At 40.3% G+C, this 288,358-nt stretch overlaps 6 protein-coding genes across 8 annotated transcripts; 3 read left to right on the forward strand and 3 right to left on the reverse strand.

Annotated features, from left to right (window-relative positions):
• Positions 1-9,419: 9,419 nt before the first annotated feature.
• LOC134330277 (cell division control protein 42 homolog) lies at positions 9,420-40,772 on the reverse strand. Its single transcript, XM_063011334.1, has 6 exons — positions 40,687-40,772; positions 32,429-32,533; positions 23,551-23,623; positions 19,628-19,737; positions 19,243-19,440; positions 9,420-9,550 (listed from the first exon to the last, which is right to left on the reverse strand). Exons 2-6 carry the CDS (start codon positions 32,531-32,533, stop codon positions 9,461-9,463), a joined length of 576 nt encoding a protein of 191 aa, XP_062867404.1. The 5' UTR covers positions 40,687-40,772; the 3' UTR covers positions 9,420-9,460.
• A 5,263-nt stretch (positions 40,773-46,035) lies between these two features.
• On the forward strand, positions 46,036-85,630 carry eno2 (enolase 2). 2 transcript variants are annotated; one of them, XM_062990092.1, is made up of 12 exons: positions 46,036-46,091; positions 52,180-52,265; positions 54,604-54,699; positions 54,804-54,862; positions 56,636-56,705; positions 58,194-58,327; positions 59,598-59,820; positions 59,920-60,117; positions 62,704-62,905; positions 63,156-63,264; positions 65,815-65,873; positions 84,786-85,630. In XM_062990092.1, the coding sequence occupies exons 2-12, from the start codon at positions 52,181-52,183 to the stop codon at positions 84,853-84,855; spliced, it is 1,305 nt and encodes a 434-aa protein (XP_062846162.1). In that variant the 5' UTR covers positions 46,036-46,091; position 52,180; the 3' UTR covers positions 84,856-85,630. The 2 variants fall into 2 exon arrangements, with proteins under 2 accessions (XP_062846162.1, XP_062846170.1); XM_062990100.1 differs by lacking the exon at positions 46,036-46,091 and adding an exon at positions 48,562-48,590.
• A 12,106-nt stretch (positions 85,631-97,736) lies between these two features.
• gnb3b (guanine nucleotide binding protein (G protein), beta polypeptide 3b) lies at positions 97,737-128,117 on the reverse strand. The gene is made up of 9 exons (XM_062990106.1): positions 127,945-128,117; positions 112,843-112,972; positions 112,549-112,694; positions 109,976-110,039; positions 104,429-104,585; positions 103,378-103,444; positions 100,452-100,653; positions 98,071-98,287; positions 97,737-97,953 (listed from the first exon to the last, which is right to left on the reverse strand). Exons 2-9 carry the CDS (start codon positions 112,897-112,899, stop codon positions 97,847-97,849), a joined length of 1,017 nt encoding a protein of 338 aa, XP_062846176.1. The 5' UTR covers positions 112,900-112,972; positions 127,945-128,117; the 3' UTR covers positions 97,737-97,846.
• Positions 128,118-136,878: 8,761 nt separating this feature from the next.
• Positions 136,879-137,900, forward strand: LOC134305248 (uncharacterized). Of its 2 annotated transcripts, XM_062990122.1 has the most exons (4): positions 136,879-137,007; positions 137,086-137,293; positions 137,411-137,458; positions 137,550-137,900. In XM_062990122.1, the coding sequence occupies exons 1-4, from the start codon at positions 136,913-136,915 to the stop codon at positions 137,835-137,837; spliced, it is 639 nt and encodes a 212-aa protein (XP_062846192.1). In that variant the 5' UTR covers positions 136,879-136,912; the 3' UTR covers positions 137,838-137,900. The 2 variants fall into 2 exon arrangements, with proteins under 2 accessions (XP_062846192.1, XP_062846191.1); XM_062990121.1 differs by having other exon boundaries at positions 136,879-137,293.
• A 23,760-nt stretch (positions 137,901-161,660) lies between these two features.
• si:ch211-264f5.6 (carcinoembryonic antigen-related cell adhesion molecule 5) lies at positions 161,661-190,733 on the forward strand. Its single transcript, XM_062990118.1, has 9 exons — positions 161,661-161,709; positions 161,798-162,127; positions 164,897-165,175; positions 168,694-168,960; positions 175,676-175,954; positions 176,857-177,114; positions 177,289-177,409; positions 186,071-186,116; positions 188,752-190,733. Exons 1-8 carry the CDS (start codon positions 161,661-161,663, stop codon positions 186,087-186,089), a joined length of 1,602 nt encoding a protein of 533 aa, XP_062846188.1. The 3' UTR covers positions 186,090-186,116; positions 188,752-190,733.
• A 30,633-nt stretch (positions 190,734-221,366) lies between these two features.
• Positions 221,367-272,136, reverse strand: cica (capicua transcriptional repressor a). Its single transcript, XM_063011346.1, has 21 exons — positions 271,985-272,136; positions 263,028-266,708; positions 259,789-259,920; positions 258,497-258,650; positions 258,311-258,410; positions 258,031-258,213; positions 254,393-254,525; positions 253,620-253,786; positions 253,383-253,503; positions 252,587-252,669; positions 244,802-245,639; positions 244,575-244,714; positions 244,330-244,490; positions 240,233-240,420; positions 235,096-235,488; positions 233,539-233,765; positions 232,840-232,964; positions 231,336-231,487; positions 230,871-231,002; positions 226,539-226,661; positions 221,367-223,887 (listed from the first exon to the last, which is right to left on the reverse strand). The coding sequence occupies exons 2-21, from the start codon at positions 266,563-266,565 to the stop codon at positions 223,607-223,609; spliced, it is 7,371 nt and encodes a 2,456-aa protein (XP_062867416.1). The 5' UTR covers positions 266,566-266,708; positions 271,985-272,136; the 3' UTR covers positions 221,367-223,606.
• Between the last annotated feature and the right edge of the window lie 16,222 nt (positions 272,137-288,358).

The following is a 288,358-nucleotide window of genomic DNA, read 5'->3' on the forward strand; positions in this document are numbered from 1 at the left end:
TTTCCCCTATTTCATGGTAATACCTCCTGCTTCTAATGAGAAATGTTTATTAAAAGCATGTGTGTTTAATGTCAACATTACTTCACTGTCATTGGATTTTGAACAAGCTGGCCCTTGTTTATTGATCCACCAGAGAATTGAGTGAGAAGGGCATTACAATGATCTAAAGTTATAAACGCATGGATCTGTTTTAGCATAATTGACAGAAAGTATATTACTTATGTTAGAGATATTACACAGATAAAATAAGCAAATCAATTTTATATCAAGATCATCAAAGTCCACTGATCTGAACTCCATTAGGTCAACAAAAAAGGTTCTAGAAGTGTAGGAATTTGGCACTGGATGTTGCAAAAATACAAAACGCAATAGCTACTCTTGAAATAAATCCACTGTGATTAAAGATATTGATCATATTTGGGTAGCACTGTCACCTCACAGCAAGAAGGTCCTGGGTTCGATCCCCAGGTGGGGCGCTCCGGGTCCTTTCTGTGTGAAGTTAGCATGTTCTCCCCGTGTCTGTGTGGGTTTCCTCCGGGAGCTCCGGTTTCCTCCCACAGTCCAAAGACATGCAGTCAGGTGAACTGGAGATACAAAATTGTCCATGACTGTTTGCCATTTAACTTGTGAACTGAGGAATCTTGTGTAATGAGTAACTACCGTTTCTGTCATGAATGTAACCAACGTGTAAAACATGACATTAAAATCCTAATAAATAAATAAATATTGATCATATAACTAGTGTACAATTAAGCTAATTTGGCACAAATACATTTACCTAATATTTTTTACCTGATCTTTACTGTTAAAAAATGTCAATAATTTTAAAGCTGGCATTAAATTTATACAGTAATCTTTAAAAATTTACATTTATCAATTCAAGTAGACGTGGTTTGTGTAAAAGTGGAGAATATTACAAAGCGTTTTGAGTAAATGATTATAAAAGTTAGCGACCATGCTCGGTATTGGATTGCAACTACACGATTGCAGTACATTTTAAGTACAATGTGTGGCGCCATCTAGCGGTTAAACGGTGTAATTTAATAAACTACAGTAAGATTCTGCTTTGACTAGCCATGATCTGTTTGTTAAACGGACTGGTAGCTGCTTCTGGACCTGTTTAATCCAGCATGTGCATGTTTTGGATGTGAACGTTGGGATTACATGCCATTACAGACATCACATTAAATCAGCCATAACATTAAAACCACCTCCTTGTTTCTACACTCACTGTTCATTTTATCAGCTCCACTTACCATATAGAAACACTTTGTAGTTCTACAATTACTGACTGTAGTCCACCTGTTTCTCTACATATATTTTTAACCTGCTTTTACCCTGTTCTTTAATAATCAGGACCACCACAGAGTAGATATTACTTGGGTGGTGGATCATTCTCAGCACTGCAGTAACACTTACATGGTGGTGGTGTGTTAGTGTGTGTTGTGCTGGTATGAGTGGATCAGACACAGCAGTGCTGTTGGAGTTTTTAAATACCGTGTCCACTCACTGTCCACTCTATTAGACACTCCTACCTAGTTGGTTCACCTTGTAGATGTAAAGTCAGAGACGATCGCTCATCTATTGCTGCTGTTTGAGTTGGTCATCTTCTAGACCTTCATCAGTGGTCACAGGGCGCTGTTGGCTGGATGTTTTTGGTTGGTGGACTATTCTCAGTCCAGCAGTGACAATGAGGTTTTTAAAAAAACTCCAGCAGCGCTGCTGAGTCTGATCCACTCATACCAGCACAACACACACTAACACACCACACCATGTCATTGTCACTGCAGTGCTGAAAATGATCCACCACCTAAATAATATCTGCTCTGTAGTGGTCCTGTGGGGTTCCTGACCATTGAAGAACAGCATGAAAGGGGGCTAACAAAGCATGCAGAGAAACAGATGGACTACAGTCAGTAATTGTAAAATTACAAAAAGCTTCTTTTTGGTAAGTGAAGCTGATAAAATGGACAGTGAGTGTAGAAACAAGGAGGTGGTTTAAATGTTAAGGCTGATCGGTGTATACCGCTTAAATGCCTCTGCATTTTTGTAATTCGACGGACAGAACATTTCCAGATATTGTTCTGATGAACAGCGTACTCTGATTAAAAAGTTGATTGTAGAGGGAAAAACATACAGAGAAGTACAGCAAATTATAGGCTGCTCAGCTAAAATGATCTCAAATGCCTTGAAGTGGCATTTGTTAAGAAACAGACGTGTCCTGAATGGGTTCAAATTTGCCAAGGAACACATTGACTGGTCCAAAGAGAAATGGCTCAACATTTTGTGAACTGATGAAAGCAAAATTTTTCTTTTTTGGTCTAGTGGTCATAGACAGTATGTCAGACGACCCCCGAGCACTGAATTCAAGTCAAAGTTCACTGTGATGACAGTAAAGTATGGTGGTCCAAAATTGGGGATGTTTTTCATACCATGGTGTTATGCCTATTTATCACATACGAGGGATCATGGATCAGTTTGAATATATCAGAATACTTGAGGAGATCATGTTGCTCTATGTTGAAGAAGAAATGTCCTTAAAATGGGTGTTTCAACATGACAACGACCCAAAACATCTTGGTTACAGACAAACAAGATTGAGGTAATAGAGTGGCCAGTAATATGAAGTGCGTTTTTTTTTTTTTTTTTTTTTTTTTTTTTTGAGGCAAAACCCAAAATTGCAGAAAAACTGTGGAATGTAGTTTGTTTATCCTGGACTGGATACCTGTTCAGAGGTGCCATAAGTTGGTCGACTCCATGCAACACAGATCTCGGAAACAATCGTTATGCCACTAAATATTAGTTCAGTAATTTAAAGTAAAGTGAAACCTCAAACATTTTTCTCAGTTTATAGATATATTTGTTGGGTTTTTAAAGAAAAATGCTGCACTGCTATTTTTTTTAACAGCCTAATATTCATTTTTCTTAACTTTCTGTAAAGGATTAACACAAACTGGCTAAATGTTGTTAATGTTTTGATTTAGAATTAAAAGTGTAGTATTTTCAGTGCATTTGCATTTATGGAAAAAAAGTTATTATAATGATTTTGAGCTTTATTCACTTTTTTAAAATCACTGCTATTTTTTTTTAACACTACTGTACTATGGAGCAATGAATAGAACTAAAACCGTTTAGCCATATTCATCAGCTGTTTGTCTGCCGCTGTTCCCACGATCAAGTATGGAGTTTTTTTTGCTGCAGAAACAGGCAATCTTGACCATGTGACTGGCATTATGTTTTCACAGAAATACCAAAGCATTTTGAGGAGGAATGTTTTCTGAAAGTGGTCTTCTCACTCTACAGATTTAAATCCTATATAAAATTTGTGATATTTAAAGAAATCAGCCATCACACCTCAATAAGATGGAAGCTTCTACATGAGAAGATTGGGTGAAGATTCCACAAGAGAGGTGTCAGGAGCTTGTTAGCACTTAGCAAATTTGTTTAACAGCTTGTATGTATTAATAAATATTCTTTCTCTGTTTTCTGATACTTCTTGTCTCAGAAAGCCCTCCAATGGATTGGCAGCATATACAGGGTATTCCTGCTTTGCATCCAACATTTCCAGCTGGAACTGGACCTGTCCAGGATAAAGCAGTTCAAGAAAATAAAAATGTATACGAATTCACAATGATTTTAATGTTTGAACTTTAGTTCTTTTGGGGGAGCTTGGGTAAGCAGCTGTCTTAACACTTGGGTTCATGGGCGCTCAGGTGGCACAGTGGTGAAACACGCTAGCACATCAGTGCTGACATTTTAAACCAGTCGGCAGACCTACACTTACAACGATTGACTTGTTCAAGGGCAAGGTGCCGGAGGAGACCTCATAACTGATGCAATTACGACCTCTGCTGGCTGATTGATGCTGCCTGCACAGAGACGAGGCATAATGTGTGATCAGGGTGTGGCTCTCTGTACACAAAGCTGATACACATATGAACGTCGTCTTGTGCAGGTGAAAAGATGCAGTCAGCTACAGCAGACGAGTTCGGAGGGGGCGTGTATCAGTCTCAGACCAGTGCAGATCAGCATCAGTAGAGAGGAAGCGTAATGTAATCAGGTAATTGGATATGACTAAATTGGGAGGAAAAGTGAGGAAAAATGTGACTCAACAGACACAGCCGGCTGCGCCTTAAGGAGGGAAGTCCAATGGGGTATACAGCAACTACTACTGTCTGGCTGAGGTACTGGCACTAGAGGAGAAAGAACAGAGAGAATAGCTTGGTCTGACTTAGCATAAAAACATACCGGCAGCTGTAAGGATGTTGCTGGCAGCAGAATAATGATAGTCGGCAGCCCACCTTAGTCACCTTGTGCAAGCAGCAGACGTCTTCTCAATCTTCAGATTGAAGCAATATTCCAATTGGAAAAATTTTCTGTATTTAATAATACATTCAGGCAGCACAGTGGCTTGGTGGGTAGCACTATCACCTAACAGCAAAAAGGTACTGGGTTTGATTCCCAGGTGGTGCGGTCTGGGTCCCTTCTCGTGTGGAGTATGCATGTCTTCCCTGTGTCTGTGTGGGTTTCCTTCAGGAGCTCCGGTTTCCTCCCACAGTCCAAAGACTAGAGTTGCTTTCTTTCATTTGCGTAATATCTCTAAAATAAGAAATAAACTATCTGTAAATGACGCTGAAAAACTGATCCATGCATTTATAACTTCTCGGTTAGATTATTGTAATGCTCTTCTAACTGGATGCTCTGGTAGTTCCATAAACAAACTCCAGTTGGTTCAAAATGCAGCAGCTCGAGTGCTAACCAGAACTAGAATATTTGATCATATTAGTCCTGTTCCATCATCTCTACACTGGCTGCCAGTTAAATTTCGCATTGATTACAAAATACTTCTACTAACTTATAAAGCACTACATGGTCTGGCTCCACAGTATCTGGGTGAACTTATTGATCACTACAACCCAGCGCGTCCACAAGATGCAGGGTTACTTATAGTTCCTAGAATTAAAAAAAGACCACGGCTGGTGGAGGAGCGTTTTCTTACAAAGCTCCACAACTTCGGAATAATCTCCCTGCCTCTGTTCGGGACTCGGACACAGTCTCGATGTTCAAGTCTAGATTGAAAACACATTTATTTACTCAGGCTTTTGATTAGTCTTGTCAAACTAAACAAGCAAACTTAGTTATGCTGTAATAATTAGAGGTGCTGGAGTCTAAAGCTACTCTCTGTAAAACTGACATTTTACTCTTAATTATTTCACATTGTAACTACATCTTCTGTTGTTTTACCCCGAGGTGGTTCTGACGGAAACCTGTTTACCCTCTCGAGGTTAAAGACTGCAAGTCGAGACTGCAGTGCCAACAATGCTGCTCCTACTAGATGGGATGGACACCCGGCGTGTTTGCACCAAATTGTTTAGAACTTACAACAGACTTTATCACAGACTGGCCTGAATAATTAAGAACTCCAATTATTTTTTTGCTAGTTATAACTTTTGGTTTAATTTAATTTTGTGTTTGTATTGTTTGTGTAAATCCTATTTATTTAAAATATCCTCCACGCCACCCAAAGAGGATGGGTCCCTGCTGAGTCTGGTTCCTCTCAAGGTTTCTTCCTGTATTTAAGAATCCCTGTATGTAAGAAAATTTTTCCTTGCCATTGTCGCCCTCGGCTTGCTCAGCAGGGGGTTTTTGTCTGTTGGTCCTGGATTCTGTAAAGTTGCTTTGAGACAATATCCATTGTAAAAAGCACTATATAAATAAATTTGACTTGACTTGCTACCCACTGAGCCACCATGCCACCCTATAGATTAATATGTTTAAAAAAAAATCTGTTTTTTTTATTTATGTAAATACATGCTTTTTGTGTGGAGTTTGCATGTTCTCCCCGTGTCTGCATGGGTGTTCTTCAGAAGCTCCGGTTTCCTCCCACAGTCCAAACACATGCAAGTTAAATGAACTGGAAATACAAAATTGCCTGTTTGACATTGAACTCAAATTGAACACGACATTAAAATCCTAATAAGCAACCAAACTACTATTTAGTCATGTCACTTACTAACAACTGCTTAAAATGAAAAATACATTCATACATCTATGGCATTGGGATCCACTCCTGTCAGTTGAGGCTACAGTAGGCACAGGCTCACTGAAGCTGGACGGTTTAAAAAGAGATTGCCTAGTCTAATAAATCTTAACTTTTGTTTTGACATGCAGATTTTAGAGTTGGAACTCTAGGGTTGGTGTAATCTGCATGTCCTTGTAATGTAGTAGTGCAATATGATGTGGCCTATAAACTTTGTAGCCTATTCTCCTTAAGGTTTAATATATTGTGCATTATGTGGTGCTTTCTACTCACTTTAGTAGTAGAAAAGCAGCCATTCAGTGTAGCTTTTTGTCACCTTAATCATTCTGGCCTTTTCCTCTGACTTTTTCCATCAACACAACATTTTCACAGAACAGCCACCCACTAAATGTTTTTAGTTGTTACACACGTTTCTGTGTAAACTTTACAGGCTGTTATGTGTGAAACTTCAGATTAGCAGTTTTTGACCTACTTAAACCAGCCCACCTAGGACCAATAACCACGTCACAGATAAAGTCACAGTTTGGCAGAAACCCTGCAATGGACTGGCACCAGGGTATTATAAAAAAACAGGTCAATGGTAGCTCGGCGGTTAAGCTGCTGGACTAGTAATCATAAGGTTGCCAGTTCAAGCCAGACTGTCGCCAAGTTGCCACTGTTGGGCCCCTGAGCAAGGCCCTTAACCGTCATTTGCTTGAGTTGTATTCAGTGGATAACTGTAAGTCACTTTGGATAACAGTGGCTTACAACAATAAAATACATGACGTACAAACCCATGGCACAGCCCAACACTCTTGACTGTGATATTGTGATATACAATATTGCTTTTTATCACAATGTCATCATTTCCAATTCCTGCTTTTTAACACCTACTGCTTGTACCCCCCTTGCCCTGACTGAGGAGAGCCACAATCACTCGCCCTATTTGACAAGCATGTAATCGCCGGCTGCTTCTTTTCCCCTTAAAAGAGGAGTCCCACAGCAAGCTGTATCACATCTGGAAAGTCACGCTATGCTCTCGCCGACTTTCACACATCACTTGGCAAGCCCCTTGAACAGCTGCAGAGGTCGCCATTGCAGCAGCATTAAGCCCGGTCAACCTTAGACACAGCCAATTGTGCCTACTGAATGCCTGGCCAGGTCGATAGAACAGCTGAGATTGGAACCGGAGATCCTAACAGTGTCGAATTATATAATTAACATCCAAAAACAAAAGCCATCAACCATTTAAACAACACATTTAAGGCGCCCAGGTGGCGCAGAGGGATGTTCCGCTAGCACACCAGCGCTGAGATACTGAACTCGTTGGATTGAAACTCGGTATTGCCTCTGGTCAGCTGGGCACCATCTAGCAGGTATAATTGGCAGAGCCTGCAGCAGACACGTTTCTGCTAGGGCGGGATGATCGGACTATGTGGGTGGGGTCTTCAAACGCTGTGTAAGAACCCTGATTAGCAGCTAAGGGCTGCGCGCGGGTCGGAGGAGGTGTGAGCAGCAATATACCTGCACACCAGCAGCGGAAGACAAATTGACTAAGCTAACTTGGGAGAAAATGCATAAATAAAATAGAAAAAAAAAATTTAAAAAAATGACGCACTTCCAAATTCACATTATGTTAAAAAAAAACAAAAAACACCCAATCTGGGTTCAGTTTAAAACAAAAATGTGCAAACTGGTTTTAATTTAACTAGCGTTTCGTTTTATTAATAATAAACAGTAAGACACAATTCTATTTTAATTCTCATTTCCTGCATCACAGCTATTTAAATGATTATTGCTTTAATTATCATTACAACAACTGTATACAAGCTAGTTTAATAAATCATTGCATTAATTCTAAAACACCAATCAAATCATTAAAGTGGCCAAAGAAATCAGTATTAAAATAGCACTAAAAATCTTAAAGTTCTAAATGCTAAACACCAGCTTCCCAAAATAATAATAATAAAAAAATCATACAATACTCATCTCATTATTATGACGACGTATTAGGGCCACTGTGACATTTTATTATTATATTTTACTTTTATTTCAAAAATAAAGCTAAAATACTTTGGGAGTAAAGTCGAAGTTGTAGGGAGTGCCAGATAAGAGAAGCACAGATGAAATGCAGTTTCTTGCAAAGTCGTTTCAGAGTTCTTATACTAATAACTTACTGATGCTGAGGTGGGAAACCGTTATGAAAGTATAACATTATAGCCGCTCAGGTGGCGCAGCAGTAAAGCGCACTAGAACATCAGAGCTGGGATTTCGAATACATCGTATCGTATCGAATCTCAGCTCTGTTATCCGGCTGGGCGGCTAAATGAACAACGCGTGGCCCCTTTTCGTACAGGGTTAGGGAGCCGGATAGGGACCTCATAACTGACTCATAACTGGCATCTGCACAGAGTAGAAGAGTAAAGCTGATCAGGGTGTGGCTCTTTGTGCACAGGGCTGATTCGCATATGAACTCGGCTGGTGCAGGTGAAAAGATGCAGTCGGCTACTGCTCATGTGTCGGAGGGGACGTGTGTTTGCTCTCCTCAATCAGGGGCGGGGGTCAGCACTAGTAGAGAGGAAGCATAATGCTAAAAATTGGGAAAAAATGCATAAAAAAAGAAAGTATAACATTATAACAAATCCTTGACACCCCTTATTTTTTTCTTGTTGGACACCCTTCGGCCACAATACTTCGACTTTATTTCTTGAAGTATCTTGACTTTATTCTTAAAATATTATGACTTTATTCTCAAATTAAATATAAAAAATGAACAGTGGGTCTAATACGCTGGCGTACATTGTTATACGCCACAAAAAGCAAATAATAAAAATTCAGTTTATTTTAAGGCCTGCGGAGGGCAGGAGGAGGTAAGAAACACTTGGGAGTTCCAGTTCCATCAATGCACAGGAATGAAAAGGTCAGATTATCATTTTCTTTTTCTATGACTGGAATGGCTAAACCATTTTGGATGATGTAAAAAAATAAATCAAGCTATCTAAGTGATTTTAATATCACATGACAGATGCTTGTCAGTCATCTATATTCATTTTTTATAAAGGCAGAAATCTTTATTAGATGCGAAGCACCACATGGACCCGCTTTGTAATTTATTCACTCACTCATTTAAATACTTAATTACGGTAAACAGGCACAAAGTTTCTCCACAAGGGGGAGCTCCTGACCCTAGTGCTTCGCATCAGGGACACTGTGTGTCCTAGCAGTTCTGTAGTATACATGTATGACTGACTTATCTAGAAAGACTAAAAAGTCATTAGTCAGGAAGAGAGATGTCTAGCATGTTACCGCACAAGCCACTCGATTAATTTTGTAAAACAAAAGGCACTGTCTGAATAATCTCCAAATTCTTTCTCCATTAACTTGTTCCCAAATACCAGGCTTGTTTCATTTCATTTACTTTCATTCTTCTCTCTTTATTCTCTATAAGAGAATGCAGCGCTTCTTGGGCTTGGTCTCAGGAGGCTCCAGCGCCGCCAGGATTGCTTCATCAAACACGTTCTTTAAACCTCTCTGTAGGGAGAAACAGAAAGCAAACCAGACTCTTTATAAAAGTCAGATTTAAAACAAGACAACCCAATTAACTCAACGAGAAAAAGCACTGCGTCAGAATGCGGCACTTTCGTTTAGTGTAAATAAAAGCATCTCCACAGTTAAAGATTTGTGATTGGTCACAACACTAAACAACAGCTCAGACAACAATGAAAAATTATTTATTCTATGTATGTTTAGACTTTTGTTTTGTTTCAATCATTACACTGCATTTCTAGAAATTAGATAGATAAATTTATAAAATAGATATAGATAGATTAGATAGACAGACAGATAGATTAGATAGACATAAATAGACAGATAGATAGATAGATAGATATAGACAGACAGATAAATAGATATAGATAAATAGATTAGATAGACAGACAGACAGACAGACAGATAGATATAGATAGACAGATAAATAGATAAGATAGATAGATTAGATATATAGATAGATATAGATAGATAGATTAGATAGATAGACAGATATAGACAGACAGATAAATAGATATAGATAGATAAAATAGATAGACAGACAGACAGATAGATAAATAGATATAGATAGACAGATAAATAGATTAGATAGATTAGATATATAGATAGATATAGATAGATTAGATAGACATATAGATAGATGGATAGATATAGATAGATAGATAGATAGATAGATAGATAGATAGATAGATAGATAGATATAGATAGATAGACAGATAGACAGACATATAGATATAGACAGATAGACAGATAGAGATAAATAGACAGACAGATAGACAGACAGATAGATATAGATAGATTAGATAGACAGATAGATAGATAGATAGATATAGATAGACAAATAGATAGATATAGATAGACAGACAGATAGATATAGATAGATTAGATAGACAGATAGATAGATTAGATAGATATAGATAGACAGATAGATAGATAGACAGATAGATAGACAGACAGATAGACAGACAGACAGACAGACAAATACAGACAGACAGATAGATAGATAGACAGACAGATAGACAGACAGATGTAGATAGATTAGATAGATATAGATAGACAAATAGATAGATATAGATAGACAGACAGACAGATAGATACAGACAGATAGATAAGACAGACAGATAGATAGATAGATAGATAGATAGATAGATAGATAGATAGATGGAAAAATAGACAGATAAGACAGATATAGATAGATTAGATTGACAGATATATATATATATATATATATATATATATATATATATATATATATATATATATATATATATATATACAGTGTATCACAAAAGTGAGTACACCCCTCACATTTCTGCAGATATTTAAGTATATCTTTTCATGGGACAACACTGACAAAATGACACTTTGACACAATGAAAAGTAGTCTGTGTGCAGCTTATATAACAGTGTAAATTTATTCTTCCCTCAAAATAACTCAATATACAGCCATTAATGTCTAAACCACCGGCAACAAAAGTGAGTACACCCCTAAGAGACTACACCCCTAAATGTCCAAATTGAGCACTGCTTGTCATTTTCCCTCCAAAATGTCATGTGATTTGTTAGTGTTACTAGGTCTCAGGTGTGCATAGGGAGCAGGTGTGTTCAATTTAGTAGTACAGCTCTCACACTCTCTCATACTGGTCACTGAAAGTTCCAACATGGCACCTCATGGCAAAGAACTCTCTGAGGATCTTAAAAGACGAATTGTTGCGCTACATGAAGATGGCCAAGGCTACAAGAAGATTGCCAACACCCTGAAACTGAGATGCAGCACAGTGGCCAAGATCATCCAGCGTTTTAAAAGAGCAGGCTCCACTCAGAACAGACCTCGCGTTGGTCGTCCAAAGAAGCTGAGTGCACATGCTCAGCGTCACATCCAACTGCTGTCTTTGAAAGATAGGCGCAGGAGTGCTGTCAGCATTGCTGCAGAGATTGAAAAGGTGGGGGGTCAGCCTGTCAGTGCTCGGACCATACGCCGCACACTACATCAAATTGGTTTGCATGGCCGTCACCCCAGAAGGAAGCCTCTTCTGAAGTCTCTACACAAGAAAGCCCGCAAACAGTTTGCTGAAGACATGTCAACAAAGGACATGGATTACTGGAACCATGTCCTATGGTCTGATGAGACCAAGATTAATTTGTTTGGTTCAGATGGTCTCAAGCATGTGTGGCGGCAATCAGGTGAGGAGTACAAAGATAAGTGTGTCATGCCTACAGTCAAGCATGGTGGTGGGAATGCCATGGTCTGGGGCTGCATGAGTGCAGCAGGTGTTGGGGAGTTACATTTCATTGAGGGACACATGAACTCCAATATGTACTGTGAAATACTGAAGCAGAGCATGATCCCCTGCCTCCGGAAACTGGGTCGCAGGGCAGTGTTCCAGCATGATAATGACCCCAAACACACCTCTAAGACGACCACTGCTTTATTGAAGAGGCTGAGGGTAAAGGTGATGGACTGGCCAAGCATGTCTCCAGACCTAAACCCAATAGAACATCTTTAGGGCATCCTCAAGCGGGAGGTGGAGGAGCGCAAAGTCTCGAATATCCGCCAGCTCCGTGATGTCGTCATGGAGGAGTGGAAAAGCATTCCAGTGGCAACCTGTGAAGCTCTGGTAAACTCCATGCCCAGGAGAGTTAAGGCAGTTCTGGGAAATAATGGTGGCCACACAAAATATTGACACTTCAGGAACTTTCACTAAGGGGTGTACTCACTTTTGTTGCCGGTGGTTTAGACATTAATGGCTGTATATTGAGTTATTTTGAGGGAAGAATAAATTTCCACTGTTATATAAGCTGCACACAGACTACTTTTCATTGTGTCAAAGTGTCATTTTGTCAGTGTTGTCCCATGAAAAGATATACTTAAATATCTGCAGAAATGTGAGGGGTGTACTCACTTTTGTGATACACTGTATATATATATATATATATATATACTGTATATACAGGGGTTGGACAAAATAACTGAAACACCTGGTTTTAGACCACAATAATTTATTAGTATGGTGTAGGGCCTCCTTTTGCGGCCAATACAGCATCAATTCGTCTTGGAAATGACATATACAAGTCCTGCACAGTGGTCAGAGGGATTTTAAGCCATTCTTCTTGCAGGATAGTGGCCAGGTCACTACGTGATGCTGGTGGAGGAAAACGTTTCCTGACTCGCTTCTCCAAAACACCCCAAAGTGGCTCAATAATATTTAGATCTGGTGACTGTGCAGGCCATGGGAGATGTTCAACTTCACTTTCATGTTCATCAAACCAATCTTTCACCAGTCTTGCTGTGTGTATTGGTGCATTGTCATCCTGATACACGGCACCGCCATTGGATGCACATGGTCCTCCAGAATGGTTCGGTAGTCCTTGGCAGTGACGCGCCCATCTAGCACAAGTATTGGGCCAAGGGAATGCCATGATATGGCAGCCCAAACCATCACTGATCCACCCCCATGCTTCACTCTGGGCATGCAACAGTCTGGGTGGTACGCTTCTTTGGGGCTTCTCCACACCGTAACTCTCCCGGATGTGGGGAAAACAGTAAAGGTGGACTCATCAGAGAACAATACATGTTTCACATTGTCCACAGCCCAAGATTTGCGCTCCTTGCACCATTGAAACCGACGTTTGGCATTGGCACGAGTGACCAAAGGTTTGGCTATAGCAGCCCGGCCGTGTATATTGACCCTGTGGAGCTCCCGACGGACAGTTCTGGTGGAAACAGGAGAGTTGAGGTGCACATTTAATTCTGCCGTGATTTGGGCAGCCGTGGTTTTATGTTTTTTGGATACAATCCGGGTTAGCACCCGAACATCCCTTTCAGACAGCTTCCTCTTGCGTCCACAGTTAATCCTGTTGGATGTGGTTTGTCCTTCTTGGTGGTATGCTGACATTACCCTGGATACCGTGGCTCTTGATACATCACAAAGACTTGCTGTCTTGGTCACAGATGCGCTAGCAAGACGTGCACCAACAATTTGTCCTCTTTTGAACTCTGGTATGTCACCCATAATGTTGTGTGCATTGCAATATTTTGAGCAAAACTGGGCTCTTACCCTGCTAATTGAACCTTCACACTCTGCTCTTACTGGTGCAATGTGCAATTAATGAAGATTGGCCACCAGACTGGTCCAATTTAGCCATGAAACCTCCCACACTAAAATGACAGGTGTTTCAGTTATTTTGTCCAACCCCTGTATATATATACAGTGTATCACAAAAGTGAGTACACCCCTCACATTTCTGCAAATATTTCATTATATCTTTTCATGGGACAACACTATAGACATGAAACTTGGATATAACTTAGAGTAGTCAGTGTACAGCTTGTATAGCAGTGTAGATTTACTGTCTTCTGAAAATAACTCAACACACAGCCATTAATGTCTAAATAGCTGGCAACATACGTGAGTACACCCCACAGTGAACATGTCCAAATTGTGCCCAAATGTGTCATTGTCCCTCCCTGGTGTCATGTGTCAAGGTCCCAGGTGTGAATGGGGAGCAGGGCTGTTAAATTTGGTGTTTTGGGTACAATTCTCTCATACTGGCCACTGGATATTCAACATGGCACCTCATGGCAAAGAACTCTCTGAGGATGTGAGAAATAGAATTGTTGCTCTCCACAAAGATGGCCTGGGCTATAAGAAGATTGCTAACACCCTGAAACTGAGCTACAGCATGGTGGCCAAGGTCATACAGCGGTTTTCCAGGACAGGTTCCACTCGGAACAGGCTTCGCCAGGGTCGACCAAAGAAGTTGAGTCCACGTGTTCGGCGTCATATCCAGAGGTTGGCTTTAAAAAATAGACACATGAGTGCTGCCAGCATTGCTGCAGAGGTTGAAGACGTGGGAGGTCAGCCTGTCAGTGCTCAGACCATACGCCGCACACTGCATCAACTCGGTCTGCATGGTCGTCATCCCAGAAGGAAGCTGACGCACAAGAAAGCCCGCAAACAGTTTGCTGAAGACAAGCAGTCCAAGAACATGGATTACTGGAATGCCCTGTGGTCTGACGAGACCAAGATAAACTTGTTTGGCTCAGATGGTGTCCAGCATGTGTGGCGGCGCCCTGGTGAGAAGTACCAAGACAACTGTATCTTGCCTACAGTCAAGCATGGTGGTGGTAGCATCATGGTCTTGGGCTGCATGAGTGTTGCTGGCACTGGGGAGCTGCAGTTCATTGAGGGAAACATGAATTCCAACATGTACTGTGACATTCTTAAACAGAGCATGATCCCCTCCCTTCGAAAACTGGGCCTCATGGCAGTTTTCCAACAGGATAACGACCCCAAACACAACCTCCAAGATGACAACTGTCTTGCTGAGGAAGCTGAAGGTAAAGGTGATGGACTAAACCCAATTGAGTACCTGTGGCGCATCCTCAAGTGGAAGGTGGAGGAGTTCAAGGTGTCTAACATCCACCAGCTCAGTGATGTCATCATGGAGGAGTGGAAGAGGATTCCAGTAGCAACCTGTGCAGCTCTGGTGAATTCCATGCCCAGGAGGGTTAAGGCAGTGCTGGATAATAATGGTGGTCACACAAAATATTGACACTTTGGGCACAATTTGGACATGTTCACTGTGGGGTGTACTCACTTATGTTGCCAGCCATTTAGACATTAATGGCTGTGTGTTGAGTTATTTTCAGAAGACAGTAAATCTACACTGCTATACAAGTTGTACACTGACTACTCTAAGTTACATCCAAGTTTTATTTCTATAGTGTTGTCCCATGAAAAGATATAATAAAATATTTGCAGAAATGTGAGGGGTGTACTCACTTTTGTGATACACTGTATATATATATATATATATATATATATATATATATATATATATATATATATATATATATATATATATATATATATATATATATATATAGACAGACAGATAGATAAGATACAGGCAGACATATTAGATAGATAGACAGATATAGATAGATTAAATAGATAGACAGACAGACAGATAGATGAGATAGACAGACAGACAGATTAGATAGATAGATAGATAGACAAGACAGATAGATTAGATAGATAGACAAGACAGATAGATTAGATAGACAGACAGATTAGATAGATAGACAGACAGACAGATAGATAGATACTTTATTTATCCTGAAAGAAATTATTGAAATTATTAGATATATACAAAGTGACCTGTCCCTTTTTTGAAATAATGTCAGCACTGCACACATCTGAAAGCCTTTTCTGTAAACTGGTAAAACCGGTATCGAGTCGTATTATAAAGTGCCGCATTGTCCCACTAGTGAATGTTTAACATACACATGAGCATAATCATACATGTTTAGGCATTGTTGAATTGCTAACCAACAATGTAATTGCTTGGTTAATGTTGTTGGTTAAAAGTGGCATTTAAATAAATTTGAAACTGCTTAACTGTAACCTACCCTCACCTCCTCACCTTTAAAATCACAGTGATTGTAGCCTACTACAGTGGTACCTTGAAACTCAAGAAGTGGCGCAGAGTTTAAAAGGTGTGGAGTTTTAAAGTTTGTTTTTCCATTAAGATGTATGGGAAACCTGTTAATGCGTTCCATGGACCCACAGAACTGCATATATTTTAGGCTAATGTACAATAATGGGTTGTTTGTGACACGTATACACTAAAAATAACAAAAATATAATATAAAAAAACACTGAAATACGATTGAAAAATAGTTAAATACAATAAAACCTGCTCTTTACCTTTACTTCTTTATTGTGTTCTTATGCTCCTTAATCGTGGAGATGCTCAATCTTGTAATACCGTGTTCCGTTTAGCAAGGGCGCATTATCATAAAAAGCGGCAAAATAGCTTTTGCGCTGCTGTGCCGTTATTTCCTATGGAGTGTGCCGGTGCACAAAACTTTACGTGACTTATTGTACTAAACAACAAGCTTGGAATTTCATTAGTGGAGAGAACTTATGAGCAGTAATAATTAAGAGAGGTTCAGTGTTTCTGTTCTGTTTCGATTAAGCATCATGATAAGTGTTTTAGACTCTCTCGGAAAAGCTGATTCTCTCTATTTCTTAGAACCCTGAGCTATAACACAAGTTTAAAAGTGAAACGGGATGAAAATCCAGCAAAACACAGATACATGTGGAACATAGCAGCAGTTGCACACACGGCGAGTTTAAAAGGTACAAATTTCTCCACAAAGGGCGCCAAGTTTCAAAGATTTTGAGATTGAAGGACATCAAGTTACAAGGTACCACTGTACTTAATAACAAGTGCTGGGGAAAAATACACCGATCAGGCATAACATTATGACATAATGTTCTTATAAATAAATATAAATAAATAATATTCTTATATTGTGTTGGTCCTCCTTTTGCTGCCCCATACGCAACAATCTGTGATGCACTGTGTATTCTGACACCTTTCTACCAGAACCAGCATTAACGTCTTCAGCAATTTGAGCTACAGTAGCTCGTCTGTTGGATTTGACAGCACGGGCCAGCCTTCGCTCCCAACGTGCATCCATGAGCCTGTCGCCGGTTTACCACTGTTCCTTCCTTGGACCACTTTTTATAGATACTGACCACTGCAGACTGGGAACACCCCACAAGAGCTGCAATTTTGGAGATGCTCTGACCCAGTCGTCTAGCCATCACAATTTGGCCCTTGTCAAACTCGCTCAAATCCTTACGCTCGCCCATTTTTCCTGATTCTAACATCAACTTTGAGGATAAAATGTTCACTTGCTGCCTAATATATCCCACCCACTAACAGGTGCCGTGATGAAGAGATAATCAGTGTTATTCACTTCACCTGTCAGTGGTCATAATGTTATGCCTCGTCGGTGTACATCACGCCTCCGTTCACTTAGTTTGTTTGACACAAAACGAGTATGGTTGTATATATTACTACTGCTAATTAATTTGTACATGTAGAATATAGGTTTGTTTTGTTTGGCAGTCATGTGACTTTTGGATGGGCTGTGAGGAGCTTTACTGACTGTCATGTGTGAACTTTTCAAAACCAGCCCTAACGTAATGAACAGTAGCGTAATTAACCCTTAAACTCGTGAAGAGGATTAAGGCTGACTAAAATCCTAACTGAAGCAACTTCCACAAAGCTGTGCTCTTGAATTACTGTATTATCTTGTAAATACATTTCTATGCTCCTAATTTCCAAGAACATGTTTACTTTTAGCACTTATTTTTTGCTTAGTAACCAATAAATGTAGGATTAGTTTTTTCTACCAGTATGGCTATAAAACTCACAAGCGTATAAAACATATGCACTAGCATTTTTGAGTCATAAATAAATAACACAGAAACATTTTTTGCACCCAATCTGCCAGTCAAGTGCACACACCTAGTTCTCATTTCCTTTAACAGGTGTGAATTCAGTTTCACAATATAAAGAGGATCATGATATTTCCTCTCCATTCTTTCGCCGCTCTTGTCGGCAGCTACACTACTCAAGACAGTAGGAGTCACTGTTGGAGGGGCGGTGGAAGGAGGAGAATCTTTTAGCCAGCCTTCTAACACTCGGACAGGGCCAATTGTGCCACCCACCCAATCCTATATACATGTTACAGTTGTCCTCATTCCTGTGCAGCTGTCTAGTCTGTATGTTGGTTTAATTGCCGTTGTGTACATTTTTTAGAACTGTAACCGTGTAACCATGAGGAAGCTCATTGGGGCTGCAGACCCTACTTAGCTAAATAAATAATCTTCCTATACATTAATTTATGTGTGCAGCCCGTGAGACTAGCTAACAACCATTTTGGTTGACTATGCACTAAAATCATATACACTGATCAGCCATAATATTAAAACCACCTCCTTAGTTCTACTGTCCATTTTATCAGCTCCACTTACCATATAAAAGCACTTTGTAGTTCTACAATTACTGACTGTAGTCCATCTGTATCTCTGCATGCTTTGTTAGCCCCCTTTCATGCTGTTCTTCAATGGTCAGGACTCTCCCAGGACCAATACAGAGTAGGTATTATTTGGGTGGTGGGTCATTCTCAGCACTGCAGTGACACTAACATGGTGTTGTTGTGTTAGTGTGTGTTGTGCTGGTATGAGTGGATAAGACACAGTAGCGCTGATGGAGTTTTTAAACACCTCACTGTCACTGCTGGACTGAGAATAGTCCACCAACCAAAAATATATTTAGCCAACAGCGTCCCGTGACCACTGATGAAGGTCTAGAAGATGACCAACTCAAACAGCAGCAATAGATGAGCGATCGTCTCTGACTTTACGTCTACAAGGTGGACCAACTAGGTAGGAGTGTCTAATAGAGTGGACAGTGAGTGGACACGGTATGTAAAAACTCCAGCAGCGCCGTTGTGTCTGATCCACTCATACCAGCACAACACACACTAACACACCACCACCATGTCAGTGTCACTGCAGTGCTGAGAATCATCCACCACCTTAATAACACCTGCTCTATAGTGGTCCTGAGGGGGTCCTGACCATTGAAGATAGTAGTGATAGTAGGCTAAAAAAAATATGTAGAGAAACAGATGGACTACAGTTAGTAATTGTAGAACTACAAAGTGCTCCTATATGGTAAGTGGAGCTGATAAAATGGACAGTGAGTGTAGAAACAAGGAGGTGGTTTTAATGTTATGGCTGATCATGTCATGTCATGTAGAACTTGAAAGAGCACAAGCTGAAGCGTGTAGTTTTGCTGAATAACCGTACCTGCGTAAGGGCAGAGCATTCAACATATTTTACGGCTCGAAGATCTCTGGCCAGTTTGTCTCCGCTCTCGGGTGCCAGAGGGCGCTGCTTGTTCTTGGCAAGCTTCTCTATTACGTTGCTGTCATCTCTCAAATCCATTTGAGTGCCAACCAGCAGAAATGGTGTCCTGGGACAATGGTGAGAGATCTCTGGTACCCACTAAAACAATAAAAGAAATAATAAGCGTATTGAATAGATAATGACTTCATAATAAAGTTAAACATTTAGTAACAACTAGATTATTATAAATAATACAAATTATCATAGCCTTAAATACCTGCTTTAAACACATATTCCTAATGATGATACATAAGCAGTATATTTTTAATAAATTACACCAGCTAACCTTTTCTCTGACATTCTCAAAGGATGAAGGTGATACAACCGAGAAGCAGACAAGAAAAACGTCAGTCTGAGGGTAACTGAGGGGCCGCAGTCTGTCATAGTCCTCTTGACCTATGTTGTGAAATTATGAAAGAAAATTGGTAAGACACTTTTAAAGTGGTAAAGCACTTGGCACCCTACAATCTATCACACACTATATAAAAATTCGTGTGTGTATATATATATATATATATATACAGTGTATCACAAAAGTGAGTACACCCCTCACATTTCTGCAAATATTTTATTATATCTTTTCATGGGACAACACTATAGAAATGAAACTTGGATATAATTTAGAGTAGTCAGTGTACAACTTGTATAGCAGTGTAGATTTACTGTCTTCTGAAAATAACTCAACACACAGCCATTAATGTCTAAATAGCTGGCAACATAAGTGAGTACACCCCACAGTGAACATGTCCAAATTGTGCCCAAAGTGTCAATATTTTGTGTGACCACCATTATTATCCAGCACTGCCTTAACCCTCCTGGGCATGGAATTCACCAGAGCTGCACAGGTTGCTACTGGAATCCTCTTCCACTCCTCCATGATGACATCACGGAGCTGGTGGATGTTAGACACCTTGAACTCCTCCACCTTCCACTTGAGGATGCGCCACAGGTGCTCAATTGGGTTTAGTCCATCACCTTTACCTTCAGCTTCCTCAGCAAGGCAGTTGTCATCTTGGAGGTTGTGTTTGGGGTCGTTATCCTGTTGGAAAACTGCCATGAGGCCCAGTTTTCGAAGAGAGGGGATCATGCTCTGTTTCAGAATGTCACAGTACATGTTGGAATTCATGTTTCCCTCAATGAACTGCAGCTCCCCAGTGCCAGCAACACTCATGCAGCCCAAGACCATGATGCTACCACCACCATGCTTGACTGTAGGCAAGATACAGTTGTCTTGGTACTTCTCACCAGGGTGCCGCCACACATGCTGGACACTATCTGAGCCAAACAAGTTTATCTTGGTCTCGTCAGACCACAGGGCATTCCAGTAATCCATGTTCTTGGACTGCTTGTCTTCAGCAAACTGTTTGCTGGCTTTCTTGTGCGTCAGCTTCCTTCTGGGATGACGACCATGCAGACCGAGTTGATGCTGTGTGCGGCGTATGGTCTGAGCACTGACAGGCTGACCTCCCACGTCTTCAACCTCTGCAGCAATGCTGGCAGCACTCATGTGTCTATTTTTTAAAGCCAACCTCTGGATATGACGCCGAACACGTGGACTCAACTTCTTTGGTCGACCCTGGCGAAGCCTGTTCCGAGTGGAACCTGTCCTGGAAAACCGCTGTATGACCTTGGCCACCATGCTGTAGCTCAGTTTCAGGGTGTTAGCAATCTTCTTATAGCCCAGGCCATCTTTGTGGAGAGCAACAATTCTATTTCTCACATCCTCAGAGAGTTCTTTGCCATGAGGTGCCATGTTGAATATCCAGTGGCCAGTATGAGAGAATTGTACCCAAAACACCAAATTTAACAGCCCTGCTCCCCATTTACACCTGGGACCTTGACACATGACACCAGGGAGGGACAACGACACATTTGGGCACAATTTGGACATGTTCACTGTGGGGTGTACTCACTTATGTTGCCAGCTATTTAGACATTAATGGCTGTGTGTTGAGTTATTTTCAGAAGACAGTAAATCTACACTGCTATACAAGCTGTACACTGACTACTCTAAGTTATATCCAAGTTTCATGTCTATAGTGTTGTCCCATGAAAAGATATAATGAAATATTTGCAGAAATGTGAGGGGTGTACTCACTTTTGTGATACACTGTATATATATATATATATATATATACATACACACACACATATGCTTGTATATGCACACAACACACTGTATAGTTTTATGCCTATAAGATCGTCCTTATTAAACATGATCAACATTATAATATAAATACAGCATAAATAATAGTATAAACAAAGTAATAGACAAAATACTATATTAATTCTATTTTCTTTACCCTGCCTTTGTTGTTCCTGCTTCAAACTCACAAAAAAAAACACTTACATATTATTTTTGCACCCGAGAAACTAGTTTGCACTTGCTGTTCTCAGAAAAATAACATGAAGTAGAACAAATTAGTCATTCAGAGTCATTCAGGGAGCCAAAATTAGTGTTGATTCGAGTCTTGACACTGAAGGATGTCAGACCAGTGAATGCCAGACACAAAGCACAGTACACTATAACCGTGCATTATTAAGGTTTTTACAATACAAGGATATTGCATTGATTTGAACTTATTTGTGTACCACAGACCAACACTGAGCTGACATTGGATAAATAGTGGCAGTTTGATGCCGACCTAGGTTCTTTAATAATTGTTCTACTCCGTTCTGTAAGTGCAGCCGAAGACAGAGCAAGATTGTTCTGACAGCAAAATATGATGTGCGACAGTGACAACGTTCACCCACTTTGGGACAAAGTTGCTATCTGGGTAGCTATTAATAATAATAATAATAATTTATTTTATTTGAAAAGCGCCTTTCATGACACCCAAGGACACTACAATAAGAATATAGAAAATCTAGGCAAAATAAATAAAATACACATTTACTAAGCAAAAAAAATAAAATAAAATACACATTTAGCAATAAATAAATAAAATACACATTCACTAAGCAAGAAATAAATAAAATACACATTTACTAGGCAAGAAATAAATAAAATACACATTTACTAAGCAATAAATAAATAAAATACACATTTACTAAGCAAGAAATAAATAAAATACACATTTACAAACATAGGAAACACCAAACATGTGGCACAGTTCTGAGTCAGCTGGAAAAGATGTTTTGAGGGTTTTGAACACTGCTGCAGATGAGATTTCTGTACTTCTGGTGGGAGGAGCCTAGCATCACCTTGGCAACCTCACGGCGTTGCAGTGACCAGAGTGAGGGAATGTTGCTGTTAGCATGCTGTTGGTAAACAGAAGTCCGACCTGAGGCTCGGTGGGAATATTTAGGCCTTTGCAAAATACCAGGGTCGCGGTGGAGCAGTAAAGATGTTGGAGGTTTATACCGTGAATGTCCCAGAGCATAGAGTTCACTGTAAGAGCGCTCCATCGTCATGATGAGACGTTGTCCAGACCAGAAAAGTTGCAGAGACTCCAGCCATCCAATCCCAGCAGCCAAAGGAGCAATTCAAAACCATCCACACTGACAGTTAGACACAACAGCAGATGTTACACAGAGCAGCGGACACAGAAAACAGTTAATCCGCTAACTCTCACTGCTCCGGATACACCGCTCCACATCATAGAAGCATCAGCAGCACAAGCACAGTAAAAAAGATCCCAAATCCAATGCATAAAATCCAGTAAAATGTTTCGTGCAATGTTTCCGTTCAAACAGTTTCACCGGGGGAGAAGCGGCATTCAAACGCACCAGCATTATCTCTCACGACCCAAAAATGCACAAATGGCTAGTGACCACAGGAGTGTGCGAAAAAATGAAAATGAAAGAAAATTACGATAAAAATAAAATAAAAATAAAACAAAATACGGCAACGGTAGCGGCAGCCAAATGCGCCAGCGTTCACCATCACCATGACTACGAATCAAATGATGAATTATTGTTTAAAGTAGTGAATATTATCTAGCTAGCTAGTTACTTTGCTCCACATTACTGTTTAAACCACCTGGCCTCTTTATTAAAAACACATACCCCGTGTACAGTTAAATACTAAAGCCACTTTCTTGCACCCCGAATGTTGTTATTCTTCCTCTAGTCTTACCAGTGGATGCTTGTGGCTTTATATTATCCCTCCAGCATTAACACTGAGGTGTTTAAATATGCCACCCTGCTGAACCTGCTACACTGTAATACAAATCCAACACACTACACTGATCTTTCGATTGATTGTACCTGCTGTGTCAAAAAGTCCAAGTGTGTACGGCTCTCCTCCAATCATCACAGTAACTGCATAGTTATCAAATACCTGGAAAACAGAGAGAAAATATTAAGCCACTAGCTGTGTACTACCCCAAGTTGAATGTAATGTACGTAGATCAAATCAGAACTACATTTCACAAACATATGAGACATAAACATGCACCTCTGTCTTCTACACTTCCCCTCAATTTCTTTAGGTTAGAAATGTCTTTTGTATTTATTGTAGGTCTTTGTAGTTATTGTACTGTTTTTCCATAGGCACTGTGTATATTGTATTGTGTTACACCCTGGTTCTGAAGGAACATTGTTTCATTTTAATATGTACTTGTATATAGCTGATATGACAATAAAAACTCTCTTGAACATCTGTAAAACACAGAGATGTAGATAATCTATGGCACCGGTAAAAGCTTAAAAGATTATGATGTCTTAAAATACACTGTAAAACCGCATTTCCCACAATGCATGTCGATTTTGTGACCTGCAAAGTGACCGCATCCCACCACTAGATGGCAGTGTTTCCACATGAGCGTTTAACTGAGGCGGTTTTTCAACAAGTGATGTTGAGAAATATTTACAAATACAGTAGGTCCTTGACTTGCGTCGAATATCCATTCCTACGGACACGACGTAACGTGATTTTTGCCGTAAGTCGGAACACACCTACATAAGCACCTACGTCACTCACATGGAGCACATACAACGCCGTCTTCCTCGTATAGCCAACTAGTTCCTGCGCGAACTTTGCTTTTATGTTGCAAACGCCGTACATCGGAATGACGGAACAAGACTTTGTTAATAAATGTATGGGAGATGGCAACGTAACCACGAAATGCCGTATGTCCAGTCCGCCGTAACCCGAGGACTTACTGTAATCTCAAAATGTACAAGAAGAGAAAACTGAAGCAGAAGGTAATTTAATGAAAGATGGGAAGGTAAATAGAAGTTTGTGCTTCAAGAAGAAAAACCGGTACATCTCTTGTGTAATGAGGCCGTGTCTGTGGTAAAGGAGTACAATATAAATGTAGATAAACATTATAAATATACAGTATGAATTTGGCATTTTGACATCAAACTGAATTTTGCCTCCAGAAAAACATCAAATTGTCCGACACATAAAAGGCAGACTGCGGCCACTCAGGTGGCACAGCAGAAAAAACACATGCTGGAACCTGCCGGCTAGGCTGAGCGGCCACATGAACAACGATTGGCCTGCTGTTCAGATATGGGTGGGATTAAGCCGGATAGGGTCTCTCTCTCATAACTAATGCCATTACGACCCCTGCTGGCTGATTGATGGCACCTGCACAGAGATGAGAAAATAGTGCTCTCAGGGTGTGTCTCTCCGTACACAGTGCTGAGCTGCACTGCACTTGTCAAAGTGTAGGTGATAAGATGCATACGGCATGCTGCCCACGTGTTGAAGGGGTTGTGGGTTAGCTACGTTCTCCTCAATCAGAGCAGGGATTGGCATTGGCGGAGAGGAAGCGTGATGCAATCGGGCAATTAGACACGCTAAAAAAGGGAGAAAAGGGAGAAATATATATATTTAAAAATAAAAGGCAGACTGCAATCACAGCAGAATACGCTACAATCGGCCCTTTGAGGGCCACCATAATGCAGATGTGGCCCTCTGTGAAAATGAGTTTCACACCCCTGATTCTATCCCCTGATCAGAATTCAAGTCTGGCCTTTTCCTCACATGTACATATTTTCTGAATCTAAATCAGAATCTGGGAATATTAACACAACGGGTTTGACAACATAGGCTCGTCCATACTCATCAAATAAGCAAATGCCAGATATTAACATGTACAGCTGAAATTTCCTGTTTATGAACTAAAAATTCATCATTTTTGGCTTCATTTGACAGCTTTGATTCTTACAGAAGCTACACCCAGCTTCTTCGACCCAGTGCATATTGTGCAATGAGTGATCGGCAGCAATAGGCTTTAGTCAGTGAGAAACAAATGAGACCAAATTTAAATAGTTCGCAGCTAAAAAAGTCTATGTAATATGAAGTGAGACAATTATAAAAAAAAAAAGTATACATGATAAAAAAAAAAGCAGTACCAGACCAATTTAAGATCTAGAGACAAGCAATACAATCACTCATTTTCACACAGCACGGGCGTTTGCAAATGAAATCATGTTAAACAATAGCGGTGAGATATGCAGATTTGGTTTCACTGTTCATGATGGTACTGCGGGATTTTTTTGATGTTTTCTTTTCATCACTTACAGTCAGTATCTGTCATCACAGCAGAACTGGTTTCTCCTGATTCCACTCATGGTTTTATCAGTCTATACCCTTTAACCTTTCATTCATGATGACATTATGCATTTTATTTTATACACATATTATGTGCACGCATTTTCAGATGGATGTAAATGCTTTTTAAACAATAACCTTAAGTGTACTTTTATTATTTTTTCACACTTCAGTTCTTTTAGCCGTTTTATCATGATCAGAGTTGGGAGAGGCCCGGTTTCCATTAGAAAACACTGGAAACAAAACAGGAATACCCTAAACAGGGCGGCAATCCATCACAGGACTTCTACCATCCTAAGACTATGTAAACGCCTGGCCAACTGATGGTGGGGTAGCATAATAGATCATTCACAGCCGCGAAAATCGTGTCACGGGCCGTCAGATGAACCGCTTCCCGTGTCATATGCAATCTGCCGTGAAATTCAAAATGTAAGGTTTGTGTTTAGCGTAGCATATGAAATATGAGGTGCAATATGAGGCAGTCCTAGTGTCTATGGTGTAGTGTGCGGACAATGTTTGATGTATGTGTTTGTTTGTTTATTAGGATTTTAACGTCATGTTTTACACTTTGGTTACATTCATGACAGGAATCGTGTACAATAAAATGGAATGCAAGTTTGGTCTTTCCTATAGAACATCAATGCCTGACCTCACAAATGCCCTTTCGACTGAAATACCTATAGGAACATTTCAAAATGTTGTGGAAAGCCTTTCCAGTAGACTGAAGGTTTTTACATCTGAATAGACGGGCTTGTTGGGGGCAACTACATATTAATGCATATGGTTTTGAAGTGGGATGTCCAACAAGCTCATGGATCCACATACATAGCAGTGAGTACCAAGACTGCTGAAATTATTGCAAGTTTTGACCGGCAGATGCTGTAATTGACTAATGACATGTTCAATAGCAAATGCCTTTATATCTTTATTGCATATTTATGTGCAATTATTTAGTCCACTAAGTCATAAAACACATATAATCTTATTGTCCTGTATGCTCACATTTACACAACTTTAAAAACTACAGGTTCTTCTGTTCTGTTTTTTTTTTGTTTTCAATAAAATATGGTTTTCATTTTATTTATGCATTACGAGAATCCATTTCTGCTGGTGAAATTGCACTAAGATCTTGCAAATAAATTCTCCAAGCGATTGTTAAACACACTATTTGGCATTTTCATTTTCTCAGCTTCATTTATTGTCTTTAAAAGCCCATTAAAAAATGTTATTGCCATTTGCTGGTGAAGAAGATTTCCTTGAAGACCTTTAACATTCCTAGAGACACCATTAGGAGTACTGTCTGCAAGTTCCAAACATATGGCGCTGCAGCAAACATGCCTGGCCGTGGGAGAAAGCCTAAAATGTGATCCAGAGGCCATCGGGACAATAAAGATAAGCCCCTGGAAGAGGATCTAATCAAAGCTGGGACAAATGTGTCCCATTGTGGCAACCATAAGAAGATCACTTAACAACAAAGAACTTAATGGCCGGACTCCATAACGCACACCACTCTTGACCAAGAAGCACAGGAAGGGTCGCAGTTCTGGGACACAGTTCTATGGCGTGACGATTTAGAACAGTAACAGGTTTGTCTGGCGTGAGAAAGGCGAGGCTTATATCCAGAAGAATACTATCCCCAAGGTTAAGCATGGATGTGAGCTAGTGATGTGATGTTTTTCTGCTGCAAGAACAATCGTGTGACCGGCATCATGGATTCACAGAAATACAGTACCAGCCGCTCAGGTGCCGCAGCGGTAAAGTACGCTAGCGTACCAGAGTTGGGGTTTCAAATACATCGTATCGAATCTCAGCTCTGCCTTCCGACTGGGCGGTTGAACAATGATTGGCTGTTGTTCAGGGTTAGGGGTAAAAAGTCAGATCATAGGTCCTCATAACTGGTGCAACTGCGGCCCCTGCTGGCTGACTGATGGCGCCTGCACAGGGCTGAGGAATTATGCTGATGGGGGTGTGGCACACAGTGCTCACTGGTGTATGAACTCAACTCGTGCAGGTGAAAAATGCAGTCTGTACTGACTGTACGTGCCGGAGGGGGCGTATGTCAGTTGAGAGGCATCCTCAGTCAGCGGTGAAGGGTCGAATCAGCATAGAGGACGCAATCAGGGTAATTGGACACGACTAGATTAGGGGAGAAAATTGGGGGAAAAAGTGGGAAAAATTAAAAAAAAAGAAAAAAAAAAGAAAAAAAAAAAAGAAAAACAGTACCCTTAAACTCAATGTTTCCCTTAAACTTAGCGTATTTAACTTTTTAAAAAAATGTATTAATTTAATTTCAAATTAACAATGAACAGTGCTTGGCTTGAGCAGTGCAGTAAAGCGTCATAAAAGTGCGAATATGAGACGAATCTGCATTTGTGTGGAACAACAGTCAAATTCACTCTGAAAGCTCCACTTGTATCTGTGTTTAGCTGGATTTTAGCTCCTGTTTCACTTTTAAACTTGTGTTATAGCTCTGGGTGCTGATAAATTGTAATAATCAGCTTTTCAGAGAGTCTAAAACACTTATCGTTAAAAAAAAGCTTCACGGTGACAATGTATTAAAAGAGCAACATAGAAACACTAAACCTCTCTTATTTATTACTGCTCATTAGTTCTCCCCACTAATTAAATTCCTCGCTCATTTTAGTACAGTCCAATTAACCTTTGTGTGCCACCACACTCCATAGGAAATAACAGAACAGCCAGCGCAAAAGCTATTGTACTTCTCATGTGAATGCGGTACAATAGAATAGAATACGGCATTACAAGATCAAGCATCTCCATGATTAAGAAGCATAAGGAAACAATAAAGAAGAAAAGGTTTTATTGTATTTTTTAATACATTTATAACTGTTTTCAATTGTATTTTAGGGCTTTATATATTATATTTGTGTTATTTTTAGTGTATAAGTGTCAAAAACAACCCCTTATTTTACAAAAGCCTGAAATATATGCACTTCCACAGGATCATGGAACACATTAACTGGTTTCCCATACATCCTTATGGGAAGAAATACCTTCATGCCTTCCAGAACCAATTGACATTGAGTTTCAAGATACCACTGTACAAGGTGTCAGGAGGAATGTTATGCCTTCTGTGGTGAAAGGGCCTGAATTTTGATGGATATTTTATTAAGTTATATTAATAATATATTGGGGCAGCTCTCTCTAGCCATTCCTTGCCATCCACATTAATGCACCAATAAGCATTAGTACAGTTCACAATGTTATTTACACTTAACGGCGACTTACATCCACATCTTTGTGAGTCTGTAAGCTTGTCCCTGATGACATTTCCCACTGTTTTACTTCTCTATTTATCATACCACCCCCTACTTAAGCTACACTACTTTTAAAAATTACCAATGTTCAAAACATTATGGTCAGAGCATATTCCAAACTGTTATTCCTGCAAGATTATAAGTCTCAAACTTTAATCAGTGTATGGCTGCAGTCATCATTTGACATAACTGTCAGTTTAAAGCAAGATAAAGATGAACTTTTACAGTCACATTTTAGAGTGTCAGTCACGGTTCCTCAAAAGTACAATTGTGCTTCATGTTAGCAGAACAAGTTCTTTTGTTTACTACTGCATGACCAGAAAAGTCAGAATTACTATAATAACCCTGCATTCTGAGACAGCCTGCAGTTTGTAAATTGATCTCATGGTTGGCAAACAGTAATTTCTTTTTTTTATGAAGCAGAAATTTCATTTTATTTAATTGAAAAAAGATTCACAGGACAAATTAGATGTGTAAATTTTGCACAGCCTTAGTGCGCCAACAGCGATTGTGATTTGCAAGTTTAATAGAGAGGTTTGCCATGTCTCCAACTGAATGACGAGTATATTATAATGAATTCCCAAAACATTCTAATACACACCGATCAGCCATAACAGTACAACCACCTCCCTGTTTCTACACTCACTGTCCATTTTATCAGCTCCACTTACCATATAGAAGCATTTTGTAGTTCTACAATTACTGACTGTAGTCCATCTGTTTCTCTGCATGCTTTCATGCTGTTCTTCAAATGGTAAGGACTGTCCCAGGACCACTACAGAGCAGGTATTATTTGGATCATTCAGAGCACTGCAGTGACACTGACATGGTGGTGGTGTGTTAGTGTGTGTTGTGCTGGTATGAGTAAATAAGACACAGAAATGCTGATGGAGTTTTTAAACACCTCACTGTCACTGCTGGACTGAGAATAGTCCACCAACCAAAAACATATCCAGCCAACAGCGCCCCATGGGCAGCGTCCTGTGACCACTGATGAAGGTCTAGAGCGATCTTCTCTGACTTTACATCTACAAAGTGGACCAACTAGGTAGGAGTGTTTAATAGAGTGGACAGTGAGTGGACACGGTATTTAAAACCTCCAGCAGCGCTGCTGTGTCTGATCCACTCATACCAACACAACGCACACTAACACACCACCATGTCAGTGTCACTGCAGTGCTGAGAATGATCCACCACCTAAATAATACCTACTCTGTAGTGGTCCTGGGAGAGTCCTGACCATTGAACAGGGTTAAAGCAGGCTAGAAAAGCATGTAAAGAAACAGATGGACTACAGCCAGTAATTGTAAAACTACAAAGTGCTTCTATATGGTAAGTGGAGCTGATAAAATGGACAGTAAATGTAGAAACAAAGAGGTGGTTTTAATGTTATGGCTGATCGGTGTATTTATTTATTAGAATGTCATGTCATGTTTTACACACTTTGTAGGCGGTTGGAACTGATTGGTTGTGGAGGTAATCACTGAGGTGATAACACAAAAACTAGTGCGCGCTCTACGTAGACGCGTTTTACGTCATCCTATGCGCGCTCCCGAGAAGGAGGCTGTTTGAAACCTTAGATGCCTTAATAAGCTGTAGTTCGGTATCTTAACATTTCAAGAACGAGTGAGCATCGGAAGTGTCCTTGGCTTAAAACATGGCTGACGGTGCGGAGAAACGGAATTATTTTCAAACGTAAATAAATGATTATTGATGATTATTGAACTTGTATAAACTTGCACGTGTTTTTATTTGCAAAATCGAGCTTGTGAGTTGACATGCTTGCGCACTGTGCTATCCCATCCCATTGGTTTGAATGGCAAAATGCTGTTAGCTTAGTATAAGACAGCCCCGATATTACTATCAATGATGAACGATCATGAACATTTTGCTACCTAGCCTTAAATGTAGGCATAATTCAAACAACACTTCAATGAGAAAAAAAGATTTATTTTAAAAGGAAACTACAGGAAAGAGACAGACTGGTTGCATTGCTTTAAGTTTCATAAAAATCCTCTCTTGTGCAGAGATGTGTTTGTGCCTGTGTTTGGTTCTGCTTTAAAACATACACGCCATGAACCAATCAGATTTAACATCATTAAACGAGTTTTTTTCTCAATTATTTGTCATAATACTACTAGCGCTCTCTTTATATCTCTGTGTGTGTGTGTGTGTGTGTGAGAGTGTGTCGCTCCCCGTGATAACTGCGCAGTTCTAATCGGCTGTATTTCACCCACTCCGCTTCAGTAGACGGAATTAATCAGTCATTATAAAATAAAAATTTATGTAGAGAGCTCCCTAGCTTTTCGAACACACCCTATATAACAGCTCCCAGAGGCACAACTCATGTTCCTTTAGTTCATTTCAAAGAGAAGAGCCGTTCGATAGAATCGGATCGTTCGCGAACAACCCATCAGTAGCAGACAGACACGCCCCCTCCCCCTGTGCGGTATTCTTTTGAAGACGGTATGGAAATCGGCAATATTGCCCGACCCTAGTACCCAGTGTTTCTCAGTGGTATAAGGCAGTTGATGGAATTTAAATAAATGATTTACTGCTTATTCCAATCTAAAGTCATGTCCACAATGTGTAATCACTGAAAGCTTAGTTGAGCGGTTTGGTTTTCACTCACTCACTCTCTTAACCGCTTTTCAATGGGTGCAAGGCACACAGAAACACCGTGGACGGGGTGCCACTCCATCCCAGGGCAGACACACATACACACACCCATTCACCTATAGGGCAATTCAGTGTCTCCAATTAACCTGACTGCATGTTTTTGGACTGTGGGAGACACGGGGAGAACATGCAAACTCCGCACTGAAAGGACCCGGGTTGCCCCGCCTGGGGATCGAACCGAGGACCTTCTTGCTTCAGTACTACCCACCGAGCCACCCGTTGAGAGGTTCTGCAAGTGTAATTCCACAACAAATTTACACCTTCTAAAACAGTTTGGGAATTACAGGGAGAACCCTAAATATGTAGAATTATAGACCGGTGTTGCTCCTGTGTCTGGAATCATAATGATGTGTCAGGACATGACACAGGCAGGAGGTTCACTTACATCACGTAGGCATACATGTGGAAACTCATCACTTTGTCGTGTCAGCTGTAACTTTCTGTAAGCAAAATCACCTCAACAGGTTCACTCCTACTTCTGCAGCAAATTAGGGTTTCTTAGCTAAACTAACAACATTCATTTAACCTCTCCTATCAGGCATACTTCCTCTCTGTCTCTTTATATTTGTTTCTGTTCCTTTCTGCTTTTATTCCTGTTGGTTGATGCAGTCTAAACACTTACCGTAGGCACATACTCTGAAGGGAACTTGTTGGTTGTGTAGGAGATCAGTAAGCAGGTCTTTCCAACCGCACCATCTCCCACTACCACACATTTAATAGTCTGCATCTGGAAAAAAAGCAGAAAGTGTGTGTTAAGGAGAGAATGTAACTATTTGAGTAAAACCTACAACCAAAGGACCTTTTTCCTCTCTTACATTTACTAAATAGTATTAATATGTTAGTACAATAACTATTAATGTTAATAACTCAAGTCTGGACAATGAGGAGTATGACAGACTAAACAGACACAACACTGGCATAGTGGGTGCTCAGGTGGTGAAGGCTGTTGTAGCGTAGTGGTTAAGGTACTGGACTAGTAATCAGAAAGTCACTGGTTCAAGCTCCACCCATGCCAGTTTGCTGCTGTTGGGCCCTTGAGCGAGACCCTTAACCCTCAATTGCTCAGACTGTATACTGTCACTGTAATGTCGCTTTGGATAAAGGCGTCTGCTAAATGCAGAAAAAGTCAATGTAAATGAAGAGGTAAGACATGCTGACATGCTGGCACACCATAACTGACATCTTAAACTTGTGGGTTTGAATCTCAGCTCTGCTACCGACAGGCTGCTTGCCTTCACGGAAAATGATTGGCTCATCTGAGGGTAGGAGTGCTGGAGAGGGTTCCTCATGCTACAATTATGACCACCACTGGCTAATGGATGGCTCCTGAACTATAAGACAAGGGATACGGACACCATAAATGATAAAGATCCCCATATGAACCTAACCTTATGGTGGTGAAAAGAAGCAGTCGGTATTGCACACCAGTCAGAGGGGGCGTGTGACGGTAGCGACTCTACTAGATCAGGAGTGAACGTCTGCAGGAGTGGGGGTCAGCAGCAGTGGAGGCGAAAGCACAAATTGGGTAATTAAACACGATAAGATTGGGAGGCAAATGGGGGGGGGGGGGGGGGGGGGGGTGCATAAAATAGATAACTTAAAAAACACTGATATACAGTGTATCACAAAAGTGAGTACACCCCTCACATTTCTGCAAATATTTTATTATATCTTTTCATGGGACAACACTATAGAAATAAAACTTGGATATACTGTAAGTTAGAGTAGTCGGTGTACAACTTGTATAGCAGTGTAGATTTACTGTCTTCTGAAAATAACTCAACACACAGCCATTAATGTCTAAATGGCTGGCAACATAAGTGAGTACACCCCACAGTGAACATGTCCAAATTGTGCCCAAAGTGTCAATATTTTGTGTGACCACCATTATTATCCAGCACTGCCTTAACCCTCCTGGGCATGGAATTCACCAGAGCTGCACAGGTTGCTACTGGAATCCTCTACCACTCCTCCATGATGACATCACGGAGCTGGTGGATGTTAGACACCTTGAACTCCTCCACCTTCCACTTGAGGATGCGCCACAGGTGCTCAATTGGGTTTAGTCCATCACCTTTACCTTCAGCTTCCTCAGCAAGGCAGTTGTCATCTTGGAGGTTGTGTTTGGGGTCGTTATCGTGTTGGAAAACAGTTTTCGAAGGGAGGGGATCATGCTCTGTTTCAGAATGTCACAGTACATGTTGGAATTCATGTTTCCCTCAATGAACTGCAGCTCCCCAGTGCCAGCAACACTCATGCAGCCCAAGACCATGATGCTACCACCACCATGCTTGACTGTAGGCAAGATACAGTTGTCTTGGTACTTCTCACCAGGGCGCCGCCACACATGCTGGACACCATCTGAGCCAAACAAGTTTATCTTGGTCTCGTCAGACCACAGGGCATTCCAGTAATCCATGTTCTTGGACTGCTTGTTTTCAGCAAACTGTTTGCGGGCTTTCTTGTGCGTCAGCTTCCTTCTGGGATGACGACCATGCAGACCGAGTTGATGCAGTGTGCGGCGTATGGTCTGAGCACTGACAGGCTGACCTCCCACGTCTTCAACCTCTGCAGCAATGCTGGCAGCACTCATGTGTCTATTTTTTAAAGCCAACCTCTGGATATGACGCCGAACACGTGGACTCAACTTCTTTGGTCGACCCTGGCGAAGCCTGTTCCGAGTGGAACCTGTCCTGGAAAACCGCTGTATGACCTTGGCCACCATGCTGTAGCTCAGTTTCAGGGTGTTAGCAATCTTCTTATAGCCCAGGCCATCTTTGTGGAGAGCAACAATTCTATTTCTCACATCCTCAGAGAGTTCTTTGCCATGAGGTGCCATGTTGAATATCCAGTGGCCAGTATGAGAGAATTGTACCCAAAACACCAAATTTAACAGCCCTGCTCCCCATTTACACCTGGGACCTTGACACATGACACCAGGGAGGGACAACGACACATTTGGACATGTTCACTGTGGGGTGTACTCACTTATGTTGCCAGCTATTTAGACATTAATGGCTGTGTGTTGAGTTATTTTCAGAAGACAGTAAATCTACACTGCTATACAAGTTGTACACTGACTACTCTAAGTTATATCCAAGTTTCATGTCTATAGTGTTGTCCCATGAAAATATATAATGAAATATTTGCAGAAATGTGAGGGGTGTACTCACTTTTGTGATACACTGTATATTGTTTGCATTCACAGTAAGGCCATTTACACAACACATACCTAACCATGGTACAATAAGACCCAGTGTTAGCCAAACTCCTGTGAGTCACAACCCTGTTTTGTTTCCAAGAGAAACTTTTAAAATACATTTATATGATTCAAATATCTCTGCATATGCGGATCTCTGTGTAGTGTGATTTATTATTATTATTATTATTTTTTCTACAAACATTATGTGGATATTTTGCTTCATGTCCCAGTATACAGGTAAAACTCTGCTTATCATTTTGTAATAACTACACTAATGTCAGGAAAAGCTTTAATATAGCGACTATAGTTTTAATTCTTATAATTAGCATGTGTAAGTAGCACTTGTAGAGAACCGTTTGCTACTAACCTACATTCAGAATGTTGACATGGTTTATCTTACTGTTTTACTTTACTGCCATGTTCACTATGTTACAGTGTTTTTATTAAATGAAGTATAAAGACATGCCCATATTAAGCTTGGTAAGCTTGCATCTCTCGTTCATGGTTCAGCGTAAGCTTGGAGGGTCCCATCAAAATGTGAAACACATAATGCCAAGTTCACACTACATGACTTTCCAAGTCGTCAGGTCGCTGTACAGTTCACACTACACAACTGGATCTCTTGTAATCGGGAGTCTTTCAAGTTGGTGTGGCTTTCACACTACACGACTGATTGGCGATAGGAGGTTTCACACTACACCATCTATCACCAACTGGAATCGCAGGCGAGCTTCTTTGGTCTCCCAAACTACGTTTTGTCATGAAAACAAATGCGAGAAGTGACGAGAGGTTTAATGATACCACGTCCAAAAATGCACGTCAACAAGTAGTGAGCGATCAAAGTTTGTGCGCTGATGTGCAGCGTTAAAGCAAAGAGGAGAAATAAATTAATCTGAGTGGATTGGGCTACGTGAACAGTATGGATTGTTCTATAGTGAGTTGGAGGTTAATAAATATTTTTTGCAATGCAATGTTGGTGTTATGTTTTGTAGAGAACAATAAGGTCAGAAATACTGTAATGCTCATGTGTGTGCCGATGTATTCTGATATAAACTATATTATGCCCCTGTCCCACCTTTTTACAAACCCTCCCCTGCGTTTCCCCTCACCCCGTATCTTGCGTTCTCATTGGCTATTCGACATAGCACTCATTGCCAGTTGTGCGACTCAGATCCAGATATTTGACGAGCTAGATATCTCTCTTTGGTTGCTGAGTGCTCGGCGAGTGCCCGGCGAGCCGCTCGGATCGAGTTGTTGAGCAGCTCACACATAACGATTGAGAGCAGAGTTTCGATCACCGAGCAAACGCCGAACTGCTCCCGAGCCGGCAAATCTAGCGCCGACCAGTCTGCGAGCGAAAATCAGTGCAAAAATCGTGCAGTGTCAACTAGACATAACAGAGTTTGAACAAGACTTACTCTTACTGACATTATTAGTGTAGTTATTATTAGTGTAAGTTTAACCTTCATACTGGGGCCTGATGCAAAATATCCACATAATTTTTTGTACAATAGTAAAACTACACACAGATTCAGTGTTTGTGTGTTTGTTTGTTTTATTAGGATGTTAACGTCATGTTTTACGCTTTAGTTACATTCATGACAGAAACGGTAGTTACTCATTACACAAGGTTCATCAGGTTACAAGTTTTAATGTCAACACAGTCATGGACAATTTCGTATCTCCAATTCACCTCACTTGCATGTTTTTGGACTGTGGGAGGAAAACAGAGCTCCCGGAGGGAAACCACGCAGACACGGGGAGAACATGCAAACTCCACACAGAAAGACCCGGACCGCCACACCTGGGGATCGAATCCAGGACCTTCTTGCGATTCAGAGTGTAACATGCATTTGGCCTCCATATTGATATTAAACAGCCTAGTTTGTGATTGTAACTCATAATATTTTCGTTGTTTATGAGGTGATTACATAAATGCATAACATATTTTACTGTTCTGGTTAAAACTGCAATGCTCTTCCTACAGTTGGAAACAGAACTGGCAATTGTGCACCGAAGGTGGGTGGGGGTTAGTCACAAATCTGCACTCTTTACAACCAGTGCATGAGAGATCTGTATCTCAGTTATCAGTTTAAATCAACTACCAGCTGTTATCAAACATTAATCAATGACAAAGAAGTCATTGTTTATTGGTAATCTGGTTAATCATTAAGATTCCTATTATTAGAACCTATGCACATAAGCACATTAGTGCATGATTTTACATTTAGTTTATAGGCACGGATTTATAATAAATAGATTGGTAAAACAAAGACACTACTTTGCCTTGGTTGTAGACTGCCATCCCTAGTCATAAAGCTAAACAAGTATAGATCAACTGTAGTCTGGAACTGGCCACAAGAGTAAAAATCGCTGCTCGTGAATATGTAGGGTTAATTTTTTCTTTTGCCATCGGTATCCAAAATTGGGATTAAATAGGTATGTTCAGCATGTTTATGGTTAACACAGCGTATGGTAGAATGCTAAGTAAACAACTGCATTTTCCCTTGCATGTCAGTAAACATCTGCATCTATTATTTTCCTTAGTCAGTTATCATCTGCATCTTCATTATCCTAACTGTTTTAGGCAGCATATGTTGTTCCAGAATGTGTAAATATCTTTCAGTATCAATGATGCAATTACAAATGGTTATGTGGGCATTAATACACCTTACAATTACAAATACTACAATAACAATTACTACAATTCCTTCAATCATACTGTTTTGTATAATGCACTAACCCCTCCACTAAGATCTCGAGCTCTCGCTTTTTTATTGATGCCCAATGGGCACAATTGGCCTTGCCTGATGGAGGGGTGGGAAAGGGTTTAATTGCTGTTGTACAACTGTGGCGTCTGCTGTCTGATCAAGGCACCTGCACTAATGATGGCCGATTTGTGGAGTGCTTAGGGATCATTTCTGTACATGATCCTACTCTGTTTAAAACTCCACCACTGTGAAAAGCTGTGGTCGGCAACTGTGCATGTGTCATAGGGTACATGTGATAGTCTCAGCTCTCCTGGCCAGCACAGAGGATGGTCCAAGTGACCGACTTATTAAAATCTATTATAGTCTATTGCAGAGTAGTTGTTTGTTTGTTTATTAGGATTTTAACGTCATGTTTTACACTTTTGGTTGCATGACAGGAAACGGTAGTTACTCATTACACAAGGTTCTTCAGTTCACAAGGTTAAATCGAACAAAGTCATGGACAATTTTGTATCTCCAGTTCACCTCACTTGCATGTCTTTGGACTGTGGGAGGAAACCGGAGATCCCGGAGGAAACCCACGCAGATACGGGGAGAACATGCAAACTCCACACAGAAAGGACCTGGACCGCTTCACCTGGAAATCCAACCCAGGACCTTCTTGGTGCGAGATGACATTGCTACCCACTGAGCCACCGTGCCACCCCGATGGAGGGGTGGGAAAAGGTTTTATTGTTGTTCTACAACTGTGGTGTCTGCTGTCTAATTGTCTAACCTCTAAGTCTGTGTAGAGGTCATTTCTGTACATGATCTGACCCTGTTTAAGACTCCATCAATGTGAATAGCTGTGGTCGGCAACTGTGCATGTGTCAAAGGGTACATGCGATAGTCTCAGCTCTCCTGGCCAGTGCAGAGGATGGTCCAAGTGGCCGACTTTTTTTTTAATTTTCTTTTTATAATTTTTCCCACTTTTTACCCCCCAATTTTCTCTCCTAATCTAGTCGTGTCCAATTACCCTGAATGTGTCCTCTATACTGATTCGACCCTTCACCGCTGACTGAGGATGCCTCTCAACTGACATACGCCCCTTCCGGCATGTACAGTCAGTACAGACTGCATTTTTCACCTGCACGAGTTGAGTTCATACACCGACGGGCACTGTGTATGGAGAGCCACACCCCCATCAGCATTATTCCTCAGCCCTGTGCAGGCGCCATTAGTCAGCCAGCAGGGGCCGCAGTTGCACCAGTTATTAGGACCTACGATCTGACTTTTTACCCCTAACCCTATAAGCAACAGCCAATCGTTGTTCATGCAGCCGCCCAGCCCAGTCGGAAGACAGTGATGAGATTCGATAAGATGTATTCGAAACCCCAACTCTGGTGTGCTAGCGCACTTTACCGCTGGCCAACTTATTAAAACCTACTATAGTCTATTCGAGAGTAAGCAATGGTGGCATTTATGGACAAAGGTGACATCTGTGTATACAGAGACCGTAGTTAAGGTGCTGGACTAGTAATTAGAAGGTCACGAATTCAAGCCCCACCACTTCAAAGTTAACACTCTTAGGCCCAGAAATAAGGCCCTTAAACATAATTTGCCTGCAGTGTTTTGTAAGTCACAACTGTAAGGGTAACTGTAAAAGTCCATATGGCAATATCAATCACAGAGCACTAATGTCCCACTGATAAAAGTGAATTGAAAATAAATACAATTTCTTTAGATTCCCTAAATCTTCTGATGACACGTTACAGAGGGGGGAAAACATATTACAACATTCCAAACCTTACACTGCACCAGTCCTAACTTCTTTAAATGTGTTGCAGGCATCAGTTTTAGAATAAATATGAACTAATAAAAACAATAGTTCATAAAGTAAAATATAAAATCTGTAGAATGAATACAAGTAAAAGTACATTTAATTTAGCAGATCGATGCTTTTTGGCATTTTACACGGTGACAGCTTTTTTCAAATCGAGGTTCGGTAGCTTTGTAGCTCTTGTAACCATAACAGGACAATCCTGAAAGCTATTTAAATAAACACATTTTGTCAAACGCATGGCATATATTAAATTGCTTTTACGTCAAACGTTTGATCGATGTTTTTAAGCAAGAGAAGGAGCAGGATCGACTCAGATCGATATTTTATTATCGAAGTGCCCATCCCAAACTTACACCCCGTCCGTTCTGAACTTCCGCATTACTAACTAGGCTTCTTTATAGCCGTAATATTAACAGAACATGAATCGGAATTACACAGCTTGACTTTATACCAACGTTTGGACATTGTATTAATATTTATCAGTACATGACACTATTAATTTAACTAAATAATTAAAACAAATACATGATCGAGTGAGTTTTCATGCTGAGACAGGACTTCCAAACACATCTCTACAACCAGCCAAATACCTCATCACAAAACAATAGTGATTTGCCAGTGATTAAATGTTCAATTTAAAAATAAAAACGACAAGTTTACAGATGTATCAGACCTTCTTGGTGTTTCTTTAGCACGACGTGCTAGCTGTTAGTAAGCCAGGAAATGAAGTTCCGCACCTAATAACTAGCACGTCCCGGCTTATCAGAATGTATTTTACCTGTCCTAAACTAGTAGTTTTGCGTGTATTTGTTGTTCTATCAGCGAAGTCAGTGATACAGAAATGACAGTGTAATGACAGAATTCGGTGTTTAAAAGAAGCTAGCTCGCTAGCAGCTCGCTCTGACAGAACTGCTGTGCGCTGAATTGTAAGTCTCAGATTCGTTCGACAAGAGCTAACAGTTAGCAAGCTGGCTAGTTTGAAAATAAAATAAAACAAGACTACGAAGCAGTTGAAATGAAAATGTACAGTAAAAGTAGAAACAAGGTAGAAACATGTACACACTTTAAGTAGAGTTTTGTCATTATACAGTAGGCACCGTGTGTAAATAACAGTTAAATAAAGAAGTAAAATCTCAGCTGCTCACCTTTAATAACGTGCGGCTGCTGTGACTGTATGGAACATCCGGGTACTTCGGCTGCTGTTGTTGCCACTACAACAAATCGCTCTGCTTTGCTAAAGGGGCGTGTTAGCCAAAACCCAAACTAATGATGACATAAAATTAAATAAAATTAAATTAAATAAAACAAGATACGTGGACACTATAGCATGTCAGACATACTGCCATTCTAAATTCAATGACACTATATTAAAAAATAATAAAAATGCTTTTTTTTTTTTTTTTTAATTCAACATAAACAACTTACACTTTTATTTATTTATATTTGTATCCATTTTTTCTCCAACTATGGCATAACCATAATCATAGAAACAGAAATAAATCTTTGAGCTGTTATATTAGGCAAGAAAAGGAAAAGCAATGCAAGTTTATTTGTACAGCACCTTTCATACACACTGGCAATACAAAGTGCTTTATGCCTAGTTCACACTACAAGATTTTTGCCCTGATTTTCGCTCGCCGACTGGTCAGCGCTAGATTTTACGGCTCAGGAGCAACTCGGCGTCCGCTCGCCGATCGAAACTCGGCTCTCAATCGCTATGTGTGAACTGTTCAACGACTGGCAACGAGTGCTATGTCAAACAGCCAATGAGAACGCAGGATAGTTCATATCAGAATACATCGGCACACACATCGGCACACACAGTTTTACAGTACAGGGTGAGTCAAAAGTCGCAGGACACAATTTTATTTCAGAAACGAAAGGGAAAATGACATATCTGAATACCCCAGTAAGTAATGGGTGAGGGTCCTATCCTTTAGGCTATGTCCGGAACATGGCTGCCATCTTGAAAGCAGCCATATTGGATTGGGTTTTTCCAATGGGAAGGTGGTCATGTAGCATATCAAAGAAGACCAGAATTTTCTTAGAAATCGATTGCCGCAATCAGATTTGCAATATCTCTTGTGGTTCAAAAGTGCACAGTCCCAATTTCTCTGAATTTGGCTATGAGGGATGCAACAGTGCTGTGTGAAATTGGTGGTCTTTCTGGGTGTCAGTTGTTGAAGTCTGCGGCTATGATACGGCAGCTGTGTTGCCCGGACATCAGAATCACCTCAATCCTCTCTTCTTTTGTCAATTCCATCTTCAGTTACCTGTAACAAACAACAAAAGTTTTGAACTTTCTGTGCTGATAATTTTTGAACCACAAATCTGATTGCGCCAATTGATGTCTGAGAAAATTTTGGTCTTCTTTGATATGCTACATGACCACTTTCCCATTGGAAAAACTTGCCCTTGATCCAATATGGCGGCTTTCAAGATGGCGGCCATGTTCCGGACATAGCCTAAAAGATAGGCCCCCTCACCCATTACTTGCTGGGGTATTCAGATATGTCATTTTCCCTTTCGTTTCTGAAATAAAAGAATGTCCTGCAACTTTTGACTCTGTATTTCTAACTTTATCGTTCTCTACAAAACATAACACCAACGTTGCATTGTAAAAAATATTTATTAACCTCCAACCCACTATAGAACAATCCATGCTGTTCATGTAGCCCAATCCACTCAGATTCATTTATTTTTTCTCCTTGATTTTACGCTTCACATCAGCGCACAAACTTTGATTGCTTGCTACTTGTTGATGTGCATTTTTGGACATGATATCATTAAACCCCTCGTCACTTCTTGCGTTTGTTTTCGTGACAAAATGTAGTTTGGGAGACCAGAGAAGCTTGCCTGAATTCCAGTTGATAGATCGTGTAGTGTGAAACCCGCTATCGCTGATCAGTCATGTAGTGTGAAAGCCACACCGACTTGAAAGACTCCCGATTACAAGAGATCCAGTTGTGTAGTGTGAACTGTACAGCGACATGACGACTTGGAAAGTCGTGTAGTGTGAACTTGGCATTACATAAGGAAACATTTAAAGCATTAAAACATTCCTGAGATCTAGAACCTCAGAAAGGCTTTTTGCACATATACCAGACTTCTTAATTCTTGTATAGAGTGCAGCATGATATATAGAAAAACCTAACACTGGCAGATTTTTAACATTTACCCAGTAAATTATCATGTAAACAACATTGTTCTCTTGGGAGAGAGAGCCAAGCTGTCTTTTATGATAGAAAAATGAATAGGTCAGCCATCATTTTTTTTGCCACTTCTCTTTTTTTTGCTTTCTTTATCTGACCTGTATTTCTTTGTTTAACTCTGGATAGTAAAAGGTGTTATTGCATCTCTAGGTTTGATGGTGGTGGCTGCCGGAGTCTCTACTCAAAACTGATATTTTACTCATCTCGCATTTTACATTTTAACTACAGTCTGTGTTGTTTTACCCTGAGGTCCTTCTGATGGAAACCTGTTTACCTGCCCGAGGTTAAGGAATTAAGTCAAGACTGCCGTGCCAACAATGCTGCTCCTGCCGGAAGTGACGGGACCTGGCGTGTTTGCACCAAGAATGTCAAGAACTCACTACAGACTTTATTACAGACTGGATTGAATAATAACTCTTATTTATTTATTTATTGCTAAATCTTATTCATTTAAAAGTATCCTCCAAACCACCCAAGAAGGATGGGCCCTGCTGAGTCTGGTTCCTCTCAAGGTTTCTTCCTGTAATTTTAAGGGAGTTTTTCATTGCCACTGTCGCCCTCGGCTTGCTCAACAGGGGTTTTTGTATCTGTTGGTCCTGGATTTTGTAAAGTTGCTTTGAGACAATGTCTACTGTAAAAAAGCGCTATATAAATAAATTTGACTTGACTTGATCTCTACCAAAAAATTATTTAGTTGAGTATACACTAGAATTGCAGGATTAAAGATAGATATACAGCCTGTGTACTTCAATCCTTTGGTGTATAACTGGTCATCATTTTTTTTTTTTTAATAGTCAAGGTTGTGGAGGTAGTGCCACCCACGAACACTGGGTGCAGGAAGGAAGTACACCCTGGACAAGTAATTGCAGGTAATGTACACTTACTAATTTACACCTATAGGGCAAATTATAGTAGCACATCCACTTCTTCCTGTGAGGTGGAAAAAAACCTCACAATTCAGACAGGGGAAGGACATGTGAAACTTTTCACAGACGGTGACCAGAAGTGAGAATCGTACCCAGGATTTCAGGAACCATCTTGCTGTGCAAGTTACAACTTCCAGTTAGATTTAAATGTGGTAGCAAACTTTGGTGTTTTCCTGACATCAGCCATACCCAGATTTGTCCATCAGACAATCTAAGATAATGAAATAAATAAATTATATGGTAGCAGTGTTGTTCTGACAAATCACAATCAGCCAAAGCCAGAACAAAGTTCCACTGCTGTTGACGCTTGGTATTACACATTGTAATCCTTGGCCGGTTTAAAGCTGCTCAGTCATGAAAACCAGACCCATGAAACTCATGACAAACAGTTCTTGAGCTGAAATTTTTTTAAGTGACAGTCTGCAACCAAAACAAGTTATACACTATAGAACAATATCTACACTAGCATTAAAACATGCTATATATAAAAATCTTTTTTTCAAGAAGGCTAAACGAAGAGGGGTTGTGTATGTTATAATAACCCACAATAAACATGATCTTTCTCAAATGCTTTAGTTTTTGTACATTTTATGTCTGAGTTTCAACAGTTTTTTGGTATTTGCACTGCATGTCAACAGCATTTGCTTATTAGTCTTTAAATGCAAGATGCAAGGGGAATAAGTTTATGAAAACCTGTTAAGGAAAGTTAATGAAAATAGTATGTCATGAAAAAGTACTCAATGTACAAACATTTGTAAAATTATTTACCAAAGTAGAACATGGTTTCTCAATCACTATCCCCTTTGGCAATTCGTGATACATGAAGAGCCATACTTGTACTATAGGCATATTTTTGTGTATTTTACTATATGTACAGACATGACGTTTGGTATTCAGGCCAAAGAGTTCAATTTTGGTTTCATCAGACCAGAGAATCTTGTTTCTCATGGTTTGAGAGTCCTCTATGTGCCGTTTGGCAAACTCCAAGCAAGCTGTCATGTGCCTTTTACTAAGGAGTGGCTTCCGTCTGGCCACTCTACCATAAAGGCGTGATTTGTGGAGTGCTGCCTGGATGGTTGATCTCCCATCTCCACAAGGATACGCTGGAGCTCTGTCAGAGTGACCCTCAGGTTCCTGCTCACCTCCCTGGCCAAGGTCCGTCTTCCTCAATCGCTCAGTTTGGCCGGGCGGCCAGGTCTAGGAGGATTTTTGGTGTTCCAAACTTCTTTCATTTACGAATGATGGCCACTGTGCTCTTTGGGACCTGTAAAGCTGCAGCAATTTTTCTGTACCCTTCTCCAGATCTATGCCTTGACACAATCATCCTGTTTCTGAGGTCTGCAGATAATTCCTTTGACCCCATGGCTTGGAGTTTGCTCTGATATGCACTGTCAACTGTGGGACCTTATATAGGCAGGTGTTGGCAATCCCCAATCATGTCCAATCAATTGAATTTACCACAGGTGGACTCCAATTAAATTGTAGAAACATCTCAAGCACTATCAGTAAAAACAAAATGCACCTCAGCTCATATTTGGGTGTCATATCAAAGGGTGTGCACACTTGTGTACATATGATATTTTACATTTTGATTTTTAATAAATTAGCACAAATGTCTAAAAACCTGCTTTCACTTTGTCATTGTGGCTATTTTGTGTAGAATTTTGTGACACAAAATGAACTCAATCTATTATAGAATGAGTCTGTAATGTAATAAAATGTGGAGAAGCTGAAAAGGGTGTGCAGATTTTCCGGCTGTACATGGCCAAGTAGACTGTTTTTGGCCACTGTGGCAGCATTTTGAGTCTCATAAAAAAGGACTTTATTTAGGTATGTTGTTAGGGATGTCTACATACTTACTTCATACATAAAGACACTTTGACAACTCTCACAATTGGTGAATAGCAGTGTAAAATAAATGCATAATGCACACGACACAAATATAAGGTTGTGTAGGAAACATTTGTGTAATAGTGTAGCGTTTCTGTTGTTCACCGTGGTGTATCATGCATTATTAGACAAAAATGATGCCCTGGTGAATTCTAATCTTGTTGGGAGGAGAAATGAGGCAGCTGCTCTATCTATTTTTACTGCCAATCCATTGGTAACAATGCACCCTGCCTCTTCCTCATCTTCTTACACTTGATTCATTCGCCCATTTCATTAATTGGTATCTTGACCTCCTCATTTTCTCCTCTTTTCCCTCTGGTTTCTCACCATCTTCCACTGACTCATCCATTCATCCCCTCCCCTTTGTGTCAAACATTGTCTCTCCCTCCTGTTTTCTTTTCATCCCCCCTCTCTCCCCTACAGACTCTCTCTCTCATCTTGCTTTCTCTGCCTGTCTCCCTCTCTCTCCCATTAGTGCTTTCTAGCTTGCCTTTCGTGAGGCTGCAACCACACAGACGGCAGGTAAAGACATTCTTTCTTTCTGTCTTTTTTCTTTGTTTTTTGGGTCGTTATTGTATGTGGTGGGTGAGCAGTGTGAGGCCGGTGGTGTGGTGCTGCACTGTGCAGACTGTTTTAGTAGTAATAGCATAATGTTTGGACATATGTGTGCCTATGTGGACGTGTGTGTATATGTGTGAGCTGGGCTAGCTTTTTTTTTTTTTTTACAGAATTTGCATTTATTTCTTTGCAAGTACATTATATTTATACAAAAATGTATGCAGTACATTTGCATATGTATGGCACAGAAATACCAGAAATTAAGAAATAAGAGTAGGGAAAAAATTGGGTTGTACATTAAAGATTGTAATAACGGATCAGTGCTTCCCTAATGTATGAAGGATGCTAAAGCAGGAATGTCTTAAAATATGTTCATTTTGGGTTTCATTGTGTGGTTTTGGAAATGATCATCGGGGTGCTCTGTGTGACCATGTATTTATTGGTAGGAACGCATGTCCCCATGAAAGCTAAACTAGACTATTCTTGTCAAAAGCAAACATTTATGCAATTGGTCTTAGTTATGGATGATGTATGATGCCTTTAGTAGTAATACCCCATAATGACAGTAATGCAGAAGTGTGTGTGTGTGTGTGTGTGGGCATGTATTTATCTCTGGGTATCAAATGTCCCTGTGACAAAAGAAAAACAAGACATTCTGTCAAGAGCAAACATTTTTTTTTTTGCATGTAGTTTGCTATTTAATTGAATAGATAGAGTTGTATGTATCTGCATAGCAATAGTAATACAGGTCAGTACAAATACTACAAGAAAACAGCAATGCAGAAGTGGGTGTGCGTGGGAGGGGGGTGTCATAGATTTCAAGAGAAAACAAATGTCACAATAAAAAGAAAATAGTAAATTTCTCATAAAGGTCCAATATTTTTGCTTTTGTTTTGGTTACCGTAGGTGTAAGGATAGGTTTAGGCATAGCATTAGTAGTAATACATGTCCGTCAAGATACTTCAATGCAGGAATGTGTATGTGGCGAGTGGCATGTATTTATGTTTATGAACTAGATGTACCACATTTCTTAACTCGAGCCATAATATATGCTTTTGCATGTGGTTTATAGTATACAGTGGGCTTAGTGTATAGTATATAGTAGATGTAAATGTAGGAGGTAGTTATTTGTAAAAATTTGTAATTATGTCACAAAGTGGAACATATACAATAAACGTAGGTATGCAGAAGTGTGTATGTGTTCATATATTTAATTCTAGAAACCAAATTTGTCCATAATGATAGAAAAATGTGCTTTTGGATGAGATTTGGTTTTATCAGGTGTACGGGTATAGGTGTAGACATGACATGAACCATGCAATGCAGTAATCTTTGTGTGTGAAGAGGGGGCATGCATTTATCTTTATAGACAAAACATTTTCTATGAAATCTTTGATTAGCACTCAGTGAAAAATACACCACGAATACAGTCATGCAAAAAAAAAGTGTGTTGATGTATTTATTTCTAATGCCAAATTTCCAGCATTAGATTTGCTTATGCTAGATGTAGATGGGTGGAAGTATGCCACAAACAACATAGCAATGCAGGACTGTGATTAAATGTGATTGAATGTTATCTATATGTGTTTGTAGATGTATAGAAATAGCATTATTACAGCAGCTATAAAGTCATTGGCACCTTTTCCCAGGGTGTGTTCCCACCTTGCACTTAGTGATTCCATGTAGTGCCAGTCCTACCTTACCATAAACAGAAAGTGCTTAGTAAAAGTTAAGAAATGAATAATACACATAGCAATGCAGTTCAAGAAGGATTTGTTTATAAATGTTTATCTTGACACCATGTGCATGTTCGTCTTACTGTTGACATACCACGGACATAGCAATGCAGGTGTGTGTGTGTTTCAATATTCAATGAGAATATCCAACAAAATAGTAATGCAGGTGTGTGTGTGTGTTACTCAGCTCAGTCAAAATACCCCACAAACACAAGTGTAATGCACAAGTGTCTGTTACATCACTGGATGAATACACTGCAAACATAGTAATGCAAGTAGTGCAAATATCCAACAGACACAGCAATGCAGGACTGTTACACCATCAGTACTGGTGTGTTTACATGTACGTTGTGTAAAACAGATATCTAAACACTCCATTAATATAGCAATGCAGGTATGTGTGTGTCACACCACTCATCATTGCAGTGTGTGCGCGCGTGCGTGTCCCTCCAGTCAGCACGACGCTCGGGCACGTTTCCAATCTGTTTTCATTTTCGGTTAAAATCTCTACTCCCCTTTAAGGGCTGTTCAAGCTTTCTGTAATCTCCTGTTTCTTCCCTTCTTTCCCGAATTCACAGTTTTTTTAATTCAATCATGAGACAGAACCTAAATAATTGAGGCTCTCTCCGCATTCCCCGCCCCGTTAGCGCCATGCTGCAGTGTGCACTGTGGGCACAACGGAAACGTGCATTACGTAACTCCAGACTACTGATTGGAACAGAAACGGGTATACAGGAGCAGTTTTATTACAAATCTACCGCACTACATAGGGTACACTTACATGTCGTGTCGAAGCGCTTTTGTTATTCCATATTTAGGAGCCTATGTATCGAGAAGGGAGTAATTTGTTATTCGGCCACTGCATCTCTGAGGTAAAGATTCTGATGCTAGTCTGAGCATCTAAAGCAGTGACGTTAATCTAATTTGCTCTTTGATTTGAAGTACTAAATGTAAAAGCAATAAAAGCAATATTTAGCAAATGATTTAAATTAATTATATAGAGCATGGGTTTTTTAACGTTTCACAGCCAAAGACCCATCTGTGTGCAAAATATTTAAATAAATTCATTAATTTTCCACAGATATGGTGGATGATTTATGTTTTTTCACACACATAAAAAAATTACTAGCACAAAATTAATGACTGTGTACTTAATAATGTGTTACTTTTTTAAAATTTAATGGGTCTTAAATTCAATTGTCCAGTCAAATTCTATTTAAATATAATTAGGGCCATGATTCAAATTACAGGGGGGGATTGGGGTAGTGTGATCCTCCTTATTAAAAACTAGACCCCCCCAAAAAGAGGTAAAAACAATAGTTCAGGGATATATATATTATGTAATATTTATCTATCTATCTGGCATAGTACCCCTGTGTCATATCCTCCTTCGGGTTATATGCTTCTGACCTCAATCAGTTTGCAGGAAGTTTTTGACCGTGGCCAATCAATCAATCAATCAACAATCAATCCCCCAGCTTTTCAATGGGTGCAAGGCACACAGTAACACCCTGGACACTGGGGTGCCAGTCCATCGCAGGGCAGACACACACACACACACCTATAGGGAAATTCAGTGTCTCCAATTAACCTGACTGCATGTTTTTGGACTGTGGGAGCTCGCGGAGGAGACCCATGCAGACACGGGGAGAACATGCAAACTCCGCACAGAAAGGACCCGGACCGCCCCGCCTGGGAATTGAACCCAGGACCTTCTTGCTGTGAGGCAACAATGCTACCCACTGTGCCTCCCTGGCCAGTCACTATGGAACTTGAAACATACACTATGCATTGATTTCTATTAAACAAAATCTAAATATCTTATATCCTTACATTTACATTTTCAGCATTTAGCAGACGCTTTTATCCAAAGCGACTTACACAATGAGCTGAACACGATGAGCAATTGAGGGTTAAGGGCCTTACTCAGGGACTCAACAGTGGCAACTTGGTGGTGGCGGGGCTTGAACCGGCAACATTCTGTTTACTAGTCCAGTACCTTAACCACTGAGCTATCACTGGCCATATCCTTGATTGTATACTAATGCAGTTTCCTAATAATTAATAATTATTCAAATAAATGTGACTTCTAAGCTACAGTATATCAATCAACCCATCAGGACGAAGCCTCCTCAATATATGTACAAAATATGACTATCAGTTTGTGATAGTCCCTTAACAATATGTCCCTACTTTGGGAACCACTGTTATAGAGAATCCTGATTCTAAATCTGCTCAGTCTACTCAAAATATGTAAGGCATTTTTAAAAACTACCTATTCATATTATACCAAAAGTGATTACAAACATTACAAGAAGTATTATGTCTGGTGGTTTCTTGTCTTTTTAGTGTATAATGGCAAAAACATTTATTGGAATTATGTTTTATGTTTACTGAAGTTTCTTCAGTTTCACTTGTCATATCTTGTCACCACACCGTTATCGCTTTGTGATAGTGGTAGCCTAGTGGGTAGGGCTTTGGGTTATCAACTGAAAGGTTGAGAGTTCGAATCCTAGCTCTGCCAGGCAGCCACTGTTGGGCCCTTGAGCGAGGCCCTTAACCCTCTCTGCTCCAGGGACGCTGTACAATGGCTGACCCTGTGCTCTGACCCCAGCTTCCAAACAAGCTGGGATATGCGAAGAAAGAATTTCGTTGTACTGTACACCTGTATATGTATACTGTATATGATAAATAAAGGCATTCTGTAGCTGGCTGCACTGATGGCTCAACTTTCTCCACTGTACTCTGGAGACTAGCCCCTGATAATGCAATCCATGCCATGATGTTGCCAATCCAGCTTATTCTTGGTCTTTTTCCACAAGTCCTGTCATTACACTGCATTCAGTGTTGTCATGTGGGTCTCATCACATGCCCAAAGTAATGTAACTTGCGGGACTGAATGTGGTTTAGTAGTTCCTTTTCTTTCCAGGCCATCTTGTAAGCTCAGTGGTCATCATCAACCTCCATGAGACTTTCAGCAGTTTTCTGGTGCACTTGTTTCCAAAGCCTGAATTTGTCTTCTTTCATTAGATGATGTGCTTATTTACTTGTTTTTCTATATCCTTGTCAATTTGACCATCACCGCCATGCCTATTGCTATTCTTGACTTTACTTCACCAGCACATTCTGCAGTATTTGACATCCTACTTCCCAAATATAAGGAGTCCACTTATTCCAATGTTCTACCTTCCACCAGTACTACTTCAGTGTTCGTTATCGCTTTTGTTTTGCTGCATTTATCAGCTTTCTCGCTACGACACACCAGCACCATCTCCAATAATACAATAAATGTAATTAGCATAACTGTGATGTCTTTCCACCAATCCTCCTTCGGCAATTCTTGGTAGCACCTTTCTTAACACTTGTTCTCCAAAAATGTTAAACAGACGTGGTGAGATGTTACATCCTTGTCAGATTCCCTTTCCAACTGTGATCCATGCTGATGTGTGATTGGTTGTCCTGACAGCAACAAGTTTCTATATCAGTACCCCAGTACTTGGACCAGGTGCGAAACCCTTCTCAAGCATGTTTATCCATAATTGGACAAAAAATGGTTCTTTTCACTTGCTTTTTCCAATATTAGCTACACTATCAGCAGTCATACCTGCCTGTCAGTTTTAAAATGACAGTTATTTATGAGGCAAATTCTTTTTATTTTTATATTAAGTTAACAAAATAAAAATCAACGTATATTATTTTAAATTAATTTGGATAAGTACTATTTTAAAACGTCCTGTACTGTCCTCCAAATTTTACATTTATGTTATTATAATGGCACAGTAAAAGAAAAGCTTTAAACACCATATTGCAAAAATACTCTTACATGGATTGCTGTAAATGAGTGTTAATGCAGTAAGATGACAGAGAGGATGGTATTAACTTCTATCTAGCCTCTGCATCGTTAAGATAAAAATACCTGTGCTGCTGCCATCTGATGTGAAGGAGTGACATTTGATTTAAAGTATGCCATTCAATTTGACATATTCTGTGTGATTTGTAGAACCACCGGTGTGATAAATTGCAACATGTTAAAGCCTTCCCTTTTGGTTCCACTAGGATGACCTTGTCATAAATACAATTTATTAAGGTTTGGTCAGTACTGATTTGATTTGTTGATAGTGCATCCTTGAACAGTTGCAAAGCCCTGGTGGTTCGCAAAATCCATTATCCAACCAGACAGGCACCCAATCAGTCAGCCACCCACCTACACACTTACATACTTACATATACAGACGAATATAATGTTTCTTCTTTCAGCTGTGAAATTTCTAATGCATTTACCTGTATCTACCTGTCTATCTCCCTCATCTTTTTAGGATGTCGATTGTGAGCATTGTTGCGAGGGAAATCTTGGACTCTCGAGGAAACCCCACAGTTGAAGTGGACTTGAGAACTGAAAAAGGTAAGACAATTTATTTATATATTTCTTTTTTAACAATACATCTATTAGTTTAAAAATACAAATACAAAAAAAAAAAGCCTCTGGCCAAAAACTGGTAGTTCACAATTACATGAAAAAGCAGACGACAGTAAAGCTCACTTCTATTCCAATGACTTAAAGCTGGCATATCCGTCTGAGTATTCAAACAAATTTCATCCTAGCACGTGGTGAAAATGTGTTTTCTTCTAAACCCTAGCAAAGTGACAAGTGTTCCATGCATCTATCTACAGTGTATCACAAAAGTGAGTACACCCCTCACATTTCTGCAAATATTTCATTATATCTTTTCATGGGACAACACTATAGACATGAAACTTGGATATAACTTAGAGTAGTCAGTGTACAACTTGTATAGCAGTGTAGATTTACTGTCTTCTGAAAATAACTCAACACACAGCCATTAATGTCTAAATAGCTGGCAACATAAGTGAGTACACCCCACAGTGAACATGTCCAAATTGTGCCCAAATGTGTTGTTGTCCCTCCCTGGTGTCATGTGTCAAGGTCCCAGGTGTAAATGGGGAGCAGGGCTGTTACATTTGGTGTTTTGGGTACAATTCTCTCATACTGGCCACTGGATATTCAACATGGCACCTCATGGCAAAGAACTCTCTGAGGATGTGAGAAATAGAATTGTTGCTCTCCACAAAGATGGCCTGGGCTATAAGAAGATTGCTAACACCCTGAAACTGAGCTACAGCATGGTGGCCAAGGTCATACAGCGGTTTTCCAGGACAGGTTCCACTCGGAACAGGCTTCGCCAGGGTCGACCAAAGAAGTTGAGTCCACGTGTTCGGCGTCATATCCAGAGGTTGGCTTTAAAAAATAGACACATGAGTGCTGCCAGCATTGCTGCAGAGGTTGAAGATGTGGGAGGTCAGCCTGTCAGTGCTCAGACCATACGCCGCACACTGCATCAACTCGGTCTGCATGATCGTCATCCCAGTAGGAAGCTGACGCACAAGAAAGCTCGCAAACAGTTTGCTGAAGACAAGCAGTCCAAGAACATGGATTACTGGAATGCCCTGTGGTCTGACGAGACCAAGATAAACTTGTTTGGCTCAGATGGTGTCCAGCATGTGTGGCGGCGCCCTGGTGAGAAGTACCAAGACAACTGTATCTTGCCTACAGTTAAGCATGGTGGTGGTAGCATCATGGTCTTGGGCTGCATGAGTGTTGCTGGCACTGGGGAGCTGCAGTTCATTGAGGGAAACATGAATTCCAACATGTGCTGTGACATTCTGAAACAGAGCATGATCCCCTCCCTTCGAAAACTGGGCCTCATGGCAGTTTTCCAACAGGATAACGACCCCAAACACAACCTCCAAGATGACAACTGCCTTGCTGAGGAAGCTGAAGGTAAAGGTGATGGACTAAACCCAATTGAGCACCTGTGGCGCATCCTCAAGTGGAAGGTGGAGGAGTTCAAGGTGTCTAACATCCACCAGCTCCGTGATGTCATCATGGAGGAGTGGAAGAGGATTCCAGTAGCAACCTGTGCAGCTCTGGTGAATTCCATGCCCAGGAGGGTTAAGGCAGTGCTGAATAATAATGGTGGTCACACAAAATATTGACACTTTGGGCACAATTTGGACATGTTCACTGTGGGGTGTACTCACTTATGTTGCCAGCCATTTAGACATTAATGGCTGTGTGTTGAGTTATTTTCAGAAGACAGTAAATCTACACTGCTATACAAGCTGTACACTGACTACTCTAAGTTATATCCAAGTTTTATTTCTATAGTGTTGTCCCATGAAAATATATAATGAAATATTTGCAGAAATGTGAGGGGCGTACTCACTTTTGTGATACACTGTATCTATCTATCTATCTATCTATCTATCTATCTATCTATCTATCTATCTGTCTGTCTGTCTGTCTGTCTGTCTGTCTGTCTGTCTGTCTGTCTGTCTGTCTGTCTACCTACCTACCTGTCTGTCTGTCTGTCTGTCTGTGTCTGTCAGCCTACCTACCTGTCTATCCATCCATCCTTCCATCCATCCATCCATCCATCTATCCATCCATCCGCCTATCTACCTATCTACCTATGAACCTATCAATCTATCTACCTATCTATCAATTCATCCATCCATCCATCCGTCTATCTATCTACCTATCCGTCCGTCCATCTATCTATAGCCTAACAACAACTACTGTTACATAACACACACAGTAACAGAATTCTAAACTCAAAGCAGTGTGTTTTTTTCATTATGGTTACATTACAACTTAAGGCCACATACATTCACCTCTTTCATATTTCTGCACTTTGCTTTTCATCCTCTTCTCATTCAAGGACTGTTTAGGGCTGCTGTGCCTAGTGGAGCATCTACCGGTATTTATGAAGCTATCGAACTCAGAGATGGAGACAAAAATCGCTACAAGGGCAAGGGTAAGATCAAAAAGAGGACCATACATTTTTTTAAAGGTTTTTTTAAACAAGGTTAATTGTTTTTCATATTATTTTTCTCCACTTTGTGTTTTAAAATTTTATAGGTGTACTAAAAGCTGTCGGTCACATCAATGACACTCTCGGACCTGCCCTCATTGCATCTGTAAGTGCACGTCTGTTATAGTCTGGGGAAACAGATAACCTTGTAAAAGCATTACCAAGGACAGCAGATAGAGAACATGTCAGAAGCTTAAGCTTCAAAACTTCAAAGTGTAATACGTCTCTAGGCTAAAAAAATAAATTCACTTTGACAGTGATGTAAGAGGCAGTAATAAACCAAAGGTATTTGGACACCTGGCCATGAGCTTGTTGGACATCCACCATTGCCAAAACAAATGGTATTACAATAGAGTAACCTCTATGTGATCTTTTTAGCTATAACAACAGCCACTCTTCTGAGAAGGCTTCTCACAAGACTTTGACATACTGTATGTCTGTGGGAATATGTGCCAATTTAGTCAAAAGAGCATTTGTATGACTGGGCACTAATCAAGAAAGCCTCCAGTGATGTTCCAATTCATTTCAAAGGTGTTCAATAGGGGTGAGGCCACTAGAGTTTCTTTAAACCAAGCTTTACTTCATGTCTATATAGACCTTGCTTAGAGCACAGGGGCACAGTAATGCTGAAACAGGGAAAAGCCTTACCTAACTGTTGCTGCAAAGTTGGAAGCATATATTTCCCTTTTTAAAATTGATTTATAACATCTGTTAGCAATTGTTGTGGCTAAAACACAAGAATTCATTAACTAGAAGTGATGTCCCAATACCTTTGTCCATATAGTGTATATTGTTCTTATTGTGTAGCAGTCTATTTATTTTTAAGGATAATGTTCAGTCATTTATGCTAAAAACAACCATTCAACAATACTTGTTGGCTAATAACACCTATATACTGTTAATTGTTTCCTTTTTAGCAAAACTAATAAAGGGGTTCATACACTGATCAGCCATAACATTAAAACCACCTCCTTGTTTCTACACTCACTGTCCATTTTATTAGCTCCACTTACCATATAGAAGCACCTCGAAGCTCTACAATTACTGACTGTAGTCCATCTATTTCTCTACATATCTTTTTACCCTGCTTTCACCCTGTTCTTCAATGGTCAGGACCACCACAGGACCACCACAGACCAGGTATTATTTAGGTGGTGGATGATTCTCAGCACTGCAGTAACACTGACATGGTGGTGGTGTGTTAGTGTGTGTTGTGCTGGTATAAGTGGATCAGACACAGCAGCGATGCTGGAGTTTTTAAATACCGTGTCCACTCACTGTCCACTCTATTAGACACTCCTACCTATTTGGTCCACATTGTAGATGTAAAGTTACAGACGATCACTCATCTATTGCTGCTGTTTGAGTTGGTCAACTTCTAGACCTTCATCATTGATCACAGGATGCTGCCTACAGGGCGCTGTTGGCTGGATATATTTTTGGTTGGTGAACTAACTCAGTCCAGCAGTGTCAGTAAGGTGTTTATAAACTCTACATCACTCTGTCACTGCAGTGCTGAGAATGACCCACCACCCAAATAATACCTACTCTGTAGTGGTCCTGGGAGAGTCCTGACCATTGAAGAACAGCATGAAAGGGGGCTAACAAAGCATGCAGAGAAACAGATGGACTACAGTCAGTAATTGTAGAACTACAAAGTGCTTCTATATGGTAAGTGGAGCTGATAAAATGGACAATGTGTGTAGAAACAAGGAGGTGGTTTTAATGTTATGGCTGATCAGTGTGTAATGTATTATGAAAGTGTCTTACTGTCATAATTCCTGTCTAAAATTACTTAGATACTAATTTACTGTTTATTACTGACTTTATTCCGTCCATATTGATAACTTTATTCTGGGATGGATGGTGTCATTTGTAGGGGATTAGTGTAGAGGAGCAGGAAAAACTGGACAACATGATGATCGAGATGGATGGCACAGAAAACAAATGTAAGTCAATCATTAAAAAAGATGTAACACACAATCAACTTAATTAAAAAATATATAAAATGCACAGTTTATATAGTCATACCACTCAACCAGATATAATTGGTAATTCAGTTTAGTTAATTAACCACAGCTAAGATTTACTGTTTCTGTCAACATGTTTTAAACCTAACCATATAAAGAAAATCACATTCACAACAATTGGCCAGATCAAGAGCACTTTCCAGAAGGTCAACTATCAAGAGAAGTAAGTAAACCATTGGTGCACCTCAAAAACAGGAAAGCCAGATTGGAGTTTGCAAAAAAACTGAAAAAGGCAACAACATGCTTTGGACAGATGGACAGATGAGACGAAGATAAACCTGGGAAAAGAAATTGAGATGACTGACAAAAGAAGCAAGATGAATTCTAAAGTATATAGGAACATCAACTCAATTCCAGCCAAATATTTTAAAACACATAGGACATCGTTTCACACTGCAGTGGATAACCATTGAAAGCACACAACAAAGGCTACAAAAGAAGGTGTATTCTTCTTCAATATTCAAGTCAATATCCTGTCCTGAATCCCATTGAACTTGTATTTTACCTGAAGGCAAAACTGAAAGCAGAACAAAGCAAGCTCATGGCTGTAATGATCACAATAGCATGATGGTTTCTCACACAGTGTTGTCTGAGAACACAAAGGTCATTCACATTCAACAGTTCTTTCCAGCTTTGACCTAGACAGAGATTCTTTAAATTTTATATATATATACACACACACACAGATCAGCCATAACATTACAACCACCTCCTTGTTTCTACACTCACTGTCTGTTTCATCAGCTCCACTTGCCATATAGAAGCACTTTGTAGTTCTACAATTACTGGCTGTAGTCCATCTATTTCTCTACATACCTTTTTAGCCTGCTTTCACCCTGTTCTTCAATGGTCATGACCCCCACAAGACCACCACAGGGCAGGTATTATTTAGGTGGTGGATCATTCTCAGCACTGCAGTGACACTGACATGGTGGTGGTGTGTTAATGTGTGTTGTGCTGGTATGAGTGGATATTTTTGGTTGGTTGACTATTCTCAGTCCAGCAGTGACAGTGAGGTGTTTAAAAACTCCAGCAGCGCTGCTGTGTCTTATCCACTCATACCAGCACAACACACACTAACACACCACCACCATGTCAGTGTCACTGCAGTGCTGAGAATCATCCACCACCCAAATAATATCTACTCTGTGGGGGTCCTGACCATTGAAGAACAGCATGAAAGGGGGCTAACAAAGCATGCAGAGAAACAGATGGACTACAGTCAGTAATTGTAGAACTACAAAGTGATTCTATATGGTAAGTGGAGCTGATAAAATGGACAGTGAGTGTGGAAACAAGAAGGTGTATATATAGTGGTATATTTTTAGTTTCAACACTTTTGACATTGAGTAGTTAATTGTATGCATTGTAATGAATGGAGTGTCTAACTGCTGTGTATGCCTACAGCTCAGTTTGGTGCCAATGCCATTTTGGGGGTGTCCCTGGCCATTTGCAAGGCGGGTGCGGCAGAAAAAGAAACCCCCCTGTATCGTCACATTGCCGATCTGGCTGGAAACACAGAACTTGTGTTGCCCGTTCCTGTAAGAAATAAAAATTTACTAAATAATTTAATTAATAAAGCAGAACATTAATAAACACATACTAATAAACAAGTACTATGGATGAATATCGAGTGACAGTATACAGTCTGAGCAATTATGGGTTAAGGGCCTTGCTCAAGGGCCCAACAGCAGCAACCTCACAGTGGTGGGGCTTGATCAACGACCTTTTGATTACTAGTCCAGTACCTTAACTGCTAGGCTACAACAAAAAAGCAGAGAGGGGCAACAGTCCACCTTTCAACATGACAGTGACGCTAAAGTAGCTTTAGGCCAAGTCTCTGAATGTCCTTGAATGGTCCAGCCAAAGCCCAGACTTGATGGCAGTTCACACATGCTCGCCGTGCAGTCTGATGGAGCTTGAGAGGATCTGCCATTAAGAATGGAATAATCTGAAGAAATCCATGTTTACAAAGCTTCATTTGGCAGTAATCGTTAGCAAAGGGGCTTCTACAAATTATTAGTAATTTTTCAAAAAAACTCGGGATAATCCGCTAGCACACCAGCGCCAAGATTCTAAACTCCTCGGTTTGAAACTTGCCGGCTGGGCGCCATCTAGCGGGCATAATGGACAGTGCCTGCAGCAGACATGGTTCTGCTAGGGCGGGATGGCCGGACTATGTGGGTGGGGTCTCCAAATGCTGTTTAAGGACCCCGATTGGCAGATAAGGATGCGCCTGTGCAGAGTGCATAGGTGAAAAAGGGTTCCGCTAAAGGCTGCACGTGGGTCGGAGGGAAGTGAGCAGAAATATACCCACTTTGACTGCAATCAGGGATCCCCCAGCAGCGGAAGACAAATTGACTATGCTACATTCTGAGAAAATGGGAGAAAATGCATAAATAAAACATTATATACATATAGTAGGTTTTTACTTCATCATTAAGGGTAATAAAGTAAAAATTGTTGGGTAAAAATGGCAATTTTATTTATTTAAATATTAATCTAATCCACAATGCAATAAAGTGTCTGAATACTCAAAAAAATACTCAAAAATACTTTAAAAAATCAATCAGTTATGACTGAACACAATTTTGAGCAATATTAGGGTAAAGGGCCTTGCTCGGGGGCCCAACAGTGGTAACTTGGCAGTGGTGGGGCTTGAACCGGCAACCTTTAGATTACTAGTCCAGTACCTTAACCACTGAGCTATCAGTGTTAAATGACAGTGAACAAAATTAGGACATTTAAGTGCTTTGTATTAACTTGTCTACAATCTGATTACCTAAAGCTCTGTTATTTCTTTTCATCCAGGCCTTTAATGTAATAAATGGCGGATCCCATGCTGGTAATAAGCTGGCCATGCAGGAATTTATGGTGCTTCCTGTCGGGGCCGAGTCATTTCGTGATGCTCTTCGTGTTGGGGCTGAGCTCTATCAGACACTTAAGGAAGTCATCAAGGAAAAGTACGGTCAGGATGCCACTAACGTTGGTGACGAAGGGGGTTTTACCCCGAACATTCTGGAGAACAGTGAAGGTGTGTATGTGTCTCTGTGAGTGAGTTCGTATTTTGACATAATATTGAATGAACCATCATTTAAACCGAACAATTTTATTTTTTTATGTCAATCCCCAGCTCTTGAACTAATCAAAACTGCCATAGAAAAGGCAGGTTTCACAGATAAAGTTGTTATTGGGATGGATGTAGCTGCCTCAGAGTTCTACAGAGATGGAAAGTATGACCTGGATTTCAAATCGCCCCCAGACCCTGAAAGACTCATCAGTGGTGAAGAGCTTCTGGAGATCTATCGGGGTTTTGTTAATGACTATCCAGGTAATGTAACTGAAACAATGTGGTATATTGCCCACTTGAAACAATGTGGTATATTGCACTGCCAAATGTACATACACCGGTCAGCCATAACATTAAAACCACCTCCTTGTTTCTACACTCACTGTCCATTTTATCAGCTCCACTTACTATATAGAAGCACTTTGTAGTTCTACAATTACTGACTGTAGTCCATCTATTTCTTTACATACTTTTTAGCCTGCTTTCAACCTGTTCTTCAATGGTCAGGACCCCCACAGGACCACTACAGAGTAGGTGTTATTTAGGTGGTGGATCATTCTCAGCACTGCAGTGACACTGACATGGTGCTGGAATGAGTGGAGCAGACACAGCAGAGTTTTAAAATACCGTGTCCACTCACTGTTCACTCTATTAGACACTCCTACCTAGTTGGTCCACCTTGTAGATGTGAAGTCAGAGACGATCGCTCATCTATTGCTGCTGTTTGAGTTGGTCTTCTTTTAGACCTTCATCAGTGGTCACAGGATGATGCCCACGGGTCGCTGTTGGATGGATAGTTTTGGTTGGTGGACCATTCTCAGTCCAGCAGTGACAGTGAGATGTTTAAAAACTCCAGCAGCGCTGCTGTGTCTGATCCACTTATACCAGCACAACACAAACCAACACACCACCACCATGTCAGTGTCACTGCAGTGCTGAGAATGATCCACCACCCAAATAATACCTACTCTGTAGTCGTCCTGTGGGGATCATTCTCAGCACTGCAGTGACACTGACATGGTGGCGGTGTGTTGGTGTGTGTTGTGCTGGTATGAGTGGATCAGACACAGCAGCGCTGCTGACCATTGAAGAACAGCATGAAAGGGGGCTAATAAAGCATGCAGAGAAATAGATGGACTACAGTCAGTAATTGTAGAACTACAAAGTGCTTCTATATGGTAAATGAAGCTGATAATATGGACAGTGAGTGTAGAAACAAGGAGGTGGTTTTATTGTTATGGTTGATCAGTGTATAAACACACCTTGACTTGAACAGTCATATGATGCCATTTCAGCATGCCAAGTCAGTTTGTCAATTTTCTGTCCTGCTAAACCTGCCCCTGTCGACCATAAGTGCTATTACTGTGAGTTGTAAATGTCTAATAGCTACAACAGTTCAGCTGAAAAGTAGTACACCTATTAATCTCACATGAAGGGAATGATAAATCTTTAAAAGTGTAGCCGCAATATTTATCAATAAGTTCCAAACTGTTTCTGGAAGCATCATCAAAATAAGAAATGTATTTTTTATGGACTGGGTTTTCATGGCTAAAAAGCTGCACACTAGCTGCTCACAAGAACATTATGGCCTACATCAAGTATCAGTTGGACTTATGTAAGGTACACCCCCATCTGGAGCAGTAAAAAAATGTTCTTACGAGAAGTAAATCACTGCATTATATAGCAGTAGAGTGCTATCCACTCAAATGCGATGTGCCAGCAATGTTTTATAGAAGAGGAATATCAAGCTAGGGCTTGGGGAAATTGTAAGAATGTGTGTTTTTACAAGGTGTGGCAGCATTTTGAAGAAGACTTTTTTAGCATGACACTTCTTTCATTACATAAAGCCAAGACTGTTGAGAAAGACTGGCCTGCACTCCTTTAGAATGAATTGGAACACAATCTGTGAGCCTTATTTACTAATGCTTTTGTGTATAAATGAAAAAGAATCCATTCAGTCTTTTTATAATTTTTTAATGCATTTTCTCCCCTTTTAGCGCATCCAATTGCCCAATTGAGTCATGCTTCCTCTCCACCAATGCTGATCTCTGCTCTGATTGAGGAGAACGAAGCTAACCCACGCCCCCTCCGACACGTGGGCAGCATGTCGTATGCATCTTATCTACACTTTGATGAGTGCAGTGCAGCTTAGTACTGTGTATGGAGAGACACACCCTGACAGCACTCTTTTCCCGTCTCTGTGCAGGCACCATCAATCAGCCAGCAGAGGTCGTAATTGCATCAGTTATGAGAGAGAGACCCCATCCGGCTTAGCCCCACCCATATCTGAACAACAGGCCAATCGTTGTTCATGTGGCCGCTCAGCCTAGCCGGCAGGCAGAGCTGAGATTCGATACGATGTATTCGAGATTCCAGCTCTGGTTCCAGCGTGTGTTTTTACCGCTGCGCCACTTGAGCGGCTATCCATTCAGTCTTTTACGTAAATCTAGAAAACTCATTTTATTTGTATGGAAGCTGGAGTTTAATGTAACCCCCCTTGATTTGGTTGTTGTACTTAGCAGACACATGTGAATGCTATATTGGGTGTCCAAATACTTTTGAACATGTGGTTTGAACAACTGTTTATTACTTAACACAAATAAATTAACCCGATTGAGTGATTGTTGTACTGTTATGTCCTGTCTGCTAAGTTTTTAAAAGTAATACTGTGATAATATGCTAAAGAAGATTGAAATTTAGGAGCAATCAGTAAAAGAATAAGGTTATTATTTAAATTTGTTAGCTACGTTACCATTCTCTTGTACATAACTTATTAGTATTACTGTTCATTTTAGTTTCCCCCAAAATATATACCCTTAATGCTTAACGCTTTCTTTCTCTGCACAGTGGTGTCTATTGAGGATCCTTTCGATCAAGATGATTGGGCAGCCTGGACTCGGATGACCGGTACAGTGGGGATCCAGATTGTTGGTGATGATCTAACAGTGACAAACCCAAAAAGAATCGAGAAGGCAGCAGAGGAACGTGCCTGCAACTGTCTGCTCTTGAAGGTCAACCAAATTGGCACTGTTACAGAGGCCATCCAAGCGTGAGTGACAGCTGCCAGTCACATGGCTTCAAAACATAGGTCAAACACTCACTTAGCCTGAGCGTGAAGAGTTCACCATTAACACTTTGTAGAAGTCAAAAAGAGTCCCTCATAGGGTTTGGTGTGCTGGGTTACGATGCTTATAACCCTCTAGTTTAAGGAGCTGGAATGGTGCAGTGAAAATATATTTATTATGCATTGTATCACTGACTCTCTGGTCTCTTCGTTTTGTCTTTTGTTCTTCTCTCAGGTGTAAGCTGGCCCAGGCCAATGGCTGGGGTGTGATGGTCAGCCATCGCTCTGGAGAGACAGAAGACACATTCATCGCAGACCTAGTAGTGGGGCTCTGCACTGGACAGGTATTTTTGATGTTTATGAAATTCTGTAACTAGATATTGAAACAGCCGTAATCAACATGCCATGCTTTATCAATTTGTTAACCAACCACCCAGTCAACCAACCAATCACCCAATCAACCAACCAACCAACCAACACACCAACCAGTTAGTTGGTGAATCAATTAATAAAAACAAAAAAAGGTTTCCAATAACTTAGAGTGGTTTAATTTAGTTATTACAGTACAGTAATCTCTTCTTAAAAAGAGATACAATTTAGCTTAACCATGACATTACCCCTAAACTCCAGAACTTTAAGACACTCGCATCTAATACTCAGGTTGTGGGGGATTTTCGTTGGAAACAGTGAGGGGCAGGAGGAGTAGTAATTGTTCATGTCTGAGAGCCTGAGAGAGCTTAACGAAGCTTTAAGGGGAAGAAGATTTTCATGTGATGATGTGAAAGCAGCTGTGCATCAGTGGCTACACGCTCAACCAAAAACATTGTTTGCTGATGGTAGTGCTGGGCGATATGACGGTACATTCGGTATACTGACTTTGATTCCTTGTACGGTATGGATTTTTCATATATCACCATACCTTAGCACAGTTAATACAACAGCTGTAGGCTTCAATAGGACGCAAATCATATAATATTGTTCACCACTAAAAGTGCTATGGAGAGCTGTGCAGATTAGGTACAGCTCACTAGTTAGCCAGGTAGCATTAGCATAACAATGTTAACACAGATGAAAAAGGCTTCCTTGATATAGTGGGGGAAAAAAAAACACAAAAAAAAACAGATGGAGGATGAAGAGAGGGAGACCAAACACTGTATACTGTACGGTTTGTCGTGAAATATCCTTTCAGAGCAATGATTAAAACAGTGGTTGCAAGGGATGTCTTAACAGTCCAAAAATTCTTCAGGTCAGTTGCTATACCAACGTTATACCAACAACACCGAAGCAAGTCCACTACAGACCTGTGTTCAAGTCGTACAGTACAGTCATATATCAGTATAACGGATCACTTAATCAGTGGTAACTGGGAGATTGCAAACGCAGTTTTATTTGTTCAAAAACTTCACTGTATACATGTGAAATTTAAAATGTTTTATTTTCTATGTACTTATGACAGAATAAGCCACAGACGTATAAAAAGTACAAGTCATACAAAAAATAATACATACCATGACATACCGTCAAACTGTTGGACACTGGGAAAAATGCATCAGAAGGTGACTATGTAGAAAAGTGATGCGATTAGTTTTTGAAATTCTTAACAAATTGAGTTTTAAAAAAGTGTGGAAACTTTTTGAAGAACCCTCGTATAACAAAATACTGAGACTACAGAGTTAGCTAGTCTGCCCAATTGGCTAGTAATGAACAACACCCTCTATTGTGGCTTCATACTGGCTGAATATTGCATACTGTTCAATACATAGTGTATTATAATGGTAGATGTTTTTAAACACTCTTGGCTATCTGCATGAAGATGCCTTTTGAATACTTTCATTTCATATTCCTCAACCACTTTATCCTGGTCAGGGTTGTGGCTGTCCGGTTACACCTCGAAACACTGGGAACAAGGCAGGAATACCCTGGACAGGGTGCCAATCCATCATGTTCGAATCTCAACTGGCTATGTCTGAGTAGGGGAAGGCCAAAGTCTTATGGTGGATTGCCATCCTGTCTAGACTATGTCTGTCTTGCTTCCAGTGTTTCTGGTGGAACCGGTATCCTACGCCCCCACGCAAGTCTGAACTGACAAGCGGCTAATGAAAATGAAATGGTGGCTAACTAGCCTGCTATTCATTCATTCATGTATTCATTCATGTATTCATTCATTCATTCATTCACACAATGTAGCCAACTAGCCTGCTGTTCTGATCCTGGTATAATTATTATAATTTTTTTTGTATCCAATTACCCTAATTGTGTTACGCTTCACCTCTACCGATACTACCCTCCACTGCTGACTAAGGAGATTCGCAACTGACACACGCCCCCTCCGACACGTGTGCAGTACAAACTGCATCTTTTCACCTGCACGAGGAGAGTTCATATGCGGATCAGCCTTGTGCACAGAGAGCCACACCCTGATCAGCAGTATTCCCTAACTCTGAGCAGGCACCATCAATCAGCCAGCTGCATCAGTTATGAGGTACCCTGGTCTGGCTCATCCCACCCTATGAACAACAGCCAATCGTTGTTCATGTAGCCGCCCAGCCCAAACGGATGGCAGAGCTGAGATTCGATACGATGTATTCGAAATCCCAGTTCTGGTGTGCTAGCGTATTTTACCTGGTATTTTTAATTACGTTTAACTGGTTTCTGTGCCATTTAGATTATTTTGATTTAATATTTTATATATATATTTTACATTATTTTACAATAGAAATGATTTATTTTATGAAATTTCTAATGATTTAAAATAACCAATTCAAGGGTATAACTATCACAACTATAGTGTACAACTAAGACACAAAAAAATATATAAAACCAAGACCCTGTGAAACATTCACAATATTTTGGTAGAACAATATTTACATTCATTGTCTATTTTTTCTTCTCAGATAAAGACTGGAGCTCCTTGTAGATCCGAGCGTTTGGCCAAATATAACCAGCTAATGAGGTAAGAGATAGCTAATATTATTAGCAGTTAGTAACTTGTTTTTGAATAAGGTTATTCACTGTATTGAAAACATTAGAATTAGATCCAGAATGTACTGAATAAGTTATAAGTGATTTTGGACAAAGTTCACCCAAGTAACGCAGAATATTTTATTATTATTGTTTTTGTTTGTTTTTTTTTGCATTTTTTTGCATTTTTTCCGGTTTTCCTCCCCAAACTAGTTGGATCCAATTACCTGATTGCATTATGCTTCCTCTCTACTGATGCTGATCCCCACCTCTGATTGAGGTGAGCGAGACCCCCCCCCCCCCCCCCCCCCGACACATGTGCATCTTTTCACATGCACAAGGAGAGTTCATATGTGGATCAGCTCTGTGCATGGAGACCCACACCCTGTCCACATTATTTATTGTCTCTGTGCAGGTGCCATCATAGCCGCCAAGCCCAGCCGGATGGCAGAGCTGAGTTTCAAACCAACAATTTCAAAATGTCAGCTCTGGTGTGATAGCGTGTTTTACCGCGGCCAGAATATTTTTTTAATGATGATTCTATTTTTTGACAGAAAAATGCTGTTTAGGCCTACCTGGCCCTATGTTGAAAAAGTACTTGCCCCCTTAGCTACTAAATCAATGGGTTAACCAATTTTAATTGACAATTGGGTTAAATTTCACTAGCCACACCCAGGCTTCATTTCTAAACATCATTTAAATTGAATGTCTGGCAATGTAAAGCAGACTAAAAGGTTTCAAATAACAGCACATGATACCATGTTCTAAAGAGATTCATATGCCAGTGCGAAACAAAGTCATTGAAATCTACCAGTATTACAAAGCCAGCCATTGCAAAGACTTGGGGACTCCAGCAAATCACAGTAAGAGCCATTATACAGAAATGGAGAAAACTTGAAACAGAGTATTAAGATGCTGTGGTAAAAAAAAAATAGTAATGTAGGAAAATGACTAAAGTTAGCCTTTCAATTTATCCATTTGTTTAGTGGGGTTGAGAGCAGGTCTCACTTTGTATGGGGGCAAAGCCATGTTAAAAAAAAAAAAAAGAAAAAAAAAAGAAAAAGAAAAAGACATTCCTCAAACCATTGCCACAAAGTTAAAAACATGTGTCACTGGTACTAATGGTCCCACATATATGTATATTCTCTTCATCTAAATGTATGGGTTATTGATCGGCTGGGCATCTCCACAAACATATTTGGCTATGTCTGAGGAGGAGATAGCTGAAGACTTGTAATTGATTGGTGCCAGCCAGGTTATTTCTGGCTTGCACCGTGTTTCCAGTTAAACCAGACCCTGACCAGGATAATGTGGTTGACGAAAGTGAAAACTCTCAGAGTCCAGAAGTCCATAAAAATTATAAACTAGATAAAAGATAAAATAAGATAAATATGGAATATAGTATTTCACAATAAAACAGTAGGTATTGTACAAATTGTAGTAATTGCATTTACAGTCCAGGATGTAAAGTGTTAGCAGCAGCTTTGGGAATGGGGGTGGGTAAGACAGACTGGTTTGCTTGCTGTTTTCAGTCTTTAAAAGCTATGTGTGTACGTATGGGGTATGTAATGTAGACCAGGGGTTTTCAACCTTTTTGGACATGTGCCCCCTTCCCCCCATCCTCGAACTTGCAACATCCCAACCCAGAGCCCCCCCCCCCCCCCCCCCGCCCCATCAACCCTTGCACAGAAACCATTGAGAAAGCTCTTCACAAGCTAAAATAATATAATTAACGTTGTGCACATCATACATATGATGCAGTTTTGCTGATTGAAATATTTACTTCAAAAGATAATACAGCTCTATCTTATTTAATGCGACGGCTGAGCCAATTTCTGCAAGCACATCCTAGAAATTCGTGATTCAAGCTCAATTTCAGTTACAGCTAGTCGTAAATTGTTAGCAGTACTTGCTTTTGATGTAGATAAGAGCAGAAAACGTTACTTCACAGAGCCAAGTAGAGAAAAGCTCTGTTGTAATAACCAGTTTAATTAAGCCTCCCACCAGTAAGGAAAGCGAGTCACACAAAATGTCCTTAGTAGCTGGTGTTTAGTTGAAACCGGGGCATTTATTAATAACAGTAAAAACGGAGAGAGGACTGAGAAGAGAAACTTATGCTTCGCTTTATACGAATCGACTCCTGACTTACTGCGATATTGTGAACACACCCATGTCCAATAACAGCAGTCATTGTTTTTGTCACCAATTTATCTTCACTGTTAGCCCTATTTTTAAGTTTTGCTGGCCAACGGTCCTTTTTTCAGACTAAACTGGATAACATTAAACGTGCGTGTGTGTGTGTGTGGTCCGCGAGAATAATGAAATATGTCTCCTGTGGGTGAAAAATAAAGTAGACCCTTGACTTACGAATTTAATTGGTTCCAAAGGACTGTTCTTAATTCAAAAGTTCGTTAGTTAAGCTATTTTTCCCATAAGAAATAATGTAAATAGAATTAATTTGTGCCTGACCTCCCAAACCACCCCCTTACCTAACCTTTGTCTTAAATGGTCTTTTATAAAACGGATAGTTCCGGTCCTAAAATCTGATTGGCTGAGCCGCGTTCGAAGCCGTTGTAAAATCCCCGATAAACGCACACCTATGACCACCTCACATCATTCCATATTAATACGCCACTGAATAGAAAAAATTAATGTTATTTTCGCCCTCATGTTGCCTAGCAACACTGTTAATCGAACTATTTTGCGTCTCGGAAGAATGCTTTATTGTAAGTTTATACACAATAAATACATTTATGAATGAAACATTGTTGTATTTATTATATTTTATGTTGACTGCCGTTTTATAAAAGCAATAAGCCACTCGAGACCGTGCATTACTGTTATGATTTTAGCACGGGGAAAGAAGTTTTAGGCACTCCACTTCGCATCGTGCCAAAAACGTCATCCCCGTGCTAAAATCACAGTAATGCACGGCCTCTCGTGGCTTATTGCTTTATTTTGTTATAAATACAAGTATATTTTCCCTTAAATCTTAAATTATAGAATATACATTACTGTTATAAACAATAATAAACAACAATACACAGTAGTACTGTACTGTACATAAAAAAACACATCACATTTCAGTACAGTACGTGTGCTGTACCATACACCATAATACATTCCTTTTTTTTAAATAAAATGTATCTACCAGAAACTACAATAACTCTCATACTTCTTTGTTTCAGTAGTGTTGTATTTTGTAGGTGTAACTGCACGAAAGAAAGAACACTTTACTGAGCCGAATTCCTTCTTCTCTCTCACTCACTGTCCCTGCTGTCTGATACACAGTGACAGCTGCTGGCAGGAGTAATTATACAACAACAAATGTAATAGATTTTTTTCATTTTCTCAACACTGTGCTATTTCTGCACCTTCTCTGGGTACATTTTAATATTGAATTGTACAAAATATAAAGAAAACACTGAAAAAACACAGTCCGCTGTCCGAATGTTCACTCACTGTATATATATATATATACAGTGTATCACAAAAGTGAGTACACCCCTCACATTTCTGCAGATATTTAAGTATATCTTTTCATGGGACAACACTGACAAAATGACACTTTGACACAATGAAAAGTAGTCTGTGTGCAGCTTATATAACAGTGTAAATTTATTCTTCCCTCAAAATAACTCAATATACAGCTATTAATGTCTAAACCACCGGCAACAAAAGTGAGTACACCCCTAAGAGACTACACCACTAAATGTCTAAATTGAGCACTGCTTGTCATTTTCCCTCCAAAATGTCATGTGACCTAGTGTTACTAGGTCTCAGGTGTGCATAGGGAGCAGGTGTGTTCAATTTAGTAGTACAGCCCTCACACTCTCTCATACTGGTCACTGAAAGTTCCAACATGGCACCTCATGGCAAAGAACTCTCTGAGGATCTTAAAAGACGAATTGTTGCGCTACATGAAGATGGCCAAGGCTACAAGAAGATTGCCAACACCCTGAAACTGAGCTGCAGCACAGTGGCCAAGATTATCCAGCGTTTTAAAAGAGCAGGGTCCACTCAGAACAGACCTCGCGTTGGTCGTCCAAAGAAGCTGAGTGCACGTGCTCAGCGTCACATCCAACTGCTGTCTTTGAAAGATAGGCGCAGGAGTGCTGTCAGCATTGCTGCAGAGATTGAAAAGGTGGGGGGTCAGCCTGTCAGTGCTCAGACCATACGCCGCACACTACATCAAATTGGTCTGCATGGCTGTCACCCCAGAAGGAAGCCTCTTCTGAAGTCTCTACACAAGAAAGCCCGCAAACAGTTTGCTGAAGACATGTCAACAAAGGACATGGATTACTGGAACCATGTCCTATGGTCTGATGAGACCAAGATTAATTTGTTTGGTTCAGGTGGTCTCAAGCATGTGTGGCGGCAATCAGGTGAGGAGTACAAAGATGAGTGTGTCATGCCTACAGTCAAGCATGGTGGTGGGAATGCCATGGTCTGGGGCTGCATGAGTGCAGCAGGTGTTGGGGAGTTACATTTCATTGAGGGACACATGAACTCCAATATGTACTGTGAAATACTGAGCAGAGCATGATCCCCTCCCTCCGGAAACTGGGTCGCAGGGCAGTGTTCCAGCATGATAATGACCCCAAACACACCTCTAAGACGACCACTGCTTTATTGAAGAGGCTGAGAGTAAAGGTGATGGACTGGCCAAGCATGTCTCCAGACCTAAACCCAATAGAACATCTTTGGGGCATCCTCAAGCGGAAGGTGGAGGAGCGCAAAGTCTCGAATATCCGCCAGCTCCGTGATGTCGTCATGGAGGAGTGGAAAAGCATTCCAGTGGCAACCTGTGAAGCTCTGGTAAACTCCATGCCCAGGAGAGTTAAGGCAGTTCTGGGAAATAATGGTGGCCACACAAAATATTGACACTTCAGGAACTTTCACTAAGGGGTGTACTCACTTTTGTTGCCGGTGGTTTAGACATTAATGGCTGTATATTGAGTTATTTTGAGGGAAGAATAAATTTACACTGTTATATAAGCTGCACACAGACTACTTTTCATTGTGTCAAAGTGTCATTTTGTCAGTGTTGTCCCATGAAAAGATATACTTAAATATCTGCAGAAATGTGAGGGGTGTACTCACTTTTGTGATACACTGTATATATATACAGATATACTGTATATGTATATGTATATATATATATATATATATATTTATATATATACTGTATATGTATATGTATATATATATATATATGTATATATATATATATATATATATATATATATATATATATATATATATATATATATATATATATATATATGTTAGGGTGCCTGCGACGCCTGGTGAACGTAACACCAGTTCCCAGCGTTGCAGGCGTTACAGAACAAGGAACAGCATGGCCTCAAATAGGAGGCCAGCTGATTAGGGCGAACGACCTGCAGCTGCGAGCTCCCTATTTAAGGGGGCGTCGCCAGACTGCAGGCGTCGCACCTTTTGTTCTTTGTTCTTTGGGCTATGCTGCACTGCACCAGCCCGTACCCTTTTCAGGGCCAGTTCGGTTACCCCAGGCGCTAAAAGGGCGCAAGGGTGTGTAGATCGCAAGGTCGAGGTATTGAGGGTTTTATTTCTCTTTATAGGGAAAGACGGTGCGATTGGTGCAGCCCGCGAGCTGCGGTTTGTTTTCAGCGTTGCTAGGCGCCCGGCTAACGTGAGTAGCATCGGGCTAACGCTAGACGCTTCGCTCCAACTACCGCAGCCCTTTAAGGCACTAAGCGGATTCTGGGTTCGTCTGCGCCAGTTTGGCTCAGCGGTTTGAACGCCGCATTACCAACGGCACAACCCCGGTTCGAATCCGCGCCTCCCCCCTTTTCTTTCCTTCATGTAGATCGGCTCCTTCCCAGCGCCTTGCTGGTGACACAGCCGATTATTCACGCTTTAAAAGGCGTTTACCTTTTTCTGCGCGATTTCCTCGGACAGTGTCCGGGGTTTCGCTTTTCTTAAACGCTCCTTATAAGGCATAGGGGCAGCGTTTGTCTCAGCCACGGTGTAGTGTGGTGAGATACGCATTCGCTTTGCGAGCGAGCGACCCGGGTTCGTGCCTCGCATAGGCAGACTGTTTCATTTGTGTTTTGTTCTGTTCTTTTTCTCTTTTTCAGTTGCCAGCAAGCCAGCGGCTCCGTTCGGGCTTTCCCGAATCGTTTTCTGTTTTGCCAGTTTCCGTTTTTGTTTAATTATTATCATTTGTGTTGTAAAGAATTATTATTTATTGTAAATAAATATAATTTTTCTCTGCATCTTTGGGTCCTAAAGCCTCTCTTCATAACAGAAAGGTGCGACCATAGATGGACCCAGCAGAGACTCCTCCCATGGCTGACGTCCTTCGTCACCAGGGGGTCGCACTGGGGAGACACGAGCTGGCGCTGTCAGTGTTGACACAGCGGGTGACTGAAATTGCCCAGCTGTTGCAGACTCTGGCAGCCGGTTCGGGTAGCCCCAGTCATTCTTCCGCTCCCCCAGCGCCTCCTGTAGGAGTTGAAACCTCCATTCCGCCCCCCGAGCGTTTTTCAGGGGAGGCGAAGAAATGTCGAGGCTTCCTCCTACAATGCTCCCTCACTTTCGAGCTGCAACCCTCTCGCTTCCCTTCCGAGCGCTCCAAGGTAGCGTTTATTATATCTCTGCTATCTGGTAAAGCCTTGGAATGGGCTACCGCCCTCTGGGAGCAGAATGCCCCCGAGTGTTCTTCGGAGCGCTCTTTTAAAGAGGCTCTGAAGGACACTTTCTTCCATCCCACAGGGGGAAGGGAGGCGGGACCGCGCCTGCTCGAATTGTCCCAAGGAGGGCGCTCAGTCGCTGATTATGTAATCGAGTTTCGCACTCTGGCGGCTGAGTGCGGTTGGGACGAGGGGGCATTAGTTGCTATTTTCCATCGCGGGCTAGGAGAGAGAATTAAAGATGAGTTGGCCACTCGAGAACTTCCCACTTCTCTTAAGGCCTTCTATCTCCTAGCTACCTCAATCGATACCAGACTCCGACAACGATCCCGGGAGCGAGGGTCTCGCCCACCCTTTTGTCGGCCTCAAGGCCAGCCCCGGCCCGTGTCGCGAGATCAGGACCCCGAACCCATGCAACTAGGATCGACCCGGGGGGCCACCCCATTACCATCCGACTCCGCCTCGAGGGCCCGACCTCGGTTAAACGAGTAGGCCGCTCTCGTGGCAGGGAGTCGGGGGCGAGCCGTTCCATCATCCCTGAGCAGGGTCTTTTCCTCTGCGCGTCGTTGCGTTGGGATTCTGGGAATACTGATCTCAAAGTCTGTGTCGATTCAGGCGCGGTGGAGAATTTTATAGATCGCCACCTGGTACGCGGGTTGGGGATTGAGCTTCAACCCTTACGAGTTCCCATTGTGGTTCATGCTGTGGACGACCGGGCGGTGGCCGGGAGTCCAATCACGCACCAAACGCCTCCTCTCACGATGCGTTTGGGGGGGCATGAGGAGCGGATCACATTTTTAGTGACCCAGGTTCCTCAGCTCCAAGTGGTGCTGGGACACTCGTGGTTGAGAAAGCACAATCCCCAAATTGATTGGCAAACCGGGTCAATCTTTGCTTGGGGAACACGGTGCCAGGATGCATGTCTGCTGCCAGTGAGCATGTCATCGGCGCCATCATCGCCAGAGGCGATGACCCCTGATTTGGCCCGGGTACCCCCCGTGTACCATGACCTGCAGGAGGTGTTTAGCAAGTCCCGGGCGCGGGACTTGCCCCCACACAGACCTTTCGATTGTGCGATCAACTTGCTTCCTGGCACTTCTCCTCCTAGGGGGCGCCTCTTCTCCCTGTCGGGACCGGAGAGGATCGCCATGGAGGAGTATGTCAAGGAAGCACTCGATCAGGGGTTCATCCGACCATCGTCCTCCCCAGCTGGGGCAGGATTCTTCTTTGTGGGAAAGAAGGATGGAACCTTGCGCCCCTGTATCGATTATCGAGGTCTGAACGCAATAACGGTTAAGGATCGTTATCCGCTGCCGCTGATGGCCACGGCTTTCGAAGCCCTTCAGCGGGCTTCAATTTTTACGAAGCTTGACTTACGCAGTGCGTATAACTTGATCCGTATCCGGCGAGGGGATGAATGGAAGACTGCGTTCATTACGCCCACGGGACACTATGAGTATCTAGTGATGCCCTTTGGGTTAATGAATGCCCCCGCGGTCTTCCAACGCTTTATCAATGAGGCTTTACGGGAAGCCCTTGACAGATACGTCTATGTTTACCTAGACGATATCCTAATATTTAGCCGGTCCATCGAAGAACATGTGAGGCACGTTCGTCGGGTTCTCCAGCTTCTGCTCGACCACCGTTTGTTCGTCAAGCTGGAGAAGTCCGTGTTCCATACCCCATCTGTCTCATTTTTGGGGTTTATAGTTTCCCAAGGTGCCCTCCGAATGGATCCGGCTAAATGCAAATCCGTGGAGGACTGGCCAACTCCCTGTTCCGTACGCCAAGTGCAAAGATTTCTGGGCTTTGCAAACTTTTTCAGGCGATTCATCCGGAACTTCAGTACGGTCGCCGCTCCTTTAACGGCCCTTACGGGTAAGGGTCCGTTTAAATGGACGGTGCAGGCCCAACAAGCCTTTAATAGGCTGAAGGCTCTCTTAACAACTGCTCCAGTGTTGCAGTTGCCCGATCCAGAGGAATCTTTCATTGTGGAAGTGGATGCCTCTGATGTCGGGGTTGGGGCGATATTGTCCCAGAGAGTGGGCCCTGAAAAGAAGCTCCACCCATGCGCTTTCTTTTCGCACCGACTAACCCCTGCTGAGCGTAACTACCCGGTAGGAGATAAGGAGCTTTTGGCCATCAAGCTGGCACTTGATGAGTGGCGACATTGGCTCGAGGGGGCAAAACATCCCTTCCTTGTTTGGACAGACCACAAGAATCTGTCGTTTATCCAGCAAGCTAAGCGGATGAATTCCCGTCAGGCTCGGTGGTCACTTTTTTTTGGTCGGTTTCGTTTCACCCTGTCTTATAGACCAGGGTCGAAAAACGCTAAGCCTGATGCCTTATCCAGGCAGTGGGAACCAACCAGACCTGAAACCGAGCCTGACCCTATCATCCCCCAGAGACAAATTGCTGCCCCAGTAACGTGGGGCATATTTAAGACAGTTCGGGACGCTCAAGCGGTTGAGCCCGACCCAGGTGGAGGTCCACCTGACCGGCTGTTTGTACCATCAACAGTCCGACGTCAGGTGTTTGAATGGGCTCATGCGTCCTCATTTGCGGCTCACCCAGGAGTCTCTAAGACCCTGGTGCTGTTGCGCCGAAGGTTTTGGTGGCCGGGGATGGAGAGTCAGGTCAAGGACTTTGTCCGTACCTGCGCTGTCTGTGCGACTAACAAAAGCACAAGAGAGCGTCCTCGTGGACTTCTCCATCCATTGCCAGTACCCTCAAGACCGTGGTCCCACCTGGCACTGGATTTTGTCACGGGTTTGCCAAAATCCAGGGGATTCACGGTGGTACTGGTGATTGTTGACCGGTTCACTAAATCTTGCCTTTTCGTTCCGATGCCCAAGCTTCCGTCCGCCATGGCTACCGCACAGGCTGTTCTGCAACATGTGGTGAGAGCACATGGGGTCCCGTCCGACATTGTGTCGGATCGGGGTCCGCAGTTTATTAGCCAGTGCTGGCGAGCCTTTTGCCAACTTCTTGGCGCGACGGCCAGCTTATCCTCGGGATACCATCCCGAGTCCAACGGGCAATCTGAGCGAGTCATTCAAGATCTAGGCAAGATGCTTCGGTGCCTGACTGCAGGTAATCCAGCCACTTGGGCGGATAAGTTGTTGTGGGCTGAATTTGCCCACAATACCCTGCACCACGCCGCATTGGGTATGTCACCATTTGAGGCACAGTTCGGCTATCCCCCTCCGCTGTTTCCTGATCAGGAACAAGAGGTTGCGGTGCCGACTGTGCAGCAACATATCCGTCGCTGCCGCACTGCCTGGCGGAAGGCAAGACAGGCCCTTTTGGCCTCTCAGCGCTCCATGAAGCGCAATGCTGACCGTAGGCGGCAGCCAGCTCTAACGTTCCGGCCGGGCCAACGTGTCCTCTTATCGACGAGGGATCTCCCCGTCAAAGGTACCACTCACAAGCTGGCACCGAGGTACATTGGTCCGTTCAAGGTAGTTAGACGGATAAACCCGGTGACATATAGGTTGGAGCTGCCTCCCAGGATGAAGGCGCATCCAACCTTCCATGTCTCCCAACTTCGCCCGTTCGCGAGCGGGGGAGCTTTACCCCCCCCACAACCTCCCGCCCCTCGTATCATCCAGGGTGCCCCTGCATTTACGGTTCGCCGCCTCCTGGATAGCAGGAGAGTGCAGGGCAGTACCCAATACCTGGTGGATTGGGAGGGTTACGGCCCCGAGGAACGTTCATGGGTACCGGCTCGACGCATCCTGGACCCTGAACTGATCCGTGAGTACCGAAGGAACCGGTCTGCGGGTCTTGGGACCTCGGGAGCTGTCCCTAGAGGGGGGGGTCCTGTTAGGGTGCCTGCGACGCCTGGTGAACGTAACACCAGTTCCCAGCGTTGCAGGCGTTACAGAACAAGGAACAGCATGGCCTCAAATAGGAGGCCAGCTGATTAGGGCGAACGACCTGCAGCTGCGAGCTCCCTATTTAAGGGGGCGTCGCCAGACTGCAGGCGTCGCACCTTTTGTTCTTTGTTCTTTGGGCTATGCTGCACTGCACCAGCCCGTACCCTTTTCAGGGCCAGTTCGGTTACCCCAGGCGCTAAAAGGGCGCAAGGGTGTGTAGATCGCAAGGTCGAGGTATTGAGGGTTTTATTTCTCTTTATAGGGAAAGACGGTGCGATTGGTGCAGCCCGCGAGCTGCGGTTTGTTTTCAGCGTTGCTAGGCGCCCGGCTAACGTGAGTAGCATCGGGCTAACGCTAGACGCTTCGCTCCAACTACCGCAGCCCTTTAAGGCACTAAGCGGATTCTGGGTTCGTCTGCGCCAGTTTGGCTCAGCGGTTTGAACGCCGCATTACCAACGGCACAACCCCGGTTCGAATCCGCGCCTCCCCCCTTTTCTTTCCTTCATGTAGATCGGCTCCTTCCCAGCGCCTTGCTGGTGACACAGCCGATTATTCACGCTTTAAAAGGCGTTTACCTTTTTCTGCGCGATTTCCTCGGACAGTGTCCGGGGTTTCGCTTTTCTTAAACGCTCCTTATAAGGCATAGGGGCAGCGTTTGTCTCAGCCACGGTGTAGTGTGGTGAGATACGCATTCGCTTTGCGAGCGAGCGACCCGGGTTCGCGCCTCGCATAGGCAGACTGTTTCATTTGTGTTTTGTTCTGTTCTTTTTCTCTTTTTCAGTTGCCAGCAAGCCAGCGGCTCCGTTCGGGCTTTCCCGAATCGTTTTCTGTTTTGCCAGTTTCCGTTTTTGTTTAATTATTATCATTTGTGTTGTAAAGAATTATTATTTATTGTAAATAAATATAATTTTTCTCTGCATCTTTGGGTCCTAAAGCCTCTCTTCATAACAATATATATATCTCTCTCTCTCAGTGGCGGCTGCTGGTCTTTCAAAGAGGGGAAGCTCATTGTCGGCTTACATCATAAAATTTGTCAATTTATTTATATATAAATGTATAAATTCTCCCCTTTGTTAGTTTTCAAGAAAATGGCATGAAATGGGTTGCAGTTTGTCTTCCGACTTCACTCGCAAAATTCACAATGGTACTGAAGCTCCCAGCGACAGCTGTCAATCAAAACGGGATTCAGCCTTTCGACTGATCCTCCAATCATCTTGCAGAAGCTCAGCGTCCAGACCCGCCCACAGCCCCATTCACCCCCAGAGACGCTCAGCGTCCGGGGGCGGGACAAAATCGTGGCATTTATCCAATGAGCCCATGCAGGTGAGGTCAGTCCAGAATTACACGGGAGGAGCTTGTCAATGATCTCAAGGGAGCTGGGAGCACAGTCACCAAGAAAACCATTAGTAACACACTTCGCCGTAATGGATTAAGATCCTGCAGTGCCCGCAAAGTCCCTCTGCTCAAGAAGGCTCATGTACAGGCCCGTCTGAAGTTTACCAATGAACACCTGAATGATTCAGAGAAAGCTTGGGAGAATGTGATATGGTCAGATGAGACCAAAATTGAGCTCTTTGGCATCAACTCCACTCGCCGTGTTTGGAGGCAAAGAAATGCCCGGTGGGGATGGTGTTCTTGGGGTCATATCCAGCATTTCTCTGCTCCCAGCTCCCTTGAGATCATTGACAAGCTCCTCCCGTGTAATTCTGGACTGACCTCACCTTTCTCAGAATCATTCTTACCCCACCAGGTGAGATCTTGCATGGAGCTCCAGAGTGAGGGTGATTGACTGTGATCTTGTATTTCTTCCATTTTCGAATTATCGCACCAACAGTGGTCTCTTTCTCACCAAGCTTCTTGCTGATGGTCTTGTAGCCCATTCCAGCCTTGTGCAGGTCTACAATCTTGTCCCTGACGTCCTTTGATAGCTCTTTGGTCTTGCCCATGGTGGTCGAGAGATTTGAACGGAAGAAACTGATTCTGTGACAGGAGTCTTTTATACAGGGACAGGACTAATTTGTGTGCCTCATGGGCACATAACCGGTCTGTGGGGGTCAGAATTCTTGCTGGTTGGTAGGGGATCAAATACTTATTTCCCTTAATTAAATACAAATTAATTTATAACTTTTATTTAATGTTTTTTTTCTGGATTTTTTGTTGATATTCTGTCTCTCTCTGTTAAAATAAACCTTCCATAAAAATTATAGACTGTTCAAGTCTTTGTAAGGGGGTAAACTTACAAAATCAGCAGGGGATCAAATACTTATTTCCCCCACTGTATATATACAGTGTATCACAAAAGTGAGTACACCCCTCACATTTCTGCAAATATTTTATTATATCTTTTCATGGGACAACACTATAGACATGAAACTTATATATAACTTAGAGTAGTCAGTGTACAACTTGTATAGCAGTGTAGATTTACTGTCTTCTGAAAATAACTCAACACACAGCCATTAATGTCTAAATGGCTGGCAACATAAGTGAGTACACCCCACAGTGAACATGTCCAAATTGTGCCCAAATGTGTCGTTGTCCCTCCCTGGTGTCATGTGTCAAGGTTCCAGGTGTAAATGGGGAGCAGGGCTGTTAAATTTGGTGTTTTGGGTACAATTCTCTCATACTGGCCACTGGATATTCAACATAGCACCTCATGGCAAAGAACTCTCTGAGGATGTGAGAAATAGAATTGTTGCTCTCCACAAAGATGGCCTGGGCTATAAGAAGATTGCTAACACCCTGAAACTGAGCTACAGCATGGTGGCCAAGGTCATACAGCGGTTTTCCAGGACAGGTTCCACTCGGAACAGGCTTCGCCAGGGTCGACCAAAGAAGTTGAGTCCACGTGTTCGGCGTCATATCCAGAGGTTGGCTTTAAAAAATAGACACATGAGTGCTGCCAGCATTGCTGCAGAGGTTGAAGACGTGGGAGGTCAGCCTGTCAGTGCTCAGACCGTACGCCGCACACTGCATCAACTCGGTCTGCATGGTCGTCATCCCAGAAGGAAGCTGACGCACAAGAAAGCCAGCAAACAGTTTGCTGAAGACAAGCAGTCCAAGAACATGGATTACTGGAATGCCCTGTGGTCTGACGAGACCAAGATAAACTTGTTTGGCTCAGATGGTGTCCAGCATGTGTGGCGGCGCCCTGGTGAGAAGTACCAAGACAACTGTATCTTGCCTACAGTCAAGCATGGTGGTGGTAGCATCATGGTCTTGGGCTGCATGAGTGTTGCTGGCACTGGGAAGCTGCAGTTCATTGAGGGAAACATGAATTCCAACATGTACTGTGACATTCTGAAACAGAGCATGATCCCCTCCCTTTGAAAAGCTGAAGGTAAAGGTGATGGACTAAACCCAATTGAGCACCTGTGGCGCATCCTCAAGTGGAAGGTGGAGGAGTTCAAGGTGTCTAACATCCACCAGCTCCGTGATGTCATCATGGAGGAGTGGAAGAGGATTCCAGTAGCAACCTGTGCAGCTCTGGTGAATTCCATGCCCAGGAGGGTTAGGGCAGTGCTGGATAATAATGGTGGTCACACAAAATATTGACACATTTGGGCACAATTTGGACATGTTCACTGTGGGGTGTACTCACTTATGTTGCCAGCTATTTAGACATTAACTCACTTTTGTGATACACTGTATATATACAGTATACAGTGTATCACAAAAGTGAGTACACCCCTCACATTTCTGCAGATATTTAAGTATATCTTTTCATGGGACAACACTGACAAAATGACACTTTGACACAATGAAAAGTAGTCTGTGTGCAGCTTATATAACGGTGTAAATTTATTCTTCCCTCAAAATAACTCAATATACAGCCATTAATGTCTAAACCACCGGCAACAAAAGTGAGTACACCCCTTAGTGAAAGTTCCTGAAGTGTCAATATTTTGTGTGGCCACCATTATTTCCCAGAACTGCCTTAACTCTCCTGGGCATGGAGTTTACCAGAGCTTCACAGGTTGCCACTGGAATGCTTTTCCACTCCTCCATGACGACATCACGGAGCTGGCGGATATTCGAGACTTTGCGCTCCTCCACCTTCCGCTTGAGGATGCCCCAAAGATGTTCTATTAGGTTTAGGTCTGGAGACATGCTTGGCCAGTCCATCACCTTTACCCTCAGCCTCTTCAATAAAGCAGTGGTCGTCTTAGAGGTGTGTTTGGGGTCATTATCATGCTGGAACACTGCCCTGCGACCCAGTTTCCGGAGGGAGGGGATCATGCTCTGCTTCAGTATTTCACAGTACATATTGGAGTTCATGTGTCCCTCAATGAAATGTAACTCCCCAACACCTGCTGCACTCATGCAGCCCCAGACCATGGCATTCCCACCACCATGCTTGACTGTAGGCATGACACACTTATCTTTGTACTTCTCACCTGATTGCCGCCACACATGCTTGAGACCATCTGAACCAAACAAATTAATCTTGGTCTCATCAGACCATAGGACATGGTTCCAGTAATCCATGTCCTTTGTTGACATGTCTTCAGCAAACTGTTTGCGGGCTTTCTTGTGTAGAGACTTCAGAAGAGGCTTCCTTCTGGGGTGACAGCCATGCAGACCAATTTGATGTAGTGTGCGGCGTATGGTCTGAGCACTGACAGGCTGACCCCCCACCTTTTCAATCTCTGCAGCAATGCTGACAGCACTCCTGCACCTATCTTTCAAAGACAGCAGTTGGATGTGACGCTGAGCACGTGCACTCAGCTTCTTTGGACGACCAACGCGAGGTCTGTTCTGAGTGGACCCTGCTCTTTTAAAAAGCTGGATGATCTTGGCCACTGTGCTGCAGCTCAGTTTCAGGGTGTTGGCAATCTTCTTGTAGCCTTGGCCATCTTCATGTAGCGCAACAATTCGTCTTTTATGATCCTCAGAGAGTTCTTTGCCATGAGGTGCCATGTTGGAACTTTCAGTGACCAGTATGAGAGAGTGTGAGAGCTGTACTACTAAATTGAACACACCTGCTCCCTATGCAAACCTGAGACCTAGTAACACTAACAAATCACATGACATTTTGGAGGGAAAATGACAAGCAGTGCTCAATTTGGACATTTAGGGGTGTAGTCTCTTAGGGGTGTACTCACTTTTGTTGCCGGTGGTTTAGACATTAATGGCTGTATATTGAGTTATTTTGAGGGAAGAATAAATTTACACTGTTATATAAGCTGCACACAAACTACTTTTCATTGTGTCAAAGTGTCATTTTGTCAGTGTTGTCCCATGAAAAGATATACTTAAATATCTGCAGAAATGTGAGGGGTGTACTCACTTTTGTGATACACTGTATATACAGTGTATCACAAAAGTGAGTACACCCCTCACATTTCTGCAAATATTTCATTATATCTTTATATGGGACAACACTATAGACATGAAACTTGGATATAACTTAGAGTAGTCAGTGTACAGCTTGTATAGCAGTGTAGATTTACTGTCTTCTGAAAATAACTCAACACACAGCCATTAATGTCTAAATAGCTGGCAACATAAGTGAGTACACCCCACAGTGAACATGTCCAAATTGTGCCCAAATGTGTCGTTGTCCCTCCCTGGTGTCATGTGTCAAGGTCCCAGGTGTAAATGGGGAGCAGGGCTGTTAAATTTGGTGTTTTGGGTACAATTCTCTCATACTGGCCACTGGATATTCAACATGGCACCTCATGGCAAAGAACTCTCTGAGGATGTGAGAAATAGAATTGTTGCTCTCCACAAAGATGGCCTGGGCTATAAGAAGATTGCTAACACCCTGAAACTGAGCTACAGCATGGTGGCCAAGGTCATACAGCGGTTTTCCAGGACAGGTTCCACTCGGAACAGGCTTCGCCAGGGTCGACCAAAGAAGTTGAGTCCACGTGTTCGGCGTCATATCCAGAGGTTGGCTTTAAAAAATAGACACATGAGTGCTGCCAGCATTGCTGCAGAGGTTGAAGACGTGGGAGGTCAGCCTGTCAGTGCTCAGACCATAAGCCGCACACTGCATCAACTCGGTCTGCATGGTCGTCATCCCAGAAGGAAGCTGACGCACAAGAAAGCCCGCAAACAGTTTGCTGAAGACAAGCAGTCCAAGAACATGGATTACTGGAATGCCCTGTGGTCTGACGAGACCAAGATAAACTTGTTTGGCTCAGATGGTGTCCAGCATGTGTGGCGGCGCCCTGGTGAGAAGTACCAAGACAACTGTATCTTGCCTACAGTCAAGCATGGTGGTGGTAGCATCATGGTCTTGGGCTGCATGAGTGTTGCTGGCACTGGGGAGCTGCAGTTCATTGAGGGAAACATGAATTCCAACATGTACTGTGACATTCTGAAACAGAGCATGATCCCCTCCCTTCGAAAACTGGGCCTCATGGCAGTTTTCCAACAGGATAACGACCCCAAACACAACCTCCAAGATGACAACTGCCTTGCTGAGGAAGCTGAAGGTAAAGGTGATGGACTAAACCCAATTGAGCACCTGTGGCGCATCCTCAAGTGGAAGGTGGAGGAGTTCAAGGTGTCTAACATCCACCAGCTCCGTGATGTCATCATGGAGGAGTGGAAGAGGATTCCAGTAGCAACCTGTGCAGCTCTGGTGAATTCCATGCCCAGCTCTGGTGAATTCCATGCCCAGGAGGGTTAAGGCAGTGCTGGATAATAATGGTGGTCACACAAAATATTGACACTTTGGGCACAATTTGGACATGTTCACTGTGGGGTGTACTCACTTATGTTGCCAGCCATTCAGACATTAATGGCTGTGTGTTGAGTTATTTTCAGAAGACAGTAAATCTACACTGCTATACAAGCTGTACACTGACTACTCTAAGTTATATCCAAGTTTCATGTCTATAGTGTTGTCCCATGAAAAGATATAATGAAATATTTGCAGAAATGTGAGGGGTGTACTCACTTTTGTGATACACTGTATATATATATATATTCAGCAAACTGTTTGCGGGCTTTCTTGTGCGTCAGCTTCCTTCTGGGATGACGACCATGCAGACCGAGTTGATGCAGTGTGCGGCGTATGGTCTGAGCACTGACAGGCTGACCTCCCACGTCTTCAACCTCTGCAGCAATGCTGGCAGCTCTCATGTGTCTATTTTTTAAAGCCAACCTCTGGATATGACGCCAAACACGTGGACTCAACTTCTTTGGTCGACCCTGGCGAAGCCTGTTCTGAGTGGAACCTGTCCTGGAAAACCGCTGTATGACCTTGGCCACCATGCTGTAGCTCAGTTTCAGGGTGTTAGCAATCTTCTTATAGCCCAGGCCATCTTTGTGGAGAGCAACAATTCTATTTCTCACATCCTCAGAGAGTTCTTTGCCATGAGGTGCCATGTTGAATATCCAGTGGCCAGTATGAGAGAATTGTACCCAAAACACCAAATTTAACAGCCCTGCTCCCCATTTACACCTGGGACCTTGAAACATGACACCAGGGAGGGACAACGACACATTTGGGCACAATTTGGACATGGTCACTGTGGGGTGTACTCACTTATGTTGCCAGCTATTTAGACATTAATGGCTGTGTGTTGAGTTATTTTCAGAAGACAGTAAATCTACACTGCTATACAAGCTGTACACTGACTACTCTAAGTTACATCCAAGTTTCATGTCTATAGTGTTGTCCCATGAAAAGATATAATGAAATATTTGCAGAAATGTGAGGGGTGTACTCACTTTTGTGATACACTGTATATATATATATATATATATATATATATAGAGAGAGAGAGAGAGAGAGAGAGAGAGAGAGAGAGAGAGAGAGAGAGAGAGAGAGAGAGAGAGAGAGAGAGAGAGAGAGAGAGAGAGAGAGAGAGAGATGGTCGGAGCCAACTTGTTCGTGACGTCATGTGTTTCGTGAATTCCGGTTCATTATCCAAAATTTGTTCGTATGTTAAGTTGAAAAAGATCGTTCATAACCCAAAATGTTCGTATGGTATACCGTTCGTAACTCAAGGCTCCACTTTAAATTGCTTTAGTTTTAGAAGTAAAAAATGCCACACCCCCCTGCACAGGTACGCCCCACAGGTTGAAAACCCCTGATGTACACTACAGCTCTAGGGAAGAAGCCGTTCCATTATCTGTTAGTTAAGTTCACTAGAGTTCCTATGCACCAATCTTGTCAAAACACAAAGGCTCAGTCAAGATGGGAAAAGGAACGAGCGTTATTGGTGTGGAAAACACACTTAAAGTGATCAAGAGGGGATATCCACATATTTGATCATATATTGTTATAAGGGTTTGATTAGTGGGTGGAAATGGATTAATGACTTCATTAATCGAATTCTTGTACATTCTTAAAAAAACTAGTCTTAAACATTTGTTTTTTTTGCTCCACAGGATCGAGGAAGAGTTGGGTGATCAGGCCAGATTCGCGGGCCATAACTTTAGAAACCCGAGCGCTCTGTGAGACATCCAACAGTTGCAAAAATCCACACAACTACCAATCGACGATATGCACCGACTCAAAAAGATATCACAGACTAACCAATAAATGAAAAAGTTGATGCACGGTTACGGCCCTACCATAGACTATTTGCACTGACGGACAGAAAATACTAGACAGATAGGACAGCTTATGCTAGACAGAGTAATATGCACTCAACTGGACTTAAGTAAAAATAACAGACATATTATACATGGTTGAGTCAAAACAGACATGATTGGAATAGATTATATTTAAAGCGATATGCAAAGTATGCGAAACAGACATATAGACAAAATTAGAGCAGAAAATAATTTGTAAAACCACCTATTAGTAATATGGTTGAAACTGAAGCTGACTGACTCAAGAATCGACTGACAGCAAAAACTGAACATTCTGTGCTGAGATAAAAATGAGAGACATTGTAAATGCATGTAGAAAATGAGAGTATAAAGTGAGAAAAGTTCAGAAGCAAAATACAAATGTAAGGACTCTCAAGCATGCTTATACACACACGCACACACATGCACACGCACACACATTTACTTTGTGTGGATGTCTTGCACCTTTTCACGTCCCTATTTCATCTTGAGCCTGTTACTTTTTCTTCCACCTATCTACATATCCTAAATCCTCTCCTTTCTTCTCATGTCCGTCGCCGCCTTCTGTCTGTGTGATCTAAAAAAGAAAGAAAGAAAAAAACACAAATTATACGCTTGCCATAAAACAATGTCACTAATTAAAGAGTAATTTACTTTCACCATGTGTTGTCTGTTGCTGATGTTTAATACATTTCCAGTGGATTCAGAAAGTATTTGACTATTTGACTTTTTGCACACTTTGTGTTATGGATCTAATTTTGGATATAGTTATTTTTACCCACACTCAATCACCTATATAAAATGTCTTAATAATTTAATTTTCTTTGGCAGTAATTGCAATTGCAAGTTTACACATCTATGTACACCAATCAGCCATAACATTAAAACCACCTACTTGTTTGCAGAGAAACAGATGGACTACAGTCAGTAATTATAGAACTACAAAGTGTTTCTATATAGTAAGTGAAGCTGATAAAATGGACAGTGAGTGTAGAAACAAGGAGGGGGTTTTAATGTTATGACTGATCAGTGTATATCTGAGTAGTTTAACACATTCTTTATATCAGATCCTCTTAAGCTCTGTTAGATTAGCTAGTGAGCATCTGTTAACTGCCGTCTATAGGTCTTTCCAGAGATGCTCGTAGAGGTTTTAGTTTTGGCATTGGTTGGGCCACTCAACGACATTCAGCAATTTACCCCAAAGCTTCTTCAGTGTTGTTGTTGTCTTGGCTGTATGCTTCAGGTCATTGTTGTGTTGAAAGGTGAACTGTGGTCCCAGTCTGATTTTGTGCGCTCACTGTATTTGATTGCATTTATCATTCAAATCTTACTAGTTTCCCTGTTACTGAGAAGCACCTCCATAGCATGATGCTGCCACCACTATGTTTAAATTGTAAATCGAATTTGAAATGATTAACCATATTTCAAAGGGTGCACTCTACACTGCAAGCCATGAAGTTCAAGAAACTGTCTGTAGATCTGTGCAATCAAATGATGACAATGCATAGATCAGGGCAAGAATATAAAACAATATCTAATGCTTTGATTGATTTTCAGGACTACAGTGGCCCTAATAATTTTGATAAAGCTTGGTACAACCTTAAACCTTCCTAGAGTTGTCTGTTCAGTCAGATTGGGCTCTCAGGCAAGAATGAAGGCCTTGTTCAGGGAAGAAATTCTTTCAGGGAGCCATTCCCCCACAGTTCTGTGCAAATATTGGATAACCTGAGGGATGGCAAACCATCAATGCAACACTTCATAAATCAGGTCTTTAAGGCAGAGTGGTAGACAAAAGCCACCACTGAGTAAGAGACATATGACAGCCCACTTGGAGTGTCATGTTAAGGCAACCTGGGTAAAAAGATTCTTTGGTCTGATGAGACTAAATAAAAAAGAAAGAATAGGCACAGCCCATTACCTGGCTAGTACCATACCTACAGTGAAACATGGTGGTGGTGCTATAGGTGCTTCTCAGCAGCAAACAGGGAGCCTAGTAAAACAAAAGGACAGCTGAATGCAGCCAAATATTGGAATATTCCTAAAGAAAATGTCAGATGGGGCAAAAGTTCATCCTTTAACATGACAATGACCTGAAGCACACATCAAAAACAACACTCAAGTGGCCTCAAGGCAAGTCTCTGAATGTCCTTGATAGCCTGAGCCAAGGCCTAGACTTAAAACCTTATTGAATATCTGTGGAGAGACCTAAATATAGCAGTTCACAGACAATTGCCATTCAATCTGATATGGGAAATCTATATGCCTAAATCTATTTGTGAAAAGCTTGTAGATGTAATGGATGCCAAAGGGGCCTCTACAAATATTGATTCAAGTTTCTGAATGCTTCTGTGAATAAGAGATTCTAAAATGTTTAATAATTTGTGATCAGCTGTAGATTGATGGGTAGAAAAGCAATTATATTTAATTAAAATGAATTCAATTAAACAAAAAAGTGTGCAAAAAGTCAAGGGGTCTGAATACTTACAGAATCTGCTAAAATATAAATGTATGTACCAGATTTAATGTATAAATATGATTGTGGGTCAGTCTGGGTTATCTGAAAAAGTGTGCACTTCCTGCTTTCACCAACATCCCGATGGGCCACTGCTGCATTCACGTCACCAGAGAATTACAGTAATTATGTGCTTCAGACTGGGGAAAACATGCTCAAGTATCACTTGTCAGCTGTAATTATCAGTAGAAGCTCAGGCGGGACACTGGAATGCATATATTAGTGAGAGGTCTGACATGTAATGACCATCTCTAAGTGCTTTTAATCAGCATGCCTCAAAGCAATGTGTGTCCAGATTTAACTTCAGACACACATGCAACTGTAGTCACTTTCTGGATAGAGAGATAAGCATCATCTGTATTGTTTCTAGCAGCATCATGTGTAAACACTATGTAATTTGTGACAAAAAGGACCAGATAGGGGAAAAGATATACACACTCAACTGTATTTTCTTAACAAAACCAAATTTAACACATCGAAAACTGGCATTTTAGCACACACACTCTGGTATAGTCTTGATAAAAATAACCATGGACTTCCAAGCAAAAGATCTCACATTGGTCTCTAAAATCCCAATCCATGCTTGTCAATGGTATCTTCAAATACCTGCAAGTCACTGATGCAGCCCAATACCATGGAACTTTTCAACACTGAACAATCAGTGGGTGCTTATTGTCAGCAAAGATGCTTATTGTTAGGCCTAACAACACATGAAGAACAAAACCAGTGGTTGATGGAACCTTACCAGGAGAGGTTCTATATAAATCCGATCCTTATTTGCTATTCGACTTCGATAGTCAACCACAGTTGGAGGTTAATGAATTGGATATACACTGATCAGGCATAACATTATGACCACCTTCCTAATATTGTGTTGGTCCCCCTTTTGCTGCCAAAACAGCCCTGACCCGTCGAGGCATGGACTCCACTAGACCCCTGAAGGTGTGCTGTGGTGTCTGGCACCAAAATGTCAGCAGCAGATCCTTTAACTCCTGTAAGTTGTGAGGTGGGGTCTCCATGGATCTGACTTGTTTGTCCAGCACATCCCACAGATGCTCGATTGGATTGAGATCTGGAGAATTTGGAGGCCAAGTCAACACCTCAAACTCATTGTTGTGCTCCTCAAACCATTCCTGAAGCATTTTTGCTTTGTGGCAGGGAGCATCATCCTGCTGAAAGAGGCCACAGACATCAGGGAATACCATTTCCATGAAAGGGTGTACATGGTCTGCAACAATGCTTAGGTAGGTGGTAGGTGTTAAGGTAACATCCACATGGATGGCAGGACTCAATGTTTCCCAGCAGAACACTGCCCAAAGCGTCACACTGCCTCTGCTGGCTTGCCTTCTTCCCATAGTGCATCTTGGTGCCATGTGTTCCCCAGGTAAGCGACGCACACGCACCCGGCCATCCACGTGATGTAAAAGAATTCAGGGGTCAGCATGGGCTCCCTGACTGCTCTGCGGCTATGCAACCTCATACGCAACAAACCGCGATGCATCATCAGGAACAAGATGGATTCCTGGTTGATCATCCATTGAACAAATTTTTATTCTACAGATCATTATCAATTAGTCTTGCTTATTGCTCACCCCTTCATGTTATTGTCATAGACTTCAGGAAAGCTGTTGATAGTGTGCACTAGGAATTACTTTGGAGGATACTGCCACTATACGGTATACCTACAAGATGTGTCAGTTTTTTTAAATACTATACCTTGATTCATGTTGTTGTGTGAAAATAGATTATGGTCTTACTGACACATTCGGCATATCAGGGGTTAGACAATGGTGTTTTTTTAATCACAGCTCCTGTTTTTAATAGTTATACATTTTATAATGTGGAAAAGCACAGCAAGTAAGCAAACTGGTATAAAATGGACTGACCAAATATTGAACTGGCAAGTCACACACAATTGGTCAAAACCCGATGGAGAAGGTATATCAGTTCACATACCTGGAAAGTTGTATCTCCAAAGAAGGTGACACAAAAGTTGACATTCTGAAGCTATATACATTAACTACAATACATGATACACAGAGCAAGATTCCAAACCATAACCTACCTAACCAACAAAGTAACTATCAAAATGATTACCAGTGTAACCATCAAAATAACCTTTGCTAAATAATCCACTGTACAGTCCTTAAATACCTTAAATAACTTGCAACTATAAACAAAACTACCCTAACCATGTGCTCCCGGGGACAGGGGTGTGGCACATACACATGAAACATGAGTTCCAAGAGCACAGAGAGGCTGGATTCGTGACATTAGTAAACATTGTCTATGTGTTCAACAATTTTGATCAATAGGGTCGCTCATTTTGATAAGCACATGCTTGTAATTTTGTCAACTCTTGTACAGCTACATGCCTGTGAAATATGGAAAGAGTCTGCCAGCATAGTACGTCAATTAGAAGTTTTTCACCGGGGCTGTCCCATATCCTTACACGTCACATGGAGAGACCACGTGCCCAATAAAGCACTGATAAATAGAGACAGCACTGAGAATCTCAGACATCATTACATGGCAAAGATGAATACAACAACAGCATCCAGCACATGTTGCAATACATTGTATACCTGTCAGTGGCAAAAGGGGCACAGAAAGACTCGACAGAATACCTTTAAGAGCTATTTGAAACACAGAGGAATTACAGTGTATCACAAAAGTGAGTACACCCCTCACATTTCTGCAAATATTTCATTATATCTTTTCATGGGACAACACTATAGACATGAAACTTGGATATAACTTAGAGTAGTCAGTGTGCAGCGTGAATAGCAGTGTAGATTTACTGTCTTCTGAAAATAACTCAACACACAGCCATTAATGTCTAAATAGCTGGCAACATAAGTGAGTACACCCCACAGTGAACATGTCCAAATTGTGCCCAAATGTGTCGTTGTCCCTCCCTGGTGTCATGTGTCAAGGTCCCAGGTGTAAATAGGGAGCAGGGCTGTTAAATTTGGTGTTTTGGGTACAATTCTCTCATACTGGCCACTGGATATTCAACATGGCACCTCATGGCAAAGAACTCTCTGAGGATGTGAGAAATAGAATTGTTGCTCTCCACAAAGATGGCCTGGGCTATAAGAAGATTGCTAACACCCTGAAACTGAGCTACAGCATGGTGGCCAAGGTCATACAGCGGTTTTCCAGGACAGGTTCCACTCGGAACAGGCTTCGCCAGGGTCGACCAAAGAAGTTGAGTCCACGTGTTCGGCGTCATATCCAGAGGTTGGCTTTAAAAAATAGACACATGAGTGCTGCCAGCATTGCTGCAGAGGTTGAAGACGTGGGAGGTCAGCCTGTCAGTGCTCAGACCATACGCCGCACACTGCATCAACTCGGTCTGCATGGTCGTCATCCCAGAAGGAAGCTGACGCACAAGAAAGCCCGCAAACAGTTTTCTGAAGACAAGCAGTCCAAGAACATGGATTACTGGAATGCCCTGTGGTCTGACGAGACCAAGATAAACTTGTTTGGCTCAGATAGTGTCCAGCATGTGTGGCGGCGCCCTGGTGAGAAGTACCAAGACAACTGTATCTTGCCTACAGTCAAGCATGGTGGTGGTAGCATCATGGTCTTGGGCTGCATGAGTGTTGCTGGCACTGGGGAGCTGCAGTTCATTGAGGGAAACATGAATTCCAACATGTACTGTGACATTCTGAAACAGAGCATGATCCCCTCCCTTCGAAAACTGGGCCTCATGGCAGTTTTCCAACAGGATAACGACCCCAAACACAACCTCCAAGATGACAACTGCCTTGCTGAGGAAGCTGAAGGTAAAGGTGATGGACTAAACCCAATTGAGCACCTGTGGCGCATCCTCAAGTGGAAGGTGGAGGAGTTCAAGGTGTCTAACATCCACCAGCTCCGTGATGTCATCAGGAAGGAGTGGAAGAGGATTCCAGTAGCAACCTGTGCAGCTCTGGTGAATTCCATGCCCAGGAGGGTTAAGGCAGTGCTGGATAATAATGGTGGTCACACAAAATATTGACACTTTGGGCACAATTTGGACATGTTCACTGTGGGGTGTACTCACTTATGTTGCCAGCCATTTAGACATTAATGGCTGTGTGTTGAGTTATTTTCAGAAGACAGTAAATCTACACTGCTATACAAGTTGTACACTGACTACTCTAAGTTATATCCAAGTTTTATTTCTATAGTGTTGTCCCATGAAAAGATATAATAAAATATTTGCAGAAATGTGAGGGGTGTACTCACTTTTGTGATACACTGTATGTGGAGTGAGGTGAGGTTAGTGGTCTTGAACAGTAACAGATAAAGACAGCTTGCTGACTGATGCTCCAGGAGGAATAGGAATCAACCTCTTTATTCTGGTCAGGTTCACTAGGAAAAACTGAACACTGGGCACAAGGCATATATTACCCTGGACAGGGCACCAATATATTGCAATATATTGGTAGCTCAGCAGTTTAAAGTACTGGATTAGTAATCAGAAGGTTTCCAGTTTAAGTCACTAAGGATAAAAAAAAGCATCTGCTTAATGCCCATAAATGTAAATGTTCAATTATGTCTGTGTAGACACCAAAAATGTCACTTTCTGTACTGCAACAATGATTAACATGCCTCTGTCAGACGAGGGGTTACAACAGCAGAAATATATATATATATAGATTCTTCATAACTCATATTGTTGTGCCTTTGTTATATATGACAACTGTATTTCCAATACACTCCAACCATCTTGTTATGTACTAGCCAGTACTTCTCTTTACAATCTTAGTTTGGGAAGCATGGCACCAGACCCTCATTCATTTAACCATGTGAGCAGTTAAAAAACTTGTGTTCAAGTTTAACATGATGAGCTGTGGGGCACAATCATGATAGCCCAAATGCTGAGATCAGCTAGTAAAAATACACAGCTCTTTGTCATCGTCAAGACGTTTAGTTGTAACAAAGAACTCATGACAGAGTATGAGGGTGGACACATGCAAAAATGTTACATAGAGTTTAATCAGAATGACACTAGACAAGTTTGAGTTTTACTGAGTTTTACAAGACAAAACACACAGACACATGAACTATGCTAAGCACTATGCTAATTGCTAATCTAAACACACATAAAACTCGATCCTAAACTACTAAGCTACACCCAGCAAGCTAACACAATGCTAATGCTCATAATAAACTAGATGCTAATGCAAAACATATACTAGACTATAGCACAAAAGACATGATTCTCTAAAAAAGATATGAGCTAGGACACTAGACAGGATTCACTAATCAAGATTCTAAAGCTATATACATGAACTACAATACATGATTCACAGAGCAAGATTCCAAATCATAACCAAACAACCTAACCAACAAACTCACCAACAGAATAACCATCAAAATAACCTTCACTGAATGATCCCCAGCATAGTCCTTAAATACCTTGAGCATTAAACCTGTAATGAGGTTCAACTCTGGATCATTAGCTCTACAGTCCAATCATAACGAAGGGGAGTTGACTTGCAACTATAAACAAAACTACCCCAACCATGTGCTCCCGGAGACAGGGGTGTCGCACATACACATGAGTTTCGGGAGCACAGAGAGGCTGGACATTAGTAAACATTGTTTATGGTATTGATGTTGCTACGCAGCTAGCCATAGTCCTAACAGTTCTGTTAGCCACTACTTATCTAATAAAGGTAATCTAAGTCCCTTTACTTGAGCTATCAGTGATGGATAGCTCATGGATTGGTGGACTTATTATATACTTTTTGGGTGGCATGGTGGCTAAGAAGGTAGCTCGGTCACTTCACAGCAAGAAGAACCTGGGTTCAATCCCCAGGTGGGGCGGTCCGGGTCCTTTCTGTGTGGAGTTTGCATGTTCTCCCCATGTCTGCGTGGGTTTCCTCCGGGAGCTCCGATTTCCTCCCACAGTCCAAAGACATGCAAATGAGGTGAATTGGAGATACAGAATTGTCCATGACTGTGTTTGACCTTAAACTTGTGAACTGATGAATCTTGTGTAATGAGTAATTACCGTTTCTGTCATGAATGTAACCAACAAATAAAACATGACATTAAAATCCTAATAAATTATATACTTTTTATATACTACAAAACTCTACAAATGACTTCTGCCAAATACCTTTTTATTAACATAGATTAAAAAAATGGTTATATTATTGTTAAACAAATTAGCCTCTTTATTTTTCAGCTTTTAATGAGCGACTACATCATTATTCTTGCTAATGGCTTAATGGCTTTAAAACCATTATCAGAACATATTCAACCATTAATGTCAAGCAAAATGTTTATTTTCTTAATTATTACAACTTCAGTGTAATATCATGCACACTGTGTACATTTTGAAGATCATACTAATACGTCCTTACATACAAGGACTTATTTGCCCTTGGATTCAGAATGCTAGGATAAAATAAGTCTTAGCACGGCATAAGTCTTGGTATGAGTCTTAGCAGTCACTGGGTCTGTCTGAAAACCTAGTGAGCTGCCTTGCTGCCCACTGCTGACCTTAGCAGCTGCCTAAGTAGAGAGGATTCTAAACGCACTACCCAGACAGTGATTACATCATCGACTGTCCCTACAGTTTTAGCTTACTAAGCTAGCCTCAGGCCATTTAAACCAATAGGCTGAGGCAACACACATGCTAGCATACCAGATGACATATCCCTCCATGTACAGAAAACTGTTAAATTGTCCCTGATAAGCCCAAATTTGCAAATAAAATACACTTGTACACCTTTATACAAATGAAAAATCAATAAGAGTTTATTTACATTTGAAAAGAACTCAGTCTATTGCTCCACATCCTTCCACTATTTTTTCCTATTTATTTATTTATGCATTTTCTCCCTTTTTCTCCTGATTTAGCGTAGTCAGTTTGTCTTTCGCTGCTGTGGATCCCTGATTGCGTTCGAGGAGGGTATATTGCTGCTCACGTGCTCTCTGACGCATGCGCAGTCCTAGCGGACCCCTTCTTTACACCTGTGCTTCTGCACAGATGCCTCTATCTGCTAACCAGTGTCCTTGCACAGGGTTTGAAAACCCCACCCACTTAGTCTGGTCATTTCCCCACCCAGACACGGTGGTTAATTTGTGTCTGTTGCAGGCACTGCCAATTGTGCCCGCTAGATGGTGCCCAGACAACCAGTAGCAGAGCTAAGATTGGAACCGTGGTGTTCAAAATCTTGGCGCTGGTGTGCTAGAGGAATATCCCGCTGTTGCCCACCATTTAAAAGTTGTGCTGCACTTAGCGCTGGGATTGCCTTCACCGCTGAAAAAGCATTCAATGCTCCCTCATTATTAAGTCAGAATATAACTCAGAATAAGGCACCTCAAAAGGCAGCATTTTAAAGTATACAAGAATTTAGACAGACTTCTTCTTGGGAGTTCAAATAGAATGACGTAAAATCCTGTCTATGTAGAGGGCTCAGACCCACTGCAATGTTTTGTTTTTTAGTGGTAAAGCAGGAGCTTTGATTGCTGATGAATCTTATGGTCCTATCTTGTCCTACAGCTATGAACTGTAGGTAATGAACCAAAAATAAGATCATAGGCACCCAGGTGGCGCAGTGGGATATTTCGCTGACGCACCAGCACCAAGTTTCTGAACTCCCGGGTTTGAGGCTTGGTGTTGCCACCAGTCGGCTGGGTGCCATCTGGCGGGCATAATTGGCAGTGCCTGCAGCAGATACAAATTGGCCACCGTATCTGCAGGGTGGGGGCCGGACTATATGTGGGTGGGTGGTTCTTCATACGCTGTGTAAGGACCCTGATTGGCAGAAGAGACGCCCGTGCAGGAAGCACAGACGAGAAGAGGAGGGCTGTACACGTGTAAAGAAGGCGTGGGCAGTGGCGTGCTCTCCTTGGATGCAAATCTGGAGTCTCTCAGCAGTGAAAGACAAATTGGATGCGCTAAATTGGGAGGAAAATGCATTAAAAAAATAATTAAAAAAATATATATAAGATCATGGGTATAAGTGGCAGTCCTTACTCTCCATGATAGGATAAGAAGCTCGTACATACAGTACATGAGAACCTCAGAGTAGAGCAGCTGCTTTTACCGATTGAAAGCCAGAAGAATAATATGTTCTTCAATGGAGCTGTTTCAGGTCCTTCAGGACAGAGACCACCAGGCAAATCTAGGACTCATTAGAGGTATTATTCCTTATTTATTTATTTATTAGGATTTTAACGTCATGTTTTACACACTTTGGTTACATTCATGACAGGACAGATAATTACTGGTTACACAAGATTCATCAGTTCAGTTTTTAATGTCAAACACAGTCATGGACAATTTCATATCTCCAATTCACCTCAGTTGCATGACTTTGAACTGTGGGAGGAAACCGGAGCTCCCGGAGAAAACCCACAGAGACACAGGGAGAACATGCAAACTCCAGACAGAAAGGACCCGGACCACCCCACCTGGGAATCAAACCCAGGATCTTCTTGCTGTGAGGTGACAGTTCTACCTACCGAGCTACCGTTTCATGACTGCCTGGGGGTTCCCAGAAGAAGCTTAAATCTGTAGCCAGTGATAGAAAAGTCTGGACTTTTTAGTCTGCGGCCACCACGACCCTCAACAGGTGGATTAAAGGTAAAATAAAATATTTTGTATTCATGAAAATGATGTGGGTTAAACAGCATCTCCAGTTTACCTGGTATTGTTTTGAACTACAAATAATAATTATTACATTAACATTTTAAGCATTTAGCAGACACCTTTATCCAAAGCGACTTACAGTACAATTACAATATACAATCTGAGCAACTAAGGGTTAAGGGCCTTGCTCAAGGGCCCAACAGCAGCAACCTGGCAGTGGTGGGGCTTGAACCAGAGACCTTCTGATTACTAGTCCAGTACCCAGACCACTAGGCTACGGCTTTATTAATTTTTCTTATTAATAAGATTTAAGGGCAAAAATGTTTACACAATACACATCATTTTTAATGCAGAATTCTAGTTTATTAGAAAGTTTTGCGAGTATCAGTAGATTTTATGGTAAAGGTAAAAATACTACACAGTTATGTAGGTTTAACACTAAAACAATGTAACTATTTTACAGAAACATTTTATAATACAAACATGAGTTTAAAGTTCATGACGGAGTTTAAAGTTCACTGGTGCTAGAGTAATGAGGAAAACTGACTGCACCCATTCTAGAGCCAGCATCTTCAACAAGTTAACATGATGATGAATATAGTTAAAGAACATACTGTAGTTGGATGTGCATTGTGGGTATCTGTACATTAACTCTGCAAATAACTAAAATATACACATAAATATGCATAAAGTTTGAATATACATTGATCAACCATAACATTAAAACCACCTCCTTGTTTCTACACTTACTGTCCATTTTATCAGCTCCACTTACCATATAGAAGCACTTTGTAGTTCTACAATTACTGACTGTAGTCCATCTGTTTCTCTGCATGCTTTGTTAGCCCCCTTTCATGCTGTTCTTCAATGGTCAGGACAGAGCAGGTATTATTTAGGTGGTGGATCATTCTCAGCACTGCAGTGACACTGACATGGTGGTGGTGTGTTAGTGTGTGTTGTGCTGGTATGAATGGATCAGACACAGAAATGTTAATGGAGTTTTTAAACACCTCACTGTCACTGCTGGACTGAGAATAGTCCACCAACCAAAAATATCCAGCCAACAGCACCCCATGGGCAGCATCCTGCGACCACTAATGAAGGTCTAGAAGATGACCAACTCAAACAGCAGCAATAGATGAGCGATCGTCTCTGACTTTACATCTACAAGGTGGACCAACTAGGTAGGAGTGTCTAATAGAGTGAACAGTGAGTGGACTCAGTATTTAAAAACTCCAGCAGCGCTGCTGTGTCTGATCCACTCATACCAGCACAACACACACTAACACACCACCACCATGTCAGTGTCACTGCAGTACTGAGAATGATCCACCACCTAAATAATACCTGCTCTGTGGTGGTCCTGGGAGAGTCCTGACCATTGAAGAACAGGGTGAAAAGGGGCTAACAAAGCATGCAGAGAACAGATGGACTACAGTCAGTAATTGTAGAACTACAAAGTGCTTCTATATGGTAAGTGGAGCTGATAAAAATGGACAGTGAGTGTAGAAACATGGAGGTGTTATGGCTGATCGGTGTATATCTTGTATTTTAAAAATTCTATGTGTTATTTCATCCCGAAGTAGAATAACTTATCTTAAGCATTTAGCATTTATTATTTCAAATATAACTATTATATATGTGTGTATTATGATGTCATCATGTGCTGCACTTTGTTATATTTGAGAGAACATTACCCTTTATCCCCTCTTTCTCTTTTATTCTGTTTCTTCACTTTTATATCATTGTGGCTGGACCGGCTCAGTTCCAAATCTTCAGGAAGCTGTCCCATGAGCCAGTGCACACACACATGCCATCTGGTGGTACTCCGGTGCAGCTCACCCTGTTGTCATGCCCCGCCAGCACTCCTAAAAATGAGCAAAGGAATAAACAGATCAGGTTTTATTTTAGTATTATAACTTGTGCTTTTTAACCATACAATCCAAGTCTCCAGAATCACTTGCTCTATCCAGCTGCAGACTCACCGACTTTCACGCCTTTCAGTGTGTCCCAGATGTTGCAGTTGAAGTCGTCATAGCCGGCAAAGATAAGGCGACCAGACATGGACAGGGCCAGCGATGTCACACCACTGTTTGCCTGTTCATCCAGGTAGCAAAACACCTCCTGGTCAGAGCGTATGTCGAACATCTTGCAGGAGCAGTCGTCTGATCCAGTCACGAATGCATTACCATTGTGGAAAAACTGAATAAAAAATGTTGGTGATATAAACACATTATATTTTTTATTTTATTATTATGTTTTGATTTCTTTCATCAGCAGTACTCTCACCTAGAGACTGATTTATATGGTTTAGGAACATTATTCATACTAGTCTACAGTACATACACCAATCAGCCGTAACATTAAAACCACCTCCTTGTTTCTACACTGTCCATTTTATGAGCTCCACTTACCATATAGGAGCACTTCGTAGTTCCACAATTACTGACTGTAGTCCATCTGTTTCTCTGCATGCTTTGTTAGTCCCCTTTTATGCTGTTCTTCAATGGTCAGGACCCCCACAGGACCACCACAGAGCAGGTACTATTTAGGTGGTGGGTCATTCTCAGCACTGCAGTGACACTGACATGGTGGTGGTGTCTTAGTGTGTGTTGTGCTGGTATGAGTGGATAAGACACAGCAATGCTGATGGAGTTTTTAAAACACCTCACTGTCACTGCTGGACTGAGAATAGTCCACCAACCAAAAATATCCAGCCAACAGCACCCTGTGGGCAGCATCCTGTGACCACTGATGAAGGTCTAGAAGATGACCAACTCAAACAGCAGCAATAGATGAGCAATCGTCTCTGACTTTACATCTACAAGGTGGACCAACTAGGTAGGAGTGTCTAATAGAGTGGACAGTGAGTGGACACAGTATTTAAAAACTCCAGCAGCACTGCTGTCTCTGATCCACTCAGTGGTGGTCCTGTGGGGGTCCTGACCATTGAAAAACAGGGTGAAAGCAGAAAAAGAAACAGATGGACTACAGTTAGTAATTTTAGAACTACAAAGTGCTTCTATATGGTAAGTGGAGCTGATAAAAGGTATTCTTTATGACAATTTAAGTGTGATTGATGAATAAGCGCTTGAAAGAAAATTAAAGAGATCATCAAACTGGAAAAAGATACAAAAACATTTCTAAATCAACAATAGTATCGCCTACAAACAGAGAAATCTAGAACTGGGGTTATCTTCCTAGCCGTGAATGTTATGAGGTGAAAAAACTATATAGTGATGTGATTCCAAACAGTGATGTTGATGTCAACAGGTACAAAATGAATCAGGAAGAATTTCAGTGCGTAAAGGCCAAGGGTGCAAGCTTAAGCTGAACGCCAGTGATCTTCGATCCCTCAGACAACACTGCATCAAGAACCGCCGCTCAACAATAGCTGATATAACCACATGGGTGAGGGATTACTTTGGCAAACCTTTGTCCAGCACTACAATACAGAGTTACATGCACAAATGCCACTTAAAACTTTACTGTGCAAAAAAAGGAGCCTTATGTTAACCATGTCTAGAAGCGGCATCGACTTCTCTGGGCTCTAGCCATCTAGGATGGACCATCACACAGTGAAAATGTGTATTATGGTCAGATGAATCAGTATTCCAGGTCTTGGAAAATGGACGCCGTGTGCCCTGGACCAAAGATGAAAAGGACCATCCAGACAGTTATTAGCAACAGAGCAAGTCCAAAAGTCAGGGTCTGTCATGGTATGGGGCTGTGTCAGTGCCCTTGGCAAAGGTCATTTACACTTCTGTGATGGCAGCAGGAACAAATGTTTATTAATAAATGAAATGAAGTTGAGCAGATAAAACATGAAATATTTCAGGTTCATTCTGTCTGCAATAAAATAAGTCAAAGTAAATGTAGGAAACTTTTTTTAATTATCTGCATTTTCCATGCTGTCCCAACTTTTTCTGATTTGGGGTTGTATTTAATACAAGGATTTACATTTTGCATTAACAAGGAATGACTATCAATATGCTTTATAAAAAAAAACCCCATAAATTTAGGTGGAACGTGTTTAATGCAGACCAGATAAAAATAAATACAAACATAATTTTCAGAAAAGATGGGACATTAAGTAAAACGCTCTTTTTACTGAATGTAAGCTGTTATAGCTGTAAGCAGGTGGCTATGAGCTGGTGGGGGCACCTTCATATTAATGCCAATGGTTTTTGGATGAAATGTCCAGCTCATGGTCAGGTGTCCACATAGCTTTGGTCATATGGGTTTGATCTGATTATTATTTAGTCCTGTACTGTTTTGAATATTACCAATAACATTTTGGAATCATTCTTCCCCTCTAGATCTGTAAAGAATACATTTGATTCATGTCTTTTAAACCAGGACTTACTGAAATGGCATTGACGTCACTGGTGTGGCCCTGGAAGGTCTGCTTGCATTTGCCATCCCTGATGTCCCACAGCTTGGCCAGGGAGTCGCAGGCCCCAGAGATAAATGTGTTCATGTCAGAGGACAAAGCCAGACACATGCAGTCACCCACATGGTTCAGAAAGACAGTCTTTTGCTTGCCAGATTCTATGTCCCACAGAGCACTGAGAATAGAAAATGCTTTAGTAAGACATATACACAAAATTAAAATCAAGATAACCAAGTAAAAAAGACTTTTTTAACCTATGGTTACCTATGCTTTGGATGTAGTTAATCTATATACTATACTATGCTCTATATATATATATGTATACTGGTGCTGGTCATAAAATTAGAATATCATGAAAAAGTTGATTTATTTCAGTAATTCCATTCAAAAAGTGAAACTTGTATATTATATTCATTCATTATACACAGACTGATATATTTCAAATGTTTATTTCTTTTAATGTTGATGATTATAACTGACAACTAATGAAAACCCCAAATTCAGTATCTCAGAAAATTAGAATTTTACTTAAGACCAATACAAAAAAAGGATTTTTAGAAATGTTGGCCAACTGAAAAGTATGAACATGAAAAGTATGAGCATGTACAGCACTCAATACTTAGTTGGGGCTCCTTTTGCCTGGATTACTGCAGCAATGTGGCATGGCATGGAGTCCATCAGTCTGTGGCACTGCTCAGGTGTTATGAGAGCCCAGGTTGCTCTGATAGTGGCCTTCAGCTCTTCTGAATTGTTGGGTCTGGCGTATCGCATCTTCCTCTTCACAATACCCCACTTTACACTGGACCTCAAGCAACGTGGATTCTGTGCCTCTCCTCTCTTCCTCCAGACTCTGGGACCTTGATTTCCAAAGGTAATGCAAAATTTACTTTCATCAGAGAACATAACTTTGGACCACTCAGCAGTCCTTTTTGTCTTTAGCCCAGGCAAGACGCTTCTGACGCTGTCTCTTGTTCAAGAGTGGCTTGACACAAGGAATGCGACAGCTGAAACCCATGTCTTGCATACGTCTGTGCGTGGTGGTTCTTGAAGCACTGACTCCAGCTGCAGTCCACTCTTTGTGAATCTCCCCCACATTTTTGAATGGGTTTTGTTTCACAATCCTCTCCAGGGTGCGGTTATCCCTATTGCTTGTACACTTTTTTTCTACCACATCTTTTCTTTCCCTTCACCTCTCTATTAATGTGCTCGGACACAGAGCTCTGTGAACAGCCAGCCTCTTTAGCAATGACCTTTTGTGTCTTGCCCTCCTTGTGCAAGGTGTCAATGGTCGTCTTTTGGACAACTGTCAAGTCAGCAGTCTTCCCCATGATTGTGTAGCCTACAGAACTAGACTGAGAGACCATTTAAAGGCCTTTGCAGGTGTTTTGAGTTAATTAGCTGATTAGAGTGTGGCACCAGGTGTCTTCAATATTGTACCTTGTCACAATATTCTAATTTTCTGAGATACTGAATTTGGGGTTTTCATTAGTTGTCAGTTATAATCATCAACATTAAAAGAAATAAACATTTGAAATATATCAGTCTGTGTGTAATGAATGAATATAATATACAAGTTTCATTACTGAATTACTGGAATTACTGAAATAAATCAACTTTTTCATGATATTCTAATTTTATGACCAGCACCAGTATATACTGTATATATGGGCACGTTTTGGCATCCAGTGATTACTTTAAGATGTACAGAAAAGATCATAAGGAACATAGTATATATATATATATATATATATGGGCACGTCTTGGCATCCAGTGATTTATTTAAAAGGTATATATAATTTTTTAATAATAAAAATAATATTTATTTATTTAATTTATTTATTTTCTTCCCTTTTTCTCCCAATTTAGCCCACAGTCCTAGCGGACCCCTTCTTTTCGCCCATGCTTTCTGCACAGGCCCTGCTGTTATCTGCTAACCAGGGTCCTTACACAGCGTTTGCAGACCCCACCACATAGTCCGGTCATCCCACCCACATAGTCCGGTCATCCCACCCAGCAGACACGGTGGCCAATTTGTGTCTGCTGCAGGCACTGGCAAATGTGCCCGCTAGATGTCACCCAGCCGACTGGTGGCATATTCCGCTGCGCCACCTGGGTAAAATATGGTTTTATTTATTTATTTATTCACTGTCACAAATAACACAAAATAATTGACCTTTATGTTTAAAGCATGTAATTTTTGGATTTGGAAATCAGCCCTACATGATGGACCATGTATAAGGTGAGGTATGTATAACTTGCTTAAGTGGTCAAATTATTACTAAAAAATATTGTATTGATAAATGCAAGGTTATATTAGGTATTATGGGCTGTACCAGTTTGGTAATGGCACAGCTTAGGACTCTTTTCACCAAAAGGAATCTTAAAAATAGTAATGTTTATAGTTAGATGCTTATTGTAAGACTATTAGAAGATCTTTACCTCTATTTTCTCCCAATTTAGCATAGCATTTACATTTTTGGTATTTAGGAGACGCTTTTATCCAAAGCGACTTACAGCTGTGACAGTATACAAGCAATCTAAGCATTTGAGGGTTATGGGCCTTGCTCATGGTCCCACTAGTTGCAACCTGGCAGTGGTGGGGCTTGAACTGGCAACCTTTTGATTACTAGTCCAGTACCTTAACCACTAGGCTACAACTGCTCATTAGCTGCCCATAGCCAGTTAGTCTTCCGCTGCTGGGAGACCCTGATCACATCTGATGAGAATATAACTGCCTGTGTATAGTCCCCTGACTCCCTCTTCTTCGGTGGATTCACACGTGAGGCCAGTCTCATGGACAGACCCATGGACAGTCACGCAGTTCAAAATCCCTGCTCTGGTGTGCTAGCAGAATATCCCGCTCTTTAAATGACATGGTTAATACAGTAATATTGTTTACCAAGTGGTATCACCAGATGAAGTGAGGATATCATTGTCACTAAGAAAGCGGGCACAAGACAGGTAACCTGTTCCAAACAGAAAAAGTTAATATTATGTAAAAATAATATTAATAAGGTTGTGCAACCAACAATAATAAACTGACTACTGTTAATGTTGTTTTTTTGACTCATTCCATATACACTATGTGGCCAAAGTATGTTGACACAGGTGTTTAAAACCCTATAAAGACAAATCCTAGTTTTAGGCTATGTGGCAGGTGTTTGGATAAGGCCCTGTCCTGTTCCAGCATGACTCTGCCACTGTGCACAAAGCAGGGTCTATAAAGAACTGGTTTGATGAGATGCCTGCATAGAGCCTTGACCTCAACCCTTTCTTCTCCGATTTTTCCCCCTAATTTTTCCCCCTAATCTAGTCGTATCCAATTACCCTGATTGCGTTACGCTTCACCTCTACCGATACAACCCTCCACTGCCGACTGAGGAGCTTCACAACGGACACACGCCCCCTCCGACACGTGCGCAGCACCTACTGAATCTTTTCACCTTCACCTAGTTCATATGCGGAACAGCCTTGTGCACAAAGAACCAAACCCTGATCAGCATTATTCCCCAACTCTGCACAGGCACCATCAATCAGTCAGCAGAGGTCATAATTGCACCAGTTATGAGGAACCCTGGTCCAGCTCATCCCACCCTTTACAACAGCTAATCGTTGTTCATGTAGGTGCCCAGTTCAAACGATGTATTTGTAATCCCAGCTCTGGTGTGCTAGCGTATTTTTTACCACTGCACCACCTGAGCGGCGGAAGCCAGGCTTTCTTATCCAACAGTGCCTTATGTATGCTTTTTTGACTGAATGGGCACACATTCCGAAATTCTTCCCATAAAAGTGGAGCCTGTTATAGCTACAAATGGGGTTCATGCAAATAGATTTGAAATGAACCAGGTGTCCACATACATTTAGCCATATAGTGTATGTCTTCATCTGAACAGGCTGTTGGAGACTAGTCTGCCAAGGAAAATAATAAACAGTTGTATTTTCCAGCATGCCTGAATGCGCATCCAGTTCTTTCACAATCTTGACGATGGGAGTCTTCAAGTTGTAGACAGTACACATGTTGTCAAGACCACCACTGGCCACAAGGTTACCAGAGGGGGCATATCCACAGGTCATGACCCATGATGACTTCAGGGGAACTGCATTGATCTGAGTAAAAAGAAAATATGTGTTAGTCTCATTTTTAGGAAAAAGTGGAAATTTTACCATCTGTGGTCAAATTAAGGTTCGAGCAAAGACAGTGGTTCTGAATCTGTGATACAAGGACCACTGGTTTCACTAGGTTGACCTTGGACTATATACTTCATATAGAACAGCAGGAGGTGCAAATTATGGTATCATGCCCACCTGCCATGCCTTAATGGGCCAGGAGGGGCATGGAGGCACAGATGACTTACTAGAGGTTCCTTTGATTGGTGGTCCATCAACAAATGCTTATTTGCTGCAGCCAAACAAGATCCTTAAATACCAGCCATGTCGGTCTGCTTTCATTAACTGCTTTAATTTTTTAGGCCAAGACATCAGGTTTGTATCTTGCAGAGCTTTTGGGATGGCTCTTTTGCCAACTCCCTGCCAGGATTACTGAGTTCCCTACCTTTTGTCATGAATGTGGGTTGTTACTCAATGGTGAATCGAATAGCTGGCATAGGTGGTAAACTGCGTTCTCTTTTTGATCTATCCCTCTTTTCGTTTTCTGTATGGTCTGCCATTTTTAGATTATGGCTTTATAGATAATGTTCCTGTGGAGCAATCACTTGACTACCTGCGATTTCTGGCATTCACTGGAGGCATCTGACGCTTATGTCCCAATGGGGTGAACTCATCTATTTTTTCTTTCTTGGCAATCGTGTGGACCTCTACTCTGACAAAGCACTCACCCAGAGCCTCTGTGGCATGGCACTCACCGCCCCATTACAATTTTCACCTTTTGAATGAGAATGGCTGGACATGACATGTTTAGTTTATTAATAGTAATAATAAATAACAAATATAACAACACACTACGCTCCCCCTCAAAAATAGAAAGAGCTTTGGGTGGAACTCTGAGGTTTTGGTTTGATCAGGGGTAGTACTTTGTTTAAAATGTTCTACTGTGGTCTACTGTTATGAAGCATTAGGATGGTAAAGTGAATGCAATGGTGTGCCAGTTAGCTTAAGTAGGCTTTTGTAAGAAATTCTTATGTATATGCTATGTATATGTATATGTTGTATAAGTATATTCTTATGTATATGTACAGGGCTGTATATATATATTTGTATATTTATCTTGTTATGTATAGGGCTCTTTTATTTAATAGAATATTTAGCTGATTACTAAAAGTATCATTTGTGGTTGGTACGACACATAGCTAAAACTAGACACATTAGCTGCGTCCGAAATTGCATACTTTTATACTCAATAGTACGCGAAAGCAGTACGCGAGAGCGGTTAGTATGTCCGAATACATAGTATACACAAAAAGGTATGCGAGAAGTACCCGGATGACCTACTTCTTGGGCAGCCATGTTTGAGTATGCAAACGATGCACACTTTCGGTCCGCTAATGTATCCCATAATTCAACTGGAGCTGCGTAGGCATTTAAAGCGGAAGAAGAAACAAGAAAGATGGCGGAAAACGAAGACTCCTCTGTTTACAAGTGTAAGTAAGATAATACAAATATTATTGCGTACAACCCTAAATAACGTTAAATATCCAAAATTTTGGCGAGTGGGGTTTGTAATGAGTCTGTAACTGTGGTGATATTACGTCATCACGTCCTCACATCATCACTTGACGTTGGTAAGATGGCGGACATAGTACATAGGGGTGTTGCGTGCATACTGCATACTTCTGTACTGAAAGCGCGTACTTCTTTACCGGCCGAGCGGTGCGTACTTCCGCGAATCTAGTACGTACTCTGTAAGTATGCGATTTTGGATGCAGCCATTGTTATTTCCATGATGTTTATTTTGCAACTTGTCGCCTCAATCCCCAGGTGGGGCGATCCGGGTCCTTTCTGTGTGGAGTTTGCATGTTCTCCCCGTGTCTGCGTGGGTTTCCTCCAGGTGCTCTGGTTTCACCCCACAGTCCAAAAACATGCAAGTGAGGTGAATTGGAGATACAAAACTGTCCATGACTGTGTTTGACATTAAAACTTGTGAACTGATTATCCTTGTGTAACAAGTAACTACCGTTTCTGTCATGAATGTAACCAACGTTAAAATCCTAATAAACAAACAAACATATTCGTAACTATAGCAGTTAGCAAAATTAAAAAGACAAATGTTTATAACTTTTGAAATTATTTACTATCACAAAACTTTTGTTTATAGTTAAATCAAGCCTTATAATTTTGTTGCATTTTTTTTTTTTTTTTCGAATTCTCATGTAATTTACCCAATTACATTTTGCCCCCTCCGACATGTGTGCAGTAGCCGATTGCAACTTTTCACCTGCACAAGACGAGTTCATATGTGGATCAGACTTGTGCACAGAGAGGCACGCACTGATCTCCATTATCCCTCGCCTTTAAAGCAGGCGCCATCGATCAGCCAGCAGAGGTCGTAATTACATCAGTTACGAGGAATCCTCTCTGGCATCCAACCCTACAAGCGTATAGGCGCCCAGCCAGCCAGTAGCAGATCTGAGATTCAAACTCCTGAGTTCAGGATGTCAGCTCTGGTGTGCTAGTGTGTTTTACCGCTGTACCACCTGAGCGCCCTTCAAGCAATTCCTTTTAACAAAAACTTTTACCCAATTAATCAAGGACTATAGATGAATTTGCACCCTGTTCAGGGTATTTTAGACCTGTGCTAATTGTTTCCCAATGGAACCAGACCCACAGAATAAAGCGATTGATAAAAATGAATTGAATTAAAAAATTAAATAAAAACCCTGTCCATGCTTTAAAAAAAGTACTTTTAAAACCATGCTTTCACCACTGTATTTTACAGGCAATACTGCATTTATTACATTACATAGATTTTGTGTAACAGGGCAGGAAACATTGCCACTGAGGTGGCAGGAGTAGTCCCATGCCTGCTAGCTTGGGAAGAATGGTGAAGCAGGAAGCTTAACCAAGGCGAAACAATACTGTAGCTACAAGAGCCACACACATAAGGAAGCTACAACATAAAGGGTGGCCATAAATAACAGAAATAAATAAAAGAAACAAAAGAAGACAAATAAAATCTGCAGCCCAAATCATAGGCAATCAAATACTGTAGATAGACAAGTGGAGTAGGGTATATCACAATCCACATGCTCGTGCAGAAAATGGACATTCACCTCACAGGTACAATAGGCCATGCTGTCGCCCCAAAGGGGACATTTGCGACACAACCCCAGCAAAACATACAACCAGGCAGGAAAAAAAATAAAGGAAAGGGGTAAAAACTGTGTTTCCCCAGTACTAGCTACTCGGTCCACCAGTGTGCTCATGTTTTAAGAAAGGGACTCAATATATATCGGAGCAGCCTCTCAATCACCGATGCAGACTGTGTCCAGTGTACATTTGTCACCAGTCAATGGCTAAAGGAACCTTGACGATCCAGGTTTGACTTTATTACTCTGTGATGGCCAAAGGGTGCTGCAACACTGGCTGAGTTCCTCCAAAAAAGATCAATAAATGTAGCCAAATTACCCAGCGGACACAAAAGATACCACCCTTTCAGAGTGTGCAGGTGTCGCTGATGCACAAACACCATACGAACACAAGCCAGACAAAGCCAGACGAGAATGGTATATTAAAAGGCTCTTCCAGCTGCAGCACATTACTGCCGAATAAACACAAAGACTGTCTAATTAAAGAGAGTGCCACAGACAGTCACCTGCACCTTCATGCCACCTGCCAGATATTAATGGCAGGGCAGATGGGCATGATTCTGTAATACCAAGTGACGTTTTGCAAATTCTTTTAGTAAGAGCCTTGTTTCTTGCTAGTGTATCAATAATGCCTAGTTCACACTACACGATTTTTGCCATGATTTTCGCTCGCCAACTGGTCGGCGCTAGATTTGCCGGCTCGGGAGCAACTCGGCATTCGCTCTGTGATTGAAACACGGCTCTCAATCGCTATGTGTGAACTGCTCAACAACTCGATCCGAGCGGCTCCGACCAAAGACAGATATCTAGCTTGTCAAATATCTGGAGATAATAAATATATCAAATATCAGATCTGGATCTGAGTCGCACAACTGGTAATGAGTGCTATGTCGAACAGCCAGTGAGAACACACGATATGGTGTGAGGGGAAACACAGGGGAGAAGTTGTTAAAAGGTGGGACAGGGGCATGGGCGCCATCTAGCGGGCATAATTGCCAGTGCCTGCAGCAGATACTAATTGGCCACCATATCTGCAGGGTGGGGGCCGGACTATGTGTGGGTGGGTGGATCTTCATACGTTGAGTAAGGACCCTGACTGGCGGAAGAGACGCCGGTGCAGAATGCAGAGACGAGAAGAGGAGGACTGTGCACGTGTCGGAAGAGGCGTGTACAGTGACGTGCTCTCCTCAGATCCAATTTGGTATCTCTCAGCAGCGGAAGACGAAATTGAGTGCGCCAAACGGAAGGAAAATGGGGAGAAAATGTATAAAAAAAAAAGAATACATCGGTACACACACAAGTTATACAGAATTTCTGACACGTCGTTCTCTACAACACACTATAGAACAATCCATGCTGTTCCTATTTTCCTACTTGATTTTACGCTGCACATCAGCGCACAAACTTTGATCACTCGCTACTTGTTGACGTGCGTTTTTGGACGTGGTATCATTAAACCCTTCTCATCACTTCTCGTTTGTTTTTGTGACAAAACGTAGTTTTGGAGACCAGAAAAGCTCGCCTGCAATTCCAGTTGGTGATAGATCGTAGATAAGTCATGTAGTGTGAAAGCCACACCGACTTAAAAGACTCCCAATTACAAGAGATCCAGTTGTGTAGTGTGAACTGTACAGCGACCTGACGACTTGGAAAGTCATGTAGTGTGACTTGGCATAAGGCATTTTTGTTGTAAAACCTTGGATAAAGTTCATTCATGTACATTACTTAATAAAACTCAGTAACACTTGGTGTCCCAGTAGTTATCTTTTTCTAGATAAACTGTTGAGTTTGTTTTACTTGAGGCGGCTCCACGCCCCCTCCGACACTTGCACAGCAATCGAACATTTTATCACCTACACTTCACGAGTGCAGTGCAGTACAGTACAGCGCTGTGTATGGAGAGCCACACCCTCTACCGCACTCCTTTCCCATCTCCGTACAGGCGCCACCAACCAGCCAGCAGAGGTCGTAATCGCACTTGTCTGAGAAAGAGTCCCCATCCGGCTTAATCCTGCCCCTATCCGAACAAAAGGCCAGTCGTTGTTCATGTGGACGCTCAGCCTCAGTCGGCAGGCAGAGCCGAGATTCGATACGATGTATTTGAGATCCCAGCTCTGGTGAACAGCGTGTGTTTTTATCGCTGCACCACCTAAGTGGCGTCGCATGTAGATATTTTAATATATATGTAAAATGTGATTTGTTTTTGTGTTCTGACAGAGTCGTCTTACTTATTACCTTGTTTCCAGTGTGGGTATCCCAGATTAGAAGTTTGCCATCCTGTGAGGCACTGACCATTAGCCTGTCAACAAGGCAAAGGGAAAAATTACAGTGAAAAAGTGAAAATGCTGAGAGGGGTAATTAAATACATGTACTGGTAATTTCTTCTGCCATATTTCTTAAGGCTCTTCAAGAAATGCTACATTGTGTGCACCTCATTTCAAAAATAGTTGAATAGATAGATAGACAGACAGACAGACAGATATAGATAGATAGATAGTATAGTTAGATATATAGTATAGATAAATAGTATAGATAGATAGATAGTATAGCTAGATAGTATACAGTGTATCACAAAAGTGAGTACACCCCTCACATTTCTGCAAATATTTTATTATATCTTTTCATGGGACAACACTGTAGAAATAAAACTTGGATATAACTTAGAGTAGTCAGTGTACAACTTGTATAGCAGTGTAGATTTACTGTCTTCTGAAAATAACTCAACACACAGCCATTAATGTCTAAATGGCTGGCAACATAAGTGAGTACACCCTACAGTGAACATGTCCAAATTGTGCCCAAAGTGTCAATATTTTGTGTGACCACCATTATTATCCAGCACTGCCTTAACCCTCCTGGGCATGGAGTTCACCAGAGCTGCACAGGTTGCTACTGGAATCCTCTTCCACTCCTCCATGAGGACATCACGGAGCTGGTGGATGTTAGACACCTTGAACTCCTCCACCTTCCACTTGAGGATGCGCCACAGGTGCTCAATTGGGTTTAGTCCATCACCTTTACCTTCAGCTTCCTCAGCAAGGCAGTTGTCATCTTGGAGGTTGTGTTTGGGGTCGTTATCCTGTTGGAAAACTGCCATGAGGCCCAGTTTTCGAAGGGAGAGGATCATGCTCTGTTTCAGAATGTCACAGTACATGTTGGAATTCATGTTTCTCTCAATGAACTGCAGCTCCCCAGTGCCAGCAACACTCATGCAGCCCAAGACCATGATGCTACCACCACCATGCTTGACTGTAGGCAAGATGCAGTTGTCTTGGTACTTCTCACCAGGGCGCCGCCACACATGCTGGACACCATCTGAGCCAAACAAGTTTATCTTGGTCTCGTCAGACCACAGGGCATTCCAGTAATCCATGTTCTTGGACTGCTTGTCTTCAGCAAACTGTTTGCTGGCTTTCTTGTGCGTCAGCTTCCTTCTGGGATGACGACCATGCAGACCGAGTTGATGCAGTGTGCGGCGTATGGTCTGAGCACTGACAGGCTGACCTCCCACGTCTTCAACCTCTGCAGCAATGCTGGCAGCACTCATGTGTCTATTTTTTTAAAGCCAACCTCTGGATATGACGCCGAACACGTGGACTCAACTTCTTTGGTCGACCCTGGCGAAGCCTGTTCCGAGTGGAACCTGTCCTGGAAAACCGCTGTATGACCTTGGCCACTATGCTGTAGCTCAGTTTCAGGGTGTTAGCAATCTTCTTATAGCCCAGGCCATCTTTGTGGAGAGCAACAATTCTATTTCTCACATCCTCAGAGAGTTCTTTGCCATGAGGTGCCATGTTGAATATCCAGTGGCCAGTATGAGAGAATTGTACCCAAAACACCAAATTTAACAGCCCTGCTCCCCCTTTACACCTGGGACCTTGACACATGACACCAGGGAGGGACAACGACACATTTGGGCACAATTTGGACATGTTCACTGTGGGGTGTACTCACTTATGTTGCCAGCTATTTAGACATTAATGGCTGTGTGTTGAGTTATTTTCAGAAGACAGTAAATCTACACTGCTATACAAGCTGTACACTGACTACTCTAAGTTATATCCAAGTTTCATGTCTATAGTGTTGTCCCATGAAAAGATATAATGAAATATTTGCAGAAATGTGAGGGGTGTACTCACTTTTGTGATACACTGTAAATAGATAGATAGTATAGATAGATAGATAGTATAGACAGACAGATATAGATAGATAGATAGATAGACAGACAGACAGGACTTTATTAATCCCGAGGGAAATTGTTTTAGCATGTAGTTTAATTGTATTTTTTATTGTTAGTTAGAACTAACATTTATTGTCACTAAACAGTCATATTATGTAATAACTCCCAACATATTGCGAGTTCTTGAGTCCTAATATGTCTTAATAAGTCTTAATGACTGTGTTGTTCTATTCATCATTAATTATGTGAAGTCAGAGCTTATTTTGGGTCACTGAGCCTCATAATTGATCCAACTAGGCATTAAGTGGATTCAAGATGAACACAAGGTGCTGAGAGACGGCCATAGGGGAAATCCTAACTGTGTTAGGTGGATTATGGCTTAGCTACAGGGAACAGTCAATTTACAGAACTTCCTATTGTCTATGGGATAGAAATAGTAATGCTAGTTAAACTGCACAACAGGTTGTTAAACAGAAGCAAATCTAATGTCAAATTTAATTCCCTAAAAGGTACAAATATTTAGCTATACAAAGCAAAAAATTCACATCGATTGTTAAACCAATCTAAAGTTTTCACCCTCAAAGCTAGTGTTAAGTTTTATTTTGAGATGACTGAAAAGCTCTCTCACTTGCTATCCGTAGCCCAGTGCAGGGCATAGATTTTGGCAAGGTGACCCTTCAAATTCTTCCTTGTCTTCAGCTGAATGGTGGGTGCTGGTGCCACTCCAGATGCAGCAGCACCCAAGTCTGTGTCATGAGCTGCCTTGCGTGCCGTCTTAAAAAAGAGGAATAAATGACAAATTATTAAAACAAAGTACTGTAATTCAACATGGGTTTGATATTGTATTTATAGTTACATTTGTAGAACTAAATATTATATTGTTTTATTTACAGAATTCTAATATATTAGACTGGTGTCCTACCTCGATTTGTGTCTTGAGGGCCTCAGCCTCCTTTTTCATTTTCTCCATTTCACCCATGCTAGTGGTTAAAAGGGGAAGTCACTGGAGAAAACGAATGGAGACTAGCAACAGGGGACCTGGCCAACAGAGTCTGACAGTAGGCATCATGGTTAGACATCATCAACCAAACCAACAAACAACTTAAAACAAATGTAGTATTTTATTCTTAAGATTACTATATTATTTATTATATTATATTTTCTATAATATATATTATATATATTTATTGTTCTATTGTAATTTATTAATGGTATAGGTGCAATCATTATAATCGTTCTGTACATATGTATATATTCTGTCTATATATCACATGTACCCTACAGAATTACAGAAAAAGGCTATGGGATCAAAGTTCATAATCTTTCAAAAATAAATCAATGTGGTATTAAATATTTGGAGGTCTTCAAAAAGGTGCATAATGTGTTCTTTTAATGAAATGCACTGAAAGTTAAATGAAAACAAAGACAAGGTCAAGGTCAGTTTACAAGGCTGTCTGATACTTTTCTTTACAAAAGAAGTCTAAGTACAGACTATGAAACGGTGAAGGTTCTGACCTGACAAAAAGCTCACCAGCTCACCAAGTTGTTTTGGGGAAAATAAAAACTACATACAATGCACGATGAATATATACAATTGAAAGTAAATTATAGTTAAATAAACCTTGAAAAACACATGCTTTTTGCAAACACATGCATCTTAAATGGTCCATGGCTTTCTTTTCCTACACTGAAATAGAAAATGATGGACTCCACTGCTTTATGATATGTAAACTGATTTGAAATTATACAGACTGGTTAGTTCAGAAATACTACATTCAACACAATGTCCATAAACACAAATATAAAGCATTGAGCATTTGTACAGGGTTAAAAGTATGAGGGGTGTAAGAAGCAAGAGGTTTAGGCCTAAGCCCCAATAAGGTCTTTTAAATCAAATCTTCTTTCATCCGATTACCTACTGTTCTTTACCACTGAAAGGCAAACAAGGTTATGATGGCAGAGAGAAGGAATCACAAGTTTTGTGTTGACATTAGGTATGATTGGGTATGATTAGGTATGGGGCCAGTATTGGAGATGTTCACAACCCTGGAAAATCTCAGAATATGAAAATGAGGTTTAGGTGCAAAAGTGTCAATGTTTACCTAGTAAATGTAAATGAAATTTATAGATACTCCTAACTCAAATTCCCCAATGTACTAAAAGAATAAATGCACTGATAGCAAACTGATTGCATACTGACTAGGGTAAACAGGCTTTCCTAAACACTGGACATTACGTTGCTTGAAAGCCCACACAAGACAAGGTAATATAATGATGTCATGAGGCCTTGTTCTGATGCCCCTCGACAACATGACTTTGCTTAAACTCCACTTAATTCCAAATAATAATCACTGCAAAAGTAAAAAAATAAAAAATACTCACCTTTATAACACAATGTTGTTGCAGGTTATTCCTCAGGAGTGAGCTACTTTATTTGCAATCCAGCTTTTTTGGGACACCTCAGTTCAATGGCTAGTCCTTCTAGCTCACACTCTTTACCTCTGCAATGTTTCCCCTAGATACTAGTGTCAACCTACCGATGACAACTCTCTCTCTCTAGAGAGAGGAACAAATAAGACTTGGATCGGATGAAGAAGATCAAGGATGAAGGGATAAGGCTAAAGATGGTTACAGAAAGGAAGAGCAATGGTGTCTATAGAGGAGGGGTGACTAAGTGCAGGTCAGAGGTAAACTGATTGCTGTAGATAGTACACAGACAGTGGATGATAGAGAAAAAAACGAATAAAGCATGTATTGAGGGAAGATTATGAGAACTAGTATTAGGAAAAACTGCAGGCTTGAAATTTAACTTCCTTAATAGCTAAAAGCTTTTAAATCAGATGCCTATTTGCTCTGCAGTTTTTTCACTGCAGTTAAATAAAAAGCACAGTAGTATGGATCAGTATCATAATTAATAGGTATGGTAAGCTGTAAGGTGTGGTATGTTTGGTATGGGCGTTGTAATTCGGCTGCATTAGTTTGTCAGACCTAATAGCTTGATCTAAGTTAATCAGGATCCAGTTGGATAACTGGGGAATCAGCAATCCAATTAAGGAATTAGAGCAGTTGAATCCAGGCATGTACGACCAATAACAGTGTCAAAGAGTGATCACAAATAGTGAAAATTATTTCCAAATTCCCCCTTCCAAAAGTGAAGGGAGAATTTTAATATGCCTAACGTAGAATAAAACAAGACAGTATCCAGTGTTACTTTAACCCAAAAAGACACAGATGCAAAATATTTTTATAAAAATTCAAGAAAAACCTGGGTTTTAGCATTATTTAACCATAACAGAGAATATACAAACAATTGAATTTTTTATATATTTATTAAACACATTTATTTCGGTCTAAAGAATATGCTGCCATTAAGTCAACGTCTTTTCTCGAAAAGTCCATGTTTTTTTCAGCATGACAATACATGTCCTAATTCTACATTTGCTACAACAGTGTGGCTTTGTGGACAGAGTGAAAATTATTGACTGGCCTGCCTGCAGTCCAGATCTGTCTCCTATTAAAAATGTATCTTTGAATAGCAGTATATAAATAAATAATACATAATACAAATGTTCAGCACTATAATGTTATAACAGTAAAAAGATCAAAGTTCTATTTTTCAAATATAGTAAATAATTACAATACAATAAATTAAATTAAACTGACAATAGAAAGACGCTTTAACAGATAAGCCAGGTATTAGACTATCAACCTGCAATTGCTGTTAGTGTGACACAGTAATGCAGCTGTTAGGGTTGGTTCCAGGGATAAATTTTGCCCTTCATTATCATCTGTAAATAAATATGTATTAGATTATTTTGGTAATTTTAAAACATAGACATATCCCTTCAGTACCCACGGTAAAGCATTTAAATGTACCTACACATGAGGTCAAGCTTCATGAAAGAAACCCCAGTAGTCCATGATGTAAAGAATGTAAATTTTACATATAATTTTAATATATAATTATAATATAATTATTAAACACGTTTTTTCAGTCTAGACCAGGGGTCTGCCCACACTTTTGTGGCTTGAGATCTACTACTTCAGTCGACAGGTCATCATGATCTACTTTTTAAAAAGGTATCATCATTTTTCAAAACAGCTTTGAAGCTTTTTTAAATGCGCTTCAGTTGCCTATGTTGATATTCAGCATTACAGGGCAAGCGACTGAAATAATCACACTAAACTTATTCTGATGATTTGCACTGAATGGTGTCAGACAGGTTTATGTAGGTGCCAATTCTCAAGCAGACTTTCAAGTGTTCATCAGTAAGGGTGGACCGATATTTAGATTTAATTATTTTTATGTGGGAAAAGGCTGATTCACACAAGTATGTTGATCCAAAAATGCTGTCAAACATGTGGCACATTTTCTTATGTTTGGATTTTTTTCCTCAGCCAGCAAGTTCCAAAATTGTTCAGCAGAGGCCCTTGACTTCATATGAATGTCAGATTGTAGGGTTACAATTTCTCAGTCTGCTTCGTCCATGTACGTATGAACGAAACAACCGTCTCTGCAGTGTTCTTGCCTGAATCGAACCATTTTTGGTTTCTTTGTGATTGGTTGCACACTCAACTTCACAAACAATGTAGGTTACAAAAAGAAAAATGCAAAAATGGTGCAAACTGGCTACTGATGAATGAAAACTGTAGATTAGCAGTGCTTTAGGCAGGCTGAGGTGTAGCTATGGCAACAAACTGCAAATTAAAGAAACAGTGGCCACATTTCATGTCAATAACGTTTACCTGTTTGAGGTGCGATCTACCAGCATGCATGCACTGTGCGATCGACTGGTATATCGCGATCGACGTATTGGGCACCCCTGGTCTAGACAAAAGAATGTACAATTTGAGCATGAGAGAGAAATGTGCTGCCATCAAGTCAAAGTCTCTTTTTGGCATGACGATGCCTGTCCACACTATTATCTTTTCTCATTTCTGTACAGGCGCCATCAATCAGCCAGCAGAGTTCATAATTTCATGAGAGAGAGAGACCCAATATTAAAAATAGTCAAAAGGCACCAAATAAGATAGAGAGCATACAGATCCTGTTCAGTGTCAAAATAAATAAATAATACGCAATACAATTGTTCAGCACTATAATGTTATAACAGCAAAAATATCAAAGCTCTATTTTCAATATAATAAATGATCAAAATACAATAAATGTAATTACACTGAAAATGGAAAGACGCTTGTAATGTATCTGTAACTGTTATGAGTAGATAGCCAAATATTAGAAAATCAGCTTGCAATTGCTGTTAGTGCACACTAATGCAGCTGTTGGAGTTGTAGCCATGGTTAAATTCTGTATTACAGTTATTTGTGGAAATTTTTTTTTTTTTTTTTTTTTTAGATTATTTTGGCTCCTGAAAAGGCATATCCCTTCAGTACCCACAAAAAAAGTGTTTAAATGTACCTTACACAGGAGGTCAAGTTTTATGAGAAAACCCCACTAGTCTATGATGTAACTTTGAAGAATGTCAGCAGAGGGCGCTGCTTACAATGTGTTAATTTGTGAGGATTTTAATGTCATGTTTTACACTTTGGTTACATTCATGACAGGACCGGTAGTTATGTTACACATTATTCATCAGCTTAAGTTCAATGTCAAACACCATCAGGGGTAATTTTGTATTTCCAATTCATTTAACTTACATATCTTTGCACTGTGGAAGGAAACCGGAGCTTCTGGAGGTAACACACAGACACGGGGAGAACATGCAACCTCCACACAGAAAGGACCCGAAGCAATCCACCTGGGAATTGAACCCAGAACTTTCTCCCTTTGAGGTGGCAGTGCCGCCCGCCGAGCCACTGTGCCGCTTGCTCTGTTTACTAAAGAAAAGGCTAAAAACAGTTGCAATACAAAAATGCACATGAACACCTCATTATTAGCCTTTTGGAAATCCAATTCCTTTAAAGGGGAGGCCCCTTTTTGCAGCTATAACAGTCTCCACTCTTCTGAGAAGCCTTTCTAAAGCATTTTGGAGTGTGTTTGTGGAAAGTTGTCCCCAATAAGTAAAAAAATTATCTTTAAGGTCAGGCACTGATATTGGACAAGACACTCACTCACTCACTCAACCGCTTATCCAATCCAGGTCGCTCTGGGGGGTGATGGGGGCGCTGGAGCCTATCCCAGCTTTTCAATGGGCGCAAGGCACACAGTAACACCCTGGACGGGGCACCAGTCCATCGCAGGGCAGACACACATATACACACACCCATTCAACTATAGGGCAATTCAGTGACTCCAGTTAACCTGACTGTATGTTTTTGGACTAAGGGAGGAAAACGGAGCTCCCAGAGTAAACCCACGCAGACACGGGAAGAACATGCAAACTCTGCACAGAAAGGACCTGGACCGCCCCACCTGCGAATCAAACCCAGGACCTTCTTGCTGTGAGGCGACAATGCTACCCACTTAGCCACCGTGCCACCCATTGGACAGTTAAAACTTAAAATTAATTTTATTTACAGTTCATTCATGTATTACTAAACTATATCCTTAAGTAAATGAAGTATGAATATTGTGTACTATGTAGTAATTAAGTGCCTGCTTGAAACTATTGTGTTGTTTCTTTGATAAGGAGAAATTTGAAATTTGAGCATATTGTGGCGCCGGCGAGGAGGAAGGATAGCCTCAGGGCCGCAAGTGAGCTTCTGCCTTTGGCAGTTCATTCAGTGGTTTAGGGACAGACACCCACTCATACACACATACAATCATACAACAGACAAACATATAAGCTACTTACCCAGCCCTCACCGCAGCCAGCCACCCTACTCCCAACACCGGGATACACGGCTACGGTGAGCTTAGACACCACTGCTGCAAGGCTTTCTGGGTAAAGCCTGTGCCAGGCCCCTAGTGGCGACGCTACAGTGCCCCCTCCCTAATGGTCAACCGACCCGGTGACCAACTCACCAGCGTTCACTGGGTGGCTCCTCGGCCGAACCGCACCCCATTACACTGCCGAGCTGCCGTTGTACCCACTGCTGCGCCTGGCTTACTGGAATGCCCCCGCAGCAGTACCTGGGCTAGCGCAATCGGACAGACCGGGCATGTTGGCCCACCGAACCACCAGAGCCACCCAAACACCACAATCCCACTTCTGACACCAATGTGGCGCCGGCGAGTAGGAAGGATAGCCTCAGGGCCGCAAGTGAGCTGCCTTTGGCAGTTCATTCAGTGATTTAGGGACAGACACCCATTCATACACACATACAATTATACAACAGACAAACATATAAGCTACTTACCCAGCCCTCACCGCAGCCACCCTACTCCCAACACCGGGATACACGGCTACGGTGAGCTTAGACACCACTGCTGCAAGGCTTTCTGGGTAAAGCCTGTGCCGGGCCCCTAGTGGCGACGCTACAATATTGTTTACATTTACATTTTCAGCATTTAGCAGACGCTTTTATCCAAAGCGACTTACACAATGAGCGGAACACGATGAACAATTGAGGGTTAAGGGCCTTGCTCAGGGACCCAACAGTGGCAACTGGGTGGTGGCAGGGCTTGAACCGGCAACCTTCTGTTTACTAGTCCAGTACCTTAACCACTGAGCTATCACTGGCCCCTATTGTTGTATAATAATTGAATTACACCAATTATATTATTAATTTATTCATCATCTGTTTTAACACAATGGTAGACATGCCTCTGTCTCAACGTTTTCTGGGTGTGTTACAGGCATCAGATTCAAAAGTTGTTTATATTTAAACAACGGTTGGTCAATAAAAACACTTTGTACGTTTGTCAGGTTATTGGGGGGTAACCATGCTATTACCCTAAAAAGTTTTAAAACCACTTTAATAGCTTTTACTTTATGTTAAATGTGGCCATGTTGCACCTAAAACAAGTTGCAGAATAGTCTATTCTTTTTCTTTTACAGTAATAGAAGGTTAAATCTAATAACAAATTTGAACTGTAGAATTTTATGCAGTTCCTTCATGCAATATATCGCTAAAAAATTAAATATGAATATTGTGCACTATATGTAGTAATTAAGTACCTGGTTCAAAACACCCGAGTTGTTTCTTGTAAAAAGAGAGGAATAGATACTGGTTAAAACTTGGAGCTGATAGCCTTCAGTCCATCAATTACTAGGGCAATTTAGTAGCTCCAGTTAACCTGACAGCATGTGCTATACCCACTGAGCCATTGTGCCACCCAGATCCATATAAGGTTAGTACAAATCACAGTCACAATAACAAAGGCCCTTAATCCTTGTCATGTCTCATGTCTCACCTGTTCCTCAGCTGTATGAATAATAGCCAGATGCCCATACATTGTTTAATTTTGCTATTTGGTGCAGACCCAAAGTATTTACAGGGACTTAAGTATATCCAGTTAACCTGACCGCATGTCTTCAGACTGTGGGAGGAAACTGGAGCACCTGGAGGAAACCCATGCAGACATGGGGAGAACATGCAAACTCCACACAAAAAGGACCCGGACCACTCCACCTGGGAATCAAACCAGGATCTTGCTGTGAGGCAACAGTGCTACCCACCAATTCACTGTGCCGCCCATTTAACTTTAAATGTCTTTGTGCTTAAATATGGACAATAACAAGGTATTTATAGGCATAAACAATTAAATATACATTAAAACATGAAAATTACATGAAAATAAATCAAGTTCTTGATATTGATGCTGAAAAATAAAGTTTTGACGAAAAGATTAGAAGGTAATGAAGCTTTCTAAAGCTTTCACTTGGATCAAACCTTTAATTGAACAATGTGCTTTAAAACTAATGATTAAAAAAGTAGATGAGTGAGTAGCACTGTAATCTTGATTCGATTTGATTTCCAAGTGGAGCAGTCCGAGTCCTTTCTGTGTGGAGTTTGCATGTTCTCCCTGTGTCTGTGTGGGTTTCCCCCGGGAGCTCCGGTTTCTCCCCACAGTCCAAAGACATGCAACTGAGGTGAATTGGAGATACAAAATTGTCTGCGACTGTTTGACATTAAAAACTTAAACTGATGCAACCAGTAACTACCTGTTCTTTCATGAATGTAACCAAAGTGTAAAACATGACATTAAAATCCCAATAAATGAATGAGTAGATGTTCATACGGGAAAGATGAAGTAATGCACCAGGCCATATTAGAATTGAATCTTGAATTCTGTAAAGTTGCTTTAAAACAATGTCTGCTATAAAAAGCACTAAGTAAATAAATGACAGAGCACATACACTGATGAGCCAAAACAGACCGCCTAATATACTATCAAAACAACTATAGGCCACTAAGATATAGGATATTACCAGCAGGTCCTTCGACTTCTGCACGTTGCAAGTGGATCGTCCAGTAGTGCATTGTAGTGCCATCTCTTTAGCAGGAAAATGATTCAGTTTAGATGCCTGCGTGCCCACTGTAGATGCTTTTAATGGTGGACAGCCAAATACTAGCATGGGCACTTTACCTGGTCTGCAACTACACAACCCCAAGCACAGAAGGGTTTGATGCACAATGTTTTTGTGTGAAAAATGCATTTGTGTGAAATAACCATCAAATTTACTCTGAAAGTGTCCACATGTATCTGTTTTTAGCTGTATTTTCCTTACTGTTTCACCTTTAAACTTGTTTTTTTTTAAGCTCAGGGTGCTGAGAAATTCTGAGAATCAGCTTTTGAATCAGTAAAAAAAGTTTAACATGGTTTAAAATATTAAATCAACGACATATAAACACCAAACTTTTCTTAACTATTACTGATCATAAGTTCTCTCCAAAAATGAAATTCCTCAATCGTTGTTTTAATACAATACGTCACATTAAGTTTTGCTTATGTTAAGTGTTGTTCGTACTGCCTGTGTCACTTTTACAGCATCATATCAAACAGTTCGTCTCATTAGAGGCGCTTCAAAAAGGTTAGTGGCAAACTGGGTCAAAGTTCAATCAAGTGAACTTTGAGCATCTCGGCAAGTGCAAAAACTTTGAGCCCAACGTGGCAAAAGTGGAAGTGCAGCAGCAAGCTAAGCGATACCACCTCACTATCAGAAACAACGGCACAGCCAGCGCAAAAGCGGTTTTGCAGCTTCTCATGTGAAATAGGCTTGGCTGCCCATCTGTCAGTGGTTTGTGGTGAGATACTTTAACAGGGTCCATAATTAGAATCAGAATCTTTATTTATTCCCCAAGTACAAGGTGTACAAGAAATGTCTCTTGGTACAAGTGTCAACATAATTTAAATCTACAACCCCAAATCAGAAAAAGTTGGGACAGCATGAAAAATGCAAATAAGTAAATCTTACATTTACTTTGACTTTTATTTGATTGCAGACAGGATGAACCAGGATGAGATATTTCAAGTTTTGCCTGGTCAACCTAATTTCATTTATTAATAAACATCCATCCCTGCATTTCAGGCCTGCAACACATTCCAAAAAAAGTTGGGATGGGGACAATTTAGGGCTAGTAATGAGGTGAAAAAACTAAATAATGATGTGATTCCAAACAGGTGATGTCAACAGGTGATTGTAATCATGGTTTGGTACAAATGCAGCATCCAGGAGTCTTTGATGAGCAAAGATGATCAGAGGATCTCCAGTTTGTCAACAAATGTGTGAGAAAATTATTGAAATGTGTAAAAACAATGTACCTCAAAGAAAGATTGGAAGGGATTTGCATATTTCTTCCTCTTCGGTGCATAATATCATTAAACCATTCAAGAAATCGGGAGGAATTTGAGTGCATAAAGGCCAGGGGCGCAAGCTTAAGTTGAACGCCCGAGATTGGCATTGAGTTGATTCCTCTGACAGCACTGCATCAAGAACCACCACTCAACAATAGCTGATATAACCACATGGGCAGGGGATTACTTTGGCTAACTTTTGTCAAGCACTACAATACAGAGTTACATGTTTATGGCGTTACGGAGTTTTACTGTGCTAAAAATAAGCCTTATGTTAACTATGTCCAGAAACAGCATCAACTTCAGCATCTAGGATGGATCATCACACAGTGGAAACGTGTATTGTGGTTATCAGCAACAAGTCCAAAAGCAATTTTTCAACAAGACAATGCAAAACCACATGCTGCACACATTACAAAGGCATGGCTGTGGAAGAAGAGGGTACAGGTACTAGACTGGCCTGCCTGCAGTCCTGACCTGTCCCAAATAGAGAATGTGTGGAGAATTTTGAAACAGAAAATGCGACAACAACGACCCCATACTGTTGCACATCTTAAGACTTGTTTGCAGGAAGAATGGGACAAAATAAAAGATGAAACACTAAATCACTTGGTATCCTCGGTGCCAAAACGTCTTTTAAGTGTGGTGAAAAGTGAATGACAACAGTACAAAGTGGTAAATGCTTTACTGTCCCAACTTTTTTTGGAATGTGTTGAGGCCTGAAATGCGGGAATGGATGTTTATTAATAAATAAATTGAAATTATGCAGATAAAACATGAAATATTTCAGGTTCATCCTGTCTGTAATCAAATAAAAGTCAATGTAAATTTCTTTATATTATTTGCATTTTCCATTCTGTCCCAAATTTTTCTGATTTGGGGTTGTAGTAAAATAATACAGAAAAAGGTATATTATTTAAACATAGACAGTTATTTAAACATAAATAGAACACTAATAAACGTATGTGTAAAAAAGGTGCAATAGAAATATAACAGTAAATTAACAAACAAAATGTTTTGGTCCTTATCAAATTTACTATTTTTTCATGCTGCATTCAACACGTGTACTCCAAGTAAATACCAGCAGGCCAAGATTTGACTGTGACATTCACAATTGTTATGAAAACAATGCACATGCACATATCTGAGATGTGGTTTTGGCTGATCGGTGTATACTTAACCACTTTATTTTCAAACAAACCCTGTCAAATTAAAATGCTTTAAAGTTTTTTTCTACCATGTGAAGGATAATAAATGCAAAAAATGATGAGGACAAATATATATTAATTTAACCTGATTGTGAGATTGGTAGGAGAAAAAAAAACCAGAAGACATGATGTTCTGGAAAAACACTATCCATGCGTTTGTAAGGAGTTGACCTCAACTTAACTGAACTTAATAATAATAACAGTTTAGGTAACTAAGTATAAGCATATAAAGTAACTTTATACTGCATTACTTACTAACCCAGCTTATTAATTGTGTCTTTTAACCGATCAATTTCCTTAAATAGTTTGGTATTTTCTCTCTACAGTGTCTTCAATTATGGAGTCATATTAATGCAAAAAGTTTGCTGTGACGAAACCGGGGAGGAATCCTGGGAAACTGTATTTAGGTCCATATCTGGAACAGAGATTTGTTTTTCTGGAAAAGAGAATTATTAATTGTGCAGAAGAAATAGAAATAGAAAAAAGTGACAAAATAAAATGTCTACAAATAGAAAATTAGGCCATGAAAAATGCGTTGTTTTAGATGTTGAGATCTAGAAATGAATTATATTACATTTCAATAACTATTTTATTTATTTTCATGTTAAGAAATGTCAAAGTTAATTACATTACAATAATTATTTATTTAGATGTTAGGATCTAAGTTCATTTCATTTGAGTAGTTTTTTCAGACATTAATACCAAAATTAATTAAATTACATTTAAATAATAATTTTATTTATTTAGATGTCAATACAAAAATTAATTACAATATAATGCATATTTTTTATTTAGATGTTGAGATGAAAATTTTTTGAATTGTATGAGTGATATGGCCATATGTATGTGTTGTATGTGTTTAGAATGTTCCCTCCACTTTCTTCTGTGGCTGGATTGGCTGCCAGGTCCTAGAGGGGAGGGACTTTTTTGTTAAAACAGGAGGAAGTAAGGGGGGAAGAATGGCGGGAGGCCTATGGTCAGTGATGGCATAGTTACCTTTAAAAAGTAACTTAGTTACTTTATTGATTACTTGATTTTAAAAGTAACTTAGTTACTTTATTGATTACTTGATTTTAAAAGTAACTAAGTTAGATTACAAGTTACTTAATTATACTTATTAGTTACATTCAGCAGCTGCGTAGGCGATTGAAGCGGAATAAGAAACAAGAAAGACGCGAAAAACTATGGTTTCCTCTAGGTGCTCCGATTATTTATCTGCAATGCTATTTTTGTAAATGTATTTTTTCTGGTTGGCTGTGGGTCTAGACACAGTTAAGTCCATGCAGACAATTGTAGGACCCTCAGGAACCATGTTGCTATGCAGTAATCAGCTCTAACTGCACCAGGACTCCAGCCCAGACTTCTTTTTATGTTTATAACAAATTCCTGCTCAGTCTCTTTGTTTTATGCATGATATTTACAGTTGTCATCATTACTACTTATTATATTTATTGCAGCAGGCTAAAGTACATTATTAAATCACAATTTTTCTGTGGAATTCATCTTTTAAATTTTCTAAACAATTGTCACTGATGTTAAGGTTATTAGTGTAACCTGCAACTACTACTGGTTGTACATTTAGGGCCTAGAAGTCTTGAATTATTTTTCCATATTAAAAAAAATTACTTACTGAAATAAATACAAAATAGATATAGCTGACTATTTGTGACACTAGCTTTTGAGAATAAAAATGAACTTGTCTAAACCTTTAAACCACAGTTCCACAAATTTGAATCAGTTCATCTGGACACAATCAGTTCATCTGGACATAGAGTAAATTAAGCTAACTGGATTATTTTTCAAGTATGAATTGTATGAGTGATATGGCCATATGTATGTGTTGTATGTGTTTAGAATGTTCCCTCCAATTTCTTCTGTGGCTGGATTGGCTGCCAGGTCCTAGAGGGAAGGGACTTTTTTGTTAAAACCAGAGGAAGTAAGGGGGGAAGGGGGGAAGAATGGCGGGAGGCCTATGGTTAATAACCTGAATAACTGCCTGGAGTTACTGTGTCAACCAGCTGTGTTTTTTTTATTAAACTAAAAACGCGTTTGTAAATATCCCCTGTGTGTGAACTAATAAAGTGAAGGTGTTGGAACTGGGACTTGAGCTTTTGTCCTCCTTGGGTCTCCCACTCTTGGCTCAACCTACTATACTTTATGTTACATTAAGTACAGGTATTTTTTATTTTTATAACAATACTTAATAAAAATTAAAGCTGAAATATTTGCAGTTGTCATCATTACTACTTATCATATTTATTGCAGCAGGCTAAAGTACATTATTAAATCTCAATTTTTCTGTGGAATTCATCTTAAAAAGTTTCTAAACAATTGTCACTGATGTTAAGGTTATTGGTGTAACCTGCAACTACTACTGGTTGTATATTTAGAGCCTAGAAGTCTTGAATTATTTTTCCATATTAAAAAAATATAACTTACTGAAATAAATACAAAATAGATATAGCTGACTATTTGGGACAGTAGCTTTTAAGAATAAAAACGAACTTGTCTAAACCTTTAAACCACAGTTCCACAAAGTTGAATCAGTTCATCTGGACACAAGTTTGTTTTAGAGATACGTTTCGTCACTCAGTCCGAATGACTTCTTCAGTCTGAGCTGGTGGTGAATACCCAACCTTATATGCAGCCGATTTGCATAACGACCGATCACCGCCCATTGCATAACAATGGAACCGGTGATCAGGTCCATATGCAAATCACAATGACCACTAATTACAATGGTCATGTGTGTCTTTCACATATGATTGGGGTATAGCTCCTATTACTTAATGTAATGTGTGTATGTGTTTAGAATGTTCCCTCCACTTTCTTCTGTGGCTGGATTGGCTGACAGGTCCTAGAGGGGAGGGACTTTTTTGTTAAAACAGGAGGAGGTAAGGGGGGAAGAATGGCGGGAGGCCTATGGTTAATAACCTGAATAACTGCCTGGAGTTACTGTGTCAACCAGCTGTGTTTTTTTTTAATTAAACTAAAAACGCGTTTGTAAATATCCCCTGTGTGTGAACTAATAAAGTGAAGGTGTTGGAACTGGGACTCCTCCTTGGGTCTCCCACGCTTGGCTCAACCTACTATACTTTATGTTACATTTACATTTACATTTTCAGCATTTAGCAGACGCTTTTATCCAAAGCGACTTACACAGTGAGCTGAACACGATGAGCAACTGAGGGTTAAGGGCCTTGCTCAGGGACCCAACAGTGGCAACTTGGTGGTGGCAGGGCTTGAACCGGCAACCTTCTGTTTACTAGTCCAGTACCTTAACCACTGAGCTATCACTGGCCCCGCTTAATGTTACATTAAGTACAGGTATTTTTTATTCTTATAACAATACTTAATAAAAAAGTTTCTAAACAACTGTCACTGATGTTAAGTCCGCTTTTCCCGCTTTTACGAATGCCCAGTTGGGATAACCACATTCACTGAGGGCCTTCTTGACATGAGATTTCTCTCTATCCTTGGCCGTAGTGTCTGTGGGGATGCTGTTCGCCCGGTGGTGCAGCGTCCTGATGACTCCTAGTTTGTGCTCCAGTGGATGATGAGAGTCAAACCTTAAGTACTGGTCCATGTGTGTTGGTTTGCGGTACACATTTACTTTCAAACATCCCCCATCTTGAATAGCAATTTCACAGTCTAACAAGGCTAAACTGTTGTTGCTTGCATCCTCCCTTGTGAACTTGATGTGTTTGTCCACCGAGTTGATGTGGTCCGTGAAATGTAGTACTTCCTTGGATTTTATTTTAACACAGTGGTCTTTAACTCAGTGGTGTCCCCGAGTAGGACCTTAGTGCCATCTTTTCCACTTCCTTTATGTACAGGTTTGCAACAATAGGTGAGACTGGGGTCCCCATAGCACACCCATGTTCATGTCCATGTTTAAACCACAGTATTTTGAGAATGACTGAATATTTCATACATTTAGATTTCGGTCATGAACTGTTCAAAATCTTTGAACAAATTAACCTATTTTATACATGAGTATGTTTTAAATGTATAATAAATACAGAATGTAAACACGGAGCTATTTAAAACATTAGCATGTTCACACAAACCTGAGCGAGAAACCAAACTGAGGCGCGCGAGGATCTACAGGTAAACGTGTGGGCGCACGCGTACAATCCAGAAAGTTCTTTAAAAAATGCAAATGGTTACTTACCGAGCACAGTGAGTGTAGTCTGTCCCGGCATCTGAACCGCATTAGAGGTGACAATTGAAATAATATAGGTTCCACTATCGGTGGGTACGAGGTTTTTGAGCCACAGTGAGTAGGTGCTCCGGTTGTAGCTCACCCGACCTTCATAACCAGCGCCAATATTCTCTTTGTCGCCAACAACCGTGTAGACAGGAACAGAACCGGATTTGGAACTGAATGTCCACGTCACCATCATCGCCTGGACCGTGGGTTCAACCGTGGGCTTCAGCTCTACGTCTTTACCTTTCACGCCGCGAAATTCCGGAGGCAGCAAAGGTGAGCTGGAGGAGCAGCAACCTGAGGTAATGAGGTGTAACAGGAGTTTAAAATGCGGAATAAGTTGTTTCAGTTAAACACAAAAAAACATTAAAAAGTTGCTACCTACCAACTATTACTAGAACTAACAAAGGCAACCTGAAATAATACAAATCCATTCTGCACAGTCTGGATGTCTCGAGCCCCAACTAGGAATGCGCTCCACGAGGCTGAAGTTAGTTACTTATTCGCAGCTTCTTATTTAGCGGCTGAAGTTGGTTCCTTATTCATAAAGAGAGCGTTCGCCATGGACATTTGCTGCGCACTTTATATTTTACCGACATAAATCAACTAAATGAAGACGTGAACATAATTTTTTTTGGCTGATTCTCATCGTGATGTTGTCAATGTAAAAATGTGATTCAAATATAATTAAAATATTTACTTTGTAAAATATTTTTTTCAATTCATTCTTTCAGGCTGCATTTCCACTGTAAGGAAAACCTATTTTTATTCAGAAGCATACTGGTGGCATAATTCAAGTTGGGCCAGACAAAAAACAAATCCATCATACAGAACTGGTCCCTCTCTGTAAGAAAAAGTTGATTTTAGACTGGCCCAAGTTCATTTTATACCTAAAATCTAACTGCCAACATGGCACACTCAGCAATGGTGCACATGAAAATCTATTCAAAGGGGCAATTTCAGAAGCATACTGGTGGCATAATTCAAGTCGGGCCAGACAAATAACAAATCCATTATACAGAACTGGTCCCTCTCTGTAAGAAAAAGTTGATTTTAGACTGGCCCAAGTTCATTTTATACCTAAAATCTATAGGCAACATGGCACACACAGCAATGGTGCACATGAAAATCTATTCAAAGGGGCAATTTCAGAAGCATACTGGTGGCATAATTCAAGTCGGGCCAGACAAATAACAAATCCATTATACAGAACTGGTCCCTCTCTGTAAGAAAAAGTTGATTTTAGACTGGCCCAAGTTCATTTTATACCTAAAATCTATAGGCAACATGGCACACACAGCAATGGTGCACATGAAAATTGATTCAAAGGGGCAATTTCAGAAGCATACTGGTGGCATAATTCAAGTCGGGCCAGACAAATAACAAATCCATTATACAGAACTGGTCCCTCTCTGTAAGAAAAAGTTGATTTTAGACTGGCCCAAGTTCATTTTATACCTAAAATCTATAGGCAACATGGCACACTCAGCAATGGTGCACATGAAAATCTATTCAAAGGGGCAATTTCAGAAGCATACTGGTGGCATAATTCAAGTCGGGCCAGACAAATAACAAATCCATTATACAGAACTGGTCCCTCTCTGTAAGAAAAAGTTGATTTTAGACTGGCCCAAGTTCATTTTATACCTAAAATCTATAGGCAACATGGCACACTCAGCAATGGTGCACATGAAAATTGATTCAAATGGGCAATTTCAGAAGCATACTGGTGGCATAATTCAAGTCAGGCCAGACAAATAACAAATCCATTATACAGAACTGGTCCCTCTCTGTAAGAAAAAGTTGATTTTAGACTGGCCCAAGTTCATTTCATACCTAAAATCTATAGGCAACATGGCACACTCAGCAATGGTGCACATGAAAATTGATTCAAAGGGGCAATTTCAGAAGCATACTGGTGGCATAATTCAAGTCGGGCCAGACAAATAACAAATCCATTATACAGAACTGGTCCCTCTCTGTAAGAAAAAGTTGATTTTAGACTGGCCCAAGTTCATTTTATACCTAAAATCTATAGGCAACATGGCACACTCAGCAATGGTGCACATGAAAATCTATTCAAAGGGGCAATTTCAGAAGCATACTGGTGGCATAATTCAAGTCGGGCCAGACAAATAACAAATCCATTATACAGAACTGGTCCCTCTCTGTAAGAAAAAGTTGATTTTAGACTGGCCCAAGTTCATTTTATACCTAAAATCTATAGGCAACATGGCACACACAGCAATGGTGCACATGAAAATTGATTCAAAGGGGCAATTTCAGAAGCATACTGGTGGCATAATTCAAGTCGGGCCAGACAAATAACAAATCCATTATACAGAACTGGTCCCTCTCTGTAAGAAAAAGTTGATTTTAGACTGGCCCAAGTTCATTTTATACCTAAAATCTATAGGCAACATGGCACACTCAGCAATGGTGCACATGAAAATCTATTCAAAGGGGCAATTTCAGAAGCATACTGGTGGCATAATTCAAGTCGGGCCAGACAAATAACAAATCCATTATACAGAACTGGTCCCTCTCTGTAAGAAAAAGTTGATTTTAGACTGGCCCAAGTTCATTTTATACCTAAAATCTATAGGCAACATGGCACACTCAGCAATGGTGCACATGAAAATTGATTCAAATGGGCAATTTCAGAAGCATACTGGTGGCATAATTCAAGTCAGGCCAGACAAATAACAAATCCATTATACAGAACTGGTCCCTCTCTGTAAGAAAAAGTTGATTTTAGACTGGCCCAAGTTCATTTCATACCTAAAATCTATAGGCAACATGGCACACTCAGCAATGGTGCACATGAAAATTGATTCAAAGGGGCAATTTCAGAAGCATACTGGTGGCATAATTCAAGTCGGGCCAGACAAATAACAAATCCATTATACAGAACTGGTCCCTCTCTGTAAGAAAAAGTTGATTTTAGACTGGCCCAAGTTCATTTTATACCTAAAATCTATAGGCAACATGGCACACTCAGCAATGGTGCACATGAAAATTGATTCAAAGGGGCAATTTCAGAAGCATACTGGTGGCATAATTCAAGTCGGGCCAGACAAATAACAAATCCATCATACAGAACTGGTCCCTCTCTGTAAGAAAAAGTTGATTTTAGACTGGCCCAAGTTCATTTCATACCTAAAATCTATAGGCAACATGGCACACTCAGCAATGGTGCACATGAAAATTGATTCAAAGGGGCAATTTCAGAAGCATACTGGTGGCATAATTCAAGTCGGGCCAGACAAATAACAAATCCATTATACAGAACTGGTCCCTCTCTGTAAGAAAAAGTTGATTTTAGACTGGCCCAAGTTCATTTTATACCTAAAATTTAACTGCCAACATGGCACACTCAGCAATGGTGCACATGTAAATTTATTCAAAGAGAAAACAAATTAGACAACCAAGTTTACCAAAAAGAAAAATTCTCTCCCTGTAAGCAATTTTTAAATTTTATTACTTGAGAGAATATGGCAATCATATTAAGAAGTTGCAATCTTTGCCACTGTCTCCTGGGGGCCCTTCACTATACAGCCTACTTGTTCATGTGACGAACGCAAGTCGCATATGCGTTAAACAGCTTTTAATGAGCAGAACCACGAACAAACACGGACTAGTGAACACTGACTAGCAGTAATTTAAAAATAGGCACAAATGTAGACCACAACAATAACCAGTACAAACAAACACAAACGGAAACCACCACAGTAAGTAGCAAAAGAAAAAACAGGATAGAGGAGTATGCCAATTTGGACACTCAGGTAAAGTGAAGAGCGCTAACAACGGGGCGTGGCAACGAGGGCAACAGAGTGTAAACACACAGCACACGGTGACATACTGGCAGAAGAAAGCAAAAATATAAAGTCTTGTGCACTTTTAGACATTTCAAACAGTGTTGCCAGTAAGTTACTGTAGTTCAAATTTACAGTACCATAACTGTATTTTACTTTTTCAGTAACTTGATCTTACTGTAATTGCATTTACAGTAACATCACAGTAAAAACTTAGGTTAACTGTACAGTACTGTAATTATTTGTTAAATTCTTATTATTTAATTCAAATTTTAGAAACTGTAAATTATACTTATACAATTGTTGCAAGATATCAAATTGTTAATTTAAAGCACTGCAAATGCTTAAAGCACTTCAACAAAAACGCGCAAAAATACAGAATTTCCTTAAAAATATTCTTACTTCAATCCATGCAACTTTCACAATGCATTTTAAACACATTTAAAATAACACAATGTACATTACTTAACATGTACAAAATTCATGTTAATTCATACATTTCAGATAATGTCAGCACAAATTTGTATTTTAAACAGTACTGTAGAATTTAAAGAACAGAATATACTGATTGTTCATTGTTGTATAAAAATTTGTAAACAGGTATGTGTCACAACATCTACTGCATGTTGTTTGATTTGGACATTGTTCAGACACTATATTTTTTTAGTAAGTAAAATTACTAGCATAATATTACTGTTAAATGATTGTACTGATTTTCAGTGAATGAAACTTGTTTATGTTTTATGTATAGTGATGTTCTTATATGTTAATTTGATGCATGTCTATGGTTTAAGTTTAAGTCTATTAAGTCTCTTACATTAGTTCAGAACTGTTCAAGTCAGGTCACAAAGGTCACAGGTTGTCATGACAACTATGGTTGGTAACACCCCTTTGAGTGAGATGAAGGAGATCTCACCTCCTTTCAGGGGGGCCTCCAAAGTGTGTTTTAATCTTTTTTACCTAAATATACAGTATATACACATAAAAATATATAAATTATTTTCATTTTCATTCTTTTTCCATTTCCATTCACGACTTACAGTAACTTAATATATATATTTTAAAAAATCTCAGATCGGGACATTTTTGGTTCAGTTTGTTTGGTTCAGTCCATGTGTATAGGGTCATCAACAGATGAACTCTTTTAGGACTCTTCCACATGCTGGCCTGAAGCATCACATCTTTAATTTCTTCTATTTATATTTATAATAATAAACCTGTAATAACTGTGTCCAAAACATAAACCAGTCGAACCATACGTACCATGGATCGAAAAGAGAAAAAAAGGTGAGTTATGCCTCTTTGTACAGTATTGACAGGTAATACTTTTATTTACTGTTTTATTTACCAACAGTGTATATTTTAGAATTAGAATTTTAAAAATGATTGCTGATGAACAGTTAAAGTATACTGTTGTCTTGCTGTAAATATTGCCTAAATATTCTTATTCAGTAGTTATATATATGTAGACCTATATACAAAACATAATCTAAGCTAACAAATTATGCAAAAAATTTACATTACAAAAATTGTACCTCTGTAATTTTACTGTGATTTTAAACTTTTTTTTCCCTTCACTGTGTAGCACCGGTGTTCCGTAAAACGCGCAACAAACTGTCAGTGAACTTTCTTAAAGTGCAGTTGGCGTGAGCGCAGTCTTTTTTTTCCACTTTGCCATGTCGTGGAAACATTTTAAAAACCAAAATGAAACCGAGGAGACCATTATAAATCTGTTTCAAAGAAATCTTAATGTTTTGGATCATGAAGGCTATAGAAATCCAGATTCCGTATGGGGTAGAATAGCTGTTTCTATTTTGAACAACCAGTTGCGGGTCAGAAAATGGCTATATCAAATTTGGCATGAGGATAGACGTCGTTTAAAATCCAGAGCACAGGCAGTCTGTCCAGTTAAAAAAGGTGATCATGTGGGAAGTTCACCCAATGATGCTGAACAAGTAATCCCGTCTGATAACCTAGAGGAAGTTTTCTGTGTTTGTAAAAAGGTAAATGACCCTAATGAGCCATATGCTCAATGTAATGACTGCAAAGACTGGTTTCACCCTATATGTGTGGGCTATGAAAGCATAGAGGACATCCGTGTCATTTCCCCATGGTATTGTCCAAAATGTTCACAAAACGAAAAGAAGGGAAAACAAACCACACATAAAAAACATCCAAGGAAGCGATAATTTCAGTCAGATGAAAAAGTTGAACTTGCTGAAAATAATGCTGATGATGGTGATGATGACAACAACGATAATGATGATGATGATGGTGGTGGTGATGATGACCACAATGATGATGATGGTGATGACAACAATGATGATGATGATGACAATGATGATGATGAAGATGGTGATGAAGAAAACATAAATGAGACACCACGTGTCACACCAACCTTGTCTAGAACAGAATGGGAGGCAATAAAGCCAGAAGAAGACAGTCAATATGCAGCTCTGAAGGGTGCATGGACAGACATCATGGCCAGTAAAATTTCAGAGGTCAATAAATTTTGTGTTTTGACCTTTAAGTATAATAGAGTTCGAAAATCCCTTTCACGGAAAAAAAATTGCCCATATTGGCAAGGAAGAGCAGTCTGCAAATTCAGTGACTGTACGAGTTACAAGCTTGTGTTAACTAAAAGGCCACAGAAGTACCAAAGTGAAATTGTCATAAGGGTTAAGATAATAGGAAATATTCACCATTCTCAAGGGGAATATCATAAGCAACACTGCAAAAACCAGGTCAGGGAAATGTTAAAATCAGAACTTGGTGAGTGCACACCAATGCATGTTCACACGAAGAAACTTGCACATGCTGATGAAGACAAAATATCCCATGGGAACATTACAGATGTCCCATCACTTTCTGTTCTCCAGAAAATTTCAAGTGAGAAAAAAACGAAAAATCGCCTTGATCCTAATGAATATCTGGAATGCCTCTTTTTACAGCAATTGCAAAACACTTCAAAACCTCCTGCAATTACCAAACACAGCAGTTTGCAATATGTAAGTGTTTCTCCTTTTATAATACATATTTATACTGATGCTCAACTCCATCTATTGAGAGACCTGCAAAAATCAAAAGCATGCCTACTTTACTTGGATTCCACAGGAACAGTTGTGACAAAGCCAAGTTACTGCCCGAATAAAATTCTGTATTATGCCTTGTGTATATCAACACAATCTACAACTCAGAGCACTCCCACAATACAGAATTGGTTAGCCTGCCTGAGCAGAGATTTTTTCAATGGATTTAGGATTCAGCTGCAACCACAAAAGGTTGAAACTGATTTTAGCTGGGCCATGATACATGCAGTTACACAGGTTTTTAACAAGTGCAACATTCAGGATTACTTAACAAGATGCTTATTGGTTTTGCAAGAAAAAGAGCAGTGCAAATTCACAGTGATCCATGTATGCTCAGCTCATATCATGAAACTCCTGTCTGTGAAGACCTCAAAGATAAAGGCCAAGAAATCAACTAAGGACCTGTTTCTCTACTCCTTTGGTCTTCTGCTAAATACAGTATCACTAACCAAAGTTAAGATCCTTATCAGAAGAATTGCTTGTGTTTTTACAGCAAAAAAGCAGACAAATGCTTACAAGCAGTGTTTAAGTTCCCTGAAGAAAGCTATTGAAAACCAGTCAACAGATTTGCTGACACCTAATGAGGTGGAGACTTGCACTGATGCAGAACCACAAGATGACTTGGGTTTCACAAAAGGCTCACCTTTCACAACAATATTGGCCCACATCTTTCAAGATGCACGTGAAGGAAGAAGTAAGTATGAGGAAGACGATGATGACGAAGGTGATGAGACATGCACAGAAAATCCAAACTTCTGCACTGAGTTAGTGGACGTGTTGAAACGTTACACAGGCACCATACCCCTTTGGTCAGGACTGATGTTAAAAAACAAAACTCGGGATACGAATGCTTCTGTAGAGAACTGGTTCAGAACAACAAAACGAGTTATTCTAAGAAACCAGCTACACCGCCGACCTGGGGACTTTCTACAGACAATGAATGAATTTGTAGCAGGTAGAGTACGGGGGGTGACACTGAAGATTTCCAAAAAACTAAAAAAAGTCATAAAATCAGAAAACATGGAACGGCAAGATGCAGTTGTGACTGAAGGAGAATTCTTCCAGGAGCCTCTCAGTCAAGAAGAAAAATGGCAAAAGAGATTGCCCAAAAAAAGGCCAAAATACTTCACTGCCCCAGTATCAAAAAGCACAACAGAAACAAGCAAAAATTGCCCTGCTTGGTCCGGGAGAGGTAAATTTGAGAAAACAACTGTACAAATGACCAACACATGCACTGTGGATAATCTTTTATATACTATCCACTTGTCAATGACAAAATATCCACAAATTGTAGAACAGCTGGACTCTCTGAAGAACTAAGACAAATGGATTGATTGTCTCCTTAAAGTCCATTGCTATTTTTCAAACAGACAGTGGACAGAGGGCAAACTTTTGTGGCTTAGCAACTTTCCAAGATTTCAAGGAAAGAAACATTGGGATTGTTTTGGTACAGAGGAAGATTTCATAACATGCCGTCTGGATTATCTCCAGGCGACAGAATGGGAGATAACCTGTTCCTCCAAGACCTGTCCATTGCCATCAATGAGAAGATCATCAAATCTTGTAGAAATTCCGTGAGTATACCTTACTTTCATTCTGTTATAATTTAATGATTTTTTAAATGCAAATGCTTCTGTGACTTAAAATGTAAAAAATGTAAAAAGGTTTAAGCACTAATTAAATTATATTCAATTAAACTATATTAAATTCATTAATTTTTTTGTCCTTAGATGTAATAATTTCATGGCACTACAGACTTCATTTGACTCCTGGGCAGAAGAATGCCAAAGTGAATGTGGAAGGAAAAAGTAAGAGTTTCTTTTTTTTTTCTCACAGTTTAGCTCTAATAATGAAAAAGTTAATATCTTCTTTAAGTGTTAGCTATGGATATCATTAATGCTGTTAATGATGTATCACACGTATGTGATAACAACTTCATTACAAATGTATTACAGCAAAGAGAAGGAGCAGTGTACTGTTGTGAGAACAACACATTCCAGACACTTCATTAATGGTCTGCCATGCTTAATGGTTATCTCCATGGTAACAACCACTTCAGGACTTTTGCCATCTGTTCTTTATCCAGTGTCTTTGCCATCATCAATAACAATCATGGGAGAGAGGTCAGCTGTTATATTTAAAGTTGTAAAGTTAAACACAGCAAGTATGATTTTGTCTTACACTCCCTTCTTTTGTAAAAGGTACCAGCCTGCTGCAATAACATACTACCTCACAAACAAAGTTCATTTCATTTGTTTTCATCGTCTTCATGAAGACAATCAGTGGTATCTTTATGATGGTGCTGAAGAACTTAGTAGACCAGGCCATGGAGAAGTTAAAGCGACAGCTTCGGTTGTGCAACGAATCTTCTCTAGTACCTGCCAATTAGGCCATCTTTTGTGCATTCGAGTAAGTTTTGATTGTATGCACTTTGTATAATACCCTTCTTCTGTCACATGATTAACAAAAAGTCTATCACAACAGTTTGCACTAATTATGTTTACATACTGTATGTATCTTCAACAGGCTGATGTAGATAGTCCACAGACAAGAGACACAGATGAGCCATACAAGGTAAAATGCTAATTATCATATTGATGTGCTTGGTGATTTGTTTTGAAGTACACTGCACAAATTACATATGTACTCTTTTTTTTCATTCCAGAAACATAGCATATATCAACAGATTTTGAAGGCAGAGAGGTGGTGCAATGAAAACAAACACCATTTCAAGGAAGAGGTTGCACCACCACCACTGCTATACATGACCAGAGATGAGGCAGAAGAGGCCCTTCACAAATTTCACACTTTGCAAGAGATTGTCAATGAAGATGACAGAGCTGACATCCTCGTGAATTTTTCATTTGTTTTCAAAGAAATTGAGGATATGCATTTTTTTATGCAAAATGTTAGAGACAAAATGAAGCTTAGAGTTTGCTGTGAAAAGATTTAGATTCATGCACCCAGGTCAACATGGAACATGAAAAATTATGTAAGACTAATTTATTTTATAATATATCTAATATTTTTTAAAGACTTAGCAGGTATTACTATAGATAATTTGGTTAGCACTGATCTTATTTAGTTCTTCTTTTTTTAAATTTTGTTAACTTGATTATTTTGTATAAATAAAGCAATGTGTAAGCTTCATTCCTTTTCATTGAAAGAGTAATGTGTAGACTGTTCTATGTTTATAAAGATGCACATTTTGTTGCATACTGTATTTGATAAATAATGTTCCATTTTATACTATCTTGGCTAGTCATATTCTCTTGAATATTGCTCTCTCAACTTAGGAAGTGAACTTGAGTGAAGACTAAAGATGGTTAGATGTTTCTTGGATGGTGAAACTTTCATGCAACTACTTGCATGTAGCATCATTTCTGTGCAACTTGACATTGCGCTTTACAGTCTTAAATTAAAGTGCAATTTAATTTAAAACACGTTTCAAGCAACCAGAATTACTGGAAAGTTGAACTGTGTAAAGCCTGCTTTAGAAGAAATAATGGTAGTCATTTGCTAGTTCTGTTGTTGTATAGGGGAAGAAAACGATCAAAAAGAATAGCCATAACTACCAGACAATTTCCCAATGCTAGGTAAGAACATGTTGAGGTACAGCGGTCTGTCTAAAACAAGATGATTAAAGAGGATACATAAACAATGTATTAAATATTTCACATTTGTTTTAACCTACAAAGAGAATTAAAAAAAATATTCCTCTGCACAAGATATCTGATTTGGAGGTATGAAATTAGTTGTCCTTCCTGAGAGAAGAGGACTAGATCTGGCCAGATGCTGAAATAGGCTTTGAAAATACCAATGGAAATTGAGTTTGAGGAATACATTTTTGATGAATGGAATCACAATTGGCAGGTCAGTGTAAAACAAGATTTTTGTACAGGGAAAAACCTGATCGTGACGGACTTATTGTTTGTCTGTCTATGCATTAATAATGCCTTCAGTATAGCTTTTAAACGTCTTTAAAATCTTAAATTGCACTAGATGTAGCATGTTGCCAGTTAATTTGAATAGATTTTCATGTGCACCATTGCTGAGTGTGCCATGTTGCCTATAGATTTTAGGTATAAAATGAACTTGGGCCAGTCTAAAATCAACTTTTTCTTACAGAGAGGGACCAGTTCTGTATGATGGATTTGTTATTTGTCTGGCCCGACTTGAATTATGCCACCAGTATGCTTCTGAAATTGCCCCTTTGAATCAATTTTCATGTGCACCATTGCTGAGTGTGCCATGTTGCCTATAGATTTTAGGTATAAAATGAACTTGGGCCAGTCTAAAATCAACTTTTTCTTACAGAGAGGGACCAGTTCTGTATGATGGATTTGTTTTTTGTCTGGCCCAACTTGAATTATGCCACCAGTATGCTTCTGAAATTGCCCCTTTGAATCAATTTTCATGTGCACCATTGCTGAGTGTGCCATGTTGCCTATAGATTTTAGGTATAAAATGAACTTGGGCCAGTCTAAAATCAACTTTTTCTTACAGAGAGGGACCAGTTCTGTATGATGGATTTGTTTTTTGTCTGGCCCAACTTGAATTATGCCACCAGTATGCTTCTGAATAAAAATAGGTTTTCCTTACAGTGGAAATGCAGCCTGAAAGAATGAATTGAAAAAAATATTTTACAAAGTAAATATTTTAATTATATTTGAATCACATTTTTACATTGACAACATCACGATGAGAATCAGCCAAAAAAAATTATGTTCACGTCTACATTTAGTTGATTTATGTCGGTAAAATATAAAGTGCGCAGCAAATGTCCATGGCGAACGCTCTCTTTATGAATAAGGAACCAACTTCAGCCGCTAAATAAGAAGCTGCGAATAAGTAACCAAACGAATCGGAAGCCGCGAATAAGTAACTAACTTCAGCCTCGTGAATGCTCCTGGTTCAAGACTTACCTCTCACAACTAAAACCGATTTCTTATGGAACCATTTCTAGATGCTACACCAGTGGTGTAGAAGCACTTTGTAGTTCTACAATTACTGACTGTAGTCCATCTGTTTGCATGCTTTGTTAGCCCCCTTTCATGCTTTTCTTCAACGGTCAGGACCCCCACAGAACCACCACAGAGCAGGTATTATTTAGGTGGTGGATCATTCTCAGCACTGCAATGACAATGGCATGTGTGTTAGTGTGTGTTGTGCTGGTATGAGTGGATCAGACACAGCAGTGCTGATGGAGTTTTTGAACACTTCACTGTCACTGCTGGACTGAGAATAGTCCACTAACCAAAAATACATCCACCCAACAGCGTCCCATGGGCAGCGTCCTGTGACCACTGATGAAGGTCTCGAAGATGACCAACTCAAACAGAAGCAACAGATGAGCGATCGTCTCTGACTTTACATCTACATGGTGGATAACTAGGTAGGAGTATGTAATAGGGTGGACAGTGAGTGGACACAGTATTTAAAAACTCCAGCACTGCTGCTGTGTCTGATCCACTCATACCAGCACAACACACACTAACACACCACCACCAAGTCACTGTGACTGCAGTGCTGAGAATGATCCATCACCTAAATAATAGTGGTCCTATATGGTAAGTGGAGCTGATAAAATGGACAGTGAGTATATATACACTGCCTGGCCAAAAAAAAAAGGTCACCACCTGGATTTAACTAAGCAAATAGGTAAGAGCCTCCCATTGGATAATTACTGCATGGGTGATTATGTTTCAGCTGGAAACAAGTTATTTAACCCTAACTGTGTGCAGTGAGTAGCTTCTCATTTGTTAAACAACCATGTCGAAAGACATCCTGTGGTCTTGGAAAATATGTTAATCTGTTTCAGAAGGGTCAAATTATTGGCATACATCAAGCACAGAAAACATCTAAGGAGAAGCTGAAACTACTAAAATCGGGTTAAGAACTGTCCAACGCGTTATTAAAAAGTGGAAGTACAGTGGGGAAACATCATCTTCGAGGAAGGAATGTGGTCAGAAAAAAATCCTGAATGATCGTGATCGGCGATCACTTAAACGTTTGGTGAAATCAAATGGTAGAAAAACTACAGTAAAACTCAGGGACTTGTCAGTGAGGCTAACTGGCAAAAACGGCTTCAATTTGCTGGGGAACATAAAGATTGGACTCTGAAGCAATGGAAGAAGGTCATGTGGTCTGATAAGTCCAGATTTACCCTGTTCCAGAGTGATGGGCGCATCAGGGTAAGAAGAGAGGCGGCTGAAGTGATGCACCCATCATGCCTAGTGCCTACCGTACAAGCCTGTGGGGGCAGTGCTATGATCTGGGGTTGCTGCAGTTGGTCAGGTTTGGGTTCAGCAAAGTTATGTGCCCAAAGAATGAGGTCAGCTGACTACCTGAATATACTGAACGACCAGGTTATTCCATCAATGGATTTTTTCTTCCCTGATGGCACGGGCATATCTCAAGATGACAATGCCAGGATTCATCGGGCTCAAATTGTGAAAGAGTGGTTCAGGGAGCATGAGATTTTGCACAGTGGTTCAAATCTCCCATCATCAATACAAGATCTTGGGGAAAAATGTATGCAACTCTGGACAGAAATAAATGTTGTGGCATTGCAGAAGCTTGTGGAAATGATGCCACAGCGAATGCGTGCCTTAATCAAAGCTAAAGGCGGTCCAGCGAAATATTAGAGTCTGTGACCTTTTTTTTGGCCAGGCAGTGTATATTAGCAACTAAAATACAACCCCAAATCAGAAAAAGTTGGGACAGCATGGAAAATGCAAATAATAAAAAACACAGAGTTTACTTTGACTTACTTTGATTTATTTCATTGCAGACAGGATGAACCTGAGATATTTCATGTTTTGTCTAGTCAACTTCATGTCATTTATTAATAAACGTCCATTCTTGCATTTCAGGCCTGCAACACATTCCAAAAACTGTTGGAACAGTAAAGCATTTACCACTTTGTAATGTTGCCATTTCTTTTCACCACACTTAAAAGACATTTTGGCACCGAGGAGACCAAATGATTTAGTGTTTCAGCTTTTATTTTGTCCCATTCTTCCTGCAAACACGTCTTAAGATGTGCAACAGTACGGGGTCGTCGTTGTCACATTTGGAAATGATAACGTTTTGAAGGCAGCATGTCAATGTACTTTTCTGCATTAATGCTGCCGTCACAGACGTGTAAGTTTTGAAGGCAGCATCTCAATGTACTTTTCTGCATTAATGCTGCTGTCACAGAAGTGTAAATGATCTTAGCCAAGGGCACCGACACAGACCCATACCATGACAGACCCTGACTTTTAGAGTTGTTGCTGAATTTAACTCTGGTCTGGGCCAAATACAGCCCTTGCTCAAACATGTTTGGCCCACCAGATATTTCCTAGATTTTATTTGGATATATATATTTGGGCTTTATGTAACCACCAATGGCACTCTGTAACTGATAATTAAGCAGATTTTAAATGAACCAGTCAGCTGTGAGATGGCAGTAGTTCTCAAGTAGTCTGTTCAAGTTTGCAAAAATGGAGAAACACTGGAAAATAGATGATGAGTGTCAAGTTTTTCAGGAAAATGGACAACAGATTTCTTGATTGAAGTGAAAGGTAAGCCAATGTGTTGAATTTTTGGAGAAGACTTCACTGTTCACAAGACATCACACTACCAAACATGCAAATTATACCACTATTAGTAACCATACGAGCTGAGAAAATTATGGTGCTCAAAACAAATTTCATTGCACAGCTTCTTGCACACGACCCAAAATTGAATGGATTAGTGTGACGGAGGTGAGTTATGTGGTGGCTGAATCGACCTCAAAGCCACCGAGGCCTTATTCTGAAAGCAGGTTTGTGAAAGAGTGCATGGTTGCTGCCACCCAAGTACCAGAACTCCAGAAAAGCTAAAACTGTATCAAAACAACAGCCTTTTTCATTTCTCATGGAATTTGAGACATAAGAAGATTTACATTTATTTGTGCACATATATGATATAACCAGAGGTAAGGACATTTCGAACAGCTATTATTAGCAATGCAGTCCTATTGTTTATCAGCCAACAAACCAAGTGGAGTGACAACAGATGGTGCAACTGAAAAAAGGAAATGACATGTTACCGTATCATTCACCATGTTTTTTTCGTTGTGTATAAAGGTAATGATGGTGACTGTTTCCTGTGTTACCTTCATTAAAGTAGATGGCTGAAAAGAATTTTTAAAAAGCCTGGAAACACCATGGAGATTTGCTTTATTACTATGAGGTGCGATGACTAAGCAGGGCAAACATGCTGAAGTGATTTTATGAACTCAAAGATGTTGTGAAGTTTTTTCTAATTTTATTTATGTATTTTCTCCCTTTTTTGTCCCGACTTTAGCATATCCAATTACCCAATTACATTATGCGTCCTCTCTACTGATGTTGATCTCCACCCTGGTTGAGGAGAGCCGAGACTGACACACGCCCCCTCCATCATGTGTGCATCTTTTCACCTGCACAAGGCAGGTTCATATGCGGATCAGCTTCATGTACAGAGAGCCACAAACTGATCAACGCATTATCCATCGTCTCTGTGCAGGAGCCATCAATCAGCCAGCAGAGGTCATAATTGCCTCAGTTATGAGAAATCCCCATCTGACTCCCACCCTGTATGAACAACAGCCAATCATTGTTGTCATGTAGGTGCCCAGCCTGCCGGATAGCAGAGCTAAAATTCAAAACGACGAGTTCAATTTCTGAAGGTGTTAACTAAAGGATTTCAAGATGTGGATGCAAAAGAACAAGATCTTAAAATTTTTGGAACATCGTTCAACGTAAATGCAGCTAATTTAGCAGAGTGCATGCAGCTAATATAGCAGAGTGCATGCAGCTAAAGGTCATTGTACTTCAGAATAACTATCAGCTAAAGGCCAGACACAGCAACATGGACCTGGTAGAATTCAACAAACAAAACATTCAGCACTCATGAATTAGCAAATTTGAGGAAATGTGCAAGTTAAGATGGCATCACTGCTTGGAACTTCTTACCACTGTGAACAATTCTTGCAAACAAAAAAACAACAACTTTGTTTAAGTCAGTTGCGTGTTTCAATGTCGTAAAACATTCACAACCCTATAAGTCTGAAAACAAATTTAAACCCTTTTATTATATTATCAGCACCCACATATTTATTATGCCATATCAGTTGGATATACACCGATCAACCATAACATTAAAACCACCTCCTTGTTTCTACACACTGTCCATGTTATCAGCTCCACTTACCATATAGAAGTACTTTCAGTTCTACAATTACTGACTGTAGTCCATCTATTACTCTGCATGCTTTGTTAGCTCCCTTTCATGCTGTTCTTTAATGATCAGGACTCTCCCAGGACCAATACAGAGTAGGTATTATTTGGGTGGTGGATCATTCTCAGCACTGCAGTGACACTGACATGGTGGTGGTGTGTTAGTGTGTGTTGTGCTGGTATGAGTGGATAAGACACAGCAGCACTGATGTAGTTTAACACATCACTGTCACTGCTGGACTGAGAATAGTCCACCAACCAAAATATATCCAGCCAACAGCATCCCATGGGTGTGACCACTGATGAAGGTCTAAAAGATGACCAACTTAAACAGCAGCAATAGATGAGTGATCGTCTCTGACTTTACGTCTACAAGGTGGACCAACTAGTTGGAGTGTCTAATAGAGTGGACAGTGAGTGGACACGGTATTTAAAAACTCGAGTAGTGCTGCTGTGTCTGATCCACTCATACCAGCACAACACACACTAACACACCACCACCATGTCAGTGTCACTGCAGTGCTGAGAATGATCCACCACCTAAATAATACCTGCCCTGTGGTGGTCCTGTGGGGGTCCTGATCAGTGAAGAACAGGTTGAAAGCAGGCTAAAAAGATATGTAGAGAAACAGATGGGACTACAGACAGTAATTGTACGTAGAACTACAAAGTGCTTCTTTATGGTAAGTGGAGCTGATAAAATGTACAGTGAGTGTAGAAACAAGGAGGTGGTTTTAATGTTATGGCTGATCAGTGTATATCATTGTAGTGTATGGCCCATGACCAGATATGAAAATAACAACAAGGCCTTAGTGGAAAATGGTTCTCCACCCTGTGTTGGAGTATGTAAAAAATGTAGTGTTTCTATGTCGGTCTTTTAATACACAAGTCATTTAAGCTTTTTTTTTTATAACAATAAGCGTTTTAGAGTCTCTCGGAAAAGCTGATTCTTACAATTTCTCAGAACCCCAAGCTATAACACAAGTTTAAAAGTGAATCAGGAAAAAAATCCAGCTAAACAAAGATACATGTGGAGCTTGCAGAGTGAATTTGACGGTTATTCCACACAAATGCAGTTTTGTCTCATATTTGCACTTTGATGACGTTTTACTGCACCGCTCAAGCCAAACACTAAACAAAGTGGCTGTTCACTGTTAATCTGAAAATAAATAAATAAAAAGCTGAACACGTTGAGCTTAAGGTAAACATCGAGTTTAAGGGTACAAATTTCTCGATAAAGGGCATCGGCTTTCAAAGGTTTTGAATTTAGGGGACATCGAGTACCACTGTATTACCTTGCTATTAGTAGTGTTTAACAGAACTGTGATGACTGGCTAGTTGCGTAGCCACTTCAACACCGTAGATGATGTTAACTAAACATTTTAACGGAGGCCTGTGTAAATGTTTGATTGGCTGCTCTCAGCATGGGGACAAGATGATTGTGCCCAACAGTTCATTACTGAAAGCGTTTTCAACTGCTCACTTTGTTACATAAATGTCTACAGGCTGGCCCCATGCTCCAGGCCTTTACATAACGGGTACATGCCAGGACAGTGATACTATTGTCATATGGAATAAAGGCACAGCAATAATAGTAATATGTTACTTGTTATACTGAATTATTGATTGTCGTGCTCTGCTCCACAATTCCATCTGGTGGAGCCAGGCCTTTTCTTTTTTCAGACCAGAGACCGCTGCGGCTTTATTAATCATTCTTAACTTACATCAGTTTGAGTTGTGAGTTTGTGTGGGGAGTTCTAAAATGCCAATATTTATGTATCCTTGGGTAAACATGAGAGGTATATGGCCACAGGTGTTCCTGTCTGTCACTACCATGTTGCTAGCATGCTTAGAATTAGATGGAAATCAAAATGTATCCACTTGGTTGCACTTGCGCATTAATATGCTTAACCACTGATCTAACTTACAAGCGCAGATCACTGATTCGCCACACCTACCTGCTTGCAGTCTGTCACACATCTTAAATCATTTAGCTACCAAATTTCTTGCTGTTTTTTTTTTTTTTTTGTAGTAACGAGTCACAACTTTGCATAAGGCAAATTGTTCAGAGTAAAAGTATAGTAAGACTTGGGAAATGTTCAGAATCAATCCCTAAACTAACATGAACCCTAAACTGTACTAAACACGGAATGCTAAATCTTAAGCTAAAGCTAAGCTAACTGATAACAAGAACATGGAGGGCAAGACACCATGGGAAGCACCAAGATGGAGACTAGGACTAAAATTCTACCAAAGACAGGCTAATACAAGAAACATGGATATTTAGGTCCGGCTAAAACAAGGCACACAGACTTGCTAATTATAACAAGAACATACAGGGGTTGGACAATGAAACTGAAACACCTGGTTTTAGACCACAATAATTTATTAGTATGGTGTAGGGCCTCCTTTTGCGGCCAATACAGCGTCAATTCGTCTTGGAAATGACATATACAAGTCCTGCACAGTGGTCAGAGGGATTTTAAGCCATTCTTCTTGCAGGATAGTGGCCAGGTCACTACGTGATGCTGGTGGAGGAAAACGTTTTCTGACTCGCTTCTCCAAAACACCCCAAAGTGGCTCAATAATATTTAGATCTGGTGACTGTGCAGGCCATGGGAGATGTTCAACTTCACTTTCATGTTCATACATGAGAGGTATATGGCCACAGGTGTTTCTGTCTGTCACTACCATGTTGCTAGCATGCATAGAATTAGATGGAAATCAAAATGTATCCACTTGGTTGCACTTGCGCATTAATATGCTTAACCACTGATCTAACTTACAAGCGCAGATCACTGATTCGCCACACCTACCTGCTTGCAGTCTGTCACACATCTTAAATCATTTAGCTACCAAATTTCTTGCTGTTTTTTTTTTTGTTGTAGTAACGAGTCACAACTTTGCATAAGGCAAATTGTTCAGAGTAAAAGTATACATTTTCTTTAGGAAATGTAGTGGAGCAAAAGTGAAAGTTGACAGAAATTTAAAAGCTCAAGTAAAGTACAGATACTTCAAAAAATACTTAAGAACTGTAACGAAGTATTTTTTACTTTGTTACATTACACCACTGGTTGTGACACATTTACCTCATCACTAGTATTAAGTAGCTCATCGGCTGGTCTCTACCAAGACTTTATGACCTTAAGCATCCATTAGGCATTATCTGCTGCATTCAGCATGTGTTCTATGAGTAACTACCATCAACCCAACATTTAATATGTCCATGACCATTATTCATAATTGTTATGAAAAGCTATTGCCATGTACATATTTAAGATGTGGTTTTGGCTGATCAATGTATACTTTACCACTTTATTTTCAAACAAATCCTGTCAAATTAAAATGCTTTAAGGTTTGTTTCTACCATGTAAAGAAAAAATTTTTTTTTAATTGTATGAGGTTAAATATTTATTCAATTTAAACAGATTGTGAGCCTAGTAAAAGAAAAAAAAAATGCAAACAGAAGACAAGATGTTCTGGAAAAACACTATCCATATGGTTGCAAAGAGTTGAGCTCGACTTGACAACTTAATAATAATAATAACAGTTAAATTTTAAGTAACTTTATATTGCATTGCTTACTAACCCAGCTTATCAATCGTGGCTTTTAACTGATTAATTTCTTTTAATAATATGATATTTTCTCTCTACAGTGTCTTCAGTTATGTAATCATATTAATGCAAAAAGCTTGCTTGAAACAGGGAGGACACTTGGAAAACTGGATTTAGGTCCAAATCTGGAGGGTTTTTTTTTTTTTTTTTTTGCAAAAGAGAATGATTGAATGTGCAGAAGAAATAGCAAAGAAAAAATGTACAACGATGAAATGTCTACAAATAGAAAATAAGGCCATGAGAAAAATGCATTGTTTTAAATGTTGAGATCAAATTACACTTATGTCACTTATTATTTTATTCATTCAGAAGATCAAAGTCAATTACATTTCAATAATTCTTATGTATTTATATGTTAAAATCAAAATTAATTGCATGACATTTCAATAACTGTATTTATTTAGATGTTTAGAGAACTACGGTATATACAAACTTTATTTGAAATACAAGGCACAGAACAAAGAAAACAGTCCACAATACACACTGTGAACACAAGGGGGAGCCACACCATTAACATGGACGACTAGGCTAAAGGCTAATACTAAATGCTAAGTAAGACTTGGGAATGTTCAGAATCAATCCCTAAACTAACATGAACCCTAAACTGTACTAAACACGGAATGCTAAATCTTAAGCTAAAGCTAAGCTAACTGATAACAAGAACATGGAGGGCAAGACACCATGGGAAGCACCAAGATGGAGACTAGGACAAAAATTCTACTAAAGTCAGGCTAATACAAGAAACATGGATATTTAGGTCCGGCTAAAACAAGGCACACAGACTTGCTAATTATAACAAGAACATAGATCTCAAGGTCAGGCTACAAACAAGGTCATGTTCTTACACCTGATTTTACTCCAGCAGCCCTCAACCTGAGCCGGGGTAACTTATACACAAGACAGTGAATACATAACAAGGAACAGGTGACCACAGCGAGGGTGAGGGCAAATCAAGAGGCAGGGTGGAAACAGCAATAACCAAAAGCCCATGTGCTAACAGCCAAGCAAGGCTGGAGCTGTAACAACAATTTCATGGATAATTGGGTTCAATTAGACTAAACACACCCAGAGTTGATTACAGCCATGTTTAATCTACACCCAACTGCAATAAAACATACCAGTTATATGCAGTATGTAAGTACTATGGGGTTTTTAAAACATGTTACAGAATAAATAAGTTAAAAAGCTTTAAATGTATAAAAGTTATATATTATGTATTTCCCAAATGGATTTTCCAAATCTCTAGATATGACTTCCTGAATGAGTCATGAATGTGCTCTTTCAGTAGTCACACTCTAATGACCCTAAAACTATTTCTTATAAAGTTCCTAGGTTGTATTGTTCAAAATAGAGCTTTTATGAACAGTCCCATGAAGCTGGCATGAAACTACCACAGTGTTGTGATTTTTAACATTACATTTTATTTCTGCCCATCTCTGGTCTAAAAAACTACCCGACTCTCACATACACTATATTGCCAAAAGTATTCGCACGTCTGCCTTCACACACATATGAACTTGAGTCACATCCCATTCTTAATCCATAGGGTTTAATATGATGTCGACCCACTCTTCGCAGCTATAACAGCTTCAACTCTACTGGGAAGGCTTTTTACAAGGTTTAGGAGTGTGTTTATGGGAATTTTTGACCATTCTTCCAGAAGCGCATTTTTGAGGTCAGACACTGACGAGAAGGCCTGGCTCACAGTCTCCGCTCTAATTCATCCCAAAGGTGTATTATCGGGTTGAGGTCAGGACTCTGTGCAGGCCAGTCAAGTTCTTCCACACCAAACTCACTCATCCATGTCTTTATGGACCTTGCTTTGTGCACTGGTAGGCAGTCATGTTGGAACAGGAAGGGGCCATCCCCAAACTGTTCCCACAAAGTTGGGAGCATGAAATTGTCCAAAATCTCTTGTTATGCTGACGCATTAAGATTTCCTTTCACTGGAACTAAGGGGCCGAGCCCAACTCCTGAAGAACAACCCCACACCATAATCCCCCCCTCCACCAAACTTTACACTTGGCACAATGCAGTCAGACAAGTACCGTTCTCCTGGCAACCGCCAAACCCAGACTCGTCCGTCAGATTGCCAGATGGAGAAGCGTGATTCGTCACTCCAGAGAACACTGCTCTAGAGTCCAGTGGCAGCATGCTTTACATCACTGCATCCGACGCTTTGCATTGCGCTTGGTGATGTAAGGCTTGGATGCAGCTGCTCGGCCATGGAAACCCATTCCATGAAGCTCTCTACACACTGTTCTTGAGCTAATCTGAAGGCCACATGAAGTTTGAAGGTCTGTAGCGATTGACTCTGCAGAAAGTTGGCGACATCTGCGCACTATGCGCCTCAGCATCCGCTGACCCCGCTCTGTCATTCCCAATCCCCAATTCCCAATCGAGGAAATTTCACAACTGGACTTGTTGCACAGGTGGCATCCTATCACGGTACCATGCTGGAATTCACTGAGCTCCTGAGAGCGACCAATTCTTTCACAGATGTTTGTAGAAGCAGTCTGCATGCCTAGGTGCTTGGTTTTATACACCTGTGGCAATGGAAGTGATTGGAACACCTGAATTCAATGATTTGAATGGGTGAGTGAATACTTTTGGCAATAAGTAACAACAATAAGTATCAAATGAAAACTATTTCTAGATATGCCTTACTAAATCATGAATGTGCTCTTTCAGTAGTCGCACCCTAATGACCCTAAAACTATTTCTGATAATGCTCTAGACAGAAATAAAATATTAATTGTTTACGTTAAATAAATGTAAAAAAAAATAAATAAATAAATAAAACACTGTGTTAGTTACATGCCAGTTACATGCCAGTTTCTGGCATTCATCGGGCAATACAGCATACAATCCCAGAAAGTACAATACTATAAAGCTTGCATGAAACTAAGATTTTTTACACTTATTAAAAACACGTCATAATTTATTTCTGCCTTCGTCTGTAAATAAATTCTGTTCAAAGCGTATACAACCAGTCAACTACCTGGCTCTCACACAGAGTCCCATTAGCTGTGATTCTCAGCCTTAGCAAAAATCAATGGACCACACTGCTGGTGCTTCTTAATCTTTTATGGTAATACACCTTGCTAAGAGGAATGCAATTATGCGTGTCAGCCCTTATTTAACTGAATTTTGTGGAGCATTTCCACCTAAACAGGATAACACAATGAGAACAATACAGTTTGGCTCGTTGGTCTAGGGGTATGATTCTCACTTTGGGTGCGAGAGGTTTATACCTTGTTTGAAACAGTGGAAGCCTAGTGGGTAGAGCTTTGGGCTATCAACTAAAAGGTTAAGTGTCCCAAATCCCAGCTCTGCCATGCAGCCACTGTTGGGCCCTTGAGCAAAGCCTTTAACCCTGTCTGCTCCAGGGGCGTAAGTACGATGGCTGACCCTGCACTCTGACCCCAGCTTCCAAACAAGCTGGGATATTTGAAGAAAGAATTTCGTTGTACTGTACACCTGTATATGTCATAATATCAGGCATAACATTAAAACCACCTCCTTGTTTCTACACTCACTGTCCATTTTATCAGCTTCACGTACCATATAGAAGCACTTTGTAGTTCTACAATTACTGGCTGTAGTCCATCTGTTACTCTGCATGCTTTTTTTTAACCTGCTTTCACCATGTTCTCTAATGGTCAGGACCCCCACAGGACCACCACAGAGCAGGTATTATTTAAGTGTTGGATCGTTCTCAGCACTGCAGTTACAATGACATGGTGGTGGTGTGTTAGTGTGTGTTGTGTTGGTATGAGTGGATCAGACACAGCAGTGCTGCTGGAGTTTTTAAATACCGTGTCCACTCACTGTCCACTCTATTAGACACTCCTACCTAGTTGGTCCACCTTGTAGATGTAAAGTCAGAGCCCACGGGGCGCTGTTGGCTGGATATTTTTGGTTGGTGGACTATTCTCAGTCCAGCAGTGACAGTGAGCTGTTTAAAAACTCCAGCAGCATTGCTGTGTCTTATCCACTCATACCAGCACAACACACACTAACACACCACCACCATGTCAGTGTCACTGCAGTGCTGAGAATGACCCACCACACAAATAATACCTGCTCTGTAGTGGTCCTGTGAGAGTCCTGACCATAGAAGAACAGCATGAAAGGGGGCTAACAAAGCATGCAGAGAAACAGATGGACTACAGTCAGTAATTGTAGAACTACAAAGTGCTTCTATATGGTAAGTTGTGCTGATAAAATGGACAGTGAATGTAGAAACAATAAGGTGGTTTTAATGTTATGGCTGATCGGTGTATGTAGACATTTAGATAAACTCAAATTGTCTCCCCCAATACACATTAGCTTTGCATAATATTAGGATTCATCAGTGTTCACGACAGTTGTTGATGGCAGGAATATTTTAAAAAGACAGGAAACCCTAATCCTTGGTCCACACCCAGGTAGATTTGGTCCCCGCCCCACAGGTTCAGTTCATGGCTCTGGCTTTGAATGAAGTCACAAATGCACACATTAACGCAATGCAGGAGTTAGCAGAAGTGGAGGCCAGAATATGAGTAACATTACCAACAGCTGTATTTGATCTCACACGAAACGGCTGTTCAAGCTCCCACTGTCGCTAGCGAGTTATGCCAAGTTCACACTACATGACTTTCGGAGCTGTCAGATCGCTGTACAGTTCACACTACACGACTGGATCTCTTGCAATCGGGACTCTTTTAGGTCATTTTGTATTTCACACTACACGACTGATCGGCGATAGGGGTCACACAGTACACAATCTATCACCATGAGGAATCTCAGATGAGTCTGTCTGGTCTCCCAAACTACGTTTTGTCACAAAAACACACGAGGGGTTTAGTGATAACACGTCCAAAAATGTACGTCAACAATAAGCGAGCGATCAAACTTGTTTGTGTGCTGATGTGCAGCATAAAAGCAAGTAGGAAAAATAAATGAATCAGAGTGGATTGGGCTACGCGACCAGCATGGATCGTCTGTACTGTAGTGAGTTGGAGATAAATAAATATTTTTTGCAATGCAGCGTGGGTATTATGGTTTGGCATGGACGATAAGATCACAAATACTGTAAAGCTTGTGTATGTGCCGATGTATTCTGATCGAAACAATATTTTGCCCCGTACCACTTTTTTTACTCCCCCTACCTCCCCCCGGGGTTTCCCCTCACCCCGTATCCTGCGTTATCATTGGCTGTAGTTCGACATAGCACTTGCTTCCACTTGCAATCTGCTCGCAGTGCCTTTCACACTACATGATTCTGAGTCGCTGACTGGTCCAGATATTTAACATGCTAGATATTTTTCTTGAGTCTGCTCGGATTGAGTCATTGAACAGTTCACACATAGCAATCGAGAGCTGAGTTTCGATCCCCGAGCGAACGCTGAGTTACCTCTGAGCCGGCACATCTAGTGGCGAAACGGTGCTTTTAATCAGATAAATAAATCTTATATTAGTCTTGTATGATTTAATTAGTAGATGTCAAACTAACTTTCGGATATGCATATCAATGTCGCCTATAGACTCACCTAGTGCAAACACAGATTGATATTTTTACAATGCAGATGAATAAATCTATAAAAGTCTCATGATTTGATTTATTGATATTAAACTATTTTATATTCACATATTAATGCCCTTCACATTGATGTGTGTATATAAAAACACTTATCTTTCCTTTACCCGCCAGCCACCAAAATTCACGTACATGTACAGTGATGGTCATCAATCTCTAATCCACAAACATACTGACCCCCCCCTACTCCATTTCTCCTTTTATTCATCCCTCCTTCCTCCCATTTCCTCCCATTCCTTCACCCTAGCAACTACCAAAAACAAACTATTTACAAAAGTATTTACACCCCCACCAACTACATGCTTGCACACACAATCCTGTCTGAGCAAATATATTCACATCCCCACCAAATAGATGCTTGCACACACAATCACCTATCTGAGCAAAGGTATTCACACCCCCACCAAATATATATTTATATAGAACACACAATATTGCATATCTCACCAAAATCAGTTAAGCCCCCACATACTCTACCACTGCTGAACTGCAATAACACTCATATTTTCTTCAGGATATCTACACTGTTTGAAGTCTGAAACGTGTGTCTAGTTGATGACACCATTTCCTGTAAACAGCTTTTGGATAAGTGCACCCGCTCATCCACCACACCTTTTTAGCCTCTGTTTTGTCCCATTCACTCCCATTAATTTTTTGAAAGGCATGTCAATGTACTGCACTGTAATCAGTAGGTTGCACACACACAGTCACCTGCCTAAGCAAAAGTATTCGCACCCCACCAACTACATGCACTACTTGCACAAATCGCCTGACTAATTTTGAAATTTTGAAAAAACACAGAATACTTGAAATAAAAACTCAAGTTGTCTAAAAAGATTTAGTATAATATAACAGGGTGGGATGTGCCTTGCCACTGAGGTGCTGGGTTTAAGCCCCACACCTGCAGAAATCATAAATTAACCCAAATTGGAGAATGCTTAACCAAGGTAAAACAATAGAGTGGCTAAAAAGTCACAAACAAAAAAAGGTTTGAGGCCAAAAAAATCAAAAACAAAGAATCAAACAAACAAAAGACACAAAAACAACTGCAGCTCACAACAGAGAAAGTGTATAGAAAAGGGACAGAGCAGAAATAAAAAGTGGTTCTCCTAATAGGGAGAGCTACCCAGAGTGCCTGTTAACAACCCAGTTTTCAAAAAGAGAAACCAGAACAAGCCAGGGTGGCAATACATGAGTGGCACCCCACCCAGCTTGTAGGAGCTCAGTCTGGGTCCAAACGTTGGGCTTGCTGTCATGGCATGTCTCAGGTAGCTTGCACAGCCAGGTCCGGTTACCCTGTGACTCCTGAAAAGGTGTGACACTGGCTAAGTATTCAGGTATTATAGGCCAGCAGACAACTAGACCAGACCAGACTAAGCCAGGGATCAAGAGAAAAGCCGGTTTCCCAACAAAGCAGTTTGCAAGTCTGTAAGGAAGAAACCATGATAAATAGAAACACTTCCACCTGGGGCGAATCAACAACAAGCAATGTGCAGGTGACTGTTAGTTAAAAGAACCTGACACCAACTGCCTCAAAGCCTCCTCTGCTAGCCATAATTAGCAAGGCAGAAGGTCAAGATTATGTAACCTATCCCCACAAGGATAAGGTTAGTAATGACCAAGCACAAAACTTAAAAAGGTCACATTACAGTTTTAGTAATCAAAGCACCAGCTGGATTTTGGGAGATTTATTTATTAGGATTTTAACGTCATGCTTTATACACTTTGGTTATATTCATGACAGAACAGGTAGTTACTCGTTGCACAAGATTCATGAGTTCATAAGGTTATATCGAACACAGTCATGGAAAATTTTGTATCTCCAATTCACCTCACTTGCATGTCTTTGGATGTGGGAGGGAACCGGAGCTCTCGGAGGAAACACTTGCAGACATGGGGAGAACATGCAAACTCCACACAGAAAGGACCCGCCCCACCTGGGGATCGAACCCAGGACCTTCTTGCTGTGAGGTGACAGTGCTACCCACTGAGCCACTGTGACGCCCTCATGCCTCTTCTAATGACTCTCTAAAACTCTCTTATAGACATAAAAAAATAGTTCAGATAATTTGTAATTATCAGATAGTTCAGATAATTTATATTAGGGTGCTGGAGCCTATCCCAGCTTTTCAATGGGTGCAAGGCACTCAAAAACACCCTGGATGGGGCGCCAGTCCATCGAAGGGCACATACACACCCATTCATCTATAGGGCAATTCAGTGTCTCCAATTAACCTGACTGCCGGAGGAAACCCACGCAGACACGGGGAGAACATGCTACCTCCAAGGAAGGTCCACAAAGAGGACCTGAATCGAATAACCTGCCTTATAAGTCATTGATTATTAGAATCCTCTCTACTGAGGCAGCTGCCTATGTAGGCAGTAAGACAGCAAGGCAGCTCCCTAGGTTTTCGAACACACCCATAGTCAAGTCCTTAATTTTAGAACTGATTTCATGAATCGATTTACATTAAATCCCTCCTTCCTATTCATAATTACAAATATTGCATTGTACTTCCTTTCTCTGACTGTGATCTCATTTGCTGTGGTCATTGCTGTTGCTTGTTTGTACCAAACAAATAGAGTATGTTACCAGGTTTTAAGCTCATCCTAATCTATTTCATTCAAATACAGAGTTTCTAAATCGTCTCTATTTAACCAAAATAATCCCATAGAATTCATTCAGTTGTTCTCAAGTACACGCACAAGGACTGGTTTTTCCAGATTAGGAGTTACTGTTTGGTTTAAGACTTGCTTTTGTTTACATGTGCAAGCCTGCCAGGTAAATTATCCACATCGTAAAAGTAATGAAAAAACTGTCTGGAACAAACGTCATTAGAGCATGAACCTAGAAATATGTAACACCACACTACATTTACATTACACTTACATTTTCAGCATTTAGCAGACACTTTTATCCAAAGCGACTTACAGTACTGTGACAGTATACAGTCTGAGCAATTGAGGGTTAAAGGCCTTGCTCAAGGACCCAACAGTGGCAACCTGGCAGTGGTGGGGCTTGAACCAACTGACCTTTTGATTACTAGTCCAGTACCTTAACCGCTTGGCTACAACATCCCCAAACTACATAAATAAATAATTAGGAGTGGTCTTACAATACTTTATTTTTTTTACAATACTTTTATCCATGTAATACTTTTTTTAAATCAGATTTTTCAAATACACCCATTTCTATAGGATATATAACATCAGTTATGTCAAATAAATTATATGCCTCCAAATACACTGATCAGCCATAACATTAAAACCACCTCCTTGTCACTTACCATATAGAAGCACTTTGTAGTTCTACAACTGGACGGTAGTCAATCTGTTTCTCTACATACTTTTTCAACCTGCTTTCACGCTGTTCTTCAATGGTCAGAACCCCCACAGGACCACCACAGAGCAGGTATTATTTAGGTGGTGGATCATTCTCAGCACTGCAGTGACACTGACATGGTGGTGGTGTGTTAGTGTGTGTTGTGCTGGTATGAGTGGATCAGACACAGCAGCACTGATGGAGTTTTTAAATACTGTGTCCACTCACTGTCCACTCTATTAGACACTCCTACCTAGTTGGTCCACCTTGTAGATGTAAAGTCAGAGACGATCGCTCATTTATTGCTGCTGTTTGAGTTGGTCATCTCCTAGACCTTCATCAGTGGTCACAGGATGCTGCCCACGGGGCGCTGTTGGCTGGATGTTTTTCACAGCGCTGCTGTCTGATCCACTTATACCAGCACAACACACACTAACACACCACCACCATGTCAGTGTCACTGCAGTGCTGAGAATGATCCACCACCCAAATAATACCTGCTCTGTGGTGGTCCTGGGAGAGTCCTGACCATTGAAGAACAGGGTGATACAGTTGGACTACAGTCAGTAATTGTAAAGTAAAGTGCTTCTGTATGGTAAGTGGAGCTGATAAAATAGACAGTGAGTGTAGGTTTTTTGACAAGGAGGTGGTTTTAATGTTATGGCTGATCAGTGTATGTGGCAATAGTTTGGAAATGGCTATTTTCCTTTTCTCCAGCATGATTGTTACCATGTATACAAAACAAGGTCAATAAATACATGGTTTGAAGAGATCATGGTTTCTCGAGAAAGGTTTCCAGCACATTGACAGGAGCAAACACACTTACAGAGACATTCTAGACATGTTTATTACCAAATACCAGGACAAGACACCACAAACAGTATAAAGGACAAGGATAGGGTTGAACACAGGCTAAACTAATTATAATGCTAAATTCTAATGTTAAAGGCTAAATGTTAATCTAACTGTAAACACATAACAGACCCCTAGACACTAACTCAGACAAACAGGGATACTAACACAAATGCTAATAATTAAGCTAATGGCTATGCTAAGACGGAACAGACACTAGAACTAGGGCTGCGTTCGAAATCGCAGACTTCCATACTGAACAGTACGCGAAAGCAGTATGCGAGAGCGGGTAGTGTGTCCGAATACGTAGTAAACCGTAAGCGAAAATATTCCTTTGAGTATGCAAACACAGCACACTGCGGTCCGATAATCTATCCCATAATTCAACTAGAGCTGCAAAGGCGATCAAAGCGGAAGAAGAAAGGTGGCGGAAAGCAGAGAGTCAGAGTAAGACAAAAATGAAAAATGTTATGATTAAGTACAACCCTGAGTAACGTTATGAGTAGCTTTATGGAGAAATACAGAATTAATTTTGTCTGATTTTTATAGCCGTGACTTCGTAAGACAGGCGGACGTAGTACACTTGCGTACTGAAAGAGCGTACTGCTTTACTGGCCGAGCAGTGCACACTGCCTCGAATTTAGTATGTACTGTTTAAGTATGTGATTTCGGATGCAGCCTAAGACATAACGGGCATGGACAGTGACAACATTAGCTAGGACAAACAAAGCAGAGCAAGACATCACCATGAGGCAGAAGCCAGAATAAACATAAACAGGTTGTATTTCACAGAAACTGAAGACTCTTATTTACATTCTTAAGCATTCAGTGATCGCAAGGGAGGTTACAAACACGGGTATATAAACACATGCTAATCAAGACACACATGGGGAACAGCTGGGGGTGATTACACAGGGACGAATCAGAAACAGGAGGCGGAGACAAGAGGAGCCATGTGCCTAGCCACACCTGGCTGTGATCGTGACCTTAGCCAACAAAACTGTGAGGAAGAAACAACGTTAAATAAAAACTCTCCACATGGGGTGAATTCATGCTGAACAAGGCACAGATGACCGTCAGTTAATAGAAACCAACAAGGCGATCATTTGTGCCTCCATGCCCCCTCTGCCGGCTATGAATGGGCAGACAGGAGGTCATGATTCTGCAACTGTACCCAGCTACTTATCTTCACAAAAGGTGGACCTATTACAAAACCTGCTTGTAGTTCTGTTTCAATCATTGTTGAAATGTTTAGAAACAATGTACCTCAAAGAAAGATTGGAAGGGATTTGCATATTTCTCCCTCTAAGCTTAAGCTGAACGCCCGTGATCTTCGGTCCCTCAGACGGCACTTCATCAAGAAGCGCCACTCAACAATAGCTGATATAACCACATGGGTGAGGGATTACTTTGGCAAACCTTTGTCAAGTACTACAATACAGAGTTACATGCACAAATGCCACTTAAAACCTTACTGTGTAAAAAAGAAGCCTTATGTTAACCATGTCCAGAAGCGACGTCGACTTCTCTGGGTTCGGAGGCATCTAGAATGGAGCATCACACAGTGGAAACGTGTATTGTGATCAGATGAATCAGCATTCCAGGTCTTTTTTGGAAAAAAGGGACGCCGTGTGCTCCGGACCAAAGATGAAAAGGACCATGCAGACTGTTATCAGCAACAAGTCCAAAAGCCAGAGTCTGTCATGGTATGGGGGTGTGTCAGTGCTCCTGGCAAAAGTCATTTACACTTCTGTGATGGCAGCATTAATGCAGAAAAGTACATTGAGGTCTTAGAGCAACATGTGCTGCCTTCAAGACGTCATCTTTTCCAGGGACGTCCATGCATTTTTTAACGAGACAATGCAAAACCACACACTGCACACATTACAAAGGCATGGCTGTGGAAGAGGAGGGTACGGGTACTGGACTGGCCTGCCTGCAGTCCTGACCTGTCCCCAATAGAGACATGTGGAGAATTTTAAAACCAAAAATGCGACAACGTTGACCCTGTACTGTTGCACATCTTAAGACGTGTTTGCAGGAAGAATGGGACAAAATAAAAGCTGAAACACTAAATCACTTGGTATCCTCGGTGCCAAAACATCTTTTAAGTGTGGTGAAAAGGAATGGCAACATTACACAGTGGTAAATGCTTTACTGTCCCAACTTTTTTTTGGAATGTGTTGCAGGCCTGAAATGCAGGAATGGATGTTTATTAATAAATAAAATGAAGCTGAGCAGACAAAACATGAAATATCTCAGGTTCATCCCGTCTGCAATGAAATAGAAGTCAAAGTAAATGTAAGAAACTCATTTTTGCATTTTCAATGCTGTCCCAACTTTTTCTGATTTGGGGTTGTAAAACAACTTTGGAGATTTTGTTATTTAAATAATTCAGAGTAGACTTTTTATTACACCTGCGTGGGCTCTAATTGCTTCTCTTTCCGCTAGGTTTTCTTTTATGACTTTTGTCATAAGCAGTGGATGGCAGCATAATACTGTACAATAAAAACTCCTCTCTGACTGCAGCCCTACATATCAGTCCTGGGCCTGCACATACCAAAGAAAGCCTTTACTGCACAACTGATACTTATTACAGAACAGGCTGCATGGTGGCAAAGCTGCATAGAAACATGTCTTCTGTGAAGAACAAGTTAAATTCTCACACACTGTTAGTATCTAGATTTTTTTTGTACATGTTTCTCTGTGTTTTTATGGATCTCATGCACTCTGTGTTTCCGGATGCTACTGCATCCACTATGACCCTGTCCAGGAAGCAGCAGTAAGTAAAAATTAATCAATAAAATAATGATTGTTATAAATCAATGAATAAACATACTACATATTCCAAGTCTTCATGATTTATTTAATGATAAACAGAATAATATAAAAGGCCCGCATCATGAACAGCAAGAAGGTCCTGGGTTTGATTACTTTTCTGTGGAGTTTGCATGTTCTCCCTGTGTCTGCAGGTGCTCCGGTTTCCACCCACAAGTCTAAAGACATGCTGAGGGTCATTTTAAGATAAAATCTAGGAAGGCCCCAGTACTCACCATATATACACTGATCAGCCATAACATTAAAACCACCTCCTTGTTTCTACATTCACTGTCCATTTTATCAGCTACACTTACCAGATAGAAGCATTTTGTAGTTCTACAATTGCTGACTGTAGTCCATCTGTTTCTCTACATACTTTTTAGCCTGCTTCCACCCTGTTCTTCAATGGTCAGGACCCCCACAGGACCACCACAGAGCAGGTATTATTTAGGTGGTGGATCATTCTCAGCACTTCAGTGACAATGACATGGTGGTGGTGTGTTAGTGTGTGTTGTGCTGGTATGAGTGGATCAGACACAGTAGCACTGCTGGAGCTTTTTTTTTTTAAACCGTGTCCACTAACTGTCCACTTTATTAGACACTCCTACATAGTTGGTTTATCTTGTAGATGTAAAGTCAGAGACGATCGCTCATCTATTGCTGCTATTTGAGTTGGTCATCTTCTAGACCTTCATTAGTGGTCACAGGACGCTGCCCACAGGGTGCTGTTGGCTGGATATATTTTTGGTTGGTGGACTATTGTCAGTCCAGCAGTGACAGTGAGGTGTTTAAAAACTCCAGCAGTGCTGCTGTGTCTGATCCACTCATACCAGCACAACACATACTGACACACCACCACCATGCCAATGTCACTGCAGTGCTGAGAATGACCCACCACCCAAATAATACCTGCTCTGTGGTGGTCATGGGGGAGTCCTGACCACTAAAGAACAGCATGAGAGGGTGCATTTAGAAAAACAGATGGACTACAGTCAATAATTGTAGAACTACAAATTGCTTCTATAAGGTAAGTTGTAAAAACTGGGAGGTGGTTTTAATGTTATGGCTATATATACAGTATACTGTATATACATATGAAAATATTCGAATTTATATAATTCGGAGTAGACATTTTATTACACCTACGTAATAAAATATACATAGATAGATAAATATATGTACACCTGTATGTGGTGCAATAGGCGGAAGGAAAGCACAAGAACTCGATCCTAGCTGTGAGAGGTAAGGGTGTGTCTCCTTAAACCCATCAAACTGACAGAGCGAGTCTTGAAGCAGGCGCATTCCTAGTTGGGGCTCGAGACATCCAGACTGTGCAGAATGGATTTGTATTATTTCAGGTTGCCTTTGTTAGTTCTAGTAATAGTTGGTAGGTAGCAACTTTTTAATGTTTTTTTGTGTTTAACTGAAACAACTTATTCCGCATTTTAAACTCCTGTTACACCTCATTACCTCAGGTTGCTGCTCCTCCAGCTCTTTGCTGCCTCCGGAATCTCGCGGCGTGAAAGGTAAAGACGTAGAGCTGAAGCCCACGGTTGAACCCACGGTCCAGGCGATGATGGTGACGTGGACATTCAGTTCCAAATCCGGTTCTGTTCCTGTTTACACGGTTGTTGGCGACAAAGAGAATATTGGCGCTGGTTATGAAGGTCGGGTGAGCTACAACCGGAGCACCTACTCACTGTGGCTCAAAAACCTCGTACCCACCGATAGTGGAACCTATATTATTTCAATTGTCACCTCTAATGCGGTTCAGATGCCGGGACAGACTACACTCACTGTGCTCGGTAAGTAACCATTTGCATTTTTTTAAAGAACTTTCTGGATTGTGCGCGTGCGCTCACACGTTTACCTGTAGCTCCTCGCGCGCCTCAGTTTGGTTTCTCGCTCAGGTTTGTGTGAACATGCTAATGTTTTAAATAGCCCAGTGTTTACATTCTGTATTTATTATATTATACATTTAAAACATGCTCATGTATACATTACGTTAATTTGTTCAAAGATTTAGAACAGTTCATGACCGAAATTCAAATATATTATGTGAAAATAGCATTAAATAAAGGTAAAATATTCAGTCATTCTTAAAATACGGTGGCTAAAATGTTTAGACAATGCTTAGTTGCTAAGTACAGAGTTATTATTTTATTTTCAAAAGCTTCTATCACAAATAGTCACTTATATGTATTTTGTATTTATAGACCTGACACTTTAATAGGCCATAAATATACTGCCAGCAGTAGCTGCAGGTTAAGTCAAATCAATGACCTTAACACCAATGATACTTGTGTATAAAGTTTTTGTAAAAATTAACTCCTAAGACAAATGGTGCACAAATTGTGATTTAATAATCTACTTTAGCCTGCTGCAAACTATTTAATAAGTAGTAATAAAGACAACAGTAAATATCATGCAGGAAACAAAGAGACTGAGCAGGAATTTGTTATAAACATAAAAACAAGTCTGGGCTGGAGTGGTGGTGCAGCTGTTAAGAGTTGGGTACTGCACAACAACATGGTTCCCAAGGTCCTGGGTTTGATCTTTGCTTTTAGCCGTGTCTACATGGGCTTAATTGTCCCTAGACCAGACGCACAGCCAACCAGAAAAATACGTTTGTAAAAATTGCATTGGAGCACCTGGAGGAAACCCACATGGACCCAGAGAGAACATGCAGACTCCACCCAGAAAAAACCAAGGCCATTTTTGCTGTAAGACGACAGTGCTAGACATTGCACCACTGTGCTGCCCCTATGCAAACATTTTAGATTAAAGTCTTTTTAAAAGTATTGTTATAAAAATAAAAAAAAACTTCAATTAGGTAGATGCACCCTGCTAAGCCAGTGTACCCTTTAAGCCTGATTCCAACAACAACAAAAAATAGTTGGCTGTATATGTATGTCTTTACATGTATAGTAAGCAACATGAGCAGCGCATGCGACTGACTCGTGGTTCGTAACCACTATGGGCATCATAAAAATAAAAAAAAGTTAGGGCAGCAAGTTCTTCCTGTGTCTGTGTGGGTATCCACTGGGTGTTCCGGTTTTCCCCCAGAAGTCAAAAGACATGCAGTCAGGCCAACTGGAGCTACTAATAACTGTCCTAAGTGTGCATGTGTGTCAGCCCTGTAATGGACTGGTGACCTTTCTGGTGTGTTTCAGACCCACTGTGACCCTAAGCAGAATAAAGCAGTGGTAAAACAGACAATGAATGAATGAATGAATGAATGATTTTTGGGAGAAGGAAAATGAATAAAGTCTTCTCATATCATAATGTATAATTTGATATATTTACCCATAATTCCTTTCTGTTTACCGTACAGCACTTTAAATTTTTAGGTTTTGTTTATTTAAAATAAATCATAAAAAGGGTCTGGCTGCCCTGCATAAAGCATAATCCACATTAAATCCCAATTCAATATTCTCAGTCCCCCTCATTTCTTTTACAGTCTCAATTAAACATACTCTGAAACATGCAATTTGACTTTAAAAAGCATGCTATTTATTTCTAATATGCTTCTTGGCGACGCCCAGCTATTGTAAATGTAAGACTGTAGTAAATACTCACAGCTGTAAGATTTATTTATTATTTGGGTGTTTACTGTATGTAAGTTATATAGGTTTGGTTTTGACTTATAAAGAATATGTTTGTGTTTAGGTATTAGTCAAGGTATTTTTAGTGAATTCTGAGACTTAAAAATATGTAGGCTGTCTAGATCTGATACCTTGTGTAGGTATCTACCAGTATTGATCTAAAATGCTAGATTGCTATCGTATCAGATTTGACTTATTTAATTTGACCTAGCTGACATATTTTACACGGTTTTGTTTTTGATTTAACAAACTTGACACTGATCGTCTACATGAATAAAATAGCCAAGATATCTTAAAACTATTATCATGTCTTTATCTTTGGAGTTTTGTATAAGCTGTTTGCAGTGTCTCCGTTTCTTCATGTTCACTATAAGAATCTTTGTATCAGATCAGTATCAGTATTTCTAGCTTCGGTGTGGCTTTGCTGCCTGTGGTTCTCAAAATACTAGACAAACACTGACAATGTTTAGAAAAAGTGAGTGTTACATTTATTATCCTTATTCTAATCCCAAGAAGTCATTTGAAAGTATGTTTTACACTTAGTGACTGTTGTTAGGTGTGGCACTTGGCAGAGTGAACAGGAATGCACTCCTGCACAGCCTAATCCACTCATTAAAAATGAATGTATGAAAGAATTGCAGTAGAAACCAGTCTCATGTTCAGACTGAACAATTTCCAGTATGGTATTGCACACTAAACAAATTGAGTAATGCCTATTTATTTAAGATAAATGCTTACTTAAACACTTACATTTTTGTTGATTCTATAAAAGATCCCTTGATGAGACGATGGTTTTGTGACATTATTATGGTCAAAAGTTAGACCACTTTATTTTTACTTAGACAAGGTAATAATGTGGTAAATAAATGTAATAATTAACCAGTACATGGTCACCTAAGATATAACTGTGTCAGCTTTTAAATCCTTTTGTGTCTTAGCTCTAATTCTAACTCATTAACTCCTCCACAGAGTCAGTTGCAGATGTTCAGATTACCCCCAACCTTTCAGAAGCAGTGGAACTTAACAGCACCCTAGTTCTCACCTGCTCTGCCAAAGGCTCTGTGCTCAATTACAAGTGGCTAAATGATACTACCCCCATACAGGCAGATGGAAAGCATGTGGTAGTAAATGGCAGCAAGCTCACCATCAATGAAGTTCTGCGCACGGACCTGCAACAGCCAATCTACTGTGTGGCAGAGAACCAGCTAGAGTCAAGTAAAAGTCCTGGGTTTAACATCACCGTCAACTGTAAGTTCACAAACTTCACACATAATTATGGTTGAACGAGCAGTTTACCATGTGCTGTTTATACATTATACATACACAAGTGGCAAACAAGCCCTAAGGCAAATAGTATTTATACTTTATGGTGTCTGGCTTTTTTGAATCCCCCTATTCAAAAAAGCCAGTGTTTGGTTTAGGATAAAGAGAATGAATGTAAACTATACGTTAAATTTTTTGGACACATCTGGGTCGATCATAGATGTAAAATTTTAGCTGATGATTAATTATGATGATTTATTAGTTAGTTGGCAACCTAATTTGATTATGTGTATAAAGATAATAAGCCTGGTGTTTACTAATGCTTTAAAATAGGATTTTAAAATCGAATATTTTGTTGCAGTCCGTTCTTATAATCAGGGCGGCACAGTGGCTCGGTGGGTAGCACTGTCGCCTCACAGCAAGAAGGTCCTGGGTTGGATTCCCAGATAAAGCGGTCTGGGTCCTTTCTGTGAAAAGTTTGCATGCTCTCCCTGTGTCTGCGTGGGTTTTCTCCGGGTGCTCCGGTTTTCTCCCACAGTCCAAAGACATGCAGTCATGTGATTAGCTAATTGGAGATACTAATGTCCCCATGGGTATGAGTGTGTGTTTCCTGCCTTTAGCTAGGTGAATTGCACCCACTGCAACCCTGAATAGGATAAAGCAGTGGTAAAACAGAAATGAATTAATGAATTAATTAATTCCAATAATCACAGTAAGATCTACCTGTGATAAGACAATAATGTACTAATAGTGACAAGTGACAAGCCTATACATTTATGAATATGTTAATATAACCCTTATTCATGATTTCCAGATTTAATCAGATTCATATTCTTATATCATATTCTATATTTAAGCAAAGTTTCCTTAGGTAGAAATTAGTGTTCATTAATTTGTTCATTCATTCATTTATTTACACTAGATAAGTGTAGACATTCTACATTCTAAGTAGACAATTTAAAGTAGCCAATGTGCTGCATGTTTCTGTTCTGAAACCAACATACATGGCACCTACTCTGCTAGCTGCACAATTATTATTAATTATTAATTAATTATTGATAAAAACTATTGCTACCACTTAAAGGCATCCACATGAATAATTTGGCATGGGAATAAGCACCAGTTCCAGAAAATCATACCGGGCTATAGTTTACTCTTTTCTTTTTAACAGTTACATCACAGTTCACAACAAAGCAAAAGCTACTAGGCACTGGGCTTTTCTTGTTGAATAATCCTGTCACACAACAGTCTTTCAAAATTGACAGCAACGCACGTACCACTGCAAACATTGGAACAAAGGCTTTGGGAAAGGTAAATCCACCTGGAAATAGATTTAGATAAGACTAGGTCAGTTATATGCTATGAAGCAGAAGGTGTGGTTTAGTGGAATGGGTGTATAGCAGCAGGAAACAGTGTGGTTTTTATACTTCAGGTTCTTATTCCAAGTTACTCTATATGGCCATAAGTATTTGGACAATCGATTTTAAGCTTGTTGGACATCCTAGTTAAAAAACAAAGGTTATAAAAACAAATGGTGAGCATTATGAGATCCTTTCTTCTATAAGCCTTTTCAATAAGATTTTGAAGTATGTCTGTGGGAAATTGTGCCCATTCGCTTAAAAGAGCATTTGTATGGCTGGGCATTGAAGTTAGTCAAGAAAGCTTTAATTGATGTTCCAGTTAATTCCTGAGGCCAGGGCTCTGTGCAGGCCAATGGAGCTTCTTTAAACCAACCTGAATGGTCATGCTGGAACAGACAAGGGCATATAATTTCCTGTATATAATTTATTTATAACGGCTGTTAACAATTGTGTTGGCTGAAACAGAGATGTTCACAAGTCACAAAACAAGTCATGAGTCTTTAGGCTACAGTCCGAGTCAAGTCACGAGTCACTATAATATAAACAAAACATATATTGGAAATGTAGCGTAGAACAACAACAGATTAGCAACTGTTTTTTGCTGTTTTACTTAGTGCCTTTACTTTCCTAGTCATTGTGCAAATGAATGTAATTTCCGTAACAAGTAGGTACCAGTTAAAAGCTTACCTTAGCTTGTGCTCTTCCAGATGCTATTAAATTTATAACCGCTTGTTGTCCAATTAGGAATATAATCCGTTATTTTGTGTGCTTATAATGAAACACCTCCAAACTTTTCCCGGTTGTGAAGTAAAACACTAACTCGTTAGAAAGCCAATCAAGCGTTTCAGTGACACATTATCTGTGTGACACTGCAAATGAAATAAATGCAAATAGAAGAATAAAATAAGTCCAATCAGAAGGTCTGATTGGTTCAGAAAGCGGTCTTTCAACCATTAGCGCCAATTCTGTAGGAGTGTTCCATTCATCCCAGTAGCTCCTGTGAAGTGCCCTACGTAGGGTATTCCTTCATTTTAAGTGAGATTCCAATCCAAAGATAACAAAAATGTTCAAAGGGAGTGAACTTTAAACTGTGTAGGGAGTAGGGATCGACACTTCATCACTACGCCGGAAGCTGGCTGGAACATTTACCCATTGCATGCGTTGCGGGTTAAGATGTCTGGAGCGTTATTTAAGAGCAGAATATTCATAATAATAATAATTATTTGTTTGCGAGTCATAAGTCGAGTCCGAGTCATTTGAAACGAGTCTAAGTGGAGTCTGAAGTCGCTGTGTGTGCGACTTACGTGCGACTCGGCCCCATCTCTGGGCTGAAACACATGAATTCAAAAATTAGAATGGGTGTCCCAGTACTTTTGCCCATATGTTGTGTATATGAGGACACCTTTTTTTTCATTTATATTTTTGTATTTCACCAAGCAGTCAGCATAATAAACTATGAAATCTTAGGGCTTGAGAAAAAGCCATGTCAACACAAGGAGACATATTGCTTGTCGGCGGTCATATTTTCACCAGCCTACCTGTATTTTGAACTGCCCTTGTGCTTGCGTGTTTGGGGTATAGCTTTAGCAGGAATGCTCAAGAAAAGGGCTAAACATGTCTCATGGTTACAAACATTTCAACGTAAGCAATAAGCAGCTTCCTTGAAAATCAGTGATTGTCCGTTTGAAGTATTGTAAGACTTGTGTAAGCACTTAAAATGTTACTTTAAGAATTATTTTATACACACTGAATACTTTGAGCTAGAAGTTCTTAAAATTGCTCCTTTTTTTTTAAATTGGTAATGGGTGTTCCAGTGTTTGATCAGTTGGGATGCCCCAAAGGTAATATGACCTGCGGTTTTACTATGCCTGATACAGGGTGTGTTACCAACTTGAAATGCATGGATGCACAGTTTGAAATACAATACCGGCATCTTAGGAGCAGCCCTGTCTTTGGTTATTGCAGTCAACTGTGAAAGGTAGTTAGGAGGGGAAAATATGCTGAAATGTCGTTATTCAGTGACGTCTCTTAATTTCTAAAGCGATGTTCATTTTCTAAAAGACAAACTGATTTAATTCTCAGTATCAACTTTCTTTATCAAACTTTTAATTGCATATTTTTTTCTCTATTCCAAATTTTCAGATGGCCCTGAGATGATCAAAATGGTACGAGAGCCTACTAACACCGTACTAAAGAAGGGATCCAATCTGACAATCTCATGCTCGGCCACTTCCAGCCCTGCTGCTGAGCTTAAGCTGTTTTTAAATGGAGTAGAGGTCTCCCAAAAGACCAATCCAGTCGTTTATCCCAAAGTGGATGAAAGTCAGAGCGGCAACTACAGCTGTTTGGCCTTTAACAGCAAGACCTTGCGCTATGCTGCTTCGGATGTTGTCGCAGTGTCTGTCCTGGGTAAGTCTAAACTTTAAAGAAATGCATACTACACCTAAATATGAATATGCACACTGTATGCAAATGTCAGTGATGGTTAGCAGAAGGGGGTATTAGTCACTTTAGCATCATTTAATAAAGAATCTAAAATAATTATTGTGTTAAATATACTCTTCCAGCTATAATGTTTTAAATACAACACAAATGTCATTCTTGAAAATACATTTAAACAAATACATTTTGTAATAATTTTTTTATTTTTTATTTAACGCAATAAAATAAAATTTAGAATTAGATTTTTGCAACACATTTAAAAAAAGTTGGGACATAAGTATGTTTACCACCATGTTACATAAGGTTCCTATTAATTAACGTTCCTATCATTCAGGAACTTCATTTCATTTTCATCAACCACTGTATCCTGGTCAGTGTCCCGGCAAGTCCGGTTCCTTTGAGACCCTAGACAGGATGCCAGTTTATCACAGGACTTTAGCCAACACCCACAACCCCCCTCCCAAATCGTGTCTGTCTGGCTGATCGCACTGCTGAGATAAGGAGACTGAGACTGTGGGCTAGCACAATAGACATCTGCACCACCTAATCACCCTCAATGTCATTTTCAATACATTTATAATAAAAGACAGATCTTGACTGCAGTCAGGGACATGCAATATGTGTCTATAAAGCTACACTGATGTAGCTAATGCAGAATGAGAACTGGTATTGTCTTGCTGAAATAACTATGGACTTTTTGGAAAACAATGCTGCCCTGATGGCAGCATATGTCTCTCTAAAATCACATTGTATGCCTAATCGTCCATGGTACCTACACATATATGCAAGTCATTCATTCCATGGGCACTGATGCATACTGGCTTTTGCATCTTTCACTAATAACAGTCTGGGGGGTCCTTTTCGTCTCTGGCAAAGAGTACTGAGAATAAAAGTTCCAGAAAACAACATGAAATCTGATCATAACACTCATTTTAGGTCTATCTGAGATGAGCTTGAGCCCAGATAACTCAGCAGCATTTCTGCATAGAATTAATGTATCGCTTTCTCTTTATAATTAATAGAGTTTCAGATTGTATTTCTTTATGTGCTCGAGTGACTATAGTTATCACTGTAGCATAATGTTTCTCCTGCAATGCCATCTGAGGTCTTGAAGGTCATGCACATTCAGCATTGGTTTCCGGGCTTGCCTGGATTGAGATTTCCCCTGATTTCCTAAATCTGTTCATAATATTATGTACAGTAGATAGTGAAAGACCTAAATTACCTGCTACTTTGTTAACTGATAAGCAATTCTTTTGCAAACTTTGGCACAAACTGATGAACCACAAGCCCTAAACTGAGTTTTCTGTGGAAATGTTTTGCCTGTTATGAAGCCTGACTTGCAATTGATGTTTTATAGTTCATCTCAAGGGTTTAGTGGGTTGAGGTCTGGGTTTTAGTGCAAGTGATTGAAGTTTTTTTCACATGAAACCATGTCAGTAAATCCTTGCTTTGTGCTCCATGTTATTGCCATGCTGAAACAAGAAAGCGTCTTTTCCAAGCTGTTTTCATTTGTTTCATACAACTGGTTTTATTTACCTGGTAGCAATGGGTGTGGCTTGAACACCTGAACACAGTAAATAAATGGTGTGTGCTCACACTTTTGCCCAGAAGTTGTTTGGATGCATGTGTACAAGTATTCTAGACCAGTGGTTCTCAAACTGTGGTACGTGTACCACTGGTGGTACGTGAAGCAGGACGAGGTGGTACGCCAGATAATCTCGGAAAAGTAATTACATGCACCGAAAAAAATAAATAATTTAATAATTATAAATAATAAAAAAAATGCAACAAAATTTGTAAATTACTAATAAAATAACGATCCGATTTTATTGAACGGATCTTTGAAATGAATGAAAGGAACCGAGTCTTTTATTTCTGCGCATTTCTTATCGGCTGTAATTCACCCATTCAGCTTCGCATCAGTAGAGGGAATCAATCGTAAGTCATAATAAGAGCTGTTTATTGTCGAAATTCAAATCTGAAAAAACTTTCAATATCGCGGCGAGCGAGCAAGACACACACACACACACACACACACACACACACAGAGAGAGAGAGAGAGAGAGATAGTAGTATAATGACAAATAATTGAGAAATAAACTATAAACTTGTTTAATTGTGTTAAATCTGGTTCTTTCATGGCGCGTATGTTTTAAAGCAGAAACAAACACAGTCACATCTCTGTACAAGAGAGGATTTTTCTGAAACTTAATGAAATGCAACCACAGTATGTCTCTTCCCTGTAGTTTTTTTTTCTTTTTTTCTCATTTAAGTGCTTGAATTAGGCCTACATTTAAGGCAATATTAATATTAATATTAATACCGAAGAACAAGGAGTCATTTTTTTGAACGGCTCTTTAAAAGGAACGGAGCCAAAAGATCCGGCTCCCTTCAAGAAGCCATAATTCCCATCACTAATATATATTTACACACACACACACATACCTAATTAATGTGTGCCATATGTGGTTCTGTGATGAGAAACATAGGTGGTACTTGGAAGTTCTGGTTTGATAATGGGTGATACTTGGTCTAAAAAGTTTGAGAACCACTATTCTAGAATATTTAAGCTAAATAGGCTGTTAATATTGTGTACATGGTATATATACTTGGGCCTTCCACTCTCACAAAGCACAGCGCAAGCCCCAAACCATCAAAACGTCAGCGAGCCAATCATCAAATGATTTGATGATCATTCTGGTGCATGCTGGACTGGAGAAAAGTCGTGTTATGTTGGAAACTTTGCACCTGAAGTGCATCAGTGCTTATGAGTCACAGATGACTGTCATTAAGAAATGCTTCCTCCATTCCAGCATGCACCAGAATATTGAGACAGCCACAGCAATCACCATAAATCAGTTATATAAAGAAAATGATATGCTTCCAATTTTGTAGCAACAGTTTAAAGAAGGTCCTTAATCTGTTCTAGCATGACTGTGTGCAAAGCAAGGTTTTTTGCCCCGCCATACAAATGCTCTTTTGACTGAATAGGCACACATTCCCACAGTCTTGCGAAAAGCCTTCTCAAAAGAGTGGCTATTGTTATAGCTAAAAAGATCACATACAGGTCACTCTTTTAACATCAATTGTTTTTGAAATGGGATGTCCAACCACACCTCTTGGTTTTTTATGGGTCCACAATTTATACTTGTATAAATTATATCAAGTGTGTTGACGAGGATCTGGTTAAGAAACAGACAAAGAAGCAACAAAGTTAGCTGAATAGAAGGAAAATGAAAGACCACCTGTGCAACAGAGATCAGGCATTTAAAAAATGTTGTTCAATAGGTGCAATTCTGATGCAAGTGCAGTCGCTGGGTCTGATTCAAACTGACGCATTCCACTGTAATGACCATTTGAAAGAACTAAAGAAAGGAGGGAGTAAACTGTGGGTATGTGGTTGACTAAAGTGTGCTTAAGGGATTTACTGCGGTCAGACACGTTAACAATTCTGTAGGTTGCATTGAATGTTGACAGTTCATCCGATCTGTTTACATACCACTGCTTAATACAGGAAATACATTATTGTTTGTGCTTTTATATCACTAGCGCTCAATGATCTTCCAGGACAAACAAGTTTTTGATTTGACAATTACGTCATTTAACAATGCTTCCAAACTAAACTGGAACTTTACAAACATTTTACTTTGGTAGTGATGTCTTTCCAACTTTTGCTGAATACCCATATGTCCTGAAATAAAATCAAAGCAATGTTAATAATTATTAAATTCTTACATAATTAAAATAGTTGAGTTTTTAATAACACTATACCTTTTAATTTTAAAAAGTACAACTAGGGACAGTGGTAGCCTAGTGGGTAGAACTTTGGGCTATCAACCAGAAGATTGGTGGTTCAAATCCAGGCTCTGCTATGCAGCCACTATTGGGTCCTTGAACAAGGCCCTTAACCCTGTCTGCTCCAGGGGCGCTGTACGATGGCTGACCCTGCGCTCTGACCCCAGCTCCAAACAAACTGGGATATGCAAAGAAAGAATTTCATTGTACTGTACACCTGTATATGTATATATGAGAAAGTATATCTTCTTCTTCTTTCTAAATCTAGAGCAGCACGGTTACAGTCATTAAATAATTTAGAGCTTCAGTTTTTTTTTCTGGAAAAGAAAGAAAGCTTAGTTCTGTTCTACAAACAGTGAATTCAGAAATTATGCAGACCATTTGACGTTGTTGTGTAATGGATTGCATTTTAAATGGAATTAATTGCTGTGAGTCTGCACACAATAATAAACCATAATGACAAAGTGACATCATATTTTTAGAGATTTTGTCTACTAAAACTAACTAAAAATCGGGGGAAAAAACAGAAATTTCTTCGCAAAAGTAATCAAACCCTTTTCTGTGACACCACAAATTATGGTAAGGTACATAATTATTGCTTTTATTATTCTTGGAGTGTGTCTAAAATTAAACTTGCAATTAAACTGCTTCAATTTAAATGACATTGGTCATACACCGAACAGGCATAATATTATGACCACCTTCCTAATATTGTGTTGGTCCTTGGCTGCCCATGACCCTGTCTCCGATTTACCACCGTTCCTTCCTTGGACCACTTTTGATAGATACTGACCACTGCAGACCGGGAACACCCCACAAGAGCTGCAGTTTTAGAGATGCTCTGACCCAGTCGTCTAGCCATCACAATTTGGCCCTAGTCAAACTCGCTCGAATTCTTACGCATGCCCATTTTTCCTGCTTCTAACACAACAACTTTGAGGATAAAATGTTCACTTGCTGCCTAATATATCCCACCCACTAACAGGTGCCGTGATGAAGAGATCAGTGTTATTCACTTCACCTGTCAGTGGTCATAATGTTATGCCTGGTCGGTGTAGTATGGAAAGGCACACATGAAAGGCAAATAATTTACACTACAATGTTAGGACAAAAACCAAGCCATAAAGTCCAATGAACTGTTATGTCAGGGCAAATACAAGGGCAAAGATATAAGACAATATCTTATATCTTTGTCTTTCTGTGTCTTTGAGTGTTTCCAGGACCACAGTGGCCTCAATCATTTTAAAATAGAAGATGCATGGCACAACTTTAAACCTTACTACAATTGCTCATGGGGTATATTGGTGTTTTGGGGAGGTAAAGTAGAACTCAACAATTACTATACAAGTATGCAAAAATTGGAGACCCTGTTGGATAAACAACCATCTCTGCAGGTTTTACTAGCAGAGTAGCAAGACTGAAGCCACTATTAGGTAAAAAGGTATATGATAGCCCAGGTAATACTCCGGCAGCATGAGGGAAAAGGGTTTTCTGGTCTGTTGAGACAGAAATTGAACACTTTGTGTCCTGTGTGGTTTAAAAAAGCACTGCAAATCACCTGGCTAATACCATTTCTTTTTTTTTCTTTTTTTTATTATCTATTTTTTCCCAATTTTTATCCCTATTCTAGTCATGTCCAAATACCCTGATTGTGTCCTCTATACTGGTTCGACCCTTTGCCGCCGACTGAGAAAGCCACTCAACTGACTTGCGCCTCCTCCGGCACACAATCAGTACAGCCTGCATTTTACACCTGCACAAGCCGAGATCATACACCGAGAGACACTGCGCACGGAGGGTCACACCCCCCTCAATGTTATTCCTCAGCCCTGTGCAGGCGCCGTCAGTCAACCAGCAGAGGCTGCAGTTGTACCAGTTATGAGGACCTATGATCCGACTCTACCCTTAAGCCCCTGAACAACAGCCAAACGTTGTTCATACTGCCGCCCAACCTAGTCAGAAAGGTAGAGCTGAGTTTCGATACGATGCATCTAGACACCCAACTCTGGTGGGCTAATACCATTTCTATGGTAAAACATAAAAGTGGCAGCATCATGCTTTGGAGTGCTTCTCTTTAGCATTGACAGGAAGCCTAGTAAAAAAATGACAGAAGGATCAATGCAGCCAAATACAGGAATACCACTGAGGGAAACCTCCTACAGAGAACACACAAAGTCTTTATATGCCCTTCATTGGCCCAGCCAAAGCCTAGACCCCATCAAACATCTATAGAGAGAACTAAAGAGGGCAGGTCACTTCTAGTCTAAACGAACTAAAGAGCATTTGCCATGAAGAATGGGATAAACCGCCTAAATCTGAGTGTGCAAAGCTTGTAGACACATATACAAGAAGAATTGCAGCTGTAATTGCTGCCAAAGTTTCTGAATACTTTTATTATAAGAGATTTTAGTTCTTATTTAATTTTTTAAAACTCTAAACAGGTTTTCGCTCTGTCATTATGGGTGATTAAGTGTAGATTGTCGAGTAAAAATGGCAATTATATTTATTTAAATTCAAATCCACAACAAAATTGAAGTTACTGTATATACCACTAAACCAGTATAGTATAATGTCTATTCCTATTTAAAAAAAAACAAAAAACTTTTAAACATGTTTTATTGTCATTATGTGTAATTAACTGTAGATTGATGAGTAAAAATGGCAATTATATTCATTTAACACGAAATCCACAATTAGAATAGTGGGTCTGAATACTTATTGAACTCACTGTATATACCACTATACCAGTATAGTATTAAATTTATTCCTATTTTATTCCTATTCTTCTAGCATTCTAACCTTTTGCAATATTTTCACACTTCTCTATTGTTTTTTTCAACATTTACTTAACAAAATGCTTTGCGTTTCTCATTCTGTTTTACAGAGGCCATTTCTGGCACCAGCATCACCGGCCCCTCTTCCCCTCTCATTGCGGGCAACAGTACATGTCAGCTCACATGCAAATCAACAGCAGGAATAGCAGACAAAGTGGATTGGTTCAAGAATGGCCAAGCTTTGACTGGCACCAAGGCCATTACTTTTTCCACTGATAAAAGCAATATCACCATCAGTCCTGTGCAAAAGGAGGACGCTGGAGAGTACAAGTGCCAGCTAAGCAACAAAATCAACAACAACTCGGCTACCTACAAGATGCTGATCAACTGTAAGTGTACAAGTGAACGAGACACTAGACTCTAGTCAAATACTTGTTTCACTTTGCTGTCTCCTATCCCCACGATTTAAAAACGTTTTAATTACTTTGCATATTTAATAGACATTATCTCTTTAGAAATAATTAATCTCTATAATATAAATAAAAAATATCAACAATGAATGACATTTTAAAATGTCAATGGGGGGCGCGGTGGTTCAGTCTCATAGCCAGAAGGTCAATTCCCAGCTGGAGTGGTCTGGGTCCTTTCTGTGTGGAGTTTGTATGTTCTCCCCATGTCTGGGTGGGTTTCTTCTGGGAGCTCCGATTTCTCCCCACAGTGCACGTGTAGGATAGGTGAATTGAAAAAAACAAAAATGCCCTAGAACTAATAAATCATGTGTAATTTGAAACTGTTCCTGTCATTAATGTAAGCAAAGTGTAAAACATGACATTAAAATCCTAACAGACATACAAACAAAATGCCAACGGAGGTCATACAAGGTGACTGGACTGTATAGGGAAGATCTAACCAGTGATAAAGTTGTGAAATGTTTTTGTTTATTGATTTTTTAGGATTTTATCGTCATGTTTTACACACTTTACATTCATTACTAAAACGGTAGTTACTCGTTACACAAGATTCATCAGTTCACAAGTTTAATGTCAAACACAGTCATGGACAATTTCGTATTTCCAATTCACCTCACTTGCATGTCTTTGGACTGTGGGAGGAAACCGGAGCTCCTGGAGGAAACTCCACACAGAAAGGACCCGGACCGCCCCACCTGGGGATCAAACCCAGGACCTTCTTGCTGTGAGGTGACAGTGCTACCCACGGAGCCACCGTGCCACACTGTTTTTGTTTAGACACTGATCTCTTAAACCTTTCTTTTTTGGTTTCCCTTTCCCAGATGGCCCAGAAAAAACTGAAATAAAGGCACCGAAGCAGGTTGAGGTGGGCAAATCTGTGACGATGAATTGCACCTCTATGTCAGTACCGGATCCTGTATTTGTTTGGAAGTTCAACAACACGGTTCTGGAGACGGCCACGACGGCTCAGTACTCTATCGAGAAGCCAAGCTTTACAAACAGTGGTATTTACACCTGTGAAGCATTCAATCCATTGACTGGACTCAAAAAGTCTGCTACATATAACCTCTCGGTGAAGGGTAAGGAGGATAATCAAACAGTTTGCCTATTAAGTTAGAGTATTTAATTGCTTTGGAATAATTTACAATTTTTGTATGCGTACAAGTAAGTGTGTGCATGGATGTCTTTAGTAAAAGCCAAATATCATATGTCATATTTATAATATATATTTTCAATGTATGTCATATTTTCAGGAGAAGGGGAGTCAGATGGCCAGTTGTCTAGTGGAGCTATTGCTGGAATTGTCATAGCAGTTCTCTTAGCCCTGGGCATTCTAACTTGGTGCATCTGTTGCAGGAAACGAAAGAGCACAGAGTAAGTTTGCTGCTTGTTTGATTTTAAATTTTTTTTGTTTTACATTGTCATTAGGAACATATATTAGCTACAATTAGGGCTGCAGCTATCGATTATTTTGGTAATTAAGTATTCTACCGATTATTCCAGCGATTAATTGAGGAATTGGATAAGAAATACTTTTGCTTTAGTAAAGAACAAAAATAAACCGACTTCAATTTAAGTAATAAGTTAAATATTCCAATAAACAAGCGGTCAAACACACTGGTGTTTGTTATGTGGCTGATTTTATGCACATGCTATTATTATTATTATTATCAGTAGTAGTGGTATAGATTAGTAATGCAGTATATTTTCTTGTAAGCAAAACAACAACAAAATATAGTTATATTATTATTAAAATGCAAATGCTTACAGGCTACTTTAGAACTGTACCACTTAAGGAGTATCATAGCCCCTCCCCATGCTAATTTATTGACTGTTTGTTTTGGTGCCACTGTGGCTACCTGACTGGGTGAAGTTACCATGGCAATTTGTTGTTGACCATCCCCCTTGAACCCTTGATCCATTAATATACCCATCTGATTGGTAGGTGAGTCCACACCCCTCTCCCCCATGATCAAGATTCCACTTAGAAAAAAAGTGTCAACTTGTGATATTTGGATGCATTTTCATGCAGTAAATCAGTCGCAATCAAGATGTCAGTACAAGTGACTCAAGTAAACCGGATCACATTACTGAGTGACTTAGATTAACCTGAGTCTATAAAATGAAACAAATTTACCACCACTAATTTCTAGGAGGCAAAAAAAGTTCTGTCAGGATTGTATTTCCTAGATGAGGTAGATTTGGCGTTTGTGTTCGTGTACATGTTGTGTTTGCCTAAGTCTTCAAAGAAGCATATCAGCATGCTCAGAACTGAGGCTTGCCTTGCGCTTTTATGCACACACACTCAGATGTTGTGGATATTGTACACACATTGTAGTTTTTTCAGCTTAAAATGATCCCAAACTTTGGACACTTTCTGTCGTTTTCTCTGTCTTGTCTATTCTGTTTGCCTCTCGCTATTTTCTCTCTCTTTCTCCATTTTGCATCAAATCTCGGCTGCGTCTGAAATCGCATACCATACTGAACAGTACACAAAAGCGGGTACTCCGAATACGTAGTATTCATTAAACAGTACGCGACCTACTGCTTGGGCAGCCATTTTTGAGTATGCAAACACAGCATACTTGCATACTGAAAGAAATTACTGTTGTACCGGCTGAGCAGTGCGCACTGCCTCGGATGTATTATGTACTGTTTAAGTATGCGATTTTGGACGCAGCCCTTGTCTTCTTCATGTCACCTGCCCACAGCGTGAACACGTTGTGCAAAAGTTGCAAAACAATGTGAGCTTTATATAGTTGTATGGAGTTAACGACGCTTCACTGCTAAAAAAATTTGCATCGATGATTTTTAGTAATCGAACTCAGGAATCGTTTCAGCCCTAGCTACAATGTGCATTTTGTTTCAGAAAAGCAAGGATTATACTTTATCTATGGCTTAACAGTGAATTCCTGGCATGGTACTACCATGCCTGGGAAGTAACAAGTTTGATTCATAGTCATAATTCTTTACGGGGTAAAGGTTGAAAGTAAACATGACATTTACCTGCCCTACATTATAACTAGAGCAATCATGTTTGGACTAAACACCTTTTCACCTATTACTTAATGCTTGATTTGATTATAAAAGCAGGATTAAATTGTAGAATCGGTGATATGTTGCAAATTACTTTCCATTCAATATAATGCCATTACTAATCATGACATACTATTATTAACTTAAAGTTTATATTTGAGAGGTTATGCACTTATCTGACATATGCTACCAAGCTGTCATTTGACTTTTTTAATGGAAGTGGAGTGTAATGGGAGACCTTTCTTTTTGTATTTGGATTATAAAACTGACAGTTAAAAATTATAGGTTACCAGTACACGAATGTTACTGCTAAATGTCCATTTTGGGGCAACAAATATAGCTGTTAAAATGGCTTATATAAGAGCCGGTTGCTTGTGCATGAATTGTGCCATTGGCTATAGCAACTGCAACTCAAATTAGGGATTAGGGATTATACCTAATGTCTGAAATGTATGACTTTTAAAAAAAAAAAGAGATATTTAGTAATAAATTTTAGTAATACATTTTAAAGGAACATGGAACATAAGATTCTTTGTAAATGGCATACAACCCCAAATCAGAAAAGTTGTGTGAGGATTGAAAATGGCAGTATGAACCTAAAATATTTCATCTTTTGTCTGGTCAGCTTCATTTCATTTGTTAATATACCTCCATATATACCTGCATTTCAGGCCTGCAACACATTCCAGAAAGTTGGGACAGGAGTAATTTAGGGCTAGTAATGAATTAAAAAAAAAAAAATAATGATGTGAAACTACATAATGAACAGTTTACTTTGGCAGTTACCCTTGTCAAGCTCTACAGTACAGGGTTACATTCACAAATGCCACTTAATACTTTAATTTGTAAAAAAAAGTTATGTTAACCATGTCCATAAGCAGCATCAACTTCTTTGGGCTCTGAGACATCTGGGATGGACCATCACACAGTGGTCAGATGAATCAGTATTCCAGATCTTTTTTAAAAGCAATGAACGTTGTGTGCTCCGGAATCAGTTGCTGTCTACCACATGGAGAGTTTTGAACTGAAAATGGAACGACAACCTCGTGCTGGTGCACATCTTAAGACGTGTTTACAGGAAGAACGGGCCAAAAAACACCTCAACACTTCATCGCTTGGTATCCTCTGTGCCAAACGTCTTTTAAGTGTTGCGAGAAAGAATGTCAACAAAACAAAGTGGTAAATACTTTACCATACCAACTTTTTTTGGAATAGGTTGCAGGCCTGAAATTAAGGAATCGATGTATATTAACAAATGCAATGAAGCTGATTAGACAAAACATAAAATACAGGTTCTTGATCTCGATAATGAAATAAAGTGTAGTTCTCTAGAATGCAGACGTCAGTCTGAGTATGCCACATGGATAGCCAGCCTTGTAGGGAATTGCGTGTTGGTACTGTACGTATAAATGTTTGATAATGATGATAATTGTCCTGCCACACAGTTGATTGCTTTTGTATGGCATGTATTTAAGTTGATTTTTAATTGTTAGTTATTGTGTTTAAATTCTAATTACTCCATGTCTTCGGTTTGCAAATATTACATGCTACCAGACCAAAAGAGTAAAAGAAAAAGACCAGCATAAAAATATGAACATTTCATGCAAATGATCTAACTGTCAGCTCGATAGCAGACTAGCATGACTTGTGCTGGTGCCTTATCTCAATACAAATTGTGCCACACACACTGTCATCCTAGGGATTATATCACTATTATCCAAGTGCACCAAATGTTTTGTTTGTTCATTTACCAAAAACTCGGCTTATCTGCTCTTATAAGAGTTCCGAGTATATTTTGAGCTCTTTGTGTATGTTGATTGTGCATTCAGCCTTGTTTCAACATGAAAAGACAGAAACTGATCAAGCTGATAATCTGTGAGATCAAGCATTGAAAAGCATACACTATGTCTGGCACTAATTTTATATACTTGACAAATGGAGGTGAAACTGAAACTTTTTAAACAAACTACTCTTTTTTATTAGGATTTTATGAAATTCTAATGTTCATTGTAAAGTCTAAATTGTCCTTAACTGCTAGTGTTCACCAGAAATCTTTTCTTTTTCCACTAGAAAAACAGAGAGGAACATAAATTGTTCTGCAGTGTGACATCACATTACACTAAAATAAAATGAATATGTATTAATAATTTTTTATAGAGCTCAGTTGTATTTAAAGTTTAAGGGTCCCTTTATTTCAACTATAATTATTAAATTTCGTATATGTATATTACTCATAGCTGTTTTCAATTCCATTTGATACTTTTTATCTTTTTATCACTCACACATAGTGGAAGTATCTTATAAAATGACATCACATTCTGATAAATGCTCTGATTACTTTTTATAGTTAAGTTATGCAGTGTTTTTTTAAACAAACACATGATTAGATTAATTGTATCTTCATGAAAGCTATTTAATTTTATTTGAAGTGATGTCACACCACAGGATAACATTTTCATAACATCACTTAATTTACTGTGATTATTATTGTATTAGTCTTATATACACTGATCAGCCATAACATTAAAACCACCTCCTGGTTTCTACACTCACTGTCCATTTTATTAGCTCCACTTACCATATAGAAGCCTTTTTGCTGCCTGTAGTCCATCTATTTCTCTACATATCTTTTTAACCTGCTTTCACCCTGTTCTTCAGTGGTCAGGACCCCCACAGGACCACTACAGAGCAGGTATTATTTAGGTGGTGGATCATTCTCAGCACTGCAGTGACACTGACATGGTGGTGGTGTGTTAGTGTGTGTTGTGCTGGTATGAGTGGATCAGACACAGCAGTGCTGCTGGAGTTTTTAAATAACGTGTCCACTCACTGTCCACTCTATTAGACACTCCTACCTAGTTGTACCACCTTGTAGATTTAGAGACGATCGCTCATCTATTGCTGTTGTTTGAGTTGGTCTTCTTTAAAGATCTTCATCAGTGGTCACAGGATGCTGCCCACAGGGCGCTGTTGGCTGGATATATTTTTGGTTGGTGGACTATTCTCAGTCCAGCAGTGACAGTGAGGTGTTTAAAAACTCCATCAGCACTACTGTGTCTTATCCACTCATACCAGCACAACACACACTAACACCACCACCATGTCAGTGTCACTGCAGTGCTGAGAATGACCCATCACCCAAATAATACCTACTCTGTGGTGGTCCTGTGGGGGTCCTGACCAATGAAGAACTGCATGAAAGGGGGCTAACAAAACATGCAGAGAAACTGAATACAGTCAGTAATTGTAGAACTACAAAGTGCTTCTATATGGTAAGTGGAGCTGATAAAATGGACAGTGAGTGTGGAAACAAGGAGGTGGTTTTAATGTTATGGCTGATCGGTGTATGTATAAAATACAGGTTTATATTTTACACTTCATTTTTATTACCATCATACCACAGGAGATTTAACATGGATAAGAGCGTCTGCTAAATGCCGAAAATGTAAATGTAATGTAAAAGTAAAACCGTTACATTAAACATTCCATTTTGCATTACTGAGTTTTAGGAGGAAAACACATCTTAAAAAATATTTTAATTTGATTACTGAAAAATAGAGAATCATAGCAGGATAATCTGCTAGCACATCAGCACAGAGATTCTGAGTTCCCTGGTTCGATTCTCAGCTCTATATATTGGGGACAGTGATAGCCTTGTGGGTAGAGCTTTGGGCTATCAACTGAAAGGTTGAGAGTTCAAATCCCAGCTCTGCCATGCTGCCACTGTTGGGCCCTTGAGCAAGGCCCTTATCCCTTTCTGCTCCAGGGGCGCTGTGCAATAGCTGACCCTGCGCTCTGACCCCCAGAAAGAATTTTGTTGTACTGTACGTCTGTATATGTATATATGGCAAATAAAGGCGTACTACATACTATGGGTGTGTTCGAGAACCTACTGAGCTCTACATAGACAGCATTTTAAGTCATCCTACACGCGCTCCTGAGAAGTAAGCTGTTCGAATTCTTAGAAGCCTTGCTCCCTAGTAAGGCATCTTAAATTTGAATGGTATTTTGACAGAATACCAAGGGAGCATCCGATGCTGCCTTAGCGGTGAAGGCAATCCCAGCATTCAGTGCGGCACAACTATTCTCACAGAAGAAACATGGCGGATGGATGCGGAGCAACAAACTGAGTTATTTTCAAACATAAATAAAGTATTATTGATTTTTAATTTGTATAAACGTGTACAAGATAGAAGAAGATATACTTTATTTGTCATATATACATATACAGGTGTACAGTACAATTAAATTCTTTCTTCGCATATCCCAGTTTGTTTGGAAGCTGGGGTCAGAGAGCAGGGTCAGCCATCGTACGGCGCCCCTGGAGCAGACAGGGTTAAGGGCCTTGCTCAAGGACCCAACAGTGGCTGCATAGGAGAGCCTGGATTTGAACCGCCAATCTTCCGGTTGATAGCCCAAAGCTCTACCCACTAGGCTACCACTGTCCCTGATGTACCAAGTGTGATTTTTTTGCAAATTTGGGCTTGTCAGTGAATTTAACCATCTTCAGTACACGGAAGGAGATGTTAGTTGATGCTAACCCCATCCAACGCCGTGTTGTGCCACCCCATCCAATTGGTTTGAATGGCATGAGGCTAACTGTGTTAGCTTAGTAAGCGAAAACTGATGGAATCCCTGTCCAAGTAGTGCGTTTGAATAACCTGCCTTATAATTCGATGACTTATTAGAATCCTCTTTACTTAGGCAGCTGCCTATGTAGGCAGTAAGACAGCAAGGTAGCTCACTAGGTTTGAACAGACCCTATGTCACCCGCCCATGAACATCTGTTTCAATGCATTCTGCCATTCTTTGGCTCGTCTTGTTTTTTGTCTCTGGCATTTTAGATGTATTTATTTAGTGGTATCCAAGCCAATCTTAATTATTCTAAAGGACTCGGTTTACAAGCAAATATTTTGTTTTGGTCATTAACGTTAAGAGCAAAACATCCTTTATTATGTCTTTGTTAACATAAGGTGAAAAAATGTGTGTCTGCTTAAAAATGCTAGTTAGATGAAGTATGTAGTATAACCTTTAATACTTTAAAAAGTTTACATGGCTATCGTTCCTCTATTTAACAAACCCTTAACGAATTACCAGCTTCATTCAAGTAAATAAAGCTTTCATTCAGATCTGCCTCAATACAAGTACTTTTTCAATTGAGATATCAGAATGAAGTGTGTTTCTTTATTTATAGAAAACTAGGCTGCGTGTAAATTCCTGTTTTTCGTGCTCTTGCGTAAAGTTTCTGAATGTTTATTGCCTAAAGTCACCTATATGGAAGCTACACTGATCAGCCATAATATTAAAACCACCTCCTGGTTTCTACACTCACTGTCCATTTGATCAGCTCCACTTACCATATAGAAGCACTTTGAAGTTCTGTTTCTCTACATACCTTTTTAACCTGCTTTCACCCTGTTCTTCAATAGTCAGGACCACCACAGAGTAGGTAATATTTGGGTGGTGGATAATTCTCAGCCCTGCTGTGACAATGACATGGTGGTGGTGTGTTAGTGTGTGTTGTGCTGGTATGAATGGATCAGATACAGCAGCGCTGCTGGAGTTTTTAAATACCGTGTCCACTCACTGTCCACTCTATTAGACACTCATACCTAGTTGGTCCACCTTGTAGGTCGCTCATCGATTGCTGTTTGAGTTGGTCATCTTTTAGACCTTCATGAGTGGTCATAGGACACTGCCCACAGGGCGCTCTTGGCTGGATATATTTGGTTGGTGGACTATTCTCAGTGAGGTGTTTAAAAACTCCAGCAGCGCTGCTGTGTCTGATCCACTCATACCAGCACAACACACACTAACACACCACCACCATGTCAGTGTCACTGCAGTGCTGAGAATGATCCACCATCCAAATAATACCTGCTCTGTGGTGGTCCTGGGAGGGTCCTGACCATTGAAGAACAGCATGAAAGGGGGCTAACAAAGCATGCAGTGAAACAGATGGACTACAGTCAGTAATTGTAGAACTACAAAGTGCTCCTATATGGTAAGTGGGGCGAGAGTGGTTTTAATGTTATGGCTGATCGGTGTATATTATGATCATGTGAAACACTAGCACATTTACATTATTGTTATTTAATGCATCAGAAATAACATTTGTATCTTAACTGAGAGTCGTTAATTAAAATGATAAATCTACTTATCTACTTATCACTGATTGTGTATCTGATTTTGGCTGATTAAAATTGTGCCGATTTAAATTTTCTTTCTTTCTCCAAATTCTATTGTGTCACTCTGGCACTTTCTTTCAGTATTGTAACCCTCATGTAGACCACCTTGTTCTCATTGATCTCATTTTTCCACAGCCACCTTCTTTACTGTCAGGGTGTGGTGCCTTCAGGCCAGTTTAGGAGTTAATGTTACCACATACAACCTTAGAAATGAGCTAACATTTACCGGTTGATTCATATAAAAGGACTGTTTGATTAATAACCAGCAAGACACACAGAAGCAAGGAATCAGACAAATGCAATAAGCTGATTGATTCTCCTTCCTTTCATTCAGTGTTAAAAAGAAGCAGAAAAAAAGAGGATTGTGCTAAAGTCATGAGGGTGGGGGTGGAAAGGTGTCTAAGCTGGAATACAGTTGGAATGTCAGTCATGTCCACACAAGTCCACATTCTCCAGCTCGTTGTCTTTTAGTCTCTCCCGCTCTCTCTCTCACTCACTCTCTCTCTTTCACACACACACACACACTTCTTTCACCTGTAAAGCTTTTTTAGTTTCACATGTAGGTTAACTTTGTTTGCATGTGTTATCAACTCTGTCAGCCTTTCTGACATCCAAGACCAAAGCTTAAGCCGAACAATGCTGGCTTGCTATAACACGGAACAGATTTCTAAACACTGATAAGAACTTATAGAGAAAATCAACAAAATGTATCTCACTTACACCAAAATAAACTAGCTAGACAAGTCCCAACAGGAATTAAATAATAAAGTGTGTTGTATTCTAAAGTATGTGCTTCTTTTCTTTTTTCCAGTATTCCATCACCGTATTAAAGAAAAATATCAAGGAGAAGTGAGCCGGTGAGTTCTTCTTTCATTACATACAGTTGCAGACCAAGTTGCTTTTGTTTGTAACCTGGCCACAGTAAGAGCTGGTGTGAATTGATTTAGCTACTCGTTGACTCAGTCTTGTTGGATTTGTGCAATGCTTCCTTAAAAGGACAGCCGTAATGCTTTATTTGCTGACGTTACACAAGGGTGTAGCCACCCAGCCCTTAGGTTAATTACGAGGTTGACTTGTAGTTGTTTGTATTTTGCACAACATGTTCACATGATTAAATAGAAAGGAAGCCACTGTAGTATTTTTAACGGCAAGCTAATAATGATTGTATTACAGCCAAGCCTCAGGATGGCAGTTAGTGTTGTTAAAGTGTGGTAGAACTGTAAAAGTCATGCTCTTGCCTTATACATTCCTCTTATTTACAAAAATGTTTCAAAAATATGGACTTGGACGAACTGTCCTTTAGACACAGCAATCCTAGTTTAACAAGAGGACTGTCCTGAACATTAAATGACAAGGTGTAAAAACCTTGTGTGTCAGAAATGTTGCGACAGAGGTGTTGAGTCTAGCACAGTTAAGGATGTTTGACATTCATGATAATGTACCCTGTGACTACGGATGACTGTCATTTGTCCTGCATGTGTTGCAACTACATACCTAAGTGTTAGTTTCAGTGACTGTAACGTGAAACCGAAAAAAAGGTCTATGTTTTGTGTTACTCTATGCATTGTTAGAGTTCCTGTCTAAACTGAGTATGTGGTGGGTATGCTTTAATTTTAAGCTTAGGATGAGTAAAATGCAAATATGCAGTTTATTGCATGTTTTGTCAGATACCTCTAGATTTCTTAACTCTATACAGTCATACATGCATTTCATAATGATATGTTTAAGACCCCAACCCCCAAAGTAATTTACTAAAGATAGAAGTAATGTGCAATGTTCAAAAATTAATACAATTATGAAGTTCTATTTAAAAATATACATTTCAGTGAGTTTAACCCTTAACTCAACAGACCTTGTGGGTTTTTTTTATTACAAAAAATGGACTGTAATAATTGTTGTTATTACTACTACTAATAATAATTATTTTTTAGAAAAATAAACTCTAAAAATAATACATTTATAATTAAAAAGAATGTATTTATAAATATTTTTATATTTATTATTTTTATTTTAATATATTAAAAAATAATTATTTAAAAATAATTAATGTTGTGCTTAGTTATATAAATATCAAATTATATATTATTATAATTTTTATTTATAGCATTATTTTTTATTTAAAAAGTATTATTAAAATAATTATTTTTAAATTGTAATTTTATTATTTTTATTATAGTGTTTTTAAACAACCGCTATGGCAGACAAAACTAAACATAAACAGATATTTAAACAAAAGAAATTAATATATTTTTAAAATATTTTTTAAATTATTTTATAAATAATTTCTTTTTATTTTTATCTTATTTTACGTTGTGCCTAATTATATAAATATCAAATTATATATATATATTATAAATAATATCAAATTATATATTATAATATATATTATAATTATATTATGCATTATTTTTTATATAAAATGTATTATAAAATAATTATTTTTTAATTGTAATTTTATTATTTTTATTATGTTTTTAAACAACCGCTATGGCAGACAAAACTAAACATAAACAGATAATTTTTTAAAATATCTTCTTATATCTAGGTTATAGCTGCTGTAACACTGCAATTTCCCTTTGGAGATCAATAAAGTAATCAATCAAGTAATAAACTAATAATAAATGTGCAAACAAATAAACAAATATATGAATGGTTGGTTTTAAAGGAAACAAATGTTCAAACACAAGTTGTAAATATTTTTGTGAGTTGATTGTGTGAGTGGAATCACTAAAATCCAAAATTCAAAAATTTATGAAACTGTTATATATTTGACTTGGATTTATGTTCACTGATTTTACAATACACGACACTGTCATAATCCTTAAAGTCAGCCAGTTTGTTGGGTAAACAATATGTCCATATTCGCACTGACGAGCCAAAACATTAGGACCCACCCGCATAATATAATATCTAAACAGCTCTGACCCACTGAGACCTGGATGCTACTAGAGATCTGAAAGGAGTCTGCATATTTAGTTCCAGTTCCATTACTAGTGGTTTACCATAGTACATTCTGGGGTCATCTCTTCTGCACTTAAATGATGCACACGTGCCCAGTCATCCACATAGCATTGGCACTTTGACTGGCCTGTGACCATGTGACTCTATACACAAAAGGGTACAATGCACTAATTATCAATATAAAAATAATCTGAGCCAATTTAAGGCCACAGTAGCCCTTTTGTTAGTCTATACTAGGAGCCATAGCCTTCATGTAGTCTGGCTTTAACTAGCTGCTCAACAGACTGTCAACAGTTCATGGTCTGTCCCTTCTGGACCACTGTTGGTGGGTACTCACCATGGCTGCGTGTGTATTTTGGCTCGCCAGTATAAATGGACATATCTCGATATTAAAATCTAGTTTGATGAAAAATATAACACTGCTATACTTAATAATTATTATTAATTTAATAATAAATTGTTTGTAATGTATGTGAAATAATGGGTGAGAAATTCTACAATTCTAAGCATTCGTTTTTTCTTCTTTTTTAGAATCTTCTAGACCAAACCTTCATCTATATTGTCTTTTTACCCACAACATCTAATCCACTGGGACAGCTGGAAAACTGCCCTCATGAGTGGAATACACCTTCAGGGCTGGCCCTTGCTCTCCTGTGTTGTCTCTTCACCTCAGACCACAGTTGTTGTAATCCTGCGTGGGTATTTCCTTCCCCCTCTTCCAGTTTCTCTCCCATGGTCCAGGAAAACCCCACCCTGAAGGAGATACAACCAAAATGTCTCACTCATCCAGCCCCACCTAAAAGGTTTGCCATTTTAGCCATTTACTTTTGGCTGAAGAGAAAATTTTATACATTGCCCCAATGCAATTGACACGTCATGACATTCGGCATCACAGAATCTGAAGGACACCGCTCTTCAATATTGATTCTGGTCAAGCTTCTCAATCACACAATTTTGAAGGTATCATATATTTTTTAATGTATCCTAAAACAACAGAGTTTAGTGATTATTAAGGCTTTACATATGCAAGTCATCTTTGTCAGGTACCACAATCTGAAGACCTCTCTTTGTATCCATTTATATCATTCAATCACCTTTTCAGCTAGTTTGATTGTGGTATATGTAAAGAGTCCTTACTGCAAGGACGTATTGCATGTGCATATTGATAAGTGCATGCAGGTACAGAAAAATAACGAATTGGAATTCGGAATTCTACAGTTTTGAATGGACGCTGTGCCTGACAAAGTTTTTTGTGCTGTAATAAGAATTTCAAATGCCTTTCCATTGTCCCAGATACCTGATCTGCCAAGTTTTTTTTTCCTGTCAACAATATCTGATATCTGGTTTCTCCTTTGTCTCTTTGTAACCTCAAATACACAATTGTAAAACAGTGATTTTTTTTATAATTAGTTGCAACACTGCAGACTATTATTGTATGTGTGTGTTTGTGAGTGTAAGTTAAATACAGTGTTGTTTTGGGACATTCCAAAGTATACATTGTAGCACACACACAAATTCACATGCCTAGACAGGCTTGGTACGCCTTCGTTCTAAAAAGCACACTCTCATTAAACCGTTTTACACAGTAAACCAGATAGAGGCGTGTTTAAATTTAAACATTTTATTAAATATATTGTTTAAAATGTGTATTAAGGTGCACTTTTTTATATAGTAAATATTTTGATTTATATAATAAATATGGTTGACTTGAAACTTAAAGAGAATTACTACAAAACATGACTAATATATGACATGATATTTTTTAGAAAACTAGACTGTTATTATATATATGAAAGAATTCTGTATTTTGGTTCACTTGTTTCCCTTTGTTATGATGAACCATTCATTTCCAGGTTTCATGACACTAAATTAATTCTGTAGACACAATGATTCTATTGTTTCAGTTTTGTATTGCTTTCCTTTTTAATAATTTGTTAATTATGATTATGGTCAGTTCCAAAGCCCTGGAATTAGACAGATTCTTTTACTATTATAAAACCTAAACTGTGCCTACCTAAAAGGTACTGAAAGGAAAACTTTCTATAAGGGTATTGACAAATGTACTGTATATAAATGACATTTTATTTAGAAAACATTTATTTTGCAAATGTCAACAAACTAAACTTCTTTTAGCTGTGGTAAAGTTTTAGATAGTGCTCAGGTGGCACAGCGGTCTGTCGTGCTAGTCCACCAACACTGAGATCTGGGTTCAAATCTCGAATACATATCGACCAGACGGGGCATCCACACAGACATGATTTGCTATGTCTGAGGGGAGTGGGTGGTCGAAGCCCTGCGATGGATTAGCGTCCTGTCCAGGGAATTTTTGCCCTGTGCCCGGTCTTTCTAGTGAAATCGGAAACCCGCCATGACCCTAACTAGGATAAAGTCTTTTTAAAGTTCTGAATATCTGTTTATAAAGCAGTGCATTTTTTTGTAGTTTTATTAAATGTGTTTTGTGTGAAATTGAAATGCACTGGACTCCTGTGGATTAATAAATAAAACTGTCATATTATTCACGGATTTCACCAACATGGTCAAGCAGTGTGCAGTATATGATTTGGAGAATTTGCAAAGTAGTTTTATTTATATTTATTTATTAATATTTTCAAGATGTTTACTGAATTAACATATTATTTGCTACGCAAAAAAGGATGCTGTGTTCGACAAGGAAAGTTTTACGAAGAAGTACGAAATATATAAAATATATGAACACTATCTAGGAAAGCTAACTTCTGTTTGATCTAAATATTTTTAGTCCACATATCATGTAATAAATGTAACCAACTACTATGAGTTTGTTAGTTTATCAAAAGAAAATATTACAGTCATATATTTAAAAAAGAGCCACCAACCATGATTAAGGAACCACACTGATTTGGAAAAGTCAAGATAACAGGTCCAAAATTCCCTAATTAGCAAAGCATAGGAAGGAACCGGAATCATCAGGGACCCATAAACATTTAGTGGCCTAGAGAATATTTGAATTCATTAAAATTAGAGTGTAAATACTAAATAGGTAAAGAAAAAATTTAAGTTATTCAAAGTTAATCATTTCTGAGTTCACCAAGGTAATTTTTTTTAGTTCAATCACTACAGATTCCCAACACATCACACCAAGCAGGACCAGCCTTAAAACTACAGGCTTCAGCCTCACATGGGAAAAATTATTCAAAAGTTGAAAGTTGGAAATTCCCTAGAGTCACTACAGTGTAGGTCGAATACAGCATTACATTATTACACTACACAGTTGTTTAAAAATTATATTGGATGTCATGTGATTCTACAGGAATTGTGTATAAAAGTAACAGCACACAAAGTAAATGTAACAGTATGTAGTGAAAATGTGACAGCACTGTGTGAATGTAAGAATACAGCTTAAATGTAGCACTACAGAGTTAATGTAACACTGTATATAACAGTACACTTTGCAAAAAGTGTTAGTGACATCACATAAAGTAAATGTGACAGCACACAAAGTAAATATAACAGCATGCTTTGTGAAGTGTTTGTGACACTACCCTAAACTAAATGTAACAGCAGTGTGAATGTAACAGCACACTTTGTAAATATAACAGCAGTGTTAATGTAACAGCATACAGTAAATGTAACATCACATAGCACAAATGTGACTGCATACAACGTAAATGTAACAGCACAGTGTGAATGTAACTGCAGTGTTAATGTAACAGCACACAGTGTGAATGTAACTGCAGTGTTAATGTAACAGCACATAGTGCAAATGTGACTGCACCCGAATTAAATGCAACAGCACAGTGTGAATGTAACAGCACACAGCACTAATGTGACTGCATACAAAGTAAATGTTACAGCACAGTGTGAATGTAACTACAGTGTTAATGTAACAGCAGTGTGAATGTGACAGCACAAAGTGTTAATGTAACAGCACATAGTGCAAATGTGACTGCATACAAAGTAAATGCTACAGCAGTGTGAATGTAACAGCACACAGTGTTAATTAAACAGCACACAGTGTTAATGTAACAGCAGTGTGAATGTGACAGCACAAAGTGTTAATGTAACAGCACATAGTGCAAATGTGACTGCATACAAAGTAAATGCTACAGCAGTGTGAATGTAACAGCACACGGTGTTAATTAAACAGCACACAGTGTTAATGTAACAGCAGTGTGAATGTGACAGCACAAAGTGTTAATGTAACAGCACATAGTGCAAATGTGACTGCATACAAAGTAAATGCTACAGCAGTGTGAATGTAACAGCACACAGTGTTAATTAAACAGCACACAGTGTTAATGTGACAGCACACTTTGTTAATGTAACATGTTAATGTAACAGCACATAGTGTAACAGCACACAGTGTTAATGTAACAGCACACAATGTGAACAGTAACATACAAAGTAAATGTAACATCAAACTGTGTGAATATAACAGCACAGAGTGAATGTAGCAGCACGCAGTGTTAATGTAACAGTACACGATGCGGATGTGACTGCATACAAAGTAAATGTAACAGTGCACTGTGTGAATTTGACAGCACACAGAGTTAATGTAACAGCACACAGTGTGAATGTGACAGCACACAGTGTTAGTGACACCACACAAGGTAAACATAACATCACAGTGTAAATGTAACAGGACAGTGTTAGTGACACCACACAAGGTAAACATAACAGCACAGTGTAAATGTAACAGGACAGTGTTAGTGACACCACACAAGGTAAACATAACAGCACAGTGTAAATGTACCTGCACATTGTGACTGATTATAGTGTTAAATGTAATTTGCTTTGCACTGATCCCTGCTGGTTGCTATGCACTGATAATACAATTCAAATACAAGACAAAACTAAACCAGTATATTAAGCATGATTAAAAATTTAAAGTTCATTATATATACTACACGTTTAATTATATGGGTCATTAGAAACCCATAAGCAGTAAAGCTGCAGATTTACTCGCTAATAAACTACAAGAACACACCTACACAAGCAATGCTAACTTGGATAATGGCTTACTAGTGGGCTACAACAAAGTCTAAATGTCAGTTTATTTACTCCAGTAGAATGACACAGTACCTTGGCAGTGTGGATGTAGCCCAGCCTCTGTCTGTTGGAGGTCTGGCATGCGGAAACTTAAATTCATGCCAACCTCCAAGAAACATGCAGACGTTTGATTTACTGTTCTCAATGGCCCCTACATTTAAATAAGTGAGTGAATGCATGAATGGTGCCTTGTGATGGCTTGGGCCCATGCCAAGCTGTATTCCTGCCTTGTGTCCGGGTGTGTGAGTTCCTGAAACAGTTAATGTGGATAATTAAATAAAGGATTTATTTCAATACCTCGTTTAACGTAACCACCAGTAGTGCTAACTACGATTATGTAAATTAATTGCATTAATTGTTTTGGTGTGCTGGTTTAGTTTGTTTTTGAGTCATTTTCTTCTCTCATGTTTTCTCTTTTGACATTCGTTAGTGCTTAATTTACAGTAAATAAAAGCAGTGCATTTTTCCCAAAGTCAAGGCACCGTGTACATCGATTAGCCATAACATTAAAACCACCTCCTTGTTTCTACACTCACTGTCCATTTTATCAGCTCCACTTACCATATAGAAGCACTTTGTGGTTCTACAATTTCTGACTGTAGTCCACCTGTTTCTCTGCATGCCTTGTTAGCCCCCTTTTATGCTGTTCTTCAATGGTCAGGACCCCCACAGGACCACTACAGAGCAGGTATTATTTGGGTGGTGGATCATTCTCAGCACTGCAGTGACACTGACATGGTGGTGGTGTTAGTGTGTGTTGTGCTGGTATGAGTGGATAAGACACAGCAATGCCGATGAACTTTTTAAACACCTCTCTACCAACCAAATACATCCAGCCACAGTGTCCCGTGGGCAGCGTCCTGTGACCACTGATGAAGGTCTAGAAGATGACCAACTCAAACCGCAGCAATAGATGAGCGATCGTCTCTGACTTTATGTCTACAAGATGGACCAACTAGGTAGGAGTGTCTAAAAAAGTGGACAAAGAGTGAACACGGTGTTTAAAAACTCCAGCAGCGCTGCTGTGTCTGATCCACTCATACCAGCACAACACACACTAACACACCACCACCATGTCACTGCAGTGCTGAGAATGATCCACCACCTAAATAATACCTGCCTTGTGGTGGTCCTGACCATTGAAGAACAGGGTGAAAAGCAGGTTAAAAAAGTATGTAGAGAAACAGATAAACTACAGTCAGTAATAGAACTACTAGTAGTAGAACTACAAAGTGCTCCTATATGGTAAGCTGATAAAATAGACAGTAAGTGTAGAAACAAGGAGGTGGTTTTAATGTTATGGCTGATCGGTGTATATTAGCTACAGTAAAACAAGTAGGGAACGGAGGGCAGACAGCTTGTCTAGATGTTTTTTTAGCTTTTTTCATCTTCCTCATTCTACGTTACATAAAAAACACCCCTTTATGATTTCATGATTTGTTATAAAAATACTCCACCTTAGTCAGTACTGGAAAGCTGACGGTTCAGTGACAGCATTATGAGTTCTAGCATAAATTAGTCCAACGTAGATTCTACTACTTGCTTTCCTAGCCTCTTTCTTCTACTATACATTAGGGTTTTCCCCCACAGTTCTGCTCCAACAGGTGGGTAGCATTTCAGGATCCAGTATCCAAACCTGCCCTCCAGTATCTGCTTAAGCTACGCCCATCTCTGTGTCACTTGTAAGCTGATACGCTGCCAGTATCACAGAAACCAAAGCCGCCTTTTTACCTTGTTTTTCAAGTGATGAGATGCAAATCCTGCATTGCTGACTGACATCGATTATTTTCACATGAGCTCAGATCTATGCATCCTGTTTCTGTTTTATGTGTGATGTATTTTATGTCTATCAAAAATAGCTGTAGCAATGCTGTAAAATTAAAGTCTGCATTAGGAGTGGCCTGTCAAGCCCTGAGTCATTTGCCCTGAGTCAACAGTTCAGATCCTTAAAGACAAGTGACATCTGGTTGAGCAGGTATAAGAATAATAGAGTGATTGAGCAACGCTGTACTTGAACATAAACAACTATTCAATAAATGTAAGATGTAAGAAACGCTTCCAGTGTCCACACCCTGTGTTTTATTCTGGGATCATAGTGGAGGTGACATTCTGGCGGTGGCCAGCGAATTTGTGTCTCGTGTTTGCATAACTGTCTTTGTTAACTGTTTTGAAAACTGAACGTCAGGCTGACAGAAAGACTCAAATCTGCTTCTGACTGCTACTCTGAGCATGCATGAATTTGCATGTGTGCATGTGGTGAAAAATGCCCATGCAAATGTACGCTTTTCATTTGCCTGCATTTGCTTGTTTGTGAGTACACTGTATGTTCATAACAGCGCAACCATAGGCCACGAAATGTAGACTTTCCAGTTTTCTACCTGTCAACAAGCCGCCTCCCTTCTTCCCTTTTCAAATGTCTTGCTTCTACCTTTCCTGTCTATGTCCTCGTTTAATACCTTCAGTTTTGTTTCCCTCTGCTGTAAGCTTTGCTCACATTGCTGCTTATTGAAGGAAACATGGACCAGAATTGTTCATCCTGTCATCTACCATGTGATTATGCTAACCTGTAATTACGTTTCAGTGTGTGTGTGCGCACTAATGCTTCTCATTTTGAATTGACCAATGAGGTGCATCTGTATGGATTTGACTGTTATGCAAGTACCTTAATACATCCAGATGCAATGTTTTAATTAAAGTGTCATAAATCATTTATTTTACTTTTATTTAAAAAGCCATAAACCCATTATACAGTATTTTAAGTGTTGCTTTTAATGAATTAAAGTAGTACTATGTTAACTGGATGATTTAATAATGTTTAGAAATATGTAGCTGCAAACAGTTTGCAAAAAATAAGTTTTAAATGTATTTTTTTCACAGAACAATGACTGTTCTATGCAGGTAGGTGTTAGGGAGTCTCTAGGAAGTACACATTCAAGTACTAGCCAAGTAGTGCGCATGGGAGTGGCATTTGTCTTTGATGTATGAATGCAAAAAACCCTTGATAAATCTAAACCAGCTTTCCAGCACAACTTTCAGCACTGCAAATACAACCCCAAATCAGAAAAAGTTGGGACAGTAAGGAAAATGCAAATAAAATAAAACTGCAGTGTTCCTTACATTTACTTTGCCTTTTATTTCATTGCAGACGATTTGAACCCGAGATATTTCATGTTTCATCTGCTCAGCTTCATTTCATTTGTTAATTTACCTCCATTCCTGCATTTCATGCCTGCAACACATTCCAAAAAAGTTGGGACGGGCGCAATTTAGGGCTAGTCATGAGGTAAAAAAAATAATAATTAATGATAGGATTCCAAACAGGTGATGTCAACAGGTGTTTGTAATCATGGTTTGGTACAAAAGCATTTTTACAAAAGAGTTTTTGATGAGCAAAGATGATCAGAGGATCACTTTGTCACCAAATGCGTGAGAAAATTATTGAAATGTTTAAAAACAATGTACCTCAAAGAAAGTTTGGAAGGGATTTGCATATTTCTCCCTCTACAGTGCACAATATCATTAAACCATTCAAGGAATTGGAAGGAATTTCGATCCCTCAGACGGCACTGCATCAAGAACCGCCACTCAACAATAGCTGATATAACCACATTGTGAGTGAGGGATTACTTTGGCAAACCTTTGTCAAGCACTACAATACAGAGTTACATGCACAAATGCCACTTAAAACTTTACTGTGCAAAAAAGAAGCCTTATGTTAACCATGTTCATAAGCGGCGTTGACTTCTCTGGAATCAAAGGCATCTTTGATGGACCATCACACAGTGGAAACGTGTATTGTGGTCAGATGAATCAGCATTCCAGGTCTTTTTTGGAAAAAATGGACGCCGTGTGCTCCGGACCAAAGATGAAAAGGACCATCCACACTGTTATCAGCAACAAGTCCAAAAGCCAGGGTCTGTCATGGTATGTGGCTGTTTCAGTGCCCTTAGTAAAGGTCATTTACACTTCTGTGATGGCAGCATTAATGCAGAAAAGTACATTGAGATCTTAGAGCAACATATGCTGCCTTCAAGACGTCATCTTTTCCAGGGACGTCCATGCTGCACACATTACAAAGGCATGGCTGTGGAAGAAGAGGGTATGGGTACTGAACTGGTGTGTCTGCAGTCCTGACCTGTCCCCAATAGAGAATGTGTGGAGAATTTTGAAACGAAAAGCGCAACGACGACCCCGTACTGTTGCACATCTTAAGACGTGTTTGCAGGAAGAATGAGACAAAATAAAAGCTGAAACACTAAATCACTTGGTCTCCTCGGTGCCAAAATGTCTTTTAAGTGTGGTGAAAAGGAATGGCAACATTACAAAGTGGTTAATGTTTTACTGTCCCAACTTTTTTTGGAATGTGTTGCAGGCCTGAAATGCAGGAATGGATGTTTATTAATAAATAAAATGAAGTTGAGCAGATAAAACATGAAATATCTCAGGTTCATCCTGTCTGCAATTAAATAAAAGTCAAAGTAAATGTAAGCATTTTCCATGCTGTCACAACTTTTTCTGATTTGGTGTTGTATATTTTATTCTCTTTTGTCTGGGTAGTTCCTATTCTTTAACTGGAACAAAATGGAATTCAACCTTAATACCTATCCTACAGCACTGTTGTGACTTGAACATCACCTGGGATTTTGTTTGGGCACTGGTAATAATGAAAAAAAAATGATTAAGACAATTTGGGGGTTGATGTTCTTTCCACAGATGGTTGGCAGGGTTATAGTCAGGACTGACACTGTCTGAACTTTGCAGTTTATGATTTCTGGCTGTGGAAAGCAGAGCTTTATCCCATATGTCTTTGCACTCTACACTTGAATTTCTTATTAATTCTGAGCAGAGAATCTCCACATAACTTGAGTGAAACTTTACAGTGAAAATGGTAGTAACTGCTTGATGTGTCGTCATATGTGCCACATAGACCAAGACAAAATGTTTTCTGTAGTCCTATCAGACGACAAACCTTTTTGCCACCTAACTGGGAAGTTCTCTACATGAATTTGCAAGTAAAATATGCCTGTGAGGAGCTTTTTCTATTCCATGCAACTGTTCCATAAAGTGGTTGCAATAAAGTTAGGTTTCATAAATAGTGTCCTAAGCCCACCTGTGTCACAGTTAGCCATTCTAATAAGGGCCTTTTCAACATCCAAAACCTCAGAAATCAATAAAACAGGCTTAACTTTGGTAAAGACTAGTAGATTTCCGCATGTCCGCAAGTCAGATAAGATCTCCCGGAATCTAGAACGAGCGGCCAAGAGCGACACAAACGCACACGCGGGCGACACAGACTTTATTCCCCGATCGCGTATTAAATCCGTTATCTGATATACAATTTAGCGCACTGTGTAGGGAACATAAATCAATTGTCTAATATACTGTATAGTGCACTATGTAGGGAACATAAATCCGTTATCTGATATACAATTTCGTTCACTATGTAGGGAACATAATTAATTATGTAATACACTATCTAGTGCACTATGTAAGGAACACAAATCATCATCTAGTTATACTTTCTAGTGCACTATGTAGTGAACATGAATAAGTTATCTAATACAATATCTAGTGCACTATGTAGGGAACATAAATCCGTTATCTGATATACAATTTCGTCACTATGTAGGGAACATAATTAATTATGTAATACACTATCTAGTGCACTATGTAAGGAACACAAATCATCATCTAGTTATACTTTCTAGTGCACTATGTAGTGAACATGAATGCTATCTAATACACTATCTAGTGCACTATGTAGGGAACATAAACCAATTGTCTAATTTACTATCTAGTGCACTACGTAGGGAACATAAATTCATATTTAAAATACTATCTAGTGCACTAAGTAAGGAACATAAATTCTTTTCTAATATACAATCTAGTGCACTATGTAGGGAACATAAATCTATTATCTTTCACACTATCTAGAGCACTACAATGAGGAAAATAAGTATTTGATCCCCTGCTGATTTTGTAAGTTTACCCCCTTACAAAGACTTGAACAGTCTATAATTTTTATGGAAGGATTATTTTAACAGAGAGAGACAGAATATCAACAAAAAATCCAGAAAAAAAACATGAAATAAAAGTTATAAATTAATTTGTATTTAACTAAGGGAAATACAGTAAGTATTTGATCCCCTACCAACCAGCAAGAATTCTGACCCCCACAGACCGGTTATGTGCACAAAAGGCACACAAATTAGTCCTGTCCCTGTATAAAAGACACCTGTCACAGAATCAGTTTCTTCCGTTCAAATCTCTCGACCACCATGGGCAAGACCAAAGAGCTATCAAAGAACATCAGGGACAAGATTGTAGACCTGCACAAGGCTGGAATGGGCTACAAGACCATCAGCAAGAAGCTTGGTGAGAAAGAGACCACTGTTGGCACGATAATTTGAAAATGGAAGAAATATAAGATCACAGTCAGTCACCCTCGCTCTGGAGCTCCATGCAAGATCTCAGCTTGTGGGGTAAGAATGATTCTGAGAAAGGTGAGGTCAGCCCAGAATTACACGGGAGGAGCTTGTCAATGATCTCAAGGGAGCTGGGAGCAGAGAAATGCTGGATATGACCCCAAGAACACCATCCCCACTGGGCATTTCTCTGCCTCCAAACACGGCGAGTGGAGTTGATGCCAAAGAGCTCAATTTTGGTATCATCTGACCATATCACATTCTCCCAAGCTTTCTCTGAATCATTCAGGTGTTCATTGGTAAACTTCAGACGGGCCTGTACATGAGCCTTCTTGAGCAAAGGGACTTTGCGGGCACTGCAGGATCTCAATCCATTACGGCGAAGTGTGTTACTAATGGTTTTCTTGGTGACTGTGTTCCCAGCTCCCTTGAGATCATTGACAAGCTCCTCCCGTGTAATTCTGGGCTGACCTCACCTTTCTCAGAATCATTCTTACCCCACCAGGTGAGATCTTGCATGGAGCTCCAGAGCAAGGGCGATTGACTGTGATCTTGTATTTCTTCCATTTTCGAATTATCGCACCAACAGTGGTCTCTTTCTCACCAAGCGTCTTGCTAATGGTCTTGTAGCCCATTCCAGCCTTGTGCAGGTCTAGTCAAGTCAAGTCAACTTTATTTATATAGCGCTTTTTACAATAGACATTGTCTCAAAGCAACTTTACAAAATCCAGGACCAACAGATACAAAAACCCCTGTTGAGCAAGCCGAGGGCGACTGTGGCAAGGAAAAACTCCCTGAAAATTACAGGAAGAAACCTTGAGAGGAACCAGACTCAGCAGGGCCCATCCTTCTTGGGTGGTCTGGAGGATACTTTAAATAAATACACGATTTACACAAAGCATACAAACACAGAATTAAATGATCTAAAAGTTATAACTGGTAATAAATAGATAAATAAATAAATAAATAACAATAGAGTTGTTATTCGCTCTAGTCTTCAATAAAGTCTGTAGTGAGTTCTTGTCATTCTTGGTGCAATTACTCCAGATCCGTCACATCCGGCAGGAGCAGCATAGTTGTCACGGCAGTCTCGACTTTAATCATTAACCTCGACGGGTAAACAGGTTTCCATCAGAATGCCTTTGGAGTAAAACAACAAAGAATGTAGTTAATAATGTACAATGCTAGTTGAGTAAAACAGTTTTACAGAGAGTTTTAGACTCCGGCAGCCCTAAATATTACAGCATAACTAAAAGGGAGAGCGAGCAGGTAACAAGGTCATGAAGGCTTTCACAGGACATCAGCGCCCACCTCTCCTACCCAAACCGGAGTGATTGGACAAGAGAGGCAGAACGACAGCAACCCAACATCCCTGATCACCACAAGTTTCTATGACTAAGAACCCCCAAGCTCTGCGCCTTTGTCTATATTAATCAAAAGCCTGAGAAAATAAATATGTTTTCAGTCTAGACTTAAACATTGAGACTGTGTCCGAATCCCGAATAGAGGTAGGAAGATTATTCCAGAGTTGTGGAGCTTTGTAAGAAAATGCTCTTCCACCAGCCGTGATCTTTTTAATTCTAGGAACTATAAGTAACCCTGCATCTTGTGAACGAAGTGGACTCGTTGGCTGTAGTGATTAATAAGTTCACTCAGATACTGTGGAGCCAGACCATGTAGCGCTTTATAGGTTAGTAAAAGTATTTTGTAATTAATGCGGAATTTAACTGGCAGCCAGTGTAGAGATGATAGAACAGGAGTGATATGATCAAATTTTTTAGTTCTAGTTAGCACTCGAGCTGCTGCATTTTGAACTAACTGGAGTTTGTTTATGGATCTACCAGAGCATCCAGTTAGAAGAGCATTACAATAATCTAACCGAGAAGTTATAAACACATGGATCAGTTTTTCGGCGTCATTACCAGATAGTATATTTCTTATTTTAGAGATATTACGCAAATGATAGAAAGCAACTCTAGTAATATTATTATGTGTATCAAAGGAAAGATCTGAATCTAGTGTGACACCTAAGTTTTTTACATCTGGGCTGGGAGTAACAGAGAAAGTGTTTAGGTTTAGCACCAGGTTAGACAACTTGTCTCTTGCAGCTTTAGAGCCAACAAGTAAAACCTCAGTTTTATCTGAATTAAGTAAAAGAAAATTACACGACATCCAGTTTTTTATGTCGTTTACACAATCTTCTATCTTACTGATTGTGTCAGTATCATTTGGTTTGGCTGATATATACAGCTGTGTGTCATCTGCATAGCAGTGAAATTTTATGCCATGTTTATGAATAATTTCTCCTAGTGGAAGCATATAGAGTGTAAATAATAGCGGTCCCAGTACCAACCCCTGTGGAACACCACACTTTACTTTTGTAGTTTCCGAGCATTTATTATTTACATAAACAAATTGCGAGCGGTCAGTCAAATATGATTGAAACCAAGAGAGTGCGAGTCCTTTAACACCTACTGTATTTTCTAGCCTATCCAGTAAAATTTTATGATTGACCATATCAAACGCTGCGCTAAGGTCTAATAGAACAAGAAAAGAGACACATCCATTATCAGAAGACATTACCAACTCGTTAACTACTCTAATTAATGCGGTTTCAGTACTATGATTGGGTCTACAATCTTGTCCCTGACGTCCTTTGATGGCTCTTTGGTCTTGCCCATGGTGGTCGAGAGATTTGAACGTAAGAAACTGATTCTGTGACAGGTGTCTTTTATACAGGGACAGGACTAATTTGTGTGCCTTTTGTGCACATAACCGGTCTGTGGGGGTCAGAATTCTTGCTGGTTGGTAGGGGATCAAATACTTACTGTATTTCCCTTAGTTAAATACAAATTAATTTATAACTTTTATTTCATGTTTTTTTTCTGGATTTTTTGTTGATATTCTGTCTCTCTCTGTTAAAATAAACCTTCCATAAAAATTATAGACTGTTCAAGTCTTTGTAAGGGGGTAAACTTACAAAATCAGCAGGGGATCAAATACTTATTTTCCCCACTGTATGTAGTACACATTAATGTGTTTGTGACACGAACAGTTAGCTTAGTAGCTCAGTTAGCAGCTCCTAAAAGTTCTGTTATCACCCATATCCTTTGGTGTGTGCAAGAGTTTCTTTTTTTTTGGGGCTTGGGGGGTTGGGGTCGAGGTCCGGGTTCGGAGGGTACCTTCCTGAAATGAGTTTTTGCAACTTGGGATGTCTGTAAATAGTTGTTCCCATTTAGTACAGGGAAGATTTGTCAGCAAAGAAGTAAAAGCGTATAATATTCATTCATTCATGATCTGTTTTGCCACCACTGTCCTACAGGTTGTCAGGGCAAACACACTCACACACACATTCACGCCCTCATACCTAGGGCAATTTTGTATCTCCAATTAACCTGACTGAATGTCTTTGGACTGTGGGAAGAAACCGATGCACGTGGAGGAAACCACACAGACACAGGGAGAACATGCAAACTCCACACAGACCTCTCCACCTGGAAATGGAATCCAGGACCTTCTTGTTGTGAGGTAACAGTGCTCCCCACCAAGCCACCTTGCCACCCTGTGGCTGTAACACATAAACTCAATTATAAGTAGTGTCCACATACATTTGGTCATACAGTGTTGATGATATGTGTGTTATCCTTAAGAAATATAAGGTAACAGTGTGTATTAATATGCTTTTTATATTAATTACAAATACTTTTTTACAACCCCAAATCTGCTCACCTTCATTTTATTTATTAAGGATATTAATTTAAAATTTATTTGTTAATTAATAAATAAAATGAAGGTGAGCAGATTTGGGGTTGTAAAAAAAAGTATTTGTAATCCATTCCTGCATTTCCGGCCTGCAGCACATTCCAAAAAAGTTGAGACAGTAAAGCATTTACCACTTTCTATGCACTTTGTAATGTTGCCATTCCTTTTCACCACACTTAAAATGCTGATGCTTAAAATGAATGCTGATTCATCTGACCACAATACACATTTCCACTGTGTGATGGTCCATCCTAGATGCCTCCGAGCCCAGAGAAGTCGACGCCACTTCTGGACATGGTTAACATTGAACAAGGCTTCTTTTTGGACAGTAAAGTTTTAAGTGGCATTTGTGCATGTAACTCTGTATTGTAGTGCTTGACAAAGGTTTGCCAAAGTAATCCCTCACCCATGTGGTTATATCAGCTATTGCTGAGTGGCGGTTCTTGATGCAGTGCCATCTGAGGGATCAAAGATCACGGGCATTCAGCTTAAGCTTGTGCCCCCTTGGCCTTTACACACTAAAATCCCTTTGCTCATCAAAGACTCAGCCTTTCCTGGATGCTGCTTTTGTACCAAACCATGATTACAATCACCTGTTGACATCACCTGTTTGGAATTACATAATTATTTAGTTTTTTCACCTCATTACTAGCCCTAAATTTCCCCTGTCCCAACTATTTCTGGAATGTGTTGCAGGTCTAAAATGCAGGAATGGAGGTATATTAACAAATGAAATGAAGTATCTTGGGTTCAAACTGTCTGCAATCAAATAAAAGTCAAAGTAAATGTAAGGAACACTGCATTTTTATTTGCATTTTCCATACTGTCCCAACTTTTTTCTGATTTGGGGTTGTACTTGGAATATGTATTCCAATATGTTCACCACTTATTTCAGTCGATGCAAAGCCTAAAGTTTTGACCAAACAATCTATTTTTATTGGCTTATTGGGAATAACCTGTCTTCTCCATCGTCTCCGTGCTTAAGATTATTGTCCCTTAAATGAAAGAAAACCAGTATTGAGTAAAGTACTATACTTTTATCAGTAATACCATATGCATATCCGTTAGAGGGAGATTTATTTTCTACTAGGAAGTTGGAGTATGGAAGGTGGAGAGTTGGATAATTTGTCATGTTTTCCATGCAGTTACTCACTATAGCAAGTTTAAATGGCTCCAAGGTAAGACAATACTTCATATTTGTGTGTGTAATAGCATTACTGTCTAAGATAGCGGCTGAATAATCACTGGACTAAACGTAAAGTGGGAACAGGCATTCTGTGGACAAGTAATCCTACACCTAAAGTCAGCAGGCTTTATTAGACCTGATAATATGTTCAGTGGTCCTTATTTACTATTTAGGTTGACTAATCCCTCTAATGAACAGTCACCGGATTACACAAGCAATAGTATTTTCTCCCCCTGTACAGTGGTTTGTGTTTCTGAGACGGCAGCAGGCCAGAACTTGTTGGTAGTTGAATAATAATAGAGGAATCTTGACTCTCTACTCGACGCTGACACAAGCAGGGGGTGGAGTTTCTCATTTTGGAGGGAGTGATCAGCCAATGTACTCGTCTGTGTAGTCCGTGTGTCGGTCATGATTGCTAGACAAACAATCCAAAGTTTCTCACAACCTGGCTGTCATGCAGAGACATGTTTCCAGGAGTGTGGCGCTTCCAGTATTTCATGCACGCTTATTTATATATAGTTTATATTTATATATATAGTTTTTGCAGGCAATTTTGCAGCAGTCATGCATACGACGATCATTAGAGGTGGAAAGAGTACTAAAATATTGTACTCAAGTAAAAGTACTATTACTTTGATAAATTTTTACTTAAGTATGAGTAAAATTACTAGTCTAATAATCTACTTAAGTAAAAAGTAACTCATTTAAAATGAACTCAGAGTAAATGTTAGTTACTTTTTAACAGAAGGAGGGGTGTCTCTTTTGTGTAATGCAAACAAGACAAGTGGATATAAATCTCACAATAGTTGTTTTAAATTAAAATATAATAGAAAAAAACATGTTGATACAACATTTAAAAAACATTTAGGGATGGCTAATGTGTCGTTTTAGTACAGACCATCCCATAAAACATTTTCAAACTGTATAACCACTGTTGGCATAAATTGTGGATTCTATAGACCAGCCTTCTTTTTATCACCAACAAACACCAAACAACAGTCATACTGCAAATCCATAACTCAAATGTGTTTTAAAATTTCATTTCATTTTTTTGTGCAGCATTGTTTTGCATAGTTTGTACCTACCTCAGAAATAAAAGGACATTTAAAGAGTAAATAATAAAAGGAAACTTTGTCATAATTTGTCTTCCATTTCATTTTGTTTAAAGAAATCAAACCCAGTATCATGAATCGTATTGCATTGTGGGTAGAGTGTATCATTACATCCCTACTCACTACTGATCAGCTGGACATCTACACACATGATTGGCTATGTCTGAAATTGGACTAGCACCCCGTCCAGAGTATTTCTGCCTTGTGCCTTTTATTTCTAGGTGGAAATGAACCCTGCATCAACGCTTACCAGAATAAAGCTGGTAAAAAAAACTGAAATAAAATGCTTTTTATTACTGGCTGTATAAAAACTCACATGGTCTGAAAACTGAGATACATGAAACGGCAGGAAAATAAAAGGTTTTAATCCATTGGTCTAGAATAAAAAATTGGTCTTTTGCATTATTTATTGTTTGTGAATCTGTTGCATTAGCTGAATTGTTGCATTATTAATTGAATGAATGTAGTCTGATTTTGTAAGGTTCATTCATTAATGTCTTAAAGAACAGGACCAACTTATTATTTTATTTTATTTATTATTATAAATGAGATCAGGTGTGCAAATGAGGGTAAATAGCTGAATGACTTATGAATGATAGTCCAGTACCTGTACAGTACAGGATCCACTGCACCTTTGACCACTGATTCAGTGTCTGTTTTACCACTACATTATCCTATTTACAGGGCAAAACGCAGGAAACACTCCACACAGGTCCCCAGTCCATCGCTAGGCAAACACACAAACACATTCACGGTGGCTTGGTGGGTAGCACTGTCACCTCACAGCAAGAAAGGCCTGGGTTCGATTTCCAGGTGGAGCGGTCCGGGTTCTTTCTGTGTGGAGTTTGCGTGTTCTCCCAGTGTCTGTGTGGGTTTTCTTCCAGGTGCTCTGGTTTCCTTCCAGGTTCATTGGAGATACTTAAATTGCCTCACTTAAATAAATGTGTGTGTGTTTGCCCTGTGATGTACTGGCAACCTGTCCAAGGTGTTTCCTGCCTTTTGCCCGGTGAATCGTACCCACCGCAACCCTGAATCAGACAAAGCAGTGGTACAACAGACAATGTATGAGTGAATCAATGATTTTGTAAGGCAAGTAAATGATTAAAAAATACAATTTCTAAGTTCATTCTTAGTTAAGAGAAAAGTGTCTTAAACTTTTCAAAAACTAGACTTATTACTTTCAGAAAAGCTAAACAGAATTTTGGTGGTTGAGGTTAATAAACTGTGGGTAAACTGATCCAAACGTTAGCATGTTTACGGCAAACACAAAAAGCTTTTAACAATGGATAGCCGACACCACAACAGAGCTGAATCCACAATAGAAATGTGTCATGTTTCCTCCTGCCAATAGTAATGTATAAATGATGTGTTCACTAAAAAGGATCATGTATTAATGTGGCAGAAAAAAGGACTGCAAAAAATTGGATGCATGTTTGGTTATACAAACATTGTGTAAAGCGTATGGTGTCTTTATAAATAGAAACTTAAATTCATTACCATCATTTTATTAATTTATTAAGTTCTAATGGCTTTATCCTGATCAGAGGTGCAGTGGATCCAGTACTGGACAGGTACTGGACTATCTTTCAGAAGTCATTTAGCCATTTAACCTCAATTGCACACCTGATACCAGTTAATCAGTTGGTCTTGTTCTTAGGGAGATTGATTTGCTACATCAGATGAAGCTCCTGCCCTTGTGAATAAGAATAAACACCCCTGGTCTAAACTGATTTGGAAAACATTAAATCATCATCTGTTTTACCACAGCTTTATAGTATTTAGGCTGTGGGTCAGATTAACAGGGTGAATGGCAGGAAACACCCCATACACGTCACCAGTCACAAGGCAAACACATATACACACATTAACCCACACACACTCATACCTAAGGGGACTTTAGTATCTCCATTTAATCTGACTGGATGTTTTTAGACTGTAAACTCCACACACAGAGGACCTGGACTGCTCCACCTGGGAATCAAACCCAGGACCTTCTTGCTGTGAGGCAACAGTACTCCCCACCAAACCACTGTGTCGCCGGTTTGGAAAACAGCACCTGCTTTACACCAGTAAACACAAATACAGCTTTTAAATGATTATTCATTCATTCATTGTCAGTTTTACCACATTTTATACTAGTCAGGGTCGCTGTGGATCTGATTCATTGGCCGAACTTACAGGGCTAATTTTAGTATCTCCAATTGGTCTGACTGCATGTCTTTGGACCTATGGGAGGAAACCAGAGCACCCAGAGAAAATCCTCCACAGGGAGTCACAGGAAGAACATGCAGGCTTTTCTTGTTGTGAGGTGACTGCGTTACCAAGTGCACCACTGTGCCCAGATAAAGATTTATACAAAACCTATATCCCTCCCTGAACCTAAAAACCACTTGTACCACCCTTGGCAGTGACAACTGCAATTAAACATTTATACTTTGCAAGAAGTATAATTACTCCTCCCAGCAAGAAGGTCCTGGGTTCGATTCCCAGGTGGAGCGGTCCAGGTCCTTTCTGTGTGGAGTTTGCATGTTCTCCCTGTGTCTGTGTGGGTTTAATTTTTAGGTAGAATGGTCTGGGTCCTTTCTGTGTGGAATTTGCATGTTCTCCCTGTGTCTGCCTGGGTTTCCTCCAGGAGCTCCGGTTTTCTCCTACAGTCCAAAGACATGCAAGTGAGGTGAATTGGAGATACAAAATTGTCCATGACTGTTCGATATTAAAACGTGTGAACTGATGAATCTTGTGTAATGAGTGACTACCTGTCCTGTCATGAATGTAACCAACGTGTAAAATATGACGTTAAAATCCTTATAAATAAATAAATAGGTCACAAACTGACGTGCGGACATTCTCCTTGAGCATTTTCTGACAGAGCAGAATTCATGGTTGCATCATCTATGACAAGTAGTCCAGGTCCTGCTGAAGGATCTCAGCAATGGTGGGCTAGCACAATAGACCGCTGCACCACCCAAGCATCTTATATTTATTTTAAGGAGCTATTGATGAGTAGTAGAGCCATTAGGCTCCAGAACAGCTTCAATCCTTTTTAGAATGCACTTATACAGTTGTGAAAATTCTCTGAGGGATGAAGTAGATATAGATCTTCACAGTCTGCATTCTAAAACTTCCCATTAATGGTAAATAGTTATGTTTAATCCTGGTGAATTCAGGGGCACGGAAGTCACTTGTGTTTCTACTTGACCTTATTTGATGTTCATTAAAAGACTAAATAAATAAAGGTTAAATAATGTGTATGGAGGCATCATGAGGAAAGTATGCTCGCAACATATGGTGCAGCTGGTTGTGTAAAATTACAAAGTCATGCAAAGCAATTATATTGGACTGATCAATTTTCACTAGAAGACCACTCACCACCATTAATTATATACGGCAATGTCTGCATTTCAGAGCCGACATTGGGGGTTGAAATGCACCACAGTGTCTGCTTACTATCCTCCATTTACTATTATGTTCAGATTTTATACAAAAGGTTCAGAAATATGAATTTTTGTTGTTTATTATGCCTTGGAAAGACTAAGAAGTTTGTCACATAAGCATATTTCTGTAGTATTTTACATTCATGAAAAAACAGGATAAATGCAGTCATTTAAATGATAAACGACTAGATAAATTACCAGTTTTTCCAGATAATTACATAACCACTGTTACCTGGAGCTCTTATATTTGCATGTGCCATCTTAATAAAAAAATCAAAGGGGATACCTGTTGAGTGTTCATTCAACAACTCATCAAGAGTAATCGTCAGGGTACTGGTGGGAAACATGAATGGTATTTTTGTAGCCTGGTAGCAGCATGGTTAGCATACACACCCCACTTCCAGAAAAGTTGGGACATTTTGTAAAATGGAATAAAAACTAAAAATCTAAAATCTTTTTGGAAATGTTTTGTTACTTAAGCTGTCTGTACAATTTAATGTCATAATAGACACTCACTATCCATTTTATCAGCTCCACTTACCATATAGAAGCACTTTGTAGTTCTACAATTACTGACTGTAGTCCATCTGTTTCTCTTCATGCTTTGTTAGCCCCCTTTCATGCTGTTCTTCAACACACTACAGAGCAGGTATTATTTAGGTGGTGGATCATTCTCAGCACTACAGTGACACTGACATGGTGGTTGTGTGTTAGTGTGTGTTGTGCTGGTATGAGTGGATAAGACACAGCAATGCTGCTGGAGTTTTTAAACACCTCAGTGTCACTGCTGGTCTGAGAATAGTCCACCAACCAAAAACATCCAGCCAACAGCGCCCCGTGGGCAGCGTCCTAGGACCACTCATGAAGGTCTAGAAGATGACCAACTCAAACAGCAGCAATAGATGAGCGATCGTCTCTGACTTTATGTCTACAAGGTGAACCAACTAGGTAGGAGTGTCTAATAGAGTGGACACTGAGTGGACACAGTATTTAAAAACTTCAGCAGCGCTGCTGTGTCTGATTCACTCATACCAGCACAACACACACTAACACACTAACACACCACCACCATGTCAGTGTCACTGCAGTGCTGAGAATGATCCACCACCTAAATAATATCTGCTCTGTGGGGGTCCTGACCATTAAAGAACTGCATGAAAGGGGGCTAACAAAGCATGCAGAGAAACAGATGGACTACAGTCAGTAATTGTAGCACTACAAAGTGCTTCTATGTGGTAAGTGGAGCTGATGAAATGGACAGTGAGTGTGGAAACAAGGAGGTGGTTTTAATGTTATGGCTGATCGGTGTATAATAACAGGCATGGCAAAGACAACTGTATTTAGGCTAATGCTAATGTACATATAACTATATTTTATGCATTTGGATCAAACTGGAATGTGAATAATATTGATGGTCAGCTGTGCAATATAAGAGTATGAATAAGAATTTGGTTCTCATGACTGTAGTAACACAGCTATGTGTGTGTGTTCACTAAAAGGAGTGGTCTAATCGAGCCCAAAAGGGATTACACGTTGTTGTTACTAAGAGAGCAACTGTAAAGGGTGGGGCTGTACCCAGCACCATGGGAAACCTCCGCTAGGAGGCACCTGGCCATTACACTGCCGGAAATACACCCACAAATATCAGTATAGGCAACTTATCCTTGTTAGGAATTATTATGCAATCTTAGGATCAGGCTTTGCAACTACTGCAGGCCTTGAGCTATGTGAGGCTGGAGTTAGTAGAGGAATTATAAAGACTGCCAGTAAAGTCAAACTGTCCTGTAGTATGCTGCCACCCAGTGCAAATGACATGAGGCATGACGGATAGAACAAAAGAAGTACAGAATTCAAAATAAAAGCCTTTAAAGACGTCATGCTTGTTTATCTTATGACAGACGGGAAGATGCATTACAGTTTTTCTGAATTGCTAAAACACTAAACCCCATTCTTGGAACACATCTGTTAAATGCCAAAACTTATTTATTGAATTAATCACTCTTTTCACAAAACCTTAAACCATTTTCACCTACTTTGACACAGGTTTTATATCTGATTCAACCTTTATGCAAAACTCTAAACACATTCTCACTGACAAACACACATTTTGCATGGTAGTGCACTTTGATGCAAAAATGGCACACACAGTGTTTGATACATGGGTTCAGGAACTTCTAAACTGTGTAAAGCTTGACAAGCTAAGATTTTCCTTGAAAGGGTCCCTGGACCTTTTTTATAAAACGTGGGGTCCCATCCTCATTTTTATTGAAGAAAAAATTGACAAATTAGTTCCTGACGTGTAATAAATAGGGAGTCTGGATAGAGAGTAGAGAGGGTTTATTTATTATTTATTTTGTATTATTATTTTTTTTTTTTTATTATTATTTATTTAATTTTTAATTTTTTAATTTTTTTATTATTTACCCACTTATTTCATTATACAGTTGTGAAAATTCTCTGAGGGATGAAGTAGATATAGATCTTCACAGTCTGCATTCTAAAACTTCCCATTAATGGTAAATAGTTATGTTTAATCCTGGTGAATTCAGGGGCACGGAAGTCACTTGTGTTTCTACTTGACCTTATTTGATGTTCATTAAAATACTAAATAAATAAAGGTTAAATAATGTGTATGGAGGCATCATGAGGAAAGTATGCTCGCAACATATGGTGCAGCTGGTTGTGTAAAATTACAAAGTCATGCAAAGGATCAGCTGAATGTCACCCAATGTGACCATGCATAATTCCAGGCCAGGCTGGGGGAAGGGGGGGGGGGGGGGTAAAGGGGAGGGGGTTAAAGGGGAAGGAGATAAATGGGAAGGGGTGGGCAGATTATAGTGTCAAAAGTGGGGGTGGAAGGGGGTTGAAAGTTTGGTGAATATGCAGATATAGGTATGTATATACACATATGTATGTAATATAATTTTTCTATGTATGGTTTCTTTTTTCTCCCTAGATCTGTCTTCATAGACCTTTTTTTAACTGTTGTATCACCTTATAAACTTGAATGGAACACACATGCCACAAAGGTTAAACACAACAAACACACTATTGTCATTGTTAACATGCCACAACTGTGCACACGTGTCATCAGTGATTAGAATTCAAATTAGTAGGTAAACAGGATAAGTCAGTTCAAATGCATGTGGCATTTCTGAGCTGTAGGGTAGTTGTAGCCTAGCGGTTAAGGTACTGGACTAGTAATTTAAAAAAGTTGCTGGTTCAAGCCCCACCACTGCCAGGTTGTCACTGTTGGCCCTTGAGCAAGGCCCTTAACCCTCAATAGCTCAGACAGTGTCACAGTACTGTAAGTCACTTTGGATAAAGGCATCTGCTAAATGCCGTAAATGTAAATGTATTGGAGGGCAACAATAGAAGAGAGCGTGTAAGAGGTAGTGGGCAAGTATGAAGATGAGGACGACCAAGAACAAGAGCAGTCGTATCAAATACTGTATTGTATGTGAAGAAGCATATGTATACAATGACATGAGGTCTGTCATGATGTCTCACATTTAAATTAAAACCCATGAATGTATATATTTGGACGAAGCTGGGTTCAAACTCACGAAGAGGTGGAGAAGAAGTCACAACATAACTGGTCAACATGCAGTTATAGAAATGTCTGTCCATCGTGGTGGCAATGTGACCATGCAGCCTAGCTGTTAAAGCGGTTGGTGAAATATGCTGACGACACCACTATAGTGGGACTAATAACAGGGAATGATGAATCCTACTACAGAGAGAAGGTTCAACACCTGGTCGGGTGGTGTACAGACAGGTGTACGGGTGGTGGTCCTTAACACCACCAAAACAAAGGAGATCGTTGTGGACTTTAGGAGAACCAGGAAGACAGCGCCCCCCCTCCCACACACACACACACACACACACAAACACACACATAAATTGTGAGGAGGTAGAGAGTGTCAACGACATCAAATTCCTGGGACTCCACATCACCAAGGATCTGATGTGGACACTTAACACCTCCCACCTGGTGAGGAAAGACCAACAGAGACTTTTCTTTTTAAGGAAGCTCAAAAAGGCCAAACTCCCCACTCAGCTCCTTGTCAATTTTTACAGAAGCACAACAGAGAGCATCCTCTGTTACTGTGTGACAGCGTGGTACACCAGCTGTACGGCCGAGAACAGGAAGGAGTTGGACCTTATAGTTAGGACTGCACAGAGGATTATGGGTACCAAGCTCCCAAAACTGGACACTGTGTATACTAGCCGCCTGCATAAGAGGGTTGGAACATCATCAAGGAATCAACTCACCCAGGTCACAGACTGTTTGTCCCCCTCCCATCGGGCAAAAGATTTAGGACAATTAAGACTCAAACAAACAGACTGAGGAACAGCTTTTTCCCCAGAGCTGTAGCCTCCATTACACCTCCACCCCCCACCCAGACACACACCCATAGCTACTGAGGAAACAAATCAAACTGTCTTGAACCCTGCCCTCCCCAAGCTGCTATTTAAAGCACAGATCACTGTAAAATTGTCTGTACATAAATATACCATTGTGCAATAACATTACTAATAATTACTACCTTACTCATTTCTCACATTTCTTGTAATTTTAGCTTTTTGTGCTCTACCGAGTTTTTACTATTGTTTTTTTTTTTTTTTACTTTTTTTTCTAATATATTTTAATATTTTTACCTTGAGAAAAGACTTTAAACCTCAATTGCTTAGACTGTATACTGTCACAGTACTGTAAGTCGCTTTGGATAAAAGCGGACAGATGCAAAAATACCATTTTGGTAGGAGTTGTAAGAGTTTTGGATGGCGGGGGCGCTTTAGCTGCTATGTGTAAAGTTTCAAAAAAAAAAAAAAAAGACAGTCTCAGAAGCTGTGTCTTAGTGACTGCAAAAAACTGTAATAGAATGGTATTTGGAACGTAACAGCTCTCCTTTGCGCTGTGTGCTGCCTAATAAAAGGAGTTTCATTTTGATATTTCACTATAATACTATTTTACTTTTTACTACATTTTACTCTCAACTCACAGAGGATTTATTTATTTTTTGTGTGTAGAAAGATAGAAAGGGGATTTTAATCTTTACCATGATTTTTGTTTTGTGTGCACCATTTATTTGCCTGTTTACGCTCGGTTATAATTAAATAAATCTGCTGACATAATATAGGCCTGTATAAAGATTTAAAACATAATGTGGTTGTTCTGGAAATGTTTTGTATGCACTGCTTAGCATTTTTGTCCAATCAGAACGTGGCATCTTCCTTTTAACACTGTAGAGCATAGGTGTCAAACTCAGCCACAGAGAGGGCCAAAAACAAAATCCGGGACTATGTCGAGGGCAAAGCACGGTCAACAAGTATAGAATAAAGTGCCAAAATGAAATATTTATAGGTAGGCTACATTCTTCTTTTATGAATACGTGCTAGAGCCAGATGTCTTGGCACCTTTTTTGGCTGCCAGTTTATCAATGTTCGGGGTAAGGTTCTCTGCTGTGGAAACCCTCAAGATGAAGTGACGATAAGCATCAGTGAGACGACTTCATTGTTGGTTTTTGTTCACATTCATCACAGAGAAAAGCTATTCACACAGGTATGTGCTTCTAAACATGCAGACTTCTGACCTCGGATGAAGGCGCACATTCCCCACAGAGTTGGCAGATCTTGGCATGCCTGCTGTCCCAGAGCACTCTGGAACTTGTAGTATCAATGGTGTGCGTAGTATAGTACCACACCACTGAATTACCTTGTTGTGAAAACTTAGACCTCTATATGTTTTTTTTTTTCAATATACATTATACAATATACAGTACATTGTCATTATCATCTATTACACCAGATGCAATAGAAATATATTTGATTTTGTTGATCTCCGGCACATGACAAAATCTGTAATTTGATCTTACTACTGTATATTCATTTGTGCTCTATTATACTTATTAGAATCTAATAAATATATAACTTTTTCTCTTCATCCTTACGTTCTACTTCTGCGACACTCACGCACCCATGTAATTTTATTTTCATTTAAATTAAAATAAAGCCAGTTTCCATTTCTGTGTCTGTGCCTACACTTCTCACAACTAACTACTGACTAAAGAGGAAGAAGAATGCCTTTATTTGTCATATATACATAAACACACTGAAATGTTTTTCCACATGTCCCAGCTTGTTTGGAAGCTGGGGTCAGAGCGCAGGGTCAGCACATTGTATGGCACCCCTGGAACAGACAGGGTTAAGGTCCTTGCTCAAGGGCCCAACAGTGGCTGCATAGCAGAGCCTGGATTAGAACCGACAATCTTTTGATTAATGGTCCAAAGCACTACCCACTAGGCTACCACTGGCACTAAACCAAAAAAAACAGACCCTACAAATGATACCATACTTATGTGTCACAGCTAATTTTTACAATTAAAAACATTATGATGTTTGGTAATAAATAATACAAGAATTTATTCCATAAACTACAAGAGATTTTCTCTTAAAACTTGACAAATTAAAATGAGAAATTTTAAAATGAACAAACATGGTTGTATATGCATTAACACAATCCAAATCAACATTTTGTTTATGTTTTACAAACATTATTATTGTGTTAATTTGGCTTGTTTTGTGTTGATTGGTTTATGTTTTGGTTTGTTTATATGTTAAAGCTGCACCATTCACCTATATTACTAACACTTCAGAGCCAGATTTACAAAATATGAACTCAATAAAGTAGCTTAAATTCACAATTTAATTGGGTGCTTGCACATTAATAACTGGACATGTTTAATATACAGTATTTAATCAGCATTCGTTACACACACACATTTGACCAAAGAGGAACGTTAAATTTTGAGTTTGGAAAAGTTTGAAGCAAACCTTTCAGCTCCGGCTTTGCTCTTCTATTATTTATTCTCTCCTGTTTTGAGTGAAAGTCTAGTTTTGAGAAATTTATAACATTTTTGCTGTCAGAGAAAAATAGGACTGCTGTAGTGCACTGAAGTTAATTTAGCTAGCATTTGAGCGTTTACCATCTTTGTGTAGAAGAACAGCAACAGCAGAACAATAATAATAAACCACGCACGCCCCCTTCAGTGACTGACTCAACTCGTGCACCTGTAGCAGAACTTAATGTATTATGCACGTACGTGAAATGCATTATCTACACTATGGAAAGTAAGGACATATAATAAAAATGTCTACAAACATTATATTGGTGACATACAGAAGCTGCGTCTGAACAGTAGGGGAAAGCAGTACGTGAAAGCGGGTAGTGTGTCCGAATAGGTAGTATTCATTAAACAGTACGCAAAAAGTACCCGGATTAGTGGTGGTAAATCCGGTTCATTTTATGGACTCGGGTTAATGTGAGTCACTCAGTAATGTGATCCAGTTCATCTGAGTCGCTTGTACTGACATCTTGATTGCGATTGATTTACTTCATGAAAATGCATTCAAATATCACTTGTCTTCTGTGCTCTCATCTTCTGTAAATAAATCCTTCTCTCTTAATTCTCTTGGCACCTCACAGTTCTCTTGTCAGTGACAAGTTGACACATTTTTCTAAGTGGAATCTTGATCATGGGGGACAGGGGGTGGACTCACCTACCAATCAGATGGGTTATAATAAAATATATAACTATATTTTGTTGTTGTTTTGCTTACAATAAAATATGCTGCATTACTAATCTGTACCAGTACTACTGATAATAATAATTATCAGTATGTGCATTATCAGCATATGCAATTATGTGCATAAAATCAGCCACATAACAAACACCAGTGTGTTTAACTGCTTGTTTATTGGAATATTTAACTTATTACTTAGATTCACGGACTGGAGTGAAGTTGGTTCAGCCAAATCATCTGAGTCCGCGGTGTTTCCAGTGAGTCTGCTCACTCGCCTTGTGTACTTAGCAGCAGCTCAGAGGACTCATAGGATCCGGGTTGAATTGAGATTTTGGACTCGTGATTCCTGATTCAGTACAAAGATTTGAATCATTAACCCGGGTGATTCAGGAACCGCCTAGCTCTAACCCGGAAGACCTACTGCCTGGGCAGGCATTTTTGAGTATGAAAACGACACACAATCGCATCTCTTCCTGTACATGAACAACAAATGTGCAAAGTCAGCAAGTTTGCCTATAAAATTATTTGAATGATTAGAAACACACATAAATTACATTTGGGGTAGGGTGAGGTACATTTTATTGGGTGTCCCAATACTTTTGTCCATATGGTGTTTTACAAAAGCTCTTTTGTCATCAGGCTAATCAGTCTATTTTTAGCAGACACCTCGATCAGCCAGCAGAGGACATAATTGCAGCAGAGATGAGGAATCTAACTCTTTCTTTTTCTACAGACACAGTAGCTCAGGTGGTGCAGCAGTATTTACTCTTGCCCACTTCAGCTGAGATCTGGGTTTAAATCTCAACTGTGCTATTGAGCATGACCAGCTATGTCTGAGTGGGGATGGCCAAAGCCCTGCGATATATTGCCATCCTGTCCTGCCTTGCACCCAGTGTTTTACTGTGGAACTTTAAAGCAGTTCTGGAAATACAATGGATTTGTAAGATATTCAGATGCCTTGACTATTTTGCACACTTTATTGTGTTGTGCATTTACTTTTAAATAGATGTTTAATAATTTGTAGAAGCCCCTTTGGCAGTAATTACAGCTGCAAATTTTCTTGGATACACGTCTATAAGCTTTGCACATCTGTAATTGGGCAATTTATCTAACTGTACACAGCAGTTCCTTTCATGATGCATCAGATTAGATGGCAAACATTTGTGAACTGCCATCTTTAGGGCTCTTAACAGTTGTTCGAGTCTGGCCTTTTACTAGGCGTGTAGGGCAGTTGTAGCCTAGTGGTTAAGATACTGGACTAGTAATCAAAAGGTTGCTGGTTCAAGCCCCACCACTGCCAGGTTGCCACTGTTGGGCCTTTGAGCAAGGCCCTTAACCCTCAATTGCTCAGACAATATTCTGTCACAGTACTTTAAGTCGCTTTGGATAAAAGCGTCTGCTAAATGCTGAAAATGTAAATGTTTTGGCTTTAGCCCTTAGATCATTGTCATGTTAAAAGGTAAACTGTCACAGCTCAGGTGGCGCAGCAGTAAAAACACACGCTGACACCAGAGCTGGGATACATCATATCGAGTCTCAGCTCTGCCTGCCGTCTGGGCTGAGCAGCCACATGAACAACGATTGGCCTGTTGTTCAGAAAGGGGTGGGATATTAAAAAGCTGGATAGGGATGGGGACTTATAACTAATGCAATTACAATCTCTGCTGGCTGATTGATGGTGCCTGCACATAGACGGGAAAAGAGTGCTGTCAGGGTGTGTCTCTCCGTACACAGTGCTGATCCGCACTGCACTCGTCAAAGTGTAGGTGACAAAACGCATACGGCTGCTGCCCACGTGTCGAAGGGGGCGTGGGTTAGCTTTATTCTCCTCAATCAGAGGGGATCGGCATTAGTGGAGAGGAATCATGACACAATCGGGCAAATGGATGCGCTAAAAAGGGAGAAAAAGGGGAGAAAATGCATAAACAAAATATATATATGAAAAAAAGGTGAACTGTCAGCCTAATCTTGAGTTGAGTGCTTTCAGGAGAAGGATTTCTTTAAGCATAATTCTTCTATTTGGCTGTATTGGCTAAATTGTATTTCATTAGTACCTGTCTGGATAGCAGATCAGCTTGATTCACACCCTGGTACATAGACTTCTTTCAGAGAGTTTAAGCATGGCAAAGCCCAAAACAACAGTTCCCATGCTGCCGTGAGACATCATACTGACTGTGTCCCCCTGGTGATTCAAATGATATACTGTTGAAGTGGTGTCTGTTCGAATCAGCATGTTTGTTTTGTACATATGGGTAGAATGCTATTATTGCTAAATGGACTGCTTTAATACACTGATTGGTTGGGAGCTCAATGGGGACCCAAGATCTCTCTTACTGTTTTGCCTTTCCAAACAGCACCCCACCTACTGAGGTAAGCATGGTTAGTTATTCCAAATGCTGAGCCCTGAGTCCCTGAACTGGTACAGCTGCATTACAGTTAGGTACAGTTTGGATCATAGTGCTGTTAAGTTGTAGTTTGACCTCTTTAAACACTGCAGCATGGTGTGGATTGTGGATCCAACACAATAAATCTGGCAACTGTTGCAGATACCTCAACTGTGTTGCCATCACCTTGGGGACTTTGACTAACCACGCTGACCAAAAAGCAAAAAGGCTGAGAGTAAAGTTGGGATTGCAAGAATCTGTGAACTGCCATCTTACATTTACATTTTCAGCATTTAGCAGACGCTTTTATCCAAAGCGACTTACACAATGAGCAATTGAGGGTTAAGGGCCTTGCTCAGGGACCCAACAGTGGCAACTTGGTGGTGGCGAGGCTTGAACCGGCAACCTTCTGTTTACTAGTCCAATACCTTAACCACTGAGCTATCACTGGCCCCAATCTTCAGGTCTCTTTATATGCAAACACTATATGGACAAAAGTGTTGGAAAAAGCATTTCTAATTAATGCTGTTTTTTAGCCACAATTGTTAACAGGTGTATTAAATCAAGTACATAAAAGAAATTATATGCTTCTAACTTTGCAAAAACAGTTTAGGAAAGGCTCTTTCCTGTTCCTGCGCTACTGTGCCCCTATGCACAAAGCAAGGTCTATAAAGATCTTAAAGAAAAGCTATATACACCGATCAGGCATAACATTATGACCATTCTAATATTGTTTTGGTCCCCCTTTTGCTGCTAAAACAGCCCTGACCCGTTGAGGCATGGACTCCACTGGACCCCTGAAGGTGTGCTGTAGTATCTGGCACCAAGATGTTAGCAGCAGATCCTTTAACTCCTGTAGGTTGCGAGGTGGGGCCTCCATAGTTTGGACTTGTTTGTCCAGCACATCCCGCAGATGCTTGATTGGATTGAGATCTGGGGAATTTGGAGGCCAAGTCAACACCTCAGACTCGTTGTTGTGCTCCTCAAACCATTCCTGAACCATTTTTGCTTTGTGGCAGGGAGAATTATCCTGCTGAAAGAGGCCACAGCCATCAGGGAATACCGTTTTCATGAAAGGGTGTACATGGTCTGCAACAATGCTTAGGTAGATGGTATGTGTCAAAGTAACATCCACATGGATGGCAGGACCCAAGGTTTCCCAGCAGAACATTGCCCAAAGCATCACACTGCCTCCTCTGGCTTGCCTTCTTCCCATAGTGCATCCTGGTGCCATGTGTTCCCCAGGTAAGTGACGCACACACACCCGGCCATCCACGTGATGTAAAACAAAATGTGATTCATCAGACCAGGCCACCTTCTTCCATTGCTCCGTGGTCAAGTTTCAATGCTAGCGTGCCCAACTGTTGGCACTTTTGGTGGTGGACAGGGGTCAGCATGGGCACCCTGACTGGTCTGTGGCTATGCAGCCCCATATGCAACAAACTGCGATGCACTGTGAATTCCGACACCTTTCTTTTAGAACCAGCATTAACTTCTTCAGCATTTTGAGCTACAGTAGCTCGTCTGCTCCACACGTGCATCAATGAGCCCAGGTTTACCACTGTTCCTCCCTTGGACCACTTTTGATAGAAACTGACCACTGCAGACCTGGAACACCCCACAAGAGCTGCAGTTTTGGAGATGCTCTGACCCAGTCATCTAGCCATCACAATTTGGCCCTTGTCAAACTCACTCAGATCCTTACACTTGCCCACTTTTCCTGCTTCTAACACACCAACTTTGAGGATAAAATGTTCACTTGCTACCTAATATATCCAACCACTAACAGGTGCCATGATGAAGAGATAATCAGTGTTATTCACTTCACCCGTCAGTGGTCATAATGTTATTCCTGGTCGGTGTATATAGTGTGTGATGGTGGCGTACTTGCCAGTTTTGGTTTTTTTTGGGAGAATGCCAATTGAGCTGTTATTTATTAAAAATACATAGAAAAATACAAATACATTTAACTAAATTATACAATCAATTAAGAAGTTGACGTTTTAATATTAGTAAAACATTAACTAAAAGCCAAATCAAAAGTGCATCAATTACATCAGTGTGCAGTACAGAACTGAGTTCTTGCCTTGCACCGACTGTTACCAGATAGTTCTGGACTTACTGCATCCCTGACCAGTTCATTTAATGAAATAAACAAATAGTAAGCAAATAAAAAGAAAACAACTTCTCATGCAGGTCCGTCTGACAAATGACAACACTGTAAAACATTTTGTGTTAGACCTTTAATATTTTCAATATTCTTTTCTTTAGAAATATTGCACATGGTCAACATGCCTGCTTTATGAGCTGATGCTCATCTTTCTCATTCAAAACTTCCTTCTTCAGTCCCTAGTAAGGGCAGTTTATTGGGTATACAAGTGTACACACATACATGTGAGGGTATGCATTTGTGTATGCAAGCGTTTCTCTTGACAAAATTATCAAGTGGCAAACATCCGAGTCACCAACATGTAATCGGGTTTCACTTATTGTTAAGAAAACCCATTTCCACCCTAATAACCAGCGTACTGGTGAATGATAACAGTCTTTTAAGTATACTGCCCTGGTTCTATGCAAACCATTGATATAATTTGCACTAGAGCAGGTCTGGTCTGACGAAATGCATATTAGGCATATTAGGTATTATTTTATACGCTCACACACACATACACATACTCATGCACACACACACACACACACACACACACACACACACACACACAGAGACACACACAACTATGTTCAGGAGATAGTCACACATTCAAGTGAAACTGAGCAGTAGCAATATACTCATTACTTCTCAGCAAAACGATGCAAAAAAAGTGCTAGATATTTTTAAGGTTTAAGCTTTTTGTTCTGTTTGGATTATTTTCTTAACACTCAAACATGAATTATGTTTTCTAATTATTCTAAAAACGTTTTTTTTTTCCCAATATATGTATCATATTGTGAAAGCTTCGCCAGCTTGAACAGTAAATATCTATGGCACGAATCATTCACTCGTCTAAAACCTAGGAACCTAGGAAATTTCCCCATCGACACAGTCCTATTGCACCAATAAAAGAAGTGTCAGAAAGAAAGAAAGAAGAGATCCTGAGAAATGCCGCCATAATACTGGTCTCTGAGCAACTTTCCCTTTTCGTAATTCTGATTCAGAATCGTTCCAGGCTGCAAATCTTATTCTGACTCCAGACCAGCTTTTCCGGGGCACTTTCCAACAACACTATTAGTAAAAAGTTTGAGGATAAAGAGAAAGAGGTCAGTTTAAGAGCAAAGGATATGTTGAGTAAGGGTAACGAAATGAATAGTCACTGGTTATGTATATTTTTTATACATATATCTAAAAGCAAATACTTTCCTGATTTGAATTGTGGTCAAAGACCACATATTGTGCAAACACCTGATTAAAACATATCAATAAAAAAAGGGAAAAGAGCAAAGAGCTTTGTGCCCTCGAGCCGTCGAGGTTATATAAAGTGAGAGATTAGGAGAGGCTGAGGAAAAAGGCCAAAAGATGGAGGCCTGAGTGGAGGTTTAGCTAAGAGGCAGGAACAGAGATCATTTCAGCATTTACCCAAAACTTGATTAGTCCGTGCTGTAAATATCACGAGAATTAAGAAGATAGAGAAAAGAAAGCAAGCACTTTTAACAAAATATCAATAGTTTCTACTAGTACGACAAAACAACTACAAACAACAAAGCATAACTACGAGCGCATTTATAGAGAGTAGTGTCTCAATTCTTTTCCATTAACGGTGTTCTGGATGCTCCATTTTAAAAAACGGACACTCTCGTTTTTTCTGTGCTGTGGTATTGTGATTTCTTTGTTGTTGCTCTGTTTTGGCAGTCGCTGTAGCCGTTGCTTTCTGCTTGACTTGGGTTTGTTGCTTTTGGAAAGTTCGTTTCTGCGCCTGCATCCTAGAACAGTAACAGCCATTGCAAGTTTGTCCACTATAAGGACGTGTCCCATTCACACCGAGACACCTCCTCCACTCCATCTACCGCTTTTCGTCTCAGTGTCTCACGAAAGAAAGTGCAATCGTGTATCATCCACCGTTCATCACCTTCAAACAAGTCTTTTACACCAGGCGAGGAGAGTTGACGCAGAATGCTGACTGATGTGCAGCAGTGAAGGGCTCTGAGATTCAAGAAAGGAAGAATTGTCCTGCTGTAGAATGGCGGTGAAAAGTAAAAGAGGACCGTCAAATGAATCATTAAAAAGGTGCTCATGCCAGCTGTGAAATGTTATGTTTTGTACTTGCATATATGCGTCGGTAAATTTGTTGGTGTAATTGTCACCCTGCCACAGTGTGACAGAAGAATAATGACACAAACAAAACAAAACCCACACGGTTGGTTAAAAATTCAAAAAGATCCCCATAGGTGCTGAATATTCAGTGACGCTAGTTCAGTTTGCCTACAGCCCGTTATAACATTCTGTCCATGTTTGTATCCTCGCTGTCATTCTTTATCTCAGCTCGTGCGACTCACTCGTCTCATTCTTAGGCTCTTCCCGTTCTGAGCCTTTCTCATCCAATTCTGGCCAGCCTTCGCCTCTGGCCGTAGGATTGGATGGTCCTGGTGCAGAGTCTGGGACACCGGTTGCCACTCCAAACCCTGTAACATCTGAGCCTCCGGGTGTGGCTGTCTGCATGATCTTCTGCCTCACTTCACGAATCTTCAACTGTAAACAGATTTTTTTTGGAAAGGTTTCAGAGTAGCGAGCCTGGAAAGCTGATGTAGCCTGGGCTGAAATAGAGAAATGAATCAGAAAAAAATCAGAAAAAGTTAGGACATTTTGTAAAACGCAATAAAAATACGAAAAAATATTATCAAATATTAAATATTACTGGCCGCTCAGGTGGCGCAGCGGTAAAAACACACGCTGGAACCAGAGCTGGGATCTCGAATACATCATATCGAATCTCAGCTCTGCCTACCGGCTAAGGCTGAGCGGCCACATTAGCAACGATTGGCCTGTTGTTCAGATTTGGGCGGGACTAAGCCAGATAGGGTCTCTCTCCCATGACTGGTGCAATTACGACCTCTGCTGGCTGATTAATGCCACCTGCACAGAGATGAGAAAAGAGTGCTCTCAGGGTGTGTCCCCTCCGTACACAATGCTGAGCTGCACTGCACTTGTCAAAGTGCCCATGTGTCAGAGGGGGCGTGGGTTAGCTTCGTTCTCCTCAATCAGAGCAGGGATCGGCATTGGTGGAGAGGAAGCATGACGCAATCGGGCAATTGGACGTGCTAAAAGGGAGAAAAAAGGGAAGAAAATGCATAAACAAAAACATTAAAAAAAATATATTAAATATTATTAAATCTAAAATATTTTTAAAAATATTTTGTTTATGCATTTTCTCTCCCCTTTTCTTCCAAATTTTTAGCGCGTCCAACTGCCCGATTGCATCACGCTTCCTCTCCACTAATGCCGACCCCCAGTCTGATTTGAGGAGAACGAAGCTAACCCACACCCCCTCCGACATGTATGCAGCAGCCGTATCATTTTGTCACCCACACTAGGCAAGTGCATATATGCGAATCAGCCTTGTGTACGGAGAGACACACCCTGATCCGCAATCTTTCCCCGCCTCTGTGCAGGCACCATCCATCAGCCAGCAGAGGTCGTAATGCATCAGTTAATGAGCTACTGTGATTAATGTAGTCTAATGAGCTTGGGAATACTTCAGAAAACCATCATCACTTAACACAGTCTGCCACTGCATAAAGAAATGATCTAATACAGGGTCTGCCTGAAAACCTAGTGAGCTCTACATCGATGGCTCTCTAAATTTTTTGATTTCCAGATACCAAGGCTGCCTACCAAGATGCCTTATTTCAAAGCTATAAACTGACTGAATGATTAGGGGGCGTCTGATGCTTCCTTAGCAGTGAAGGCAAGCCCCACTACTGTTTTAGCCTAGTAAGTGAAAACTGCGGTGACGTAATCGCCGTAATGCTGTCTAAGTAGTGCGTCTAGATAATCTGCCTTATAAGTTCAATGTCTTATTAGAATCTTCTCTACTTAATCAGCTGCCTAGTTAGGCAGTAGGCAGCAAGGCAGCTCACTAGGTTTTCAGATAGACCCACAGTCATCTCTGATACAGACAAGCTTGCCTACTGAGAGGAGGTTAACAGGACTAGTCAAATTGTGCACTGACTGCAAAAAAATGCAAAAAAAGAAGACACAGGAGAGAGACCATCCAACTGTACACATCAACAGAACAGAGGTGAAACTGGTCAGCCAAACAATGTCTTTTCTCCTTACAAAAAACATCAGATCTCTGCCCACGAGAAGCTGAAGGAGGTCGACATGGCTCAGGACATTGCCATTATGTTTGCACTATTTGCATCATTGCACTATATATAAGAATTTTATGTGGGTGCATTAAGACCTGGTAACCCATTGTTCTGCTCAACGTTCACCCAAGACATTTTCTATCTTAGTTGCTATCATCATAGAAACACCACCAAAGCACCCACGTACAAAGAGCCAAACACATACAAAGAAAACAGTTATTTCCCCTAAGCCCACACAGAACAATCAATAACACAGAACTGATTTAGCCCTCATCCAACCCTAAAGCATACTGTCACTGTATCACTACATTCACTCCGTAAAACTAATCACATTTCTACTGTATGTTAAGAATATACATATACATAGTATAAGCTGCTAAAATACTTTTTACTGGGGCTGGCACCAATCCTATACTCGGTATCGGTCCGATATTGGCCCAAATCACTGAATCAGATATCGGAAGGAAAAAAACTTGTAATCAGATCCGATACTGTTGCTTAATGTAAATAACACTTAATGTCACTTTGGACGACACACCGTAAAGCGAGATGTGTCACATGAACAACAGCTTGAACGTAAGTAAAACCAAAAATGCTGCTAAATGTGTAAGTGTGATGTTGTAGGTTCTGTATTTATTCCTTTAGAATATTTGTTTCACAGTCTGAGCATTGTTATTTAGATAGCTAGTTTAATCATGGTGCATTGAGAAATGTATTATTACTGCTTAGTTGTTTGAGAGGAGAAATGATGGTATCGCATTGGTATCGGTATCGGCAGATACTCAATTTTGCATCGGTATTGGAATCGGACATAAAAAAGTGGTATCGAGTCAGCCCTACTTTTTAGAACACAACTTGAATCATTTAACACTTCTAAAGCCGTATATAAACTTCTACATTTAACCTGTTAGCAGGATAAGAATAAGCATCCCATAAATTAATTTCTTTAGCATTTCTAAATGCGAATGAATGAAAGTTGGGTCCAGTTAACCTGCTTTGCACAGTCTCTGAGTTTATTACTCTTCTACATTCTTTTCTTTAAGGTAAAACTCTAATATGCTCCATTATGTCATACAGGAGGCAGCTGTGATTTTTACCTGAAGGAAAGAGGGAGCCTTGCTCCTGAAAGAGTTGCATGACAAGGGCCCGGCGCTGATCCAATGTGCGACGCAGGGAGTATGGCACACGGTCCAGCTCGCCTAAAATGTCCTCTGTCTCTCCTGATGAAAGAGGAAACAGGGATTTAAGTAAGGTACACACACATTTAAGGGCACATTTAAGAACACAATATAGTAAACTCAGGTGATACAAATCCATGATGGGTTAAGCACTAAAGGAGAAACTTTAGTTACTCTAGTAGTATTAGTTACTGTCCTAAAAGCAAACATTTTATACAACAAAGTAATGTTCAGAATCGGCTTTATTTGCTAAGTATGTTTACACTCACTCTCACTCATTTTCTTAACCGCTCATCAAATTAGGGTTGGGGGCGGGGCTATCCCAGCTTTTCAATGGGCCCAAGGCACACAGTTACACCCTGGATGGGGCGTCAGTCCATCACAGGGCAGACACACATATACACACACATACACACACCCATTCACCTACAGGGCAATTCAGTGTCTCCAATTAACCTGACTGCATGTTTTTGGACTGTGAAAGGAAACCGGAGTTCCCGGAGGAAACCCACGCAGACACGGGGAGAACATGCAAACTCCGCACAGAAAGGACCCGGACCGCCCCGCCTGGGGATCAAACCCAGGACCTTCCTGCTGTGAGGCAACAGTGTTACCCACCGAGCCACCCGTATATTTACACACACAAGAAATTTGTTTTCGGCTGTTGTTAGCTCTCTACAATATACAAAAAATGTAATGTACAGACAAAACTACATGCAGACGATGTACAAATTTGCATATATACAGAAAACAGAAAAATAGCATAAGATTATAAGAGTAGTAAAAATAAAAATAAAAGTGCAGTGTGGCATGTAAACGACAGTTCAGTTTTAGTTATTAATAAGTTTGATGGCATTTTGGGAAAAAAACTGTTACGTGTCTATTTGATTTTGTGTGTTGGACTCTGTGGTGCCTGCCAGAGGGTAGGAGATTAAAAAGTTTGCATCCAGGGTGTGAGGAGTCCATGACTATCTTTTCTAACAGACAATTATTTCACCACTTGATTTTGATAATTAACATACTTCTAGTGCACATATCCAAATAGATGTTTTTGATGTTGTCATCGATTAGATGTTGTCATCGATTACCATTATTGCTACTTGTTGTGTGAAATCATTGTAAATAATTCTCTGAAAATAGCCCGTGGCCCCTTTTTAGCCAGAGTGGGTGTAGTGTAAGCAAAAGGAGTTGCCACAGGGAAGTACACAGGGGAATTGCATATATCTAAAGTGAGACAGAAGTGCCAGGGGTGTAGGGGAGGTACTGTGTAAAAGAAAACCAGCATACAATCTTGTATGTAAAATGTCTAAACCATAATATATGGGGGAAAATCAGATTGCACATTGTAAATAACTGTCTTTCTTTCTCTGCTTTTTACAACTGAAACTACGCAAATTGATCATAGATTCTGGACATCTGGGTAATTCTGACTCTACCCTCCCCTCCATGCCCACCACTGGCTTCTGGAGAAAAATCCACAGAACTTTTCTCATTTGCAAGCTGCATATGGCTTTTTTTTTTTATTAGTTTCTGTTATTTTGGCCACTGCTTTTTCCCCATAACCCTTTTTCTTGGTGGCTTTTTAGCCACAGCCTTGGTTAAGCAACCTGCAAATTGGGTTCAGTTTCAATTCTTGCAGGTGCAGGGCTACACAGTGCCGAAACTCAATCTGGCCTATTACAAAAATTAAAAATTGCAGTGATATTTATATATGGTTTATCTGCAAAAGAGTGCTGATGCTTTAATTTAATAATTATGACAATACATATTAAGAGCGGGGCGGCACTGTGGTCACAGCAAGAAGGGCCTGGGTTTAATTCCCAGGTGGAGCGGTCTGGGTCCTTTCTGTGTGGAGTTTGAATGTTTACCCCATGTCTGCATGGGTTTTCTCTAAGTGCTCCGGTTTCCTCCCACAGTCCAAAGACATGCAGTCAGGTTCACTGGAGATACAAAACTGTTTTAAGTATAAGTGTGTGTGTGAATGTGTGAGTGTATCTGCTCTGTGACGAACTGGTGACCTGTCCAGTGTGTTTGCTACCTTTTGCCCTATTAATTGAACCCAACGTGAACCTGAATAGAATTAAGCAGTGATAAAACATACAATGAATAAATAAATATTGTTAATAGGTGTGAATAAAACACCTGAACTCAATAATTATTAAAAGTGTCCACAAACATTTGACCATATATTGTGGCAGTTGCTAAGATCTATACAGCTTATCTATGCCTGTGTATAGGGATGTAGGATCATTTAAGATCTTATTAAAGGTGTCATTGTGAAGTCTGGCAAGTGAGCTATTTCAGTACAGATTCTGCACATTGCCCATAAGTGCTGTACACAGCTTCAGCCTCTGCCACATACGTCAGCTTTAACTGCTTTTAACAGTGAATGACTGCATAGAATTCCTATGTAAAATTTTCTTAACAAATTTCTTTCTACATCAAGTGCTACACCTGCAGAACTGTACATTTATTCATAATGTTTCATTCTGGCAAATTACATTCCGTCTTCTGCCTGAAAAAGTTCAAATCTGATACGGCAGCTGAGTGAAAAAAAACATTATTACAATTTAGCACCCAAAGAGGATGGGTCCATGTTAAGTCTGGTTCCTCTTAGAGTTTCATCTTTAATTTTAAGGGAGTTTTTTCTTGCCACTGTTGCCCTCGGCTTGCTCAACAGTGGTTTTTGATCTGTTGGTCGTGGATTCTGTAAAGTTGCTTTGAGACAATGTCTATAGTGGTACAGTGGCACCTTGTAACTGGACGTCCCTCAAACTCGAAATCTTTGAAACTCGACACCCTTTTGTACGTGTTTAGTCTTTTTTTAAATTATTTTTTTAATTTCAAATTAACAATAAACAGCCGCTTTGTTCAGCGCTCATCAAAGTGTGCATATTAAGACGAATCTGTATTATAGCTGGGGTTCTGAGAAATTGACTTGACCATAAGACACAACAGGTAACCCATGAATAAAAATGAAAAAATGTATTAAAAATGTAAGCATAGACTACATGACTTTAAGTATGTGGACACTTGACTCTGAGCTTGATACACATTTCAAAGCCATAAGCATTAATATGGACATTTTCCTCCCACTGCAGGGGCCCCACATAAGAGCCTTTGCTTTTCTGGAAAGGTGTTCCACAAGATTTTGGAGAGCCTGTGGGAATTTGCCCACTCAGTCAAAAGAGCAGGTCTGGTTGGCAAACAGTGTTCCATGGTCAGGGCTCTGTGCAGACCATTGGAGTTCATCAATAGCACACTGATCAAACCAGTTTTTTAAGGTGCTCGCTTTGTGCACAGGGACGGACGTATGCTGGAACAGGAAAGAGCTGTCTCCAGACTATTGCGATAAATTTGGAAGCACATAATTTATTTTACATTATTGTTCGTATACACTTGATAGCAATTGGTGAGGTTGAAAGTACTGAAGCCAGGAATTAGAATTAAATTTTAGTTTGTATTGTATCATGCAATAGTTCATTTTCATCTTTAATAACTTCTTAATGATGAAAGTCGTATTGGGACTAGTGCTACACCGTGAAAGCAGGGCAGGTATACAGCCTAAACAGTGCCACTCCATCACACACTTACTCATTCCACACCTCTGGACAGCTTTGAAAAACATGGCCTATAAGCTATTCTTATTATTATACCTTAAAAAAATAAGCGGACACTATACAAGCAATGACCCAGATCACCAGGAGCACCAGCTGTTGCTTGATCATCTGGGAAATGTTGGACCCTGTTGGACTGCCAGGACCAATCAAATTTATAGCACCGACATTCGACAGCCAATTGCTGTGCAGGAATCCTCCCTGAAGTCCAACATTTCCAACATTTGACCAATCGCAGCGCAGAAATTTAGCACAGCTGCTCAATCACAGTGCTGGCAATCACTATGCAGAAAGATTCCAAAGTCTCCAAAATCTGACCATTCATGGTGCAGCTTCTTATCGTGGTGGAGCCACATTTGACCAATCCCCACACAGAAACTGGTTATGTGCTCAAAGTCCTGTACAATACCTGCTGTGCAACTGTGCAACCCTATCTTTAAAATATAATATGTATTTATAAAGGGTGATCATGTGACAACATTTTATCTGTGGTAAAATTGCTTTCCTTTTAAAATATAAATATATATAAAATAAAAATATAAAGCATTGGAATAAAATATTTTGCGTTATATTTATATTCAAACTTATCAAGCCCATTTTTATCATACAGTATAAGGAGTGATTGTGTACACACCGGTTCTGTCAAAGGTGAATATGTCTCCCTCACACTTGGCAGCGCTCTTGGGCGTGTTGGGTTCTGAGCTACAGCTGGACAGGCGACGACTCTTTCTCCTTGGAGAGCTGGGATCATCAACAGAGTCAAGATCTGAGAGCACAAAAATAAACAGAGAAGAAAGTAATGAGCAGAAGGGACAAGTAGGTGGAAAAGACTGTTAGGAACAGAACACTGCATATCCCAACAGGATTCGTCCATAATCCGGGCACCAATAAATAAGAAACGAGGCTCCAAAAGCCACCCCCGCTAAATTCATCTATTGTTCTGCACATCCGTACATATTGTACAATATACAACACAAATGTATATGTTTAATAGCTTTTGCTTGTCAACGTACTCTTCTCTAAGCAGTCATAAGCTTTACATCTTAGTCCATCTGTATTTACTTTAAACATACACACACATACATACACCCCCGCCTACCTGTTGAGTTCCTCCTTTTCTTGCGATAGCTGCTGAGTATGGCTCGGGGAGATGTGGCCAGATTCTGCAGGCTGGGAGAGGGTAGCAATTCCTCTGGCTTAAACTCGGGCAGCTCAGCTATGCGCTTATCAATGTAGTTATCGATCAGCACTCTGTGGACAGTAAAAAAAAATCTAAATTATTTCAAGACAAAAGAAAGAAAGAAAGAAAGAAAGAAAGAAAGAAAGAAAGAAAGAAAGAAAGAAAGAAAGAAAGAAAGAAAGAAAGACAAAGAAAAAACAAGAAGGAAAGAAAAGAAAGAAAAAGAGGAAAAGAAAAAAATAAGAAAGTAAAAGAAAGAAAGAAAAACAACGGAAGGAAAGAAAAGAAAGAAAAAGAGGAAAAGAGGAAAACAAAAAAATAAGAAAAAGTAAAAAGAGAAAGAAAAAATGGAAGGAAAGAAAAAAGGAAAAAAATAAGAAAGAAAGTAAAAAGAGAAAGAAAAAAACTGAAGGAAAGAAAGGAAAGAAAAAGAGGAAAAGAAAAAAAAGACAAAGTAAAAAAAAAAAAAAAAAACGGAAAAGAGGAAAGAAAGAAAGAAAGAAAGAAAGAAAGAAAGAAAGAAAGAAAGAAAGAAAGAAAGAAAAAGAAAAAACAGGAAAGAAAGAAAAAATAGGAAAGAAAGAAAATGAAAAAATAGGAAAAAAGAAAGAAAAAATAGGAAAGAAAGAACATGAGAAATAGGAAAAAAAAAGAAAAAATAGGAAAGAAAGAAAATGAAAAAATAGAAAGAAAGAAAGAAAGAAAGAAAGAAAGAAAGAAAGAAAGAAAGAAAGAAAGAAAGAAAGAAAGAAAGAAAGAAAGAAAAAGAAAAAATAAAAAGAAAGAAAAGAAATTGTACTGTACATTTTTACTGTACATAATAAATATAATAAGTAAAATAATAGTGAATAATGAGTGATTATTAAGTAGAACTGTGTGCTTAGCTTTATGCATCTACTTTGATTATTATTTATTCTCATCAATGTTTATTTTTTTTCTGGCACTTTGTATCTGAACCTACAAACAACACTGCTGCACTCTAATAATGAAGTTGTTTTTATTGTGTTTATGATAACCAATGTAGTTGGTCCCAAGAATACAACATCCAATGATTCCAAAAACAAATTGAAAGGTGGACCACAGCACCATCATTCACTTTGTGTCAGTCTCTCTCTGAAGAGCTTGAGCCAGGAGAATTTAGCAGCCTTTCTGGATGTTGTTGATGAATGGCTTGCAATGATTGTGTGCTTGCGTCCATTGAAAGCTAGGACAGGCTCCAGCACCCCCCACGACCCTGATTAGGATAATCGTCTTAGAAAGTGAGTGAGTGAGAGTGAGTTTTTGAGGGATCAAAGGTTTACAGTTTATAAATCACAGCTTTCTGTTTTCATCTGCCCCACCTTTTTGTAAATGTGTATATATTTGTGTACATTTGGTGTATATACACAATACCAAAAAGTTGGTTTGTTACTTTGCGACTCACTTGTCTACAGTTTCAGTGGTGCTCTTGAGTGGCGGAGGACGGGACTTGGTCTTTTTTACTGCTGGAGTGTCACTTTGAGGTGGAGGCCGAGACAAGTCCAACCCAGACACGTCTCTTCGGGCAGCCTGAGAAAGATAGAGGAAAATAAAACAGTAAAAAAATACATACAGATATATAAAACATCCAGTATGTATGAACTGAACGCCACAGAATGGCGTAGCACCTTTGGCGTAGCACCTTTTTAAATTAAGATCAGCCAAATTAAGCCCTAATTTAAGTCACTAAATGACACGTAAGCTGACAGCCCTCCAAATTCCATAACTCTAAAATTTATATGTTTCAGCCACACCCATTGCTAAAAGGTGGCCTTACCTAAATCCCATTTTACACCTTTGGGATGAATTGATAGGATAAACCAGACCTCCTTAATCAACATTCAACAGGTTGAATGGCAGGAAACACCCCAGACCTTTATTTATTAATTAATTTATTTAATCAATTTTTAATTCAATAAATTGATGTAATGCCATTTCACTATGTCGTCATAATCCTGATCAGAGTGGTATTGGGCCTAAAACCACATGAAAATGTTGGGCCCATGGCAATCCCCGCTGCCATGTGGTATCCACGTTGTTGTACACCCCCTTACCACTTGTACTTTTTTCTAATGGTTTCACACCTATGTGATTTGGTTCTCACCTCTTTACCATGTTCCTCTTTATTGTGGTTATCAGTGACCAGACTTTTGGGTGTTGCTTCTCGTCCTCTCTCTCTCACTGTACTCTCCACCCAAGAAGAGCAAGCTCCTCCACCATCTCCATCACTGTCATGCTCCATGCTGCTGTCCTCCTTTCCAATCTGCTCATCCAACTCCTGTCCTGAGGGAACATGCTCAACTTTGACTTTGGGTGACTGATCTCCATTTCCTGTGAGGAGGACACATATAAACATTTACATAAGAAACAGCACATTTGATCATTACAATTAATGAACACAGTGCACTAAGGGGGTTCAGATGGTGCAGCAATAAAACATGCTAGCACACCAAAGCTGACAGTTTGAATCTCTGCTACTGGCAGGCTGGGCGCCTACTGAACAATGATTGGCTTGTTCCTATGGAGGGTGTCAGAGGGGATTTCTCATAACTGATGCAATTACGACCTCTGCTGGCTGATTATTGGCACCTGCTCAGAGACGGGGGATGATGGGATCAGTGCGTGGCTCTCTGTGTGCGAATCTGATCCACATATGAACTCGCCTCGTGCAGCTGAAAAGATGCAGTCGGCTAGTGCACATGTGTGAGTGGAAGTCAGCATCAGTAGAGAGGTAATACAGCGTAATACAATACAAAAGCGTAATACAATCGGGTAATTGGATACGACTAGAATGGGAGAAAAATTGGTGGGGGAATGCAAAATGCAAAAAAAAGAAATAAAGTGCACTAATTAAAACACATTTTGTACATTTACATATAAAATCGTATTTGTCTATATTCTCTGCTAAATTCTATATATTTAGACACTTTATCACAAACATGCTAATCTAAAAATGTGGACATTATTCAGCTGGAGTTGCCACCACATATAATAATAATTCAATAATTAATAATTAAATGTAATAAATGTCCTTGGGATAAATGAACGTATCTATCTATCTATCTATCTATCTATCTATCTATCTATCTATCTATCTATCTATCTATCTATCTATCTATCTATCTATCTATCTATCTATCTATCTATCTCTGAGAAGGCTTTGTTTAAGATTTTGTAGTGTGTCTGTAGGAATTTGTGTTGGCACATGTGTAGACTGTTAAATGACTGTTAAAGTTTACAACCACTGGATGAAATCATTTCTAACAGCTGGATGCCAATACCGCAATGCATCATCCATTGTACTTGACATATGGAAGCATGGGTTAAAACATGCACGGTCTTTATTTAAACATCTGTCTAGATGTCTAAATCACATCATACTACTTTTCTCGGATGCTTAGGGGTCCAGAAGAGCAGGTTTTCATTTATTGTCCATAATTACAAACAGCTTCCAAAAAAGTAGCATCCCTGTCCGTTGGTGTAAATGAGCTCTAACTTGATACCACTGTTCCACTTCGCTGATGCTAATTGTCCATGTTTAATACATGCTGCCACGACTTTCAAATAACATGAAATGTGAAAAAAATTAGTTTTTTATAGCATTGTTGGAATTAATTTTGTAGAAGACAAAAAGGGTGTACACCAATGTGTTCATATTTACCTTTATGCATGTGTGGGGTCGGACTAGCAGATGTTCCTGATTCTTTAGTCTGAAGGGTTGTGTTTGAAAAAGCTTCTTTCCGTGTTCCTTCTTTATGTACTTTAGAGCTCTCCATCTTCAAAGTGTCCTCTGAATAAGCCTCTGCATGATTTTGAGCATGTGACTGCACACTTGATGCTAGTGATGTCTTCATGCAAGGTGATGAGAGGGATGTCAGGAATGGCACAGAGCTAGCCACACTTTGAGAAACAGTCGTCATAGAAACCACTCCTGTCGTCAGGGTGACACTTGGGGCTGGATAAATGGCAGTCACTAGCTGGCGATTGGATCCCGAGGCCGAGGAGTGAGAAGAACCATTGGGGGGTGGAACCTGGGCCAGGAGGGGAGGCTGGCCTGAGTGAGAGTTTGGGAGGTTAGGACCTTAAATAACTACAGTGGGTCTAAAACATTCTTTGACTACAAATTAGAAAAAGTTAGGACAGAATGGAAAATGCAAATAAATAATGCAGTGTTCCTTACATTTACTTTTATTTAATTGCAAACAGTATGAACCTAAGATATTGATGTTTTGTCTGGTCAACTTTATTTAATTTGTTAATATACAGTGTATCACAAAAGTGAGTACACCCCTCACATTTCTGCAAATATTTCATTATATCTTTTCATGGGACAACACTAAAGACATGAAACTTGGATATAACTTAGAGTAGTCAGTGTACAGCTTGTATAGCAGTGTAGATTTACTGTCTTCTGAAAATAACTCAACACACAGCCATTAATGTCTAAATAGCTGGCAACATAAGTGAGTACACCCCACAGTGAACATGTCCAAATTGTGCCCAAATGTGTCGTTGTCCCTCCCTGGTGTCATGTGTCAAGGTCCCAGGTGTAAATGGGGAGCAGGGCTGTTAAATTTGGTGTTTTGGGTACAATTCTCTCATACTGGCCACTGGATATTCAACATGGCACCTCATGGCAAAGAACTCTCTGAGGATGTGAGAAATAGAATTGTTGCTCTCCACAAAGATGGCCTGGGCTATAAGAAGATTGCTAACACCCTGAAACTGAGCTACAGCATGGTGGCCACGGTCATACAGCGGTTTTCCAGGACAGGTTCCACTCGGAACAGGCTTCGCCAGGGTCGACCAAAGAAGTTGAGTCCACGTGTTTGGCATCATATCCAGAGGTTGGCTTTAAAAAATAGACACATGAGTGCTACCAGCATTGCTGCAGAGGTTGAAGACGTGGGAGGTCAGCCTGTCAGTGCTCAGACCATACACCGCACACTGCATCAACTCGGTCTGCATGGTCGTCATCCCAGAAGGAAGCTGACGCACAAGAAAGCCCGCAAACAGTTTGCTGAAGACAAGCAGTCCAAGAACATGGATTACTGGAATGCCCTGTGGTCTGACGAGACCAAGATAAACTTGTTTGGCTCAGATGGTGTCCAGCATGTGTGGCGGCGCCCTGGTGAGAAGTACCAAGACAACTGTATCTTGCCTACAGTCAAGCATGGTGGTGGTAGTATCATGGTTCTTGGGCTGCATGAGTGTTGCTGGCACTGGGGAGCTGCAGTTCATTGAGGGAAACATGAATTCCAACATGTACTGTGACATTCTGAAACAGAGCATGATCCCCTCCCCTCGAAAACTGGGCCTCATGGCAGTTTTCCAACAAGATAACGACCCCAAACACAACCTCCAAGATGACAACTGCCTTGCTGAGGAAGCTGAAGGTAAAGGTGATGGACTAAACCCAATTGAGCACCTGTGGCGCATCCTCAAGTGGAAGGTGGAGGAGTTCAAGGTGTCTAACATCCACCAGCTCCGTGATGTCATCATGGAGGAGTGGAAGAGGATTCCAGTAGCAACCTGTGCAGCTCTGGTGAATTCCATGCCCAGGAGGGTTAAGGCAGTGCTGGATAATAATGGTGGTCACACAAAATATTGACACTTTGGGCACAATTTGGACATGTTCACTGTGGGGTGTACTCACTTATGTTGCCAGCCATTTAGACATTAATGGCTGTGTGTTGAGTTATTTTCAGAAGACAGTAAATCTACACTGCTATACAAGTTGTACACTGACTACTCTAAGTTATATCCAAGTTTTATTTCTATAGTGTTGTCCCATGAAAAGATATAATAAAATATTTGCAGAAATGTGAGGGGTGTACTCACTTTTGTGATACACTGTACACCGTCCCTGCATTTTAGGCCTGCAACACATTTCCAAAAAGTTGGGACCGGGGAAATTTAGGGCTAGTAATGAGGTAATAAATAATAATGTGATTTCGAACAGGTGATTGTAAGCATGATTTGGTACAAAAGCAGCATCCAGGAAAGGCTGTTTTTAAGGAGCAAAGATGGGCAAATGATTCCAACAGATTGGAAATTATTTGCAAGTTTCTCCCTCTACAGTGCATAATATCATTAAATTATTAAAGAAATCTGGAGGAATTTCAATGCATAAAGGGCAAGGGTGCAAGGCTTAGCTGAACACTCATAATCTCTTATCCCTTAGACGGCACTGCATCAAGAACCGTCATTTAACAATAGCTGATATAACCACATGGGCAAAGAATTACTTTGGTAAACCTTTGTCAAGCACTATAATACAGAGTTACATGCACAAATGACACTTGAGCGAATCAGTATTCCAGATCTTTTTTTTTTTTTTTTTTTTTAGAACAAATGAACGTTGTGTTCTCTGGACCGAAGACGAAAAGGACCATCAAGACTGTTATCAGCAAGTCCAAAAGCCAGGGTCTGTCATGGTATGGGGCTGTGTCAGTGCCCTTAACAAAAGTCATTAACACTTCTGTGATGGCAGCATTAATGCAAGAAAGTACATTGAGATCTTAGAGCAACATATTCTGCCTTCAAAACGTCATCTTTTCCAGGAACATCCATGCATTTTTCAACAAGACAATGTAAAACCACATGCTGCACATATTACAAAGGCATGGCTGAGGAAGAAGAGGGTACGGGTACTGGACTGGCCTGCCTGCAGTCCTAACTTGTCCCTAGTCGAGAACTTTGTAATGAAAAATGTGATGACAACTCCATACTGTTGCACATCTTAAGACGTGTTTGCAGAAAGGATGAGACAAAATAAGACCTGAAACACTAAATCACTTGGTATCTTCCATGCCAAAACATCACAAAGTGTTGTAAGAAGGAATGACAACATTACAAATTGGTAAATGCTTTACTGTCCCAGCTTGTTTTTGGAATGTGTTGCAGGCCTGATATGCAGGAATGGAGGTATATTAACAAACGTAATAAAGCTGACCACACAATACATGAAATATCTTGGGTTCATTCTGTCTGCAATAACATAAAGTCATATTGTTTTGCATTTTTTATAGTGTGCTAACCTTTACTGATTTGGGGTTTTACATTTTTAACAGTTACACACAGATAATGGAAAATACACTACCAAAAGCATAGCAGTAACATTATGATCAACAGAGCTGGCAAAAAAAGCTTATTAGGGCATTGACTGGAAAAAAAGAAATAAATTGCAAGTTTCTCATGGTTATTTTATTAGCTCCCTGCAGGCCACATCAGGTCCCTACAAATTTGCTGGGTTCTGATAGGTTTTCAATAGATAATTATTTTGTCCTACACCATCAGTTTTACTAGTTACTCATGCAAAGGTACCTACCTAATTTCCTCATGTCCCCACATGCCCCATATTACCCATCATTGGAACTTAGAGCTAGATGTACTAACTGCTGACTAACTGTTGTGGGAGTTTTACATACATTGGATTATTTATATTTAAATCATGAGCTAGCCACAGTGCAGGGTGGTCTCCTCTTACACATTTCTTTTATGACTACCTTTGCAACATTAACTCTGTATGTACACCAATCAGCCATAACATTAAAACCACCTCCTTGTTTCTACACTCACTGTCCATTTTATCAGCTCCACTTACCATATAGAAGCACTTTGTAGTTCTACAATTACTGACTGTAGTCCATCTGTTTCTCTGCATGCTTTGTTAGCCCCCTTTCATGCTGTTCTTCAATGGTCAGGACTCTTCCAGGACCACTACAGAGCAGGTATTATTTGGGTGGTGGATCATTCTCAGCACTGCAGTGACACTGACACCCGGAGGTGGTGTGTTAGTGTGTGTTGTGCTGGTATGAGTGGATAAGACACAGTAATGCTGATGGAGTTTTTAGGCACCTCAGTGTCACTGCTGGACTGAGAATAGTCCACCAACCAAAAATATCAATGTGACCATTGATGACCAATTCAAACAGCAGCAATAGATGAGCGATCGTCTCTGACTTTACTACTTAGTTGGTCCACCTTGTAGATGTAGTGTCTAATACAGTGGACAGTGAGTGGACACGGTATTTAAAAACTCCAGCAGCGCTGCTGTGTCTGATCCACTCATATCAGCACAACACACACTAACACAGCACCACCATGTCAGTGTCACTGCAGTGCTGAGAATGATACACCACCTAAATAATACCTGCTCTGTAGTGGTTCTGGGAGAGTCCTGACCATTGAAGAACAGCATGAAAGGGGGCTAACAAAGCATGCAGAGAAACAGATGGACTACAGTCAGTAATTGTAGAACTACAAAGTGCTTCTATATGGTAAATGGAGCTGATAAAATGGATGTGTGTAGAAACAAGAGGGTGGTTTTAATGTTATGGCTGGTCAGTGTATATTGTCACTCTGAACAACATGCACAGACTTTGAAGTAAGCTGAAAAATAAGCTGATGGAATATTATTTGCCAATTTTCTACAAGCACTAGGCACATTCATTTACAAAAATGAGAAAAAAACAAACAGTTGCTTTCTGATTTAAAAAGAGAATCAGAATCGTACTTGTTCATTTTATGTCATATAACACCTCTGTGTTTATCATGCACTGAGAGTTTATCATTGATAGCAGGGATATATAACTCGAGGAGACAATTTCAAACCACTCGCTCTAACATAGATGCAAACTTTTAACCAAGCATAAAAAATAAGGACTAGCTTTGAGTTTATGGCTATTCAGATGGTATTGTTTTTGTAATCTGACCCCGTTCTAGAATAATAAACAGATCAACAAAACAATAGAATGATTATGATCTAAAAGGTGGTCGTCACTCATTCCACTTACCTGCCACTATTGGGTGCACCAACGTCGGACAAGCAGGCGCGATGGCAGTGAAGCCAAGCGTGGCTATAGGCGATGATAGAAATGCTGGTGTATGAGGGGGCGGGGCTTGCTGGGGAGAGGGGACTGCAGTTGTGGACCCCAGAGACAAAGGGGCAGCAACAGCAGGGGATGGTTGAACGTAAGTAATCCTGAGAAGCACAAAATACAAAATATAACAATTAAAAGGGACGTAGAACAGACAAAAAAATCTCCCTCAGTTTCTCTCACTCACTCACTTTCTTAACCGCTTATCCAATTCAGGGTCACGGGGGAAATGGTGCTGGAGCCTATCCCAGCTTTTCAATGGGCGCAAGGCACACAGTAACACCCTGGATACCCATACACACACCCATTCACCTATAGGGCAATTCAGTGTTTCCAATTAACCTGACTGCATGCTTTTTGGACTGTGGGAGGAAACCAGAGCCCCCGGAGGAAACCCACGCAGACACACAGAGAACATGCAAACTCTGCACGAAAGGACCTGGACCGCCCGGCCTGGGGATCATCCCAGGACCTTCTTGCTGTGAGGTGACAGTGCTACCCACCGAGCCACCGTGCTCCCTCAGTTTCTGACACAGAAAAAGGGAAACGTGACACATTCACATACGACATTCCAAATTCCTTTGAACTGCTTCTAGATCTGTATATCCTTTGAAATATACTACAAGATTTAAGGCACAATTGACTCACTCACTGTCTGTTTTACCACCGCTTCATCCTATTCAGGGTCGAGGGTCTAATTCAGTGGGTGAAAGGTAGAAAACACCCCAGACAGGTCGCCGGTTCATCACATGGCAAACACACATTAATTCACTCACACATACACACACACCTGGGGCGATTCTAGTATCTCTAATTAATCTGACTGCATGTTTTTTGGACTGTGGGAGGAAACGAGAGCCCCCGGAGGAAACCCACGCAGACATGCGGAGAACATGCAAACTCTGCACGAAAGGACCCGGACCGCCCCGCCTGGGGATCATCCCAGGACCTTCTTGCTGTGAGGTGACAGTGCTACCCACCGAGCCACCATGCTCCCTCAGTTTCTGACACAGAAAAAGGGAAACATGACACATTTACATACGACATTCCAAATTCCTTTGAACTGCTTTTAGATCATGTGCTCGTGTTTTGTTGTACCACAACAGCTAGTGACTTAATGAAAAATAGCTGTATATCCTTTGAAATATACTACAATATTTAAGGCACAATTGACTCACTCACTGTCTGTTTTACCACCGCTTCATCCTATTCAGGGTCGAAGTTCTAATTCACTGGGCGAAAAGTAGAAAACACCCCAGACAGGTCGCCGGTCCATCACAGGGCAAACACACACATTAATTCACTTACACATACACACACACCTGGGGCGATTCTAGTATCTCTAATTAACCTGACTGCATGTCTTTGGACAGTGGGAGGAAACCAGAGCACCTAGAGAAAACCCACACAGACATGGGGAGAACATGCAAACTCAACACAGAAAGGACCCAGAATCAAACCTGGGAATCGAACCCCGGACCTTCTTGCTGTGTAGGGACAGTGCTACCCACAGAGCCACAGTGCTCCCTCAGTTTCTGACACAGAAAAAGGGAAACGTGACACATTCACATACGACACTCCAAATTCCTTTGAACTGCTTTTAGATCATGTGCTCGTGTTTTGTTGTACCACAACAACTAGAGGGTCTATTTCACTGGGCGAAAGGTAGAAAACACCCCAGACAGGTTGCCGGGCAATCACAGGGCAAACACACACATCTCTAATTAACCTGGTATTTTTTTAAACAGTGGGAGGAAACCGGAGCACCTGGAGAAAACCCACACAGACACGGGGAGAACATGCAAACTCCACACAGAAAGGATCTGGATTGCTCCACCTGGAAATTGAACCCAGGACCTTCTTGCGGTGAGGTGACAGTGCTACCCACACCGTGTGTGCATGGGGGAATTTTCATGCTGCAATCAGACAGGGTTTTTCCGAAACTGTTTCCAGAACAAAACTGAAAGCACAAGACTGTACTTTATGTGCTTATGTGCTGTAACATTAGATCTTTCCTTTACTAAGGTCCTCAGCCCCAATAGTTTCAAGCTTTACACACGTCACACATGCCTTCAAGGAGGTAGTTAAATTCAGGCTATCACCAAAACCAGGTTTCTCTGTCAGACTACCAGTCGGCAAAAGTCATTCATCACTTTAGAGAACATGGTTCACCTGCTCCAGTGCTGGTTTGCTTTACACTACTCTAGCAAATGCTCAGATGCATGGGAAGCCCATGCCTAGGGGCGCATTCACATGAGAGGCATTTTGCACCATGAGCCTTGGTGCAAACTGTTGCTTAGTTCAGCACTTGGCTTGAGCGGTGAGATAAAACGTCATCGAAGTGTGAATATGAGACAAATATGGATTTGTGTGGAATAACCGTCAAATCCACTCTGAAAGCGTCCACATATATCTATGCTTAGCTGTATTTTCCTCACTGTTTCACATTTAAACTTGTGTTATAGCTCAGGGTGCTGAGAAATTGTGAGAATCAGCTATTCCAAGAGAGTCTAAAATGCTTATTGTTAAAAAAGCTTAATGTGGTTTTAATACTACTTACTAAAAGAACGACACAGGAATACTAAACCTCTCTTAATTATTACTGCTCTCCACTAACTGAATTTTTTGATCGTTGTTTTAACACAATAAATCACATAAGCTTTGTTCACGCCTGAGACACTTTTACCGCGTCATATTAAAGAGTTTGTCTCATTGGAGGCGCTTTGAAAAGGTCAGCAGCAAACTGGGTCAAAGTTCAATCAGGTAAAGTTTGAGCGAGCCCAACGCAGCAAAAGCCACACTTCATAAGAAAAAATGGCATAGCCAGCGCAACAGTGGTTTTGCCACGTCTCATGTGAATGCGCCCTAAGCAGAAAGGATTCTGATAAGACATTACACTCGTAAGGCAGATTTTTAGATGCTCTACTTAGACAGCAAATATATGGCAATTGTGTCACCACAGTTTTCGCTTACCAAGCTAACACAGTTAGTCTCAGGCCATTCAAACCAATGGGCTGAGGTGGCACAACCCAACATCTCCCTACCAAAAACAGTTAAATTGTCCTTTCAATTCCGAATTTGCAAATAAATTACACTTGTACACCTTTATACAAAATACAAATCAATGAGAATTTATTTATGTTTGTTTTTGTGAGAAAAGTTGTGCTGCACTGAATGCTGGAATTGCCTTTACTGCTAAGGAAACATAGGATGCTCCCTCATTATTCAGTCACATTATCGTTCAGAATTAAGGGACCTCATTAGGCATCCTTTTAAGGTATCTAAGAATTTAGACAGCCTTCTTCTCTGACTGTCTATGTAGAGAGCTCACTAGGTTTTCAGACAGACCCTAGATGACTATGACTTTCAGCACAACTGCCTCGTTTCCAAGTTGTTATTACTCCTAGGCCAAGGTGCCTCTAGTATGGAAGAAATTGGATTCAAAAAGGTAAATTAAAAGAAGTAAAGTAGAGATGAAAGTGGCATCCCATGACTACTTCCAGTGTTTGTCTGCAGGGTTTACATGGATGTCTGCTTGATTTTATGCACTTGTCACTAGGCCCCCTAAACCAACAGGTTTGGGGGATGAGGTAAAAAAGAACCCACCCCCTGCAATAACCAAAGTTCCTGCTGATCCTGCTCCAGCAATAAGGAGCTTGGGCTTCTCGTCATAAGTCAGAGCTCCAGGAGCCACAACCCCTTGAACAAGCTTGTTGGCAATGGCAAATAGAGAACTAGCAACAGGTCGAACCACTTTTGTGTCTGCAGTGGGGGATGTTTGGACATTTCCCGGCACCAGTGTCTGCTTGATTTTATGCACTTGGTAACAATCAATTTAATAATAAAGCAGAACCCAATAATTAAAACAGGTGTCCACACACTTTTAGCCATGTTGTATCTATTTAAATAATAGGTGTAACTCTATAGCACCAGTGTGTACTATGATTCAGTGTATCTGTCATACTGTAATAGACTGGACTTAAAAAAGTTCACCTAAGAGAAGCTAAATCTACCTTGTAGGGGATGAAGTCAATAGCACTGCCTGGGAGGACGTGGCACCCGACGTCATGACAGTTGCGGTTGCCACAGAGACCGGGTAGGAGGCTCCGGGATGTACAGTTCCAGCAGGCTGCATGCTTGTTTGGACGACCGGCATAGGTGCAATCTGAATGAGCTGTAATAATAAATAAGTGCCAACATGTTAGCTCTATAATGTAGTAAAAGCTAAATCTATGTGCTTGTTGTGATGACAACCTACCTTACTTCCTGGTTGCACCCCATTTTGGACAGGAAGTGGCGGGGCCACAAGGGAAATAGGCTGCGGAGGTGCGGAGCCTGGCCGTACTGTTGTCATAGGAACTAACATCTTGTTTTGTAAGACTGGAGATGGTGCTTGAACTACACAAAGTAAAAAGGAGAGAGAGAGATGTTAATAAGCTGATCTGTACTAAGCTCATTAATTTTGAATCCCTAACTTCTACTTACCTCTTCCTCCAGGGTTGCCCCCTCCCACTGCTGGCGCTGAGGCATATCTTATCCCTGGACCAACCCCTGGAGACACTCTGTTAGCAAGGGATACGTGTGTAGGCGAGGCAGTGGGCAGAGCTAGAACACCAGTTGGCTGCTGGGGTTGCTGTGCGGTGGGGCTGTTTAGGTTGGCTAGGGCTGGCAGAGTCGGAAGGATGTACTGCACCTGGGTGATTTGTTTTCCACAGCTATGGGGAGTAAGTGGGAGCAACTGGGGTTGAAGCAAAGGCAGAGGAACAGTATTGTTGTTAGCCATTGCGGTACTAGGACTCCGTAATGCTTCTCCAAGTACTAAACCTGTCACTAAACCCCCTTGTCCAACAGGTTTAGGGGAGGAGGTAGAAAAGTACCCACCTCCTGCAATGGCCCCAGTTCCTGCTGATCCTCCCCCAGCAATCAGGAGCTTGGGCTTCCCATCGTAGGTTGCCGCTCCAGGAGCCACAACCCCTTCAACAGGTTTGCTGGCAATGGCAATGGGAGCACTAGCAACAGGTCGAACCACATTTGTCACTACAGTGGGGGCTGTCCGGACATTCCCCAGCACCGTTAATGCTCTTGGATCAGATGAGAGAGTGTCATTTAGGCTATGAACAAATGATAGAAGTGATTGAGAGTGGACCAGCCCTGCTTTATCTCCCGCCATTCCACTGCCTCCTTGTTTTTGATCTTCATTTGGTCCTCCTCCAGCCTCTGCCTCTTGCTTTATCTTTACTTCTGTAGCTTTATTCTTTGCGCTCTCGCTGTTGCCCATTGTCTCTTTGTTTGAGAAAGAATTTGAGATGGGACAAATAACTTTCTGGAAAAAAAAACATGAAGAGCAAATAATAAAAGTATATTAATAACCTTGCCTCACATGCTATTGACAACCTTTAAAAAACTAAACTTATACCAGAAGCCTACAGTTAAACAAAAATAGCTATATCACGACATATATCAAGCATATTATAAAATACATTTACAGAGAGTAAATATCCTTAACTGTGTTATTTGCTGTTAATGTACCAGGTCAAATCTTATCGTCCAGCTAGAAAGATGATTCAAAAGAAAACAACCTCTAAAAATACAGCTCAAATAACATAATCCTGATTTCTAAATAGACGATGACACTAGTCAACCTGACTTTAGCTCTATTTCAAATTAATAGAGGTTGTTTTTTAAAATATGTCCAGCAAATGCCGCTCAGGTCGCGCAGTGGTAAAACACGCTAACACACCAGAGCTGACATTTCTAACTCATCGGTTCAAAACTCAGCTCTGCCATCCGGCTGGGCAGCTACAGTGTATCACAAAAGTGAGTACACCCCTCACATTTCTGCAGATATTTAAGTATATCTTTTCATGGGACAACACTGACAAAATGACACTTTGACACAATGAAAAGTAGTCTGTGTGCAGCTTATATAACAGTGTAAATTTATTCTTCCCTCAAAATAACTCAATATACAGCCATTAATGTCTAAACCACCGGCAACAAAAGTGAGTACACCCCTTAGTGAAAGTTCCTGAAGTGTCAATATTTTGTGTGGCCACCATTATTTCCCAGAACTGCCTTAACTCTCCTGGGCATGGAGTTTACCAGAGCTTCACAGGTTGCCACTGGAATGCTTTTCCACTCCTCCATGACGACATCACGGAGCTGGCGGATATTCGAGACTTTGCGCTCCTCCACCTTCCGCTTGAGGATGCCCCAAAGATGTTCTATTGGGTTTAGGTTTGGAGACATGCTTGGCCAGTCCATCACCTTTACCCTCAGCCTCTTCAATAAAGCAGTGGTCGTCTTAGAGGTGTGTTTGGGGTCATTATCATGCTGGAACACTGCCCTGCGACCCAGTTTCCGGAGGGAGGGGATCATGCTCTGCTTCAGTATTTCACAGTACATATTGGAGTTCATGTGTCCCTCAATGAAATGTAACTCCCCAACACCTGCTGCACTCATGCAGCCCCAGACCATGGCATTCCCACCACCATGCTTGACTGTAGGCATGACACACTTATCTTTGTACTTCTCACCTGATTGCCGCCACACATGCTTGAGACCATCTGAACCAAACAAATTAATCTTGGTCTCGTCAGACCATAGGACATGGTTCCAGTAATCCATGTCCTTTGTTGACATGTCTTCAGCAAACTGTTTGCGGGCTTTCTTGTGTAGAGACTTCAGAAGAGGCTTCCTTCTGGGGTGACAGCCATGCAGACCAATTTGATGTAGTGTGCGGCGTATGGTCTGAGCACTGACAGGCTGACCCCCCACCTTTTCAATCTCTGCAGCAATGCTGACAGCACTCCTGCGCCTATCTTTCAAAGACAGCAGTTGGATGTGATGCTGAGCACGTGCACTCAGCTTCTTTGGACGACCAACTCGAGGTCTGTTCTGAGTGGACCCTGCTCTTTTAAAACGCTGGATGATCTTGGCCACTGTGCTGCAGCCCAGTTTCAGGGTGTTGGCAATCTTCTTGTAGCCTTGGCCATCTTCATGTAGCGCAACAATTCGTCTTTTAGGATCCTCAGAGAGTTCTTTGCCATGAGGTGCCATGTTGGAACTTTCAGTGACCAGTATGAGAGAGTGTGAGAGCTGTACTACTAAATTGAACACACCTGCTCCCTATGCACATCTGAGACCTAGTAACACTAACAAATCACATGACATTTTGGAGGGAAAATGACAAGCAGTGCTCAATTTGGACATTTAGGGGTGTAGTCTCTTAGGGGTGTACTCACTTTTGTTGCCGGTGGTTTAGACATTAATGGCTGTATATTGAGTTATTTTGAGGGAAGAATAAATTTACACTGTTATATAAGCTGCACACAGACTACTTTTCATTGTGTCAAAGTGTCATTTTGTCAGTGTTGTCCCATGAAAAGATATACTTAAATATCTGCAGAAATGTGAGGGGTGTACTCACTTTTGTGATACACTGTACATTAACAACGATTGGCTTGTTGTCCATAGGGTAAGATAAGCCAGATAAGGACTCCTCATAACTGAGCGAATTACGACCTCTGCTGGCTGATTGAGTCGAGGAATAATGTGATCAGGGTGTGGCTCTCCGTGCACAAAGCTGGTTCGCGTATGAACATGCATCGTGGATGTGAAAATATGCAGTCGACTACTGCACACGTGTCAGAGGGGGCGTGTGTCAGTCTAGCTCTCCTCGATCGGGCGGGGGTCAGCTCCAGTGGAGAGGAAGCATAACGCAATTGGGTAAAAATTAGACGCGCTAAAAATTGGGAGAAAAATGGAAGAAAAAAAAAATGTCCAGCAAAGGGTCCCTTATAACCTTGACAAATTCAAGATGTTTTGTCAATAACAAGAGACCAAACTAACCCACATTTAGACCGGCAGCGAAGCGACGCGATAAAGCAACCAGTTTGTCATTCATTTTAAGTGAGAGCTAGCAATTTCCAGCAACAGGAGGCAGAGCAACTATTAGTGATGAGAAGTAGGCGGAGTCAAGGACAAGAAAAAGTTGAGCTTAAAGTTAAAAGTTTCAAGAGCGAAGCGATGTGGCGATTACCAATAGTAATTGAGCACTGACCAGAGTGCGACACGCATATTCTTTGCTACAGTGATATAGTGCACTCATTTTTTTATTCCTATATAGTAGTTCCATGGGCAGCATGGTGGCCTCAAAGCAAAAAGGTCCTGGGTTCGATTCCCAGATGGACCCGTCTGGGTCCTATCTGTGTGGAGTTTGCATGTTCTCCCCATGTCTGCTTGTGTTTCCTCCCACAGTCCTAAAACATGCAAGTGAGGTGAATTGGAGATGTGAAATTGTCCATGACTGTGTTTGAAATTAAAGACATGAACTGATGGATCTTGTGTAACCAGTAACTACCTCTCCTGTCATGAATGTAACCAAAGTGTGTAAAACATAATGTTAAAATCCTAATAAATAAATAAAATAATAATAATACAGTGGGTCCTACTAGAGAAGAGAAGCCGCAAATAAATAGCAGCAATTTTCTTGTCATGTTGACTGAACAGTGATTGCCTACAAAGGTATGAAATTTATAGACGAGCAATTTAAATCCAGGATTGTTATTTTCAGCAGGAACATGTCTGATTTGTGGTTAAAAGTGGGTGGGAATGAATCTGTCTTGTAGATACTAGTCAGTAGTGTATGCTGTACTGCCATGGCATTTGCTTTTTTTGCTTGGCGTCAGTTAAACCATGGCAACCAAACGCCCACAGACAATGCTGATGCTTGTGAACATAGGGTGATGAGCGATAAGCAATTCAGTTAAACTACAATGCTGCAAAAAGCTCAGGACTTTTTAAAGTTGTAATTGGCCACAGCAAACAATGAAGTCAACATCTGTAGTGGATATACACTGAATGTATTAGAATTATATAATTTTTAAAAATGTACCAGTAGGCGTTCATACATGCTTTTTACCAGTGTGACTGAAAATGAATTTAAAAGTAATCTAAGTTAGGGGTCTCATATAATGAGATCAGTGGTTAGTCCATGTGCTTTGCGCTAGCCTGACCCTGAGATCCATGTTCCTTGTCATAGCCTGACCTAGATATCAATGTTCATTATTGCAGTTTAACCCCGGTCTTAGTCCTTTTAGGTCCTAGTTCTGACCTTGTTCTAGTCTTTGTTCTTGCTTTTGTCTTTGTATTCCCTGTGGTTTTGTATCTTTGTATTTAAATAGGGTATGTGGTTCTCTGCACTTGCGTCCTGTTGAATAATCCATCTCTGACAGGCAGACTATTGTAACATAAATTAAATTACAATTAAATCTCAATTAATTCAATTTAAATTCCAAGCTGTACCACTATAAATTTTTTTCAGGGGTGGGTGGGACAGATTTTCAAGGCACCATAAAAAGATTGATATTTATTGTTATTGTATTTGTAGAACCCCACACAAGGCATGAATGCACCATGGACTGGGCACCAGTTCATTGTAGGGCAACACAAACTCCTCACAATTTGGAGTAGTCAATTTGTATTGTTTTGGGAGTTGAAAGGAATCTGAAGGACCCAGAGGGAACCCATGCACACATGAGAAGAACATGTAAAACTCCTAAAAAACAATGACTGGAAGCAAGGATCAAACCCAGGAGCTTAAATAATTTACATTTGCATTTTTGGGATTTAGCAGACGCTCTTATCCAGAATGACTTTCACAGTAAACATTTCCTTACTCGAGTACAAGTAAACAACAGTCCAAGGATCCAAATCTGCTGAAACCTTGTTAGAACAACATGTTTTTAGTAAAGAGGTAAGTCTTTAATCATCTTGTGAAAATGGTGAGAGATTCAGATGTTCAAACAGACAGTGGATGTCTGTTCCACCACTTTGGTGCCAGAACAAAAATGATCCTTGATGTGTGTCTTTCTCAAGTTCTGGGTGGAGGATCAAGACGAGCAAGACTAGTGGTTCAGAGGATGCGTGGTACAGAGTGGGGATTTATGAGTTCTCTAAGGTAGCTTGGGGCTGGTCCATTTTTGGCTTTGTAGGTGAGTGTTTAAAACTGAATGTGTGCAGCTACAAGAGGCCAGTAAAGAGAATGCAGCAGTGGGGTGATGTGGCAGTGTTTAGGTTGGTTGAAAACCAGACGGGAATTTAAATGAGTTGCAAGGGTTTAATAGTGAATATGGGAGCACCTGCAAGAGGGGAGTTGCAGTAGTCCAGCCGTGAGATTACATGAGCTTGTCATGAGTAGAGAAGAGACAGCTGGTTATCCATGACAACACCGAGATTTTGTACATTACTGGATGGTTTGAACTGGGAGTTATTGAGAGAAATGACTAGGTCTTGAATTGGAGAACAGATCTCCAGTCATGCTGAGATGCGAGCTGAGACTTGTGTGTCATTTGCATAGGAGTGGTAAGAGAAGCCATGAAAGGATATGACCTTACCAAGAGAGTGGTATGGTAAAATAATGTAGATAAATGGTTGAAATGTGTTTACTGTCATTTAAAAACATTCATTCATTCTCTGTTTAACAACACCCTGGACAGGTCACCAGTCCATCACAGGGCATTTAATAACATATTTAGCATATTTACAGTGGGGCCAAAAAGTATTTAGTCAGCCACTGATTGTGCAGGTTCTCCTACTTAGAAAGATGAGAGAGGTCTGTAATTTTCATCATAGGTACACTTCAACTATGAGAGACAAAATGAGAAAAAAAAATCCAGGAAATCACACTGTAGGATTTTTAAAGAATTTATTTGTAAATTATGGTGGAAAATAAGTATTTGGTCAATAACAAAAGTTCAACTCAATACTTTGTAACATAACCTTTGTTGGCAATGACAGAGGTGAAACGTTTCCTGTAAGTCTTCACCAGGTTTGCACACACTGTAGCTGGTATTTTGGCCCATTCCTCCATGCAGATCTCCTCTAGAGCAGTGATGTTTTGGGGCTGTCGCTGGGCAACACGGACTTTCAACTCCCTCCACAAATTGTCTATGGGGTTGAGGTCTGGAGACTGGCTAGGCCACTCCAGGACCTTGAAATGCTTTTTACGGAGCCACTCCTTCGTTGCCCGAGCGGTGTGTTTGGGATCATTGTCATGCTGGAAGACCCAGCCACGATCCATCTTCAGTGCTCTCACTGATGGAAGGAGGTTTTGGCTTAAAATCTCACGATACATGGCCCCGTTCATTCTTCCCTTAACACGGATCAGTCGTCCTGTCCCCTTTGCAGAAAAACAGCCCCAAAGCATGATGTTTCCACCCCCATGCTTCACAGTAGGTATGGTGTTCTTGGGATGCAACTCAGCATTCTTATTCCTCCAAACACGACGAGTTGAGTTTTTACCAAAAAGTTCCATTTTGGTTTCATCTGACCACATGATATTCTCCCAATCCTCTTCTGGATCATCCATATGCTCTCTGGCAAACTTCAGACGGGCCTGAACATGTACTGGCTTAAGCAGGGGGACACGCCTGGCACTGCAGGATTTGAGTCCCTCTCGGCATAGTGTGTTACTGATGGTAGCCTTTGTTACTTTGGTCCCAGCTCTCTGTAGGTCATTCATCAGGTCCCTCTGTGTAGTTCTGGGATTTTTGCTCACCGTTCTCATGATCATTTTGACCCCACGGGATGAGATCTTGCGTGGGGCCCCAGATCGAGGGAGATTATCAATGGTCTTGTATGTCTTCCATTTTCTTACAATTGCTCCCACAGTTGATTTATTCACACCAACCTGCTTGCCTATTGTAGATTTACTCTTCCCAGCCTGGTGCAGGTCTACAATTTTCTTCCTGGTGTCCTTCGACAGCTCTTTGGTCTTGGCCATGGTTGAGTTTGGAGTCTGACTGTTTGAGGCTGTGGACAGGTGTCTTTTATACAGATAACGAGGTCAAACAGGTGCCATTAATACAGGTAACGAGTGGAGGACAGAAGAGCTTCTTCAAGAAGAAGTTACAGGTCTGTGAGAGCCAGAAATCTTGCTTGTTTGTGGGTGACCAAATACTTATTTTCCACCATAATTTACAAATAAATTCTTTAAAAATCTTACAATGTGATTTCCTGGATTTTTTTTTTCTCATTTTGTCTCTCATAGTTGAAGTGCACCTATGATGAAAATTACAGACCTCTCTCATCTTTCTAAGTAGGAGAACTTGCACAATCAGTGGCTGACAATACTTTTTGGCCCCACTGTAAATAATACTTCATACCATAATAAGGAACATTTATCCATTCTTATCAATGAAACGACAGCAAAAATGCCTACATTTAATTAAGAACATCAAACTACACCTAGGCTTCTTTTAGTTTTACCTTGCCATCAGTCTCATCTGCAGGGTCATTTTCTTCATCACTGTCTGTCACTCTTTCTTTGCACTTCAGATCTATGGAGCCCTCTGAAACAAAAACACCTGTAAGCAAATCATGTACATAACAGGCATTGAACTTTAATAATAAGTAGCAAATGTGCACTCATTTAGGTTTAATTTGTCTTTATTAGGAAGACCTGTCTAAAATGTACATCGATTAGGCATAACATTATGACCACCTTCCTAATATTGTATACTGTGATGCACTGTGTATTCTGACACCTTTCTATCAGTACCAGCATTAACTTCTTCAGCAATTTGAGATACAGTAGCTCGTCTGTTGGATCGGACAACACGGGCCAGCCTTCGCTCCACACGTGCATCAATGAGCCTTGGTCGCCCATGACCCTGTCACCGTTTTAACACTGTTCCTTCCTTGGACCACTTTTGATAGACACTGACCACTGCAGACCTGGAACACCCCACAAGTGCTGCAGTTTTGAAGATGCTCTGACCCAGTCATCTAGCCATCACAATTTGGCCCTAGTCAAACTCGCTCAAATCCTTACACTTGCCTGCTTTTCCTGCTTCTAACATATCAACTTTGAGGATAAAATGTTCACTTGCTACCTAATATATCCCACCCACTAACAGATGCCAGGATGAAGAGATAATCAGTGTTATTCACTTCACCTGTCAGTGTTCATAATGTTATGCCTTACTGACTGTAGCCCATGTGTTTCTTTGTACACCTTGTCATAACCTAAAAAAATTAAATGATGAATTAGGATTTCCCCTACCCATGGCATCATCATCTCCTTCCTCACAAATGACCATTCGCTCTTCATCACTGGTTACATCCTCACTAGCCCCACGCTCCAAGGAAGGAAGCGGGTAAGTCCGAAATGAGCTGGCTCCCTCCTGACAAAAAGAGTAAGAGAAATTCAAAGTTAGACAGTGGGTAGGTTGACAGTACCAATGTTGTATGTTCTACTTAAAATATTATCAATTCAACCATGTCTTAAATGCAATCATACCTTCTCATGATCCCGATCGACTTTCCTCTCCAAGCTGTGCGCTGCACTCTGGGAAAAAGCACGAGGCCTTGTAGGCTTGTCCAGTGGCCTGCTCCAGCGCTCTGACTCTGATACCCAGCTGGATCCTGCTTCCTTGTGATCCACCCCCTGAGGCACTGACTGGGTGTCTAGAATAAGTGAAATTTGTGTGATTAAATGTAACTTTTAGCTCTTTTTCATACACTGAGTTTTTATCACAGTGGCAGTGATAGCTCAGCGGTTAGGGTACTGGACTAGTAATCAGAAGGTTGCCGGTTCAAGCCCCATCACGCCAAGTTGCCACTGTTGGGCCTCTGAGCAAGGCCCTTAACCCTCAATTGCTCAAAATCGTGTTCAGTCATAATTGTAAGTCGCTTTGGATAAAAGCGTCCTCTAAATGCCGAAAATGTAAAGGTAAATGTAATGCCCTCAATTGAAGCTCCTTGAGATAAACAGTCATTTATTCATTCATTCATTCACTGTCTGTTTTACCACCGCTTTAACCTATTCAGGGTCACGGGTGGGTCCAATTAACTGGGCAAAAGGCAGGAAACATTCTGTGCCACTGTGCCACCCATGCATGGTATTAAGAATCTGCTTTAGTCTTGACAATGTTGTTTGCCGGTCTATGTTCTCACATAATGTTATTGTGTTGGTTCCACAGTTTTATTCAACATTTTACTGTGATTGTGGTTTTATTTCATCCCTGCTAGTGAAACGGTTTAGATTGCAAATGCATTACCAGACTAACACACCTGTGCTTTCAGAAACACTTCGTTCTCGAGCATCTTTGGAACCTGGAGTGCCTCGACCCTCAGACAGAGATTTCCTCCTGTCTTTGTTACACCACTTCCAGTCAGGGTGAGCCTTGAAGTGAGCCTCCTTAACCTAAAACAGAACAGGACAAAAAAGTGTAAGAAGGTATTTGTCCCTTTTGTTACTAATGCCTAGTTCACACTACATTTTTTGCCTTGATTTTTGCTCGCCGACAGGTCACCGCTAGATGTGCCAGCTTGGAGGCAAATCAGCATTCGCTTGGGGCTCGAAAATCAGCTCTTAATCGCTATGTGTGAACTGTTCAACAAATTGATCCAAGCGGTTCATCGAGCGCTCGCAGACTCAAGAAAAACATCTAGCATCTGGACCTTTCGGCGACTCAAAATCATGTAGTGTGAAAGGCGTTGCAATCAGGTTGTGATTGTCGTGAACGCAAGATACATAAGGGAAACCCGGGAAGGGGGGAGTTGTAAATGTGTGGGGCAGGGGCATAATATAGTTTCTATCAGAATACATCGGCACACACGCACGCTTTACAGAAATTGTGATCTTATCGTCCACACCAAACCAAGGCTCATACCAACGCTGCATGGCAAAAAAATATTTGACTTCCAACTCTCTCTTCAGAACAGACAATCCCTGCTTGCTGCGTAGCCAAACCCACTCCTTCAGCCAGATTCATTTATTTTTCCTACTTGTTTTTACGTTACATATCAGTGTATGAACAACTTTGATCACTCACTTCTTTTTGACGTGAATTTCTGGACATGGTATCATTAAACCTCTCGTCATTTCTCGCGTGACAAAACATAGTTTGGGAGACCTGACAGACTCATCTGAGATTCCTCCTGTTGATCGTGTAGTGTGTGACCCCCATTAACGATCAGTCGTGTATTGTGAAAACCACAAAGACTTAAAAGACTCCAGATTACAAGAGATTAAGTTGTGTAGTGTGAACTGTACAGCATTCTGAACACCCTGAAGGTGGTGTAGTGTGAACTTAGCATTAGTTACAGCGTCTGTCATGGTACACTATATTGCCAAAAGTATTCGCTCGTCTGCCTTCACACGCATATGAACTTGAGTGACTTCCCATTCTTAATCCATAGGGTTTAATATGATGTCGGCCCACCCTTTGCAGCTATAACAGCTTCAACTCTTCTGGGAAGGCTTTCCACAAGGTTTAGGAGTGTGTTTATGGGAATTTTTGACCATTCTTCCAGAAGTGCATTTGTGAGGTCAGACACTGATGTTGGACGAGAAGGCCTGGCACACAGTCTCCGCTCTAATTCATCCCAAAGGTGTTCTATCGGGTTCAGGTCAGGACCCTGTGCAGGCCAGTCAGATTCTTCCACACCAAACTCGCTCATCCATGTCTTTATGGACCTTGCTTTGTGCACTGGTGCACAGTCATGTTGGAACAGGAAGGGGCCATCCCCAAACTGTTCAAACAAAGTTGGGAGCATGAAATTATCCAAAATCTCTTGGTATGCTGAAGCATTAAGAGTTTCTGTCACTGGAACTAAGGGGCCGAGTCCAACTCCTGAAAAACAACCCCACACCATAATCCCATAATTGATCTAGGCAACGTCTTCTGCTTGTCCAAGACAATACCGAGACACATTCTGCATGAGTTACGACAGCATAGCTTTATAGTAAGAAAGTGTTAGACTGGCTGTCTGCAGTCCAGACCTGTCTCCAGTTGAAAATGTATGAAGCATTAATGCACACCTGTCTCAGATTGAAAATGTGTGCAGCATTATGAAGCACAAAATAGAGGTGTCGGACTGTTAAACAAGGTGAAATCAAGCAAGAATGTTGTAAACATGTCGCCTAATTGGAGTGTTTTGCAGATGTCAAACTTATAAGCACATATTTAAAAAAATCAACAGTGCTAGTTGAAGAATGAAATATCTTTTCTTTGTACTTGTTTAATTGACTACAGGCTAAAACCAATTTGCAAATAAGTGCTGTGCTTTTCTGGTGGCACAGTGGTCTAATGCCTTAGCTCAGTGGTCCCCTGGTACCAGTCCATCGATCATTTATTACCTGGCCTCACAGAAAGAATAAATAATTAGAGATTGAAACACTGCTTCCATTTCCAAAATCGTATCTTTGTGAAGCAGGATTTTCTGCAGTGACGGCAACCAAAACAAAGTTACGGAGTAGACTGGACATTAGGAACACATTTAAGGTGTTATTGTCTCCTATCACCCCTAGGTGGGAGTGTCTCGTTGCAGTGAAAAAAGCTCCCACTGATTCCCACTGATTTTCCATCACTGGTGAGTACTAGTATCGTTATGCACTTTGTGTTTTTATTATGCTCGTCGTATCATTTAACTTTAAATCCTCCGCCCCCTCCGTGAAATTATATATTATATGAAACCAGTCCGTGGTGCAAAAAAGGTTGGGGACCGTTGCTTTAGCCCAGGGGTTTTCAACCTGTGGGGCATGACATTACGATAACTTCTAAAACTAAAGCAATTTATTTTTCACCCACAGGAGACATACAGTAATTGATTATTCTCGCTGACCACACACACAGAACATGGTGTGTGTGTGTCTTTAAGAGAGGTGTATAGTGGGAGATGCTTTGTTCACAATGTCGCTATTAAGTGATTCAGGAGTTGATTCGTTTAAGCGAAGCGTAAGTTTCTCTTCTTAGTCATCTCTCCGTTTTTACTGTTATTAATAATCGCTCCGGTTTCAAATAAACACCAGCTACTGTAACATTTTGTGTGAGTCGCTTTCCTTACAGGTGGGAAGCTTAATGAAACACAGAGCGGTAGCCGGGTCAGACTCGTTCTGTCCGTGGAGCTAAAAGTTAGCTCACAGTTAACAGTTTTCTGTCAGTCAAAGTAGAGTATCCTGAACTAGCGAACTTAGAAATTGATGTACTTTTGCCTCTACTTGGCTCTGTGAAGTAACGTTTTCTGCTTTCATCTACATCAAAAGAAAGTACCTCTTATGATTTAATTTCTATAATTAATGTACTCTCAGAATATTTTCAGCCATCACATTAAATAAGATCGGGCTTTCAATATTTCAATTAGCAAAAATGCAGCGTATGCATGATGTGCACAATGTTAATTATATTATTTTAGCTTGGCAAGAGCTTTCGCAATGGTTTCTGCGTGAGGGTTGATGGGGGGAGGGGCGCAAGTTCAATGTCGGCACACGTAAGGGAGCACATGTCCAAAATGGATGAAAACCCCTGCTTTAGCCTACTCCCGCAGAAGATCTTGAGCTCTCCGGTTTAAATCCCAGATAAGTCTATCGACCTGGTTGGGCATCCAACAGGGACAGAGGTTGGAAAGGGTTTTTTGCTACTGTTCAGTTACACCCTCTCCTGTCTGGCCGACACACCTGCATTAAGGATGAACGATTTGCAGAGTGCTTAACATGATGTGGCTGGCAGACTGCACGTCATACATAACAGTTTTGGTTCTTTTCAGCCAGCGTGGGGAAAAAAGATGTACCAGGCAGGCAGGAAATGGCAAATTAGGAGAAATGGCTAAAATGAAATTTCAAGAACAATGGGGTAAAAAAAGTAAAAACCAGCACTGTAGAGAGACAAAGAGACAGACAGACAGACAAATTAGTATAGTGACAATACCTGGAAGGCAAGGTCATGGTACTTCTGCTTCTCTTTGGGACCCAGAGCATACCACCACTCACCCAGGATCTTACTGACTGTGCGGTTGTCCTGGTTCGGGTGCCTCTGGTGCACCAGAGCACGATGACGCTTGCTGAAGATCATGAATGCGTTCATAGGCCGCCGAATGTGGTCCTTTTCTCTCTGTGGAAATGGGTGTAATGCAGAGAGAATTAGTTAATATTTAAATAAACAATTAGTTTATTAGTAGATTTCAATCTTAGTCTGCAGTGTAAGGCACCTTCTTGTCACCATCTTTGGGCAGGGCACTAAGTGATTGGGTCCGTCTCTTTCTCGGACCAGTGGAGGAAGAAGGGTCTTGGGATGCACCTGAGTAAAACCTAATAACCAATCAAAGAAAGAATATTTTGAATAAAGCTGTGTTTTAAAAAACGTTTGACATGTGAAGGACAGCATAGATATTTACAGATCATCAGCATCACTCTCTGTCTCACTATCTCCTCCATCTCTGTCTGCTGGTTGGTTATCTGCAGTGGGTGGAGGGAAAGAAGGTGACGCTCTCTCTGCAGCTGAATGCTCGGCACGGCCATCACTCCTAAGTGCTACTCCACATTGTGGCTCTGTAAAGGGGTTAGGAAGAGTAACTAACATTGTGACTTAGAATCTCTAAAGATATTACGAGACATCCAAGATAATGATATTTAAATGTTTTAACATTTACTATGTACGAGGGTTCTTCAAAAAGTTTCCACACTTTTTAAACTTTATTTATTAAGAATTTCAAAAACAAATGACATCACTTTTCTACATTGTCACCCTCCGATGCATTTTTCCCAGCGTTGTACCAGCTTTTTAATGCTGGTAACCAAAAAATTTTTTTGGATGAGCGTGTAGCCACTGATGCACCATTGCTTTCACATCATCACATAAAAATCTTCTTCCCCTTAAAGCTTCTGTGAGCAGTCCAAAAAGGTGGAAATCAGATGGTGCTAAATCTGGACTATAAGCTCTCTCATACCCCTTTTCCACCGACGCAGATCCAGCTCCGTTCCAGTTCGCAAACTTGATTTTGAACCGGTTTCGCATGTTTCCACCGAAAAAAAGAGGTTCCAGACAGCGAACTAGCGTTCTAATCTGGCACCACAGAATACTTGGTTTACATCTGTGGGCGTGTCACAGTGTAGAGGTTTGAGTGCTTTTGCATGAGAAGCTGGTAAACCGCTTTGGCGCTAAACTTTCATCTTTTAAAGTTCACCTGATTAAATTTTGAGCCAGTTTGCCACTGATATTCAAGCGAATTCAAGCCAAGCGCTGAGCAAATCGGCTATTTGCGCCGAGGGTCGCGGTGAGAGCAAAGCGCAAAACGCTTCTCACGTCAATGAACTAAAGAAAACAACAACTGCGACAAACACGTCTACATCTTCTTATTACCTATAGTTGAGCGATGCTTTTTGCATAAAGAATGAACATCTGTAACAACAGCACAAATGTTCGCAGGTAACCTACGCCATCATGTTACTACTCTTTACTTTCGTTGTGTAACGCCCACTGTTGATGACGCATGCTCAGTTCCCAAAAACTGGTGGAAACGCGGGTCGGTTCTCTAGTCTACAAAACACCAAGGTTCGAAAAACCTGAACAGAACCGGTTCAAGAACCAGGGACACGACCAATTACTACTCCTCCCACCCTCACTGTTACCAACCAAAATATAAAAGTGTGGAAACTTTTTGAAGATCCCTTGTACTTTACTGCTTACCGTTGCTTCTGTTCACAAGTGCTTGACCATCAGCAGGCTGGGTGGAGGAATTTGATTGGTTGGTCTCTAAAAAAGGAACTAATGAATGCCAGGGAAATACTGGCACCGAGCGAGGTTCCACATTGGTCCAGACTACAAAGAAACAGAAATGAAAAAGAATGATATGTCTGCAGAGTTACTCCAGTTATTTGTGCGCATTTAACCTTTACTCAAGAAGTAGAGATATACTCATATGTGTGTGTGCTTTACTTTTTGTACACTAGATAGGTGTGAAAGTGTGTTTTTCATCCAGATCAACATGTACAGGCAAATTACACTGTGTTGGGCATCTGTTCAAAACCACATTGACCTGGAAAGCTGTGAACATTCTACACTACACACCCAAACACACACCTGCTATCTACCAGCATTCTGAACGCTACACAGCTTTAGCTTCCTGTTCTTTTCTGTGTTCAGTTTCCAATATAAATTCTAATGTAAAAGACATTTTATCTAAATATCCAACCTACAAATGAAACTAAATAAAAAACAATGGAACAATGTGTATACAATCTACAGATAGACAACCATGTAAACAATGTTATTATTAGTGACTGGTTGTGCACATTTTAAGAAATCTTTTGAAAAGGCAATATACAAATAAAAAAGTTTTATAGTACACCGACTAGGCATAACATTATGACCACTGACAGGTAAAATGAATAACACTGATTATCTCTTCATCATGGCACCTGTTAGTGGTTGGATATATTAGGTAGCAAGTGAACACTTTATCCTCAAAGTTGATGTGTTAGAAGCAGAAAAAATGGGCAAGTGTAAGGATTTGAGTGAGTTTGACAAGGACCAAATTGTGTTGGCTAGACGACTGTGTCAGAGCATCTCCAAAACTGCATCTGTTGTGGGGTGTTCCAGGTCTGCAGTGGTCAGTATCTATCAAAAGTGGCCCAAAGAAGGAACAGTGGTAAACCGGCGACAGGGTCATGATGCACGTGGGGAGCGAAGGCTGGCCCATGTGGTCCGATCCAACAGACGAGCTACTGTAGCTCAAATTACTGATGAAGTTAATGCTGGTTCTGATAGAAAGGTGTCAGGATACACAGTGCATCACAGTTTGTTGCGTACGGGGCTGCATTGCCGCAGACCAGTCAGGGTGCCTATGCTGACCCCATCCACCACCAAGAGCGCCAACAGTGGGCACGTGAGCATCAGAACTGGACCACGGAGCAATGGAAGAAGATGGCCTGGTCTGGTGAACCACGTTTTCTCTTACATCACATGGATGGCCGGGTGCGTGTGCGTCGCTTACCTGGGAACACATGGCACCAGGATTCACTATGGGAAGAAGGCAAGCCGACAGGGGCAGTGTGATGCTTTGGGCAATTCTCTGCTGGGAAACCTTGGGTCCTGCCATCCATGTGGATGTTACTTTGACACGTACCACCTACCTAAGCATTGTTGCAGACCATGTACACCATTTCATGGAAACAGTATTCCCTGATGGCTGTGGCCTCTATCAGCAGGATAATGCACCCTGCCACAAAGCAAAAATGCTTCAGGAATGGTTTGAGGAGAACAACAATGAGTTTGAGGTGTTGACTTGGCCTTCAAATGTCCCAGATCTCAATCCAATCGAGTATCTGTGGGATGTGCTGGACAAAGTCCGATCCATTAAGGCCCAACTTTACAACTTACAGGAGTTAAAGGATCTGCTGCTAACATCTTGGTGCCAGATACCACAGCACACCTTCAGTGGAGTTCATGACTCGATGGGTCAGGGCTGTTTTGGCAGCAAAGGGGAACCAACACGATATTAGGAAGGTGGTCATGATGTTATGCCTGACTGGTGTATAAAACACTTATTACCATACAGTGAAAGGTTTTAATTCATGGCATAAATAACTAAATAATTTGTCTTTCGCAAAGAGGGACATTTGTACTGCGTACTATATAAAGTAATAATGAAATAATTCTAAAGTAAAAAATTTGAATTAAATATTTTAATGTACTACAGATACGCTATTAATAAAATAAAGTCTTGAGAATGTATGGTAGAATGTCAAAAAACAGCTTAATAGTCTATTTTATTACATTTGCTGGATTACTTTTAATTTCACAATATACAGTGTGTGTAATTTCTGTAAAGAATACTCCTTTTACAACATGAAATCATGTACTTTCCCACTTTGTTTACTAGAAAAAAAACCCTGACCATTAATGGGGTTTCCGGGATTAAAACATCCAAAAGGTCCTGTGGGTGGCCAGGTGGCGCAGTGGGATATTCCGCTAGCGCACTATCGCTGGGATTCTGAACTCTCTGAATTCAAATCTTTGCTCTGCTACCGGTCAACTGGGCACCCCTTAGTTCACACTACACGATTTTTGCCCTGATTTTCGCTCTCTGACAGGTTGCCGCTAGATGTGGCAGCTCGGAAGCAACTCGGCATTCGCTCGGGGCTCGAAAACCGGCTCTCAATCGGTATGTGTGAACTGTTCAACGACTTGATCTGAGCGGCTCGCCAAACGCTCGCAGACTCAAGACAGACATCTAGCATGTTAAATATTTGGACCTGTCTGCGACTCAAAATCATGTAGTGTGAAAGTGTTGTGATCAGGTTGTAATTGTTATGAATGCAAGATACAGGAGAGAAACCCGGGGGAGGAGTTGTAAATATGTGGAACAGGGGCTAATATAGTTTATATCAGAATACATCGGCACACACACACAAGCTTTACAGTATTTGTGACTTCCACGGCAAACCATAACACCAGCGTTGCATATATAGCAGATTAAATTTACATTTACATTTTCGGCATTTAGAGGATGCTTTTATCCAAAGCGACTTACAATTATGACTGAACACAATTTTTAAACAATTGAGGGTTAAGGGCCTTGCTCAGGGGCCCAACAGTGGCGGTGAGGCTTGAACCGGCAACCTTTTGATTACTAGTCCAGTACCTCAACCACTGAGCTATCACTGCCCTAATATGGTTTTAACATTTTGGTAACAGTTTAGAGAGGGCCCTTTCAGTTCCAGTATGACTGTGCCCCTTGGCACATAATGAGGCCCATAAAGTCATGGTTTGGTGTGGGAGAGAAACTTTATATTAATGCATATGAATTTACAATGGAGTGTATAGCAAGCTCATGGTTAGGTGGCCAAATAATAGGGTATGATCCCAAATTTAGCAGTACTTAAGCAGTAATTTAAATACAATCTGAACATTCTCTCTTGTCTCACCTGTACCAGGTCGTCCTATGATAATATCCTTGCGGGGGGCAGGATGTGGAGACTCCGCTGGTAGGATGAGAGGCAGTAGAGCAGTGGGACTTGGATGGCAAGCCATAGGTTGAGGCAGCTGCCCACCGAGTGCATCTGTATGATCACCTAGTTTTCTCTCTCTGTCTCTTCCTACTGACATCGAACTCGCCAAAGCTGTACCAGTGGCTGTCCCAGAAGCAGACACACTGCTCGTGGTCTGGCATGAGTTGGTTTGATGCCCTGCTGCAACAGTAATTAGTGATGGTGCAGAAGTCACCAGAACCAAGGTGGCAGCAGGATTTCGGAGCAAGACCGCACCATTAGTGGCAGCTCTGTTAATGGGCACAGGAGCCTGGAGTCCCACAGCAAGGTAAGGTTGCTGACTGTGCTCTCTGGAGCGGGAGCCTGTTCTCCGACTTAAGGGACCGTCGCTGAACTTAGCCAGTGGCACGTCAGGGTTGCGGACAATGACAGGTGAATCCCGCAGAGGAACAATGCGACGTGGGCTGGGGTCCTGAGGCAGGGGTGAAGGGGGTGTGGGAGAAACTAACATAGGTGGTGGGGTGGATGCAGCAGATGATGAGGGGCGACTGGTCGCACTCCTTGGTCGGGAAAAAGAAAGAGAGGAAGGAGTGGTCGGCTGGCTTTGAGGTGACACTGCCCTAAATGCCACACTAAGACCTAGTCCCAAGTCACCCAGCTGGGGGTCGGACTTAGCGTAGTCAGGTGGAAGTGGAGGTGGCGGGGCATCCAACTTGCGCTTACTAGGACTCATGGGTACAGTAAAGGTCAGGTTGGTCTGAAAGGTAGGCATAATTCCAGATAAGTGGCGCTCCCGTTCTGTGCCAGGAGTGCCCAGCTTGGTGCCACTGAGATGCCGTGAACGTCGAGGGGTAAGAGATGGAGGTGCTGTGATAGGACTAAAGTGAGCTGGACGAAAGCCAAATAATGGAGATTGTGAAGGAGAGGGGGCAGGAGAGAAAGTTGACTGATTAGACACAGGGGAGAATGACGGAGTGCCTGAACGTGAGCTACCGAGAGACACCAGCATGTTTGCCGCCTCACACTCATCAAAGTCGAAGCGTGATAGATCACGTGGCAGCTCTTGCGGTAAGAGGGAATGCAAGACGAGACGAGGACGTGAGTCTCCTCCACGACTGCTGGCTTCGCTACTGTCCCGTGATGTATCATCCCAGTCAAACTCACTGCTGGTACGACCCCCTAGGCGGAGATCAGGTGTAAGGGTGCCTGTGCTGCTGGCACCACTCCTGTCTCTGCCCACCCCGCCTCCTGCCTCCATCTCTTTAGTGCGCATGGACAGGTGACGTGAGCAGTAACCACGACGCTGGGACTCCTTCGAGCAGCCCTCACGGGAGCACAGGCGTCGCCACTGTTTCCCGTTAAACTTTTTCCGGATGCCTGTAGGAGTACACACCACATCCCCCTTTTTGTACTTCTGCTGGGCAGCTGTGAGTGGTGTACGGGAACGTGAAGAAGAAGATGAGGAGCTTGAGCCACCTCCAGATGCACCATGGGAGCTTGAAGTGGAAGTCTTTTCAAGTGAACTGCGAGAAGAAGAGGGAGGCAGTAAAGGCAACTGTTGGGTGGAAGAGATGACTGCCGCTGCTGCTGCATCCATGCCCAGGAGAACAGATGAGGTTCCAAGGGCCAAGTGGGGTGCTAACGGGGTACCAATGCCTCGTACCACTGACAGGCGAGGGCTGAGGTAGTCTGGTGGTTTAGAGAGAATTGGTCGATGCTGAGAGGTCATACCCAATGGTTTGCTGCCCATAACTGACGTGAGGCCAGCCTCCCTGAGTTTGGCCATGTTAAAATGACTGACCTCCATGTCTTCTTCTGGAGCTGGTAAAGAAACCCTTTCCCTTTCTCTGTCTTTTTCTAACTGCCTTTGCAGCTCCATCTCTTTCTCCTTTTGTCTGCATTCCCAGTCTCTGTCTGGTGTTATGTTAAGGACAGAAGTGATGGCACAGCTGACGGCACATGTGGAGGACGACGGAGGTAAAGAAGATGCATTTCCAGGGTGCAGCATCCCTCTAACGAACACTGGACCAGACATTCCGTGCACCATGCTAAAATGACACAGCTCTGGTTCCACTTCCATCTCCTCCCTCGTGTCCCACTTACTCTCGCCTGACGCAACTCTTCGACCCTCATTACTTTGCTCATTGGGTTGTGGCAATTCCAGGTCCCAGGGTGGAACCAGGAGGCGTAGGCTCTGCCGCGATACCCACACTGCCTGAGGATTGTTGTCTCTTCCGTCTTCTCCGGATCCTTTCCCCTCCTTTTCATTTGCTAAATTACTCTTTAACTGGACACAGTAGCGAGAGGAAACTGCAAGTTGGGAGTCCACTTGGGTGACCAGGCCTTCTCTGTACCACTGTGGTGCCCCCTCGCTACCTTCACTCCCCATTCCAAACGGCACACACACACGTGTTCCTATGGGCACAGCCGCTCGCTCCGGTGGGGCTGCATCCAAAATCAGGTCCACCGTATTGGTAGACCCTTGGAATGGGTATTTGCATAAGGTTTTCTCCCCGTTCAGCTGCACCTCCACACTACTGTGTTCCCCACTGACTTCCCGGACTACACCAGCACGGAAAACTCCAGTCTGTTCTCTTTCAGAAGGCTGCCCATCACTTGTGCCAACTCTGGCCAGAACCCTCTGGTTTTTTAAACCTTTGGCAAGTGCTTCTGACATCGCAGACGGTAGGCTTTCCAGTGGAAGTGCAGAATTAACATATGCCTGTGCTCCTTGAAGCTTGGAGTGCGAGTCAGATGGCTGTGTTGTCAGGTCGACATCGGCTGAGTGCTCACTAGCTGTGTCTGTGGAGGAGCACCGCTGAGGGCTAGACATGCCCGTCTTGTTCCTCTCACTGCTCCCGTCTTCTATTCTGTCCACCTGTGTGTCTACGCTGTTGTGAATGACCCCTGTGATGCTGCCCACAGCCAGCTGGCTGGTTTGATTGTGAGTGTCTGTGTGTGCAGCTCCAGTGGCACTGTCCTGACTAGTACTCGCACCTGTGCCATTTTGAGGTGTAAAGCTGTTGCTCTGTGAAACAGTATTGAAAGTGCTTGTATTGTCATGGTTTCCAGTATAGTGCTCAGAAGTATACTTCTTTTTGGGAACACGGGCCTTGAATGTGGCTGTCTTGCGGCTGGATGAGGGATTGGGGCTGTTATTGGCACTGGCTGTGCTGCTGTTACTGTCGCTCTGTGTTCCACCTGACTTGAAGCTCTGAGAATCCCCTGATACATCCAGTATTCCATCTTTTTGTCCCTCTCTTTCTGAAGTCCTCCTGGATGTGACTGGCTCATCTTGTGAGGAGTCAGAATTTGAAGAGATCAGTCTCTTAGGAGAGGACGGTAAAAGTCTGGGCTTTTTCTCTGTGTCTCTTTTGTCCTCCTCTGGGCTGGCATCAGTCGCCCCTTTTCTCTTCCCTCCCTTGGCTCTTGTGGATGGAGGTGACCGTCTGCCTTGTTTTTTAATGGGTTTCATGTTTAATTGCCTAAAAAAGTTTTTAGTCCCTAAGTTTTTCTGTGTGTTCCAGCTGATTGATATATTCCAGTCTGTCTTCTTCTTTCATGCCGTCCCTTTTGTCTTATTATCCCTGGCTCGTCCTTTTTGCTGGTTATTCTGCCCTGCAGTAGAACACAGAATGAAAATGAATTAGCTTTAGTATTAATAAAAGCAAAATTCTGCACTCATAGTGTGGCATAAATAATAAAACAAATTAATGTACCTTTGTTTATGTACAACACGAATAAAAATCACATTGCATAATCAGCCATTTGTTTAGAAAATGCTATTCAACATCAGCTATAATATGATGTCTAATGTAATGCAGTTTGGTATTACATATTAAAGCAAAGCTGAACTGAAAACCAAGTTTGTGCTTGCCCGGACAAGTCACGCACTCGTTTAGTTTCTTGGCTGGAACAGTAGAGGCGGGGGAATTCCTTGTTCGCTGGTATTTCAGTCTCTCCCTCTCTCTCTCTTATTTACTTGTTCACCCAAGTGACCTTTATGTATTTCATACTGAGACATTCTATCCGTACAATCCTCACATCCTGTCACTGCATTACTATATTAAAGTCTACATCAACATCCTTTTCGTCCTGTTTCTCAATTACTGGACCTAATCCCTTTTTCTTAAATTACTTGTACCAGTAAACACCTTTTTCTAGTCTAACTTTATAGATGTAAATGTAAATAATAGATAAAACATCAAACATGCACTGCTTGTGTAATCTATTTTGTCTGGGGGTTTTGAATTAGGTGTCCTGATCAAAGTGTAGTTAATGTAACTCAAGACAAAATAAAAGTTCCTAGACATGTTGGGAAATTATGCAGATGTGGCCCTCAAAGGGCCAATTGTAACGTATCCTGCTGTGATTGCAGTCTGCCTTTAAAGTCTTGGACAATTTGTTGTTTTTCTTGGAGGCTAAATTCTGTCTGGTGTCAAAATGCCAAATTTATTCTGTATATTTATAATGTATATCTACATTTATATTGTACTCCTTTACCACAGACATGGCCTCATAACATAAGAGACAAGAGTACAGTTTTTTTCTTCTTGAAGCACAAACTTGTATTCACTTTCCCGTCTTTTATTAAATGACCTCCTTCTGCTTCAATTTTCTCTTCTTGTGCATTTTTGGATTATTTGTAAATATTTTCCAACGTCACTTGTTGGAAAATCGCTTTAGTTAAACGCTATGTGGAAACACGGTCATCTAGTGGCGGGATGCGGTCACTTTTGCGGGTCACAAAATCAGCATGCATTGTGGGAAATGCAGTTTATGTATGATTTTACAGTGTATCTTAAGACAATCATACGCCTTTTAAGCTCTCGTGGGCCAAATAAAATGACGTGGCAGGCCGGATTTGGCCAGTGGGCCTTGAGTTTGACACATGTGATTTAAAACATATAGCCTAGATATAGCCAAATGATGCATGTCTATGTATCTGTTATATCCATATAATAACAACATTCCTGACCTATTTGAGATGTGCTGTTTAAACACAATAAAACTATAACTACTTGTTTCACACGTTATTACATTATTACATTACATTATTATAAGCTTTAAAGCAGGGATGTCCAAACCATGGCCCACAGGTCATTTGTGGCCTGTTATCATTTTTAAAATGGCTCGTGAGGTATTTTAGAAATAAAATTAAAGTTGGCCTGCAAAAAAAAAAATCTGCCTTAACTGTATGAACTCTGGGTATCGTTATCGCATAAAATAAATCTAAAATGCTTTCCATCTTCTTTCACCCAAGTCAAAACATTACCGTTACACCTACATTAAAGTTTTTGGATAAACATGGCAGCTCCAAAGAAATGAAAACTAGGCCACTAGGTTACTGAGTTCAGAGCGAAGTGGGTAAAATTGGCAAAATCTTAGTTTTCATAACACTGTCCAAGATAGATAATTAGTCACTCAAATAAAAAGAAAGTGTAATTGTTAGTAATCAAGTAGGTCTCATACTTTTTTTATTACAAAAATTCTGTGGTTTTTGCATATTTTACTCCATCTGGCCTCCAACAAGAAAATTTGGGACAGAAAAATGTTTTCTGACTGTGCACATTTTCCCTCTGTCTATGTGTGCCTGAGGAATGCTAGCACCCCTCCCACTCTGAAGGCCTTAAAGCAGAAATATTTGCAAAAAAGGACCCTAATTTAAATGGCAAGTTTTACTGCACACTGAATTTATGTTCATTTTTTTAAAGTATGTAACACATAATGTATAGCTGTATCATTACATCACAATACCTCTAACCTCACAGATGAACTGTTTAAACATAATGTTGCTGTGGCACGACTGTATTGCCCCACTTTGAAAAACACTAACCACTAATAAATGACAACCATAATTTAGTAATTTAGAAAGAGATAACGAAAAACCCACACATATGACACAACAGTGCATGTTATACATTATGTAACTGATCAGGTAATAAATAATAATAACAATAATGTAATAATAGAAGAAGAATGCTTTTATATGCATATATACATATACAGTGGTACCTTGTAACTCAACGTCCCCTAAACTCAAAATCTTTGAAACTCAACACCCTTCATTGAGAAATTTGTACCCTTAAACTCAACATTTCCCTTAAACTTGACGTGTGTGCGACTGCTGCTTTGTTCAGCGCTTGGCTTGAGCGGTGCAGTAAAACATCATCAAAGTGGCATATGAGACAAATCTGCATTTGTGTGGAATAACCGTCAAATCCACTCTGAAAGCTCCACATGTAACTGTGTTTAGCTGGATTTTTCTCCTGTTTCACTTTTAAACTTCTGTTACAGCTCAAGGTTCTGAGAAATTGTATAAATCAGCTTTTTTCGAGAGTCTAAAGTGTTAATTGTTGAAAAACAAGTCTAATGTGACTTAATGTATTAAAAGAACGACACAGGAACACTAAACCTCTCTTAATTATTACTGCTCATAAGTTCTCTCCACTAATGAAATTCCTCACTCGTTGTTTTAGTACAATAAGTCACGTTAAGTTTTGTGCACCGCCACACTTCATAGGAAATAAAGGCACAGCCAGTGCAAAAGCTATTTTGTCACTTCTCATGTGAATGCGCCTTTACTAAACGGAATACGGTTTTCCAAGATCAAGCATCTCCATCATTAGAAGCATAAGAAAACAATAAAGAAGTAAACATAAAGAGCAGGTTTTATTATATGTTTTATCCATTTTAAATTTTTAATTGTATTTCAGTGTTTTTATATTTCTGTTATTTTTAGTGTATAAGTGTCAAAAACAACCCCATTATTTTACATTAGCCTAAAATATATGCAGTTCCACAGGACCATGGAACACAATAACAGGTTTTCCATATGTCCTTATGGGAAACAATACCTTAAAACTCAACGCCTTTTAAACTCAACGCCACTCGCAGAACCAACTTACAGTGAGTTTCAAGGTACCACTGTACACGTGTGCGGTACAGTGAAATGTTTTTCCGTATATCATAGTTTGTTTGGAAGCTGGGGTCAGAGCGCAGGGTCAGCCATTGTACGGCACCCCTGGAGCAAACAGGGTTAAGGGCCTTGCTCAAGGGCCCAACAGTGGCGGCCTGGCAGAGATGACTTGAACCAGCGATCTTTTGATTACTAGTCCAGTACCTTAACCACTAGGCTACCACTGCCCACTGCACATGTACCTTAGTCAAGAAGCACAAGTGTTGCTAACAAGCTAACTTGCTAGAATATTATCATAAGTAAGTCAAGAAGACTTTAATCACTTTAAATTAATCTTGTATATTTTATTTAGAGGTATGTTAGTCATCTGTACATTACACATTAATTACATTGATCCCAAACAGATTTGCACAATAAAGCAATGAACATAAAGCTATGTCAAACAAAAGTCAAACCTGATGCAAAAAGCATCACAGTAGTAGCATCAATGTCATGTTCTCCTATAAGTGAAACTAAATAGTTGCTTGGGGTCCCAAGAAACCCCCATCAGAATGCTATTTTATATAATGTATATTTTTATTCTTTATCATTAATTTTAATAATAGGGGAATATAAGCAACAGAAAAGTTGCAATCGACACTTGGAGATGACTAGATTGGGAGAAAAAATGGGGGGGATGCAAAAAGTTAAGTAAAGCCTTCACGACACCTTGTATCTTGCCCAGGTCGGCACTGCCAAAATCTAGCAACCCTATCAATTAGTTACAGACGAAAATATACTTATGCCAGTTTGACTGTAAAAAATAAAACTTTAATGAATCTGTATTATGACAATAATATGATAAATAATATGATTAGGGTTAATGGGTGGTGGTTCAACTGGTGTGTGTGTGTGTCACACCTAATGTACCACTCAGGAGCGGCCCTGCTCACTACATTTAGTGTCCTAACTGAAGTGTGACAGTGAGAGAAATGAAACTAAACCCTTTAACGGTAAGATTTTGAGCTCTTGGGTAAATGTAGCTAAATAGTACCGCGGATGTATACGTTGTTTTGGTCGTAGACGGTAGTACTATACACACACACACACACACACACACGCACACGCAAAGACACACACACACACACAAACAAATATACACACTCACACACACAAGACAGAGAGAGAGAGAGAGAGAGAGAGAGAGAGAAGCAGTAGTAGTAGTCGTAGTAGTAGTAGTAGAGTGATGCAGGCCTCTCCATAACACAAGGCCGCACTAGACTTTTACGCTTTGCAAAGCTTCCCAAAAACGTCAAACTCAAAAAGTAATACTGACAGATGGCTAATTAGACAGTTAATTGATATGCTGTGTGCATATATATACCTATAAAATATGCAGAAATATTACAATTAACCAGCATTTGTGATGTTCTAGCGGAAACACTGTATATTATCAGGCTAAATGCGCTACGCAACAGTCCGTCATAACATATTAATAAATATTTTCTGTTTACCGTGAATACTCTGGTCTTTTTGTGAAAAGGAATAAGGTTATTAAATATTAAACACAAAAATGAAAATGTCATAATTACATGTCAAACAAATATCAAAGTTTTAATGGTAAAAAAAGCATAATTTCTTTGAGTAAAATATCAGAAAGTAAACAAAGACGGCGCAAGTATCCAAAGCTAAATACATACTAACTGCGAGTTTGCTGAGTCGTTGGAATACTTTCTTGTATTATTCAAAAAAAGTTTTAGGCTGACTATGCACCCCCAAACCATTTTATATGTTTCTACAAAACTGGTAGCACCACTCAAGCTTCAGTCGGCGAACACAGAAATAAATACAAGCCGAATAGGACACACTATAGTCAGATGCTTATATCAACTGTTAAATGGGGAAAAACACCCATCGGCGTAACGTAAGCTCAACACGGCGAGAAGATGCACCGCAGTGCTGCAGAAGGAAGATTTGTACCAAGCTTTAAACTCACCCCTTTAAAACCACCAGAGGCGATGAAATGATACTGATTACAAAATAAAACGGATAAAAAACACTGAATCGTCGCGGCCGCTGACAGTCAGCTTTTAAAATGCTTTTCTTCCGCAAAGCCACCCTAAATGAGGAAAAAAGTATAGCCGCTTATGTTTCGGGCAGCACTACAGACGCAAAATGGTGAATGAAGCCCAGAGCCTTGACAACTCCCTTCTTCAGCCAATCAGCGCACTCCGGCGCTTACAGTAACCAATAACATCTGTCAAAGTGCAGAAGACTGACAACGCGTCCAGTCCAACCAGGAAAAATAAGGAACAGCTGCTCCGACATGAAACTGCACCGTCCAATCAGAACGTCAGAAAGCTCTAGTGAAAGGGAGTGGGTGGGCCAATAGTACAGCTGAAGTCGTCTGATGCTGACGCTGTAGCCCTACGATGCACCCAATCACCCGGTGCACGCTGGGAAATGATGTCAGTAAAGCTGTCTCTTACATGTACACAGTATTTAGTTAGGAGTCAAAAGTTTACAAGCATGCAATGTTAACATTCCATGCACACGAATACATGCATTTAAAACTTCAATAGCATGCTTGTGATTTTTGGCATCCTTGTACACATGCATAGACTTTTGATTTTAACTGTGTACAGTGAGTGGTACCTTGTAACTCAACGTGCCCTAAACTTAAAATCTTCTAAACTCAACGCCCTTCGTCGAGAAATTTGTACCCTTGAACTCAGCGTTTCCCTTTAACTTAACGTGTTTAGTTTGTTTATTAAAAATGTATTTATTTAATTTCAAATTAACAATGAACGGTTGCTTCGTTCAGTGCTCAGCTTGAGCGGTGCGGTAAAACGTCATCAAAGTGTGCATATGAGACGAATCAACATTTGTGTGGAATAACCGTCAGATTCACTCTTGAAGCGTCCACGTGTATCTGTGTTTAGCTGGATCTTCCACAGTGTTTCGCTTTTAAACTTGTGTTACAACTCGGGGTGCTGAGAAATTGTAAGAATCAGCTTTTTATTTCAGTGTTTTTTATATTATATTTGTGTTATTTTCAGTGTATAAGTGTCAAACACAACCCCATTATTTTACATATGCCTAAAATATATGCAAGTCCACGGGACCATGGAACACATTAACAGGTTTCCCATACATCCTTATGGGAAAAAATACCTTGAAACTCAACACCTTTTAAACTCTAAACTGCATTTATTTACACTGTATTTATAAAGAAAGAGCTATATGAACAATTTACCATCGTGCACCAGGAGATAGTGTGCTTTGTAGTCTACAGCATCAGACTTGAGCCGTTTGAGTTTATTTATACGTTTATACTGGGATTTCTAAACAAAACATATCTTCTGGCTCAAATCATATGTTAATATGTTAAACGTCTACTGGGTCAGATCATAATATTATTGATTCCGTGATATGTACTAGCTAGAGATTCTGATTACAATTATCATTGACTATAACTGGTGGCTTCTTTGTTACATACATAAGATCTAGTTTAACTGCACTATTTTGAAGCATATTTTTGTGTATTATGTATTATTATATGTATATAACGATATTGTTTATGTACTTTCAACTTTAATATTGAGTATAAAACCTATTCAAGCATATAACTGCATTATTACACTGAGCCAATCACTGAGCAGAGTCCGAGTCTTTTAGCGCTTTGATCCCGCCCCCATTTCTGAGATATGTCAGAAGTAGGACTTACGTCATTAGGTCAACTTTTGGTTGGTGGTAGTAATTGTGAAACAAGCCAATGAGCAGACAGTACTGCGAGCTCATTATGCATGTTGCCATCACTGATACCAAACAGGAAGGGTTGTGACTGAGTAAAGTGTTTTAAACCAGGGTAACTTAAGACACTAAGTTAAGTGTGTGATTAATATTTATCTTTAAATGCAGTATAAAGCATATGTTTGTTCTGTTTACACACATTTCTTTTTATAAGCTGCATTTACCTTACCAATGCACCATGTGGTAATACTGTTACTGACTGTACCTCATCCATTGTACATTTTGTCACCATGCTGTTTCCTATCCATTAATGAAAAGTGACCCCATCAGACCCCCAGAGACCAGATATTATTGGGATTGTAGATGATTTTCAGCACTGCAATAATGTTAACATGGTAATGACATGGTAGTGTGTTGTACTGGTATTAGAGCATTACATTCAGTTTGGGGGTGGAGGAGGGGTAATAATCTTTACATTTACTGCTTTTTTTTATTAAGCACACAGCACACATTGTAATTGTATAGTTAGACTATGGCTATTTTCTTCTTATGCACAATGTTTTATGTGTTAATTATACAGTGGTACCTTAAAACTCAACGTCAATTGATTCTGGGAGTGGCGCTGAGTTTAAAAGGCGTTGAGTTTAAAGGTATTTTTTCCCATAAGGATGTATGGGGAACCTTTTAATGCGCTCCATGGTCCCGTGGAACTGCATATATTTTAGGCTTATGTAAAATAATGAGGTTGTTTTTGATGCTTATACACTGAAAATAACACAAATATAATATAAAAACACTGAAATACAATTGAAAACAGTTAAAAATCAATAAAAATACAATAAAACCTGCGCTATACCCTTTATTTCTTAATTGTTTCCTTATGCTTCTTAATCGTGGAGATGCTTGATCTTGGAATACCAGTAAAGGTGCATTCACATGAGAAGCAGCACATTAGCTTTTGCGCTGCTTTTTAACGATAAGAATTTTAGACTCTCTCGGAAAAAAGCTGATTCTTACAATTTCTCAGAACCTGAGCTATAACACAAGTTTAAAAGTGAAACAGGAGAAAAATACAGCTAAACACAGATACATGTGGACGCTTTCAGAGTGGATGTCACGGTTATTCCACACAAATGCAGATTCGTCTCATATTCACACTTTGATGACGTTTTACTGCACCGCTCAAGCCAAAACGCTGAACAAAGCGATCGAATTTTATATGGCCCGCGTCTTCTGTCTTAAATTGCATTACTTGTGGCCCGCCAGCACAGTTAAACAGAAAAAAAATTTATCGTTGCTGTTTGATTAAAAACACTTTTAGCGGTTTTCACTTTTTTACACGTGTTGATTTGGGTATAAATCTCTGTCTGTCCATAGCAGCGAATATCAAAATGATTAATTAAAAGATGAATGAAATCACGCAATCTCTTTAACGAGTATCTCCATTGGCTGCTAGACCTGTCCATCAAACCGCATATCTCCTCCTCCTTCCCCTCCGGTACTGTCTGAGAAAGAAACGAAACTCGTTTGCTGCGTGATGTTTCATCTCTACAGTTTATTCAGGTTATTCAATCACATGGTTGTAAACATGATTAATATTTGTGATGTTTGTAGTTTTTTAAAAACACATTTGTATCTGATATTTATATGGACTAAGCGTTTACACGGACTGTATTTATAAACACAATTGAACTTTTTTATAGCAGTAAATAACTTGATTTACAAAGTAAAGATAATGTCTGGTAACTTGATTGTTTCAGATATTTATAGGTATTTAAATGGTAATTTAGAACAGTATTTCCCAGTCATGTTTCTGTATTAAAAGGTTTTCTTAATAGATCTATTTGTGTTTTGGTGTTTTATTGATGCACAATATTAGATCAAAATATTTTGAATAGCATGATTTAGCCAGATAACTTAAGCAAAATGTCAAATGTCTTTTTTTCTGTTTTGTCTTATGGTTATTTATGCCAGGAAATACTCCAAAGGTAGCCATGCATTGTTATAGTTTAAACCCAAACCATGTTTGGCACCTGAATGCTTATATTTGGTTGTTGTTCACTGTGTGAAAATAAAATGATTAAATAACAGCGTATTATATGCATATTTTATTGTTTTTTTTATTTATATTTTTCCCTGAACAACAGCCAATCGTTGTTCATGCAGCCACCCAGCCTAGTCGGAAAGGCAGAGCTGAGATTCGATACGATGTATTCGAAACCCCAACTCTGGTGAGCTAGCGTACTTTACCGCTGTGCCACCTGAGCAGCCTGCATATTTTATTGTTTAAAATAATGTCATCAGGGACTGTTGGCCCTCAGGCACTTTCACATTATCAAATCTGGCCCTCCTAGAAAAAAGTTTGGACACCACTGGTTTAAGGGAAACATTGAGTTTTGGGTACACATTTCTCGACAAAGGGCGTTGAGTTTCAAAGATTGTGATTTTAGGGGACATTGAGTTACAAGGTACCACTGTATTCTAGCCTTTTATCAGACACACTGTTCTACTCAGCACTGACAATGAGGTCTTTAAAGTTGTCAACAGCAGTGGTGCACCTGAAACCTTTATTCCAGTACAAACACTGCCTTTACCATGTTAGTGTTATTTTAGTGCCATAAGTAAATTGGTGGAAAGGGGGGTAACAAAGTGTACAGAGCAACAGATGGGCTACATTCAGTAACTTTATACATATAAAGTGTTTATAACATTCAGAAAGTGATTAGCACCACAATCTCTTCAACATGTGGTGTAAATGCTTTGGGGATTTACATAACGGTCAGTCACACCTACTCACACACAAACAAGATCTGTTTATATACATCATGTCCTTGGCTGGCATAGATATACACAGCTGTTTTGCCCAGCTTTATTTTAGTCACAATCCCTTCACTCAGTGGAGCTGGGAGCTAAGTGGATACCACTTTATCTTTAAGTTAAGTGCTAACCAAAGGTTGTGTACATTAGCATTGTTATACCTTTTTCATTTCTGGCGCAACAAATGGCAGACTACTTAGTAGCTCAGTAGCCCTGTGTTTGCGGTGCCTATTACTATGCGGTGCCTATTATTTCTGTTCTCTACTTTATTTAATTTCCTTCAGGATCAATAAAGTATCCATCCATCCATTCATCCATCCATCCATCTATAATTGAGAGGCGTTTGGTGTTCCAAGGTCATTGTTTTAGCACATTAAGCCACGTTAAGCTTGTTTTCACCTTAAGCGTGTTAGACTTTCCCACATCTATGTTCGTACTCCCTTAATCACTTCTACCGCATCATATAAAACAGTTTGTCTCATTGAAGGTGCTTAGAAAAGGTCAACTGCAAACTGTGTCAAAGTTTAATCAAACTAATCTTTAAGTACCATGGTTATTGCTAAAATCGTGAACCAACATGGTAAATGTGTCGTGTGTGTTTCCACTCAGGAAAGCACAGCAGCAAGCTAAGCAGCATTGCCACTTTCCATAGGAAACAATTTCACAGCAGTGCAAAAGTTGTTTTATCACTTCTCATCTGAATGCATCTTTATAGAAAAAACCGCCATCTGTATGAAAGATAAAACTCCAACGCAAAAGCTGCTCTATCATCATCAATGTTTACACGCAGGCTGATAATCCATTTATAATCTGACTAGTAGCTCAATCAGAATAGAATACATCCATGTATACACCTCAGTCAGAATAGATCAGTCCAGTTGAGGGTATTCCAAATGCAATTTCTATCTGAATAAGCGAGGTGCGTAATCCTTTAAATAATCTGTTAAATAGTAGAATCTAAACACCTGTATCTGATTACATTCCCAATCAGAAAGTTTAACTACATTCTGCACATGTGTATTTGTTTCATAGCTGAAATGTACAAAATTCAACATGGCGGGAACAAAAAGCTGGTCTGTAGAAGAGACAAAGTTTATGCTTTGAACATTAAAAGACGTGTGTGTCTCGGACTTAAGTGATGCTCGTTGTCATGGTAACATGTACACCAAGTGGTACGCTACACATGCACGGGGCGGCACAGTGGCTAAGTGGGTAGCACTGTCGCCTCACAGCAAGAAGGTCTTGGAATCGGTCCAGGTCCTTTCTGTGTGGAGTTTGCATGTTCTCCCCGTATCTGTGTGGATTTCCTCCGGGTGCTCCAGTTTCCTCCCACAGTCCAATGACATGCAGGTAAGGTGAATTGGAAATACAAAATTGTCCAAGACTGTGTTCAATATGACCTTGTAAACTGATTAACCTTGTGTAATGAGTAACTACCATTCATGTCATGAATGTCACCAAAGTGTAAAACATGACGTTAAAATCCTAATAAACAAACAAACAAACACATGCACGTCATTTTGGATCAGAAGGAAATGTATTATGGTGTATGGTACAGCACACGTACTGTACTGAAATGTGATGTGTTTTTTTTTTCATGTACAGTACAGTTCTACTGTGTATTGTTGTTTATTATTGTTTATTACAGGAATGTCTATTCTATAATTTGTATTTATATACTATATACTTGTATTTATAACAAAAAAGACCATTTAAAACATTAGAAAGGTTAGGTAAGGGGGTGGTTAGGAAGGTCTGGTATAGATTAATTCTATTTACATTATTTCTATTTACATTATAAGTAACGAACATTTTGACTTAAGAACAGCCCTTTGGAACCAATTAAATTCGTAAGTCAAGGGTCTACTGTAACTGGTCACAAAAATACTGGTTTAAAACAGGACCAAAGCAAATGAGAATTCTAAAATGTTGGATGCTCTGATACTTCTCTGAACTACCTAGAAAAGTAAACTCACACATACACTCTCATACAGATACAGATTTAATCAGACCTAGCCAGTAACATGTTTTTAAAAGAGTCACGCTGTTCAAAGGTCAAGCACATAGCTATAAGAAACAGGAAACCAGTAAATTTGGATTAGCATATTTTAGAAATATGTGGATTTAGATTTAAATGCCAGTCAAATTTTTTTTATTAAGATACAGATATTGAACTAGAACTAAGTATAATTAAGGTGTTGGATATAATTTTTTTTCATTGCATGAATTAGGGCAGTGAGTAAGATAGAGAGCTGACAATTTAAAACCTACATTATTTATTTATTATTTAATTTTTTTAATATGTAGTATGCTCTGTATTCTAAGAAATGAAAAATGAAGTTTGAACATCACTGTATTATTGTCCTCGGCCTTTATTAACACTTATTGACCACGAGGGGGCGTAAGAATATTTGTCCTCGGTATTACAGTGGAAAAAGAACTAGCACTGCCAATACCGTACAGTAACAGTATTAGCAATGCACTACAATATATTAGGCGAATTCATCCAAATTTAAAAGTATTCAATAACATAAACAATGTTAGAAGTATAACAATGTTAGAAGTATAAAACATGACAACAACATACCAAGGTAGTGTGCTATCTAGCCTCGGAAGGGGGTGGTAGTATTATGTAGCCGAATACTTCAATGAAATAGTTACAAATAGTTAAAGTTTCTAAATCCGAATCTAAGAGGTTTTATAATCTGAAACAAATCACTGTATATGATTCCTGAAGGTAGTGAGTCTCTAAATTAGCATGATAGAGTTATAAGCTGCTAAATAAGCTGCTAAGTAAGCTAAGCTGCTAAATCTGAATCACATAGCCAATGAGTCACCAAACCTAATTTGAAGCTAACAAGTCTACAAGTCTCTGAATTAATGTCATCTGACTGCCACTCACACGGTGTGACATTCAATTTAATCTTCTAATATGTCAGAATATAATTATAATATCCGAAAGTGTTGTTTAAACATATTTATCTGGCTGTTTGCTCCCTCATACTGTAAAAACACCCTTTGGTCAACAAATAATCACAAAATGTAAATGGTTGAAGAGCGGCACAGTGGGTAGCACTGATGCCTCACAGCAAGAAAGCCCCAGGTGTGATTCCTCGACCTGGTGGCCCGGGTCATTACTGTGTGTAGTTTGCGTGTTCTCCCAGTGTCCACATGGGTTCCAGGTGCTCCGTTTTCTCCTAAAGACATGCAGTCAGGTCAATTGGAGCTACGTAAATTGTCCTAGGTGTGTGTGTCTGCCCAGTAATGGTCTGGCGTGTTCCTGCCTTTCGCCAACTGAATCAGACCCACCACGACCCTAATAGGATAAAGCGGTGGTAAAACAGATGGTGGAGTGGTCCAGGTCCTTTCTGTGTGGAGTTTGCATGTTCTCCCCGTGTTTACGTGGGTTTCCATCAGGAGCTCCGCCTTCCTTCCACAGTCCAAAGACATGCAAGTGAGGTGAATTGGAGATAGAAAATTGTCTATGACTGTGTTTAACAATAAACTTGCCGCTCAGGTGGCGCAGCGGTAAAGTACGCTAGCACACAAGAGTTGGGTTTTCGAATACATTATATCAAATCTCAGCTCTGCCTTCCGACTGGGCTGGGCGGCTGCATGAACAACGATTGGCTGTTGTTCATAGGGCTAGGGGTAAAAAAAAGTCGAATCATAGGTCCTCATAACTGGTGCAACTGCGGCCCCTGCTGGCTGACTGATGGCGCCTGCGCAGGGCTGAGGAATAATGCTGATGGGGGTGTGGCCCTCCATACACAGTGCCCGCTGGTGTATGAACTCGACTTGTGCAGGTGAAAAATGCAGTCTGTACTGACTGTACGTGCCGGAGGGGCAAATGGTGTGTGGGATAAGCTTCCAATGACTTTACCTTATAAAATTCCCATGGTCTGAATTCCTGGTCAACTATGTGGAATCTTCAAAGGTCTTTATGAACTCCCGTCTGGACTAGATGAGCAGCATCACAGCCATGTGAAACTTCAATCTGCATGTTGGATACAGGAGTCTTTGAAGGACCAGAAATTTGCATTGGCCCAGTTAGTCTCTAAATGTGCAGTTAGGGCGCCCATGTGGCGCAGGGGTAATATACCCTAGCCCACTACAGCTGAGATTCAGACCATGGAGTGGATAAAAATCAGGAGGATTTTGTCAGTAGGGGTATCCAGTGACTGGCAACTTTTTAAAAAAGTCTCTTAATGTGTAGTTTTATGGGGTTTCACTTCTGTTGAGATTGCTTGTTAATATTATTCATCACGGTAATTTGTTTATCCCAACTCGTTTGGCAGCTGGGGCGCCCATGTGGCCCAGGGGTAATATACCCTATACCACTACAGCTCAGATTCGGACCATGGAGTGCCAGTCTCAAGCCCAGATAAAAGTAAGAAGGTTTGTGTCAGGAGGGGTATCCAGTGACTGGCAACTTATAAAAAAAGTCTCTTAGTGTGTAATTTTATGGGATTTTACTTCTGTTGAGATTGCTTGTTAATATTATTCATCACGGTAATCTGTTTAACCCAACTCGTTTGGAAGCTGGGGTCAGAGTGCAGGGTCAGCCATTGTACAGCACTCTTAGATCAAAGAGGGTTAGGGCCTTGCTCAAGAGCCCAACCGTGACTGCATGGTAGAGCAAGGATTCTAACCCACCAATCTCTAACCAACTGGCTACCATTGTCCCATAGAAAGTGGAGTCATTGTTAGCAGGATGCTTCTGTTCTGCCAGTTTGCTTAAGCATCGGTACTGGCAAAACTGGCACATGACAAGTCAGCAACCCCACAACCTTGTTTTTCATGAAATTTGGGGCCTTAGGGAATGCACAGGAAACAGACTAAATGTGACCTTTTTCTTTTAATGACCTGAGCTTTGAATTAAGGGCTGTTTAACTGTGACCTGAACAGAAATCATTCCATCTGGACCATATTAGGTGAAGGTGACCTTTTGAGTGAATGCCATGTTGCAATGCTTAACTGCAAAAAAACAATATTACTTTTCACAGAGCTTAAAAACCAAGTGACAACTTATTTGCTTTAGGTGAATAGCTTTTGACAATAGTTTACAGAAGGGGTGCCCAATACGTTGATAGCGATCTACCAGTAGATCGCACAGTGCACGCTCATTCAAACAGGTCAGTGTTTCTTTAATTTGTGGTTTGTTACCATAGCTACACCTCATCTCACCTAAAGCACTGCTAATCTAGAAAGTTTTCATTTATCAGTAGCCAGTTTGCGCTATTTTTACATTTTTTTATTTTGTAACCTACACTGTTTTTGAAGATGAGTGCCAACCAAGCACAAAGAAAAATGGTTCAATTTGGGCAAAAGCACTGCAAAGACAGTTGCATGGTGTTATGTTGCATACAGAAATTTTAACCCTACAACCTGACATTTAAATAAAGTCTAGGGCCTCTGCTGGACAGTTTTGAAACTTGCTGGCTGAGGAAAAATATCCAAACATAAGAAAATGTGCCACAGATTTGACAACATTTTTGGATCAACCTACTTGTATGAATCAGCCTTTTCTCACATAAAAATAATTAAATCTATATATCGGTCCACCCTTACTGATGAAAACTTGGAAGGCTGCTTGAGAATTGGCACCAGCAGCTATTGTCCAGACTACATAAACCTGGCTGACACCATTCAGTGCAAATCATCAGAATAAGGTTAGTTGCTTGCCCTGTAATGCTGAATATCTACTGTATATAGGCAACTATATGAACATTTAAAAAAGCCTCAACACTTTTTTGGGGGATAGTAGAGGGTTGTTAAAACCAATAACCCACAAAAGTTTAGATTATAGCTTTAATTTTGAAGAATTTAAAAGTACTGCTACAATGAAGTGATTGTGACTATGCCCTTACCCATTTAATCTACCTTGTATAGTTAGGACTCTAAAGGATTTTCTCTAAGGGAGGTTGAAAATAATAGCCACAGTAAAATGCGAAGCCTAAAGTGTTCCCTTAAGAGTCCTGAAAAGGGAGCCTTGAACTGAACGATCTTTCTTACTCAGTTTGGAACAACCCCGCAAAGAGCTGCTGTGAACAGTCACAGCAGTGAGTGAGTTCCATCACATTGAAATAAATTGCTGACTAAAAAAGGGACTAAGAGAGTCTAAAAGAGCCATGTATGGTAAACACACCGATCAGGCATAACATTAAAACCACCTCCTTGTTTCTACACTTACTGTCCATTTTATCAGCTCCACTTACCATACAGAAGCACTTTGTAGTTGTACAATTACTGACTGTAGTCCATCTGTTTCTTTAAATACTCTCACAGGACCATTACAGAGTAGGTTTGGGTGGTGGATCATTCTCAGCACTGCAGTGACACTGACATGGTGGTGGTATGTTAGTGTGTGTTGTGCTGGTATGAGTGGATCAGACACAGCAGCGCTGATGGAGTATTTAAACACCTCACTGTCACTGCTGGACTGAGAATAGTCTACAAACCAAAAATATCCAGCCAATAGCGCCCCATAGGCAGCGTCCTGTGACCACTGATGAAGGTCTAGAGGATGACCAACTCAAACAGCAGCAATAGATGAGCGATCATCTCTGACTTTACATCTACAAGGTGAACCAACTAGGTAGGAGTGTCTAATAGAGTGGACAGTGAGTGGACATGGTATTTAAAAACTCCAGCAGCGCTGCTGTGTCTGATCCACTCATACCAGCACAACACACACTAACACACCACCACCATGTCATTGTCACTGCATTGCTGAGAATGATCCACCACCCAAATAATACCTACTCTGTGGTGCTCCTGTGGGGGTCCTGACCATTGAAGAACAGGGTGAAAGCAGGCTAAAAAAGTATGTAGAGAAATAGATAGACTACAGTCAGTAATTGTAGGACTAAAAAGTGCTTCTATAGGGTAAGTGGAGCTAATAAAATGGACAGTGAATGTAGAAACAAGGAGGTGGTTTTAATGTTATGGCTGATCAGTGTATGTTTTAATCACATGTTCTTTGTACGTACATACGGTTTTTTTTTTACAAGGACTTCCTCCCAGCGCAAAAAACACTGCTAGTAAGTGGACCAGCTATTCCACATTGCCCTAGGAGTCAGGAGGTTCTACTTAGGAGAACCTAGACTTCCAGTGAAGTCTCAGCAGTGCAGTCAATACTGCTGTCACACACAGATCCTGAATGACCAGGAAAAGTGGGTGGTTGTCAATCAGTCTATGTACTAAGCCAGCATAGCTACTCTCACACTTTCCCTTGTACACACTCTAATTAGCCCCCTTTGTGAAAAAAACATCACTGGCCCATAACTCTTCTTTCTCCCCCAGGTCATGAACTTTGGCCTTGCCCTGAGCATGTCAACAAAACTTTCCCAGCATGCCACATTAACCTCCTCATCAGTCATGCTTTATAAAGCCACCTCCCGCTGAGTGTGATTGGATCTGAAGTGTCTGATTGACAGTGAGGCCTTAAAGAATGCTAACACTGCTTGACAGTGACAAAGCACAGACGATCTCTGAGGAATTAACATGACTGTTGGCAAATCAAGGTATACAGTCAATAAGGCTAGTTAGCAATACCTACTTTCATCTTGCTAGGTAATTATTTAGGAAGCGGTTAAATTTGCCCCCAAAACCGGATTCAAATGAGTCATAATACTAACTGCATTTTCCATTTTAAATAGATAATTACAAAGAACTTCTAAATAAGTCTAGTAACACAACAAGAGGTCATGGGGGTAACCCAAATCAGAAAAAGTTGGGACAGTATAGAAAATGCAAATAAAATAAAATGTAGTGTTCCTTACATTTACTTTTATTTGATTGCAGACAGTTTGAACCCAAGATATTATAACTTAATTTCATTTGTTAGTATACCTCCATTCCTGCATTTCAGGCTTGCAGCACATTCCAAAAGAACTTGGGACGGGGCAATTTAGGGCTAGTAATGAGGTGAAAAAACTAAATAATGATGTGATTCCAAACAGGTGATGTTAACAGGTGATTGTAATCATGGTTTGGCACAAAAGCATCCAGGAAAGGCTGAGTCTTTGATGAGCAAAGATGATCAGAGGATCTCCAGTTTGCCAGAAAATTATTGAAATGTTTAAAAACAATGAACCTCAAATAAATATTAGAAGGGAATTGCATATTTCTCCCTCTACAGTGCATAATATCATTAAACGATTCAAGGAATTGGGAGGAATTTCAGTGTGTAAAGGTCAAAAGCACAAGCTTAAGCTGAACGCCCGTGATCTTCAATCCCTCAGACAGCACTGCATCAAGAACCGCCACTCAACAATAGCTGATATAACCACATGGGTGAGGGATTACTTTGGTAAACCTTTGTCAAGCACTACAATACAGAGTTACATCCACAAATGCCACTTAAAACTTTACTGTGCAAACAAGAAGCCTTATGTTAACCATGTCCAGAAGCAGCATCGACTTCTCTGGGCTCTGAGGCATCTAGGATGGACCATCACGGGTAATGGACTGGCCTGCCTGCAGTCCTGACCTGTCCCCAATAGAGAATGTGTGGAGAATTTTGAAACGAAAAATGCGACGACGACCCTGTACTGTTGCACATCTTGAGACGTGTTTGCAAGTGATAAATGCTTTACTGTCCCAACTTTTTTTGGAATGTGTTGCAGGCCTGAAATGCAGGAATGGATGTTTATTAATAAATGAAATGAAGTTGACCAGATAAAACATAAACTATCTCAGGTTCATCCTGCCTACAATCAAATAAAAGTCAAAGTATTTGCATTTTTCATGCTGTCCCAACTTTTTCTTATTTGGGGTTGTACATAGTTTTAGGGCTCACAGCCTACCACTTGTTTCCAATATTTAGGTTATATCTGATACTCAAGACAATGCTGAATTAAAAAAAAGGCCAAACTGCTAAATGCTGGCTTGTTTGATATGCGCTAATTTTGTGTACATAAATTTAACATACACTGATCAGGCATAACATTATGGCCACCTCCTTGTTTCTACACTCACTGTCCATTTTATCAGCTTCACTTACCATATAGGAGCACTTTGAAGTTCTACAATTACTGACTGTAGTCCATTTATTTCTCTACATACTTTTTTTTAACCTGCTTTCACCCTGTTCTTCAATGGTCAGGACTCTCCCAGGACCACCACAGAGTAGGTATTATTTGGGTGGTGGATCATTCTTAGTACTGCAGTGACACTGACATGGTGGTGGTGTGTTAGTGTGTGTTGTGCTGGTATGAGTGGATAAGACACAGCAGCACTGCTGGAGTTTTTAAACACCTCACTGTCACTGCTGGACTGAGAATAGTCCACCAACCAAAAATATCCAACCAACAACGCCCCACGGGCAGTGTCCTGTGATCACTGATGAAGGTCTAGAAGATGACCAACTTACACGGCAGCAATAGATGAGCGATCGTCGAAGGTGGACCAACTAGGTAGGAGTGACTAATACAGTGGACAGTGAGTGGACACGGTATTTAAAAACTCCAGCAGTGCTGCTGTGTCTGATCCACTCATACCAGCACAACACACACTAACACACCACCACCATGTCATTGTCACTGCAGTGCGGAGAATCATCCACCACCTAAATGACACCTGCTCTGTGGTGGTCCTGACCATTGAAGAACAGCATTAAAGGGGGCTAAAAAAGTATGTAGAGAAACAGATAGACTACAGTCAGTAATTGTAGAACTTCAAAGTGCTTCTATATAGTAAGTGGAGCTGATAAAATGGACAGTATGTGTAGAAACCAGGAGGTGGTTTTAATGTTATGGCTGATCAGTGTATAAGGTGAATCCAGATTTCTTTCTTACCTCGACTACTGTGAGCTACGTTAGCTTTAAGACAATCACCTAATCCTTAGCTTGTTGTCTATGTGCTCTTGTGATCTCCAGTACCTCAAGCATATTAAGATATGTATTGACTTTGTTACCAATAAGTAAACTGCTTACAATATAATAATGTAACAAAAGACTGCAACACTGAGATCCTACTCATTTCTACCCATGACCAAAGTGAGGAAATATGCTTGCAGTTAAAAGGCCTTGGCTGTCTAGACAATTACATACTGCATATCATATAATACAGGGCGCATGGTGGCTTGGTGGGCAGCACTGCCACCTCACAACAAGAAAGTCATGGGTTTAATTCCCAGGTAGTGCGGTCCAGGTCCTTTCTGTGTGCAGTTATGATAATTTGATGATACGGACACTGAAACCATATTTAAATCTACCTGTGAAACACACAGGCTAATACTTATTAGCTGTTATCTTGCATACCTGTTATGTGTTTTAAAATTGCATTATTATAATTTGTATACAATTCCTACTTAGCTGCACACTAAAGCACAACTCCAGTTACAAAGGTTGTAGTGCAGTAAGGCTGGTGTGTTGTGAAATATTAACTGTTAAGTTGAATATCAGGTATGTTTAATCAGTGCCCTGTGCTAGATTCCGACCCGTCAACATCTTGTCACAGCATCCACTACTTTGTTTTGGGGTTTAGTTTTACTAGTAAAGTGTTTGGCTGTTCTCTTACTATTACATACACCTCTCAAGAGCAGGACATTAGCAAGAACTCTAATAAGAAGCACCGTTCCTCTTGGCATATCCTTCCAAGCTCCATCAGATTGGATGGGGAGCATTGGTACACAAAATTTTTAGCTCCTTCCATAGATGTTCGATTGGTGATTTGTGGCGTGCTGCCTGGATGGTTGATCTTCTGATAGGTTCTCCCATCTCCACAAGGATATGCTGGAGCTCTGTCAGAGTGACCCTCGGGTTCCTGCTCACCTCCCTGGCCAAGGCCCGTCTATCCCGATCACTCAGTTTGGCCGGGCGGCCAGGTCTAGGAAGATTTTTGGTGGTTCCAAACTTCTTCCATTTAAGAATGATAGTGGCCACTGTGCTCTTTGGGACCTGTAAAGCTGCAGCAATTTTTCTGTACCCTTCTCCAGATCTATGCCTTGACACAATCCTGTTTCTGAGGTCTGCAGATAATTCCTTTGACCCCATGGCTTAGAGTTTGCTCTGATATGCACTGTCAGCTGTGGGACCTTATATAGGCAGGTGTTGGCAATCCCCAATCATGTCCAATCAATTGAATTTACCACAGGTGGACTCAAATTAAATTGTAGAAACATCTCAAGCAGTAACAAAATGCACCTCAGGTCACTTTTGGGTGTCATATCAAAGGGTGTGCACACTTGTTTTACATTTTGATTGTTAATAAATTAGCACAAATGTCTGAAAACCTGCTTTCACTTTGTCATTGTGGCTATTTTGTGTAGAATTTTGTGACAAAAAATGAACTCAATCTACAGCATTAGAATGAGTCTGTAATGTAATAAAATGTGGAGTAGGTGAAAGTGGTGTGCAGACTTTCTGGCTTGACTGTGGCTGGTAGAGTGGATTCCACACAGCAACTTAGACTCGATCCTCCTGTTTAAAATCTGTCTTTAAAGAGTTGTGCATGTTTGTGATGGGTTACCTCTGAATAATTGAGGTAATTATGAGATTACTGTATTTATTTTGCACATTTATGAGAGCAGCAGATAGCCAGACTAGCCCACTACCAGTGAGATCTGGGGTTTGAATCAGCGGCATTATTATCTGGTTGGGCGTCTACACAGACATGATTACCTATGTCTGAGGAAGATGGGCATGGCTGAACAGCTTAGCAATTGGAAGGTACACGTCAGTGAGCTCTCAGTGCCGGTCCATAGCCCGGATAAAATGAGGAGAGTAGCATTAGAAAGGGCATTCGTTGTAAAACCATGCCCTGTTCCAATTTAGGTATTTTACATATGTATGAA

Source organism: Trichomycterus rosablanca, chromosome 2 (genome assembly GCF_030014385.1).
Source record: "Trichomycterus rosablanca isolate fTriRos1 chromosome 2, fTriRos1.hap1, whole genome shotgun sequence".
Classification (NCBI taxonomy): domain Eukaryota; kingdom Metazoa; phylum Chordata; class Actinopteri; order Siluriformes; family Trichomycteridae; genus Trichomycterus; species Trichomycterus rosablanca.

Coding starts and splice junctions, on each gene's coding strand:
- LOC134305248 (XM_062990121.1), top strand. CDS start 136,913: ATGGTTATCTCCATGGTAACAACCACTTCAGGACTTTTGCCATCTGTT. Junction 137,294..137,410: donor GCCATCTTTTGTGCATTCGA/GTAAGTTTTGAT, acceptor TATCTTCAACAG/GCTGATGTAGATAGTCCACA. Junction 137,459..137,549: donor ACACAGATGAGCCATACAAG/GTAAAATGCTAA, acceptor TTTTCATTCCAG/AAACATAGCATATATCAACA.
- si:ch211-264f5.6 (XM_062990118.1), top strand. CDS start 161,661: ATGGATTTGTATTATTTCAGGTTGCCTTTGTTAGTTCTAGTAATAGTT. Junction 161,710..161,797: donor GTTAGTTCTAGTAATAGTTG/GTAGGTAGCAAC, acceptor TCATTACCTCAG/GTTGCTGCTCCTCCAGCTCT. Junction 168,961..175,675: donor TGTCGCAGTGTCTGTCCTGG/GTAAGTCTAAAC, acceptor TCTGTTTTACAG/AGGCCATTTCTGGCACCAGC.
- gnb3b (XM_062990106.1), bottom strand. CDS start 112,899: ATGGGTGAAATGGAGAAAATGAAAAAGGAGGCTGAGGCCCTCAAGACA. Junction 103,445..104,428: donor AGAACTGGATGCGCATTCAG/GCATGCTGGAAA, acceptor TGTTTGGAACAG/GTTACCTGTCTTGTGCCCGC. Junction 98,288..100,451: donor GTGACGTCAATGCCATTTCA/GTAAGTCCTGGT, acceptor TTTTTTATTCAG/TTTTTCCACAATGGTAATGC.
- LOC134330277 (XM_063011334.1), bottom strand. CDS start 32,533: ATGCAGACTATTAAATGTGTGGTAGTGGGAGATGGTGCGGTTGGAAAG. Junction 23,624..32,428: donor CTTCAGAGTATGTGCCTACG/GTAAGTGTTTAG, acceptor TCTGTTTTCCAG/GTATTTGATAACTATGCAGT. Junction 9,551..19,242: donor AATGCTCTGCCCTTACGCAG/GTACGGTTATTC, acceptor TTCTCCCTACAG/AGAGGTTTAAAGAACGTGTT.
- eno2 (XM_062990092.1), top strand. CDS start 52,181: ATGTCGATTGTGAGCATTGTTGCGAGGGAAATCTTGGACTCTCGAGGA. Junction 52,266..54,603: donor GGACTTGAGAACTGAAAAAG/GTAAGACAATTT, acceptor TTCTCATTCAAG/GACTGTTTAGGGCTGCTGTG. Junction 65,874..84,785: donor AAATATAACCAGCTAATGAG/GTAAGAGATAGC, acceptor TTTGCTCCACAG/GATCGAGGAAGAGTTGGGTG.
- cica (XM_063011346.1), bottom strand. CDS start 266,565: ATGAAACCCATTAAAAAACAAGGCAGACGGTCACCTCCATCCACAAGA. Junction 258,411..258,496: donor GAGAGTGATGCTGATGATCT/GTAAATATCTAT, acceptor ATTGGTTATTAG/GTTTTACTCAGGTGCATCCC. Junction 258,214..258,310: donor CCAAAGATGGTGACAAGAAG/GTGCCTTACACT, acceptor CCATTTCCACAG/AGAGAAAAGGACCACATTCG.